The sequence below is a fragment of the Chlorocebus sabaeus genome, chromosome 20 (genome assembly GCF_047675955.1).
Source record: "Chlorocebus sabaeus isolate Y175 chromosome 20, mChlSab1.0.hap1, whole genome shotgun sequence".
Taxonomy (NCBI): domain Eukaryota; kingdom Metazoa; phylum Chordata; class Mammalia; order Primates; family Cercopithecidae; genus Chlorocebus; species Chlorocebus sabaeus.
In genome coordinates, this window is record NC_132923.1 from 83064469 (window position 1) to 83328486 (window position 264018).

The window sequence follows — 264018 nt, forward strand, 5'->3', positions numbered from 1 at the left end:
AATATATGTTCTGGATTCTAGGAGATGAAAACTATTCCAAGGTGCTTGGAACATAGGGTAGGGGTGGGAGCAAGGTAAGAAAATGGTTTGATTTTATTTAGCTGGCATTTGGGAGCTATGAGATTTAAACAGGGAAGTGCCATGGTCAGATCTACATTTTTATTTATTTACTTATTTATTTAGAGACAAGGTCTCTCTCTGTCACTTAGCCTGGAGTACAGTGGTATGATCATAGCTCACTGCAGTCTCAAACTCCTAGACTCAAGGGATCCTCCACCTCAGCTTCTTGATTAGCTGATATTACAGGTGCAGGCCACCATGCCTTACTATTTTTTAATTTTATTTTTTTATAGAAACAAGGTCTTGCTATGTTGCCCAGTCTGGTCTCCAACTCCTGGCCTCAAGTGATCCTCCTGTCTTGGCCTCCCAAAGTACTGTGATTACAAGTGTGAGCCACTGTGCCCAGCCAGATCTATACTTTAGAGACCGATAAGGAGACCAGTGTGGAAAATCACTAATTGGGAGGAGGATGAGAATGGAGGCAAGAAGAACTTGGAAGAAATGTAGTAGTGAGGATGGAGAGGAGGAGGAGTGTTAGTTGAATTTATGACAAGTCAGATATAGGAGTATGGGAGCGGAGGGGCTGAGGATGACTCAGTTTTCTGAATTGGGTGAGTTTGACCATGGGGCTCTTCACCCAGGTAGGGACACAGGAGTGAGGAGCAACGTCAGAGATGAAAAAATGATGTTCGGTTTTGCAGATGGATCCTGATAGAGATATCCGGTAGACAGACTGTCTGTGGGACTGGGAGGGCAGAAGAGAGTGTGAATTGTAACACGGGTTAGTGTAAAAAGTAGACATTACTGTCTAGCCTGCTAAAGTGAGAAGCAGTTTACTTTGCTTCACTTTATTTTGTTTTTGACAATTGAAATATTGAGTTTTATTTGAATACCAAAATTATAAAGGAAAAAAATGCAGCACATAATCCCACTGCTCAAATAACCCCTATTGAAAGAAAGGGAGGGGCCGGGCACGGTGGTTCACGCCTGTAATCCCAGCACTTTGGGACGCCAAGGTGGGTGGATCACAAGGTCAGGAGTTCGAGACCAGCCTTGCCAATATGGTGAAACCCTGTCTCTACTAAAAATACAAAAATTAGCTGGGCATGGTGGTGCGCGCCTGTAGTCCCAGCTGCTCCGGAGGCTGAGGCAGAAGAATCACTTGAATCCGGGAGGCAGAGTTTGCAGTGAGCTGAGATTGAGCCACTGCACTCTAGCCTGGGCAACAGAATGAGACTGTCTCAAAAAAGAAAAGAAAAAAAAAAAAGAGGGAGAATAATATATACTTAGAAAATACAAATCGGTTCAGACAAGTATAAAACTGAAAAGTGCAGGCCTTCCCTCAGTCCTCTATTTCCTTAACCACTGTTAACAGTTTCTTGTGTTTCCTTTGAGGAAAAATAAAAGCATATACCTACTAGATTCTGAATATCCCCAAAGGGGTCCTGCCATCTACAGTGTTGAAGAGGTCTGTTTTATTGAGTAGATTAAACTTCTCATCACTTTGCCAGCCTTCACAAACCCACCTATTTTGGTGAGGTGGACCTGTGAGCTCACTGAGGGAAAGGGGAGGGGGCGGGTTCTGTGTTTCTGTGTTGCTAGCTCAGGTATAGGGGCTGGCCCAGGGTGAGTGCTCAAAAGAATAATGGAAAGAGCTGTGTCTTCATTTGGAAATTTGGAGGGCCTTTGCTTTCAGGTCCAGTTGGTTAAGTGACTCATTCAGCAAATGTTTTCAGAGTCCCAACTAAATGTGCAGGGCAGTGCTTGTTGTGCGTGTGTGGCGGGGGTGGGGTGGAGGGAGGGCAGAGGACTTGGATCCTGGCCTTACTGAAGAGAAGAGCAGAACTAGAAAGGCCAGAGGTCTTCCAACTTCATGCCTTTGGAGGGGGAAGCTGAGGTCCCGAGTGAAGTTACCATTCGTCTAGAATGGCTTGTTGGCAGCAGAACTAGCTGGGACTCCACAAGAGTGTGTGGAGGTGGGGGGAGGGGTGCAGGCACTGAGTGAGGCACAACCCTTGGCCTGTATGTTATGGGCATGGTTGATTTACACCCTCTGCCTGTGAGCAGCAGAGTGGTTGGTACTGGAGGAAGAGCATCGCCTGGAGTCAGGAAGCCTGGATTCCCCGGCTCTGCCACCCCCCACCACATTGACACAGGCCAGTCACATCACTTCTCCTCTGAATGGAGGGTGGGTCTAACTAAAACCTCAAAGTCTTTCTTACTATTATTACTCTAATTGTTAGATACTATTTTAAACACATTATAAGAAATCCAATTTTATGATTTTGAAATTCTAAAATTCTGGTTTTCCAGGATTCTGAGGATGCTGCCTGGGGTCAGTTATTCTGTGCAGAGTCCTGTGCTATGAAGTTGACATGTTGTGTAGTCCAGAGGGGCTCCATATACATTTTTCAGTTTGAGACCAAGGCCAAAGGGACCAGACTTCAAAGGAGTTTGAAACCAGTCAGGACCCTTGGAGCCAGCCCAGACCACCAGCAAACAGTGCACAGGAGGCACCTAGGTGAAATGGAGAAACCATTTCAGGGCGTGGCTGGATCCTTCGGTAGCCATGGCAGGTAGACCAGGCCTAGGCGAACACTCCCATTTCACACGGGAGGACTCAGGCTTAGAGTGGGGAACTGAGCCATTGCTTCCAGGTGCTGTGAAGCCTTACTGTTCTTTGTCCCGTGCTCTTCCTACACGTTGGGCAGGGCCCCCTGAGACACTGCTTGCTGTCTGTGGGGGGATCCCAGAAGGCAGGGCAACAGGATGTACCCCTAGAGTGGGTCTCAATCCCCAGATCTGTAAGGATCTCCTGGGAGCTCGAAAGCCTAAGCGCTGGGGGCCTATTCCCCCAGACTCAATTGGAATATTTCCTAGTTGGGATCAGGCATCATTTTTTATCTTTAACTTCAGAGTCTGACACCTTTTACCCTGGACTCTTTCCAGCGGAAAAACACAAAAACAAACTTAAGAAAGTGGGCTGAGAGGCCTGGGTTTGGGTCCCAGATTTGCTGCCCACTCGCTGTGAAATCTCTGCAAATTCTCCAATGAGCGGGATGGATTCTGCAAGAAAACTTTTCAAGCACTTTCGCATCTGTGCGCTTCGCGTTAGCAGATAGTGCCATTCCCATCTGATGGAGGAGAAAACCGACTGGGAGAAGGGAGGATCCTGTCCGGGGCTAGTGGAGAGGCGGGCAGGGAGCCTGGTTGAGCCCGGCGCTCCTCACGCCCAGCGCACTCCGCCGACTCCCAGGCCCAGCCTCTTTCGTCGCGGCGCCGCCCCGCGGTCCTGCCCGGCTCGGCCGCCCGAGAGGCGCGGGCACCGCGGGGCTACAGCCGGCCGCAGCCTGTCAAACCCTCCGCTCAGCCCCGCGCCGGGCCCCGCCCAGACCCCCAGGGGGGATGCCCCGCCCTCGCGCCACGATTGGCCTGGGTGGCGCGGCCGCGGCCAGCCAGTGGCTGGAGCCGCTGTCGGGCAGACGCGGGCCCGCCCCCGTCCCCCGGGGAACCGCCCCGTAGGACGCGGCGGCAGCGGCGGCTGCGGGGGCTGCGGCGCCAGTGGAGGCGCGCCGAGCCGGGCGCCCAGCGATCTGCAGCTGCAGCTGCGAGGTGAGAGGGGGCGCGGCCCGCGGCCGAGGGAGGGGCGGGTGCGGGGCCCGAGATCCGAGGCTGGCGTCCCGGCGACGCTCGAACCCCGGCAGCTTGGGGATGGCGCTGGGAGTGCGGAGGGGAACGGAGAGTTTGGGGCCCCTGACTGAAGGGCCGAGGCTCCGGCGCGGCCCCCATCTCACGCGCGTGTGGCGAGAGCGTGGGACTGGGTAGTAGTGCGCTGCCGAGCGTCTGACCAGTGGTAGTGTGGGTGGCGTGTACGTCTCCGGGCGTGCCTCGACGGGTGTGCGGGTGTGTGGCGGCGACCGCGTGGGCATTGCCCACTGTGCTGGTTTGCGCGCGCGACGGGCTCGATTCCTCCGCTGCGCATGGGAATGTGGGTGTCCCGGCTGCGCGTGATGGGTTCGCGTCGCTGGATTCAGCGCCCATCCTGGGACTGGCGTTTTCCCGGTTCGGGTGGTCGCGGGTGAGTCTCTGGGGGTTTTCCCGGGGCCTTTGGGTTCGGGTCTGCAGCCTCCGCGCGCAGCTCGGCCCCGGAGCCTCGACGAAGCGCGCAGCCAGTGACCCAGCCGGAGCCGTCTCCGGGGCTTCGCTCGAGTTCTTCTCTGGGAATCCTCGTTGCCGCCGGCTCCCTGTTCCACTTGGGGACAGGGAAGAGGCGCGCTACCCACTCCAGGCCTCAGTTTCACCATTCGTGGAAAGGAGGCTGGTTTCGGTGGAGGCGGATTTGGGTGGGACTTCTCGGTAATGAGCCGCGGCGCGGGGGCCTGGGGTCTTCAGCACACCAGGGAAGGGCGAACCGTTCCTGAGTGAGGGGGCTTTTGCGTGGCATCAGGTGGGTTTGACCTCTGATTGGGCTAGGTGTGGTGGCACTAACCTATGTTAGAGACGCGGAATCCATGGAAGGGGCAGTGACCTGCTCAAACGCGGCCCCGGAACGAGACGGGGGCCGCTTTCCGCATTCTAACTTGCTGTGCTGTCTCCCCTCCCCAGGAGCCCGGCGCGACCCCCAGCCGTGCGCCCCGCCCCGGCGCCATGCATTGCGAGGTGGCTGAGGCACACTCGGACAAGAGGCCCAAGGAGGCCCCCGGTGCGCCTGGCCCCGGCCGCGGCCACGCCAGCCTCAGTGCGCACATGGCCTTCAGGGTCACCGTGAGTGGCGGCGGCTGCGCGGACAGGGGCCCGCGGGACCTGCTAGCCCGGCCTCCCGCGCCGCCACCGCGCGCCCACGACCTCCTCCGGCCCCGGAGCCCCCGAGACTACGGTCCATCCAAGGCCGCTGCCGCCGGGAAGGGTGAGTCCGGCCCTGACAACGTGCCTGGCGGCTCCTGTGGAGATTCTGGCTGCCCGGCGTCGCCACCGCGTGCTCGGGAGAACTTAGTGGAACTTTCTTCTGAGTTCCTCAGTTTCTCTCTTATTGTTTGGGACTAGCTTGTCAGTCTGAAAGTATGCCTGCTTTGCGAAGCATCTAATTTAAACTCAGCCCCGTTTGGGGAAATGTGTTTGTAGAACGCTCTCAGCTTACATAATTTTGCTTCTGTATGTTTCTGATAAAGCTTGCATAGAAACTTGTCAAAATTTTATTATATATGAGGGCGAATAGCAACGCATATATTGGTATCTGTTTCTGAGCAGCTCAAGGCATAGTTTGAAGTATTTCAATCTTCTTAACAAAACCCAGAGGCCTTTAGCAAGATCACTCTCCTTTTGGGACCTCAGTTTCCCCATCTGTCAAGTGAGGAATTAATTAAACCAGATGATTTCTGGATTCCTGAGGGAAAATTTTCTGCATCAGCAATCCAGCCTGGGTCACGTCCTAACTTAAACATGACTTTTCTGTACTTGGTGCTTCGGCAGCCTAGTCTTGGATCACAAGCTTCTTGGCAAGCCCCTTCGTCCCCCAGTGAAGCTGGCCACGCGAAGGTGGAGGTCCCAGCATGGCTTATGGGCTCAAAGTCAGAGATGGTGCTGGGATTCTCAGGAACATGCTCTTCTCATCACAGTTAATTATTATTGAGTCATTATTTATGAGTTTCGTGCTGACAGATAATTAACCAGGAATTGGAGAAATTGTTAAGATGCCGGGTCCTCGTCCTCCCCGTTTTTTTCCCTTAGGGAAAACCAAGGCTTTGGGGTTTGACTATCGGCATTTGGGACCTCTTGGTTCTCTTTCCAAATGATTTTCAAGGAAGACAAAAACAGTTTGGGTTTTATGGTTATAGGCATCACTTCCTAGCATCAGTCCCACAACTCAGAAGAGGTAGGCAGCCTGCTTTTAGAGTTGAGAGCTCCTCGTGGATCAAAAACAGCCAACTCCCTGGTTCAGGGATTAGTAAAATGGAATAAACATAAGCAGTTTTTTTCTTTTTTAAAGAAAACACTCGACTTTGTGTGAGAGAACTATTTCCCATCTCTTTGTTTTAGATGCCAGCCTCTTTTTCAAGGGATAGAGATAATATTTTAGAAGGACAGATACAGTGGGGAGGGGCGGGAAATGCCTGCAGAATGTTATTGCTGGAATACACACATATGAGGTCTCTTTTACCAGAGAGGAGCGCTGTGCAGCGAGACATGAGTAATGTTTGCTGCCGGGAGCTCCCTGGCTTGCCCGGCTCCATACACAATCCTCCCTTAAATAGATACCCTCCTGCAACGTTCTGTGTTTAAAAACATCATGGCTGTCATCTGAAGATCGAGTTCTCTGCAGACCTAGTGAACGACTCTCCTGAACATAACCTTTGTTCCACACTATGGTGAGACCTTTCGTCTGGGGGCTTTGTGTCCGATCTTCCTACTTCCATTCCCCCTAACCCCAATTATTTTTATGCACACCCCCAAACATGTCCAAAATAAAAGATCTTCAAGTCAGGATTACATTTGGAAAGGGCAGAGGAGAATAAAGGGATAGGAAGAAGAGCCTCTTTCTTTGTACCTTAAGCTGGTCTCTCTGGTGAAGCTTTTTTTCCAAGAGGTTTCACAACTTTTCTTCATAGCCTCCCAGTGAGGCTGGTGTGGTGGGATATAACCAACTCATTTGAAGGGTGAAGAAACTGAGGCCTGAAGGTGGGAAAGTGTTTGGTATGTGTAGGGCAGGGGTTAGGGAAGCCACAGCTCTATCCTAACCTGGCCTAGGGAGAAAGAGAAGGCTCGGTCCTCGGCTTGGAGAGTTTTCCCTGCTGGCCTCTGTGTCGCTGTAGGCAAGCTTTCCCTCAGAGTCCAGCCATCAAGTGGCCCGAGACAAAACCAGCTTCCCCCCAGTTCTTCAACGTCCTTAAAAATGCTGCAAGGAAACAGCACCTTCTTGCTGCCCCTACTCCTACCGAAATAGTCCCCAGACCATGTAACCCTTTGATTGTTTGGTGTCTAGCTCCAAGTTCTCAGGCTTATTGGAAACAGACAGAAATACCAATTGAAAAATACGTATTGACTGTGCTGGGAATTGTGAGACCCCACCATCTATGATCTGTGGGACTTGGGGGAAGCAATTTCACTCTTCTGAGCCTTTGGTTCCCTCATTTGTAAATTTACCCTGAGACTTAATTTGCAAGACTGATGAGATCATTAGTGATAAAGAGTGTGCAAGGGCCACCTCAGTGCCTGGTTATTTTTAGGATTACTACTGTAACGTGTTTCACATTCTCAACCTCTGGGTTTTCATTTGCACGAGAGGTAATGATGCCTACCTTGCAGGGTAAATAAAACAAGAGTCGTTTTATTAATTCGTGCAGGGCCCATGCTAGGGTCAGTGACACTTGAGATAAAGGGGACAGAGTGAGAAGGAAGAAAGGTTACATTTTTAAAATGCTGAATGTGGAGGGTGCTAACTGTGGTGTGCTAGCCAGGGGAGGCAGAGAGGTACCAAGCTTCGGGTCTTTTGTGACCACTGCTGCTCAGTGACCAGAGAGAAGACAGTATGGCTCAGCCTGGGGTCAGGTTTCAGATGCTCTGCCGCCTGCCTCAGATAGTCCCTACGCAGAGGAAGAGAGTGGGTTCTTGAATCTAGTAGTTTATCCATAAATGTTTGGGGCCTGTGTATTTGATCTGGAATCGGGAGGCACTGGGATGGTGTGACGTCATGGACTAACATTGTCATCATTTACAATAAGAATCATGATCTGTTTATGGCAGAGTCCCGTTTATCCAGATTCCAAACAGCTGGAAAAGCCAAATTGCCAGATGCTGCATTTTTCTTTCTTATTATTAAACACCCGACACTCTGCTTTTATAAGTCCTGACAAGGAAAGAAGGTAAACATCTGGGCTTTATGCAGGCGGACAGCTTTGTGGTGATGGCCTGATGACGCTTGTTCTCTGTGCACGGTGCTTTACAGTGTTCAGAGCGTGTTCCCACACATGCTCTTGTCTGCCCTCGCCAGCTGGGCTCTGCCTGCCTTGGGGGCACTTGTGAGGGAGCAGATGTAGAAGACTGTAAAGTGCTAGGCAGATACTAGCTGTTATTAATGTGATTCCCATTTTATAGACGCAGACATTAAGGTTCAGGGATTTGCTCAAAGCTGCAGACAGTAGGTGGCAGTTTCCAAGCTTCCAGCTGCATTTATTTGATTCTGGTTCCACAACTTGTACCTTCTACATGTGTGTGTTGGCGGCCGAGAGCTGGCATTCACACGAAGGCTTTCTGAACGTTCCTAGAGAATTAAAAAATGTCTTTTGCTTTTGGTATTTCTACTGTCTCACATCTTTGGGAATTGGTAACTAGTATCTATGCCATAGTTAGAAAATTTTGTAGTTTACCACATAATTCCGTTTGTCCAGAGTTGCTGTTCCCACACCAAACCAGATAATGAGGTCACTATTTAATTGACAGTGACTCACTGGGCCCTTTCACGGTGTGCTGAGACTGGATGCATCCTTGCAATAAAAAGGAGGTTGATCTCGACAAACGTGAACCCCGCCGTTATATAAACAGCCATCATGGCTGTCAATGCCAAAAAGCAGTCAGTCTTGTAACTTGGAAAAAAAAAAAAAAGGAATTGTAGATTGTGTGCATGGACTCAGGGGGTGGGGGTGGTGGACAGTAAGTCATGATGTTTTGGTGGTACCACCTGGTCGAATTTCTTCATCTGAATAAGAAGCTCCTGTGATGTTCTGGGGAGGCCTTGGAAAGGCTAGTGCATCCCTAATAGAAAGGTATGAGTTATTTTTAAAGCATTTCCCCCCTCCAGCTCCGGTGGGCAATTTGCTTGCATTTCATCCATTTTAAAGTGCTGGTCCTGCGATCCGGAAATAATCAGATCCAAATTTTTTCAGTGCTTGAAGTTTCAAATAAGGGAGAGAAAAACCTGCTGACCAAATGTCAGCCTCAGTGAGACAAAGAGAAACAAGTATGTGTGTGGGTAAAAAAATGAGATAGGAACATGTTGCGTCTACAGTCGTAAGAGTTATGTATCCGACAAATCTTTTGTAGACATGTAGTGGAAATACAATTCCCAAAGATTCCCTAAGAATCTCGGGCGGCTAGAATTCCTCTATCCTTCCTGCCTCTCAAGCTCTCTAGAAACTAGGACTTTGTGGGCAAAATGGCAAGGGGACCATCACATGAGATCGTAATTTAATTTAGGCTTAGTTGTTTCTCAGTAGTTTACCTGTAGCGTGCTTAGCTGGACTGAGGTCTATAGAGCTTCAGAGCTGTGGAATCACATCGATAGTCTATGCTGCTCCGTCTGTGATTTAAAAATGTCAGTTTCTTTATATGCTATGATTTTTCTTCATCCTTTTTCTGGAAAAAAAAAAAAAAACAAAACGAACCCCATCTCAGAGTTACTCATCTCCCTGCGTTTCATTTGCATGAGAAGCTTAGTGAGCCAGCACACTTATTTTTACAGTGCGTTAAAATCCCATTACAGGCATAAGTGCACAATGAATCACTTAAAAAAATATATTCTTATGTTCTTTGTTCTGAAAGTTGCATAATTATCATCATTTTGTTCGGTTTTATTTTGTGGAGTTTGGCCAGCATCCTGGAAGAGGGGAGAAACTAAAGTTTGGGACAGGGTTTTCAATCTGTTTTGGATAGGATTAGGGGAAAGAACAACAAACAAATAAACTTTATTGGGAAGCTGACCAGTGACTATCGCTGAGGATAATTTCCCTTGCTTCTCTCAATTGTCTTGGAAAATAATTCTCTGTTTTCAACACGATATGGTAGTATTTCAGCAACCTCACCTTACATATACGGTTACATTCAAAGTTAAATTGTAATGGGTGGTTTGTTAATTTTTTTTTCTAATATAGATTTCAGTTGCAATTACTTTGGACCTAGAGAATTGTGTGGTTTCCTTTCGTAGGGCGTAGTTTATTTTTGTATTTAAAGAAACAAAGACATTCAGTTCAAGGGGGAGAAGAAATGAAACAAAGTCTGCAGTGGGCTTTGAAAACTTGGACTGCATTATGCAAAAAGCACAGCTGTAATACCAGGGCCAGGAAAAAAGACCAAACTCCTGAAATATTTGTGCTGTTCGCCTTCACTGTGCTAATGATTCTAGCAGTTTAAAAATGGACTTCTTGTTTATCAAGAGCTGCTGCCCAAATTAATAGTTTACAATTAAAAAAAAAAAAAAAAAAAAGCAAAAGCTTTCAGCATTGGAAGCAAAGTCCAGGGACTGACAGCTGAGTTACTGAGTAAGGAAAGCAGAAAAGACAGGGGAAAAGTAGTTTTGTGGCTACTTTGTTGGTTTCCCTAAGCCATATTTATAAGAAACTGAAAGAAAGCAGAAGGTTGGGCTGGGAGGAGAGAATACAACCCTAACCCAGTGGTCTCAGAGTTGAAAGTCACTTAAAGCATCTGTTTTCTTCCCCTTAAACTCCAAAGGGTTATTCCTTCAGTAGGTTTCTGGTGGATCGAGGTGGATTGTGTTAGCATTACGAGCTGTGTTTTTAAAGTCAGCATTTGAGTCAGATGCGCTGAGATGAGACCTTCAGTCCGTGAACTGAATAATGCATTTCCTGGATGGCCTGAATTTATTTGGTGGTTATGGTTGGGCCTGCCTGGAGCTAACACATGAGCCATTGTGTAGCATCTTTGCTAGTGGGCCATGCCCTGTGCTTTGAGCCTTGGTTTTCCCGTCTGTAAAATGGGGAACAGTTCAGCTGGATGATCCATAGTCCCTGCCTGCTGATACTCGAGATTCCACACTAACTGGGCTGGGAAGGTTTGGAAGGATCTGGGGTGTAGGAAGAGGCCACTTTTGTCTCAGACCAGGTTACACACTTGAACTCTCAACGCTCAAGGTGAACACAGAAGGGATGGGGAAGAGGGAGGTCAACTAACCTTTAGTGAGCGGCTGCTCTGTGCCAGGTGAGATGCTTTAGAGACGTGATCACATTTAATTATGCCCAATAGCTCTAGGAGGAAAGGAGGCACTGTTCTAATTTTAAAGATGGGGGGACTGAGGCTTGGAAAGGCAAAGTGATTTGTCCAAGGTTGTGCATGTAGTAAGCAGTAGAGCCTGGAATTTGAACCCAGGTCTGTCTGACAGCAGAGCCAGTACTTGCCTCTGAGAATACACCACTCTCCAGGACCAGCTTCTTAAACCCAGGTGGTGGGAAGGAGAGGATGTGGCTCTAGAGAGCTGAGTGTCGCCCAAGCCTGGAGGAAGGCAGCAGGAGGCTGCAGGGGGCCCAGACAGCCACACCCCAGCGCAGCCCTTTCTCAGTCTCAGCCAACAGGCTGAGGTGTGACTTACAGGGGACACTCTGCCTCCGTAGGGCACTGCTCCTCTCCCACTTTGGCACTAGGGAAAGGAGAATGTTCCCAGTGACTCAGGATCCTCAGGAATCTGGGGTCTGGAAAAGGACTCTCTGAGGCCATGGAGGGGGCCCCTAGGAGGGACTGCTTCTCAGAAGCAGTGGCAACTCCCATCCTGACTGGTTATTGCAGGTAATAGTCCCTGTTTGAGTTTTTCTTGCCATTTGGGGAGATTCCTTGCCAAGGCCCCGGTCGTAGTCTCCCCTCTACGGCTTTCAAAGACATTTGTTGGATGAGAATTCCTCAAGATCCCCACCATGCCTGGTTGTAGAATACGTGCTTCCCTGAGCATGTTGGGTCAGGGATCTATTAAACAATTATTTCTTGTTAAACACTTGGTGGGATGAAGCAGGGCTTGGGAGGGAAAATAGGCTGGGGATCAGAGTGAACTTGAGAGTTTGCTTGTGAGAAATGGGTCTTTTGTGTCAAATGATGAATGAGCTAGATGAACCCCTATGGAAGGTAAAGATCCCACGGCTGATCGCATCTGTGGCCTTGCACGTGCGTTCATGAGAACGTGTACATTCGTACGTGCGTTCATGAGAATGTGTACATATCGCAGGGAGTCATACTGATTCTGAAGATGGACTGGCAGAAGCCGTTCTGGTCTGAGGAATTTTTGCCTTGCTTCGTGCCGCCGTGTCTGAAGGGGAGTGAATGAAGTACGAGGGATGGCCCTGCCTGCCATGCAGCCCAGCCTGTTCCTATTTGTGTCTTTTTAGCAACCAGCTTACTCTTTTAGATGTTACCTTTGTTTTTAAATAACAGGTTTGCTAGAAATCAGGCTTTAGCAAGAAACCAGGGAGTACTATAAACCTGACTTGAAAAATACAGAGCCCATTTGCTGTTTTAAGCTCTCCGGAGGGCTGGAGATTGGGTTTATTTTGGAACGCTGCTGGACTATATGAATTACTTCTCAGAGGGTTGGGTATTTAATACCTAGTAGAAGTTTGTGTAAGAGTTGATGATGTATTTTGCCGACTTTCCAACCCTGTAAATAAATTACACGTGCCGGCAGAGGCTGCCAGGATCCACTGTGTCAATTGAAGCTTAATTTTTATCCTAAACCACTGAATACTTTTGTCCTAGCGAGCAGAGAAAGTTACGGAGTTTTGCTCGTCAGTGAGCCCATTCCAAGACGACGGTTTAAAGAGCCTGAGAATAGGCCTCCGTGGAGTCACTGATTTTGACACCGTTTTCGGTGGTTAAGTAGCTTCAGCAGTCTCAAGTCCAACCCTCAAGGCAGAGAATGATAATATAATTTTAAGCGTATCGTAAAAATGAAACTCAATCACGTCCACTCCCCAAACCTGTCTCACTCCCCATCTCTCTGGAGAAAACGGCTGTAATTGTGTGTTTCATCTCAAGACTGCCTTTGCATTTTGTCTTATTTGAGTGCAATGCCCAGGTAATAACGTTGGCATTTCCAGCGTGAAACAAAATAGGGTTTCTAATTTGGAGACACTATTAAATATTTCATGCTTCAACCAAACGCAATTCTTTTTTCCTATAATAAGTTTAAATATTAATTCTCTGGAATGTCAGATGCCTAAAGCAAGGCATTTAGTGATCTGCAGTTTCAAGTATCTTGAAGAAGGTTTATGAAACAGGATATTTCACTGTGAGGGATGAGTAGTGTGCTTCAGAGATATCTGAATTCAAGGCATCGTCTTCTGATTTATTTTTTAAAGGGAAAAGGTCGTAAAATAAGTTGCTTTATGTGCTGATGGATTAAGTGGCTTAGGCTGAAATAACAGCAGGAACTTTACTGTTTTTCCCCGTTATATTTTAACAATGCTTTTTGGGGGAGGGGGGTGCGTCTTTTTCCCGCCTGCTTGTCTCCTCCCCCTGTTCCCCCCCCACACCAGCCAGATGGCTTTAATTCTAACCAAATCCCATGCTGAGGCCAAATGATTGATCAAACAGTCATTTGTTACTTACGTAGCGCTCTTTGTGAGAATATCTCCATGCTAGGGCTTCTCGCTGGGGCAGGCTCTTCTTTGGGCCTTCAAACAGATGATTTCAAACAGATCGGGCGGCTTGGTGAGGAGGGGTCCGTGGGTGGATGCGGAGCAAAAATCCCAGACCTCAAGTCCTTAGAACTTCTCGCTTAAAACCTTTGCGTTACTTCCCATCCCTGACAGCAGGGATATCCAAATGTTCTAAATATAAGGACAAAAATCTTTCCACTGTCCACGTGATAGCAGCTATACTTTTAGTATGTCTTGAAGCAGAATATACCTAATGAGATTTAGGTAACTGCTAATTTAAAGAACACTTTTAAGTAGATATGTACTCTACCACATCATCTACACATCTGTAGAGACATCAATTTGTCCTACAGATAGTTCTTGGTACATGCTTTAAAGATCTTCTGTGAAATTACACTTGGCATGTAGATTGACAGCCAGCTGGCCCATGGGAAAAATCTGAGCCCTTTGATCTGGCATTCAAGGCCTTCTTGCAGGGCCAGTTCCATCTCTTGCTGATGTCTGCTCGCGGCAGCAGACTTTTCCTTATGCAGCCTCAGACCTGGAATTTACTCTTTACCTGTCTTTCTTTCCTTATAATCTGTGGGCTTCTTTTTATTCGTCTTTGTGCCTCCTTAAATCATTTTTGGAACAAGTGGAAAAATAGATAATATTCAAAGATTCATCTTTGTATTCTTGTGTCCAGCACAAAGTCCGGCATGAAGTTTGTATCTAAGAAGTGTGTAGAGTGCTGATTGAGGGCATGGTTGTGGAACCAGTCCACTAGGTTTGAATCCTGGCTCTGTGTACTAACTTGGGGACCTTGGCAAGTTAGGGAGCTTCTTGGGTCTCAATTTTCTTATCTGTGACATGAGGATAATAATAGTAATGACCTCCAAAGGCTGTTGTGAAGGTGGAATGTGTTAACACATGTATATGTGCTTAAAAACAGACTGGCATATGGTAAATGTTCAATTAATCTTGGGATTATAATAATTATTATTGTTATGACTACCATGTAAATGGTAAACAGAACCTCTAGGGAGGGCTTTCCCTCCCTTCCATTCCACCAGATTGACCCTACTGATTCTTTAAGACCCAGCTGAAATGCCACCTCCTCTTCGAAGTCTTCCCTTTCCTTTGCCATAGCCCTGCTCATACTCTATGGCAATTTCCTATTTACTTATGTGCCCTTGAAGACAGGGGCAAAGTGTCATTATCCTTGACCCTGTATGGCCAGCACAGGGCTGGCTCCAAGTGAGTGTCCAGGAAGTTTGGGAATGAAGTACAGCCCAGTCTCTGCCCTCAAGGAGCCTGTAGCCTGTAAAGGAGGAGCTGTGTTTGATGTTCTCGTTTTCCTGCAAGGTTGAACATATGGTAAGCTCTCAACACATGTGAGATGCCAGTAAATTTCTTTTTTTTCCTTGCCCTGTCTTATGGTGCTGAGATGCCAGTAAATGCTACATGAGTTCTCACATGCAGATACCATCATGTTTCTTTCCAATACTGTCTTGAGGCTCTTCAAAATAAGGTCTGCCCCTTGATTGCTAGTGACCCTGGGAGAGTCTCCTTACCCAGCTGGGCCTCCCTCTCCCCCTCTCTGGGAAGGATTGACTTCAGGGCTTGCAGGCTCTTCGGTTGCAAGCCTTTGGAGCGGCTGGGTCAGGTGGAGGAGCTTGGGGCCTGATGACTGTCCTACAGTGACTGGCCATTGGCCTCTTGGCCAGGATTGGCACTTTCTGTCACATGCTCATCCTCCCTTTTAGACAAAGCCCCACGTACTGTGACATGCATCTCATCTTGTGGCTTAAAGAGCAGCTGTGAGTGGTTGCTACTCATCTCACCCAGATTTCTCTAAGATGAAGAGGAACCTTAGATCAAATGTTGGAATTGAGAGCTGGGAGCCAGAGGATGGTAGCTCTTGGTGACCCTGCTGGGGTGGTGATTGCTGTCTACACCCAAGATCTCCACTCCAGGACAGGCTTAGAGGCCCTGGGGGATGTATTGGTCTCATGGCCCTTCTCTGGGCACCGTTGTGGGCTTTGTAAACTGTAAAGCTTTCCAGAAATCATATTATTAATTCAAGCCCCTTTTGGGTAGATGGGAAGACTAAGGTTCAGAGAGGCCATGTTACTTATGCGAAGGTGGCCACATGGCTTTTAGAGTCAGAACTGAGTTTGGATCCTGATTACCTCACCTGCTAGGCCTTAGGCGAATTTGTAGAACTCTGAGCCTCAGTCTTCCTCATTTGAAAAGTGGAGATAGTTCCTGTCTCATGGGTTGCTAGGGGGATTAAGATGAGTGTCTGTAGAACACGTAGCTCAGGGGCTGGTGCACAGCAGGTGTGTCCCAGAGGTGAGCTGTGGTTGTTGGTCTTTGTGAGTAGAGAGCTGGGCTAGGTCCCAGGCCTGACTGTCTGATGTTGTTTCTCCTCTACACTGTAGTACTCTATTCCCAGACCCTGCTTTTTAATTATTTTTTGGTGTAATTCCAAGAATAAGGACTTTGGGGTCAAATTGAGGCTTGAGCTGCAGAGATGGAGGATGCAGGTCTGGCTGGTGGGCATGGTGGTTTCCCCTAGGGCTGGGGGAGGTTGGGGAAGGAGGAGGGTATGGGCTGCCTCAGTGCATCTCTCTGACAGGTCCTGGCCCTGGGTCAGTCTAAGACGCTTACTCAGCCTGTGGTGTCCAGTAGGATGGGGGTTGTCTGTGCGGTGGTTCTGGAGGCACACCCCCACCTCTTCCCTGGTTTATTGGGCTGGCAGTTGCTGTCAGACTCCAATATCCAGAGGAATTACCTTGATTCTTCCTCTTAAAACCTGTGATGCCAGGACTACCCTGTTCCGAACCCACGTCCCCATGCCTGCCTGGCCCTGCAGTAATGTAGCGGCTTCCATCTGTTTAGTCCTGCTGTGAGTAGATGTCCCACGAGGCCATTTAATTCCTTCTACATTCACTCTTTGCGCAGTGGATGTTAGCATCCTTATTTTACAGTTGAGAAAGCTGAGGCCCAGAGAGGCTAAATGATGTACCCGGAGTTCTAGAGCTGGTGGGTGTCAGCTGCCGGCCCACCTGCCCCTTCTCCACACCTTGCCACCTATTGGACCTTTCATTAAGGCCTCGGGTCCAATGTTACCCACTCAATTACCCACTCATCACAGTCAAAAAACTTCCTCCTCCAGCCAGAATTAACCTGTCCCTCCTTCATTATCTGACTGCCATTTGTCATTTTTCTCTCATGAAAGAGTCAGGCGTTCCAGATGCTTGCATTCATCTTTCCCTTCCCCGTGAATCTGTGGGCTTCTTGGAGGCAGGGTATGTCGTGAACTCATCTCTGACTTGCTGATAGAGGATAGAGCAAAGAATAGAAAGAACACAGGACCCTGGCAGAATGAATCTGCCTCTCTCCAGTCAAGGCGGGGCTTCTTGGGAAGTTCTCGAAGCAGATTTTCAGTACAGCAACCCAGAGTGACTCTCAATTTTTGAGCCTCAGTTCCCCATTTTAAAATGAGAGAATGATCCCTGTCTGGCCAATTGTTAGGGGCAGATGAGATGAAGTATGTAGAATTAGCCTGAAAACTGGAATGGCTGTACCTGTGTTTGGCTGGTGGTTGGTTGGTTCATCCATATTTATTGGATACCCGCTATGCTTCCAGTGTTGGGGTCTGCCCTAGGATACCATGGAGAACCAACAGATGGAGTCCTTGCCTCCTCGGAGCTGGCAGCCTGGAGGAGGGTGTTTGCAGGTTCCCCCTTCAGGCTGGCCGGGTCTCCAGGCCTCTGTGCGGCATTACCACCTTATCATTTGCTGTCTGTCCTAGGCAAACTCCAGTTCTCCAGCCAGTCTCAGCCTCATGACCTCAGACAATCTCACCGAGCCTTGGTCTGCTGAGTTATGGAATGGAAATAGGTGCTTGCTCCCCTCACCAGGCTAGCGTGAGAATCAGTGAGGTAGGGTGGGAAAGGGCTCTCTAGGTGGCTAATGGTTGGGGACTCTGAGGACAGGTTAGAACTTGAGTTTATAGACCAGCCCTCTAGAGGACAGTGGTGGACACAGAGTGTTAAATCCCGGGCATGAGGACTGCCTTGGGCATGAGGACTGCCTTGGGCAGCCCTTTTCTTGCACCTGTTGCTGATTCTGGTGGCTTAAGCTTTCTTCTTGGAGTGAATACCTACTCATTGTCTCAGGCAATACAGGCCAACAGCTTTCCTCTTTCAGAAAGTCTGCAGGGTCTCTCCTGTCCCAGCCTCATACCTCTCCCTCCCTACTCTTCCCATTCCCACTCTCCATGGCTCTGGCTGCTATGCACTCAAAATACGGAAGAGCTATTTGCTGGGGTGGGGTGGAGACAAGTAAATTCCCAGTGCTTGTGGCTGAGCAGGTGGGGCTGTTGGGGATCCTCCTCCTCCTATTCTTCTTTCTACTCCTCATTTTTTTTTTTTCATTATCCTACAGTGATCAATTGAGCGCTGTTAGGCACTGGACCAATCATCTTTTTAAAAATGAATCATCTTGACAGCCATGCACCTGTAGTCCCAGTTACTGGTGAGGCTGAGGCAGGAGGATTGCTTGAAGCCGGGAGTTCAAGACCAGCCTGGGTAACATAGTGATATTCTGTCTCTACTTTTAAAATTTAAAAATTAGCTGGGTTGATGGTGTGCACCTGTAGTCTCAGCTACTTGGGAGGCTGAGGGGGAGGATCACTTGAGCCCAGAGGTTCAAGGATGCAGCGAACTGTAATCAAGCCACTGTACTCCAGCCTGGGTGACAGAGTAAGACCTTATCTCTAAAAATAAAATAAAAGATCTTGTTTAATCTTAAAACTACCTTGTGATGTTTGCTTTTCCACAAGAACACTATGGTTATTTAGATGAATTACAATTAAATAAAATTAAAAATTTAGTTTCCCAGTCATACTAGCTACATTTCAAGTGCTCAGTAGACACATGGCTAGCTAGTAGCTACCACTTTGGAAAGTGCAAATATAGAGCATTTCTTCCATGACAGAAAGTTCTGTTGGACAGTGTTAGTCTAAAATATCATTCTTTAATGTATTCATTTGTTCCTCACCTGTTTCCTGATACTCTTATCACATGCTAGAGTCTCTAACATCCTTGGCCTCTACCTTGGGGAGCACCCACTTGAGAGGGTGGGCAGATGGCCATGGACGCATTGAGATGGGGCTGGCATGCCGGCTACCAGGCCTGCCTCCTGTTGGAGATACACATGTGAGTCCTAGGGTCTGTCCTATTCTCAGAGTGTTCATAAGACAGCACTGACAAGAGAGATCAGGGCAGTCTTCCATGAGAGGTGGCATTTGAGTGGCCGGACCAGGTTCCTTAGTGCTGGTTGCTTAGTGGGTAGCCCCGAGCCAGCTCATCCCTGGAACTGGAAACATGCTGACAGTGCCCTGAGCAGCAGCTTAAACGGGAATGGCAGAATATTGGTTTATTCCTGTAGGTTCCTGACTTTTAAGAAATTACTTAGTTTTCACTCCTAGTCCTTCTTTGGGAAGTGACTGACCATTTAAAGGTAATTTAATTTAATACTCTTCATTTGTTCCACTCATGTAAGTACTATATACCTACTGTAGAAGCTTTGGAAACTATAGAAACATGGAAAGATGGAAATAATACTTGCTCAGAATCTCAGCCCCAGTAATGACTACTGTTTACATTTTGATAGGTTTCTTTTCAGTCTTTTTTCTATGCTTGTCTGTGTATTAATATAGTTTTATATCATTGAGATGATTCTGAATATAGTCTTAATACTTACATTTAAATTTAAGGCCAGGAGCGGTGGCTCACCCCTGTAATCCTAGTACTTTGGGAGGCCAAGGCGGGTAGATCACCTGAGGTCAGGAGTTTGAGACCAGCCTGGCCAACACGGCGAACACTGTCTCTACCAAAAATACAAAAATTAGATGGGCATAGTGGCACGCACCTATAATCCCAGCTACTTGAGAGATTGAGGCAGGAGGATTGCTTGAAGAACATGGGAGGCGGAGGTTGTAGTGAGCTGAGATCAAGCCACTGCACTCCAGCCTAGGTGACAGAGTAAGACTCTGTCTCAAAAAAAAAAAAAAAAAAAAAAAAGGTAAATAAATAAATAATAAACTTAACATTGAACATAGTAAACCTTTTCTATGTCATTAACATTCTTTGTAAAGATTCAGAAACATATTCCTTTTTTTTTTTTTTTTTTTTTTTTGAGACAGACTCTCACTCTGTCGCCCAGGCTGGAGTGCAGTGTCACAATCTTGGTTCACTGTAGCCTCCACCTCCCAGGTTCAAGTGATTCTCCCGCCTCAGCCTCCCTAATAGTTGGGATTACAAGCATGTGCCACCATGCCCAGCTAATTTTTGTATTTTCAGTAGAGATAGGGTTTCACCATGTTGGCCAGGCTGGTCTCGAACTCCTGACCTCAGGTGATCCACCCGCCTCGGCCTCCCAAAGTGCTGAGATTACAGGCCTGAGCCACTGCGCCTGGCCTACAATTTTTTTTTTTTTTTTTTTTTTTTTTTTTGAGATGGGGTCTCACTGTCGCCCAGGGTGGAGTGCAGTGGCCCAATCACAGCTCACTGTAGCCTCCACTTCCTCCAGCTCAGGGGATTTCCCGCCTCAGCCTTCCAGTAGCTGGGACCGCAGGCACACACCACCACGCCTGGCTAAATTTTTTGATAGAGACAGGGTTTTACCATGTTGCCCAGGCTGGACTTGAATTCCTGGGTTCAAGCAATACTCCCACTTCGGCTTCCTAAAGTGTTGGGATTATAGGAGTGAGGCACCACACCTGGCCTGCATATTATGTTTTATTAAATTCATTGAAGTATTTTGAATAGATGATACATTAAAATGATCCAAAATTTGGAAGGCCCAAAAAGGGTTCTTAGGGAGAGCCTTCCTCTTCTGTCTTTTGTCTGGCCTCTCAGAGATAGTTTATGTGAATACAAACAAATATGTATATATTACTTGCATGTGCATAATAGTTCAGAATTTTCAGCTTTCCCCCAGTAAAGCTAATGCTGCAGTGAATATCTTTATGTAGTAATCTTCATTTGCGTTTCTGATTATTTTTGTAGGATAGATTCCTAGAAGTGGAAATTACTAGGCTACAGGGTAGTAACATTTAACACATATTACCACATAGTTCTTTGGGAAGGGTACACTGATTTTCACAACTGCAGGCACTGCTGTCTCAGAGAACTGTAACTTTACCAGTGTTTCAGCATTTTCCTAATTTGAAAATGGTATTGACGTCTGGTTTCATTATTATAAAGTTATTAGTATAGTCAAACAGATATTGTGTGTTGATTCAGAGTTCTTATCTCCTCTTTTGCAAATTGGTGTTTATGTTGGGCATCTGAATATTTTACTTATAAAATTTAAGAATTGGCATTTTTAAAGTGCTGTCTGTCATTAAGGATGTTAATACCTTTGTTCATCATATTTGCTACTAATATTTTTATGAGTCTGCTGTCTTAATAAGTTTTTTATGATGATTTTGAAATAAAAAGTTGAATTTTATGTCATATTTCCAAGATTTTATTTTGTCTTTTCCCTCATTGCTTTCTTTTTGTCGTTCACCACGTCCCATCGTTTGTTATTATTACTATTTGTGGGAGCTTGTTTTATTAACATTCTAAAAATAAACTTTTATTTTTAGCGAAATAATGCCAAACATGGTTTTTAAAATCACCTAATAAAATCAGGCTTTAGAGAGAGCCCCTCCTCCACCGTCGCACTCCAGAGAGGCAGCTGCCTTCGGCCAGGGCTGCTGTGGTGCGCACCTCCAAGGGGCACCAGGTGTGTGGACCTGGGTAGCACAACAGCCCTGCCTTCGACTCAGTCATTTTTTTTTGTGGCATTTTCTTCCATACATCTCATTTACAAAAATAAAAACAGTGGAAGCTAAACTTTATGTGGCATTTATGGTCCAGGCTTGCTTCAGTTGCCTTACAAATATAATTCCTTTCATTCTCCCAGCAGCCCTAGGAAGGGGTTACTGTTACTCTCCCCGATTTGCAGATGAAGAAATCAATGTGGAAGAGGAAAGGAATTAGTCCAGGGTTACGCAGCTGGTGAGTGGTGGAGCTGGGATTAGGCCACCCTAAATAAGATTTCTGCTCCTGTTCCTGGATCAAGTATACTTACTGTCTACTGGCTTCCTATTACGGTAGATGAGGATTTAGTTCTCTTGTTTTTTTTCTCCTTTCAGTCATTCAGTAAATGATTTTTATTTATTTTATAAAAAATTTATAAATAAAAATTTATTTTATAAAAAAGTGATTTTTGTTTTTTTCTTTTAGTCATTTAATATATTTTTACTGAGTACCTACTGTGTGCCAGAAACTTTTTCTTTTGAGATGAGGTCTTGTTTTGTCACCCAGGCTGTAGTGCGGTGGCATGATCTTGGCTCACTGCAGCCTGGACCTTCTGGGCTTAAGTGATCCTCCCACCTCAGCCTCTAGAGTAGCTGGGACTACAGACTCGCGCTACCATGCCCAGATGATGTTGTTTGTTTTGTAGTAGTGGAGTTTCACTGTGTTGCCCAGGCTCAGAAACTAGTTTATTTCTTTTTAAAAATTGATACATCATAGTTGTACATATTTTTGGCTCACATGTGGTATTTTGATACATGCATACAATGTGTAATGATTGAATTGGGGCAATTGGGACATCTATCACCCCAAACATTCACCCCCTTTTTATGTTGGGAACATTCCAGTTCCTCCCCTCCAGCTATTTTGAACTATTACTATTAACTATAGTCACCTTACTGTACTACCAAATGCTAGATCTTATTCTTCTGCCTAGTTTTGTACCCATTAACCAACTTCTCTTCTTTTTTTCCTCCCCTCACCCTTTCTAGCCTCTGGTAACCAACATTCTATCCTCTACCTCCATGAGAACAACCTTTTTAGCTCCCACGTATGCGTATGAGGAACATACGATATTTTTCTTTCTGTATCTGGCTTGTTTCACTTAACATAACGATCTCCAGTTCCGTCCATATTGATGCAGATGACAGGATTTCATTTCTTGTTGGCTATAGGCAATAGTGCTGTAATAAACGTGGTGATGGTATCCTTTTACTATTATTATTATTATTTTTTTTTATAAGAGTCTTGCTCTGTTGCCCAGGCTAGAGTGCAGTGGCATGATCTTGGCTCACTGCAGCCTCTGGCTTCTGGGTTCAAGCAATTCTCCTGCCTCAGACTCCTGAGTAGCTGGAATTACAGGCATGTGCCACCACCCCTGGCTAAGTTTTGTATTTTTAGTAGAGACAAGGTTTCACCATGTTGTCCAGGCTAGTCTCGAACTCCTGACCTCAGGTGATCCACCTGCCCCAGCCTCCCAAAGTGCTAGGATTACAGGCGTGAGCCACTGTGCCTGGCCTTAGATATCCCTTTGATAAACTGATTTCCTTTCTTTTGGATGTATGCACAGCAGTGGGATTGCTGGATCATAGGGTAGCTCTAATTTTAATTTTTTGAGGAATCGCTATACTGTTTTCCATAATGTCTGTCCTACATTCCCACCGTGTCTGAGCATCCCCCTTTCTCCACAGAGGATTTAGTTTTCTTTAACCTCCACTCCACCCCCATCTTACTCACTGGCACTACCCCTCCCTCCTTCCTCCTGCCCCAGTTGCATCACAATTCTTTGGGACTACTGGGACTATGTATAACGGGGTATTACTGTAGGTATTGTGGGTCTGGCTGAGTCCTAAGACAATAGATCTTAACAGTAGGTATTGGCCACTACATTCCAAAGTAGGACTTCAGGTGTGTAAACTCTGATTTTGAGATCCTTTCCTGGCTTATGCTTTGAGGACATGAAAGGGTTGAGGTGGAAGAGCCCACAGAGAGGATTTCTTCAGAGAGAATTGTTGAGACTCTGATGTTTTCTTCCCCCATGCCTGGTGGGCAGGGAGGGAACGCTTTTTCCTTATCTCAACTCAAGAGAGAAGGGCTTTAAGAGGATTTCTTAGAGAACTGGGCACAGCACTGGAAGCAGAGCAGTGACTGCATTTGATCCATGCCTGGAAATATGAAGCACAAAAGGCTGTGGTTGGAGCCCCTGCTTGGTGGCAGAATGAGGAGAGGTGGCTGCATTGTTTCTGCCAATGATGGGGCAGAGGCTGTGTTCAAGGGACCCGGGCAGTGGTCGTTTTCAAACTGATCCTGCCCAAGAGAGCTTCTTGCCAGGTAGAGGTGAGAGGTTGGAAGTGTCCCACGGGATGCATGAGGGTGCCTGCCAACCAGGGGAGCTCCCTGGGACCCCACAGAAGTGGCCCAGGGTAACACAGTGGGCACTAAGCATCCAGGTCCAAAAAGCTCCAGTGGACAGAGTCAGGGGTCTGAGACACTGACCCTGGCAGGCCCAAGGGGAGGGGAGAAGTCTGATCGTACATGAAAGTCAGACGAGATTATTAATCTGGACAGGACATCTTAATTACTGAGATGAGACTGTTCTTGGGACTAAAAAGAGTCTGGGCGATTGTTTATGGTCTAGGAACGATCCACAGAGTTAAGGGAACTTCCAGACTTCCACAGACTTTATAAGAGTAGGGGGTGGGGATGGGGAACAAGTCTGCAGATAGAGTTTTAGAAAGGACAGTGGCAGTGGCGTGGGCTGGGGATGGGAAAGCTGTTTCTGTAGCACCCTCTGGAGTCTACTTTTTCAGCATGGTGGTTATGTTTGGAACAGGATGTCAAATCAAGTCATGCACCATCAGAACTTTTCCTTTCTAGTACAATTTTTTGTTTTCCTGAGGTTACATATGATGTCTTTTTTCATTTGCTTAGTTTTATATTTTATATTTTATATGGGGCTGTTACCACTCCCCCACTCCCCCATCAGTCTGTCAAATTCCTGTGAATCATACTTTCCTGGATGTCCAAATGCATCAGGTTCCCTCAGTTCCATCTCTCCCGTACTGCAGACTGGTTTAGAGGTGTGCATCCACACCTTGCTGACCTTCCGAGGCTTCCCTTCAAGACTCTCCTGTGCCCCCTGGATTCTGGTTTACTATACATCACAAACTGACTGATTTAGGCAGAGAAGAGATTTTGTTAAAACGATGCTGAGTGACTCTCAGAATTTTCTATAAGACTAGAGAACCAGGCTTGGAAAACCTCGTAGCCAAGAATCTTATCCCAAATCCCACCACAGGGCTGTCCAGTGAAAATGCTGCTGGGCCCCGGTGCACAGCTTGCATTGCTGCTGTAGTAGGGGCTGTAGCTGACTTCTCTGTTGTCACCTGTTCCAGAGTGGACCTGAGCCATCTCTCTGGAATCATGGTTTGGGGTGGATGCTTCGCATTGGCAGAGCCTAGGTCATGTGCCTGTACCTTGGCTACATGGGAGGCTTGGAAAGCAAGTTTTTTTTTTTTAACTTAAATTTTTGTTGAGCACCTGCTCTGAGTTAGGCACTCTTCTAGATGCTGGGAAGATAAGCAAATAGGCAAACATGTCTGCACTCACAGAGCTTACATTCAAGACAGGGGAAGACACTGTAATCAAGTAAACAAGGTAAATATAAAGTTTACCAAATGATGGCACAGGCTATGCAGACTATGGAGAGAAAGCAGTGAAGGGAGATGGAGGCCTGCTGAGTTACAGTGCAGTCAGGATAGGGCGACATTTAAGCAGAGACAGAGGATCTTCAGGATCTGACATTTTCAGTGACTGTGTGTGTGTGTGTGTGTGTGTGTGTGTGTGTATTGGGTGAAGTGGGGGTTTTGCCTTATAAGGTGAATAATTTTCCCAGTAGAAGAAGTGTGTTCAGATGCTAGGCACCCCCCAAAAAGGCAAATGTGCTTTGCATTGTGTTTTCCTTCTTCTTGGTTTAGCCCCATAATTTGCTGGAGTGTATCCTGCAATGGCTTGGTGAGAAAGGTGAGTAGGTGTGTATGTCTGAAAGTGTTTCATTACTGATGGATAGTGTGGCTGGGTAATTTTAATAAGAGTGAATCTTTAAATGTTTACCATGTGCCAGGTACTGTCATCACTGCTTTATGTGGATTAATTCATCCTCACATCAAAGAGGTGATAGAGATTATTATTGTGCCCATTTTATTGATGAGGAAACTGAGACCCAGTGAGGTAAGTACCTTGGCCGTGATCACAGCTGGTAAGTAGCAGGTCTAGGATTTGAACTTGGGCCATCTGGCGTCAGGACAGATCCTGTCAAGAATTTTGAAGGAAAATCCCATTGTCTTCCAGCTTTCCACATTGCTGTTGAAAGTCCAATGCCATGATGATTTGTGATACTTGCTCTAGACTCTGCATTTCCTCCACTCTACCCCATCAGTTTTTCTAGATAGTTTATGAATTTTCTGTCTATCTCTGGTGTTCTGAAATTTTCTGTTGATGTGGGGTTTTTTCCATTCATTGGGCTGGATACTTGGCAGGCCCACTGTTTCTGGAGACTCATGACCTTCAGTTCTAGACAGAGTATTGGTTCTTTGACATTTTTTTCATATAATTTCTCTACTGCCGGTTTCTAGAAATCCCCCTAGTTGCCTGTTTGGCTTTCTGTATTGATCCTCTACATTTCTTAGGTTTTTATAATACCTAGCTCTTTGTCTTTTTGATCTGTCTTTGTCTTTTGATCTGATCTCTTTTTCCCATTTTCTTTTTTATTTTAGTTATTTTTAGGTTGCAAAAGCACTTTCATGCATTGTGCCTCCATTTATGGATGCAATATCTTATCATACCTCTCTGAGGAGATTTTTAGGATTTTAAACCATCTTTTTCCTTATTCCCTGTGTTCCTATTTTCCATTCATTTCATTTGAGTTCCACTTGTTGATTGTTGTTGTTACTTTCAGGTTGAGGGTTTTCCTCACATGCTGATGATGACTCTCTGACCATACGAGGATGTCAGATCTACTGACCCTCCCCTTTCCCCTAATGGTCACCCGCTTGTCCTCACTTCCTTCCTTGCCTAGCTTAGTGTTCATTATGATTACACCTCCCCAAGCACCTTCAACCCTCTGCCTCCCTCTCCCCCTGTTGTTCTCACTGTTGGGCCCCTACCCTAGTTAAGATCGAATTGCCTGTAGCTGTCTGTCAAATGGCGCTAGAGGAGACACACAGCACCCTAAAAGAGCCCAGTCTGTATCGGGGAGTTCAGAGCTCTGGCAAATACTCTCCAAGCCTTGCCTCCCGCTTCTCTGCGGGAGCTGGCAATGCCCCTCCTCTATCAACAGCCAAACCATCCCAGGGCTTTGCATCCACCCTCCCACTTCCTCGGAGACTGTGACTGCACGCTTCTGCTGTGACCTTACCTGCAGTGCGACTCTCGCCCTCTCCAGGGGTCACTCCTATGGGAAAAAAACTGTGCTTGCTGTACAGTGGGTCCTGACTCCAAGTGGGTGGCACATCCTTTGCTGCCCCTGTCCATCTCAGTGATGGTCACACTGGGTGTCCATCTCCCCAGGGAGCAGGGCCACACTTAATTCATCTCATCTCAGCACGGGGCCTGGCACAGCCTCTAAAAAGGCTTGGCCACTATTTGTAGGAAAAAATGCACTTCTTGTTAATCTCACGTGAGCCCTAGTTTTGATGCTACCAGCAGCTGGTACAGTGAAAAAGATGGGGCTGCCAGGAGTCAGATCATCGTGAACCGGAATTTTCACACTGTCTTGAGGACCAGGTGGGCTATTTTTGTAAGATCTCTCAGTTTTCTCTTCTATGGAATGGGGTTGATAATCCATGTCCCAGCTCCTGGTAAGGCTCAGGTGAGATACTGGGTAAAAAAGTACTTACATTTTTTAAATACAAAACTCCAATAAAAGGGTATTTGCATAACTCATTCTGCAGTTGAAATGCAGTTACCATTTATGGAGCACCCGTGTGCTATAATCAGGTGCTGTTCTCATGTTTATGTAGCTCATTTAATCTTTTCAACACTCTTGCGAGGCTTCTGGTAATTTTGCAGCTGAAGGAGCTGAGACTCAGAAGATGAATGACTTGCTGGTGATTCTTGGAGCTTGTGGGTGCCTCTGTTTTCTTAGGCTCAGCCCAGTCTCCTGCTGACTTTGGACTTTGTCTGTCTTTCTAACAACAAAACCCCAAATTGCTGTTTCCGGTTTCTTTCTTATCTTTCTTCACTTAGTAACTTTGTGGAGAAGGGGGAGGTTGGAGACAGTGGAGGGAAATGGGGAAAAGGTGTTAGAAATTGCCCTGTCCAGCCATACACCCCAAAGCTGGGGCACAGATGAGGCCCTCAGGGGGCTGGGGTGTCCTTCTGTGGGAGTCTGTCTACACCCTCTGGATTAGCTAATGGCTTTCAGGGCGAGTTAGCTACCATCTTAGGAGCTATCTCCACCCTGTTTTTAAAAGTCTTTTCTCCTTTATCTCTTTCCTTTACTTCTCTCTTGCTCTCTGGTGTGCCTCTCTCTCTCTCTCTCTCTTTTTGAGGTAGGGTCTTGCTCTATCACCCAGGCTGGAGTTGCAGTGGTGTAATCACAGCTCACTGCAGCCTCAACCTCCCGGGCTCAAGTGATTCTTCCACCTTAGCCTCCTGAGTAGCTGGGAGTATAGGTGTGCGCCAGTAAGTCCAGGTAGTTATTTTTTTAAAAAATTTTTGGCAGAGATGGGGTCTCACCATGTTGCCCAGGCTGGTCTTGAAGAGACGAGGTCTTACCGTGTTGCCCAGGCTAGTATTGAAGAGACGGGGTCTCACTGTGTTGCCCAGGGTGGTCTTGAAAAGATGGGGTCTCACAATGTTGCCCAGGCTGGTCTTGAAGAGATGAGGTCTCACCATGTTGCCCAGGCTGGTCTTGAAATCCTGGCATGTCTCTGTCTCTGTTTACATTTTGTCACTTCTTCTCTCTCTCTCTTTTTTTTTTTTTTTTTTTTTGAGACGGAGTCTCGCTCTGTCTCCCAGGCTGGAATGCAGGGGCCGGATCTCAGCTCACTGCAAGCTCCGCCTCCCGGGTTCACGCCATTCTCCGGCCTCAGCCTCCCGAGTAGCTGGGACTACAGGCGCCCGCCACCGCGCCCGGCTAATTTTTTGTATTTCTTAGTAGAGACGGGGTTTCACCATGTTAGCCAGGATGATCTCGATCTCCTGACCTCGTGATCCACCCGTCTCGGCCTCCCAAAGTGCTGGGATTACAGGCTTGAGCCACCGCGCCCGGCCCACTTCTTCTTTCTACAGCGTCTCTGTTTCCTTCCTTTTTAGTGTTTCTCTTGATACTGTCTCTATTTCTGACTTTCTCTTTTTTCCCTCTGCATCTTACCTTGGTTTCTTTTTTTTTTTTTTTTTTTGAGACGGAGTCTCGCTCTGTCGCCCAGGCTGGAGTGCAGTGGCCGGATCACAGCTCACTGCAAGCTCCGCCTCCCGGGTTCATGCCATTCTCCTGCCTCAGCCTCCCGAGTAGCTGGGACTACAGGCGCCCGCCACCTCGCCCGGCTAGTTTTTTTGTAGTTTTTTTTAGTAGAGACGGGGTTTCACCGTGTTAGCCAGGATGGTCTCGATCTTCTGACCTCGTGATCCGCCCATCTCGGCCTCCCAAAGTGCTGGGATTACAGGCTTGAGCCACCGCGCCCGGCCTTACCTTGGTTTCTGTCTGCCTCACTTTTTATCTGTGTTTTTTCTTCCTCTTGGTTTCTGGCTTCCTGGGTCCATATTCACATTTGGGCTCCTTTTACCTGCTATTTCTGGCAGTGCCACGTTTGCAGTTGTGTTAAAGGGGAGTCCATGTTGTAGCCCACCGCCAGTGATGGCTCTTACCTGCACCTGAACTGCCTAGAAATCAGAGCCTGGGTAGGACCAGACAAAGCCTCACATGATCAGGTCCTGGGGTACTCGGGAGAAGTGCAGGCTCTGCGAGCCACTTCTACCAGCCTTATGGGTGGGTCTGAGAACCACCCCACTGCCTGTGACCTTATTCAGTTAGGGGATGCTTGCTGACCTCTCCTCTGTGCCAAGTCCTGTGCTGGGCCCTGCCTTCAAAGGACTCTTGATAAGGATATGGAGTCAGAGCCTGCTTGTTGTGACCAGAGCTGCACAGGTATTACCAGTTGTACACACAGGAGACCTGCAGGGCCTTTATGAATCACCTGCAGATTCAGGCTTCTTGGCAGCAGGTTGCTGGAGCCCGGCTTTGAATGATGAGGAAGCCCTTTACTAGATGGTGGGCAGGGAGGAAGGCATTCCGGGCCCTTGCTATTTAGTGTGTGGTTTGCGGACCAGCAGCATTGGCATAGCCTGGGCGCTTCTTAGAAATGCAGAATCTCAGCCTCAGCCCAGACCTACTGCATCAGAATCTGATTTTCACAAGGTCTCTGGGTGATTCGTGTGCGTATTGAAGCCTGAGAAGCACTGCTTTAGGCAGACTATCTGTACAAAGTCCTGGTAGAAGGGAAAGAGCTGGTGTGTTGGGCAGTGGGGAGGAATTTGGTGTTGCCAGAGCAGAGAAGGGCCAGAATGAAAATTGGATTCAAACAGTGGCTGAAAGTGGCCAGAATGGGCCAGAAAACAAGATTGGACTCAAATTGTGCTGGGACTTCAATGACTCTCTAAGGATGAGAACAGAGCTGGGGCATTGCCTGCTCCTTCCCAGAACCCAGACTCACAGACCCACAGGCTGCCATGCTAGTGAAGGCCTGTAGCGATCATCAGGCCCTGCCTTCCCATTAGATGAATGGGGAAACTAAAGCCCAGAGATCCCAGGTGACTTGCTTAAGGCCACACAGCAAATCAGAGGAGGGACTGTACTCCAAACCCATGGCTCTGTGACACCACAGCTAGTGCTCTTTTGGGAAAGTGTTATGTGATAACAATGACTGCCACTTGTGAAGGTTATGCTGCATGCCACACACTGAACCAAGAGATTTCCATTGGGCTAATGAAACAGTTCATTTCCCTATTGTGATCTGCATTTAACTGACAGGAGACTAAGGCTCTGAGAGGTGAAGTCACTTGCTTAAGGACTAATAAAAGAAAGAGCTGTGCTCTGAACTTAGCTTGGCGGGCCCCGGGACCTGAGCTCCCTGCTGTGCTCTCCCCACCTGGAGGAGACGCAGACACAGGTCAGCTTGAACCTGGAGGCAGCAGGAAGGCGCAGAGGCTTTTATTTGTTTGTTTATTTATTTATTTACTTGCTTATTTATTTACCTTTTAAGTTTTACCTTCCTTTTTTCTTTTGTTTTTAATTGACACATAATGATTGTACATATTGATGGGGTCCACTGTGATGTTCTGATACATGTGTACACTGTGTAATGATAGAGGCTTCCACGCAGGGCAAGGACATGGTTAGGCCTGGGCTCCGGGAAGATCACAAAGGTGTGGTGGTCACCAAGCGCTTGGTGTGGCCTTGGATGAGCAGGTTCCTTCCTTAGTTTTCTCATCGGTGGGGTTTGTATGGCAGTTCCACTAGAGGGTCCAAAGGTCTGTTCTGTGTCTGACTTGGGGTGCACCATGCTGTGACTGTAGAGGTGCTGGTGGGTGGCTTGGCCTTGGACCCACCAGCGTTTTCCTTTTGACCTGTGATAGGGTGTGAGTGGTTTCAGTCTTGGGGTGTGGGGTACGGGTGTGTGTCGTCAGAGAAACTTAACTTTAGGAAGGCGGAGGGGTGGCCGTTCTGTTGGGGGAGGGGCTGGTCAGCCCTTCCAGCTTGGCCACCATCGCTGACTCCTTCCCACATGTGATTCTGATTAGGGGGCCTGTGTAAAAGTTACCTAAACACCACTCTAATTACTCTGTTTAGGAACATTCACATGCGTGGGAGGGTGCCTGGCACTGGCTTCCCACATGTGCTGGGGGTCTGCGGGAGGCACCACGTTTGCACGAGCGTGACAGGCCCTGTGTTGGAGCTTCACAGCCACCTGGGGCCAGGGAGCCTGCAGGAGGAGCTCGGAGAGCGCGTCCCCGGGGTTCTCCCGCCCTGGCAAGCAGAGGGGTAGGACTGACCATTCTAGGCCCTTCTTGTTGAAAATTTCTTGGCCGGGCGCGGTGGCTCAAGCCTGTAATCCCAGCACTTTGGGAGGCCGAGACGGGCGGATCACGAGGTCAGGAGATCGAGACCATCCTGGCTAACTCGGTGAAACCCCGCCTCTGCTAAAAAAAAAAAAAAAAACAAAAAAAAACTAGCCGGGTGAGGTGGCGGGTGCCTGTAGTCCCAGCTACTCGGGAGGCTGAGGCAGGAGAATGGCGTAAACCTGGGAGGCGGAGCTTGTAGTGAGCTGAGATCTGGCCACTGCACTCCAGCCTGGGCGACAGAGCAAGACTCCGTCTCAAAAAAAAAAAAAAAAAAAAAAAAAGAAAATTTCTCATCCTCCCTGTGAAGTAGGTGTTATTGTCCCCGTGAAGAATGATACAGAGCCTCGGAGGAATTTATGAGCAACAGGGTGTGTGATTTGGAGTCAGCAATACTGGTCCTCTCACTGCGTGACCTTGGGCAAGTCCCTTCACCTCTTTGAGCTGCAGTTGTTTATCTGTCTGAGACCACCTGCCTCGCAGGCTTGTTATGAAGACGGAATGAGATAGAGCATGCGAGAGGACGTGACACATCTGACCAGGGCCACCGTATCGCACAGCCCCCAGGGGCTCCACGCTATGGCCCTGCAGCCGTGTCCAACCCTTAGGTATGAAATGTGAAAGGCCGTGGGCTGCTTATTTCATTTACAGTCTAGAGGGGGATGCCTCCAGGTAGAGAATGATTCAGAAAGCCCCTCAGAGATGGAGACGGGTGGTATTTGGGGGACTTGGGAGAGCCTAGGGCAGCGCCCTGGATTCTTCGGGGGTTCAGAAAGAAGGAGCTCGTCTTCCAAGCTGAATGGGCAGTCCCAGCTGGGGTTTGTAGCTGGTGGACTGTCAGTGTGTGGGCAGCATGAATCCTCAGGGAAATTGCAATGTGGGCAAAGGTCTCTGGTGACTTGTACTTTACCCCACCTGTTCTGTACAAGTGCCCCCCTCCCGTCCTTCTGTACATCTGAGGGGACTCCCATGTCCCTTTATACCTGTCCCCTAACCAGTCTCCCAACAATAAGGCTTTCACATCCAGCTGTGTGAAAGTGGACATCCAGCTGTCCACTCCATCTTCATGCCTGTCTGTGTGAACATCCATATCTTCACCCACCTACCCAGTCACTGAGCAGCAGACTTTCACCATGCCTGTCACGTACTCTGCTCTAGCTCTGCACTACGCTCTGCAGAGATGAATGGGAACTGCCTCTGTGGGGTTCATGGAAGTGGGCTTGGCTTTCTGTCGCTGACATTAAGGAGGGCCCATCAACACCCTGACTTTCCTTTAAAAATGAATCAGATCGGAGAATAAATACGAATGAGTCTTTCCCTTCCATCTGTACGTCTCCTTGTCCATTTGCCCATTTACCCATTCATGAACCCAGCTGTCTAACCCACCCACCCATCTATGTAACCATCTATGTAACATATATATGTTACATATAACATATATATAACATATATATGTGCGCGCACACACACATATATATTTACATCATAGTATTTAAGTTAACAAGCATATTTTTAAGATCCCAATATGTGCGAGGCACTGTATCAGATTCTGGGGCAAGCAAGTGACTTGGACTTGATTTTAAAGTCCCTTCCATCTCTGACTTATGTAAATACAGAAGCATAGGAAGGAATCCTACTCTCATTTATTCAACAAATCCATATACTCAATAAATAATTGTTGAGCCCCACTCTGTACCCAAAGTCAAATACTGTGGTGAACAAGACAGATGATCTTTGACTTCATGGAGTTTACATTCTAGTGGAGGAGACAGTAAACAAGTAAATGGAGAAATCATGATTGTGGTAAGTGCCCCTGTGTGCTGGGTACGGGCAGGCTCCCCGAGGGAGCTTGCAGCCTTGTTGGTGGTGAGACAGGTATGCACAAAGATAACACTCCCCGGCTCTGCCAGTGTGTGCTATGTTCTGGATGGAGTGCACTTTAACCATAAGGACTGCAGGTGGTCAGAGGGGCAGCCAGGGAGAACTTCCTGGAGAGGAGAAGCCAGAGGTCAGCCTGGGGATGGGCCAGGAAGTAAGCTGGGTCACAGCACTGGGGGACCTGCCAAAACCTGTGCCAACATGCCTTTTGTTCCTGAGTTACCTTCTTGATGCCCAGGAAATGGGAAATGGCCTTGCCGCTGACTTGCTAGGTGACACCAGTCCCATGCACACTCAGCCCCAGTACCAGAACAACCAAATGAAGGGGTTGGAATAGATGAGATGCAAAATCTCCTGGACCATTATTCTGAGATCTATGAATTCAGTTAAAAGGGGAGACATATTAATATTATATTTTATGGTGGCATTCTTGAATATTAATACTAGTATATTAATACTATTTTGAGTAATAATCCTTGTGACAATCCTGTCAGGGAAGAAGTACTACCTCCACTTGGCTGATGAAAAAACTGAGTCCACTCTGTCAAGCTGTCTTTAGCTTTGCTTTCTTTCTTTCTTTTTTTTTTTTTTGAGACGAAGTCTTGCTCTGTTGCCGCCCAGGCTGGAGTGACACGATCTCGGCTCACTGCAAGCTCCGCCTCCTGGGTTCAAACGATTCTCCTGCCTCAGCCTCCTGAGTAGCTGGGACTACAGGCACCCACCACCACATCCAGTAAGTTTTTTGTATTTTTAGTAGAGACGGGGTTTCAACATGTTAACCAGTCTCGATCTCCTGACCTCGTGATCCACCCGCCTCAGCCTCCCAAAGTGCTGGGATTACAGGCATGAGCCACTGCGCCCGGCGCTTTGCTTTCCTTTCAAAGCTCTGGGGAGAGCTTCACTAGGTTGGATGGCTTTGCATGTCTGAAAGCACAAGCCTGGAGTGGGGCACACACTAGGGGTACATGAGCGCCTTCTTTGTCCAGTATCTCGTTTAAGATGATAAATGTTGGCCAGACATGGTGGCTCATGCCTTTAATCCCAGCACGTTGTGAGGCTGAGGCAGGAGGATCCCTTAAGCCCAAGAGTTTGAGACCAGCCTGGGCAGCATACTGAGACCCTATCTGTACAAAAGATAAGATGGTAAATGCTCACTTTCATTTCTTTTGGGGGAAAAAAATCAATAAATGGTTTTGATTTCTTTTTCTTTTATTTTTTTTTGAGATGGAGTCTTGCTTTGTCACCTAGGCTGCAGTGCAGTGGTGCAATGTCAGCTCACTGCAACCTCTGCCTCCCAGGTTCAAGTGATTCTCCTGCCTCAGCCTCCCGAGTAGCTGGGACTACAGGCGCTCACCACCATGCCTGGCTAATTTTTGTATTTTTAGTAGAGACAGAGTTTCAGCATATTGGGCTGGTCTTGAACTCCTGACCTCGTGATCCACCCGCCTTGGCCTCCCAAAGTGCTGGGATTACAGGTGTGAACCATCACACCCGGCAGGTTTTGATTTCTTTAATAGCAAGAATCTTGCAACAGAACATGTTGTTAACTGCTTTCCTATTAGACAAGGATCAGACAAGTTGCAGATAATAGCCTTATGGTCCTAAAAGGCAGCTGGGACTTGAACTCTAGGTTGTGTGACTCCCCATACCTCGTCCTCATCTTCTTTCTCCCTGCTTCCCCAGCCTCCATTTCAGGTCTTCAAAACAGCCTGGGAAGGTGCCAGGGAAGGAAGGGGACTGGAAGGGAGGAAGGAGGGCTTTTATCGTATTATCCTTTCCTGCATCCCCCATATGAGGAAAATAGGGGGTGGGGGGAATGTCCTTTCTTTTAAAAAAGAAGCTTGTGGGGCTCTAGGAGTCTTTCTGCAGAGGAGAAATCTAGGTTTTGGTCCAGCCAGGAGCACTTTGTGATTTGACAGGTGCTGGTGAGGCAGATTCTTTTGTTGAAGGGCTTTTCGTGCACTATGCTAACGGACCAGCCCCAGCTTCCCTATTAATTATGAACATTAAGAAATGTTTCTGAGTATACCCCGAGTTCCTGCTCATGAAACTCTGCAGGTCAGAGGCCACATGTGTTTTGATTTTCTTATTTGAGGTATTATGTGTTCAAGGTAGATTTATGCTACAACCTTTGTTTATTGACTTGTACTTTTGCCTGTGAACCTAATGGAACATGACAGACGATATTTACAAGGCACGTGTTTCCGATTAAATCATGTGAGACATTAAAGGCCGATAAATGAAAGCCCCTTTGAAAGGCCAGGTTCAGAGAGAAGGAAGCAGTCCCTGGTGGGGCCTTGAAGGTGGAGTCACCCCCTCAGCTGGTTGCAGAAAATGCTGAAGGTGGCAGGCGGTCCTTTTGCTGGGATAGGACTGTTTGTCACCACTTCCCATCTAGGGACCTAGGCTGCATAGAGGTCTGAAGGACAGAAAGAGTCCCTCTTCCTCTCAACCATCTAGGAAAGAGGGAAGGGAAAAGAACGTATGTTTTTTGAGCACCAACTGTGTGCCAGACTCTGTCCTGTAAGTGCTTTCCTACAGAGACCAGCCCGTCAGCCTAACAACTCTGAAGTTGTTACCATCTTGAAAGGGAATCAGAATGGCATGGGGCTAAGAATGTTGACTGCAGTTTGTAGGAAGCTTCCAGGTCCCCGCTGTGTCATTCACTGTCTTTGACACTGGGCAAGTTACTTAACCTAAGCCTTGGTTCCTTGGTCACCTGTAAAATGAGCATAATAATAATATCGATCCCTTAGGTGTGCCCCAGAGTACATTAGCCAATATTGTCATTATTAAAGATAAACTGAGGCACTTTTCAAGGTCACTGCACATAGGGGATGGCAGCAGAATCCAGTCCTTCTGATTCCAAAACCTTTCCCGAGGCTGCTCCGGTGGGAGGTGTGGGGACAGCAGATGGCCAGCAAGGGTTGGCCTGGCTGACTGCTGCACCAGTTCCTAGGGTATTCCCTTGGCCTTCCTCAGACTTCCCAGGAGCATTGATGGGAAAGCTCAGTGGCAGGATTAGCCTAATTGGGAGTCTTTCCGCGGAGGCTAATTAAAGGATTTGGGTAAATATAAAAAGTGGAAACAGCTTGGGATGGAAGGCTCCCCTCACCTCCTTTCTTCCCTTTCCTCCCTTCTTCTGCCTCTTGTTGTCTCAGAAGGAGTCTGGGGTTGGCAGCTGCTGTCTCAGGACTGTGCACAGCCAGAAAACTCACCTTTGTTTTCTTTTCTGCACACCTGGTGGCCGGTGACCTGAGAACTAATGAGAGCAAGATTGGATTTTCTTTTCATATTTAAATGTCTCAGTAGGACTTCTGACTCGCTTACCAGTTGTTTTATAGGAGCAGAAGCTGCAGAGAAGAGAGAAGGAAAGATTCCTCCCCACTCCAGCTCCCCAAGAGGAAAAGTTTGCTTTTGGCAACATTGACTTTCTCTAACATCGTGTATTGATCAGCACTTGCCATTTCCTTGGAGATTTGCTGCCTGATTTTTATTTAGATGCAGAGTGAGGGAGGAATCTGTGGGGATGGGGAAGCTGCCTTTGGAGTCAGCCAGCTTGGATTTACCCTCTGGCTGTATCACTGCCACTTGCCAGGAGGCACCTTGGGCAGGTGGCTCTCTCCTCCCAGGGCTTGGTGTCATTGTATGATACATAGTAGCTGTGGGAATCAAATGCGATAGTAGCTGTGGAAGTTCTGAACTGGGCCCCCACACTGAGTTAGAATCTGCCAGATCTTCCCAGGAAGCAGCATGAGGCCTTGGAAAAGCCCTGAGAAGCAAAATGCTTCCTTCACTCATTGGCGTAATGCTGTTGGGTGCGCGTTGGGGGCAGGTGTGAGTTCATGCGCTCCCTCTTCATTTCTCCTCCCCTGGCCTCACTTTACTCATCTGCAAAATGGGGAGAAGACTCTCTTTTCTGCCTCCCATGAGGTGGTGCCTGTGAAAGCAGCTGGCAAGCTGCAACCCCTGTAAATTCAGTAATGCTAACAACCGTCATGCCTCATGTGGAGGGCTACAGACAGCAGTGGCCTCCTTTAACTTCCGCTCTCGCTCACTACGAGCCAGTGCTTGGAGAGGAAGTGACTTGCTCCAGGTTTGGGGGCTGCTAGAGCCACAGAGCCAGGGGCTAAACTGAGGTCTGCCCCGCTAAAGGCCGGGCTGCCTTCCAGCTCCCCTTGGAGAGACCCTGGGCTCCCTGACATGGAAAGCAATGGGCTCACACACAGTACGCTCCTCAAGCTCCCTCTGCCCTAAATGAACTCCCCTCCCTGCCCCTTCTCTCCCTTCCTTTCCCCTCCCTCCCACTTCCTCACCACAGTTTATCTGCTCACCCAGGCCCAGGGCGGCAGGGCTGTGTGTGGTGCAAGGTGGGGAGTCCACTGAATTAAAAGACCCCCTGAGGGCAGGGACTGGCTCAACAAGCAAGCAAATGGCCCTGCCACTAATTCTGTGTGTCCTTGGGTAAGTTACTTCCCCTCTCTGTGCCCTGACTTCTTCATCTGTAAGACAGGATGGCTAATGCCTGACTTATTCCTGCCATAAATTTGGGTAAGGGGTGGAAAGTAGTGCTGACAGCGAGCAGGTGGGAACCGTTGGAAAGTGCCGTTCGGCAAGGGGCTGTTTCAGACGTGGTGGTCCTGGGAGAGCACCCCAATTTCTGCAGTGTTGGCTGTGGGCAAACATTTCTTCCAAGTGGAGAGAGAAGAATTTTGAAAGGCCACATATCATCTTAAATGCACAAGTGCCACTGAGGGAGAAGGGTTGTTTGTTTAGTAGGCAACACTGATTCTCAGAACAAGCTAAACAAATCCCCCTTATTGAAGAATGTCGCTCTGGGCTATGCTTGATTAAAATAGGAAAATCTAAGAGGCTTAAATGTGTGCGGTTTTGGTTGTGGAGGGATCAGGAGTGCTTCGCCCTGCCCTGCGTCTTGCTGGACGTGGTCATTGAGTTGTGAGGCTACCGAAGGTCTGTGTAGTGATGGGCCCATCCAGCACTGATTTTACCAATGAGGGGCTGGAAAGCCGTCCCGGCCCAGGCAGGCAGTATTCTGAGCGCCTCCCTCTGGGCTCTGAATGCCTTGGGTTAGGAGGTTTGTGTCCAGGGCTGTTTGGAGACTAATTTGCTCTGTGAACTCTTTGGGTCAAGGGCTGTCCTATTGCCTTGATCTATTTGGAAAAGTGAGGACTCATGCTTTTTTTTTTTTTTTTTTGTAGAGACAGAGTCTCACTCTGTCATCCAGGCTGGAGTGCAGTGGTGTGATCATAGCTCACTGTAACCTTGAAATCCTGGGTTCAAACAATTCTCCTGAGTAGCTAGGACTATAGTTGTACATCACCATGCCTGGTTAATTTTAAATTTTTTTTTTTAAGAGATGGGATCTTGCTATGTTGCCCAGGCTGGTTTCAAACTCCTGGCCTCAAACAATCGTCCTGCCTTGGCCTCTTAAAATGTTCAGATTACAGGCATGAGCCATTGCACCCGGCCTGACTCATGCTTTTGAGCAGCTCTGGGTGCCAGGGCCTGTACCAGGTGCCCCATGTATGAGTCTCTTTTACACCTCTCTGTCTCTGTTTCCTCATCTGTGAAATGGGGATAATAATAGTACCTACTTTGTAGAGTGGTGGTGAAAATACAGTGGGGTTAATACATAGAAAATGCATAGAACAGTGCCAAACACAGAGCAAATAGGCAGTAAACGTTGGCTTCCACCAGGGCCCTGCCAGGGAAGGATGAGGTAAGTCTTTACATCTAACATAGCAGAGGCTCAAAGAGCTGAAGCCACTTGCCCATGCTGGCGAGTGGCAGAGCAGAGGTCAGGGAGCCTAGGTCTGGCCGACTTTGAAGCCAGAGAAGATCTGTTGAGCAGATGAGAGCCTTGATGCCACAATGCTCAGCAGAGGCCTTTTGGGTGTCAGGAGAACCCCCTCAAGAGGACAGGCCGTGATGACCTTCAGTGCCGTGCTCCCACAGCCCTGTGGGCAGGCCACGTTTCTGCAGACAGGATCCTGAGGCCTGTGGGTGGATGTTAGCAGAGTGGTCAGGGTAGGCTCTTTGTTTTATGACCTTGCAGAGAATGTGACCAGAGTCTTCTGTGGCTGAGGTCCCAAGGCAGACCTTGCTGACAGGGTTCCTCATTAATTGGGCTGGGTTGAGTTTCAGGGCAAACTGTCAAGTGGCAGTAACCCCTGCCCTGGAGAGTAGCCCCCCCCCCCCCCACATCCTGCTATCTGAGGTCATTGCTGTGAATGTGACCCACAGCAGTGATAGGGAAACTCTGGCCTGTGGCCAGGTGGCTCTGGGTCAGCCGTCTCTCTCTCCTGTTCCTGCCCTGTCTAGAAACCCCTGCCACCCTCTCCCAGCAGGCCACAGCTCCCCTACCTGGAGCCCGGGGGCATGCTCATGTGTGCTAATGTGTACTGCATGCTTACCCTGTGCGTGGCACTGTTCTGAGCACTTTCTTTGTGCCAACTCACCACTGCCCTGTGAGTAGGTTCTATTCTTATCCCCATTTTACAGGTGAGGAGAAAGCCTTGGCATCCTCCTGGAGAGGCAGTCTGGTGAGGGGAGGAGCACTGACCTTGGAGTTCCAGCCATAGCCCCTTCTGAGCCCACAGCACCCTGCTGCTGTGATGGCAGGGAGTAGAAAGGGATCTGCCATAAAAGTCACCTACGTGGGCAAATACAGGAGCGGGGAAACGGGAAGCCTGCCTGCCTTCCATGAACATTTGTTAAATGCCAACTCTCTGCCTGGGCTGACTGTGGAGGAAGCTGGACCATTTTTTTTTTTTTTTTTTTTTTTTTTGAAATAGAGCCTTGCTCTGTCACCCAGGCTGGAATGCAGTGGTACAATCTCAGCTCAGTGCAACCTCTGCCTCCTGGGTTCAGGTGATTCTCATGCCTCAGCCTCCAGAGTAGCTGGGACCACAAGTGCCCACCACCATGCCTGGCTAATTTTTGTATATTTAGTAGAGATAGGGTTTCTCCATGCTGGGCAGGCTGGCCTCAAACTCCGGACCTCAAGTGTTCCACCAGTCTCAGCCTCCCGAAGTGCTGGGATTACAGGCATGAGCCACCACGCCCGGCCCAGTTCTCTCATTTTCAAACAAAGTATGTTTGCAGCAGTGTCTCTTTTCATGCAGGAGGCAGAGGGTCCTAGTGGTTAAGAGCCAGGGCCCTGGAGCCAGACTCTAGCTTAGATTTGAATCCTGATTCTACCACTTACCAACTTGGGCAGTCATTTCTTTCTATGCCTCAATTTCTGCATCTGTAAAATGGGGCCACAATAGGGCTTAGAACAGTACCTGGCATGCCGTGAGCACTCTCAGTAAGTGTTCCTTTTAACAGCGGAGGAGGGTGTTGGACAGCCGGGAGCTCTGGGAGGTTCTGAATCCCAAATTTCCTCTTCTTGGGGGAAGAAGACTCTTCCTGAGTCAGGAGTTCAGAACCCTGTCTAATCCACAATGAGATGGTACTTCACACCCACTAAAATGGCTGTCATCAAAAAGACAGTAACAAGAGTTGGCAAGAGTGTGGAACAGTTGGAATCCTTATACACTGCTGGTGGGACTGTAAATGGTGCTTTTGCTGCGGAAAATAGTCTGGTAGTTCCTCGAAAGGTTACCATTTGACATAGTTACCATTTGACCCCCCAGCTACACTCCTAGGTTTACACCTAAGAGAATTGAAAGCATGTGTCTCCCTGAAACTTGTACCAAAATGTTAATAGCAGTATTATTCATCATAGCCAAAAAGTGGAAACAACCCTAAATGTCTATCAGCTGACGAATGGATAAACAAAATGTGGTATATCTGTGAAATGGAATATTATTCAGCCATAAAAGTAATGAAATACTGACATCCTGCAACACGGATGAGCCTTGGAAACGTTATGCTGTATGGAAGAAGCCAGACACAAAAGGTCATATGTTATATGAATCCACTTACATGAGACATTCTGGACAGGCAAATCTATGGAGACAGAAAATAGATTAGTGTTGCCAGGGGCTGGGAGGAGGGGAAATAGGGAGTGAATGCTAATGGGTACGGGTTTCTTTTTGGGTGATGAAAATGTTGTGGAATTAGATAGTGGTGATAGTTGTAGAACACAGTAAGAACCACTAAATAGTGCACTTTAAAAGGGTGAATCTTGTGGTGCGTGAATTGTATCTCAAATTTAAAAAGAAGAGCAAAAACCAAACTCCTGCCGGATCTGACCCCTCCACGCTCTTTGGGACCCACCCTCATGCGTGCTTCATGCATTTACACGAGCAGAGGTCATGCGTTTGTTCACGTTACCCTCCATCCTTCCTTCCTGACAGCTGTCTTGGGCCGAGATGTATGCGCTTCACAGATGCTGTCACAGGAAGAAACCCAGAGCTTTGGAGCCACGGAGCTGCGTACCCTCCCATTCCTACCCCTTCCTCTAGGTCTCAGTTTCCTTACCTGAAAACAGGGAGGAAAGGAGGAGGAGGGACTCTATGGCACAGGGCTGTGATGAGGGGGAGGTGAGGGCTGGCAGTGGCCCGGGGGCGCATCTGGAACAGGAGTATCTGACTACTCCTTCGTCTGCTGGTTCCTCCAGGCCGAGGACCTTGCACACTGTAGATGTTCCCATTTGAGGTAGCGTGAGGCAGTTGGCTGAGACCCTGGCTGAGCATGTAGTGGCTCTGCCATCCCGTGATAGAGGCGTCCCAGCTCGGAGTCCTGGTTTTGGGTCAGGGAAGCCTGGATTTGAATCCCAGCCCTCCTTCTGGCTGTGTGACCTTTTGCTGATCACTCAACCTCTCTGTTTTAGGGTTGTATATCTCCCCCAATTCATATGTTGAAGCCCTAACCCCCCCAATATGATGGCGTTTGGAGATGGGGCCTTTGGGAAGTAATTAGGATTAGGTGAGGCCGTGAGGGTGGGGGCCTCAGCATGGGAGTAGTACCTTACAAGAAGAGACACCAGAGAGCTTACTTTCTCGTTCCCTACCATGTGAGGACACAGTGGGAAGATGGCTGTCCACAAGCTGGGAAGAGACACCTCACCAGAAACCTATCATGCTGGCATCTTGATCTCGGACTTGCAGCCTCCAGAACCAGGAGAAGTAAATTTCTGTTGTTTAGGTGCCCAGTCTGTGGTACAGGTTGAGTATCCCTAATCTGAAAACCTGGAATTTGAAATGCTCTAAAATTCGTAACTCTTTGAGTGCCAACATGATGTTCAGTTGGGGCATTTCAGACTTTGGATTTTGGATTCTCAGGCTAGGGATGCTCAGCTGGTCAGCATAATGCAAGTCTTCCAAAGTCCAAAGAAATCAAAAGCACTTCTGGTCCCAAGCGTTTTGGATAAGGGATATTGACCTTGTATCTTGTCATGGCAACTGAGCAGACTAAGACCAGGCATCAAGAACAATCGGCTGGGCATGGTGGCTCACGCCTGTAATCTCAGCACCTTGGGAGGCCAAGGTGCGTGGATCATCTGAGGTCAGGAGTTCAGTACCAGCCTGGCCAACATGGTGAAACCTATCCCTACTAAAAATATAAAAATTAGCCAGGTGTGTTAGTGTGCGCCTGTAGTCCCAGCTACTCGGGAGGCCGGGACAGGAGAATTGCTTGAATCTGGGAAGTGGAGGTTGCAGTGAGCTGAGATCACGCCACTGCACTCTAGCCTGGGTGGCAGAATGAGACTCTTTCTCAAAAAAAGAAGAAAAAAGAAAAAAAGAACAATCATGGCTGTAAAACTCATAGCACAGTTCAGTGTGTGGCAGACACACCCACTGTCACTCTTGGGTGGCTCCTTTTATGACTCTGATGGTCATTACTAGTTGTGGGACCTGGGGCAAGTCACTTCAGTCTCCAACCCCATTTCCTCAGTGGGGTTTGGTGCTGCCCGCACAGGTTTGTGGTGAGGGTCAAATGAGATAATCTGGGTCGAGGGGCTCGTAAACCATGAAATGGCATGCTTGTGGAAGGGGCTGGGTTTTTATGGCAGGGAAACGAGGGGAAAGCCTGGTGGACAGGTGGCAGCAAATCTGGAGGGCATCCCTGGCTGGAAGCTCTGCCTGTGGGCCTTTCAGGAACTGGCTCTGTTCTGGCAGCAGCCTCCATCTACCCAGACCCAAGTGGCAGGGCTGAACAGAGGTCCCTGGCTTGGCCAAAGTGTTCTGAGTTCACAAATGTCTCACCCCTGATGGGGAAGCAGGGCCAGTGCCCACAAGCAGTGGCACGCACTTGGGAGGCAGAGGAGGAGGATGACCTGCCACCTGGGAAGGGCAGCCAGTCTTTCTGTCAGCTTTTTGGACCCTAAGTGAGAGAGAACCTTGGGTTACAGGGAAGGCTGTGGGTCAAAAGCTGCCTTCTAGGGAGGGTGAGGGGATATAGATGCAGAGGCTCGAGTTGGCTCCTGTTCCCATTCCCTGACATCAGGGACTCGGAAGTCTTCCGGATGGAAAATCACTGCCTGGAACTCCTTCTGCGTCATCCTCTGGAGTGCATTCCGAGGGGATGTTGCCTGTTGCATCTGTCTTCAGAGCTGTGGCCTAAGGTCCTTCCCCAGCTCAGACATCTCGCACTGGAGCTGGGAGGGCGTGTTCCTGGGAGAGTTTATGAGATTTTCTGGTTGGTTCTTTAATCATTTCCTGTTTGTTTGCTGTCTGGTCTGGGGCAATGGGGTGGGTGGGGTGGGGAGTCCTCGGAATGTTGGCCTGGGCAGCACAGAAGAGGGCAGATGTCAGGAAACGGATGTGGAGACAGGGAGGTTTTCAAACGTGAGGGCTTTGGTCGCTAGAATATCTCTACTCTGTCCCCATCCCAATACACGCCCTTGTATTTTACGTAGAGTGTTCGTTGTAGCAGTTAGAACCACTGGCTCTGAGCCCAGTTCCACCTCCTATGGGCTCTGTGACTTTAGCAAGTTGCTTAGCCTCTCTGTGCCTCTGTTCCCTCATCTGTAAAATAATCATAGTAACACTTACCTCCTAGGTTGTTGCTAGAATGAAGTGAGGTGATATGTGCAAAAGTGTTTAGGACAGTGTCCGCACAGAATATGTGCTAAATAAGTGTTAGCTGGACTGTGGAAGGAGTGTGATGGATGGGTAGATCCTTCCAGAAGAGCTGTTTCTCCTTCCTCCTCTGCTCTGTAGTTTAGCTCCATGGATGCTTCCCAAGCCCCGAGCAGGGGGTTGGATCTCTGCTGGGGGTGGATCATATTCTGAACCTGTCACAGGACAGCCTGGGTAAGGGGAGGCCCCAGAGCAGACAGTGGTCCCCAGAGGAGGGTGGGATTGGGGGTGTGGCACTGAACCATGCTTTGAAGGATGAAGAGAGGTCCTTTAGGCAGAATGGTGGGGAGGAACTGCATGTGCAAAGCAACTGGAATAGGAAGTGAAAGTTGGCAGTAGAGTGAGAACCTCAGAGGGCCTTGAATGCAGAGCTAAGGAAGTCCCAACTCTGTCAGTCGGCAGGGGGATCCTCTGAAGGATTTTGGGCAGGGTGACCCCTCATGTTGGCATTACTGTCTTTCCTCCACTTTCCTTACAGAGCCTGCTATTGTGTCATTCTTGGGGTTTATTGCTGTGACTGTCTTCCCACTGTCCAGGCAATGTCCAAAAGTTCTTGTCCTGCCTCCTCCCAGCTCCCTCCCGTGGTCTTGAGAGTAGTCCTCAGCATCAGTTTACTATGATTAGCTCCTGCTAGTGTGTGTGCAGGACTGCATTGTGTGCCCTGCGTGACCCAGTCTATAATAACTCCTTCTACCCCAAGTCTCAGGTTATTGAATTCATTTATGAATCCACCCAGTGAATATGGACACACCTCCTGTGAAAATACTGGCCACCATGCTAAGCACAGTGAAGTGACATCTCGAGAGGGGCTGCATGGGGATGCCACATGGAAGGTGTTCTGTTCCCAGACTCGTGTGGCCATTTCGAGAGGCTGTCAGCCAGGGTTGAAAGGGGAAACTCTTTAAGGGACGGAGTTCTGTAGGAGTTCCAAGAGTGAATGATGGCCTGTTCCAGCTGAGGGAGGGAGGCAGGCAAGGCTCTGGGTAGGAGCTGCGCCCTTGAGCGCTGGCAGGAAGGGAGTTCCAGGAGGCATGGGCGAAGCATAACGGTGGGAAAGCAGACGGCACGTATGAGGACAGCAGTGAGCTCTGCTTGGCTGCACAGAAGGGCACGTGGAGGGAACGGAGAGAAATAAAGTTGGAAGGCCTCATGAGCATGGCTGGGTAGGGTGAGGGTGGGGGAGTTTGGTTTATTTTCCTGTAGATAGAGGGGGCCATGGAGAGTTTTTAGCCATGCTTTGGTAAGATTAATTTTCACACCCTGGGGTTCTTTGGAGAAAGGGCAAGTAGTGCATTTTCCGATCTTTCAGATGGGTCTGGGTCGTGGATCCCGTGCTTTGTAGAAAGGTAACTTGTTATGTGAAACCTCTGTAAAAATCCTCAGATTCTGCCTTAATGGAGGCAGTATTTCTCCCTTAGATTCCTTAAAACTTGAGTTTCAAGTGGGGAATAGTGATGCATAATTTATTTCTTCTGTTGCTTGATCTGAGATCTCAAGGGAAAGAACAGGAAGGAATTAGTGAGATCTATATTACAATTTAATTGCTTGAAGGAAAAATATTATTTTTTATTGTTAGCCATTAGCTGCTTCTAGTTTTATTAAACTCAGGCCTGTGCTGAGCAAAGCATTAACGGCTTGGAGCTCACCGGCTCCCTGAGGGGAGGGAAACCTTCAGAATTGTCCCATTTGTAAAGCAGGGGTGACTGCTGGAGTGCAGAAGCCCTGGGGATTTCATGCATTTGAGACATTTCTGGATTTGGAGTGCAGCCTCCTGACGGTGAGTCTGCCTGCATTCTCAAGAGATGCTCTGGCACCCACAGCTAGGGGCCAAAGAGGGCCAGGAAAGGCCCCTGGTGCCTGGGTCAGGCAGACCTGAGCCTCTCCTAAAATGAGTAATCTTGGCTGCATTGATTAATCCTTCTTAACAGGTGAAGAATTTTCCTTTCTAGCGGTAGTTGCCAGAGCTAAATGAAACACTGTATGTAAACCGAATATCTTTGTATTCAGTAGGTGCTCAGTAAAAGCCAGTTTTTGGGTCCCAGTGCAGCACACTTCTCCAGGTCATCTTCCCTCCTTTGTTCTGGCTCTGGTCTCCAAGCTCTTGTCTACTGTCCTGTGCCCCTCCTGCCTTCCTGAACTGGACCTGGGGCCTCCCAGGACACAGGGTGGAGGGAAGAGGCTCAGGGTCGGGCTGAGCCCTCTGCTGTGCTGGACATTCACTGCTCAGTGCCTGCTACTTACCTGGCAGTTGTGGCACCAGTGAGATGGGTCCCTGCCTTCAGGGAGCTCCCAGCTGGCTGGCTGAGGACAGACAAGTCACTGTCATAGTGCCCCATCCACCACCTTCTTCTGGTTAGGTCTTCGGCTCACCCAGCCTGGAGGTGACTCTCCTTGACCTCCCCTTCTCTCTCCTGCCACTCCTTCATGCTTCACTGCCAGTTAGTGTTTCATACACATCCTCCTCTTAGACTTACACCATGACCTTGGAGGCCTCTCACTCCCCTTTTACACATGGGAGCTGCAAGCTCTCGAGGTGAGATGATGACCCATGGTCACATAACTAGGGATTTGGGCCACACAGTCCAGACCAGCTGGGAGCAGCAGAGCCTGGGGCTTTCCTCTTCCTCAACCCATGCCTACCCCAGCTGCCTGTCGGCCTGCAGGGCTTCATTACACACAGGACTTTTGAAATGGATGTGGGCCTACTGTGGATTGTAATGTTTTCATTGACTTGCCTTCCCTGACTTATTAGGAACCATTTGCTGCCTGGCCCTGGTCCCTAGTGTCTGGGGAGGTAGTAACCCAGTATATATACTTATATATTTTTAGAGATGGGGGTCTTAGTGTGTTGCCCAGGCTGGAGTGCAGTGGCTATTCGCAGGCACGATTGGAGCTGCCCATGTTTTCAGCCACCCTTCCATACTAGTAACCATTGTCCTGCATGATATTTCATGCTTACCAAGTGACCCTACAGCCTGGATTTTTTGAGGCAGCATCAGTTTACTATGATAGTGAGAATTTAGCTCCTGCTAGTGTGTGTGCAGGACTGCACTGTGTGCCCCATGTAGCCCAGTCTATAGTAACTCCTTCTACCCCAAGTCTCAGGTCCGAGCCCTTGAGCAGCTTGCCCAAGGCCACACAGCCTGTAGGAGGTGGAGCTGGAATCCCAGCGGTGTCAGCCCAGCTTGGGCTTTCTTCCTGGGTGGTGCTGCCACCTCAGCAGGGCCCCCTCTGCATGAGCTTAATTCATGGGCTGGGCCCAGCTTGATGCCCAGGAGGTCAGGTCAGCAGGGCTTTCCTGGGCCAGCAGGGACACTGGGTACAGCCCACTGAGAAGAGAAGGCAGAAAGGGTTCCTGGCAGGGCCAGGTGACTCGCAGAAAGGGAGTGAGGAGGTATAAGCTTGGACTTGAGTCCACAGGGTGAGGTATGGGGAGGGGAAGAGAACAACCGCGTTCTGAGCACCTATGGTGTGCTGTGTGCTTTGCTAATGCCTTCTCTCCTTGTCACCCCTCCCCCAGCACCCCAAGTCTGAAGGGATAAATGCCTTTACCCCTGCCATTTCTCACCTACAGGGCCCACCCCCTCCATTTGGCCAACTCCCGCTGGTCTTTCAAACTCATTCAGGGGGCCATCCTAGACCTGCCCTGACCCCAGATTGGGTGAGAGCCCCTTCTTTGGGTCCCTGCAGTCCAGTCCCTAGAGTGTCCCTCCATGCAGCACCAGGCACCTGTGTGGTGGTCGCCTGCTGCCTGTCTCCCCTACCAGGCAGTAGACTGCAGGGGTCAGGACTGTTTCCTCCTCTCCATGAGCCCAGTGCCCACTGTCAGGCCTGGCCTGGGAAAGGCGCTCAGGGAGAGCTTGTTCAGAGGGACGGTGATGACACAGCCTCCTCGTGTCTGCGTCATTTTCCTATTTCCCAAAGCATCTTCTCATCAAGGTCACTTTGAGCGACACAGCCATCTGGAGGGTTAGGTAAGGCAGCGATCGATGAAAAGGCATGCTTTCCAGGTGGGGTCACTGAGGCTCAGGAGGCCACCCAGTGTGGTGGTAACAGAGCCCCGCCTCAACATCCCGGGCTTCCTGCAGCATCCCCTCCCCTCTCCAGTGCTGCCAGGGCGCCTGCTTTATGATGCCCACACCCTTGGCGACCCCAAGGCCAGGACTGCTTGTAATCAGATTGCCTTCCTCCCCACTGAGCTCATGCTGCTGAGGGAATGGAAATTTGGATCTGTGGGCGGGGGCGAGAGGCTGGGCTGTGGGGGCAGCTCTGGCTGGGGTGCTGTGGGACCAGGATGGGATGTAGTGGCTGGGGGAGCACGCCGGAGCCAGACTTAGCAGTTCTGACCTCTGGCCTCAGGGGCTGCTGAGAACCATCTCAAGTGGTTGGCCAGATGCCTGCCCCCGAGGTCTGGGTGTCCAGAAGGTTTGGGATGGTCAGCAGCAGGGAAGATGGATCTTCTGAGGTTAAGTTGGCCATGTTGGTGGCCTCCAGAGACTGACTACCCCCAGGGAGACGTGGGTTCAAGTCCTGCCACTGACTTGACATGGGGCCATGGCAAGTCACAGCTCTTCTCTGCTTCAGTTTCCTCATCTGTAAAGTGGGGATAATCATCTCAGAAGGGGCTGTAGGGAGGATTAAATTATGAAACAGTGCCTGGAACATATGGTGTCATGATGATTTCCTTGTCTGTAGAGTGGAATGTACTTTGCCCTGCTTCTCTCTCTGGGTTGATACGAGGTCTCGACGAAGCACCCTTATACTGTGAAGTGCTGTGCACCTGTGAGGGACATACATTCTCTCAGAAAGGATGGACATGGATGTAGAGGGATAGAGAAGGGCTCTAGAGGTGTTTCCTGGGATGAAGTGGGCCCCTGGGAGTTCACTGACAGACAGGCCAGTCCAGCCAGTGAAGATTGAGTGGGTTCCTGGAAGACTTTGGGATTTGCTTAGAGTGGTGGTGCCCCCCATCCAGAGAACTGGGCCTGCAGGGGCCTTGGGCAAGCGTGTAGTTCCAGCCCAGTGGGGAGAAAGCAGGCCTGAGCTGGGATGGCCTGGGTTTCCCCAACTTCCCTTCTTCACAGCCGGCTTCTAGCCAACCCCTCCAAAAACTCATCCCCACCTGAGTCAGGGTGCCCCACTTCCACTCAGGCTAGGGCCCATACCCTCCGTATCTCTCTCCCAGCTGCACCCATAGTGGCTGAGAAACAGAGCTGCTGGAAGCCCTGTTTCTCAGCACAACCCCAACTCTAAGTCAGAGACAATAGTAGCACCCACCTGGCAAGGCTGTCTTGAAGGTTACTATAACCCTGTAGGGTAATGTATTAATGTGTGTAAAGCACATAGTAAGTGCTCAATAATTGCTAGCTATGTTTATTGTTATTGTTACATCCTTCACAGGATGTAAGAATGTTATTGCTACATTCTTTCCATGCACATCTCAAGTACATTGAATACTAGTTGCTATTTTATGGTTGTGTTGAGTCCTTTTACTCTTCAGGCAGTGGGGAGCCATGGAGGGCTTTTGAGCAAGGATATGACATAGTGTTGAGCTCCAGGATACTGAATCTGGCAGTGAGTTTAAGCCTCCTTACATGGTGTGCTTATTCAAAAGGGGCTTTATTGTTCTATAGTAGTTTTAGAAATAGCTTTTCAAATCCTTCTCTCTTTAGTTGGGGTAAAAGAGAGGTTGGATGAGAAGGAAAAGAAAGCTTGGGTTAGGAAAAAGGGAGGCAGTTGGAGGGGTCAGGTGTTTAACAGGGATAGGGAGGACTGCAGAGTGGGCTGCAGGCTGGGCGTGAAATTGCCAGACACTGTCTCCAGGTCAGATGATAGGTGTGCAACTCCTCCGTCTTCCATGACCCCCATCCATATGGGCCTTGCTGCTGCCATGCTGGGACTAGAGTAATGATAATATACATCTCTCTATGCTTTCAGAAACACAGTCTCTGGGGCAGAGTTGGTTTAACTGTGGAACCTGGTAATGCTGGGTGGGTGTGACTCTGGGTTGGAGGTGGGGTAGGAGGGAGGTCGGGATTGGCCATGAAAGGAATATAAAGTCATTTAGAGAAACCAAATTCAGTAAGGTGGAGCTGTGCAGAAATGAAGGACCCTTTATTAGCAAATTCAAAGCTCGGCCAGTGTATGATTTGATGTTGGCTGAGTGGTTGCAGGGAGTGGCTGGTGGAAAAGGTGTGGAAGCTCCAGGCGAGGGGGTTGTTGGGAGAGGGAGAGGGGATGGAGGAGGAGCAGTGGTGGAGGAGTTCATGGACAGTGGAGAGCATGGAGCAGCAGGGGGCTCAGCTTCTCCCCATCTGTGTGGATCTGGGATCCTGGGCCCGGGGTCCTCCCAGGCCTCATCATCTCCAGTGATTCTGCTCACGGAGTCCAGGGTGGGCCCAAGATTCTGTGGGCAACAGGCAAAAGGTCAGACTTTGAAGAACTTGGATTTAGATTCGTGTGTATCTCCTGTGGTCGTGGGAGGGGCAATGATGAGATAGGCAGAGCTGGGTCAGACTGGGCTCTGTGGGCAGCAGGTGGTGAGAGAGGCTGGGCCTGGGCACTGAAGCCCCCACTGTGGGTACAGCTGGGGAGGGACACAGTGGGGGTGCGACCTAGCCTGAGTGGCGGTGGGTACCCTGGCCTAGGTGGGAATAAGTTTTTGGAGGGCTTTGACTAGAATCTGGCCATGAGTGATGGTAAAATTGAGGCGTGTGGGGACCCACCAGCTGGGAGGGGAATGGGGACGGGGTTAGTTCAGGAATCAGACTGAGCAATCAGAGGCAGGGGCCTGCAGCCAGGAAGACAAAGGCAGAGCCAGAGCAAGCCTGACCATGGTGTGGCAGCAAGGGCGTGGTGGGCCCTGCAGGGAAGGAGCTTGGAGGTGGGACTGAGGTCAGAGTCGGACTAGTAGCCGCCCTGCGTGCCTCACTTGGAGCTCCATAGGACCCTCTCAAATCTTCCTGCCGGAAACAGAGCTGGGGGGTGGGAAGAGAGAGCTGTGGGACTAAGTGGTCCCAGCCAATGGTATGAGGGCTGTCGACCAGGGAGCTAATATCATAGGTAGGGTGAGATGCTGAGACTCTCTGTTCACCCACCCACTTGTTTGCTCATCAGATATTAATTAAGGGCCAGGCACCACTGAATAGGAGGCTTTCATGGGCTCCCTTCGTTTAAGAGACAGGTCTCACTCTGTTGCCCAGGTTGGAGTGCAGTGGTGTGATCATAACCCACTATAGCCTCAAACTCCTGTCCTCAAGTGATCCTCCCACCTCAGCCTCCTGAGTATCTGGGACTACAGGTGTGTAACCACTATTCCTGGCTAGCTTTTAAAAATATTTTGTAGAGATGGAGGTCTTGCTGTGTTTCCCAGGCTGATCTTGAACTCCTGGCCTTGAGTGATCCTCCTGACAGCGTCCCGAAGTGTTGGGATCACAGGCATGTTACAGGCATGAGCCACAGCGCCTGGCCTCTCCTTCCTTTTTGAGAGGCAGTGCGGGCAAGTGCTTGAGGAGGAATGTGTACCCTGGAGCCTGGGTTTGCTTCGTCCCTGCTCCTTCACTGCTAGCTGGACAACCTCAGGAAGGTTACTTGTGCTTCAGTTGCCCCAGCTGTAAAAAGGGGGACATAATTGTATCCACCTCAAGGGGTTCTGAGGATTACATGTCTAGATTTATGCAAAGCAGTTGGAGTGGCACCTGGTTTTTATTATTCCTGCTTCAGCCACACCCTTGGACAGTTTTCGAATCGACATCATCGCCTGTTTCCGGTGATGCCCACCCCACTGCTGAAAAGCCCTTTCTTCCTTCTCTGTCTGTTAAGGCCAGTTCAAATGTCCTGCCTCCTGAGTCTCATTTTCTCAGCCGAAAACAGGGGTTAATCGTCGCTGCCCTGCCTGCCTCTCTGGACGACTGAGGGAAAGACAGATGGCCCTGGCACTCTGAACAGCACTGGACAGCGCAGGCTGCGCCACAGTGTCCTGCTTGTTCTGTCACGTCCATTGCCAGATGCAGACGTTGAGGCCAAGAGGCGCTGTAGTATTAAAGTGTCCTTTCTCCACCCTCCAAACTGACCATTTGGCAGCCAGTTCAGGCAGAGGCCATTTGAGATTTGGTTCCTGAAGGAGCCCCCTGCCGTGTCTCATATGAGACCAGTGGAAGCTGCCCCAGCTGTGTCCTGCAGCACAGGTCTTCACAGAGTGAGGGCCTTGGAGACCACCCTGTTCCCCGTCATGTGCTGATGGGGGCAGCGGAGCCTGGGGCAGTGAGCCATCCCTGCCTGTGGCCCTGAAGATGCGGTGCTGTGGTGCCGAGCGTTGCTGGGTGGTGAGGCTCCCTGGCCTGATGCCCTCACTGTGTATGTGTGGCTGATGTTTGATTCCTGTTCTTCACCTTTTCTAGCCTATGCTGGGGACCCAGAGATAAATCAGGCTTCAGGCCTGACTCAGGGAGCTCACAGCAGAGGGGGCAGGCCACTGTGTATCAGATAATGACCACATAGTATGACTCAGGGTTAGGGAGCACAGTGCAAAGTGTGAGAGAGCTTCATTTGGGAAGAGATAGGCTTGTGTTGGCCTGGCAGGAAGGGGAAAGGTATTCCACTTACTACATGTAGCCCAGAGGTGCAAAGTGGTGGGGATAAACCAGCTCTGAAGGGCACATATGGGCAAGTGAAGGCTGGCAAGGGCCAGGGGCCTGAGGGCCCGGCTGAGCTCCTGGGACCTCATCTGCAGGTGCCAGTAATAGGCGCTGAGATGCCTCTCAGAGGGGTCTGGTGGGAGGTAACACATCACAGATACCACACTCCTGGACAGGAGAGGTCTGGTCTCAGGCTATTATGGTGGGTCCAGAGAGGGTCAGAGTTGCCCAGTGTCACACAGAGCATTGGTATTGCCTGTGGCCAAATGGAGAAGTAAGTGTTTGTTTGGGCTAAGTGTTGAGAATGAAGACCTCTTGAGCGCTTGCCTTCTACTGTTCTCAGGCAGAAAGGTTACAGCACAGATCTTGCTGCAACTCCCCATCTCTGTGGTCACTTGCCCTGGTCTGGCTGACTCTCAGTTCAAGATGTTTCTGGATGGGAAGATACATGGGACTCAACAGGTGGATCAACTTGGTAGACAGTGGAGGGCTGCAGCCAGGAGGGAGGACTGGAACCAGAGGCCAGCCGGGGTAAATGCCTCTCGCCTAGGGAAGGAGGGCAGCTGCTGTGAGTTGGTGCCTCTGTGAAGCCTCTGAGGCCTCCTTCCCTCTGGCTGGGCTGTGGCTCCTCTGTATGCCCACTGCCCCCTGCTTTACTCCATCACAGCACTTACTGCTCTGAATTGAAACTCTCCACGTCTCTCTTTCTAATGTCTTTTGAATGAGTGTTGAGGTACATGGACCAACTGTACCTTTGGGCTGGTCTCTTAACCTGCCCCACGTGTAAGGAAACCATCAAACGACCTGAGAGAAAGTATTCAGCCATCCACAAAGTGCTACTGAAAGCAGGGGGCTTGAGGAAGAATGTGGACCCTGGAGTTCTAAGACTACCGTGACGGTTTTATTCCTCAGCCATGCCCGCCCCAGAGTCTGGCCTAGGGGTGTGACTGGTACCTCTACACTACTCTTGGGCCTTTATGGATTCTGCCAGCAGGTGTCCTCAAGGTGCCCCCAAATGAATTCGCTGCCGTTGGGCAAGATCAGGCACTCAGTAAAAATTTAAAAACAAGTGGTATGGCCCTTTTAGAATTTTTCTGGCAGGTTTTCTGGTTTTCACCAGAAAACATCCCACACACACACAGAAACCAATTTTAAAAATGTACCTATTTAGCAGATTTTTCCTTAGCATCTCTTCTTGTACATGACACCGTACAGGGCCTGTGGGCCTGCCCTGGAGGAGCTCTGGGTTTCCTGGGGAAAGCAAGGCAGTCAGTCGTCAGCATGAGACGAGGGAGGAGGAATGTGCTGTGGAGCTCGGGAAGGACATCCTAGTTCCCAGTCGGGAGACCAGGGAAGTCTTTGTGGAGGAGGGGGCATTTGGCCTGGGCACTAAGGAATGGGCAGGAGAGCAGAGAGGGTGGTGGGAAAGGCGGCACCAGAAAGACTGGGTCTAATCCCTAGTTCCTGGCTTGGCAAGACTGCACAGCTGCACGAGGGGTGAGCCCCCTTCTACCCGCCACCTCTTCCCCTTTCCCTACCTTTCCCCTGCAAAGTGCTCAGAGTACATTTTGTAGGGACTAGTCAAAATACAGACTCAGACAGATTTATCCCCCATGAGCCCATACTTGCATTCCTGGGCACAGGAGGGAGTGATGGGCCCGTGGGGATGTTTGCAGAGAAAATAGAACTGAATGAGAGTCTGGTGAGGTGCTCGCCCTGAATCAGGGACTGAGCGGGTGTCAGCACGCCACACACAGGGCCAGAGCCTGCTAAGCAGTAAATGCGCTGGGGCAGGGCCAGTGTGGCCTCCAGCGAGGCAGCCCCAGTTCCTCAGCCCAGCACAGTGCAGTGATCCTGATGGCTCCAGGGAGCGCCAGAGGCTGGGTCCTCTGGGCTTGAGGCAGGGCTAGGGGCACAGCCAGGCCTGCTTGCGTCTAGGACTCTTCCTCATCTATGATGTGGTGGGCACCACTGGCTCCCTGAGTTGGGGTGAGAGGTGTGGGGAGGTCAAGCCCCTGTGCCTGGGAGCCTGCGCAAGTGGGAGCAGTTGTCACTGTTCCCTGGTGACATGGGGGCCTGGGGCAGAGAACGCCCTGTGATACCTGGTTAACTGGAACCCCCATTAGCCAGAACTCCTGTGCACCATCTGTCCCTTTGTGAAGGAGGTGGCCAGATGCTATGGGAAGACCCTGGCTGGGTGGTGGGCGGCAGGGGCTTTGACCCAGTGCTGCCCCTTCCTAGCCGGGGGGACCCAGAGCATGTAAGCAGACCTTGTGACTTGAAGAAGAGAATGCACAGAACCACCTGACAGCAGGGGGCCCTTCAGGAAGCTCCTCGGCTCTCACAGGGTGAGGAGAGCGGGGATGTACTTTGTCTTTCCTGAGGAATTCTTGTAGGGGCTCAACTGTGCAAAGCCTGACACACAAGGGCTTGGTGAAGTGGGGCTAGCTGGTTGGACCAGGTGATAGATGTTGTCTCAGGGTCTCCTTGGAATGGCTGGGAATTAGTGAAAGAGCTCCATGGGAAGCCTTCAGGAGACTTTCTTTCCTTCCACTGCCCACCCCCCCAAAATGTCTGAGAGACCCAGGTGGACGGGTGGTGCCTTACAGGGTATGAAAGCCCTTGGGAGCTGGGACTACTCTCCTCCTCCTCTGCCCAAGAGGCGAGCGGCCCCTTCCAAGTCCAACTTTCCTGCTTAGCTCTAGTTCTGCTCCCACCGTGATTCTCTCGTTTGCTTCCATCCTGGGAAAACCTTTCCTTAACTTCAGGAGATTCTAGGTTCCAGTCCATGCTCTGCCCCTTGGAGGCTGTGTGACCTTGGCTACGTCGCTTGGCCTCTCTGAGCCTCAGTGGCCTCACTGGCAGTGGAGTAGCTCTTGGGAGCCTCCTATACACAGCTCTGGAATCCACCGTGTACCAGGGCAAAGAAAGGGCTGAACACCGTCAGGAAGTTCAATTATGTGATGGACACGGTGATCCTGCAGGGCACAGTCCCACCTCCCTAGCATGGTGGACAAGGCCCTTGGTGATCTGGCCACAGCAAACTTATTGCCCCACTCCCACCTCCATTCAAGCCACCCGGAACATTTCCCATCCTCTGAACCCGCCACACGTTCTCATGCTTCTGTGCCTTTGCATGGTCACTCTTTTCTTGGCTGGAGAGCTCCTATTTCTCTCTTAAACCCAGCTCAGATGCTCCTTCTTGGACTCCTTCCTGTCTTTTTCAAGCAGAGTCAGTTCCCTTGGCCAGAGATGAGCACTGTTTTCCCTGCGTTCCAGTTTATCTGCTCCCCTTGCTGCCTCCACAGTCTGTGAGCTTCCCGAGGAGAGGGAGAGGATCTGATTCATTTGTGCCTCCAGGGCCCAGCTCAGGGTCTGCCACCAGCCAAGCAACGACCATTTTCCTGTGCTCACAAGGAGCTCTGCTCTCTTTCTCACCCTTCTTTCCCACTTTGGAGGGAAAAAACACTGCGGATGAGAACAAAGCAATGTCCTCCATGAGAGAGGCCCGGGGGCTGGTAGAAAGTGGAGTAGGCTGAATTGGAGGGGAGAATTGTGCTGTTGTGGAGCTGAAAGATAAGAAGGGGCCATGGTCTGACTTGGCAGTGCGCTGCCTCCAGAATGGGCTGCAAGGGAACCTTCCTTCCTTCCTTCCTTCCTTCCTTCCTTCCTTCCTTCCTTCCTTCCTTCCTTCCTTCCTTCCTTCCTTCCTTCCTTCCTTCCTTCCTTCCTTCCTTCCTTCCTTCCTTCCTTCCTTCCTTCCTTCCTTCCTTCCTTCCTTCCTTCCTTCCTTCCTTCCTTCCTTCCTTCCTTCCTTCCTTCCTTCCTTCCTTCCTTCCTTCCTTCCTTCTTCACTTACTAAGTACCCAGCTTCAGGGCAGTCATTGCTCCGCTTCGTGGGGAAACAGTGGAGCATGAGAGAGAACCTCCTAAAGGGGCTTTGCAGTCTGGTGGGAGAGATGGAAGGAACAATGGCCATAGGTGGGCAGCTGAGATCATGGCTGTGGGAGTGGAGAGGGGCCAGCGAGCAGCCTGGTGGATGATGGGGAGAGGGAACTAGATGAAGGGCCGGGGCAGAGGGGGAGGGTGGGTTTCTGACGGAACCCATGCATGAGAGGGAATGGGGAGGATCTGAGGTGAGGCTGGCTGGAGGGCTCAGCAGGGAGCAGTTTCTGAGGCCAGATGGCTCGGCACAGTGCAGCAGCTCCCAGCAGATCTGGCTGCGGAGCGGAGGACAGATTGAAGGGCCAGTCAGGGGCAGAAGCCTCAGACCGTGGTAGTGGTGGCCAGCGCCGAAGCCGCTGGGGAGAGGTGGGGATGGGTTAGGACCCACTATTTGAGACCTGACAACTGACTGGATGTGAAAGCTGAGGGTGACGGAGACAGTCACAGGCAAGGAGGGAAGTGACAGTTGTCTCAGGAAATAACTTGTTGGAAGAGAGGGGAAAAAACACAAAGAACTCAGCAGGGATCTCTGCAACTCAGGGTAATTTTGGCTTCGGAGAGTCAGCCTGCTAATCAGATTGTAAAAATCAGGTACCAGGGTTTTTGCAGAAAATGCAGCAGATCAAAGCCAGGGTCGATTAGGCTCTGATTAAACATTGCCGAGGAGGTCAGACTCATTACGGAGGAATGTACACAGGCCGGCAGCGCTGACGGGGGATAATAACAGATCGCGCCCGGCAGCGCAGACACCACGGCGCTCTGGGGACGCGGTCCTCCGCGGCGGGGCGGCCACAAGGAATGGTATGTCCGCGGGCTCCAATGGGAGTGAAGGTGCAGGGGTGTGTGGCAGCATGTAGGGTCAGCTGCGTGCTGTCTAGTCTCCTTCTCTGTGGCTCCTGGATGGGGGGTGCTCCTGTGAGCTGGGCATTGGCAGAGGTCAGCCAGGACACCCGCCTTGCTGTCTTTCACCTTTACCTGCTGGCTTATGGCCTTTTTGCTGGAGGAAATGCCTCCTCACCCTCTTCTTTCTTCTGTTTCCCTCTCAGAACTCTGCCAGCATCTCCTCCAGGAAGCCTTCCCTGACTTCTAGCCCAGATCAGGTGTCTCCTCTGGGTCCCCACAGCCCCAGTGCTCTGGCTTGTCTCCCCTCCCGTGAGTCTCTTGATGGCAGCATGACTCTCTGTGTCCTCTGTTTCCAGCTCAGGGCTGGGCAGGGTGGATTCTCTGATCTGGGCAAAGCCAATTCCCTGAAGCCACACATCAAGCCAGGCTCCACTTGCCTGCCCTGAAGCAGGCCCAGGACTTCTGCTGAGAGGTGGTCATGGGGTAGGGGTGCTGGGAGCCTGCTGGCCAGGAGGACAGGAGAGGCAGGTGGCCCGCCAGGCTGGTGTGGGAGCTGTATGAAGGAAATTCATGGCGGGGAAGAAGGGAATGAGTGCCAGGCTGAAGAGGTTGGAGGTGACCCTGTGGGTACTAGTAAGCCACTGAAAGTTCTTGATTTGAGGTAGTGACAGAAACCAAACTGTGCTTCAGGAGGTACTGGAGGGCCCTCAATTTCTTTTGTGAGAGCAGAATTCTCTGAACAGCCAGCCACCCTGGTGGCTTTGACCTCTACTTGTTGCTTCACCTTGCAGTGTGAAGTGAGGCTCACCTGCAGTGGTCCCCATCCATGATCTTAAGGGGCCCAGGCTGGTCCTGACCACAGAGATCCCAGGAGTCAGAGGGAGCAGGGAGACCTCTAGAGGCTTCTAGGCTTTCCCACGCTTTCCCAGGGTTAGAAAAATCAGGCTGAGTTTGGTTCACACATTCCATAAATACACACACCTTCTGGGTGCCAGTCCTGTGTTGAGTTCTGGGGAGGCCCTGAGGTTCTAGCAGCCTGGCTCCCTCCGGAGAGGGCAGGAGGAGCTGGACTGCAGATATCTTGGGGGTGGGGAGGACATGGACCCAGGAATGCCCTGCCCATCTGAGGGAGACATGGACACCCCCAGGCCTGGCTGGGAACTTTGGAGTTTAGAAGGAAGGAACACAAAAGCCCTTAACCTCCCAGCTGGAATGTGGACACTTCATCCGTCCTGCTCTCCGTCTTTACTCCAGCCCCATAAATGTCCAATTTGGGGAAAAGATTCCACTGTAAGCCCCGGCAGAATAAGGTGATTAAGAAACTGAGCTCCGTAAAATTGTCCGTGTTCTGGCAGGCGGGGTGGGTCAGGAGAGTCCCCAAGTCTCAGGCCTGGCAAGGACTGTACAAAGCCCTCGTCCTTCTAATCTATGTCCTCCCAATGCACAGATCCCTTCGGCAGCATCCCCAGCAAGTGACCACCCACTGTGTTCTTGAGGGTCTCTCTTGATGGGTGCTCAGTACCTCCCCAGGGCACCCAATTCAGGGCTGTGACACTCCATTCCTGACAAGCATTTACCGGGCACCTCGGTCCTTCTTTCATTCCCCATGCCTGCCTGTGCCAGGGCTTCTGCTAGGGCTAGAAACAGAAGAGCTAAGGCTAGTACCTGCTAACATCCCTGATGCATGCTGTGTGCCAGACACCGTACTGACTGATTTATGTGAATGATCTCATGTGATCCATGTGAGGACTCTCTGAAGTAGGTGGTGCCATCATTCTCCCCATTTCACAGATGAGGCCCACAGAGATAGAGTAACTCACCCAGGGTCATGCAGATAATCAGAAGCAGGGCTGGGGCTTGGACCGAGGATTCTTTGACACCATAGTCTCTGCTCATGGTCATTGTGCTCCACAAGTTAGGAGGCCTTTGGTTGGGGGGCTCAGGCTTTGGGGACTGCCTGCCTCTGTGGTTAAAATCGCGTCCACCTGGTGTGAGGATGCCCATTAGGGAGTTACTGAGTGTGAGCGCTCGGATGAGCACCTGGCCATTGGTAGATGTTCAGGAGGTGTTCGCAGTGTGTATCCATGGTGCAGGTGGGGAGCCAGGAACGTGTCTGCCAGAAGTGGGACCTCAGACTCCGTATGCGAGGACTGAACTCACCTTCTTTCCTTTCCTTCTAAAGCACTGTGCCACCTTCTGCCTCAGTGTGCCTTTGCACAGACCATTCCCTTGACCTGGAATCCTCTCCCTTCCTTTGCTGCAGACTTTGCTCACTATTTCCTCATTCTTAATGTCTCAGTTTATGCTACTTCTACAGGGAAGCTTTCCTGATTCCTCTCCTATGTACACTCCTGTCATGCCTCTAACAGAGTTGATCGTGTATTATTTGTGTGGTTCCTTGATTGCTCTCTGACCACTCACTAGGTGCTGAGGTTAAGGCAGGGACATCTGTTTAGCTCATCATACAGTTAGGGGCCACAGTCCGTCTATCTGTAAAATGGCAGGGTTGTCTGAGATAATCTTTGAGTTTCCTTCCTACTCTGGTCTGATTGAATCAGCTTCTGCTGCATACTTGTTATGAAAGGCAACTCCTCCTAGATTAACCAATGGCGAAAGGGCCTCTCCTAAGCCTTTCTCTCCTTGCCTGCCCCCTGGCTCTGCAGTTTTTGGCCATGAAGTATCAGTTCAGACAGGAGCGTGGGTGTATTCTAATAAGCGAAGAGCTACCAACTTGCAATGCCAGCACTTAGGGTCTCTGCCAGGGCCCTTGCCATCTGCCTGTGCCTCGGCATCCCTTATGGGGACACATATTGAGAGGTAACCTGCAGAGGAAGGCCCTGTTCTGATTATGTTCAGCTTACTTCAGTCACATCTATAAGAGTGAGAAGGCCATTCCCCCACCAGAATGTGAGCTCCTCAAAGGGATGCAGAGACTGTGCCTGATGCACCTTTCATCCCCCAACTCCTTCATGCCTAGCACACAACCTGCCACCAGGTGTCAGCTGTGTCAGCGGCTGCTTGCTGGATGGCTGAAGGAGTGAAGAATGCATGGCTGCAAGTGGGTCCGAAGTTGGAGTGGGAGTCGGAGTCGGGTGGTGAGCGGGCTGTGTAGAGGCAGAGGGGCGCCTCACCTTTATAACAGGAAGCATCTGTGCAGGGCTAGTGTGGAATCTGCCTGAAACGGCCCCCACTGGCCAGATGCCAGTAGTTTATTGCATTCAGCACAGCAATTTCAAATTTCCTTTATTTTCTAAGAGCCGATGAATTAGTTGAAAGATTAAGAACACTTGCAAAGTAGCCTACAAAGTGGTTTAAGTTAGTGTAGTATAAACTCAACACAGAGTGTAGCAGGAGGGGAGGGGAAATGGTCAGAGAAGGCCCCTGAGAGCAGGAACTTATTGCCGGCTGGCTGCAGATGGCTCTACAGAAAAAGAGAATGGGGGAGGAGAACAGGGGGTTCAGTCCCAGTTGCTCTACCCACCCACAGTGACCTCGAGTGCATCTCTTAGCTCTGAGCCGTCTGTTCCCTAAGGGTAGGTCCTCCTATGTCCCACGCACCTAGAGCAAAGTGGGGGCTTCACAAGTCTTTGTGGGGTGGTTACCACTGGTGGGCTCAGGCCCTTTTCCTGCCTCTCCTTAGTAGTCCTTGAAGACAAATAGCCATCCTTGAGCTGTGGAAGGTGCAGGAAGTCCAGTCCCCTGCTTTGTCAGCAGAGAATATGAATGCTCTCTTTCTTGGCTTGTCCAGCCTGGTGGCATCCACTTCTCCCATTTTACTCACAGTTTTACAGGAATTCTCCCTTGTCTCTGACTTGGGTCCAGGGCCCTCTCTGGCTCCAGCCAGTATATTCCTCTCTACTTGGCATTGTCCCGGGAGCAGGGCGGCCAGTGAGGGGAGGTGGCAGTGATGCAGGCAGCAGACGATGAGGCCCCAAAACTCTGCCTTGTTGGACAACGGTGGCCGGCCCTGTCTCAGCCCACCTCAGACTGCAGCCCTGGTTCTGATGAGCAGCCCTGGGGAACAGCATGCCATCTACCCATAACCCAGCCCAGGTACTCACAGCTGGGCATGCATCTTCATGCAGCCACAAACTCAGAAAAGAAGGTGCCAGTGTGGATCGTGGAGCAGGAGGAGTTTTCCTCTTTAACTTAATTTCGGAGGCTTGCGTGGACCCAAGGCCAAGAAGAGGGACCTGCATCCTCTCTCTGACCCTGGCAGATAGCATCAGTGCAGTCAGCCTGAAGGCCCTGGAAACACTGACCCAGCTGTGTCCAGGGTTGAGATCATCTGGCCAGTGTCTGCACAGGGTAGATGTGTCGGGCAGTGGCCACGTGTGTGCCGTCTTGTGGAGAAGTACACCTTGGGCACAGTGAAGGGTAAAGTTCTTGTCCACAGTCAATTCTCTGCCTTCAAATACATCTCACCCTGCTCATTTAGACAGCTGTGGGATTAGATCTGATATTTTATTCCTGCTGTTTAGTTATTAGGGAGAATCAGTCTTAGAACAAACTCAGATGACCCGAATGGTTTTGGTTTTGGAGTGTCTTTCATTCATTCACTCATTCATTCAGCAGATAGTAAGAGCATCACACCTATTCCCCCAAATAGGATTTGTTTTCTGACTGTGTGAGTTTTAAAACCTTCTCTGATATTAACAGGATGATGATCACATCTTCTGATGATCACATTTCCATGTGGTCTACAGTTCACAGAACACTTTCCCTTCTGTTATTTAATGTTGTCAAGGTGAGGGACTTTATTATTCATCTTTCGCAAGAGGAGGAAGAGGCTCAGAGAGGTTAAGTATCTTGCCCATGGTGACACAGCTCTGTCAGGAGCAGAGGTCTGTGACTGTCCCCTTTCACCCTAGTACTGGTACTGGTGCCACTGAGTGGCGGGCCCCACACTCATGGTATAGATGATGGTCTCTACTTCCTGCCAAAAAGCAGGGGTTTGTGGACAGGGAAGTACATTTTCTTAATCGTTTTGGGCCTCCGTGTTCCTAACTATGAGACTGATGTGATGGAAGTCTCCCTCCTTGCCTTTCCTTATGAAGACATTAAGAACAAATGCCGTATTTGATCTGAATTTTTTTTTTTAAGCTGTTAGTGACTGAGACAATCTAGGTCCTTTAGAATCTCCCTGTGAGTGGAGACCTGCCTCCCTCCCTGCCTTCTCCCTCCTTCATTCAGCAGACATTTGGGCTGGGGATTGGGGATCTGGAGAATTCGACCTGGCACCTGACCTTGAGGATTTCAAAGACATGTGGCTTGGATGGGTTCGGTAAGGAAACAGGGGTCTCAATTACTGCTTCCATATTTGGGGGCACCCTGGGGCACCATTTCCCCAGGTCAGGCTGCCTCAGGTGTGGGTAGGAGCCGTTGGTTTTCAGCTGGAAGAATCCTCTTTACGAGAAAGGACCGACATGCTGGAGAGAGAAGTCAAAAAGTCAGGCCAGCATTGTCCGCCGTGTGTCAGCCTGCTACAGGGACTTTCCAGCCCTCCCCGGGCCCTCCTCGCAGCAGCACAGGAGGGCAGGAGTGATTGCTGTCCCAAGGAAGCGGCTCAGAGCAGCCAAGGGGCCCGTCCAGGAGGCACGGCTGACTTCGAGCTCTCATCTCTGTGGTTCTGCAGCTCAGACTTCTCTCTGGGACACTGTGCCTCTCAGTAGCCCTCCCTGGGCTCTGTGTAAATGGGGCAAGTGGCTTTCTGGGGCCCAAACAGGAGGGGCCAGGCAGCCTGTGGTTTGGGCAGGGGTCTGAGTCTCTGAGTCTTCATTGCCTCGCTCTGGGCTGCCCTTTTTCCTGGGCTCCTCCTGGAGCAGCAGATGCTTCAGGTCAGACGTTCAGCCTCACATCTGGTCTCCCTCCTACTTTCATCTGAAACCCAACTCGGATTGTCTCAGTAAACAAACAGTAAATTCAACAATACAATCTTCTTGAAATGCCTTGTAGTTATTTTAAGGCTGTTTTGGGGTTTATTTTAATTGCAGGCCCAGCTCCCACAGTCATGCAGCTGCTGCTGGGGGCATTTGTGGCTGCCACCTCCCTCTCTCCTGCCCGTTCCCCCTCATAGTGGGCCCCTTCCCCCTCCCATCAGAGGTCCAGGGTGGCCTGGAGGTAGTGGAGGGAGATAAAGTGGGATGTAAGGTTGCTCCCCCATGTTTCCCGCTTCATCTAAGAACGCCGGCAGCTGCAGTGGCCACGAGCCCAACTTCAGACCTGGGCCTGGTGGGAAGAAGACATGAGAGGTGGGGGGGTGACCTCCCAGACTGTGGAGGGGTCATAGGGAAGGAGCAGCCAGGGGCTGGTTTTAGGTTTGCTGCCTGGGAACCCAGACCACAGGCATACCACACTTGACAGCAGAAGTGGGCTGGAAAGTTGGGTCGCTAGAAGCCAGATTCTTGGGCTGGGAAGAGACCCTGGAGTTCGGCTTGTCCAGTGCTTTCCATTTCCAGTTAAGGAGACTGAGGTCAGAGACCTTCCCTGCTTCCTGAGGCTGAGGCCTCACTCTTGCTCTGCTCCCGGCTGTTCTTGTCTGTGTTCTGGCTGACAGTACCAGTTGGCAATGCCCCGGTGATGCATCCATTTAACTCAGGGCTCAAACTCAGCAGCCTTTTAGTTCCAAGAGAACTGGGCAGTCCTGGTGTCTGTTGGTACTTGGACAGGCTGTAGGTGATGTTTCTGTGCCCTTAGTACATCTCTGCCATCATCTCCCCATCCATGGCTCGGAGGGAGGGGCAGGTACCAGCTTTTTCTCATTAATATGAATTAGAAAATATTGTTGGTGCTAGGAGTCCAGAGACCTGGCTTTTTTTTTTTTTTAAATGATGCCAGGCAAGTGATCTAACCTCTCTGAGCCTCAGTTTCTTCATCTGTATGGAGGTTGAACAGCTGCAGCCCATTCTGAGGCAGCGACGCCGCTCCCCTCCTCCTCACCCTCCTGCACTCCCAGGCCATCTGAGAACTGATGGCTGAAATCCGCAGAGAGGTTCTTGGTGCAAGGGGGCCCTCTGGGCATCTGTGGCGAGCTGCAGCTGAGTGTGGCTCTACAGCAAGGGTGGCAGGCACCTCAGGGGACATCTGGTGGGGACATCGTCAGGTCTGATGGGGGTGCCCACTGCCTCAGGAGCATGGGGAAGAAAGACCAGGATCAGCAGACCTCGGGCCATCCACAGCCAGTATATTTCCCAAGGAGCTGGTAGTGCCAGGGAACTGTGGAGGAATCCCACGTTTGGGGGCTGTTTTCTAAGTGCCAGCCATGGGTGGTGGGGACCTCAGGTGTATCTTATTCTCATCATAGCTCTGGCAGGAGACATCAGTGTTTCCATTTGACACTTTGAGGAGTCAAAGTGTCTCCTCATTTGAGGAGACTGAGGCTCAGAGGGGAAAGTATGTTTTGGAGGCCTCGCAGCAGTGAGGTGGGAGGCAAACACCAGAGACTGTGCTCCTCCCTTAAGCTAGAAGAAGGCTTGGAGGAACGCCTACAGATGGGCAGTTCTTGAGGTGATGACAGAGAAGTAGGGAGAGGAGGTGAGGAGGTGCGGCAGATCCCAGAGATGGCGTGACAGCAAGCGCGAAGTGAGGGTGCTCCTCCCGGGTGCCCGGGGCTGGGTCCAATCGGACTGGGGCCCAGGCCCTGGGAGACGTCTGGTCTGGGCCTGCAGAGGCCCCTCTATTTATTTGTACATTGCCAGATGTAAACTAATTTGTTTAGCAAGAAAAAACACATTTTTATTGCCTTCCAAACTGGGTTGTTTTTCATCTGGCTGTCTGTCTGGCGTTCGATGGCCAGGCCATGGAGCAGAACTTTTGGGAACATGCTTAGGTGTTGGTGAGGCGAGGCTGTCATTTGCGGGGTGTTTCTCCCCACTGGGTCCCAGAACCTGGCAGACTTGAATTCCTGCCTCCGCGCCGTCCCCAATACATGTACCACCTTGGCCAGCCACTTGGCGGCTTTGTGCCTCTATCTTCTCACCTGGAAGGTGGGCATCACTGCTGGTCCTTCATGGAAGAGCCAATCTGGTTCCGCCAACTTTGTTTGTTGGTGAAAAGTCGATGTAGCAACTATAACTCCCATTATGACGAATCTACACACTGCACTCTGTTGATGGAAACACTAGCCCCTCAGGAAGCTCATTATACCCCTAATGTGTGTCTGTCATCAGAGCTGTAGGCTGGCGTCATCCTCAAGGGTAGTGTGGACAGGGGAAGGAGAGCTTGGGCTTCTGGCATACCCGCTGTTTGCATTGCTCAGCTAGGGGCTCCGTGTATGTCACATAACACAATCCCGGAGAACTGGCAAAACAAGTGTGACATTCTGGTTTTGTAGATCAGCCTTAGCAAGGCCAGAAGGCCCGCAGGACCGCTAAGTGGGATTTGAAGGCATGTGTGTCCAAAGCCTTCTCATTCTAGTATGAGGCAAGAATGAAAGAGAAATTGTAATAAATTCAAGGAGGTATTAGAGCTCCTAGCCCTGAAATGAGGCTGATGGGGAGGGATACAGCCTAGTTTAGCCCTGGAGAGCATGAGAGGGTACTCTTGGAGGTCAGGGTGGAGGGTGCTTCTGGCCCCAGGATGCACACGTGGAAAGCTGGAAGGCTCGGCCCAAGGGCTGGGGAAGGACCTGTGCCTTGCCTATTTCAGCCTGATTGCCCTTAAGGAACATGTCTGTGGCAGGGCTGGGGATGGGGGTGCGTGGGTGGTGCCGGTGATTTCTAAATATCTACATCGGCCATGCCTGTAGATGGTGCTGGGTTCTGAGGACTGGCCCTCAGGGAGTGTGCCATGCAGTGGGGAGGTGGAAGGATCCTTGGGAAGATCCGGGCAGGGCCCATGGGGATGTGTTGGATCTCTTAGGCTTGGAGGTTCCTCCCTGGGTTGCTGTGCCAGGGTGTGAGGGAGGCAGGCAGCCCAGTCCTTAGCCCAGACTGAGGAGAAGACTGAGCTGGGCAAGGATGGATGCTTCTCAGTCCAGGCCTGGGCCGATTGCGCTCAGAGCTTTGAGGGAACCACGATTCCTGCCTGGTCCTCCCTTATGAGTCTTTCCTTGTCCCCACCCCTTAAGTGGAGCCACTGAGGCTGATACCCTTGGGGCCTGTGGGGTGGGGTATCCCCAATTGTTACATCCCACAGATTTGACCAAAACCTCAAACCCCAAACCAGAGCAAACGGTGTTAATTTGCTGAATCCCAAAGTGAATCCAAGGATTAATTTTTTTCCCCGAACTGTGAACCAAGTCTACGATTTCTTCTTCAAAATAAAAGAGGGTTCTGTTCAAGAAATTTCAAATTTTAACTGTGCCTTTTTTTCCCCTCCTGCTTTTGTTTGGGGATTTTTGGACAAGGTCCTGGTGGCTGCTGGCTCCAGGCTTGTCTCTCTGGGCCAGGTAGGGAGAGGAGGTGGGATGGGGTGGGGTAGGAGCTGCTGTTCTGTGGGGTGGGAGTTGGGGGAGGTTTTGGTGAAGAAGTGGCAGGACAATGAGAACTCCAATTGGAAGGAACCCTGGGCCAGGAGCCCGAAGACCTGTGTTCAAGTCTGGACTTTGCAGCACTGTGCCTCTGTGTGAGAACTGCACCTCTGTAAGCCTCTGCCAAAATGAGGAAAACAGTCCTCTTGCCTGCAGAGCCATGAGGAGAAGTCCCCTGGCAGTGCCTGTCTGTGCTTGAGGCCAGCTGTGAGAGGTGGTCAGTGACACCTGCATGTTTGCACAGCTCCTTGTTTCATTTTCTTAGATTTCCCCAGACAGGTCTGGGGGAGAGATGATATTTTCCTTGTCTTGGGAGATCTGGGCTCACTCAGAGTGGGGCTATGACTTGCCCAAAGTTGGGCCCTAATTTGGGTCTGAGCCAGGCACTGACCCAAGCTTCTGATTCAGGGAAGCAGCAAGGGCATGAGTGGAGCACAGGCTTCACCATCAGACCCTGCTTGAGCTGTGTGACCTCAGGCCATATGCCCTCTCTGAGCCACATCTCTAAAGGTGGAATAATAATCCCAAGTTAATGATTTTCTTGTCATTGCTAGTATTAAAGCCACCCACTCAGAGCCTGCACAAAGGAGATGCTTGGAGAGTAAATGAATGAATATTAGTTTAACAAGGTTTGGGAAAGAGGCTATTTTGGGGAATTTCAGGATACTGGAGTTATCAGGACCCTCACCTGTAACCCCAGTCAAGCAAAGCTGGTGGCTGCAGAGAACCAGCTGTCTCCAGGTGAGATGCTGTGACTCCTTCAGCCCATGTGAGGCTCCTGGCCAGAAGTGAGGAGAGCTGAATTCACCGAGTGTGTGCAGGCAGCCTGTCCCTGCCGCTCCTGGGCCATGGCGAGTGACAGCTCCTGCAGGGCACTTCTGTTTGAAATCTGCTTGTAATCTCTTAGAAGCCTGCATGCCAGGCTTGGCTCAGCCCCCACTGCCTGGATGACCTCAGGCCAGTCTTGCCTCTCGGCCTCAGTTTCCTGTTCTATAAAAGAAGAGTTTCCTGCCAGCTTTGGTGGCGTGGTGAGCTTAGCATCCCTTATGTGGATGACTTCAGCTCAATCCCAGGGGCCTCTGGATCAGCCTTGAACCCCAGCCACATCATCAAGTACTTCATTACATGCTCCTTAGTTTAACATGTCTTTACCCGAAGCCTAAGCTCTGGACATCAGAACTGGGCGGTGTCTGCTGCTTCTCTGCCTCTCCTAGTGTCTCGCACAATGCAGGGGTGCAGGATTCCTGGCTAGGTGTTCAGCAACAACAGCAACAAGAGCTCACATGCCTGCAACTCCTTTGAGCACATTTACATGTGTTCCTATTCCCATTTTACAGATGTGGAAACTGGGGCACAGAGAACTTAAGTAATTTAGACCTGTGATTTAAAAAAACAGTGTTTCTTACACTTTCCTGTGCATAAAAATCACTTGACAGGCTTGTTAATATCCAGATTCCTGAGCCCTGTCCCCGGAGATTCTGTTTCAATAGGTTGGGGTGAGAATTTGGATTTCTAGCAGGTTTCTTGGCCATGCTGATGCCATTGGACTGTGGCCCACACATTGGGTAGCACTGATCAAAGTCACTCTCATACAGGTATTTGCAATGTTTTCACCCCCATCTCAGTGGATTCTTTTTTTTTTTTTTTTTTTTTTTTTGGAGACTGAGTCTCACTGTCACCCAGGCTGGAGTGCAGTGGCATGATCTTGGCTCACTGCAACGTCCGCCTCCCGGATTCAAGTGATTCTTCTGCCTCAGCCTCCCAAGTAGCTGGGATTACAGGGGTGCACCCCCATGCCCAGCTAATTTTTGTATTTTTCATAGAGACGGGGTTTTACCATGTTGGTCAGGCTGGTCTCGAACTCCTGACCTCAAGTCATCCACCCACCTCGGCCTCCCAAAGTGCTAGGATTACAGGCGTGAGCCACCGTGCCTGGCCTCAGTGGATTCTTAACTACAACCCTGATGAGGAGCCAGACCACACAGGTTTCCATGCATTCTTGCCTTCATGTGGACTTCACCGCCTACGATGTACCAGGCATTGTGCTTAGCATTAGGGAATGTACAATGGAGAGTGGCTTAATTCTTGTTCTAGAGAAAAATAGGCCCAGAGAATTGAACTTTGTTCTTTTGTTTTTCTATCCATCTGTTCATCCAACAAATGTTTACCAGTGCTGTTCTGTCTCAGGCCCTGAGCTGGGTGACTGAGAAGAACAGATGTAACCCTGGTTTGGAGGAAATCCAGTGTAGTGGGAGATGCATGAGAAGCTCGGGGAGTAGTCGGTGCCCATAGGTAGGGACGTAGGTGTCAAGGGACTCTTTCCAAAGGAGGTGACTTGCCCAGGACCTCACAGGTGCTAAGCGTAGCCAGGGGTTGAAGCCACGGCTCCCCTGCACTGTGCTGCCTTTCTGTAAAGCCCTTTTGGTTCATTCTCTCAGCACAGTGTAACTGAAGGCATGGGTTTATTTTGTTTTTCCTCTGTATCTGGGGATGAGTTTCCCTGGCCAAGTGGCCCCAGTGGTAATCCAGGCCCTTTCAGAGTCATTTTATCACTGCTATCTCTAAATCACTCCAGCGTTCCACTAGCAACAACAACAAAAATTCTGTGGACATGGTGTGGACAAGAGGTTAGTTAAAGGCATAACACTTATGAGCCTAAACTGAGTGTAGGCTTGGGAAATGAAGGGGGGCTTGTGGGGACCCAGACTGGAACAAGGCTTCCACCTCCACTGGCGCCATTTAGGCCTTTATAGGCATGAGATTGTGGGGAACACGGAGTGCTTGCCAGCTCAGGGAATAATGCACCCAACACTGGAGCGACCTGGCTGGGCAGAGACTTGGGGACAGTCTGGCCAGGCTGGGCCTGGGGAAGGGCCCACCCTGCCTGAGCCCCGCAGCCAGTCCCAGCAGAGAGTAGGGTAGGGCCACAGCAGCTCCAGGGCACTCTTGCTGCTGTGGGCAGCTAGATTTGGGAGATCACAGTCTGCTTTTATACCCAGCCCTGAGCAGGATACTGTGGGGTATAGAAAGAGAGAAAACTCGAGATTTGTGTAGGGAAGTGGGGAGACAGGAGCAGGTGGAAAGTCTTGCAGGGCACATTGTTAAACAAAGCGTCAGGGACTGCAGGCAGACTTCACAGAGACCTGCAAATGCAAGGCCTCAAAGGCCAGTTGGGTTTGGGTTGGCAGAGAGGCCTTGTTGTCAATCCAACTTGCTGCTCTGTGCAGTTGGAGACTGCTCCAAGATCCACAGCCAAATAAATAGTCCAATGATAGGGGATGTTCTGAGTACTAGAGAAGCACACAGTAAGTCACCGTAGGCCCAGGGGTAGGAGGTGATCAGGGATGGCTTCACAGAGTAGGTGATCTTGGGGCTGGGCCTTGAAGGATGTGTAGGAGTTAACAGATAGGAAGGTGAGAGAGTATTCCAGGAGGAACTCCATACAGCTCTGAGTTGGGTCAGGTGGGTGGAATGGTTCCATTTCGTACAAAGGAAGGCAGGGCTTGTGGAGGTGGACTGACTTGCCCAAGGTGATGGAGGCCAGACCTCTGGATTCCTCATCTAGTGTTCTGCCCATTGCCCTGCACTGCTTCCTAAGTCTACTCTCAGGCCCCAGCAGGAGCCCTGGAAGGCTTAGGATATACCCTGGGCTTCTGGTCCATTTTGGCACCTGGATTGGAAGAATGGCTGGGTGGGATGGGTTCAGGGCTGCCTGGAGGCAGGCCTTGACTCAGTTGGCCTTGGCCCTCCTACACGGCAGCTGGCCACCACCAGCTTGGCCAGAGCCTGCTGTCTCCCCCAGGCTATAACTCACAGAGGGAAAAACTGAGAATTTCCTCATCCTACAGTAGGAGGAAGTGGGAATAAGGATTCAAACTCAATTCTTGTTAATAAATATAATATTTTCAAAATTGAGAGGAGGGAAGGAGCTTTGGAGTTGGGCAGATCTGGGTTTGAATCCCTGTTTGGCCTTAACCAGCCTTGTGAACTTAAGCAAACCATTTCACCTTCCTAAGCCTTGATTTCCTCATCTGTAAAAATCTATGAAGATTTAATGAAATAACATATAAAGTGCGTTCTAATTTATATAGGTACTTAATAAATATATGTTCCATTTTCCATACCATACATGAAATTCATGTGCCTCTCCCTAAAATATTCCTAATGGAGGGCTTCCAGTCTGTCACTGAATACCTCTAATGATGGGAAGCTTACTACTTCCAAAGACAGTTCTTTTATTTAGTGAAATCTGTGCCCTTATAACTTCTCCCATCGATCCTGGTTCTACTCCGTGAGGCCTCAGGCACTGGGGGCCATGGACCTCTCGTTTCCAGGAGCCAACACCCCAGCCATCTGCCTTGGGCACTTTTCTCCAAATGCAGGTACCCAAGCTCCTTTTAGAATGTGGTGCCAGGAGCTGAGTCTGGTGGACATGGCCTTTCTGGGCCCAGGAGGAGAGTATTTTCACCTGAATGTTTTTCTTGTGGTAAATGGAGCTTAAGATCTCATCAGTTTGTTGACTCTGTATGTTAAACATCTCCATCCTTCAAATCCTCTATCCTTTAAAAATATCCCCTGCTACTAAGATAGGTTTTTCACTTTCGTGTTCTTCTGTAAATTATTTTAAAAAATTATTCACTGACAGCATTATAGCAATAACTGAAAATGAGTTGCATTGTTACACAAATTCACCCCCACAAAAACATCACCAGTTTCTTCTGCTCACTGCTCCTTTCTGACCTCTGTCCACGTGCATGGTTTAAAAATAGTTTGAATCATGGCATGGATGATACTTTCATATTCTGCTTTAAAATTTTTCTTCGTGAGCCACATTCTCTCAAAATAGTGGTCACACAGTATTTCTTTACCTGCACACACCCTGATATAATTACACAATCTTTCCTCTATTGCTGGACGTTTAGATTGTTGCCTGCTTTTCATTCGCTATGGTAAATAATAACGTGATAAACAGCTTCATTTAACAAAGAACCAGTAAGCTCCTCCCATGGGCCAGGTGAGGTGCTGGGTGCTGCAGAGCAAAGATCAACAAGGCACCTTAGGCAGGGCACAGTCAGGGAGGCTGACTTGGGAACAAATGTTAGACTAGAGTCTGGTTTGTTCTCCACTGGGAGTTTACATAGACTCTAGAGCTTTGCTGCGGGAACTCAGGGAGACCAGCGTGAAGCAATTTGAATCCCATCACAGGACTTGACATTTATCCCTTAGGAATTTCATGTGGTGGGTGTGTTAGGGGTTGAATGGAAGGTGTCTTCCTCTTAGAGAACTGCCAAGATGTGAAAACTATAAATTTGTATTAAGCACCTCCTGTGTACTGGGGTCTGGAGCAGGAAGCAATGAGTGAGACCCATCCTTGTCTTTGAATCAATAATAGTCTTCTTGGTAAGACAATGTAGACATCTAAGATGACATACTAAGAAGTTAGAGGACTTAGAAAAGCGGGGGTTCAGATTGGGGTCTGTGGGGAGGAGTTTCACTTTTTGGAGATTTATAGTCCAAAAGGTTTTAAAAATCTTACACAGCCAAAGTTGTTCTGTCTCTGTTTGGCCAGGTGCTTTGTGACTCTGAGACGCTGCTTCCTCTTGATGGAGATGTGGGTTCAGGCTGGGGGAGCATACAGATTCCTGTTGGCTGAGCCATTCTTGGCCAGAGCTGGTTTAATATTGAATCCAGAGAGTGGTCTAGTCCAGAAATAGGATCCTGGCCTGGGTTGTGGCTGCTGAGCCACTCTTGTTTTATGCTTTGGATCATTTAGATAAAAGCAGATAAAAAGCCAGACCAATAATCTCCATGTGTTGTCACGGAGTCTGTCCCACTTTAAGTATCTACTGCTTGTCTGACCAAACAAGCTGGCTGGGCCTTGGCTAGCCTGCAAGCCGCTGCCCTGGTCAGGAAGCCCTCTCTAAAGCAGTCCCCCAACCCCCTGCCGCCCGAATCCTTAGATGCATGATTTCTTCAGTTCAGCCAACAGATGGGCCATTCAGGGCCAGGCGTGTGCTGGGTGTCGGGGACGCAGCAAAGGGTTGGACCTGTCCTCTGCTTTCAGAGAGTCCCAGTCTATGTGGGACAGGCACATAGCAGGCAGTGAGCACATGGTGGGAGGGGCTGGGATTGAGGGCAGCACTGAGGCTATGGAGCCCAGAAGTCCTGCAGCCTATAAGGTCCACAGGGGCTGGGATGTGTCTGGCTTCTTCTCCAAAGGACCCCCAGCCCATAGCCTGGCACAGAGTGGATATTCGGTGGATGTTTGTGATGAATGACTAGGAAGTGCCTGACCCAGCTTTGGTACATGCCGGGGGATCCGGTCTTCACTAAACTTACCTGGTAGAACAAATATCCCCTTCTCTCTGCCCCCTCTTACCCCTCCCCTTCTCCCTTTCTTTCATTTCTCCCTCACTGACCGCCCGCTGGGATCTAGGCCCTGTGTTGGTGGCGATATACATAGGGGGCTCGTGGGCTCAAAGGGTGGGCAACATGGAGCTCTGCTCACACTCCACCCCCTTCCTGTGGGTGCCCCATTGTAGCCCCCATGACACTTAAGTGCATATCTCCATGTCCAGGCCTCTCGCCTGGGAGCTCCTCTAGGTGGGGGGAGGATGAGCCCAGGGCCAGGCACAGATGACATATTCAGGTGCTGTTGGGGACCACATGAGTGGAGGTCCAGACAGAGGTCTACAGGAGCACTGAGCTAGGAGGGCCCAGCTTAGCTGAAGATTGTCTGGGAGAATGCCCAGGCCTCATCTGTGCCTCAGTTTCCTCATCTATAATGTGTGGTGACTCATGGGGGGATTAGAAGGGCCAAAGGGGACAATGGGTATGAAAGCACCTTGTAAAATAAAATGTAGTGTTCCTCTTAAAAGTGAGGGGTACAGAAGGAACCCAGACCTGATCCTGTCTTTCAGCCTCCAACCCTCACCACACAGAGTCATGCATTGCCCAATGTTGTGGATACGTTCTGAGACATGTCGTAGGTGATTTTGTTGTCTGAACATCACAGAGTGTACTTACGCACGCCTAGATGGGATAGCCTGCTATACACCTAGGCTACAAGGGATAGCCTACTGCTCCTTGGCTATAAACCTGTACAGCATGGTACTGTACTCAATACTGTAGGCAGCTGTAACACAATGGTAAGTATTCGTGTATCTAAACATATCTAAACATAGGACTGGGCACAGTGGCTCACACCTGTAATCCCAGCACTTTGGGAGGCTGAGGCAGGCAGATTCTCTGAGGTCAGGAGTTTGAGACCAGCCTGACCAATATGGTGAAACCCTGTCTCTACTAAAAATACAAAAATTAGCTGGGCATGGTGGCGTGCACCTCTAGTCTCAGCTACATGGGAGGCTGAGACAGGAGAATTGCTTGAACCCAGGAGGCAGAGGTTGCAGTGAGCCGAGATCACGCCACTGCACTCCAGCCTGGGTGACAGAGTGAGACTCCATCTCAAAAAAAAAACAAAATTATCTAAACATAGGAAAGGTACAGTAAAAATACAGGATTGTAATCTCATGGGACCACTGATGTATATATGGTCTGTCATCAATTGAAATGTTATTACGTGGAGCATGAGTGTATGTGTATATGTGTATGTAGTGAGTTTTGATGCTGCTAAACATTGTATAATGCACAGGATGAATCCCACAACAAAGAAGTGTCTACTGCTGTTAAAATATCAGTAGTTCTGAGGTTGAGAAACCCAGGTGTAATTGAAAAGAGTTTAATTGGAGGAGGGGATTATTGTTACTCCGTGCAATACCATGGAGCAGACGGTGTGGTGGGCAGGCAGGTTTGTTGAGGGTAGAGAGCAGAATGGAACGAGATGAGGCCATAGAGCCCAGAGGGACCAAATAGGGTGGGGCTGTGAGGGCCATGGTGATGAATTGGATTGCTACCAAAGGGTGGTAGAGAACTACTGAAGGCATGTGAAATGGTTTGAATGGGGCCTCACCAAAATTCAGGTGTTGCCAATATAATAGTATTAAGAGGTGGGGCCTTTAAGAGGTGATTAGGTCATGAAGTCTGTGCCCTCATTCATGGGATTAAGGCCCTTTTAGAAGAGGCTTAATGCAGCTTTCAGCTAGCTTGCCCTTTCGCTTTTGCTGCAAGAAGGCCCTCACCAGATGCTGATGCTTTGGTCTTGGACTTCTCAGCCTTCAAAACGGTGTGAAAATAAATTCTGTTCCTTATAAATTACCCAGTATTAGGTGTTTTGCTGTAGCAGTACAAATGAACTGTGAGAGCCTGTGAGTCCGGAAGAGAGATGAGAAGGTGTTTTGAAGCTTGCTCAGTGTCAGGTGTTTTGAAGCTTGGGGCCAGACCAGGACCAAGGAAGGGCCAGGCCAGAGTTGATGGAACTTGAGCTATGGTGAAGCTCCACTCCTCCCTGGCTGAGTGACCCTGGGGATGTGCTGCCCTGGTCCGGGCCTCCGTTTCTTCATCCACAGCATGCGAATAATGAGGTCTCCCTCAAGAGCTATGAAAGCAGTGTGTGAACTGTAGTGTGCCACGCAAAAGTGAGGGGCAAGAGAAGTGGTTTGAGTGGGATGTGGGGCCCTCATGGAGTTCATATTGAGAGAGGGAGAGCTGTGGGTTGATACACCTGGAGTGGACTAAGTGCTGTTGTGGGTGCGCAGGTGCCACTGGCCTTGCAGGGGAAGCTCAGGGATAGCATACAAACGTGCACAGTGCTTTGCAGTTCCCAAAGTGCTTTTAGCCCTTCGAATCTCTTACTCTCATTACAGCCCTGGAAGTATATGTTATCAACATTTTCCCCAAGAAAAACTGAACCTCAAATTAAGACACTAGGAGAAGGAGGTTCCCTTGTAACGAATGAATGAAAGAAGTAATATAGGGATGAGCAGCACAGTGAATGGGCGTGTGAAAGGAGATGATGTTCTGAAGACAAAGATGAAACAGTTGTAGGGTCATCTTGGGAGAAGGCTGGTCCCTGATTCTAGGGCAGGTTGAACCTGCGAGGAGGGAGGGGTGAGATGGCTGAGAAAGGAGGCGTTGGGAGCATAGCAGAGTTTGACTTCATCACCCCTGCCCTGCTGGCTCCCCAGCCTGGCCCACAGACCTGCCGATGGGAAGGGCTTTGGTGAGTAGAGGGTGTGAGGTGCATGGGATTTTTTTCTACCATTCAGGGGCTTGCCTGGGCTCACTACCTCTCTCTGCTGTGTTTCTGGTGGTTTGGGGGAAAAGAGCTCAGGCTTCAAATTTGCCAGGCCTGGGTTTGGATCCTCAGGAGTGGGCAGAATGGGGGTGAGAGGTGGGGTTGAAGATGAGATTAGAGAGGAGGCAGGCCAGACCTTGGAGGGACCTGAGAGCTGCTTGTGGTACCTGGGTTCTTTGTCAGCCAGTGGGATTTGGGGACCCTAAATTAGGGTGATTGGTCTGGTCCCTGACTGAGCAAGTGTCTAATCTAGTGGGACCTGGGATTCCATCCTGAAATCTATCAATTACAGGCACAGGCATCAGAGTCAGCCAGACCTGGGTGCAAATGCTATCTGAGCCCAGTTTTCCTCATCTGCAGGTAAGGGAAGTAACAACCAACCTGCGGCTGGTTGAGAAAAGATAGCTGCTGTCCAGGTCGTGTTTGGGAAGCACTAGCCCTGGCACATAGTAGGTGTTCAGTAAACAGATGACTGTATGCTCAGCAGAGGGAGGGACAGCAGAGTATAGTGTTGAGACCAGAGGTCCTTGAGCCAGCTAGCCCAGGTTTAAAGCCTGGCTTCACCACTTCCTGGCTGTGTAACCTTGTGCATTCCGGTTAGCCCTCGGTGCTTCCCACCTCCCACTTTTTAAATTTGTGACTACGCGCAAAGAAGTACTGATCTCATAGGATTGTCATGAGGATTAAATGAGTTAATACCCATTTTCTCTTTTCCTGTTCTCCTTGAAATCTACTCCACTCGTGCTCTCATCCCCATCATGCCATCAAAATTAAGGACCCCAGGGCATTCGATGTTGCTGAATCCAAGGGTCAGTTTTTAGGCGTCATTGTATTTGACCTTTCAGCAGTAGCTGAGACAGACAGCCACTCCCTCCTTTAAATACTTCATTTGCTTGAAGGTCACCTCTTGGTTCTCCTGCCTCCTTGATAGCTGCTTCTCACCCACCTCTGCTGATTCCTCGTCTATAAGTGCCCATTCCCCAGGGTTTGCATCTGTCTATTCAAGCTCTTTATTTAAAGAGACAGGGTCTAGCTATGCTGCCCAGGCTGGAGTGCAGTGGCATGATCATAGCTCACTGCAACCTCAAACTCTGGGCTCAAGTGATCCACCTCCCTCAGCCTCCTGAGTAGCTGGGATTACAGGTGTGAGCCCCCACACCTAGCTGTTAGACTTCCTGTCTTGATCTCATCTATGCTGATGTCTTTGCATATCATCTGGTAGATCCAAAATTGATACTTCCAGTTTGGACCTCACCTCCATACTTTACACTGCCCCATTTTTCAGCTGGATGTCTAAAGGATCTCCAACTTAACACATCCAAAATGAACCCCTGGTACCCCCAACATACACCCCGCCCAGTCTTCCCCGTGTTCCTACTAGTTGCCCAGGCCAGAAGCTTTGGAGTCCCCTTGTCTCTTCTCTCCCCTACACATCTAAAACAGCCCCAAATATTGTTCTTTCCTGACAACACAGTCCGACTCTGACCCCTTTTTGTCATTTCCCTGCTATCATCCTGGCCCAAGCCAGCACCATTCTTGCTTGGATTATGGCAATGTTGCCTCCTGTCTGGCCTCCTTGCTACATAGGCTCTCTCAGAACCCTCCAGCGGCTGCCATCTCACAAAATTGAAAGCCACAGTCCTTACTTAAAATGGCAGCAGTGCTCCCCTTGCCCCATTGCTCACTCTGGCCTCAACTTGTACTGCCCTCCCTCTCCTCCTGCCACAGAGGCCTCCTTGCTCACCCTCACACACCACCTGTGCTCTTGCCCCAGGGCCTTTGCACTTGCTGGTCCCTTTGCCTGGAATACTCTCCCCTGAGAAAACCTCCTGGCATGCTCCCTCCCTCCTTCAGGTCTTTGCTCAACCATCAGCCACTTGAAGTCTTCCCTGACCAACTTGCTTTAAATTGCACTCCACCCCCTCCACGGCACATATCACCAACTGATGAGTGCAACTGTTTGTTAGTTTACTGTTTGTGTTACTAGTATGTCAGCTCTGTGAGGGCAGGGGTTTCTGTTTGCTCACTGCTGTCTATCCCCAGGGCCTAGAATGGTGCCTGGCACATAGTAGAAGCTCACTAATTGTGCTTTAAATGAAAACGAATAGGTGTAAACTACTTAGAACTTTGCCCATATTGAATGCTAAATACTTTCCATTGTTATGGTTGTCTGCGTGTGATGACATTGGAGGCAAGTGCTCTTTGCAAACTCTACAGATTGAGAGAATTCATATGTCCATTTGGTAAATATTTAATGGGCGTTGCCACGTGCCAGGTGCTGGACAATAATCAGCAGTACATCGTACTCTGACCCTGCCTCTGGTGTAGGAAGCTTTCAGGAGGGCTCCCTGGAGGGGTGTGTGGGAGGCAGGATGCTCTAGGCTAGGGGCCAGCAGGAGCAGTGTGGGATTAATACCATGATAGAGGGAGTGACTGGGTCTCTGCTGGTGTGGGGTTTGGGGTCGGGGTACACCAGAATCTCTGGTGGAGCTGGGCTCTCCCCTGAAAGTGGGTGCTGCATGGATCCTGTCAGAGCTATTTTAGATTCTGGCTGGCTAGGGCCAGACTCTGCAGAGTGGGTTCTGGGTTGCCCTCATTTTCTGAGTTGGATTCTCTGCCACCTTCCAGATCATTTGGACAAGAGCAGGCAGGAGGGGAGTCAGTGAGAAGGGAGGGGCGGCTTGGGATAGAGCCCCCCGGCTAGTCTTTCCCGGTTCCCTCTAGGCGTCTGGAGCCACATCAGAGGAGCCTTTTCTGAGGATGTGAGCCATAAATCCCATAAATCCCGGCTCCTTGTAAAGGCTATTGCCGGGGGCCGCCCCGCTGCTGGCCTGGAGGGAGCTGTGGCTCAGCCTAGGAACGTTTTGTCCTGACCTGGAGAGAGACCTCCATGGAGCTTAGGCAGCCAGCATTCCCCCGGCTCCAGTGATGTGCCAGAGTTGGCCAGCGACTCACCAGCGTTCGCTTCTCCAACTGCCCCAGCCACCCTTCCAGAAAGGGATGGCTCACTCCACAGGACAGGTGAGGGAGCTGTGGCACAGAGCCACGCAGGGCAACGAGGCAGGGTCACAGAGCCTAGGTTGGGGCTCTCCCCTCTGGAGTCTAGAGGAGGGCACCCCAGCTGGTGGCACAAAGGGGCCTCCATCTGTTCAGCAGCACAGTTGTCCCTGGAATGGTCTTTGGATGCAATGCTATTCACTTGCTGTCTGTGGCCCCCTCCTCAGCCTTGGCAGCCCCCCGGCCTCCGAAGTGGGTTTGCTTCGCCTCGGTATAATCAGAGCTCACTGACGCCCGCCTGCTGTGGGCCCAGCCCTGTACCAGAATTTAGAAACCTAGAAAAGAACAAGAAGGTCCAAGCCCTGAGTTACTCACCTGGCTGTGGAAGGCAGTCCAGGTGTGCAAATGGGGCTGGGGTCACACAGGCTGAGATGGGAGGTGCTGGGGGCCCGGACTGGGGTGGTGGCAGTGGTCACGGAGCTAGTGGGAAGAGAGCTCTGACAGACACTTGGGAGTGGTCTTGGAGCTCAGTGGGAGAACTGCAGCAGACACTTGGGAGATGGAAAAGGCCATTCATGGCTCTAGATTGCCAGTGAATCTACGAGTTCAGATCCTGGCTCCAGTGCTTATCGGCTGTGTGACCTTGGGCAGTTACCTCTTCTGTGCATCAGCTTCCCCATCTATAAAATGGGGGTGTTACAGTGTTTGCTTTATAGCACCAGCGGAGATGACCTCTGTAAAGGGCTTAAACAGTCTCAGTCCACATTGGTGCTCAGTAAGCATTAGCTGTCACTATTGTGGGTGACTGGTTGGGTGGGGCAGTAAGGCAGAGGACAAGGCTTTGACTAGAGGTGGGGAAAGAGGCATAGGCTTGGGGGTGAGGGTGGGAGGGATAATTAGCTCGGCCTGGCTGGATCTGGGGCACCTGATTACAATGGCAATGTGGCGGCCCTTCTGGAATTAGCCAGGCCTGTGAGAAACTGCCCCCTGTAGCTGTCTCCAAACCAGGAGGCTGACGACCCACAAGTGATGGGTTTGCCCTTAGGATCCACACTTGATTATTTTTGGCCACTTGGGGTCCCCACAGCAGGAGATGGGAGAACAGCCCTCATCATCATCATCCTTACCGCCATCATCATCACGATAATGGCAATGATAACAACTACCATTTGTGCTGGGATTTACATTTTACAAAGTGCGTTCCCATCCATTACCTCATTGGGAACACATGGTTCCAATAGAAGGCAAGGGATGCATTTCTCTTGGGTCCTGCGGGGGCCCACTCTTCGGAAAGCCTGTTTCGAATGATGATGATAACACTGCACGTTTTTATAGTGCTTTGCTGAGTGCCCTGGCTGTGGCTCCGTCACACGGCACATCAACCAGGAAAGAACATCCTCTGCGACAGATGAGCATCCGAGGCCCCAAGAATTCCACTAGCTTGCCTGGGGTCTTCCAGCTGGTGAGGCCTGGGCTTAAGAGGCCTTTGTTTTCAGTTAAACCTTTTCGCAGAGGGCAGGCTTCGCTTCTGTAGCAGCAGTTCAGCCCCTTGATTACATACTTCTGGGGACAGGAAGCTCACTCCCTCCCTGTGTGAGCAGAGGTCTGTCGCCCCAGCCCCAATCCATAGCCCTCCATCCCTCCCCGCACTGGTCTTAGCTCTTGTCTGGAGACACACAGCCCAGCAGAGGCCTTAGGACAGGAAGTTTGTCTCCCCTGTTGGCAGTCCTGGGCTGAATGACTCTTCACTGAGTTCTCAATCAGGTGGTAGCCAACCTCCATGTCCCCAGTCCTGATCTATAGTGTTGGGTCTGTCCCACCGTCCCTGCTACTTGTCCTGCGGTAGGCACATCCTGGGGCTGCCCCAGAGAGGGGCAGCATAGAGGTCCTACAGGGAGCCATGGGGAGGAGGAGTCTTGGGTGGCTGCTGGAGGCCTGGGGCCTGCTTGACCTTGAGGAGTCAGCGCCGTCCTAGGCCTCCTTGAATCAGGCCTTCAGGGTCCCTCAGGGTCCCTCTGCAGCCCAGAAACTCAATCACATCCTCCCCACGTCTCCCCTTTAATAGATTTCCAACTGTGTGGGCCTCTGGAGTGGTCTAGGGAAGTCTAGAAGACCAGGCATTTGGGGAGTTTTCGACATTTGGGGATTGTTTCTAATAAAAACCAGTTAGGCTCTTTTTGAAAATCTTGTTCCAAGACAAAGCCCAAATGCATCACTAGGCAAACAAGTCATCCGTGATGGGCCCAGCCTGCCTCTTAACTCCTCCTCTGCCTCCTATCCTGGATGTGCTATTTACCTTAGTCTCCCTGTACCTCATCCCCCTGCCCAGCTCAAGTGCCCCCTCCTCCAAGAAGCCTTCCCTGACTGTCTTGACTGGGTGGGGGCCTTTTCTGTCACTGTTTGCTTACCTGTCCGCCCAACAGGCAAGGCCTCCCACCTGTGTCCCTCATTCCCAAGAAGCATTAGCATTTCTCACTTTGCACCTTCTCCTGATTGTGTCCTATGAGCCAATCAGTGCTGAGACATACATACATGGATGTTCATATGTATCCATGTTGCTCAGTCCTCCAACCTTGTTGACACTGCCCAAGGTCACTCAGTGGACGGGTGGTGGATGATTCCAGCATGGGTCTGCCAGCACCCATCCTATCCTGCATGGCCACCTCCCCCTGCAGTGACACCTACCTTGGCTGCCGACTGTGGTCCACCCTACCCAACTGGGAGAGTCACCTCGGCTGGTGGGCTGCACTTGGATTTGCAGTGACTCCCTGCTCTCTTTGTAGTCTCTCCTCCCTGTTGAGCCCTGAGGGTACACACTCCCATAAACCTGAGCACCACGAGAGCCCCAACCCCACCGGACAGCAAGCTGAGAGGGAGAATGTCTAGGCTGAGCTGTGGCTCAAGGCTCCGTGTCTGTATGCTGCTCCAGGGGCTGGCCTTTTCCCTCCTCCCTATCCCAGTCAGGCTGTCCCTAACTCTCCCCTCTTCTCTACCCCAGGCCAGGGGTCTGGTTCAAGGGGACTGCAGTCCATGTCCTGTCCTCCTCTACCCCTCTTCAGCTTAGGGTCCCTACAAAGCTGTTCTAGGGTAGAGTGTAGAATTTGGGCTCAAGTCTCTCTCGTGCCACTTACTAGTGTGAGCCAGGACCTGTCTTGGAGCTAGCTTCCTTGGGGGCAAATGGGGCATGCTGTCCTCATCTCTGAGTTGCTCTGACATTCAGGGCCTGATGCCCTGCCTGGCACATAATACGTGCTGGATGAATAAATGCCCCTTACTCCACCCAGAAAGCAGCCCCTTCCTTGCGGCGGAGGGAGGATGGCTGGGGCAAGGGAGGCGTGGGTGGAGGTGAGGGTGAAATGAGCTCATTTTGCAGGGGTCTGCAAGATGGAAATGAGGCAGTGGATGCCTGGCCTCCCCTAAGCAAGGCCCTGATGCTTTTCGGATGTTCCCCCATTGATGTGTCTGAAAAGGGGTGCTAACAAGGTGGCTCCCCAACCTGGAGAATGTCTGGGAAAGCCCAGAGTAGACTCGAACTGTTGAGTTGGCCGAGACCTTTGTGACCACTGAGCCAAACCGCTCACTTTAGATGAAGCAGAGGGACTCAAGAGGGAAAGAGCCTTACCCAAGGCCACCCAGCCAGGAGGGAGCAGAGGGGGGCCCTTTTGTTCCAGTGCCTCAAACAGTTAAAAAGAAAAAGTCAACATCTACCTTGATGGAGCCCTTGAAGCATAATGGGATGTTCTAACTACTCTTATCTCTTTCATCTCATTAATCCTCACGTAGACCCACTGAGGTGGGATCTGTTACTCTTTCTGTTTTGCTGATGAGGAAACTGAGGTTCAAAGTAGATGAACAGCTTTCCCAGGGTGGCACCGCTGGTGGGTGTGGGTCCAGGTGCTCAGCCCCTTCTCAGTGCTGCAGAGCCTTGGGGATTAGGATTCAGCATCAGTGAGTGGTGGCCAGGTGTGGCCCCCTCACAAACATTATTGGCTCTGGGTCTGCTGAGGAGGGCCTATGTGGAGTGGTGTCCTAACTGGGAGCAGGGAGACCTGGGTGCCAGTCTTGCTCTGTCACCAACTCACCATGTAACCTTGAGGAAGTCCTTTGGCATCTCTGGGCCTCAGTTTCCCTGCGGATACAATGAAGAAGACTGAAAGACCCTCCAGCCTTGACATTCTCTAATCTAAGAGGTTACCCAGTTGCTGAATGGACAACTAGTGATGGGCATCTCACTACCTCTCCTGGTAGCTCACCCCAGTGCTGGAAAGCTCTCCTCCTGCAGAGCCGAGCCACTTGAGTGCCTGTGAGCTCCTCTGGCCCCTGTTCCCGATTGCCCTCCTCTCATGCTCCCTCCTGGAATGTGACAGCAAGTCCAGGCCTGCCCTTGACTGGAGCTTTGGAAATGTTTCCTTCCCTTCCTGGCTTCCTTGCTTGCAGAGGCGTTCTTCAGCTCAGAGCGCTCAGAGGGCTTCAGGGTCTGGGCTATTCCCCAGCACCCTGTGAGGCCCAGATCAGTGTACCTGGATATCAGTAAACACTGCTGTGCCAAGTACTTATGGCATTCCCCCTGCCACGATCCTCATTCATAGAAGAAGAGACTGTGGGGTCATGTGGCCAGGGTATCTCTACCCCCTTGGCCCCTTGGTGCATTCTTTGGGCCCCTCAGACCTTCCTCCTGCCTACTGTGCCCCCCACCTCCCCACTCATTCTTCCTGACAACCTGCCTCTTTGTGCCTACTCTGGGTGGGGCCCTGTCTTGTGGGGGAGACAGGTAGGCTAGTTATGATGCCACCATAGAGGTCAGCTTGTCCCTGACACTCCTGCCTCCTGCTGTGCACCACGGATGCAGCAGTGAGTGGCTGGCAGGGAGCCAGGCATGTGAGCAGCACCAGTGCAGTCAGGCTAGTGGGAGTGCAAGGGGCAGCCTTGGCCCAGAGGACCCACCTAGGGTGCTCCTGGAAGAGGAGACTCTGACACTAGCTGGCATGGGCTTCCTCCACCAGGAAGTCCTCCCTGACTTTCCAGGCCTCAGTAGCCTTTCTCTTCCCTGACCTCGAGCCCATAATGACTGCTGTGTTGCCTGACAAAATTCTTTGTTGGAATTCAACTTTTTATGTTTTCCTTTCCTGTAGACTACTTAGGGCCAGGATCTGCACTGAACTTCTGGTGTCATGCATTTGTTATTTCATTAACGTAGTCAATAAAATCCTGTTGAACTTTGTGCCAGGTACTGTGTTAGCACAGGGCAGACAAACCAGGAGCCTCTGTCCCCTTCTCAAGCTGCTTCCCAGACTAGTGTATAATAAAGATCAGGTGTATAGTAGCAATACAGGATGGTGAAGGCTAAAAGAATCCATAGGAGGGAGCCAATAAATGCCCTGGATTTTAGCTGGGCACTGAAGGATGCATAGGAGTTGGCTGAGCAGATGCCAGGGAGCAGTGAATTAGGCAGAGGGAACAGCATGTACGACAGCATGGGGGCCTTTGAAGAGTGTGCTCCATCTGGGGAATGGTGAGCATAGGGGTAGACAGGGGAGTGGTGGGTGCGGTGACTGGAGGGGTGGTCAAGATCCCACAGGGCTTTGAGCACCAGCAAGGTTGCTGGAGGCCAGGCGGAATGTGGCTAGTAGGGGATCAGACAGGAAGTTGAGAGCCCTGGCTGAGAAGTTGAGGCTGAAAGGGAGAGAACAGAGAGGGTGCAGAGAAGGGGCAAGGGTGGATGATCTGCTTAACAGGCTACCCAAAAACTGAGTGGCTTCAATCACCTGACATTTCACCAGATCTCACAATTTTTTGAGTCAAGAATTTGATGTTAGGCTCTTCCAGGTGTCCCTTGTGTTCCTCATGCCATCAACTGGGGTCCCTTTGGTGGCAGTCAGCTGATGGCTGTCTGGTTGGAGGGCCAGGACACACTGCTCTTAGAATGGTGCATGGGTGGGGGCAGCTGAAGGCTGAGCTGGACTCTATCCTCTCCCACTCCACGTAGCCTTGCAGATGCCTCCGGCAGGGGCGTCAGGCTTCTCACGTGGTAGCTCAGGGCTCCAGGAAACCAAGAGAGAAACTGCCAGTTATAAAGGCAGGCTTATAACAGGCACAGCACTGCTTCACATTCTGCTCCATCCGCCAAAGCAGTCACAGGCCACACCAGACCCAAGGGGCAGGTGACAGACCCACCTCTTAATGGGAAGAGTGTCAAATCTGTGGCCATCTTAATCCCTCTTACCCATCTCCCTTGGAGATCTGAGCCTTCTGAAGACTTGGGTGGTGGAATATACAGGTGCTGGGTGCCAGCCACTTGGTAAAGAAAGCTCTGTAGCATGGATTTGAGTCTCTCACCTATTAGCATACCCCTCAACCACTAACCCATTACATACACCTGAGCCTCTAGCTTATTAGCATATGTTGAGCTCATTAAGAGTTTAAGCACACCTGTTCAATGGCTGTGCCCAGCCACCAGCACACACCACGAGGCCCCCGGTGCATTAGCCCAGGGGTGGCAAACAGGGACCCAGCTTTGGCTACTTGCTGTCTATGAGTGATGTCTCCTTTGTCAGAGGTGTGGCGACTGGTGACATCACTGTCCCTCAGCTCGTTGATTGTGTTCCTCTCTCCGGTACCCTCTGGACCTCTGCAGTTATTAGGATCCAGCCACAGCTCTGGTCTAGCTTAGACCCAGAGGACTAGCAGATTTGCATGTACCTGTCTGCAGCAGCCTGGCGGCATGCCTCTGCCCCTGACTGCCTGCCACACAGTGGGGCCTGCAGCCCAGTGGCACCTTGGGCTTTGGCTGGACTGGCCTCCTGGCCCTCCAGTATTGCCAGTGCTAATGCCCGCCTTTATCAGCCTCACACCACATTCCTTAACTTCACCATCTCCCTCTGGCCCTCTCCGACCCCTTTCTCAACCACGAAAGGTTTAATTGTTGCAAATGGAATCCGTGTTCTACAGAAGTCCAATAAATCTGCAGTCTGTCTTCCTGGTAATCCATCACAGATTGCAAATCGCACGAGGAGAAGTCTATAAGATGTGTTCTTCATGTCTAGTATGTTGGGTTATTTTCATGTCTTGTGGTTTGAATTTGGCCACTGTCATTTTAGAGGAATTTCCTGCCATCTGTGTTCAATTGAATTTTCTCACAGATTTGTGCTTGCTTGTAAATACTAGAGGCTGGCAGAGAGGGGAGCTTTGTTCTTGGTGACATTTCAGAAAGCCGTTAATGCAGCCTCCCCAGCTGATCTGCAGCTTGGCCAGGAGGAGGTCTCAGGTGAGGAGAAGATGCAGACTCCTGATGCGATGTGAGGGTTTCACCTTAGCATGGGGCTCTCGCCTCTGGGGTGGAGTGGAATGGGGCGGTGTGCCCGTGAGCCGCAACTCCCCTTCTGCCTCCCTCCCTGTTGGGGCTCTGCTTCCCTAGGTGCATCTGCTGATTATGAGGTGTGTGAGCCTTTGCCCCGTGCTTCCTCTTTTCCTCTTCCACTGAGGGCAGGAGGATGATGAGGCTGAGAGCCAGCCCCTCTTCCCCAGTTGGCCAGATCCCAGCAGTATATACATTTCCCCTGGTGATGGGGAGAGGCCGCCGGCCATGGGACTAGGCATCTGGTGTTCTGGGTTTGGGCCCAAGCTCTAATTCTATTTGTGATCTTAGACAAATCACTTTACTCCCAGAGCCTCAGTGTCTCTTGCTGTAATATGGAATATCGATCCCTACCTTGGTGCTTGTTGCAAAGATTAAGTGATGATGTGCGGCTCATGGTGCCTCAACCTGAGGTTGGGCCCAAGCAGTATGGATAAACAAACACGTGTAACAAATAAGCCAGCACAAGGTTATTGCCTGCCTGCTGTGTGCCAGACCCCCATGTAGGCCAGGGAAATAAGATGAATAAGAAAGATGTGGTTCTTGTCCTTGAATTCACTGTGTGGAACAGTGATGGCTCAGCTGGGCGTGCCCAGAATGTCTGTGGGGTTGGGGAAGAAATATTAGAATGCGATTCTTATCTGGTGCATCTCACTCTTGGTATAATAATGGTGAGGAGCCTACATGTGAGGCACCGTTCTGAGCACTGCACATGTTTGTAACTCACTTGGTCTTCACAACGATTGTATGAGATACGTGGTTTTTATAAACGAGGAAACTGAGACACAGAGCACTTCCTTGCACCCCAAGGCCGTATAACTAGCATGTGGTAGAATGCATTTGGTTATATATATATATATATAGTTAAATTATCAATGAATACATTTTCTCCTGATGGGGATATGAGATCAAAAAAGTTGGAGACAACTGGTCTAGAGCAGTGATGATCAAACCTCAGTGTGCATAAGAAACATTTAGGGAAGGGGTTAAAATGCAGATTTCTCACCCTCTGAGGGGTTACAGGAGGTTTTTAAGTAAGGTGTCAGGTGAGAAAGGAACACCTGGGCATTTCTACATCTGGAGGTACAGGTTAGCCTCAGTGAGGACAGGTCCTCCTGCCTGGCCAGCCTCTGGGGTGTGTGAGCGTCACACTGGCCCCGTGCACTAGGCTCCATCACCTGCTCCAAGACATAGCTCCTCATCGTCATTTCCTTTCTGCTGAGTCATCCCAATCTCCTTGTAAGCAAGCTGATGTTTCTACCATTTTACAAACCAAAACAAACCTCTCGACCCACTTCCCTCTTCAGAGACTGCCTTCGTTCCTTTCCTTTCCTTTTGAGCAAAACTCTTGGAAAGAGTTAGCTGTACTTTTGGTCCCATTTCTCTCTCTCCGTTTCTCTCAGAGCCCAGGTTTGCTGGACGTTCACATCTGTAGCTGCACGACACTGCTCCTGGGAGGATCGCTGGAGGGCTGGCCGGGCCGCAGTCGCCTCAGTCCTGGGACCCTCAGTGCGTTTGCCAGGGCTCACTCCCTCCTCCCTGATGTGTCTCATCACTTTGTTCCCTGGATACTGCGCTCTCCGAGTTTCCCCCTCTGCTTCTTCCCAGTTCCCCTTCTCGTTCCCCACCATCTCACTGACCTTTCTTTCTCTCGATCTCATCCAGGCTGTGGCTTTGAAGAACGCCTATTTGTTGATGACTCCCAAATTTCTATGCCCATCTGGATCTTCCTCAGAGCTCAGACTTGCCTGTCTGCCTGCCATCCCTGTGTCTCCATGTGGGCACCCACGCAGCACCCCAGATTTAATGTGTTCGGAGCTGGGGCTGTTCCAGCCCCCCGACCTGCTCCTCTTGCCACCTATGGCTCCTCCATTCCCCCGGCCTCTGTGTTCTGACTTCGCAGGTTGCTTGCTCTCCACCACTCAAACAGTGGCTCCACACGGGCTTGTTCATCTTGTTTGCTGCTCTGTCCCAAGTACCTAGAACCATGCCTGGCACAGAGGGCTGCTCAATAAGTATTCGTTGAAGGGAAGGGTGGATGTGTCAGGATCTGGGAAACTGTGAAGTGCCAGGCTCACCTGTGCAGGTGATCAGCATGACTGGTGTGCTGAGGTCTTGTGTGTACTGGTCTCAGTCCCAAGCCAGGTGGAATTTGGCAATGTCCCTCTCAGAGCCTCCTGTATCTCCCCCATGGTGGGGGATGGCAGTGCTTTGGCTGGGAACCCTTTAGTGAAAACTAACCTGGCGGTCCTGTGGTACCCTGTTCCTTAGTGTCTGTTCCAGGTGGAGACTTCTCCCTTGGGAGCACTTCTTACTCCTTACCCACTGCTGGCAGCCTGTAGGGCAGGGGCCAGAGGAGGGCCAGAGATCAGGAGATGCACCGGGAGGGCGGGGCATGGCTGAGGGCCCGTGACAGGGGTCACAGCTGACCTCAGGCCACGCCCCCTTTCAGCAGGGATGTCTGTCTCACCCTGCTCCTCTCACTGCTTACCGGCAGTGTCTCCCTGGATAAAACAGCTGCAGGCACACCTGTGCCACAGGAAGCAAGGGATTCACATGGCAATTGGGAAGATAGGCAGTGGGGCGAGGAGGAGGAGGGAAAGAAAGAAAGAAGACGTAGAGGCCAAGAGGAGAGCTGGATAAAGATACCCACCTGCAGAGAAAAACAGAATGAGCTAGAGAAAGTTGGAGACTTACAGAAAGAAACCACAAGACAGAACAGAGGAACCCAGACAGAGAGGAATAGACAGTGAGTGGAGAGGATGGAGACTTGGGCACGGGTCCCCAGGCTGCAGTGCATGTTGTGGACAGGTACTTCCACTGGGGGCCCTGAGAGGACTGTGGGCCTGGGTCTCTTGGGGACAAGGCACACTAAACCATGGGAGGAGGAGGAACCAAAACCTCGAGATTTGTCTTCATTCATTCATTTGTCCCCATCTATATGTCCATCCACCTCCTTCTTTACCAGTCCAGCATTTGCCAAGCTCCCATCAGTGCCAAGCAATATCCCCAGCCACTTTTTCTTTCTCCTTTGCTTTGTTCAGGCTTGGTCGTGCTCAGGACCTCTGCACTTACCCAGTCCAACCTCCGGCCTGGGCTTGTCTCTTGGGGCCCACAGGGCCTGCCCACAGGAGATGCACCATCAGAATGTGTTGAGAGGGAGAAAGACGGACATCGGAAGGAAGCGCTGAGCCTCCTGTGTGTGCAGCAAGCCTCATTCTTCTCTGTTTTGTCAGCTGATCCTCCCGGCCGCCTTGGGCAGGAGTTGCTTTCTCGTCATCCCCACTTGCAGATGAGGAAATGGAAGCTCAGTGACATGTTCAGTGGCTTTCCCAGGACCACATGGCCAGGCTGAGGCTGAGGTTGTCACGCCCCCTGCCTCATTTTTAGGGGCCTTAGCTGGTCCTCGTGTCATCTTAGGACTGGCCCCTGGGTCCAGGTGCTCTATGTCACCATGGACCTTGGTTTTAGGAGGGTGACCAAGGAAGCTTGTGTTGCACAGGGACCGAGAAGCCTCAGGAAACACATGGAAGAGATCGTTGAGGACTCATTCGTTTATCAACTAACCTTCACTGAGTTGTGGCCTGCTCCCAGCCTGGCTGGGCACTGAGGACTCAGATGAGTCAGACACTGTCCCTGCCCTCCAGGGGCTCATGGTCATAAGGCCCAGGGACATGGACATATAAACCGTTCATCCCAGAATGGTTTGGGGTGTCCAGAGATCCCCTGGCCACCATGTCATCCCACCCGCTTTTCTGGTCAGCACTGCCTGGAGTGGCCAGCAGATGAGGGCATGCCTTCAGGAATGGCAGGTGGAGGACTCACCCCTGGGCCTGAGATCCAAGCCTCCTTCCCCCACTGAGCTCCCATAGAAGGCTGCACCTCCTGCTCTAGCAAGCTGGTTTTCCACTGAGAGCAGCGGGCAGCTCATCTCCACATCCTCAGCACAGAGCTGGCACAGAAGGGAAGAAAGGGGCCCAACCTTCAATGATCATCTGCTAGGAGCTAAATATGTGAGAGGCTCGTTACATACAGGAACACACAGAATTCACAGAACAGCCCATTTTACAGATGAAGACACTGAGCTAGGAAGTGGCATAGCTGAGATTTAAACCCTGATCTTTCAGACTCTGAAGCCTGTAGTCTTCCGCCTCTGCCAGCTGCCCCACAGTGGGTGTACTGTCAATACTTAGTACTTGCTGGCTGCATAACTCGGGAGAGGCCTTGAGGACATGCATTTGTCTCATTCACCCTGAGTGCCTTCTGCCCCTCAATACTCAGATAGAGCCCAGGGCCTGGGGTGCCCCACTTGTCAATTGCTTTTTTTTTTCTTTTTTCTGAGACAAGATCTTCGTCTGTTGCCCAGTCTGGAGTACAGTGGCATGAACATGGCTCACTGCAGCCTCAAGCTCCTGGGCTCGAGCGATCCTTCTACCTCAGCCCCCTGAGTAGCTAGGACTACAGGTGTGTGCCACCATGTCCAGCTAATTTTTATTTTTTGCAGAGACAGGGTGTCACTATGTTGCCCAGGCTGGTCTCAAACCCTTGGCCTCAAGTGATCTTCCCGCGTTCACCTCCCAGAGTGCTGGGATTATACACGTGAGGCCACTGTGCCTGGCCTTAGCTGATTATTGAACAAAAGGATGACAGTGGTCTACTCACCAGCCCCTTGGCACCCAAGAGCCAGCCGCCCCCCTCCCAGACCCACCTGAAGACACTGTCGTGGGGATTTGGGTCTCAAGTTTTGTGGGATCTGCACTGGTTTGTGTTTCAGAAGAACACTGGGAAATGTTCTTGGAAATTTTGTGGTTACTCTTGTGTTTTTGTTTAGGCAGGGCTGGCAGTAGGAGCCCTTGTTAGTATCAGTTTGGAAAAAATACTGAGGCATTCACGGCCAACTGCTTAATAGTTTTCATTGAATTAATTTTAAAATGAGAACCTTGTTTCCCTTACTTAATAGTAGAAAACGACTTCCACATTCTGCCCAGTAACAACTCCAGTTATGGGCTCTCCACAAACAATATGCACATGAAAGGCATCGCTCTGCCCATATGTGGAATGAATAATTTTGTGCAAACTATTTATTATAAGCATACGATGCACTTAAACTTTTTTTAATTTTTATTTTTTACTGTCGTGGTGACAGATCTAGGCCAGAACTGGACTGTTAAATGGCTCAGACTCTGGCCTCTGGGGCTGTGAAAAAAATGGACTAGCATTTTAGAAACGCCACAGGGCTGGAAGGAAATTGTTAACTCATTTGGCCCAACATCCAGGGCTCCCTGGGCCAGTGTTCGATGCCTGAGAGAGGGTGGTGAGGAGGTTTTATTAGAGGCTGCACTAATTAGGCCAGTGCCAGCTAAAACTAGGTGTAAGCCTGAGGAGAGAATGGCAGTGGATGGATGGGGTGAGACCCCAGCAGTGGAGGAGCATCCTGATTCACCTTTTTGGTCCTTCCCCCATCTCTTTAGTCTGTAATTACCAGAGACCTGCCATTGTTCTGGATGCTGAAATAAGAAAGGAATATCTATTTTATTCTAGTTTTGACAGAGCAGTGCGCACCACCTACTTACCTCATGACTCTACTGAGCTCTTCTTAAAGAAGTGTTAAAGTGCGGTCTTTTTTCTTTTTCTTTCTTTTTTTTTTTTTTTTTTTGAGATGGAGTCTCACTCTGTTGCCCAGGCTGTAGTGCAATGGTGTGATCTTGGCTCACTGTAATCTCCTCCTCCTGGGTTCAAGCAATTCTCCTGCCTTAGCTTCCCATGTAGCTGGGACTACAGGTGTGCGCCACCATGCCTGGCTAATTTTTGTGTTTTTAGTAGAGACGTGGTTTCGCCATGTTGGCCAGGCTGGTCTTGAACTCCTGACTTCAGGTGATCCACTTGCCTCAGCCTCCCAAAGTGCTGGGATTACAGGTGTGAGCCACCTCGCCCAGCCGAGTGTGGTCTTTTTTATGGATTTATGTTTTTAACCTTGAATGCATGGAATTGGATCAAATACAATTATTGATTTGTGTCACTGCCTTTGGTCCATAATGAGCCCACCTATCTATTTCTCTGTCTGGATTTATCACCCCCACCCCTGTTTCAATGTAATTAACCACCTAAACTGTGACTTGAACACTAACAAAATACATTTATGCATGTGCTGCCCCTATCTTGTCTCCCTGCTGCCCAAGTGGAGGTGATCACTTTACTCAGTTTTGTTTCTGTGATTCTATGTCGATTATACTTTTTGTTGAAGTAAATCTTACACAATTGACCCTTGAACAGCACAGGGGTTGGGGCAGTGAGAGCCCCCGTACAGTAAAAAATCTGCATATAACTTTTGACTCTTCAAAAACTTAACTAGTAATGACCTACTGTTGATCAGAAGCCTTATGGATAACATAAACAGTTGATTAACACATATTTTATATGTTACATGGATTACATCCTGTGTTCTTACGATAAAGTAAGCTTGAGAAAAGAAATTGTTATTAAGAAAGTCATAAGGAAGAGAAATATGTTTATGGAACTGTATTGTATTTATCAATACTGTAAGTTGACATCATCTGTTTGCAAGATGAACTGTCTGAAATGATAACCGTAGCCATAGACCTTAGTCTATGGTACATATCAAGCAATTCAGCTTTTTCTTGTCATGTCATGACTTCTCTGCTTCTTGGGAGCACTTCCAGCATCACTAGTAGCAGTTCATATGGGTTCCATGGTGTTATTCAAGGTTTACAGTATTGTACTAAACACTATAAAAAATATGTGAGAACCTTGAAAGATCACTTTTTACTATAGTACGCAATATACTGAAGAGGTGAACTGCTCACATGGAGATGATGATCACCTCACAGATACTCACAACACTTGAGCTCACCACAATAGCAACAGGAGGTGGCTATGAAATCACTGCAGTCGTACAGGATATATAGTTAATTTTGTGCAGTTACGATTTAATACTGCATCTTTTAAGTTTCTCTGAACTGCAAATGGTGCCATGTACAGTTTGTAACTGTGTGCACAGATTTGGATACATTAAACTTTTTATAATTTGTATGTATTTTATGGTAGTAAATGATAAAATAGGCTAGTATATACATACATTTTATGCACTTAAGACATGCCTTTTTCTTAATTTTGTGATATTTCTAGGCTATGCAGTTCATCTGTGAATTTTTTCAAATTGTTGCAAATCTCCAAAAATTTGTAATATATTTATTGAAAAAAAATCCATGAATAAGTAGATCCGTGTAGTTCAAAACCATCTTGTTTAAGAGTTAACTGTATATAGAAAAGTACACAAATCATAAGTATGTAATTTGACGAATATCACAAGGTGAATGTAACTGCGGACCCAGTATTTACGTAATTACTATTACCCAAAGAGCCCCACTCATGGCCTTCCCCCATCTCTCCTCTGCCTCCTTCTTCAAGGTGACCACAGGCCTGACTTCTAGTACCACAAATTTGTTTTGCTTGTTTTTGAACTCAATATGGCTGGGTCTTACAGTCCATTCTCTCTTGTGTCTGATTTTTTTCACTCAGCATTATGTTTCTGAAATCTGTTCATGCTGTGCAACTATGGCTTCTTCCTTTTCATTGATGTATGGTATTACAATTTACTCATCTTTTCCACTGCTATCGAGCATCTGTGGTGTTTCCAGTGTTTGACCATATTTACATTACGATGAATATATGTGTACATGTCTTATGATGTGCATATACTTGTACTTCTGTTGGGTATATATGTAGGAATGAAACTGCTGAGCTATGGGGTGTGACTATGTTCATTTTTAGTATATGATGCTAAACAGTTTTCCAAAGTGGTTGTACCATTTTAGCACTCCCGCCGGCAGAGTAGCAGAGTTCCCATTGCTCCCTATCTGTGCTAACATTCAATGTTGCTTGCCTTTTAAATTTTAGCCATTCTGGTGGGTGTGTGTGGGTGTCTCAGTGTGGTTTGAATTTACATTTTTCTGGTGATCAATGATGTTGAGCATCATTTCATTTATTTTTTGACGATTTCAATATTCTCTTTTGTAAAGTACCTATTCAAGTAGTTTTTTTTATTTTTATTTTTTTTTGAGGTGGGGTTTCACTTTGTTGCCCAGGCTGGAGTGCAGTGATGCAATCACAGCTCACTGCAGCCTCCACCTCCTAGGCTCAAGCGATCCTCCCATCTCAGCCTCTTGAGTAGCTAGGACCGCAGGTGCACATACCACCATGCCTGGTTAATTTTTCGTTTTTTGTAGCAATGGGGTTTCGTCATGTTGACCAGATTGGTCTTGAACTCCTGGGCTCAAGTGATCCTCCTGCCTCAGCCTCCCAGAATGCTGGGATTACAGGCATGTGCCACTGTGCCTGGGAAAGGTTTTTTTTTTTTTTCTTTTTAATTGAGTTGTTTGCCTTTTTATGTGTAGAAGATATTTATGTATTCTAGATCCAAGCCGTTTGTTAGTTAGATATGACTTGCCCTTTTTTCTCTCTTAATGATATCTTTTGATGAGTAGAAACTCTCCATTTCAAAATAGTCTAGTTTATTCATCTTTACTTTTATGGTTAGTGCTTCTGAGTCCTGTTTAAGAAATCTTTGTGAATTTGTCTCAAATTGTGAAAATAGTCTCCTATACTATTTTCTTTTACAAGCTTATTTTTGAAGCTTGGCTCTTTTACATTTTGTATTCAGACGTATAGTCCATCTAAATACGAGGAGGCTTTCTGGATTTGGTTTTTGTGTATGGTGTGCAGAAGGGGTCAAGTTTCTTTTTTTTCGATATTGTATAGAAACCTGATTGAGCCAGCAGCTTCTATTGACCACGTTGTCCTTCCCCCACTTTTCTGAAGGGCCACCTTTGCCATAAATCAATTAAATGAATGGCTCTATTTCTGGATTCTTTGTTCTGTTCCATTAGCCTATTTGTTTTTCTTTGTGCCAGTCTCACATTAATTCCTGTAGCTTTATAATAAGTCTTGATATCTACCTCATTCTTCTTCAGGATCACCCTGGCTATTCTTGGCTGTTTGAATTTTAATATAAATTTTAGAACCAGCTTGGTAATTTCCACGGACAAAAAGAACCTGCTGGAATTTTTATTTGGATTGCATTGACTCTCTAGATAAATTTGGGAAGAAAAATTTGCAACATCCAGATTCTAGATAAGTTTGGAATTTCTAAATTCACATTTGGAATCTTTTGACCCATGAATATGGCTTATCTCTCAATTCATTTAGGTCTTCCTTATTTTATCTCCATTTTTTTTCCCTCCCTCCCTCCCTCCCTCCTTTCTTTCCCTCCCTCCCTCCCTTCCTTCATTCCTTCCTTCCTCTCTCTTTCTCTCTCTCTCTCTCTCTTTGCTTTCTTCTTTCTTTGTTGAGACAGAGTCTTGCTCTGTTGCCCAGGCTGAATGCAGTGGTGTGATCTCTACTCACTGCAACCTCTGCCTACCAGGTTCAAATTGTCCTCGTCCCTTAGCCTCCCAAGTAGCTGGGACCACAGATGTGGGCCACCACGCCTGGCTAAATTTTGTATTTTTAGTCAAGATGGGGTTTTACCATGTTGGCCAGGCTGGTCTCAAACTCCTGACCTCAACCGATCCGCCCACCTCAGCCTCCCAAAGTGCTGGAATGACAGGTGTGAGCCAGCATACCCAGCCTGTCTAGCAGTTTTCTTTGTTGAGGTCTTGTATATCTTGTGTTAGATTTATCCCTATGTATTTGATGTTATTCTATGTTACCATAAATGATATCTAAAAAATTCCTTTTACTGTTTATTGTAGATAAGTATATAATTGAGTTTTGAGTGTTCATGTTGTATCTACTGGCCTTGTCAAATTAACTTTTTATGGTATCATTTGTTTTTAGATACTTTTTGATTTATGATTATCATTTGTGAATAAGTTCTATTTATTTCTTTCAATTCTTATATATTTTATTTCTTTCATCCCTGCTTACCCAGTAGAGATAATCTTATGTTTGACATTCTGTTGCTTTAAAATCGTTTTTAATCAAATAAATAGTTTTTATCACATGTCTATGTGTGCCTAAACAATATATTCCATTTTAGTGGATTTTGAACTTAATTCAGTATACTGAGGTTTGCTTTTTAAATTCAGCATTATGTTACTGGATGTTGCAGGGGTCTCTAGTTCACTTATTTTCACTTCTTTATAACATTCATCATATGAATGAATATGGCCCCTGCCCCCCTTGTTCACTGCTGCATTCCTCAGTACCTAGTACAGGGTCAGGCATGGCATGGCAGGTCACTAAAGCTTTGATTGAATAAGAACTGCAAGGAGTGAGGTAGACTCCATGAAAGCCCGGCTCTACTGCCTGCAAGCACACAGCCAGGTAGATTCTTGGAAACCCAGCTCTGCTGCCTCCTAAATTCTATGAACTTGGGAAAGTTACTTAGCTTCTCTGAGCACCAGTGTTTCCTCTTGAGTACAGTGGAGATGAAAACACTTATTTCTTGTGATTACCAGGAGATGGCTTACCATGAAACAACTTAGCACAGATGGCGTAGCCCTTCTTCCCATGTTGGCCTGTACCCCAAGGGTTGTGGTTCACAGGGGGTCTTGCTGTTGGGCAGGCCATCCCCTCGGCCATCCCCTGTCACCCTGGCTTGCCATCCTGTTTGCTGAGTTTGGATAAGAGAGTCATTCCCCAGTCAGTAAACATTTGCTAGGCCCCTGCTGTGTGTCACAACTGTTGTAGACTTCAGGGACTGATCAATGACTACAATAGACCAACATCTCCTTCTTCCAGAAGCCTGTTTTCTGGTGGGTAGAGACAGATAGAAACATAGGAAATATAGAGTGTGTCATTTGGTAACAAGTGAAACAGAAAAAAATGAGCAGGGAAGGGAGACAGGAAGTGTTGGAGAGGGCTATTTCGTGTTTGGAATAGCACGACCAGGAAAGGCCTCAATGTTCATGCGATGTGTGAATAAAGATCCAAAGTATGGAAGGACCCATGCAGATGTCGGAGGCGGGGGAGGAGCATTCTAGGCAGAGCGCACACAGCAAGTGCGAAGTCCCCAAGGCCAGATTGTGCTTGGCATGAGTGTGGAATAGCCAGGAGGCTGGTGTGGCTGGTGTGTGTTTGTTTAGTTATTTCACAGACATTTCCTATGCACATGCCAAGCCCTATTCTTAGGCACTGAGGAGATAATGGTGATCAATTCAGATTAAGTGCTGCCCTCATGGACCTTAGATTTTTGTGGAGGAGATAAACCGTAAACCAACAAATAAGCGAGACAGTCTGCTTTCAGCACAGCAGCCTGCGTGATCCTTTTATACCGCCAGTGGGATCTGTTGCTCCTCTGCCATTAATACTTGCTGTTGTGAAGTGAGCCCCTGTTGCACTCAGGATGTGATTCTGGATCCTCTCTGTGGCCTATGGGATGGTGCCGGGCCCTGGGGCCCCCCAACCGCACCGTTTACTTCTTTCCTTCTAATTTCCTCCTCTCCAGCCCAGCACACTGCCTCCTCCGGGCCCTGGTCCCATCTGTTCCCTTTGCTGGACATACCCTTCCCCACTCTATGGTGCCCACCTTCAGCACCCTGTCCCACCCCAGCACCCCCATCCCCTCACTCTGCTCAGTTGTTTGTTTTTAAAGAACTCTTCCCATTCTAATAGGCTGTATGTTTAACCTATTGATCATGTTTGTTATTTATGAGTCATGTCTTCTGTACGGAAGCTCTAGGAGGGCAGGGATTTTTGTCTGTTTTGTTCACTGTCTTCTCCTAAACATCTATAACAGTCAGGATTTAATAGGTTTAATGAATTTGTTTGTGAATAACAATAGTATTTGTTTAATGAAGAAAAAGCCATCAATATTGTATCAGGTGGTATGATAAATGGTGATTTATTATAGTGGGGTGAGAGGCTGGAGGTGGACAGGATGGGGTGCTGTTTTAGCTGGGCAGTCGGAGGCTTTCTGGGGCAGAGCCAAGTGGAGGGAGGGTGACCCGGCAGCCTAGCTGCAGTGGGAGCTGGTGATTGGGATGGCGGTGGGACAGAGAAACAGGCAAATTAGCTGACCCTAAATGGTGTCTTGTAGAGACTTCTTCCAGAATATGAGAGTTGACCCTAACATGGAGCTTTGCTCCCCTCCCCCGTTTGCCCCTTCCTTTCAAAACAACTTGGCCTGGAACATTCTCTATCAGGGAAAGAACTCCATGCTTGGCATTAGGAGGCCAGGGCTGGGCTCCCAGCTCACTGGATTACAGGCAGAGTAAGCTTCTGGCTCTGAGCCTCATCTTCCTGTTCTACAGTGTGGGGATTACACTCTGTACCCCCTAGCTTATTGGGGGACATTTGGACAACAATTTGGAAGGGGCTCGTTTCCTCCTGTCAGCACCCTATGGCTGAAGTGCTGGGAGACCCCAGGGGCGCTGCTCCACAGGCTTCTTAGTTAACCCCTGGTGCTCATCGTAACTCTGGGGTAGGAGGCCTCACCCTCCCGCCGTTCGCTCATGTTCATGGTGTGGAAAGTGAGGCAGAGAGAGCGTCCATAACTTGCCCACGTCACGTAGCTAGTAAGCCACAGCTTGAAGCTATAGTTGCCGTGTTATGCTGTGTCCTTGGTTACTAGCATTGAGTCTGCCTCCTTGCTTCCTCCCCATGGTCATCGTACAGGTGGGGAGACTGAGGCCCAGATGGGTACATAGCTTGTGAAGGCCACACTGTCTGTGCGTGATGGAGTCTGAACTAGAACCAGGTCTCTAGGCTCTCAGCCCATGGCCCACTCCAGGTCAAGTTCAGGTGACTCCACCCACAGGGTTACCTGGAGGACAAGAGCATCTGGGAACCCCTCTGTCCCCAGCCAAAGTCATAATGGGTCTCTTCCTGATGCTCTGAAGGTTTGTTCCCAGGGCTTGCTGGGGCAAAGTTAAAACTTCACAGAGCTGCTGGAGAGAAGCGGCCCGAGTGTAAATCAGGTTTATGGCCTGGATAATAAAGTGTCTGCTCCAATGGATACTTGATTCCTTGTGCCTCTTGATTCCTTCCATATGAAGCCCTCCACATTTGGGTCACAACAGACCTTGGTGGTTTCATTTGTTCAGGAACTAGGAGCTGGGTCTTATTAGTCTGAGAAGATGGGACTCAGAGGACTCGGACCACAGTCTGCAGGCCTCAGACTGTCCCAGCCCTGTGGTGGTTTGATAGTGATTGAACACATTTCCTCAGCTCACAATTCTTGAGTGCCTACTTGGTGCCAGGCCTGCACTGGGGACAGAGAGCTTCCAGATAAGGGTGGGACACAGACCTGTGAACTAAGTTACAGTGCAGGAAGCTGGGGAGGCCGGGCAGCCTGGTGGAGATCAGGGAGGCTTCCCGGAGGAGGTGACGTTGAATCTGATACAAGACGGGTAAGTGGAGTTAAAACTGCAGCGGAAAGTGTGTTTCAGGCAGAAGGAATGGCAGACACAAAGACACAAGAAAGGAGATAGCTTAACTCATGTGAGGCTGGAAGGCAAGTCCTACAGCACAGAGGAAGAAGTGCTTTACTGTAGGGGATATCCAGAAGGCTTCCTAGAGGAGGTAGCATTTAACTTGGGTGTTACAGGACAGATAGGAGTTCATTAGCACCAACAAAAGAACAAACCTTTTGTAAAGTCTTGAGAATACTGGCTGGCATGGCAGTGTGGATACTGTGAGCCATTCCAGCAGGGTATTATGGCAGGGCCCCGAGGTGGAAGGCCTTGCTGCTGTGTGGGAACCTGAAACTCTGACAGCCCTGCTGGTGAAGTAGGTGCAGGGAACCCAGCCTCTCCTGCCTGTAATGTCTGGAACAATCTCTCCAGTGCTCATCTTCCATCAAAGCAAGGCGGCTCCCCTGATCCCAGATTGCCAAGCTGCTGATGTTTATAATGACAGTGTCCCACCATCTGAATCTTTGTTCATCAGACTCCATTAGCCTGATTTATTTGGCAGGCACCGGTCCTCGTAATGGGGAACAGAAACAGGGCAGTGTGTTGCCTCGGGATTCATCAGGGTAGGTGTGGCCTGGCCCCAGAAGCTCTGGGCCGGCTGGGCCACTGAGGTGTCCTGGCCTGGCCAGCTGGCCCCAGGAGCAGCCTCCAGGCCCCACACTTGGCAGTGCCTGGGAGAGGAGTGGGGTCAGGGAGCAGACACTCTGTTACAGAGAGCTTTGGGGTCAGCCCAGGATGGGAGGCACAGAGCAACGGCCCTGGGATGGGACAACCCTCAGCTTGAGACCTGGGGCTGGAGATTAAATGATGTGCTAGCTGTGGAGGTTCCCAGCACAGAGCACCCAGTGATCTTGCACTCCCTTGCTTTTGCAGCACAGATGGACAGATGGACTGTTCCTTCCCAAGAAGCTTGAGGAGAGGTGTCGGGTGTCAGGAAGGCATGTTAAGAAACTACCCTCCACCACCAAGATGCCCCCTTTTTTGGTGCTCCATCGTCAGTACCACTCACTGTCCTTGTTTATTCAAGGCTCCATCATCTACAAAGTGCCCTTAGGCCCCCAATCTCTGTGTGACAACCCCACACCCATGGGCCAGAGTTTTTCACCCACATTTTTCAGGTGAAGAACCCAAGGGCCAGAGAGGGCAAGTGAGTTCTCCACGGTCACACAGTCGGCAAGTGATACAGCCAGAACTTGCACCCGAGGCTCTTCTCAGAGTGCTCAGGTTCCTCTGGCCCCAGCTGTTTTTCTCCTCCCTAAACTGCTGGAGCTCCTACGGCAGGCACTGGGATATCACTGTAGGAAAGCTGTTCCTTCCCAGGGGAGCTTGCTGTCTATCGGAGTCAATAGGAGTGCAGGGTTGTTCCTTCCTCTGCCAAGCAGGGTGAGACATGACGGCACAGGAGCGTGGAAGAGGGGCCAGGGAGGACATCCTGGAGGAGGTGAGCTTGGGAGTGAACCTCCTGTTGTGTGTTTTCCAAGGGGATAGGGTTTCCGGGCAGAGGGACCAGCATGTGAGGAGCTGGGAGGCCAGCTTTTGCTGAAGGCCAGCCGCACCTTTCAGCTGTGGGAAGACAATTGACATTTCCTAGGAAATTCTGGTTTTGCTGCTCGTAGATCCCTTTAGGGTAACAGCTCTGGGAAGGCAAATAATGTTCTTTGTCCAGACGGATGGGCTGGAGCAGGGAAAAGGGCACAGGGCTGACAGTCAGGTCTGTGTTGAGACCATTAACTCCAAGATAGATGGAGTGGCTTTGGGCAAGTCCTTCAGCCTCGCTGGGCCTCTCTGAGAAATGAAGTAGGAGGGCCTCAGAACAGGTGGGGCTGAACTATCTCAGCTGCTCTCAGGGGAGGTCCTGGGTTTTCCCAGGGCTGGGTTGCTGGGAGTCTTGGATCTTTGGGTTCAGATTTCTTCAAACACTAAGTGTACACGGGGATATTTGTGTCTGAACTGCTCCAAAGAGAAGCTGTTGACAAAATGCTCTGAGGCCCCGTGAGGTGGGAGGATTAACGAGGCTTGAGTCTGGAGCCATTTCTGACTTCCTCTGGAGAAGAGGAACAGAGGACTCAGGCAGTTTCGCCGGCAGAGGGAGAGGGGGCATTGCGCACCTGGCCACGGGACAATTTTCACTCTCAGAGCCCCACAGAGGTCAGTTTGGTCAGTTTGCTTCTCCTCTCAGAAAACCTCCCCAGGAGTTTTGCGCTCGAATCTGTTGTGGCTCCCTACTGCCTTGGACAAGCCACAGGCACCTGCAGAGGCAGGGAGCAAAAGGACAAAGCACAGGCACCAGGGTCAAACAGACCTGGGTTTGAATCCTGACATAGCTCCTTACCATGGAAAGCATTTAGCGCAGGCCCTGGCTCCAAAGGGACATGTTGAGGGTCCCAGTGCCCTGCCTGTCCATCCGTCTGACGGTTCGTCATCCAGTGCTCACCCAGCCAGGGTGACCCTCTGGGGCCGGGAGGCCTGGATGCTGCTGGTTGTCAAGTCCCAGCTGGGCCACTGATTGCTCAGAAGAGCTGAGAGCTCTTTCAAAGGGAACTGCAATCAATTAGTGGAGAGTGGAATCTGAAAGACCCAAATCCCTTTTTTCCCCCAAACTTCAAATCTGGTTTTTGTCAGTGGCTTTGAAAACAAATACCAAAAGGACCCTTTTTTTTTTTTTTAACATTATTATTTTCTTTCCTTCTCCCCTTTTCCCTTCCCTCTCTTGCTTGCTCTTGTTTCCTAGATTTTTATCTCTTTGTAGAGTCAGCTCTGGCTTCTTGGCCTGGCCACACTGAGGTAGCTGAGCAGGTGGCTGTCAGGATGACACAGGCCCTGCCCTTCCAGCATGTTCCTAAGCCTGGTGGTTGGTGGGGAACCCCACAAGACAGTTTTCCCAGAATTTACAGTGCATGCTGAGCCCCTCTGGATCATTTCCATGTTCTGTGGGTTCAGCCCAGAGAAGGTGTCAGTACAGGTGCCTGCAAGGAGAAGCGTAAGGGAGGCAGATGGGCAAAAATGTGTCAGGGTGCAGAGGGACACAGAGCTAGGTCTTCAAGGAGGTGTCTGGTCACTCATCCCTGCATCACCCATCTGTTGACTGACTCATTCATGCCACCAAAGTCAACTAAACATCTACTCTGGGCCAGACCCTATGCTGGAGGCCTCAGGGTGAACAGACAGTGTGAGTCCTGGAGGAGCCTGAAGTCTACTGGAAAGAGTGTATTAACAGCTGCATCAACCCAGGGAGAGCAGGGAGGAGGCACCAGCCTCTCCTGTAGTAGTCAGGAAAGGCTTTCTGGAGGCCATGGTTGTTGAATTGAGTCCTGATGGGTGAGTGGGAGTTTGCTAAGGAAAGCGGTGAGGAAGGACATTTTGGGCAGAGGGGAATGGGAGAGCACAGGCCCAAAGGCAACCAACAGCCAGATTGTTGTGTGGGAGGTTGGATGTGGCTGTACTGTGAGATAGGTCATGGCGAGAGCGGGGCAGAGGCCTGGCTATGGAGGGCCTCGGGGGCCAAGCAGAGACCTGTGCTGTTTGCATCTAGTAATTCATTGTGTCTTGGTTGTTCTGTTAACTCCTAAGGGCAGTGGGGCTGTGTCATCCACTGTCGTTCAATCTCTAGGACAACCTATGAGGCAGGTGTTATTATCCCTATTTTACAGATGAGGAAACAGCCTCAGAAAGAGTAAGGAGTTGCCCAAGGTCCAGCCCAGGTACTCAACTGGACGATGAGCACCTTTTGTGTACAGACTCCGGACGGGGCACTCGGATGGTTCCAAGAAGAGTCAACACTGCAGACCCTGCCCCATGGTCCCCCAAGATATTCAGGGACTCTCTCCAAGGAGGTGTTCATTGCTGCCAGGCGATAGCATGGGCCCTTTTCTACATTTCTGCCCCAGGGTCAGGTTTAAACTACCGGTCATCAGCCGGGCCTGTCTCCCTGTGCTTTTGAAGTCCCTGTTCTGTTCCCTCCAGAGGCCTGAGAGTGTGCCTTCAGCTCTTCCTTTCCCCCAGGTCGTCTTCATCTTGCAGGCCTGCTGTGCATCTCAGCCAAGCCCAGACTCCGGGAGCTGTCTCAGTACAAGCATGAGCGTGTGTGTGTGTGCCCACATGCGTGAAAGGGGCATGGGGTAGGGGTGGGAGTGGCAGAATGGCTTAATGTAGTATCCCAGACTACTGCCTGGGTTTTAAATCCTGGCTTTACCTCTTTGATGACTTTGGGCACGTTACCTACTTTCCCCTTCTGTATGATGGGCACAGCAATAGCACTTGTTGCAGGGCTCTGGGGAGGAGTGGAGGACAGTCCAAGTGAAGTGCTCAGAGAGGGGCCAGCACATAGCAGGTTCTCAGTGGATGGCTGCTGCTGTCAGACTCTAAACAGCCACCCTACAGGAAGGAGATCCAGGCTCCACAGGAGAGCGGGGTGCTGGGGGCCTGAGGATCCCTACTGTCCAGCCCCAAGCTTCCAGATAAAAACTGAGACCCAGGGAGGGACAGGCCAGGATTTTCACCAACAACAGTGTAGAGTCACTTGCCTGCTTTTAAACCTGGCTCCCAGCTTTTTTATATTCCTCCCATTTGTTTACAACCAAAAGGAGTCAAACCACTAATTTGCTGTGGATGCAGCTCTGGGTATTTTTCTTTCTTACTGGGCATTCTTCACAAAGGGGCTTTGTGGAGCCTCCAGAAGGCGAGGTAGTGTTTGCCCTGCCTGACCCTGGCTGCCTGGGGAGCTGGCTCAGTGATGCTGGGCACGGTACCCCACCTCTGACTTTGGGTTGTCCCATCCTGGAGGCACAGGGCACCTGCACTCCTCTGACTGCTTTGTGACCTTGGGCTAGTATGTCCCTTCTCTGAGCAATCATAACAGTCATAATAGTGACAACTTAATGAATAAAATGTGCTTGGCCCTATGGAAGCACCTCATATATATTTAAATCTCACCATGCTCATGTTTGTTAAGTGTAGTATCCCTGTTTTTGTGGAAGTATAAACTGAGGCTCAGTGACGTATCAGACTTAGGATTTGAACCCAGGACTATTAGCAGCAAAGCCACAGCTTTTAAACCACATCCACATTTGCCTACTTTCCTCAGTGGCGAAGCAGAGCCTCAGGGCAGCTGTGAGGAGTGTAGTCCTGGGGGAGAAGGATTTGCATACATTGAAGCCCACAGCAGTGCTCCTGGTCCTTATGACTGCCTTCCCAAGCCTGGAGGTTTATAAATATTCACTGAGTAAACCTGAGTATGCTGTCGGCCCAGGATAGCGGCTGGAAAAAAAAAAGCCCCACCCTGTCTCCGAGGTAAGACAGGAAAGAAAATATTATCGTCACCCTCTGGTGGATCCAGCTCTAGGCCTCTGTCAAATTGTGAATCACCTGAGAGTCTGGTTTCGCTGCAACCACAGAAAAGGGCCAGGGTTCCAACCAAAACAGCCTGTGCGCATCTGCTTGGAATTTACTGATTGATTTATAGGGTGCCTTCTGCCAGCCTTGAGATGGACAGGCATTCTCAGAGCAGCGGCTCGATCCAGCCTCCCAGACGGCTGCTGCCACCCTGCGGGCCAATGAGAGATGGGAAGGAGAGCAGCCTGCAGGGAGGGGACACCTCCCAACGAGGGTGGGAAGCCTGGTGGAGCCTGCTGGCACCTTCTGGACACACCATCCCCCTGCCAGCCCACAGCTCCCTTAGTGTAATGCTGGAGAGTGTGGCCAGTGTCACATGGGTACTCTGCATCGGCTGGTGTGGCTTCATCTCTAGAATAACTCTGTGGGTATAGGTATTCATTGGCTCATTTTACAGATGAGGAAACTGAGGCTCAGTCAGAGTAAGGACTGGCTCAAAGTCACGGTTAACCAGTGGCAGATCCTAGTTTCAATCCTTTGATTCAGGGGCTGGTGCTGTCAACCACTCTGAGAAACTGGAAGACCTTGGTATCGTCAGGTCCGAATTGCTCTTTCTGCCCTCCACTCCCTGTCCCAATTTCTGCATGAGGAAGTCCAGGTGACAAGAGGGGATGTGATTGTCTGAGACCTTCAGGTCACCCAGGGCCAACCCAGAGCCTGGCAGCCCCCCTTCCGCTGTGACTTGCCTCTTGGTCAGGGCCCACCTCGTCCTGTGCCCCCCGGCCACTCCCTCCAGGGTTCACCCTCTTTATCGTGTCCACTGGCTGCTCCTGCCCCACTCCTCCTCGTTCTCTGGGCGTGGGGGGGTTCTAGGGTTGGAAGGGACTTATTGACAGGGAGGTAGGGTGGTCAGGGCCTCACAGGGATGTGCAGTTGGGACATGGACACTGGACTCTCTGCCCCCGGATGCCAGAGTCCTTGTCATTGCTCCATGGGGCCTCAGAGGCCCTGCTGGGGTTGTGAGGCAGTGGGATTGGGGGGCAGTGGGGTTGGGGGGCAGTGGGGAACAAGGGAGGACAGACCGGGCTCAGGACTGGCTTGGTCACAGCTAGATTCTCACTCTGCAGTGGCCCCTTGTTAACCCTCTGTGGGTCTCCGCCTCGTCTTTCAGCTGGGGCCTGAGCTGGCCTGGAGGAGACCTGCCCCTTGGGGCCAGTGTCTGTTTTGCTCAACTTGCTTTCCTGCAGGCCACACCCAGTGTGGTTGCTGTGATGGGAACAGGCCACAGGCAGGCAAATGAGTCTTACGTGTACTTTTCTTCCCCTAAGTCCGCAACAGTTCGACTTTGCCATCCTCAGGATATAGTCCATATTCTTGAACCTCGGGTGTGGGAATGGGCTTTAAGGTATGTGCACCATCTTATCAGTGTATTCATGTGTTTTGGGGGAGCTGGGTCCACGGTTCTCACAGACAGAAGAGTGACCTCTCTGGTCTCACTGCTGCCTGCTGACTCACATCATGCCACCCTCAGGGACCCACTTGTAGCTCCCCATCTCTGGTATCCTCCCATCATCACCCTCCTTCAGATATGAACATCCACTTGTCATTTATCGCTCAGTTTAGAGGCTCCTTCCTCCTGGGAGCCTCTTCTGACCTTGTGGCTGGGTGAGGTACCTGCTTGCCCCGTAGACCCCTGTGGGGCTCTTGCTGTGTGGCCATTGCCAGCCCGCCGGGGGGAGCTAGATGTCAGTGCCCACCAGCCCGAGGCTGGCACAGAGGAGCTGCCCAGTGCACAGCAGTGGAAGTGGTCTCCTAGGGAAGAAGCCAGCACATGTTGGTGAGTGGGAAGGCCCCACTGAGGAGGCAGCATCGTGCTGTAGCTCCCATGTCCAGTCACCCTCATGTCCTGCAGCAAGTGCTCACTGCGACCTGCTGTACGTGAGGGGCTAGGGATCCGGAGGTGAGTCAGACCTCATCCTGCCCATGAACGGAAGGAGCTGAGGTAGCGACACTGTAGCTCACAGAATAATACAGGAGTGATCTCTGCACCGAGTGTGGCCCCTTAGGAAGCAAAGTCAGAAACAGCCCAGGTGGAGAGCTGCGTGAGGCAGAAAATGCAGGTGAGTGCATGGGCTCCCAGAAGGCCTAGTAGGCGTTGCCAAGTGACTGAGTGAGGGAGCAGGTGGACTGAGGACAGGTGATGCTCAGGGTGAGCTGAGAGGTGACAGTGATGAGTGGGCTGGGGTCAGAGAAGCCTGGGTGTGAGTGTCAACTCCTTCACAAGTCCTTCCTCTTCTGACTTCTCTTTCTTGCCTTTCCATGCTCCTAGAGCCTTCCATAGAATGTCCAATAGGAGCAGTGATGGCAGACGTCTTGTCTTGCTTCTAATACCTGTTCAGCATTTTACTATCAACTGTAATATTTGCTGTTGGCTTTTTGCAAATATTCTTTATCGCATTAAAGAAGTTTTTTTTTTTTTTCTTTTCCGGGTCGGTTAATGTTTTTATTTTAAAATCATGAGTGGATGTTGAATTTTTATCAAATGTTTTATCTGCAATTATTGAGATGATCATAGTATTTTCTTTTAAAATTTACCAACGTGGTGAGTAGCGTTAAGTGATTTCCTAATGTTAAATCAACTTTGAGTTCCTTGGATATACCTGACTTTGTCATGATGTATTTTTCCTGTTTATGTGCTATTGGGTTTCATTTGTTAATAGTGTATTTAGATTTTTGTATCTGTACTCATGAATGAAATTAACTTGTAATTTTCCTTTCTTATAGCTTCCTTTTTGAGGTTTAATGTCAAGGTTTTCCTAGCCTTGTACAGTGAACTGGGGAGTATTCCCCCTTTTTCTAGTCTCTAGAAGAATGAGTATAAGAGTAGAATTATTTCTTTCTCGAATGTTGGTTAGGAATTACTGGAAAAGCCAGTTGGGTCTGGAGTTTTCTTTATGGGAAGATTTAAAACCATTAATTCAATTATGTTAATATCTATTGGACTATTTAGTTTTTCTGTGTCTTTATCAGTTTTGATAAATTATATTTTCCTAGGAATTTGTCCATTTTGAGTATATTTCACAAATAATTTGCTTAGAATATTCTTGATATTCTGTAAACATCTTTGTATTGCCTGCAGCATAAAATGTTGTCTCTGTTTTATTCCTGACACTAGTTATTTGTGCCTCCTCCTTCTTTCTTGTGGTCTTTGTCAGTAGTTCAAGGGCTGATTTTATTCATCTTTTCAAAGAACCAACTTTAGACTTGTTTATGATCCTTTCTATTGTATTGTGTGCACATGTATATATATTTTCTATATTACTGACTTTTGCCTTTATAGTTTCTCTTGCTACTTCATTTTGGTCTCTTTTTTTTAACATCTTGTGGTGGATATTTAACTTAATAAGTTTCAAAACTTGTAACAAACACATTTAAGACATTAAAAATCATAAATTTTTTCTTAGGGAGTATGATAGCCGTATTGCAAAAGTGGTAATATGTAACATTTTCATTATCAATTGTTTCAAAATATTTTAAATTTCTATTATGTTTTTGATTCTGGTTGTAGGCCATGTTTCTTAATTTCCAAATATATGAGATTTCTGATTGTCTTTTTCACATGTGGCCAGAGAACATGTTTTGTTCATTTCAGTTCTTTGAACTATCGAGGCTTGCTCTATGGCCCAGTCCACGGTCAGTTTTTGTAAGTATTACTATGGACCCCCCTTTCACTTGCTCAAGACCACCACTGCTTCCGCTGTTCTCCCTTCTCTTTCCTGCATCGATTTTTTCCCCTCTCCTGGATCATCCCTATCAGCATACAAACCTGTTGTTATTTCTTGAGAAAAGAATTGAAAAAAAAAAAAAAAATACAGAGGCAACCTCTGTTGACTACATGCAACTATAGCCTCCTTCCCATTTGTCTAAGCCTGGACTCCCCTGAAAGCAGAGATTGTCCTGCTCTGGGCTAGGTAGTGTTCGGGGGAAGTGATCCCAGGGAGCAGGAATGAGATGGGGGATGGAAGGCAGTGGGGAGCCAATGCATTACTGAGCTGCAGGAATGCATCTCCGTGTTGTCAAGGGGAAGCATTTATTCGTGGGCTTCCATACCCATGGGTCAAGGTGGCTCCAGAGGCATTAACCCCCACCCACTCTGGGGTTGGGCATGTGAGGTGGCCTCGCAGGTGCTTGCTACTGTGGAAGCTGCCTTCAATTGGCCGTGGCTGCAGTGGCTGGAATAGAGGTGGGGCCGAGAGGATGTCACAGGTGCTAGAAGAGTCCAGAGCCCATTGTTGTCTATGCCCAATGTCTCGTTTCTCTCCCCGCATTCCCTCGCAAATGAACTCTAGTCAGACCCTCCTCGCTCCACCTTCACAGTGCGCAATTCTCAGACCTCATTTTGTCTGTCTTGTCAGCAGCCTTGGACACAGCTGAGGGTTTTCCACTCCTGGAAACGCTTCCTTCTCACAGCTTCAGGACGCCACTCTTGCCTGGTTTCCTTCCCCTCTGGCCACTCTTCCTCAACTCCCTGACTTCTAAACATTGGCGAGCTCAGGATTTAGCCCTTGGCCCCTTTCTTTTCTTTTTATATTCATTCCTTTGTGGTCTCATTTGTATTACCGCATTTCAAACACTGTACTTGCTACGGATCCAAAGTTATCTTAAGACCTGAGCTGACCCCTAAACTGCAGATCTGCAGGTAGATACTGTTCAGCATTTCCATTTGCGTGTCTAAACATGTCTAAAACTTCTGTGACCAGCATCTGGCTCCTGATGTCCTCCCCAAACCCGTTCCTTTTCCCGTCGTCTCCATCCCAGGAAATGGCAACTCCATCTTTATATTAATAAGACTTCAGGATGAAAACTTTAGCGCCATCCTTGGCCTTTCTCTTTTACTCCCTAATAACTGATTTGTTGGTAAATCCCGATGCCTCTGCACTCACAGTGGATCCGGAATCCAGCTACTTCACCCACTTTTGGCTGAAGCCGCCATGATTCTCTGTTCACTGGTGGATCTGTGATCTCTTAACTGGTCTCTCTGCCATTGCCCCCATTGGCACAGTGGCCAGAGTGATCCTGTTAAAGTGGTTCTCAGCTGGGGCCATTTCTCCCCCTACCACCACCCACCACCCCCCACCCCCCGCCCCGAGACAGTTTTGATTCTCACACCTGGGTGTGTGCATGCATGCATGTGGATGTTACTAACCATCCTGCAATGCATAAGACAGCCCCCAAGAACAAAGAATTATCCAGCCCCAAGTGTCAGTAGGGCTAGGATTGACAAACGCTGTATTGAGACACAAGAAATGCTGCTCTTCTGCCTAAAACTCACGAAGTGCTACTTTCTTCCAGACGTGGAGGTAAAGGAAGAGCCACACAAGGCCCGAGTCCCTCTGTGGTCACACTCATTCACATGCCCTTCAGTCACACACATTCACACGCCCTTCAGTCACACTCATTCACATGCCCTTCAGTCACACACATTCACACGCCCTTCAGTCACACTCATTCACATGCCCTTCAGTCACACACATTCACACGCCCTTCAGTCACACTCATTCACATGCCCTTCAGTCACACACATTCACACGCCCTTCAGTCACACTCATTCACACGCCCTTCAGTCACACACATTCACACGCCCTTCAGTCACACTCATTCACACACCCCTCAGCCACTCATTCACACCCCTCAGTCACACTCATTCACACGCCTCTCAGCCAGTCATTCACACCCCTCAGTCACACTCATTCACACGCCCGTCACAAACTCCCCTCAGCCGCTCATTCATACGCCCCTCAGTCACACTCATTCACACGCCCCAGTCACATTCACACGCCCCTCAGCCACACTCATTCACATGCCCCTCAGCCATTCACATGCCCTTCAGCCAGTCATTCACACGCCCCTCAATCATACTCATTCACACCCCTCAGCCTCTCATTCACAGGCCTCTCAGTCACATTCATTCACACGCCCCTCAGCTACTCATTCACACGCCCCTCAGCCACACACCTTCACACGCCCCTCAGTCACATTCACATGCCCCTCAGTCACTCATTCACACGCCCCTCATTCACATGCCCCTCAGTCACACATTCACACGCCCCTCAGTCACACTCATTCACATGCCCCTCAGCCACACTCATTCACACGCCCCTGAGTCACACTCATTCACATGCCCCTCAGCCACACTCATTCACACGCCCCTGAGTCACACTCATTCACATGCCCCTCAGCCACACTCATTCACACGCCCCTGAGTCACACTCATTCACATGCCCCTCAGCCACACATTCACACGCCCCTGAGTCACACTCATTCACATGCCCCTCAGCCACTCATTCACACTCCCCTCAGTCACACATTCACACAGCCCTCAGCCACGCTCATTCACACGCCCCTCAGTCACACATTCACACAGCCCTCAGCCACGCTCATTCACACGCCCCTCAGTCACACATTCACACAGCCCTCAGCCACGCTCATTCACACGCCCCTCAGTCACACATTCACACAGCCCTCAGTCACACTCATTCACACGCCCCTCAGTCACTCATTCACACACCCCTCAGCCACTCATTCACACGCCCCTCAGCCACACTCATTCATACACTCCTCAACCACTCATTCACACACCCCTCAGCCACTCATTCACACGCCCCTCAGCCACACATTCACACGCCCCTCAGTCACACTTATTCATACACTCCTCAGCCACTCATTCACACACCCCTCAGCCACATATTCACACGCCCCTCAGTCACACTCATTTACGCGTCCCTCATTCACATGCCCCTCAGCCACTCATTCACACGCCCCTCAGCCACTCATTCACACGCCCCTCAGCCGCACTCATTCACATGTCCCCTCAGTCACACTCATTCACACGCCCCTCAGTCACATTCACATGCCCCTCAGTCACATTCACATGTCCCTCAGTCACTCATTCACACGCCCCTTAGCCACACTCATTCACACGCCCCTCAGTCACACTCATTCACATGCCCCCTCAGTCACACTCATTCACACGCCCCTCAGTCACATTCACATGCCCCTCAGTCACTCATTCACACGCCCCTTAGCCACACTCATTCACACGCCCCTCAGTCACACTCATTCACATGCCCCTCAGTCACACTCATTCACACGCCCCTCACTCACACACATTCACATCCCCCTCATTCACATGTCCCTCAGTCACACTCATTCACACGCCCCTCAGTCACTCATTCACACGCCCCTCATTCACACGCCCCTCAGTCGCACTCATACACATGCCCCTCGGTCACACATATACACACCCCTCAGTCACTTATTCACACGCCCCTCAGCCACTCATTCACATGCCCCTCAGCCACATTCACGCCCCAGTCACATTCACACACCCCTCAGTCATTCACGTGCCCCTCAGTCACACTCATTCACATGCCCCTCATTCACATGCCCCTCAGTCACACTCATTCACACCCTCGTCAGTTACACTCACATGCCCCTATGTCACACTCATGTACACGCCCCTCGGTCACACATATACACATCCCTCAGTCACTCATTCACACACCCCTCACATTCATTCACACGCCTCTCAGCCACACTCATTCACACGTCCCTCAGTCACATTCAGATGCCCCTCAGCCACTCATTCACACACCCCTCAGTCACACTCTTTCACACCCATTGGTCCCACTCATTCACACGCCCCTCAGTCTCATTCACACCCCTCAGTCACACTCATATGCCCTTCACTCATTCAAACCCCTTGGTCACACTCATTCACACACCCGTCAGTCACACTCATAAACATGCCTCTTGGTCACACACATACTTGCTCCGCAGTCACACTCATTCACACATCCTCAGTCACATTCACATGCCCCTCAGCCACATTCACATGCCTCTCAGTCACACACACCCTTCAGTCACGTTCACACCCCTCAGTCACAGTCATATGCCCCTCAGTCACACTCATTCACACCCCTCAGTCACACTCATTCACATGCCTCAGTCACACTCATTCACACCCCTCGGTCACATTCACATGCTCCTCAGTCACACTTATTCACATGCCCCTCACATTCAGACCCCTCAGTCACACTTATTCACACGCCCCTCAGTCACACTCATTCGCACACCCCTCAGTCACACATGCCCCTCAGTGACACTCATTTACACCCCTCAGTCAGACTCATTCACATGCCCCTCAGTCTCATACACACCCCTCAGTCTCATTCATTACACCCCTCATATTCATTCATGCCCCTCATACTCATTCACATACCCCTCAGGCACACTCATTACACCCCTCAGTTACACTCATTCACACGCCTCTCAGTCACACTCATTCACACGCCCCTCAGTCACACTCACACACCCCTCAGTCACATTCATTGACACACCCGTTACACCCCTGGTATCCTCACACTCATTCACACACCTCTCCCTTACTCCCCTTCTCCTCAGTCACTCATTCACATGCCCCAGTCACACTCGTACACACCCCTCAGTCACAGTCACATGCCCCCTCAGTCACTCATTCACACGCCCTTCAGTCATATGCCCCTCACAGTCACACACCCCTCAGTCACACTTTCACACACCCCTCAGTCACATTCATTCACATGCCCCTAAGTCACACTCATTCACACACCTCTCTCACTCCAGTCTCCTCAGTCACACTCATTCATACATCCCTCACACTCATTCACACCTCTCTCTTACTCCCTCAGTCTCCTCAGTCACACTCATTCATACATCCCTCACACTCATTCACACCTCTCTCTTACTCCCCCAGTCTCCTCAGTCACACTCATTCACACATCCCTCACACTCATTCACACACCTCTCTCTTACTCCCCCAGTCTCATCAGTCACACTCAGTCACACACCTCTCTTTTATTCCCCTGGTCTCCTTTTCTTCGTGCTGTCACTCACACACACTTACTCCACACCAGCCCACTGGCTTCTTGCTGATCCTGGCCATTAGTAAGGTCTGCTGCTCCCTCAGGGCCTTGGCACTGACTGTTCCCTCTACCTGAAACGCCCTCCCCCAAGACCCAGACACTCATATGACTCAATCCCTCACCTGCTTCCGGTCATTACGCAGTTACATTACTCAGTGAGGCCTTCCGCGAACATCCCATATAAAAGTGCATCCTTCCTTCAGATATTTCCTATCTTCTTCCTGTTTTATTTTTCTCTTTACCACTAACATTCTGTATAATTTACTTATTTTTTTTATCTATGTCCCCTGTTAGAAGGTAAATGCCATGAAAGCAGGGATTTTTATCTGTTTTATTCACTGCTGTATCCCAGAACCTAGAATAGTCTCTTGGCACATAGCAGGTACACAACAAAAATGTGATGACTGAATAATGTTTTGTAGAGTGTAAGTACATACATGTGATATTTATGATTATTATAACTCTCTGGTGTTGCTCAGAGACGGTGGAAACCCTGCCATAGGGATCTTAAAATAACACAGATGGGGGCAATTGGTTAACTATTTGGGAGAAAATAAAGTTAAATCCTCACCTACATTATCTTGCAAAATATATTCCAGATGGATTCAGGAATTAAGTGTGAAAAATGAAACCACACACAAAAAATTAGAAGGTATTGTAGGGAAATGTTTATCTGTTGTCTGGTTGGAAAAGGACTAGCTTTTCATAAATCACAAAAGTGATTTAAACTAAAAAAAACTGTTAGATTACACTACTTGAAAAGTTAAAACATTTTTATGGGAAAAAAGTTATAAACAGCAATAAAAGGCAATAAAAAATTGGGAAGAGTATTTGCTACAAAGAGCAAACCTGATATCCTTACTACATTAAAAAGCTCTCACAAAATGATGAGAGAAAATGCATAAAGGACAGGAACAGACACTTGGCAGAGGAAGAAATACAGATAGCCAAAAAGTATTTTCAAATATTTGCCCCCACTAGCTATAAAGCTCAAATTTAAAAAATGAACTATCATTTCAGTCTTGCACATTAGCAAAGAGAAAGGAAATCCTATTGCTCTTTGTTGCTGTGTGCAATGAAATTGGCTCCCTCTGACTGGGCGCGGTGGCTCATGCCTGTAATCCCAGCACTTTGGGAGGCCAAGGCGGGTGGATTGCCTGAGGTCAGGAGTTCGAGACCAGGCTGGCCAACATGGTGAAACCCTGTCTCTACTAAGAATACAAAAAATTAGCCAGGCGTGGTGGCATATGCCTGTAATCCCAGCTACTTGGGAGGCTGAGGGAGGAGAATTGCTTGAACCCGGGAGGCAGAGGTTGCAGTGAGCCGAGATCGTGCCATTCCACTCCAGCCTGGGCAACAGAGCAAGACTCTGTCAAAGAAAAAAAGAAAGAAGGAAGGAAGAAAGGAAGGAAGGTAGGAAGGTAAGAAGGAGGGAAGGAAGGAAAGAGAGAGAGAGAAAGAGGTCTGCTCACAGTCACTGGTGGGAGTATAAATTGGGCTGATCTTTCTGGAGGGCAGTTTGACAGTGTGTTCCATGAGCCTGGAAAATATTCAGCCCTTTTGGCCCAGGAATTCCTCCACTTGGAGGAATTTTCTAAGGAAGCATTTGGAGAGGCAGACAGTGATTTATTTGCAAGAGCACCCATCACAGCATTATTTATAATGGCAAAAAAATTGGAAATAACCTAAATGTCTAACAACGGGGAACTGCTAAATAAATCATGGTGTGATATCATGATGGAATATTATGCAGCTGTTCTAAAGATGGCTTTTGAAGAACCCCTAGTGACAAAGGAAAACACTCATGATTTGATATTTGGTGTAACAAATAATAAATGTCAATGTAGTCAGATGCTAAATATCTGCATGTATGTGTATGCATACGCATACAATCACATAGGAAGTTGTAGTGAAAAAATGAGTATATGAAAATCTGAGCAGTCTGGGAGAAGCAATTATGGAATTCTTTTTTATTTTTTGAAGATTCACCCCCAATTCATGAATGAACGTGTACAGTCAATCATACATATCTCTCAGAAAGGAAAATCCAAGGCATTTTCGTATTGAATGGTCTAGGGTGGCCTTCTCAAGGCCTGCATGTGTGCAGGAATGATCGAGAAGACTCTCCGGGCTTGTGGAGCTTGTGTTCAAGTGGGACAGACAGATAATGAGCAAATATAATAATATGTAGTAGGCAGTGTGTGTGCTGAGAAGAAAAAGAGAATGACGGGGTCTGGGGAAGGTCAGGCCTCTTGCAGGAAGGTGATCCTGATGACAAGAAGCTGCCACCGCAACTGTCCAAGCCCATGGGCAGAGGGGACATCTGTGCAGAGGCCCAGAAGGAGGAGCAAGCTCACTGTGTCTAAGATGTGGGAAGAGGCTGATGTCGTGGTGGCATGCTGGGGAAGAGTGGAACAAGATGCTCAGCCATGCCCTTGGCCTTCCTTATCTTTGGATAAGTCCTGTTCTCTAAGCCCATCTCATGCTGTTCATTTCTAGGGCACCATTAGGAGCCAGGTGCTGCCAGGAAGTGAGGCTGGAAGAATTAACAGTCTAGGGTGAACAGCTGGGGCCATATGTGCCGCATGATGCTACAGAGTGATAGCAACTGCCATGTGGGCTTGCTCATGGGCTGTGAAGTGCAGAGGGGATTGGGGAGGGCTTCAGGGAGGAAGCATTTGAGCCGGGCCTTGAGGGATGGGTAGGAGTGAGTCCCCAGGTTAAAGTGGGTAGAAAGGCGTCTCAGGAAGGAGAACATCATAAAGCACAGAGTGAGGCCGGGGTTGCATCCTTGGCACATCAGGGTAAGGGTAGATAGCTGGAGAGCCTGGGCTGTATGACTGTGTGGTGTGTGCATGTCCCTGTGTGTGGATACATCCCATGTGTGTACATGTCTCCATGTGTGTACATGTGCGTGCAGTCTGGGAGATCAAAGAGGAGAGATTCTGATTTGATATACCTGGGCAGGGCCCAGATTTATTTTTCAGGTTCCCCAGGCCATTCTGATGTGCCAGATACTTTGGGACCCAGTGCTGTGGATAGAAGTCTTTGAGAATTGTAAACAGAGGAGCCAGAATTCTGCCCTGTCCCCAGGAGCCTTCCCCGATGGCCACCCCTTCTGACCTCTCAGGGTGCTGTTTCCCGTCCCTGTATTATAGCCTTTGGTTGTTAAATCCATCCCATCTCCACCCTGTGGCTTTGTATACATTTGAGTCTGATGATCAGCACCCAGGAGACTGAGCTTAGACCTGGTAGGTGGCGAGTGGGGTGGGCTTTGATGGTGGAGGGGATGCCTGTGGTGGGTGCACATCCCGCTTGCTTGACCAAGTGGCCCCGGCTTCTGAGAGTCAGGTTCCTTTCCCTTAGGGGGGAATAATTCTCTCTCCTGCCTAGGGCTGATGGTGTTAAATTCGTGGATAAAGTGACTGGTACTCAGGTGTAAGCCTGGCAAATGCGCTCTGGGGCACAGTTCTGTCCCCAGTGCTGTACAAGGTGGGCACTCAAAAGCATGTTGAGTGAGCCAGTACAGTCCCTCCCATGGCTCTCCTGCCCTTGGTAGATGTGATGCTGGTGTTCAGGGTGCTGGGACGTTGAGCATCTCCTGTGTGGCCATGGGAGAACACAGAGGTGAATAAGGCCAAATCTATTGAGGCCAGCTCTCTGGGAAGAAATAAGACAAACACAAAAATGCTGTCATCTGGGGCACACTGTTGAGATCAGAGACCCAGGCCAGGTCCTAGCATAGACATGAGCTCAGGAAATGACCATTAAAGGTACCCCAGGTAGAGGGCACAGCAAGGTTAAAGGCCCGGCTGTAGAGAAGTGCATGGTCACTTAGGGGACTGGCCCCTCGGGGCTGGAGAGCTCATACCCTTGCTGTCTCTCCCTCTCCTCCAGATTCACTGTGCTCTCAGACAGGGTCCTCTCTTTTTACCTATATTCTGTTCGGCAGAAAGAGCAAGGGCTTTAGAGTCAGGAGACACAGGCCACACAGCCTGGAAGAAGCTATCTTGGAGCATCTTGGGGTCCTCATCCATAAAATGGGGACAGTAGTGTCTTCTTCACATGGTTGGCATTTGTGGCTTAAAACAAGCCATGCCAAGCCCAGTGCTTGGCACACAGCAGGTACATAATGCTATTGCTTATGTCCCTCCTCCCCTCCACCTCCTGTCTGGTTGATACTCAGCTTTAGGAGGTCCCCAGTGGACTCCCCAGCCAGGCGCGCTGGCCCTGCATTCTGCTATCTCTTTAAGATAATAAATACGAACAAAACCGAAATCCATTATTAGCTTCTTCTAGACTGTCTGCATGATTTATGGCTTCAAAGTGTCTCTAGTTAATCTGTCGAAAGGGATTTTAAATTTCATCCGTCTTCCCTTCTGGCAGCCCCCTCTACCTTGAGTTCAGCTGTTTGACATGTCTAGTACTGGGGTCCCATTTAAAAAACATTTACAGTGGGCTGAGGGAAAAAAAAAATCGGAGCTGGAGCGGCAAGCGGGAGGCTCAATTTGGCACATCTGCTTTGAATTCCACGCATCTCCACAAGTGCAGATAACTTGAAAGTTCACTCAGGGAAGCAGTCCGGTGCTTACGAGGACTGCCTTAGGTGACTTTGAAGGAGAGGGGAATAATTACTGAAAATGAATTGTCACTGAAACAGAACCCTCCCGATCAGCCAGCTGACCATCTGTGGCTCACATGTGCAGACCGCCCACGCCTCCTCCTCCCAGGACTACCTAGTGTTCAACTCTTTGGTTTCGTAAACCTCTGCCTCCCGGGCCACTCAGGCAATGCCTTATTTGAGACTCATGCTAACTGGGGCTGTATAGTTCCCAGTATGGCTGTGGTTGTGGGATCTGGAATGAGGACCTAGGCAGAAACTGCCCAGGATTCAGTTCAGCAGACGTGTGGTAAGGGCCTTGGCACGTCAGGCCCTGGAGAATGTGTGTGTGCACAGTGCTCTACAGTTTACAAAGCCCTTCCACATTTATCACAGGTGGGGAAGCTGAATTGCATGCATTTATTTATTCAGTGAAAATGAATGAATCCCCTGTGGTGGGCTGGTTGTTGGTTGGAAGCAGGATGCAGGGGCATGTCAGCCACAGCTCTGCCTGCAGGCACGGGAGCCAGATGATGCGGGAGTGGACCCTGGGGTCTGCACCTCAGAGGAGCAGAGCAAGGATGTGTAGGAAAGTTGCACTGAGGGCATCACTGAAGCTGGGCCTCCCAGGATTCATGCATGTAGCAGATTCTTGGTGAATTCCTGTTCTGAGCCAGGCGGTGTTCTCAGATCTTGGTTGTCATCAGAATAGACCAAGCCCCTGCCCTCAGCGAGTGGAAAACAAAGATGTCAATAGATAAGCAAGACGCTTTTAAATAATGATGAGTGCTATAAAGATGGTAGAGCAGGATAGTGTGATTGTGAGACTTCCCAGGTCAGGGAGGGCCTCCATGGCCAGCTCAGGGTCCCCTGGATGCAGGCTGGGGAGTATCAGCCCTGGGAACAGGGGCCACAGAAGAGGATTTGGAGCAGAAGGGGGTTCCTGAGATGAGGTGGCAGTGTGCAAAGGCCGAGGCTGCTGGCTCTCGAGGACAGACTTGGTAAGAGCCAGAGGGAGGGGTGTGGTGGAGGGAGGCTGTCCCCTGGGGAAGTTATGGGTTGTGTCTGCTGTTTATTTATGTGACTCTAGCTGGATTAACAACCTCACTAGCTGCAGTAATGGGAACTTCGCTATTTGGCCAGGTTCTGGTCATGCCAAAGAGAGGTGCGGGCTTGCAGCAGAGGAAGCTAGAGCCTTGGAACCATGCCCTGTCCTCCTTTGCCATTCCTAAGAGTGGTCCCCACTCTGGGCCTGGTGGTTCTGCCAGGAAGCAAAGGGATAGTGTACCCATTGTCGTGAGCCCTACAGAGCAAGTGGGTGCCCTCCCAACAGCGTTGGCCCCAGATGTCACTCAGCCCTGGCATCTGGGGCCAACCCAGACCTCTGTGAGGAAGGCAGGTCACCTCTGATAGGAGAAGCAGCTACTGTCAGGTTGGTGTGAGCTTCTCTCTGCAGCATTGTGGCCACCTGTGCCCCTGTGCTGGCCACAGGGCCTGGTCCTCAGTCTACACTTGGGTACTGTTTCTGCACAGGTGGATGGATTGACCTGAAGGGGGGATTGGGAGTTAAGTCTGGGTTTGAAACAGTTTCTTCTCTGAGTCTCTCCTTTTCTCATCTGCACAATGGAGAAAATGTGAGGATTAAGATTTTCCTTACAAAACATCAGGCCCAGCTCCAGACACAATAGGAGCTCACTCCATGGTGGCTGTATATCCCAGAGAAAGAGAAGTCTGGGCCTGGGGGATGCCATCTAAGATGGGGAGACAAGAATGTCAACAGTAGATGTGCAATCAATGTTTGTTAAATGACTACTTGAATGAATTAATGAATGAAAATGGTTTGCTTATTGGGATTTAGTTGTGTCAAGGCCAAGCTATGGAATCTATGACTTCATCACAATAGAAGATGAAGTCCACGGTTACTGATGTGTCACTCAGGCTCCACCTGTGCCAGCCCCTGACTTCTTAACTTCCTGGGCCTCCTGGTCCCAGATCCGCAATACTTAAAGCCCCCAAATAGATCCAGCTGTTGCATGCCTCTGGCCAGATGCTGGCCTTGCACTTTTGATGTTCTTCTTGCCCCATCTTCCTGGCAAATACTCTTTCAGGGTTTAGCTCAAGAGTCATCTCCTCAGGGAATTTTTTCTGACTCCTTCCTGCTCAGAAGCAAGAAAAGGAGGTCAATACTAATGAAGCCAGGTTTGTCATCCAGGCCTGAAGTGGCCAGAAGCTGGACTTGTGTTTTGTTTTCTCTTTGGACTGGCTGTGAAGAATACAGTCCTTCATGATAGAGCAGTCATCAGCCCTTCAGTGAGTATCCAGTTATAAAAATTCAAACAGACTGGGGTTGCTATTGCCCCCTGGTTTTATTTTAATTTCTCTAGTGACTAAAGACACGGAGCATCTTTGCACCTTCTCATGTGTGTGTCTTCTGTTGAGAAGTGTCTGTTCAAGTCTTTTGTCCATTTTTAAATTGGGTTGTTTATCCTTTTTTTATTAAGTTATGAGTTATTTATATATTCTGGATACAAGCCTTGTTGGAGATACATATGTATATATATGGAATATTTTTCCCATTCTATGCCTTGCCTTTTCATTTTCTAAATGGTGCTTTTTAGAGAACAGAGATTTTAAATTTTAGTTGGGCATGGTGGTGTATGCCTGTAATTCTAGCTACTCAGGGGGCTGAGGCAGGAGGATCACTTGAGCCCAGGAGTTCAAGGCTGCAGTGAGCTAGGATTGCCCCACTGCACTCCAGCCTAGGCGATAGAGGGAGACTCCATCTCTTTAAAAAAAAAAAAAAAAAAAGATTTTTAAATTTAGTACAATTTATCAACTTTTAACATGTTTCCTGCTTTTTGTGTTCTAAGAAACCTTTGCCTGTCCCAAGGTGTGCTCTTTTCTAGAAGTTTTATGGTTTTAGTTCTAAGGTTAGGTTGATGATGCATTATGAATTAATTTTCATGTGTGGTGTGAGATAGGAGTCAAGGTCATCTTTTCCATACAGTTATCCAGTTTTTCTAGCATCATTTGTTGAAAAGATTTCTTTCTCTCATTGGTTTGCCTTGGCACCCTTGTGAAAAATCAAGTGACCATGTAAATGTGGATTTAATTGTAGACTTTCTGTTTGTTCTGTTGATCTATGTTTATTCTTATGCCAGTGCCACCCTGTCTTGATTACTTTAGCTTTGTAGAAAGTATTGAAATCAGATAGTGTAAGTTTTCCAACTTTGTTCTTAATTTTCAATATTGTTTTGGCTATTCTAGATCTCTAATTTTTCATATATATATTTTGGAATCAACTTGTCAAATTTTACCAAAAAGCCTACTGGAGTCTTAGTTGAGATGGCATTAAATTTATAGATCAAGCTGGATAGAATTGACATCTTAACAGTATTTAATCCTTCATCCATGAACATAGTATCTCTTCTCATTTATTAAGGTTTTCTTTGCTTTCTCTCAGTAGCAGTGAAAGGTCTATTTTTCAGTGAACGCTCTTATATATGAATAGCTTTTGTAACTTTATTTCTAAGCATTTTATGTTTTCTGATGCTATTATATGTGGTATTGCTTTCAAATCCCATCTTCTGGTTATTTCCTCTAGTATGGAGAATTAAAATTCATTTTTTTATGTTTGCAATGTTTATTATGTTTCATTGTATATCTTTCAACATGTCTAAATTTATTCTTTTTTATTTATAGGATTTTTTCCCCCATAGGACTTTTTATGTAAACAATCGTGTCATCTGAGGTTAAAGAGTTATGCTTCTTTTTCCATCTTCATGCTTTTTTCTTTTCTTACTGGACTGCACTAGCTAAGACATCTAATAATAATGTGAAATAGAAGTAGTGAATTCGGACATCCTTGCTTTGCTCCCAGTCTTGGGGGAAAATGTTCCATCTTTCACCATTAAGCATGATGTTAGCTGTAGTTTATCATTGATATACTTTATTATTTTGAGGAAATTCTTTTCTGTTTCTAGTATGCTGAGGATTTTAATCATCAGTGGGTACTACTTTTTCTGTGTCTGTGGAGCTGATCATATGGCTTTTCTTTATTCTTTTGATTAAGTGAATTACGTTTCTCGATTTAGAACCTTATACTCTCTACTCACTTGGACATGATGTATTTATCTTTTCTATTAATATATATTGCTGAATTTGATTTATTTTTAAAAAGCAGATATCAGACTTGATACACATTAACCATTAATATCAAATTGTAAAGAAGTAATTTTGAAAGTTGGTTGTAAATCATAAAAAGTCCTAAAAAATGGCTAAAGTAATAAATAAACTAAGAAGCAGTATAAGTAACCATATGACAGTCATGTGTTAATTACTAGAAACAAACTGAGGTTAATATGTTTCTTAAGAAATTAGCAAAAGAATGCTTTAAAAAAAGATAAGAATTGGTAAAACAGAAAATGGCAAAAAATAATGATTTTTAAAAATCGTGTATTTCCTGAGGCTACTGCGACAAATTACCCACAAGTTTTAAACAATAGAAAATTTAAAACAACAGATATTTGTCCTCTTACAGTTCTGAAGGCTGGAAGTCCAAAATCAAGGTGTCGGCAGGGCCTTGCTCCCTCTGGAGGCTCTGAGGGAGAATCTTTGCCTCTTCGGGCCTCTGGTGGCTGTTGGCATTTTCTGACTTGAGGCAGACCAGCATCTGTCTCCTGGCCACATCGCCTCTTCCCTGTCTGTCTGCCTGTCTCTCCTGTGCGTGTCTCTCATAAGGATGCTTCTCTTTGGATTTAGGGCCCACTGGGATAGTCCAGGGTGATCTCATCTTAAAATCCTTAACTTCATTGCATCTGCCAAGACCCTTTTTCCAAATAAGGTCACATTCACCAATTCTGGAGATTTGACATGGAATATCATCTTCCTTTTATTTATTTATTTATTTATTTATTTATTTATTTATTTAGCGAGCCCAGACTGGAGTTGCAGTGGTGCGATCTCGGCTCACTGCAACCTCCGCCTCCCAGGTTCAAGTGATTCTCCTGCCTCAGTCTCCTAAGTAGCTGGGATTACAGGCGCCCACCACCACACCCAGCTAGTATTTGTATTTTTAGTAGAGACATGGTTTCACCATGTTGACCAGGCTGATCTCAAACTTCTGACCTCTAGTGATCTGCCCACCTCGGCCTCCCAAAGTGCTGGGATTACAGGCGTGAGTCACTGTGCCCAGCCAACATGGAATATCTTTCAAGGGGCCACCATTCAACCTCCGATACAGTGTAACTTTAAGATTTCCTGTATGAGGCCAGGCACAGTGGCACATGCCTATAATCCCAGCACTTTGGGAAGCCGAGGTGGGCCAATCAAGAGGTTGAGACCATCCTGACCAATGTGGTGAAACCCCATCTCTACTAAAAAATACAAAAATTAGCTGGGTGTGGTGGTGTGTGCCTGTAGTCCCAGCTACTCGGGAAGCTGAGGCAGGAGAATTGCTTGAACCCGGGAGGCAGAGGTTGTAGTGAGCGGAGATCTCACCACTGCACTCCAACCTGGCGACAGAGTGAGACTCTGTCTCAAAAAAAAAAAGGGTTCCTGTATGAAACATTGATGTTTGATGACCGAATCAAATGAAATAAACTGAGCAGCAAATACGAAATAAGAAGAAACTCACCCATAATCCTTGATTTTGACCAACTTAATATATTTTTTTAAATGCTGCTATGAACACAAAATGAAAACGTATTACTAAAACTAAAACCATCTCTTCTAATATAAATTGTTGTCATCTTTATAAATGGTTAAAATAAACAAGTTTTGGGTAACTGTTTATTTGGAAATTTTGGGAATGTAGCCATTTGGCGAAGTAATTTGTGGCTAATTGGCTTTTGATGAATTGGTCATTTGACACATTGATTTTCGGCCAACTGGCACTTGGAGAATAGATGTTCATCAAGTTGGCCCACCTCCCACACGGGCCTGAGGCTTGGTGTCTGGGGCCGGGCTGTGAAGTCCACATGGGCGTCAGGCAGGCTGAGTAGTTGGTGTGGAATCCAAAGATCCTCTTAGACCAGGAGGGAGTGTCCCACAAGACCTGGCCATCCCTGGCCTTGGCTGGCCTGCTCCCAGCTGGGCTGGGGGAGACTTGGGGGGGATACAGAAATGAGAGTGATCCTTTATGGACTGTGTGCCAGACCCTGAGCTAAGTGTCCCATGGGCATTATCTCACTTGATCCTCACAATAAACCCCTGCAACTAGTATGATGATCTGCATTTTACAGATAAGGGAATGGAGGCGCAGAGAAGTTAGGTTACCTGGCCAAGACCACACTGGCAGGTGAGGGGCAAAGTTCAGATTCCAGACCAGGCTGGCTGTCTCTAAAGCCTATAATCCTATCCCCAGGGCTAAAATGGATCAGATGGAGTCCTTGTCCTCAAGCAGCTACTGGCCCAGTCAGCTTATTGACAAATCATTGCTATGGGCCTTATTGCAGCCTGACAGTAGAGCCCATTTCTCTTTCTCAGATGAGGAAACTGAGATCCGGATACGGTGTGAGGCTTGCTGAAGGTTGCACAGTAGATCAGCATTAGAGCTAGAACAGGGACCAGGCTGGGTCCCGTTGCTCCTCCATCGGCTGCCTCTACCTCTAGCCTGGCTCCAGGATTTCTGCTCCTTTGTGTTCTTCTCCCTGAAAGTGGGACAGGCCCTGCAGTCTCCCGCCTTCCACCCCCAGCCCTCCTTGTTTACGTCCACGTTAATGGGCCTTTGCAGGCCGGCCCAGCTGCCGATGAGAGCCAGCGAGCCACCTGGAGCTGCGTCTGCCACAGAATGTTTACGGTGCGCGGAGCCGAAATGAAACAACATCCATCTTGTTGACTAGTCCCAAACACTGTACTTATTCATGGCCAGGCCGCCGATGGGGTCCCTGCACTTGGCAGTGAGCTGCCCCAGCTCAGCTGGCATAAACTGGCAGTGAGAAGAGTGAGAAGAAAAGCAGGCAAGCTTTGGGGAAGTTGTACCCTGAGCCCAGGTGGACCCCCCACCCCCCACCCATTTTCTGTTCACCCTGTTCTCTGACCAGATGGAGTGTCAAGGTGGTACACTGCGATGTCAGCGCCGGTCTGAAGACAAGATGCTGGGGCACCGAGCTGGCATCAGAAGTACAGGTCAGCCCTAACCATGGGCCTTGGTGAGGACTAATAAGGTCATCTGTATAAACGTGAAGTGCTGGACAGCAGCACAGCAGCCTAGGAGAGCTTTGCCCCAGACAACTCTGCATCGAATCCTGGTATGGCCGTCATCACTGCCCAGACTCAGTGTCCTCATCTCTCCAGCAGGATTAATGCTGATCTCAGCCTTGCAGGATTAACCAGAGAAGCTTTGAGACACACTCTAAACCAAGTTATTCCTGTAAATGTCCCATCCCTCCCAGGATGCCAAGGAGAGAGCATCATTCTCTCTGGCCGCCTTTAGGAGGCAGCAGCGAGGCGCTCTGCAGTGAATGCCTGATGGGAACTCTGGAGGACTAAGCTCTGGTCCTGACTTGTCCACTGGCCCCAGTGTCACCTTGGACAGCCCTTCACGCTCCCTGGGCCTCAGCCTCTCTCTTATGTAAAACCAGATTATCTTTTAGATCCGTTTTAGTCCTGCCACCTTACAGTGGAATGGCTGAGGGATGCTGCTCAAGGTGCATGCAGTTCCCATAGAAATGACTTCTCCTGGCCTGTGGGCCACCTGGTGGGTTGAGCGTAGGGTGATCACTGATGCCCTGGGCCAAGGACTATAGTCTGGAATCACCAGCCCTGGGGGTGAATCCCAGGTCTCTCTCCTTCTAGATGTGTTATTCAGGAGAAGTCATTTCAACATCCTGGCCTTGGTTTCCTCATCTGTAAAATAGGCTGATTGATGCATCTAGCAAGACTGTTGAAAGGCTCAGATGAAATGTTTAGCTCTGTACTCTGGCCCCTTAGGTGCAGACACGACATTCACATCCTGTGGTAAGGGCTGTAGCGGGGAATGGCCAACCCTGTGGCAGGGTCAGGGAAGCCTTCCTAGAAGCAGTGGCCCCACTAAAGAAGGATAAGGGAAGGCAGGTGTGCACCCTCATCCTTAGGGCATTGCAGTTCTGTTAAAGGGTCCAGGTTGTCACCAGTCCAAGGGCTCCTGAGGGCGGCAGCAGTATCTGCCTCATCTCTGTGTCCCAGTGCCCAGCTCAGGGTGGGTGGATGGGTGTTCTCTTTGGCCCATGCCAGAAAGGGTCTTGGGAGGTGGCAACCACGCTAGACCAGGCAGGCCTGTCCGCCATGAAGAGTCCAAACGCCGGGGCCAGAGGAGGGAGAGGTAGAGGTCTGGTCCAAGACCAGCCCCACCTCTGGATCATGAAGCCTTTTGACAGGGGATCCACAGTGGCTCTCAGGGATTAGAAGAGGACAGAACATTTAGAGGCATCTCCAGTCTACTGTCTTTGTTTTACAGAAAAGGGAACTGAAAGCCTAGGGGCTAGCAGCTGCCTAAGACAGGAAGTGAGTTAACAGCCAGGGTAGGACTAGAACTCTGGGCTCTGCTTCCTGTCTGGGGGTCCTTTCCCTGGGTTCTTGACCTTAAGTGTGAAAAATAGGGTCAGGCCTGAACACGTGGTGCTACTTGCATGAGAACCTGCTGCTTCCCGATGGAGGTAAAGTATGGTCTCGAGGGCAGGCTTTCTCCTTGGCAATGTTGGCAGTCACAGCAGCAGTATCTTTGAGTGGGCTGCCTCTCATCGGCCCCTCGACTTTTCTAGAAACTCTCCTTTGCAGCCTTAGAAGTCAGGGCAGTGTGGTACTGCGTGGGCTGGTGCAGCCCTGTGCAGAGCTGCAGGCAGGGCCAGAGGCAAGTCTGCAGCCTCCCTTCCCCCTCACAGACGCCTGCTCCTAATTGGATGAAAACACCGCTAGGTGCTGCTTCATGGAAATGTTAATGAGTTTCCACCTCCTGTCTCTTGAGGGAAACCAGTGGGTTTCAACCAATAACGTTCTAAAAGCCAGAGCTGGGATTGTGGCCTAGTGACTCACCCCAGAGGCTTGCATCTTAGAGAAAGGGCTTCTTATCTCTCGTCTTTCTAGCAGTCTTTCCTGGCAGCAGAGGCTTGAGTGGCATCCGAGGCCTAGCCCAGTTCTCACCCAGTGTATTCATTTCTGCATTTGTTCTGCAAGCTGGCAGCTAATCACTTACAGCGGGAGAAGGGGAAGGTTTGGGATGGGCGAGGGTTGGGGAGGTGAGTTCCGTCTCAGGGTCTCAAACCCTCTCTACTGATCGGCCAGTGGGGAGACTGCCCCTGCTGAGGTCCCTTCTCCAGGCCTGCCCTTCCTGTGCTTTCTGGAGTCAGCCCTGCACTCTCCCACCTTGGACCCCAGCACAGCGCCTGGACTGCCTGCACACCTTCCCTGGGGAGCCTTCAAAAGAACCACGTGCTTGCCTTCTAGTGGATCCCCCTGGGCTCAGGACTCTGTCACTGGATCCAGAAATAGTCCCTGGGATGCAAGAGATCAAGACACAGTCCTGCTCACTGCCACTCACTCTGTGACCTTGGGGGAGACCTTGCTTTCTCCACCTGAGGAAGGAGCTGGCCGGGAGCTGAGGTTCTCAGCAGCGCTTCCTTTTCTTAACAGGGCCTTCTTTGAACTGCCTCATTTGCTCTCCTGAAATGAAATGCACCGGTAACGTAGCCAGCCTGCACCATCTTTTAAAAAATTTTCATATAAGGTTTTATATTGAAGAAGAACTAAAAGGGAAATAATTTGTAAACAATGTATTTCCACATGAACACACTCAGGCGTGACTGTGCTGAAAGATGGGATGAAGTCATCGGCCAATTGCCCCTGTGTGCGACATTGCTAAGCTTGATGGCTGCAAACACACAGATGTCACAAGTAGCATGGCCGAGGGTGATGTGATTTTCTGAGATGGTGAACAATCCCTGGTCAGCTCCCAAACAAAACACAGCATAGTATTTCCTCAATTTACATGGCAGCTCCATTCCTGGAAATTTAGTATATGTTAAAACCATGAAAAAGTACTTATATTTAAGTGTAAAATGGAGCTGTGTTCTAGGCTTAGATGATCAGGTTGCTTATTTACAGATAGTTGAATATCTGGCAAGATATTAGAAAGTTAGAGTGGGACTGACCCACCCTTGGTGGTGATTTGGCCATCCCTGGCTGCTCCCCACTAAGTGACAGGTGCTCCCAGTCATGGCAGCCACCAGAAATCCACCCCCATAATTTCCAGTGTGTCCCCTAGAGTGGAACCCCACCTTGGAACCTCGACCACAATGATGTCTGAGGGCCCCTCGTTCCTGGAGGGCTGAGGGTGCAGGCTGGAGTGTTGGCTCTAGGCCCTCTGGGGGAGGGCACAGAGGATTGCACAAAGCCCTGTGGGGGTGGGGCTGGTCAGGGAAAGCTTCCTGGAGGAGGGACCCTGGGATCTGGGTGGGTTCAGGTCTGGGGTGGAGGTGGGGCTTTTTTCAAAAGCCAAAGCTGTGACTTCCCCAGTAGTCCTTGTCCCCTTTCTGGCCACATGGTGGAACAAATCATCTTTTCCACAGAATCCGGAAATCCCGAGCCTTGGAGGGAATTGGAACGCTTGCTCCTGCCTGCCCCGGGCTGGATCTCTGGTTGGTGCCTGTTCCTGGAGAGCTGAGGTGTCCAGGTGTCTGCGTCATCCCCCAGGACAGTGGCGTTTTCTCAGTCAGAGCCACTGATCCTTCTCATGAGACCCAAGATGGAGGGAGGTAGAGGGAGGGGTTGTCAGGTGTTGGCATCCCTGCCTCCCACACACCCCCCTGCTGTCCAGAGCTGGGCATCCCCCACCCCACCCTGTTGCTGTCATGGAGTCCTTCTTGCACTTTATATATTTTTGAGCCATTTGAAGGCGTTTTATCAGTGACGGGGAGAAAAGCCAGTGTGGGCACAGGAGTTACCTAATTAGCTTGATTTAAAGGAGAAGGTTAAAAAATGCCAAGCATGAAGTGATAAATATATACTTGACATAAGCATCTATGGCCCTGTATGTACTGAAAATGCAGATGGAATATGTTTATCTTTGATACATTTTCTTAGTGATTTCAACAGCCATTTCCTCTGGATTTCTTGTCATCCCATTACTGTCCTGGCTGTTTTGAGCTTTGGTCACCATCGCTGTGGCTCCCTGAAAATTTAGGCCAGGCAGGGGCTCCTATGGGGCTCCAGGACATATCAGGAAATGGCAGGCCTTGGGATCAGAGAATCATGGAATTTTACAACTTCAGAATCTCCTCATGACAGATTCATGGAATCATGGAATCTTAGGAGCAGTCACTGAAATGCTTGGCTTTATAACATTGTATTATCTTAGGGCTGGGCGTGGTGGCTCATGCCTATAATCCCAACACTTTGGCAGGCCAAGGTGGGTGGATTGCCTGAGCTCAGGAATTTGAGACCAGCCTGGGCAACATGGTAAAACCCTGTCTCTACTAAAATACAAAAATTAGCCAGGCATGGTGGTGCATGCCTGTAATCCCAGCTACTCGGAAGGCTGAGGCACGAGTTACTGCTTGAATCCGGGAGGTGGAGGTTGGTTGCAGTGAGCTGAGATCGTGCCATCGCACTCCAGCCTGGGTAACAGAGCAAGACTCTGTCTCCAAAAAAATAAAAATAAAAAAATAAATAATAAAATCATATCATCTTAGAATGAGAGATTCATGGAATTATAGAATCCCTGTTGCATATAAATCCCAAATTTTGAATTTTGGAATCATACTAGCTCAGTATGATAAAAGGTAAAATCTGAGAAGTTTAAAGGATGTTGGGGTTTACTTACTAGGCCATCCCTCCCAACCCTTGGGAGATACATAAATATGTTAGATACTCTCAGTGCCTTCTTCTACCAGCTCCAGCTCCTTGGGACCTTGCTTTGCACCCCAGCCTAGAGTCTCCATTGGCCCCGGAGAGGCACTAGTGGTCATTCACACCTGGCAGTGGTGCAGCCTTTCACAGGGTAGGAGTTGGGAGACATGGGGAGCCCGTGAGATGGCACTAGGAGGGAAGAGAGGGCAGAGGCCCTCGCAGACCTGCCCTGAGGAGGGGGAAGCCCTGCACAGCCCTCCTGTCAACCACCCTATCTCATGTGGATGTGCCTGTCTCCATCCATCAGCCACCAGGGGGAAGGGTACCTAGCAGTTCCCTGAGCCAGCATCTGGGAGTGTCCTCCTGACCCCTGCCCTCAAATTGCTAGAAGTGGGCCAGGAGGGACAGGGACCTGTTCACAGACCCTGGGGGATGGTCTGTGCTGAGTTAGAGGACCACCGTCTAGTCCCATTCTGTCTTAGGTTTATTCTCAAGGATTTTGTTTGCAGTCTTTTTATTATTAAAACAATGTGAAATATTTCAAATATATAATATAGATATTTAAAAAAATTAGTTAAAATGTAAAATTATTTTAAAAAGTTGATAAATTAGGCAGAGCTTTCAACAGCTTTAAGTTCTAGGAAGACAAATATTGAAGTTCAGGATCAGCAAAGAAGAAGCTTGGCATCCCAAGCTTTCCACTGAGGCCCCTGACAGGCAGCATCTAGGAAGAAGGATGAACCAGAAACAGAGCAACTTGTACAAAGAGTGAAGCCCAGCTTTAAAACAGCCGAATCCCAGACTGAATTAAGATGATATTTTCCTCTTTTACCTGCCTTTAAGAAGCAAAATAAAATTTTCTCTGGAGGAAGATATCATCTGTCCAAATTTCATACACAATATTGAGTATTCTGTCAAAAATTACCAGAGATACCAGGAGACAGGACCAAGAGGGAGAAAAACACTATAAAAACACACAAGTAGTCCAGATGTTGGTGTTATCAGGCACAGGATTTAAAATAACTGTGATTGGCCAGGTGCAGTGGCTCATGCCTACAATCCCAGCACTTTGGGAGGCCAAGTCAGGAGGATCACTTGAGCCCAGAAGTTCAAGACCAGTCTGGGCAACGTGTGGAAACCCTGTCTCTACAAAAAGTACAAAAATTAGCTGAGCATGATGATGCATGCGTCGCCTATAATCTCAGCTATTTGGGAGGCTAAGGTGGCAGGATTGCTTGAGCCTGGAGGTTGAAGCTGCAGGGAGCCAAGGTCATGCCACAGTACTCCAGCCTGGGTGATAGGGCGGGACCCTGTCTCAAAAAATAAAATAAGTGTTCATAACATTAATAACATTAGTATGTTCAAGAAAATTGATCACCAAATAGAGAATTTAATAGAGATCTGAAAACCATAAAAATTAATGAAATGAAAAATTTGAAATTAAAAAATATAGTAACTGAATTTAAGAACGCAAAAGCTAGATTTAAAAGATGCTAGGTTTAAAAGAACACAAAAGCTAGATTTAAAAGAGAGGATCAGTGAACTGGAAAATAGGCCAGTAGACAAAATCCAGGCTGGTGCATGAAAGTTAAAAAAAGGATGGAAAATTCAAAAATAGCCTAAGAGATATACAGGACATGGTGAAAGGGCCTAACACACAGTGTTGCCCCAGAAAGACAGGGGTAAGATGATGAGCAAAGTAATGTTTGTAGTGATGATAGCCAGTAGTTATCCAAAACTGACAGAAGACATCGTGACACATATTTAAGAATTCCTATGAACCTCAAGCAGAATAAATACAAAGAGAAGCACACCTGGGCACGTCATAATTATGTCAAACTGCTGAAAACAAAATACGGAGAGAAAATCTGAAAAGTAGTCAGGGTTGAGGGGGAAGATGCAATAACTTCAAAAGACTTAGAGATGACTTTCCAATAGAAAGTATGAAATTCTTAACACAGTGGTATAAATCCATAATATATGGAAAGAAGATAAGATTCTACCAACCTAGAATTCTATACCCAGCAAAAATATCCTTCAGAAGTAATGAAATAATAACATTTTCAAACAAACAAAAGTTGAGATAATTCCTTGCCAGTAGGCTTACAATTTTAAAAAATGTTTAATGCAGAAGGAAAAAGACCTCATATGCAAACAGGATGAAGAGAAAGTATTTTTTTAAATATTAACTATTACTATGGCACTGGTTTTGAGAAATACATAAACAAACACTGTATTGACTACACAAAACAATAGTATCTGATAATGATTTAAAAATATATGTAAAATTGAAATAAACAAAAACAGTAACCCAAATAATGTGTGTGTGTAGGCGCATGAATGGAGTTAAAAGAGTCCTGAGTACTACTTTCTACACTTGCCTTGTGTAGAAAGTAGTAAAAGTACATTTATGCACTGCACAACGTTTCAATGACAGACTACATATACAATGGGGGTTCTATAAGATTATGATACTGTATTTTTACTGTACTTTCTCTGTGATTAGAGATACACAAATGCTAATCATTATGCTACAGTCGCCTACAGTATTCAGTACAATACCATGCTGTACAGGTTTGTAGCGCACGAGCAATAGGTTATACCGGATAGCCTAGGTGTGATCATGTATACCACATAGGTGGTAGGCTGTACCACCTAGGTTTGTGTAAGTACATTCTGTGACGTTCAGACAGCAATGAAATCACCTAATAACGCATTTCTCAGAACGTATCCCTGTTGTTGATGCGTGACTGTACTGATCTGTATTAGACTGCAGTAGAAGAAAGTATATCTAACAAACTAATAAAATGGAATAATAAAAAATACTTGATTAATTTGAAAGAAAGTAAGAAAAGAGAGAAAACCTAGAATAGGTTCAAATAAAAAAGGATTCAGGCCGGGTGAGGTGGGTCACGCCAGTAATCCCAATACTTTGGGAGGCCAAGGCAGGTGGATCATGAGGTCAGGAGTTCAAGGCCAGCCTGGCCAATATGGTGAAACCCTATCTCTACTAAAAATACAAAAATTAGCCAGGTGTCGTGGCACATGCCTGTAGTCCCAGCTACTCAGGAGGCTGAGGCAGAATTGCTTGAACCCAGGAGGTGGAGGTTGCAGTGAGCCAAGATTGTGCCACTGCACTTCAGCCTGAGTGACAGAGCAAGACTATGTCTCAAAAAAAAAAAAAAAAAATTAAACCAAAATATATGGTAATTACATTACATACATGTAAATGGTATAAATGGACTAAATATTCAAATTAAAAACAAAGATTTTCAAGTGGATAAAAATTATTTTGTAGAAGAATATTAATAAGGATGCTTTTGGTTTAAGTAATAAAAAACCCATCTGTGACAGACTTGAAACACTATAAGAGCTTTACTGTTCACTGGAGGTTCTTGGTGCCACCAGTGCTGTGACTTAGTTTCTCTGCTGTTCTTCTGGCTGAGAGGCCCCATTTTATTGACCTTGTCCTCTAGTCAACTTTTCTTAGGGCATCAGGATGGCTTCTACTAGCCCGGAGGGCTGCATGCATCCTCATTCACGTGCAGGGGGGCAGAGTCATCAAACACAACTGCCAGGAATCTGTCTAATTAAGCCAGCTTGCCTCACATGTCTGTCTCTGAGCCATTCACTGTGGCACTGTACCTGGAGAGATGAGATCATGCTGATTGGTTCAGGCCTTCCACAGCCCACCCTGGGGTGGGATTAATAAGAACAACAATGATAGGAAACTGTTACGTAGTGCCTGCTGTATGCCAGATTCTGTTCTAGGTACTTAATATATGGTACATTAACCCATTTTAACTTCATAAACTGTGGCACAAAGAAGCTAAGTCACTTGGCTTAGACAAGGTCACACAGCTAGTAAATGGCAAAATCAGGATTCAAACCTAGTCTTCTGGATCCAAAATCTATACTCTTGTCTGTGATGCTATACTCTCTCTCAAGCTCCATAGATAGATATAGGTAATATGGGACCCTACTAGGGACGGAAAAGGAGGATGTGAATCCTGGGTGTTACAGACTGGATATTACTGTCTCCCTCTCAGATTCATATGTTGAAACCCTAATGCCCAGTGTGGCTGTGTTTGGAGATGAGGCCTCTAAGGAAGTAATTAAAGTTAAATGAGGTCATAAGGGTGGAGCCCTGATTGGGTAGGACTAGTATGCTTATAAGAAGAGACACCAGGCCAGGCAGTGGCTCACGCCTATATTCCCAACAGTTTGGGAGGCCAAGGCAGGAGGATCGCTTGAGCCCAGGAGTTCAGAACCAGCCAGGGAAACATAGTGAGCCCTCATCTCTAAAAAATAAAAAAATTAGCCGAGTATGGTGGTACATACCTGTAGTCCTTCCTAGCTACTTGGGAGGCTGAGGCGGGAGGATTGTTTGAGACCATGAACTTGAGGCTGCAGTGTGCTATGATTGCACTCCAGCCAGGATGACAGCAGAGCAAGACCTTGTCTCAAAAAAAAAAAAAAAAAAAAAAAAAAAAAAAAAAAAAAAAAAATCAGAGAGCTCACTCTACTCTGCATGCCCACACTGAGGAAAGGCCATGTGAGGACATAGTGAGAAGGCTGCTGTCTGCAAGCCAGGCAGAGAGCCCTTACCAGAAACCAAAATGACTGGCACTTTGATCTTGGACTTCTTGCCTCTGGAATTGTGAGAAAATACATTTCAGTTGTTTAAGCCACCTAGTCTATGGTATTTAGTTATAGCAGCCGGAACTGAGTAGTACACTGGGGAAGCCATCAGCTGCAGCTGCTCTAATTTACTTAATGATGTGGAGCAGTGTCTGGGTCAGCAGTGCCTTCCAAGTGTAATAGAGCTCACCTTGCGTCCTGACTCTCCCATTTCACAGCTACATGACCTTGGGCACGTCCCTTACTCTTCATCTGGAAATGGGTTTAGCAATACTGGCATGGAAAGAGCCTAGCACTGTGTCTGGTACATAATGGGCACTCCATCAACTTTGGTATCATGGTATGTTACTAAATGAAGAAAGCAGGGTATCAGAAAGTATGAGCCAGGTGTGATGGCACGCACCTGTTGTCCTGGCTACTTAGGAAGCTGAGGTGGAGGATCCCATGAGGCCAGGAGGTCAAGACGGCAGTGAACTATGATCACGCCACGGTACCCTAGCCTGGGCAACAGAGTGAGGCCCTGTCTTTAAAAGAAAAACAAAGAAAAGAAAATACATGTATTACCCTGTTTTTTGTCAAGAATGTGTATAGATGCATAGAAAATACTGCAGAGGTTTATGTCCTCATGTCTGCGATGGCACTCTCTGGCTGGTGGCCTTATAGGTGATATCTATTTTCTAATTCTTGCCTAGGTACACCTTCTGATTTTTTTCTACAATAAATATGTGTGAGTTTGGTAGCAGTAAGAGAGTCTGAGGGAAAGCTGGTCCCTGGCTGTGTTTATTTACACACACCACACACCTGCCACCACATGTGTGACCCGCCCTGAGCTGCTCACTCTGGCCCTGGACCTGGCTGGACCTGTGGGCTGGCTCGGGTGTCTCCGTGGCGCCGTCCTGAGGTGAGCCTGCTCAGGTTTCACTGGCTCGAGTCCCCGTAAGTCTAGTGTAGCTTTAAAGGGGGAATTTATAGGATTCTTGCAGCCTGGGATAAGAGGTGGCGGGCGGCATAAGCCCGGTGTGAGGCCATGAGCATCAGGCCTGCCGTTCTGGAGGCCCCCCACTGAGGTTACGGCCCCCCTGATGGCCGTGAATGCCCCAAGGTGGCTCCGGGCAAGCAGCGGGTCTCAGCTAACCCGGCTCGCCGGGCCGTCCACCTTCCTGCTGCTCCTCTTTCAGAAGCCCCTCTCCCTGCTGGTCTCTGGGCTTCTGGGTTTTGTGAGGAGGGAAAAGAGAGAGTGACGAGGCAGCCCAGAGAGCAGAAAGGGTTAGGAGATGAACACGGCTCAGGCTCTGCCTCTGCTGCGTGTCCTGCGGTGAGTTGCTCACCCGCCCTGGACCTGGGAAGTGGGAAGCACCGTGTCTCCTGCCTGTGATTCCTGAGGTGCCCCTCCTGCCAGGGCCTGGCTCGTGGGAAGCCTGGTGGAGGACTCCTGGGGCACAGAGGGCAAAGCTAGGCTCAGAGAGGGGGCTGCTGCACCCATACTCAGCCTCCTGGGGAAGGGCTGCTGGCATGACTCCGTTGGCCTGGGGCTGCTCTTCCATGGTGGCTAATGCCCACTGCCCAGGAAAATAGATCTACCCCAGCGGCTGTTGACCTTGTCTCCCTGCCTGTCCGAGCAGCAGCAGAGGGCCTTTATCAAAGTGCTGCCTGTGCCAGGCACCATGCCAGAGACTCCATGTACATTACCTCACTTAATCCTAAGAGCCAACCATCCCCTGGAGCTGGGATTCTTTTTTTTTTTTTTTTTTTTTGAGGCGGAGTCTCGCTCTGTGGCCCAGGCTGGAGTGCAGTGGCCAGATCTCAGCTCACTGCAAGCTCCGCCTCCTGGATTTACGCCATTCTCTTGCCTCAGCCTCCCGAGTAGCTGGGACTACAGGCGCCAGCCACCTCGCCCGGCTAGTTTTTTGTATTTTTTAGTAGAGACGGGGTTTCACTGTGTTAGCCAGGATGGTCTCGATCTCCTGACCTCGTGATCCGCCCGTCTCGGCCTCCCAAAGTGCTGGGATTACAGGCTTGAGCCACCGCGCCCGGCCGGAGCTGGGATTCTTATCCCCATTTTATAGATGAAGAAACTGAGGCTCAGAAGGCTGAGGTGACTGTCTAGGGTCAAACAGCTAGAAAGTTAATGGTGGAGCAGGACTTCAACTTAGGTGTGTGTGTGACAAAGCTTCTTCCGCTCTCCTAAGTCACAGTGTCTGGCATATAGTAGGCACAAAAGTAAACTTGAGACAGGCCTCCCAGCCACCTACCCTCCCAGCATTTCTAAGCACCTACTGTGGGCCTTTGTGCTGGGAATGAGGGAATGAGGAGGCACATGCCTGGGGGGCCCAGGTGTCTAGAGAACACACTCACTGTGTGACTAGGACAAGTCCTTTCTTCAATCTGGGCCCCTGTTTTCCCTTCAATATGTGAAGCAAGTTGGACAAAATCATGCCGAGGGCCACACTGACATTCAGCAGCTCTGGGGCTCCGAGATCCTTGTCCTGAAGGATTTCTCAGGATTGTAGGGGAGGTAGGACTTTCATTGCACTGAAAGCATCTGTGTGGCAGTAGAGAGTACTGTAGTGATGTTGTGAAGATTTAGAGAAAAACCATGGGAAGGATTTGGCACGTGCTGGGTGTGCAGAAGATGCACCTAAGTGGCAGCTATTTGCAGGGACTGCCAAGGCCGGGGAGCTCAGGCAGTGGGGGAGACCAGGAGGGAAGGCAGGAGACCAAGGACTGTTCCAGGAAGAGGTGTACTTCTGCTGGGCTCTGAGGGCCCAGAGGGGTTTGGAAGGGTCAGGCCACCCTGACGGGATGCCGAGGATGTGTGCCTCTGAGCAGCGAAGCATCATGGATGTGTGAGGTCACACCAGGTGGACAGGGGAGCCTAGACTGTAGCGGCCCCAGAGCCAGGCTGAAGGCACTTCCATTCATTGAATGCCCACCAGGAGCCAGGCCTGCGTTCAGTATTTGACAGTGATTTCACACCCTCAATTCCACCCTGTAAAATCCTCCCCATTTTACAGATGCAGGAAAAAGTGTGCTCATTTCAGATGTTGAATCCTGTCTCTCCCACTGCTGCATGAGATCGGGGGTTGGCAGATTAACAGCCTAGGAGCCAGCAATCTGTTTTCTAAATAAAGTTTTATTGGAACACAGTCCCACTCATTTGTTTATACACATACACACACACACATATATACACACATACATATATACACACACACACACATATATATATATATTTTATGGTACAAGGGCAGAGTTTAGTTGTGGCAGGGACTATATACTCACAAAACCTAAATCATTTACTTTTTTACTCTTTACGGAAAAAGTTAGCTGACTAGATGGCTGAGTCAGGCAAGTCTAAGCCCTATACTTGCTGTGTGAGCTTGGGCAAATCACCTACCCTCTCTGAGCCTGCCCAGCCAACTCCTGAGGGTTGTAATGAAGCTCATAGGTGATGGCTGCAAAAATGTTTTGTAAACTATAAAGTGCAGTGCCCTATCACCTGCCCAGTGCCTGATAGGCACTAAAACTGCTTGTGGGTGAACAAGAAGGCAGTCATGATGTAGGCCTGCCTGGACCCAGCTGCTGGATGCTCCCGGGACTGCAAGGAGGCAGCCTCTGGGTCTTAGATGCTGAATGCATCATTGTCCATTCTCACGCAGACTTGGCAGGGTTCAGCATAAATTAAAATTCTTGTGGGGAGTCACCTTATATGTGGTGCCGCTTTATAGCCAAGTCATTATGGTAATTTGCAAAGCTCTCTGGTGTGTAACTAGAGCTGTTTGCTTCAGATTTGTTGGCTGTGACCTCGTTCAGGCTGCCCCATCCGGCATGTACTGAATCCCAAGTCTTGGGGGTTTGTCCTTCTGTGTCTGGCCTTAGAATCATCCAGCCCTGCCCTTTCTGGGGACAGCGTGTTTCCCTTACAGGTCCCCGTCTCCCTGCCCCAGGCTCAAGGAGAAATAAAAGAAATAATTATCATCACTTTACTTTTTAAGCACTAACTGTGAGCGAGACCTCATGCCAAATGCATCATGTTCATATTCTCATTTGTCACCTCAACCTTGTGAGTTAGGTGTTAGCACCATTTTACAGATAAGAAGATTGACACTTGATGAGAAAACCAAACCACATTCTTACCTAGCTTAAAAAGTGCCAATCCAGGCCCTGCTATGGATTTGCTGTGTGGCTGGGGCAGGCCCTTTCCTTCTCTGAGCCTTCGCTTCTTATCTATTAATGAAGTAGATGGTCAGCCAGTCCCAACTCTGACATTCTAGGATTTCTCACTAACTTGTAAAAGTAAATACAGGACTCCATCACCCTGTAAGTCTCCAAAGGAACTTTATTTGCATGGGGAAAGCCAGACCCAAGGTTGGCTCTTGGCCCCCTGTGGCACAGAGTGAGACATGGTTGCGGATGCCAACCCCGTTCTAGGGCACCCCTGCTCCCCCAGCTTTCCCAGGGAAGGATCCATCCATCAATGCTGTGGTGGAGATGGAGAGTGAACAGGAGTGGACCTCCTCCATCTGGGTCTTGTGAAGATATTGGGGACAGGGAGGCAAGACAACAGACAGGAGGCAGTGCCTACATCCTTCCTGGCAGATGTAGGCCCGTGATGGGTAGCGGTGAGAGTCCCTCCATCAGTGTGGTGAGAGTCCCAACAGCACTTCTGGGACACGTGTTGCAACGTTGGATTTAACTTCCAGTCTCTGAGACAGCAGGTATCCCGGGGCAGAGTCTAGGCTTTGAGAAACCAACTTTGGGCCCCGGCTATGCCAGCAATTACTATATGACCTTGAGTGGCTACTTGCTGGCTCTGGTGCTCTGTGTCCCTCTGCAAAGTTGGGAGGTTGATGTTTCTACCCAGAGCGCTGTGAGGGTCCCAGCAGACAAGGGCTTGAACGAGCCTAGAGGACTAAGTGGCACCATTCTATGACCTGAGTGGCGCCTTCCTCCCTCCTTCCCAAAGCTGGCTTGTTTATTTACTGCAGGAAAACTTTTTACTGTATCCAGAGGAAAAGAAGCTAACAGGCCTCAGTAGTTTGTTGGGTAAAGACTATTTCTTCCCTTAGAAGTGATGGGTTTGATCTCCACTCAGCCCTTTCTTCCCTGTGTGACCTTGGCAAACTGCTTTGACCCCTCTGAGCCTTTGTGTCCTCATCTGTCAGTGGAGTGGGCTTACCCTTCTGGCAGAATTATTGCAAAGATTAAAGCTTAGACATCATTATGATGGTTTTAATTTTTACTTTCCCAGAGGCTCTCCAACATGACCCTCATTGGAGTCAAAGGTGGGGACACTTATTTAGGGGTCTCTGGTTATTCAGCAGTTGGCCAAGAGGCAGCAGGATGTGGGCTTCGAGGTCTGGGAGATCCAGGTTTGAACTGTGGCCCTGCCTCTTACAGACCTCCAAGCCTGCTCAAAGGCACAGAATCTCTCTCCAAACCTTGCCTTTCTCATCTGGGAAATGGCTGTCCTGCCGCTGCCCCATAGGGATGGACCCTTGAAGGGCTTGATGGGTGAGGGCTTGGTAGGTGCTGCCTCTCCACCCTTTCTAGGGCCTGTCTTCCTTCACTGCACACAGCCTCCTAAGTGCAGGAGGGGAGGAGTAACCCAAGGCCCCAGAGGGGCCTGGTGAGTCCTGGAAGGAAGCTCTGAACGGTACCCCCCATTAGAGACTGTGGGAGAAAGACCCTGGTGAAACTGCCCCATGTGATGATTAAGCACTCTCTGCTCCAAATGCTATTAATGGTCATAAAATTATCCACAGTTTTCTGAGGCCCAGTCCCAGGGTTTGCCTCAATGGGACAATAAAATTGCATGCAGAAACCATTTGGAAAAAGCAAAGACGGCCAAGCAGAGACGGAGTTAAATGAGCGGCAGCCTGCTCTCATTAACTCAGGCCATTCACATTTGTTACCAGGGATTTCATTTTAATTAAAAACCCAGTGATTAAAACATAAGCTTGTGAGGGGCTGGCCAGGCAGCAGCCAGGGCCAGTGGGAACAAGCATTGCTTGCAGCAGGACGGGCCAGGACTGGGGCTGGGGCTGGGGCTGGGAAGGTGGCGTGGGAGCAGATGTTTGCCGAGTCCTCTCCACAGGCTCGTGTGTGACTGGGAACCTGGAGGCTCCTATATGAGCACCTCACCTGCCCTGGGACCTTGTGAGCATTGCATGCTCATCCACAGACTGGAACGTGCTCGGCAAGCACATGCCTGGTGCCTCTCCAGAGCTATGGCACGTGGCTAGTTAGCACTGAGTGCCCAGCCTCAGCACGGGGATAATTGTGTGCCGAAGGAACTGCCTTGTGGGCAGGCTAGAATTAGGGTTGAGGGACAGGGATCCTCAGGGGTGGACTCTCTAAAAGGCTTCTTCTTATTACATAGCGATTAAGATGTGGGGTTTGGGTCTGACAGATCTGATCCGGAAATCCAACTCAGAGGCTTCCTAGTTGTGTGTTCTTGGGTGAGTAATTGAACCTCCCCACGCCTCTATTTTGTCCTCTGTAAAATGGGGATAGTGAGACTCGGGCCTCCCTTGGAAAGCAGTGGGGATGCTCAAGTGAGACAGTGGTGTGCGTCCCCAGCCCTGGTTCTACACAGGCTGCTCGGCAGATGCTGCTCTTGCTAATGTCCTTTTCCTCGTGGTAAGGAGTCAATCATGTTCTGGGACCTGGTTTTTTCACATCTTAATGGTTTATCTTTCTCAGTGTTGGCCATACTTGGGCCTATCAATCATGTTTTATTATATCTGCAAGGCACTTTGTAATTGTTGAAGTGCTGTTTAACAATAAGAACAATTTTCCTTCTTGGCATATCTGCTAGGTTTCAGCACTGTGCCAGGGACTTTGTGCCTCTGTTCTCAGAGGCTCACAGCATCACTGGGGAACGGGTGAAACTGGCCCATTTTACACAGGGGGAACAGGGTCCACCCTGCGCAGGGATTTGTCCGAGTTATGGAATTGGTTTGGGGCAGAGTAGGGACTCACATCAAGGTCTGTCAGCCCCCAAAGTTCATGTCCTTTCCTCCCTAGCTTTGCTCTGTGAGTTACAGGACAGAAAGCGTAAGAAGATAGAGTTTGGAGGTGTGTTTCCCTCTTCTGTAGATGAGAAAACTGAGGCCCAGAGAGGGGAAGGAGCATCGAACAAGCACACCTGACTCTTTTGTTACACTTTATGTGGTTTTTCAGCACTTTCACATCAACTGCTTCAGTTAATCTTCCTAGAAACCCACTAGCAGGGCGAGGCAGGGCATGAAGCAGGCTGTGGAGGAATCAGGTGATAGCGAGGTATAACTGCACGCTGTGTTTCTATGGTGTAACACAATTTGGAAGGCAACGTAGACTGAGCTTTTGTGTTAACAGTACCAGATGCTGTTTAGTGAGCACCTACTCCTTGACATCCACATGTCAGCCCTGCTCCCTCTGGCCTGTGGGCAGCAGCGCAGCCGAGCAGCCACCCGCCCCAGCTGGTGTTCTCACACCTTGCCTCATGAGCACCATGTGGTTAACATGAGGATAATACACTGTACGCTCCAAGAGACTCGGAGTTTCTCTTGTTTACCAGTGTTTCCTGCACCTAGAACAGTGTCTGTACATAGGAGGTGTCCAGTGTTCATGTAACAGTCATTTAACCACCAGAGACCCAGCATCCCTACCTGAGAATGGAGGATTTTATTATCGATCCTGCTGGTGGTTGTGGGAATTAGATGAGGTATCCTGGAACCTTGCATGCAGCAGGGATGCAGTGAGTGTTGGCTCTGGGCGCCCTGTCCCTTGCTGTACCCCAGGGACTGCCCTCTCCCCACACCCCTCTGCAGGCTGTTCATATTCACTGTATCCCTCTCTCCCTGTCTTTCTCTGCCTAGTGAATGGAAGCTACGGCCACTGCACCCCGAGCTCAGAGAAGAGCCTGCTGGACCTGGACCTTGCTGAGGGCCCTGGCCCCACCTGCTGCCAGGGCCTGTTTCTCCCTGCAGGAAGCCCGCCACCTCGGGCTCACCCCCAAGCTTGTGAGAGGCTACTGCATTTTCCCCACCCTAACAGGTAGGTGTGGGCAGCTGCTTTCTGTGGACACTCCCAGGAGGCCGCAGGACCAAGGGCCTCAGGCCTCACCTCCTGTGTTTAGCTGGGGGGACACATGGGGAAATGGAGGCACGAGGGGCCCGTAGCTCAGAAGCGGCTGCCTGGCCTAGATCCTGCACCTCCTACTTTGCCTTCTGAGAGACACAAGGATGGTTCTGTTGAAGTGTTTCCCTGCCGAACAAGCAGACGGAGCTTTTCACAGAGAATCAATCATTTCAGAAGAGGAAGATTCATGGGTAGGTTGGGGAAGGAAAACCCAGCTCAGAGTTTATGGAGTGTCAAACCCTGAACTGCTGATAGGGCAGAGAGGGAGTCCTCCCACGAGCCATCTCTGCCCCAGGAGACCGTGGCCCACAAAGCCCTGCTGGGTAGCTGTCTGCTCAGTGCTTGCACACTTCCAGTGCCGGCCACCCTGTCTCATTAGGGTGTACATTAGGCTGACACCCGCCTCCTACATCTTCTCCTGGGGTCTCAGTTGTGTCTTTGTCTTAGTCTGTTTTCTGTTAGATATTGACAGAATACCTGGCACTGGGTAATTTATAAAGAAAAAGAATTTACTTCTTATAGTTTTGGAGGCTAAGTGCAAGATTGGGGGGCTGCATCTGGTGAGGCCCTTCTTGCTGGCTGGGCCTCTGCAGAGTCCTGAGGTGGCGCAGGGCATTACCTGTGAGGGGGCTGAGCACGCTAGCTTGGGTCCCTCTCGTTTTATAAAGCCACCAGTCCCACTCCCATGATCATCCTTTAACCCGTGAACGGATTCATCCATACATGAGGCAGAGCCTTCATGACCCAACCCAGTCACCTTTTAAAGGCCCCACCTCTCAACACTGCCACATTTGGGATTAAGTTTCAGCATGAGTTTGGGAGGGAACAGATATTCAAACCATAGCAGCCTTGGTGCCCTCTGGTTTGCTGACAGTCAGGTCAGTCACAGACAGGCCTCTATGCACATGAGTTCAGCCCCAGGCCTCTCACCCACTGCCTGGGGCTGCTGGCCTGAGGCCTGCTTCACAGACCAGAGATTCTAAACATTTGCCCAGTGGCTGGTTTGCAGTTTATTCCTTCACCAGCCATTTGTCAAGTGCCTGTCATGTGCCAGGCACTGTGGTCGGTGCTGGGAGCATCTTGGTGAAGGAAGCAAAGATCTCCCCCGATGGAGTTTACGTTCTTGTGGGAGCCCCACAGTGGAGAAATTCCTAAATAGAAGGATGCTGTTCTTCCCAAGTGCAACCATTTTCCTTTGAGAATTTAGATTCCTTCTGGCTTCCTTTGAAGGAAACTTCTGATTTTAGGCGTGTATTCATTTGTTTAGGCTGCCATAGCAAATGCCATGGACTAGGTGGTTTAAACAAGAGAATTGTGCTTTCTCACCATTCTGGAGGCTAGAGGTGCAGGACTGAGGTGCCAGCAGTCCTTCTGGTTTCTTCTGAGGCCTCTCTCCTTAGCTCACAGGTGGCCGCCTTGTCGCCGAGTCCTCATGTGGCCATCCCTCGGCCTGTGCCCTAATTCCTTTTTTTTTTCTTTTTTTTTTTTGAGACAGGGTCTTACTCGGTCACCCAGGCTGGGGTGCAGTGGCACGATCTCGGCTCACTGCAAGCTCCGCCTCCCGGGTTCACACCATTCTCCTGCCTCAGCCTCCCAAGGCTCCCAATCTCCCAGGCTCAAGTGATCCTGCCACCTCAACCACTCCAGCAGCTAGGACTACAGGCGTGTGCCACCACGCCTGGCTAATTTTTTTGTAGAGACAGGGTTTCACCATGTTGGCCAAGCTGGTCTCGAACTCCTGGGCTCAAGCGATTCACCTGCCTCAGCCTCCCAAAGTGCTGGGATTACAGGCATGAGCCACCGTGCCCGACCCTCATTTCTTATAAGAACACCTGTCTTATCAGAGTAAGATCTCACCCTTATGACCTCGTTTAGCCTTAATTATTTATTTAAAGGCTGTATCTCCAAACACAGTCACACTGGGTGTTAGGGCTTCAATGTATAAATTTTGGGGGCACACAAATCAGTCCATAGCAAGGATGAAGCGTCTTTTAGACTTTGAGCTGTGCATTGTTTGGTGACAGTCAAATGCATTTATCTACTGGATTCTTCTCTGGAGGCTCTCCAGTGGTATCCAATTTTCCTGGTGAAATTCATTCTATTATCTCTCAGGGTAGAAGCTGTGCTAATCTAGGAAAAGCTAAGGAAGAGGATTTTTTTTTTCTTTTGCTAGAGGCAGTCAGAAATATCATTTGTCATTTTGAATATCATTTTGACAATTTACGGCACAGGAGAGTCTGTATGTAGAATTCTACACCGGCATCAGTCTAAGTTGCTGTGCCCCCATACCCTCCCTATTAAAGTGGTTGAATTTGAGCTGACACTTTCAGACTCGCTCATTTTCCTAAAGGAAAACAGATCCCCACCCCTGTGCCACACCTGATCCGAATTCCGTGCCTTCCCCCAACCGCCCAATGGGCCTATGTTTGGGGCCCCTTCTCTCCACTCTTGGTGCCTGCCCCTCCCAATCTCAGGACCCTGCAGCTAGCGCCTGGGCTCCTGCGCCAGCCGTCTCCTTGCCTCCAGCCTAACTCTCTAATACTAATAAAAATAGCCCCAGTTTCCTGAGTGACTCCTTCGGGTGTACATTTTCTTATTCAGTCCTCATGGTTCCAGGAGGCCCAGATCCTATGGCTAATAAAAAATGATGGTAGTGTGCTTACTGTGCACTACACCCCAGGCCAAGCACTTTTTTTTTTTTTTTTTTTTTTTTTTGAGACGGAGTCTCATTGTGTCGCCCAGGCTGGAGTGCAGTGGCACGATCTCGGCTCACTGCAAGCTCCGCCTCCCGGGTTCACACCATTCTCCTGCCTCAGCCTCCCAAGTAGCTGGGACTACAGGCGTCCACCACCATGCCCAGCTAATTTTTTGTAGTTTTTTTCTTTTTTCTTTCTTTCTTTTTTTTTTTTTTTTTAGTAGAGATGGGGTTTCACCGGGCTGAGCACTTTTTATGCATTAATGCTCTCAACCCCCAACTGCCGTTGAGTGGGGAAACTGAGGCTAGAGAGGCTACATAACTAGTTCTGTTCACCAGAACTCTACCTACTCCTCAGCAGAATGTAAATGTTCTCTCAGGGGACTGGTCCACAGACTCCCCTATTGGAAGGGGAGCTGCCCAAGGTTGGGGACCTGGTCTTCCCCACTTCTTCAGCATCACCTAGCATGGAGTGAAAAGCCTGTTGAGTGAAATCACTGACCCTTCATTCAGACTACAGTTGCTGACCCCTCAGGGGCATGAAATCTGAGATCCCTGCCTCTCCCCTGAGTCTCTACCGGAGAAACACTGACTATCCCAATCTCAGCAGCTCCCTTCCAGGGTCCAGGATTATGGACAGAAGAACATGTGCATCTCTCAACATTGAAGCTGTAAGGAATGTAATAGTCATCAGACGAAATCATTCTATAGACAAAGCTGGAGCCCCGACCTTCTGATTCACACAGATCCAGATTCCAGTTCCTGCTCTATCACTGCCTTGCAGGCTCGGGCAGGTCGCTTCAGTTTTCCTAAGTGTAAAACAGATGGCGGAAGCTCCCGTGAAACGTGTAGTCATGTATTCAGCAGATACTACCACGTCTTCTGCTGTGCTAGGATTGCATTAGATGACCCTTGGGAAGGCACCCGGCACGTTCAGCTGCTCAGCAGTTGTTCACCCTGTCTAGAGACCCAGGCTTGCAGTTTCTAGAGATGTGATGGGAGTTGTCCTGGGGTGCACAGGGCTCAGCAGCAGAGCCAGGCCGGAACCACTTCCTGGGCCTCACAGTACAGTGGAGAAAGGGAGGCAGTACTTCCTCAGTGCATATGGGGAGCCACCAGACACCAAGGCCTGAGTCGCCCCCCCAACCTGATGCTGCGCAAGGTTTTGCTGTCAGTCTTAGTCACTTGGGTAACTCAGTCATGGAAGCTGTTCTCTTCTCTTGGTGTTGGTTGATTTACCTGAAGCCATTTCCAAGGGACTGCTCCAAACAGATGTTTTCCTGGCCGAACTCCTGCCCATGCCTGCCTCTGCCAGGCCCAGGATCACAGTCCCCTGAGGAGCAGCTCTGCTTTTATTTATTTATTTTTGAGATGGAGTCTCACTTTGTTGCCCAGGCTGGAGTGCAATGGCGCTATCTTGGCTCACTGCAACTTCTGCCTCCTGGGCAAGCAGTTCTCCTGCCTCAGCCTCCTGAGTAGCTGGAATTACAGGTGTGCATCACCATGCCTGAATAATTTTTGTATTTTTGTAGAGATGGGGTTTCTCCATGTTGGTCAGGCTGGTCTCAAACTCCTGACCTCAGGTGATCCGCCCACCTTGGCCTCCCAAAATCCTGGGATTACAGGTATGAGCCACTGCGCCTGACCTGCTTTTATTTTTTTTAAGCCCTATAAAGTTACCACTTTTCCATCAGATCTTTAAGATACTCGGAGCTTTCTGCTGGCAATGGTGGGGGCAGTGTGCCCAGCCCTGGGGAGAGGAGATGCGTGTTTGCTGTCTACCTTGGACTCAAACCTCCTTCTCACTCCCCCAGTGACCACTTAGATTATGGTTCTTGGGAGGGAAGAGGTCGCTAGGTGTAGTTGAGAAACAAACAGAAAAGCCCTTCCCCTTCCCCTTCATTCAGGGGGAGCTTCAGGTCAGTTCAACATAGGAAAAAACACCTGCACTCCAGAGAAGGGGAATGGGGGTTCTGGCCAGGCCTGGCCCCGGCTTGCTGCTGTACGCCTGCGTGCAGGCCTTGCGCCCTCTCAGCCCCTTTCCCACCTGTGTATGATGCGATTGGAGCCCATGCTCTCTGAGGGCCTCCAGACTCTGGCTTTCCCTCTTCCCTCTCCATTCCCCTCCCCTCTACCTCATGACTGGAGCTGGGGACGCTGCAGCTGCAGGGAGCCACAGATAGAGGGGCTGGAGCTGCAAGGCCATCTTGGGAAACCGAGGGACAGGTGATGACCCCACAGCTCTGGCTTCAGAGAGCCCCAAGACAGTAGCGGTAGAACAGCAGTGATAAGAGCTCCCTTTACCCTGCCATCCCCCTCACAGAGGGCTGTCACGGGGCCATCTTACTCGATCTGGCAGCCAGCCTCTAAGGTAGACTTAGCCCCCATTTTACGGGCAAGGAAACTGAGGTTCAGATGGGATGAAGTGGCGTGGGGTGTTCTAGCCAGACTTCAGGCATAGCATCAGGCTTCCTGTTCTGCCTAGCCAGCCAGGGGGGCTTCCTGACTCTCAGCCCCGCCTCACCTTCCTGACCTTTCCCCTTTTCAGAGTGCTCTGGTGACAGGCAGGCCCTGCCGTCCCTCTCTGCACCTTACCTGGTCCCGCCACTCAGAATGGTGGAAGCATCAGTGCAGGAATCCCCTTGCATCCTTTAAGCCTGGCCTCCTGCGCAGTGGCGGAGGGAATGCTCCACATCTGGGAGAGGCCCTCTGGACACCTGTATACCACCTGTGTGGTGAAGACAGTCACCTGGCAAACCGCAGCCATGCCCACATATCCACCCTTGCTCTCATGGGAAGGATCCACCTGATGTCCCAGAGGAGGAGAAAGGCCCAGGATGGCAAAGGACGTTGCCCAAGTTTGCATGGCTGAATGTGGCTGAGCCTGATCTCAAACCCACGTACTCCCATGGGCTGCCCTGCCTGGCCTGCGCCATGGCTTTTCCTCAAAATCGCAGTTTCATGCAGTCACATTGTGAGGTCCTGAATCCCTAGGACCCCTCAGAAGCTTTGCCTCAGTTCCTCTTGACACCCCCACCAGGACTGCACTTCACACTCCCCCATGCACTGACATTAACAGTGGCAAGGCCAGGCTGCTTGGGGCAAAGTGTCATACAATTAGCATTTGTAGAAGTTAAGCTAGATTACAAAAATTAAGAAAGACTTAAGGGACATGTAAGTGGAATTTAATATACCCTGGATCTGGGTGTTCCTCAAAATGCCAGCCTCAGCCTTCTTCCTGGAGAACTCACTAGAAGGCCACGGAGAGGGAGCAGGGAAGCCCCCTGGGAGGCAGGATGGCGTGGCATTCAGGGCGGGGTAGGGGTGCTGAGCTTTGGTAAAAGGATGCAAGGTCCTCCTTCCTGGTGGTCTCACCACATTCACCCTGGAGTGCCTGTTATGACCTTGGCTCCCTGCAGCCTCAACCTCCTGGGCTCAAGCAATCCTGCTACCTCAGCCTGCCAAGTAGCTGGGACTACAGGTGCACAACCCCACACCTGTCTAATTTGTAAATTTTTTTGTAGAGACAGAGTCTCACTATGTAGCCCAGGCTGGTCTTGAACACTCCTGGACTCAAGCAGTCTTCTTGCCTTGACTTCCCAAAGTGCTGGGATTATAGGCATGAGCCATTGTGCCTGGCCTCCTGCCTCTTCTTTGCTTTCCCAGCCCTCCTCTTCCTCTCTCTCTCTCCCCATTTTCCTTTACACTCTGCCTTGTTTTCCAGACAACCAATCTGTAGGGGCTGTTTCTCTGCCTTCAGCCTTCAGCCTCTGTCTCCTGCCCTGGGCTTGTCCATTCCTTGGTCCTCAGCTTCCCTGTCTGCCCCCGCCTGGGCCTTCCCTCTGTGGCATGCCCAGCCTCTCATGACCTCTCTGGCCACTGTCTTCCAGGTCGCCCAGACCCCAGGCCACCTATGTGAACGGCAGCCTCCCAACCACACAACACATCAAACAGGAGTCCCTGCCCAACTACCAAGCCATGGCAGAGGCCCGCACGTCCCTGGCTGCCCACTGTCGGGCCCCGCCGGCCACCTGCCTGCACCCAGACCTGGACCTCCCGGGCCGAAGCCTCACCACCCCTGCGCCTTCCTGCTACCTTCTGGGCAGCGAACCCAGCTCTGGCCCTGGCCCCCAGCCCGAGGCCCACCTCCCTGAGGGCAGCCTGAAGCGCTGCTGCCTCTTGGGCCTACCCCCCACCTCCCCAGCCTCCTCCTCACCCTGTGCCTCCTCCGACGTCACCTCCATCATCCGCTCCTCCCAGATGTCTCTGGTCACCTGTGTAAATGGACTCCGGAGCCCCCCTCTGGCAGGAGACCTGGGGGGCCCTTCCAAGCGGGCCCGGCCTGGCCCTGCATCGACGGACAGCCATGAGGGCAGCTTGCAACTTGAAGCCTGCCGGAAGGCGAGCTTCCTGAAGCAGGAACCCGTGGATGAGTTTTCAGAGCTCTTTGGGCCTCACCAGCAGGACCTGCCGCCCCCCTATCCCCTGTCTCAGTTGCTGCCTGGCCCGAGCCTTGGAGGCCTGGGGCTGGGCCTGGCGGGCAGGGTAGTGGCCGGGCAGCAGGCGTGCCGCTGGGTGGACTGCTGTGCAGCATATGAGCAGCAGGAGGAGCTGGTGCGGCACATCGAGAAGAGCCACATCGACCAGCGCAAGGGCGAGGACTTCACCTGCTTCTGGGCTGGCTGTGTGCGCCGCTACAAGCCCTTCAACGCCCGCTACAAGCTGCTCATCCACATGCGGGTGCACTCGGGCGAGAAGCCCAACAAATGCATGGTGAGTTGCCACTGGCCATCAGGCCTCACCCCAGCCCCTCTGGCACAGCAGCACCCACCCAGTGCCCCAGGAGAGGCCACCTGGGACTCCTTCCTCGGGGCTGACTGAGATCCCTGTGGTCGAGGAGGGAAGGACCCATGCTGTGGATGTAGCCACTGGTGAAGATGGTCACTGCCCCTGTCACTGGAAACTGTGGCAGAGGGGCCCTCATACTCATCAGGTGCCCAGTCCCCCACCCTGAGGCATTAGATATATCTTAGCACGCCACAGGGCCCGGGGCTGTGTGCACGTGCCATTGGAAAAACAGGTGTGGCCACCCTCTTCTTCCATGTGTTTGTGCTCCATGTCCCACCTACTGGTGGCCAGATGAGATGTGGAGAACATGCTCTCCTCCAGCACTGGGCCCTCACCGCCACCCATCCCAGTGAGATTCCCTGGGCCTTCTGGTGCTGCCTACAGCCTTGGCTTCCACCAAGGAACAGTGGGGCCTCACAGGCACCCGGCTGGAGAGCTGCGGGTCCCCAGGGCAGGCTTTGGGCTGGGGCCCAGGATTACTAGCTGAGGCCCTGGGTCGTACCAGCAGCGTTCTTCCTGGAGTTGAGACAGGTTTCTGGCACTAGCATTACGCGTGCATGTGCACGTGCACACACACATGCATGCACGCGCGCACACACACACAAGCGCACGCATATTAACTGTGGGTACCCAGGCCTCCGGCCCTTATGATGGGTCATTTCTGTGGCAGGTCATTTCTGTCCTGTCTGTAGGGGAATAGCTGTGGCAGAGGCTAGGAGCACTCCCTGATACACTCAGCCTAACTGCTGTGCTACCTCCGAGGCCCAGCCAGCCCACCAGAAGAGGCACCTGCCCAGAGCTGGACCTCAGGGTGTGCTTGGTGATGAGAAGCATGGGCCACCAGGGCCACTGCCCAGCCCACCCAGGCATCAGGGCAGCAGCATGGCTGGTGTGCTGGGGCTGGTGCCATAGCCAAAGTCAAGCTGTTTCACACTTGCACATTGACACTGTCATTGGACACCCACTCATGGAGCACTTGGTCTGGGAAGGGGCATAGTGTCCCCACTCAGAGCCCAGGGTGACATTGTAGGGGCCAGGAAGGAGGCAGGACACACTGGCAGTCAGCAGCATAAACTCTGTCCTCCTGTGGGCCCCACCCACCTGTGGAGCTGGGAGCAGGGCATCCGACAGGTTCTGTGTCTGCAGCTTCAGGAGGCTGGATCTTGAAGGAGGAGAAAGAGTTTGCTTTGTAAACAAGTGAGCAGCAGTGAATGGCCTGTGCCGAGGGGAGGCAGGAGGAGGGAGCTTGTGGTTAGCATTCTGGTGTGTGGAGCAGTGGTAGGGAGAGTGCATTGGATAGGCTGAGACTTTGACTTTATCTTGTGCCTTTGGGCTGACAGGATGCTGGAGGAGGCTTGGTGGCTGGGCCAGCCCCTAGCGATGCCCTGGCTTGTTTGGGGGTCCTGTGACACATGACCCTGCCTAGAAGGAGTTGACCAACAGACAGCACGCAGGCCAGGCTAGGGCTGCTGGGAACCAGCTGGGCCCCTATCTCTCCCCGAGACCCTGGAGCTGACAGCTGCTGAGCCACAGTTCTCCTTCACAGATTCTCTCTTATGGGTGAGCCCATGGGTGCCTGTGGGGGCCTAGGTGGAGGCTCTGTGATCCGAAGGAACCTTGACAAGACCCCATAGGACACTGGCTTACACCTGGATTCTGTCTGTGGTTAGTGGTCTTCTTACAGTGGGGCCTCTGTGTGGAATCACGGCATCCAGAAGAGTATCTGTGTTGGACATGCGGGAGCTTGGAGAGGATCTAGGCCTTCCCCGTCCACTTTCTAGCTTGGGAAGCAGGGCCCAGCGACGGGTCAGAGGGGCCCGGGTTACTCAGTGCAGACTCAGGGTCTTTCTCTCTGGGGCCAGGCTGCCAGGATCTCACTTGATTCCACAGACTTCACAGGACCCTGGCTTATACTGGCCGAGGCCTGACTCTGGGGACCCAGACTTGGACCTGCCATGGTCCTTGCCCTGGGGACATTCATGCTCAGAGATGGGTGGGAGATGAGTGGCAGGTCCTGGGATGGAGTTTGCATAGGCCCAGGGAAGGAAGGCCCAGAAGGACTTCATGGAGGAGGTGATATCAAGCTATGTCTACACTCATCTATCAGTATTAATCCTTACAAGTCCTGTAAAACCAAAGGTTTTTACAGATAAGAAACAAAGGTTGGGTGGGGTCTGGCTGGCCTTCCACTTGCTCCCATGAGAACACTTGGTCTTGCCTCTTCCAGGGTTTAGGATTGTGGTGATGATAATACCGGAAAGCAGCTTCCAAGTGCAGACTGTGAACTGGGGCTATTCTAAGTGACAACTCCACCTGGTCCTCAGCACAACGCTGTGGGGGTAGATGCTGTGAACCCCCGTTTTACAGATGAGGAAACTGAGGCTCAGGAAGATTACATAATTTGCCCCAGGTCACACAGCTAGTTGGAAACAATAACAGTTATAATAAGAATAGAGGCTAAGAATGATAATGGCAATAAAAATGACTTGCTCAGGGTTACACAGTTAGTAACCATTGGAATGGGACTCGAGCCTGCATCTTTCTAAACTGCAATGCTCTTGTTTGTGTAGATCTGCTAAACTGACTATTCTCTGGACTCTTATGGCCGGCCCCGCTAGGTGTCACCATCTGGAGACAGCAGCAGTGATCTGGGCTTCGGAGGCCTGTCAGAGCCTCCCCTGGATTCCTCTTGCCTGCGGTGGGGTGGGCGTGCTCCCCCTCCTCCATGATGCTAGTACAGTGGGTAACCCAGGGGAAGGGGTGGGCCTCAACCAGCACCCAGATAAGTAAAATCTCCCTTCCCTATAAAATTATTAATTTTTCATGACAGGCCTCTGCTACCATGCACTGTAATAGACAAAGGAATTTTGGACCCAGAGCCTCTGGAGAACAGGAAATAGATGAGACATTTTGATTGAAGAGTAAATGGCCCACTAAAATAGCAGTTAATCCTTTTATTATCTTTCCAGCAGCCGTTTCCACAGTTCTTTCATGAGGTAAGCCTCCCCCACCCCTTCTGACTGGAACACTCCCATTCTCGCAGCTGGCTTACATTTAGCCAACAGAGCCTCTGCCCCTGCACCAGGCAGGCCTCAATGTGCTGAGAGGAGCCCTGCTCCCCTCTGCCTGAGCATCTTAGTCCTTAGGCCAGGCCTGGGACTAGGGACTTGCTGGACCCCCAGGGTCAATGGCACCATCCATCCCCCAACCTGCCCTCTGCACGGCCCGTCCACACTGTCCAGAGGAAGCTCCCTAATCTTTTTGCAATATCCTGTTATGTTTCTTACATTGCCCGAGTTGTCTCAGCCTTATTAAATGTGAGGCTTCGTCTGTGTTATGATAACAAGGTTACGCGTCCAACCCAAATACTGACGCGACGCCTCCAAGACGTTAACTTTGAACAGATTAATTTCATGCTTTCTTAGGTTGGTTCTCCCAGACGGCCGGAATTCTGATTGTCTGCAACTGCAGAAATTAGCAGACTGTAGCTTGCCTTTCTCCACATCAAGGAGAGTGGCAGAGTGAAAAAGGAAGTCATGACAATGCCCTTCTCTACCTTGGGTTTTATAAAACAACATAGGCATGAGAAGAGTCCTTTACTTTAGTGAGGAGTTTTACCAAAGCTGTGAGCGCAGTCCGGAAGGCATGTGCAGAGGTGAAAAGCCCAGGTCTGGAGTCACACAGACCTGGGGCCCAGCCTGGTTTAGTCACTTGGCAGCTGTGTGGCCTCGTGCTGGTGACTTATCCTTTCTGAACTACAGCATATTTGATTGTAAAATGGAGCAATAATAGTACTTGCCTTTTAGGGTTGTTGTGATTAGGGATAAAAGAGATGATGTAAGGGAAGGTGCTTGCCATCACACTCCAGCATTGATCTCAGGTGATGTATACAGTCGCCCTGGGGCTCAGGGCAGGGTTATTTACAGCTGATTTATAGATGAAGAAACTGTGGCTCAAAAGAGCCAGTCAATGGATGGCAGAGCCTGGACTTGAGACTCTGTAGCAGTCTCTGCTGTCAGTAGGGTGGGCAGGGCAGTATGTGGGCCGTTGCTCCAGGCAGGGCAGGCACTCTGTGCTTGCCTTTTGATATCTGCCAGGGATCTCTGATTCTTTGCATCTTGTTCATTGGCAGTCGTTTGCAGATCACCTGCTCTGAGTCAGACAGTGTCTGCGCAGGGGGCCTGGAGCTAGGCTGAGGCAGCTGGACCTGTGGCCCAGGAGGCCCATGCGTGTCCTCCCAGTCCTCATGAGCTGCTGGAGTCTTGGGCTGGGTTTTCATCCTGCCCAGCTTCCTCTGGCCACTGCAGCTGCACTGGCCACTGGTCTCCACTCCTTACACCCCTCTCCACTGTTTGCCAGTCTGTCCCAGGTGCCTTTGAATCTAGGGCCAGAGAAATCGATCTGGTTGAAAGCTGAGTATTATGGATTGGCCTTAACTAGCCAGGGAACTGAGAACACAAGCCACCTGGTTGGATCTGCTGGGAGGGCCTTGCCCTCCTAGCCTGGGCCAAACTTGAGGTCATTCCCCAGAGTGCTGGGGCTTCTGGCTTTCCCTTTTGCCTTGCCCCAAACCTTTACCCCTCCTCCCCCAACCCCTGAGAAACAAAATCCTGGGTGCTGGGAGGGGCGAGGGAGCTAAAGGGAGTTGCTCCTTACTGAGATTCAGCGATTGTTTTATCCTGGCTCAATGCTAGCCGTTCCCTGTCTGTTGTTTTGACCACCTAGCTGGGCATGGTGGTACATGCCTGTTGTCCCAGCTATGTGGGAGGCTGAGGCAGGAGGATCACTTGGGCCAGGGAGTTTGAGGCTATACTGAGCTATGATCACACCACTGCGCTCCAGCCTGGGTGACAGAGTATGACCCTGTCTCAAAAACAAAAGCCTCTGAGGCCCAGAGAGGCCAAATCACTTTCCAAGATCACACAGTCTGCCACGTGGCAGGAGGTAGATACCAGCCATATCTGCTGACCTGCCCACCCAGTGTTAACTGGAGAGAGGTTTGACTGGGATTCTGGGCTCATATGCCATGGAATAGCCTGAGGGAAAAGAGAATTAATATATTCTGAGACATACCATGTCCAACCATGAATTACCATGCCCAGTTTACAGAAGAAGAAACTGTATATTTTTGAAGTTCGCAGGCAAAATGGCTTGCTCTGCATGACCTGCCTCAGATGTACGATCTGCCTCAGTTGTATGACCTCCCTGGCCCATTCTAATGGGTCACACTGCCTTCTACCCGTCCACCTTTGCCGAGCCTCTTCCTTCAGAAGAACAGAGCCACCTCTGTGCTTTTCAAATCACAGTGGGTGGAGTCCCTGTGCATCTGCTGCCCTCTGCCCCCTGCCCAACATCTTGAGACCAGCCCTATGGGCTTGAGCATTTTAAAGCCAGCAGACAGCCCTGACTCGTTGCAACATCTGAAGCTCATCCCAGGGATTACCCAGGACCCTGAAATGGATGAGTGGCAGGTCGACCAGTTCATCTCATCGCATATAGACAGAGAACAGGGAGGACAGACCCAGAGAGGCTGGTCAGGGGCCCAGGACTGCACAGCAAGTGTGCATCAGTGGGCAGGGAAGGTTCCCTGAATGGGCTGATAACCAAAAGTCGGAGAAGGTTTAGGCTGTGGGAAAGTGACCCTCCAATTAGGAAAGAATCATCCCGCGAAACACTTGCCTTGCTTTGGTGTGCCAGGCCTCGTGCTAGGAGCTGGGGGTGCGGAGATGAAGATGTTGTGATGTGAGACTTCTGGCATTGTGGGAAGAACACTGCTTTTGAGCCTTGTGGTATTATTGCTGGATGATGGAGGGAGGGAGGGGAGCCAGGAGCTGAGGTTTTGCAGCCTGGCTTTATAAGCTTGGCCAGGTTGATCAAGTGGGACGGGATCATTATTGAGACGCTTGTCGGGTGATTTTCAGTTTATGTAGTGCTTCCACATGCATGATCTCAGCCCTCAAAATATTCATGGAGACTGGAATTATGATCCCCATTTTACAGGTGGGGTAAGGACAGTCCACTTCTGGCCCCAGTTCAGGTCCAAATGCATGGTGGAGTCAGATTTAAACCCAGGTCTCAGTCTAACTCCAGAGACTGTGTGCTAGCCACGACCCCAGGCCACCTCCCAGGCATAGAATCATCAGTCTGTTTACAAATATTGAGAGAATATCCAGATCTGAAACTCATTCAGCAAGCTGTCACTGAGTACCTGCTGTGTGCCCCCTGGCTGGGCCCTGGGGGTCACAGAAAGGAATCAAATCCTGTCTGGTCTCAAGGATCCCTCAGCCAAGTGGGGAAGTTAATGGATATTGCATGTAACTATTTTTCTCAAAAAGCCAGCACCCCAGTCACCTTGAGAGCCTGTTGCCTGCTGACTTGATGGGTCCTTTGTTCTGTCTTGGAGTAGAGAACACCTCATGGGTTGAAAAGTAAAACATTTCACTCTCTTTAGAATAAATAAGTCACCTGGAAACAAGCTCCCTTCCTGGAGGCTGGGGTTTCTGGTCAAATCAAAAAGCTGCGAAATGGAACATGTTTTAAAATCCTTGCCCTGGAGAATCCTGCTGTAAATGAGCCCAAAGAGGCCAAGTGGTCCCACCCACTCAAGCCGCCAAGTCTATCCTCAACTCACCTCAACTCAATCCAGGACTGCATGGGTCTGGGAAGGAGAACTGTTTTGGGCAAAGACAGCTTGCAAGTTGGGATCCAGAAGTGTCCTCGTTAATGATCCTTCCTGGGATCATGTCACTTCTCATGTCTACACTCATTATTAAGTGGGGAAGCTGAAGCCCAGAGAGCAGCCACCATGGCCCTGTGTCATTCAGTACATTAACAGCAGCCCAGGGATGCCTGCTTTATTTCTTCCTGCCCTGAAGCTTCCTCTCCTCCTGAATTCCTAAAGCGTCTTTGCATTCTCCAGGTTCTGTAAATCCTTTGCGTCTTGGCTTTTGCTGATTCCTCTGTCTAGAATGCCTTTCCTAGCCTGGCAAACTCCTATACATCCTTGACAACCCAGTTCAGTGCTCCCTCCTTAGCTCGCCCTTTCTCTGTGCCTCCTGTTCTCCCAGCATGTGTTGCGCTGTGTGTAACACTGGATTCTAACATGGCCAAGTGTCTGGGGGGACCACATGCCCTTTAGTGCCTGGCCTGGCCTTTGTTGTAGAGGAGCTGAGTCCCCTACCTAGGACAGAGGCTCTGCCCTGTGATTATCTGTTCTCTCTGTTCCAAGGCTGTGTGAGATTGCCTGGACTCTGTCCTACTGAGTAGTTTCCTATGAAGTCACAACATTGGTGGAACCTTAAAGATTGTCATGTCTACCCCCTAATCTGGTGCTTGAAGTTTTTCTGCAAGAAAGCCTGAATTTGAAATCTAGCTTTGCCACCCCTCAGCCTGTGATTGTATAGAAGTATAACTTGACTTCTATAAGCCTCGGTTTTCTTACCTATGAAATTGGGGTAATAGGACTGTTGTGAGGCTTTGATGAGAAACTAGACAATGGCACACAGTAAGTATCAAAATGGTAATAGCTGTTCTAGACAATTTGCATTTGCAAAAGAGAAAAGGGAAAGTCTAAAATGGATAGTGGCTGTTCTGTCATGAATGTCCCCAAAGAAACAGAAAAGGCTGTTGGAAGTCCCACCTCTTCCATGGGCTGGCTCTGTGACCTTGGATGCGTCGCTTGGCTGTGCTGAGCCTCAGTTTCCTGTGCTGTGAAATGCGATAGTGCCTAGCAGTCAGAGGCTGCAGTAGACTGTGTTTAATAGGGGCCTAACAGATGCCAATGCCCTTTCTTCTATTGAGCCTAAGGTTTAGCTCCACAGATCTTGGCTTACATTGGGATGCTTTTCTTCCTCCCCTGTTTTGGAAAAGCAAACCCAGGGGGCTTGGGCTTAGCAAGGAGAGGCTTCCTGGAAGCCAGTGTCCTTCTAGTTCTCTGGTCTTGCAATTAGGTCAGAACCTTGTCCCCCACCAGCCACTGTGCAGAGGGGAGACTGAGTCCCCAGATGGAAATAATATGCCTGGGGAAGGACAAGAGGGACTGGAGATAGATGGAGTTGGAGACTCATCCCAGCTCTGCTGCTCACTAGCTGTGCAGCCTTGAACAAAACACTTCACTCCCAAGTCTGTTTTTGCATCTGTAAGATGGGAGCTGTGATGCTCACCCCCGAAGTGTCTGTAGGGTGGAGGGGCTGTGCTCTGCGACTGCAGAGTGCTCTGCAGACGGGCGTTGTTGCCCTGGTCAGGGCTGCTGGGCTCAAGCTGAGTCTCTGACTCCCAGTCCAGTACTCCTGCCTGTAGCCGGGCCTCTGAGTGCAGAGAGGTCACGTTCACCGGTGTGTTCCTCCTGGTTAGGTTCCCATCGGGAATGGAACTGGTTGGTTATGTGCTCCCCAAATGTAGTTCCTGGCCTTGAGGCCTCAGCCTGCAGCTTTGCTGGATGCCCTCCTTCCCTGCTCCACAGCCCACCCCTACCTCACTTCCACCTCTGTCCCCACCCTGCCCTGGTTCACCCCCATTCCCCATCCCCCATTTCTACTTATCTCCATCCCTGAGCCCCCACCCCTTTCCCTTCTTATGTAAATTCTGAGCCAGGGTGGACCAACGGCTAAACACACAGGACAAATCAAATCCTGCCTGGTCTCAAGGAGCCCTCAGCCAAGTGGGGAAGTTAATGGATATTGCATGTAATTATTTTTCTCAAAAAGCCAGCACCCCAGTCACCTTGAGAGCCTGTTGCCTGCTGACTTGATGGGAACTAAGGTTCAAATCCCTTACTCTGCCCTTAACCAGCTGTGAGACCTCAAAACAAGTCATGTGACTTCTCTGAGCCTTGGTTTCCTGTCTGCGTGGAGGGGAGAGTGTTGTGAGAACTAGATGAGATCATATATATGTAGCACTTACCTCGTGCCTGGCGCATATTCGATGCTTGAAAACAGGAGCCCTTGTTCCTTCCCGCGTCTCCCCATTTTTTGAAGTCATTAGTCCCAAGCTCTCACAGGGCAGAGAATTCCCAGGAGCACCAAACTTGAGGGAACAGGAGTGCTGGCCAAGTTTTATGAGCTCAACATTGCTTTATGGAATATGAAAAAAAAAAAATTAAGGATAAAAAAACACAACTATTTGAATTGAATTTAAACTACTAAAGAAAAAAACTTTTGAACTTAATGTAAATGGAATTGAAACGGTTGTCTTATTGGAGTGAAAACGTCAGATAAAATCAACAGTGACTCTAAGAAGGTGTCCAGACCATGTTTTCTGAAAGGGCCATCCTGGAAATGGCAAACTTCGTAATTGAGCGTTTCTAGGCTCTGTCTCTGCTGGACAACAGATGGGGTGACCAGAGCTGGCTTCGTGCGCTCACTTGGATGGCTGCAGCTGCAGACCTCAGCATCCTGTTCTCGTCTGTTAAATGGGTGATGGGCCAGGTAACCCCTAAGGTCTTGGTCACCCTGGACACACCAAGACCCAAATGCTCAGGAGAAGGGGCCCTTCTTTAGAGTCCTTCCTTAACTGTGCCCCTCCCTTGGGAGACAGCCTTGGGCTAATCTGTATTGTCCACCCTCACCTGGCCACCAACCTTTCAACACAGCTTAACGCCCCCCTGTGCCAAGTTCAGTGCTCGAAGCAAGGGGTACAGTGTCAAAGGAAGAATGGTCTGGTGGCAAAGGAATTAACCAAATGCCTTCGACACAGAGGAGGGAGAAGGCTTTCCCCAGGATGTCGCGAGAGCTGGGCTCTGACAGGTGAGTGGGCACTTTCCAGGTGTAGACCATGAGAAGACACATTGCAGGGAAAGGAAACAGCACATGTGAAGGTTTTGAGATGTGATAGTCTTGACCTTGTGGGGAGCACAGGTGTCCTTTTGGTCTTGAAGTAACTTACCTGCATGGGAGCTGAGGGCAGAAACATTGGAATTGGGTCTCAAAGGGCCTCAAGGTCTAGTGTAAGGAAATTGGACTGTACCCTGAGGGAGTGGAGAGAGTCTCAGAAGAGTTGTACATAGGACTGTGATATGGGCAGAGGTAACATTTAGTGTTGCTAGTCTGGTGGGCACATGGCCATTGGCAGATGAGGACATTGGGGCCTGGGAAAGGCAGTCCATACAAATCTGGAACCTTCTTCCACAGATCCACCAGCGTCGGACCGTGCACCCAGACTTGCCAACACCTGGGCACCCATGGGCCTGGCCAGGTCAGCCCAGTGTGTCGTGCTGGGGCACAGTGTCTGCACGTGGTTGGGTAATGGAGCTCGGTCCTCCTTTGGAAACTGCCTCCAGCACATTTGCCAGTGGGAAATGGGAAAGGCATATCCCATAATGTGGTTCCGTAAAGTTTGCACAACTGTTCTTTGTTTTCCACCCGTCCCCACAATAAATCTTCCTCCACTGCCAGGAGTGGGGCCTCTGTGGTCTGTAAGTGATTAAGGCACCGACTTTCCTGGCCCCTCCTCCTCGCAATACTTTCTTGTGACGTGGGTAATGATAAAATGAGAATCTGTCACCGAGATTCTGTTGCCTTGCAAGTAGCAATTTCCAAATGGCTGGGAGGTGGCCTCCTGTTAGAAGGCAGCCTGCTCTTGCCCCCTCTCTATAGCCACCTCCCCTTAATAGGTCCTGCCGTGTTGGGGCATAAGCTCAGACAGCAGACGGACAATGTGGTACTGGGCAGTACATTTCCTGGGGATGGGGCAATGGGACCGGAGGTCTCTGCAGGACTCTGCATTCTGGGGGGCAAGACTGGGAGATACGCTGGGCACAGAGCACCCAGTGAGTGTCTGTTCAACTGATGCACCATCTAGCAGCCCCTTTGTTTCATCAGATCCCCAAGCCATAGAGTTTTCAAGCCAAAAGTAACATTTATATCTTCCTGGGGAACAGTCAGGCCCTGGGCAGGGCCCTGGGCTGCAGAGTTTTGATGGATAGCTCCTGTGCTCAGGGAAGGCGGGGCAGTGGCTGGATTGCTCTTTCACAGTGGGGTCACTGAAATCCACAGAGTGGAAGCTACTTGGCCAGTGTTACATCTGCGCCTCCAGCTCAGGTCCTGGCTCTGCCCCATGATCTTCCCGCTGTCCCTAGTTGCCTTCCATATTTAAATATGAGTGTATGCTTCTCAGCATCTGAACCCCAAGTTTTAGGAGCCAGTTTCACTTACGGAGTCATTTCTGATCAGGCTGAGTTGCCAGTGAACATGACAGTGATTGGAGCTTAAGAGAGTTTGGCCACAGGCAGAAAAAATGAGTAAACAGTGCTTCAGATACTTCCTTACGATCCCCAGCACCCCCTCTACCTGCTCCCCTCCTTCCTTTCCACAGGAGTCCAGGACAACAGAAGGTACCTCAGCTAGGCCACACGGCCAACTGCCTGGATCTTCACATTTGCTGTTTGCAGATGTGGAAACTGAGGCCTGTAGAGAGGATGTGGCTCACTGGAAATTGCAGAGCAAAAGAGGCAAGCTCAGCATCCCCCCTCCCAGCCAGTGTCCTGCCCCCTAGACTCGACAGTCTGCTGAGTACGTCATGTGTGCTAGGTCCTGCGGTGAGCACTTGCATGTGTCGCCTCCCAGATTCTGAAGAACACTGGCTCTTGTCGTGTGCACTGGGGAGGAAATTTCCCAGGTTCAGCAGCTCCTCTGATGCCCCTCCCAACCCCTGTGACACCCTTTGACAGATGGGGCCTTGAGACCCAGGGCGGAAAGATGACCTGCTGGAGGTCACACAGCAGGAGATGGTTGGCGGTGTGTGTAGACCTCACGTGTCAAAATCACCTTCCCTCCTGGCAGGGTCTGATTCACAAAGAGCTGCTGGGCAGGCTCTAGGGAGACTTTAACCAGTGGTGGGTTTCAAACGTCACACCTTCTTAGTGCATTGGGAAGGTGTGATGACTGATTGCCGTGGGTGTTAGGGCCAGAGGAAGCCTGGCTTGTGCAAAGACCCACACAGGCATGCACCAGTGCCAGCTCTTTGCTTCTACTGCCTGGCTCTGCCAACCTCCTTTCTTCATTTGCATGGAGCCACCTGACCCTGGGGCCTTAGTTCCTCTGTGTGTGATTAGGACTTGGATTAGATGAAGTTGGAAGCCCTCCTAGGTCTCCTGACCCTGATAAGTAGAGACAGTCTAAGTAGAGACAGTGCAGGCCATTGTCTGTGGTTCTGGACAAGTCATCCCGCCCCTTTGAGGCCTCAGTTTTCTCATCTATAAAATGGAAGACCTGGACTCCATTGACCTCCATCCTTTGAGCTCAGACATTCAGATGTCCATAGTTACCTTCCTGCATTCCTGGCATACCCTAGGGGAGGAGGAAGGGGGTAGAGCACATCGAAAGGGCAGGTATGGGCCCCTGCTGAGCTCTGTGGCCCCAGTTCCTTCCACACTCCTCTCTCTTGCTCTGTTCCAGCTGTTCCTCAGACATGCTAAGTTCATTCCCACCTCTGGCTCTTTACGTGGCTGCTTCCTCTGCCTGGAATGCTCTTGCCTCAGCCTGACCTCTGCTGCCATGTCACCTCCTCCAGGAGGCCTTCCCTGACTGCCTATCTAAAGTAGCACTTTTGGCCACTGTCTGCCCCTATATTCCACCGGAAATCTTGTTATGTGTTTGTCTATGATCTGTCCTCCAGTCAAACTTGAGCTCCATAAAGTCTAGACGTTTTTGTTTTGTTCCCTCTGTATCTCCAATGCCTCAAACAGTTCCTGATACACAATATGTGATCAACAGATAAATGAATGTTAGTAATAGAAAGGGGGAGAGTGGTCCAGTGGGGCAGAAGGAATGGAACATGCTGGAAAGGACTCAGACAGAGAGTCAGGACTCTCGTCCTGTGAAGTGGGGGGTTTTGCCGCAGCTTGCTGGGTCGTGTTGAGGGCTACACAGTTGCTGTCCGAGAGGCATTTCTGGGTCAGCCTAGCTGGGGTTGTCCGCCCAGGGAGGCCAGCCCAGCACCCAGTACCAGTGGTGTTCAGCACCCACTTACCCCAACCCCTATTTCCCTCCCTTCTTCATCTGCATTATCAGAGTAAAGGAGAGGCTATGCCCTCAGTTCACAGCTCCTGGAATGTCAAATTCAGACAGAAACTTAGAAACCATCCACTGCGACTGGAAACACAAATTTGGAAACTGAGGCCTAGAGAGGAGTTCTTATCCAGGTTCTCACGCTGTTTCCCTCTTGGAAAGGAATTTACAATCAAGTCCTCCACATAGTAGATGCTCAGTAATTAGCTGCTGCAGCTGCAGCTGTTTATCATTAAGCCCATTCTGCAGATTCTGTTTTTATGACCGTGGGCACAGAGGTGGGGCAGGAGTACAATTTTGCATTAATTGATAACAGAAGGATGGAAACAGCCAAGAGTGCAGCAGGGGAAATGATTCCACCATCCAAAAGCAGCTATTTTAAAGTGTGAGGAAGGAAGGAAAGCAGCATTGGTTAGGCGCGTGTTCTTTTCCAGATGCCAGATGAAGTGTTTCGTCCATGTTTTCTCAGTGAATCTTGTGATGCGCTCATTTTATGGATGAGGAAACTGAGACCCAGGGAGATCAAGAGCTGGGATTCCAGCCCCTGGCCTCCCCCTGCTCTGGGGTACCCTCTGTGTCAGCATAAGCTGATGACTCCTCTTTTAAATTGAGCTCACTTTAGAGGACCCCTGACCAGGCTCTTAATTAAATTAGTTCCTGCAATTCCTCAAAAGCAATCACATGTAATTTGGGCTCTTCATGGATTTGGACCACGTCTCTCCACTTAACCTTCACAAAACCTCTGGGGAGATTTTGCTAAATCATGAATGAGCATTAGGAGCTCAAGGCATCCTCTTGCCCCACTCCCTGACCTTTGTGTACAGGAAGATACCAACTTCACAGGTAGGGAGGCCTGTAGGGCTTGGGGAAGGGAGGGCTTGGGGCAGCGGCCTGGGGCTCCAGCCCTGAAAGAGGGTGCGGGAACCAGCTCAGGATGGAGGGGCTCTGTGGCTCATGGCTGTACCCGTGGGAGCAGAAGACAGAATGTGGGGAGGTCCCATGGCCAGTGACAGGTGGTATGGGGTTCAGGTAAGCCTACAGGCATAGCCACTCCTCAAGAGGCCTAGACTCTGCCCCAGGGGCTCCTGGAATCCAGATTCTGATCCGAGGCCTCGCCTGATCCCTTATTCATTAGGACGGTGGCTGCACATGCATTTTCCTTGTTCTGGTCTCAGTTTACTTATCTGTTCAGTGGAAATGATAACTCTGTCCAATTGCTTATCTGCTCTCTACTCCATATAGTCCTACGACATCCTCATGTCATTGGGACCCTTGCCCTATCTTTCCAATGCAGACACTGGGACTGGAGAGGCAGGGAGCTGGCTGAGTGGCCGGGAGGTCTGTGACAAAGCCCAGGGCAGGCGATTGCCCTGTGCATCTCTCCTTCTGAGCCCGTTGCCACACCCTGGGGTGTGATGGTGTTTTCCTGGGCCAGCTCTGCCCCCACGGCTGCCCCCGCAGCAAGCCCAGTTTGTGTGCTGGGTGAAGACGAGGTGTGGTCCTGAGGAGCAAGGGCTGCTTCCAGCTGCAGCTGATAGGAACGGAGGGTCTGCCGCCTGCAGTCAGCACCTCTGTCGGGAGGTTGGCAGCTCATGGCTTCAAAGCACCAGCTCTTTAATTGTCTCCACGTTGTGAACCCAGTTGGGTCTGTCCTGACAACTGGTTGGTGAAATCAGCCAGGGGATCCCCCTCCCACAGCCTGAGCAGTGGTTTCAGCCTTTCAAGAGCTGTCTGAGGTGGTTACTTAGAGGGTAAATTAGATTCACCGGGCAAGGCCCCATGTCCTCTGGCACGGTCATGAGAATGCTGAATGTTGTTACCCTTGGATCTGTGTCAGAGAGAGAAGCATGGAGTAGGCCTGGGCCCCAGGAAGCTGGGCAGGGGACAGGGAGTGTCCAGTCCCCATTGGTGAGATGGTAAAGCCAGTGGGGCTTTCTCATTGACGTCCTCAAGTTCCAGCACCTGTGCCTTTGGGCCCTTTCCTCCATGAAAAACATTTAAAAGTATATTTTATGACAGCACTGGTATAAAGACAAACATGTATTAAAACATTTTCTTTGACCTAAAAGGTTTTTTTTTTTTTATTTTAAATTAAAACATTTTCATGAGTTCCTAGAAGTATTGTGGACTATAGGTTCTGTGCCTGCTGTGTCTCCTGGAAAATCAGCCCCAAGAGCAAGGCCTGCAGATCCTGGGGCTGCTTGCAGAATGGTACATGTTTTCTTCACCCCTTCCCTTCTCTGGGATTCAATTTCATCCTCTGTGAAAAGGAGTAGGTAGAGGAAAATCCTGTTGCAATGTTCTACTCTGCTCTCTTCTGTTACAGTTGATTTTGTTCCTTATCATTGAGTTATTGGTTTTCATTAAGAAATGATGGATGGTTACAATAAAAGATCTATGTGCAGTTAAATTGACATAGATTAGAGAAAAGGACATAAATACTTGGAAAACCTAAGCTCACTTAATTATTGTGATTGAAGCCTATATTTTCCTGGAGCTTCCTGGTAGCCAAAGCAAAGAGGGCAACTTGTTGAATTACAGAATTCTTTTTGAGTGGGAGAGGAAGCAGATCAGCCAGCTTGTGTGCTGGGGGCAGTTTTGTCTGGATACTTAATCCCTACGAGGTCTTATGTGTGAGTCATATGAACTGATGGCTGGAGGAAGACTGTAAAAATGAGAGTTCGTTAACAGATGATGATACAGAGACCCTGAATAAAACAATAGACCTTATTTTCACAAATAACTATGCTACTATTATTTGTGAAAAGCCAAGGGAAAGTAAATGCTAACAGTGAAGGACTTGGGTCCTAGTCTGTGTGGTGCTGTTAGCCTAGCCATACATCAACCCTCTGAGGTGGCTGTTATTATCCCTATTTTACAGTAGAGGACATTGAGATTCAGAGAAGTTACTTAACCCTGATCACCCAGTGGGATTCAGACTGCTATAGCAAGCAGCCTGTCTTTGCAGACTTCAAGTTTGAGTCTCTTACTTGGGACTGATTCAGTCCTTTTCTCAAGGAGTCTGTAGCCTAGTGGACTCCAAGGTCCCCAAGGGCGACACTGTTTGCCCTCTTCTTTTACCTGCTTTAAGGAGGTGCTCAGGGGATGGTGGGGCCTAGGAGAAGGAGCAACAATCAGCCTGGGCCTACGGTAGGGGGTCAGGATGGCATCGTGGAGGAGATAAAAGGGCTCCCAGGAGGAGGCACTGGCATGGGGAAAGGCCAGGGGGTGAGTTAATGAAGCCTTGCTTGCAGTGGTGGCAGAGGAGGAGAGAACCTCTACCTGCCAGGTTTCTTAGTTATAAGCAGCAGAAACCAATCCTGGCCATAGTGAGCCCTGCGTCCCCATTCAGAAATATATTGGCAGGCTCCAGGGACCACGGTCTATCTGTCCAAGGGAAGAGGATCAGACTCAAGACAGGCAGGATCCGAGGTCCTCCGGGGCCCACAAGCTTAGAGCCTACCCAGACAGCATGGTGGGATCCTCATTTCTGCACTCCAGGGCCACAGCTGTAGCAGGGCAGCCCACTGGCCAGGCCTGTCTGCCCTCAGGTGGATAGGGGCTGGCCCCTGCTTTGTTGGGGGCGTAGGTCTTCCCTATTTACACCTTCACTTCCCACACTCAAGGAGTAGTAGTTCTTACTATGGGGAAACTGGGCAGCCAGTAAGACTCATGTGTTTGTCAGCTCCAGAAATGGCTGGATCTGAGAGAGAATCAGGAGGGACAGGTTCCAGGAGGCAGTGCAGACCCTACTGGATGCAGGGGGTGGGGCGGGGAGCCCAGGTGAGGGCTCCAGTCTCTGGCCTGGGTTCATTGAGTGGGTGCAGGAGCAAGCCTGGCAGCTTGGGGAGGAAGCTGTGACTTGATCTGGGGCATGCTGAATAGGGAGATGTCAGCCAGAGGGCCCGAGGGGGACAGGGGATGTGAAGTCGAGCTCCTAAGGCAGGAGAGGGGTGTGGTCAGCCTCAAGGTAGGCTAAGCAGCACAGGGGACTGGAGGAGCTAGCCTGTGAGACGGGGGGCTAGAGAGCACTCACAGGGGACATCAGCATTTATTGGGGGAGGGAGGAAGAACAGGAAAAGTGAGGCACAGAGATTGGGTGTCCAAGGGGACAGTGTGGTGGGGTGAGCAGTGGAGCCACCGGGAAGAGCCCTGGGGTCAGGAGGGTTTTGGTGGAAGCAGAGGGAGCCTGAGCCTTGTTAGAATGTGAATGAAAAGGGCTGGGGGAGAGAAGGGCAGTTTGAAAGCAGCCAAGGGGAACATTTGAGGGAAAACTGACTGTACAGCAGACCAGGGTGGCCTAGGTTGAAGAGAGTGGGATACGGAGTTGAGCCCTTGAGCCTATGCTGGTGTGGACTGTATGCAGGCATGTGTGTCTGTGCGTGCATGCACGAGTATGCGTGCATATGTGTGTGCGCGTTGTGGTCATTGCCCTCTTAGCAGCTGGAATCCATGAAGGCGGAGCTGATCCATGCGTTTTGCTCAGGGCTTATACCAGCCTAGCAGCTGAGAAGGCCAGAAGGACAGGGAGGAGGTGGGGTCCAGAGAGGCCCAGTGGATGGGGAGGCGGGAGGTCAGGGGTGGACTGGCTAACTAGCTGGAAGGAGAGGCAGCTGTGCTCAGTGATCACCATGGCCATCTGCCAGGAATTGCTTGAGGGTTTTACACGGGTCATCTCACACTGGAAAATAGGTATTATTCTCTCTCTTTTATGGATGAGGAAATGGGACACAACAAAGTTAAGTCACTTATGCTTGGTCACACAGCTAGTGCTGGAGCTGAGATTGTCCCTGCATCTGATGCCCCAGTAGGATATGTGGATCTGGGAGGGGGCATTGAGGAGGATGGAGGAGAGAGGATTTGGGGAAGGAGACCAGGATAGGAAGTCACCCAATGAGGCTGGGCCTAGGTCAGGGAGGAAGCCTGGCCTCAGAAACAGGGCCTTTGCTGAGTGTAGAGTGTGAGGCACAGAGGGCACACGTCTCCAGGAGCTGGTGAGGGGGATGGGTAGGAAAGGGGCGGTGGGCACTGGGGTGAGGAGGCAGAGAAGGCAAGGCTCTCTCCCCTGAGGGTGCTTTGTGAAGCCCTGGGGTGCAGCAAGCACAGTGTGGAGTGATAACTTTGACTGTCCTTTCCCTGGGGACACACAAGAGCACAGTGGTTTTGGTTGTTTGTGCCCCCTGCACCCCCTCGGGGCCCTCTTTGATCTCCTCCTGATTGTGTATGTGCCCTGTGTCTTAGAGAGGGGACCCACAGGCCGGCGTGATCAGAGGGCATTACAGAATCCTCCTGTGTAGCCCCTCCCGCGCCCATCCCCAGCCCAGTGCTGCTCCTGCATGGGTGTGACTGTGTGTGTGTATGAGTTCATTCATTCACTCACTCCTGCATTCGTTCACCAAGCACTTGCTCCACGTCTTGCCTTGTGCTGAGTGTTGGCCACACAGCCAGGAATCTTGCCCTGGAAATGCTCATAGTCCATACAAGGAGAGCCACTTGTGACCCGAGTTACACAACCAACCACGGGATGGATATCCTGGGAGAAGACAAGTAGGAGCTCAGAGGAGGGGACTTGGACACTAGGGCCCGGTGTGGGGGGGGGGGGGGGAAGCTTGATAAGAACTACCGAGGTGCTAAAGGACAGGAAGGGTGTCCCAGGAGAGGGACCAGCATAGGCAAAGCCTTGGAGATGAGAGCTGTGAGTGGCCCAGAGCATGGAGTGATGAGGGGGCCAAAGAGGCAGGCAGGGGCCCGGTGACGGGGGACCATAGATGTCAGACTGAGGTGCTCGGGCTTTGTCCACAGGGCTGCGGACACCACAGGAGGGTTGAAGCAGGGGGATGTGAGGTATGTGTGAACAGAGGCCTGCGTGCGATTCCTGTTCCCTGTGAGGGCCAGCGCCCATAGGCAGCCGGGATGTTAACTGCAATCTGTGCTCCGTTCTTGATAACTCACAGATAATTTAATTCTAGAATTTTTTCCAGGAACATAGTATCTTTGGTTGCCATTTCCCAGGGTTTAATAACCCCTTTTCAGATTTATATAGGCTGCTGGAAAGTACTGTGCTTGCAAGCAGTTTTCCAACTTGGCCCAAGAATCTTCTGTGCTGGGCCAAAGTGTCCAGTGAGGGCCCAGATGAGATGTGTGGTTCAGACCGGGGCTGCCCGCCCTGCCCCTGAAGTGATTGCACCATTTGTTAAGAGAGTTGCTGTGAAGGAGCCTGACTGTGGGCGAGGGAAGACATCCTCCCTCCAGGGGTACTGTGGCCAAACCCTAGCTGAACTCAGCCCTCCTGTCCCAGTTTTTTACCACATTCACAGCTAGACCCCATGGCCCCGTGAGGATCGCAGTGCCCCTTGCTAATGGTACAGCTAGAATGACAAATGTGGCTTGGACACACGGCCCAAGTGGGGCTGCTTCCTTTGCTCATATCGGGGACCAGCAGACATCACAGCCCACCAGCCTCTCCAGGCAGAGAAAGGGTGAGAAACTTCTCCAAAACTAGTCCCCAGGGCTGGCTGTGCTGTGTGACCGTGGGAAAGTCACTTTACCTTTCTGAAGCCTCTGTTTCCTTACCTGTAGAATGGTGTGTAGCTGGGTGTCCCAGAGCAGAGCCTGAAAGGGGGATTAGTATACAGGTAATCTCCCAGGGGAGACTGCGTGGGAGGCCCTGCTACATGTGGCAGTAATGATGCCTGTGTTCCAAGGTGAGAAGTGTTCATTCATTCATTCAATAATCTTATTGAGTACCCAGAATACGCAAGGCAATGTGCATGTTCTGGGTACAGAGCAGTGCATATTCTGGGACAGAGCGGTGAATGGGACCTGAGGGGAAAGTGGGCTGGATGGGGCAGTGGCAGGGGAAGCTGACCAAAGGCCCAGTGGTATCTGTGGAAACTGAGGCTCAGAGTTGTGCTGGACCAGGGAGGGCCTCACGGACAGTGCCCTGGAAGGAACTCGGAACCAGGACCACAGAGATGTGGGTGGTCTCAGGGTGGTGAGGCCCCACCCAGGTCACGGAGTCCTGCCATCTGAGTGCCTGGAGCTGGCTGCAGGTCAGAGCAGCAGTTGGTCTGTCTTTGCATGAGCTGGCTGGCCTGCAGCAGCTGCTGCTCTGGTAGTCGTTGCCTTACCATTTGTAGTGCATGGAATGGGGCAGAAAGGATGCCCTGAATGTCTGTTTATGCTGTTTCTAAAAGAGCCCCTTAGATGCCAGGTTTGCTGAGCAACCAAGGAGAAACCTGTGGTCTCCAGCATTAGCCTGAGCCACTCCAAAGGGATGTGTTCGGGTATACCAAGTCCATTTCTAGGAAAGCACTGAGCCCGCCTCCCCCAAGAAGCTCCAACCCTGACACCTTGGCTTCTGACATTCCTGTGTCTGAGGGCCCATGTTCACGTGCATCTGCGCGCTCCTCACACCACGTCTCTAACTGCGTGTGTGTGTGTGCGTGTGCACGTATGTGTGCGTGTGCTTGTGTGTTAGTATCTGTGGGCACATTTGTACGGTTGAATGTGTCGCAGGGGTCAAGATGTCATGTGTCCTCTTGTGTGTTAGTTTTTGACCATGTAACTATGTGTATGTGTGACTGTGTGTGTCTGCACATCTCTATGTGTGTCCATACAACATAGGTCTGGGAATGTGGGCTCTATAAGCCTGAGGAGGGCACCATTCCTCCAGGCCAGGGTGGTCAGAGGAAGTACACCAAGAAGGGTGGGCTGGGCCCTGGAAAGTGGACATAAATGGGAGGGGGTGGAGGGGCTCCCCTCCCCACTGTCCTTTCCCCATTCTCAAAGCTCAGAGGGAGAAAGCCATTGAAATAGGTTTCAGCTCTATACCAGGATGGACTTTCGAACAGGCGGCACCTTCCGCAGCAGACAGAAGGGATGAGATTCCCATCCCCAAAGTGTGGGAGCAGAGGCTGGCCTGCCACTTTGTAATTGAGCCCAGTAAACATTCTCTGAAGCTCTTTATTCCATACCAGGGCTCGCTTTGGACCCTGGGACACAGACATAATTCAGCTTGAGTTCCAGCCCTCAAGAAGATGGACCCATAAACTGCTGGCAATAACCTGTAAGACTGGTTCTCCAAAGAAAAATATAAAACACAGTGATTGAGCCTTTGGTGTGCTAGGCTCTGTTCTGAGCACACTAACACGTTTGAGCTAGGTGCTGTTTTACAAATGACAGACTCAAGCCCAAGCAGTGAAGCAGCTTGCTTGACTGTGCCTGCAGCAAGTGGAGGCGCAGCTAGGATTGGAGCCTTCACCCCTGAGTCAGGAGGCCTTGGGGCCACTGATCCTCTTCCCTTGCCCCAGCTCTAGGCAATGGGGCCAGCCAGAGCCAAAAAGAGGCATGTTTCTGTCCCCAGAGCTCATGTGTGTCCAAGAGGTTCTCGTGCCATCCTGCCAGCTCCTTGCCAGCCATTCTCTGAGAGGTCTCAGCACTGGGCTGTGTTATTAATCACCAAGGCCTGGAGGCTGCTGCAGTGCCTGCTGAGAGTTTTAATCCACCAGGAATGTAAATGTCCCCTGACTGCATGGAGGCTATTGGCCATGGTGCCACCTGATGTAGTTGCCCCTATGACAGGGCTAGAAAGAGTCTCCCCACTACTGCCCAAAGGGAGGTGGGGAAACAGAGAGGACAGAGGACAACTGGTGTCGTGGAAGGAGCACTGGATCAGGTGGATGGGGTGTCTGAGTCCTTGCCCTGCCAGTGACTGAGCTGATGATCTTTATTAATAGTAATAATAAAAGTAGTAAATGCTTAGTGTTTCATACATGCCAGATACAGTGCTGTGTTAGGATGAGCTCCCAATGCCCACAAGGGAGGTGTCACCATTCTCATTTTACACATGGAGAAATAAATGGAAGCTTAGAGAAGGAAAGACACTTGTCAGGGCCATGCTCTGGGAAGTGGAGACACCAGGATTTGCATAAGTACTATTTGGCCCCAGAGCCCTGACTCATGTTTAATTTTTTAATTATATCATATTTGATATATTCAAGAGAATACATGCAAATATGTGTAAGCAATAAAGCATAACAAAATGAACATCTGTGAATTCCGGAACTACTGCCTATTTTCTGTTTAGTGTTTGCTGCTTTCTTTAACATGGTTTCATCACACATATGTATCCTTAAACAATATATTGTTTAGTTTTGCTTGGTTTAAAGCTTTATAAAAATAGTCTCATACTGTATGTGGTCTCTGCAATTTTTTCACTTAATATTATATTTTTAAGATTTTATCCATATTATTGTTTACAGCTATAATTCATTCATTTTCACTACTGTGTACTATTACGTTCTGTGAATAACTCGAACTTTAATCATTCACTTGTTGATGGACATTTGGGTTGTTTCAGTTTTCTGCTAGTACAAACAACGCTGCTGTGAATATTCTTGTTCCTGTCTCTTTTTGAACCCATGGAACAGTTTCACTAGAATGTGTGCCTAGAAATGAAATTGCTGGCTTAGGGAATGTATGAAAATGCCAGCTTGTTTCCAAAAGTGGTTGTTCTGCTTATACTCACACCTACAGCATATTGAAGGCCTGTGGTTCTACATCCTCAAAAATGTTGTTATGTAACTGTGCCAGTTTGGCAGGTGTGAAATGGCGTCTTGTGGTCTTAATTTTCATTTTTAGCTGATTACTAATGAGGTTGAGCACTTTTCATAGTTTATAGGCCGTTTGTGTTTCCTCTTCTGTAAAAGGCCTTTCACTTTCTCTGCCCATTTTTCTATTGGTTGTTTGTCTTTTTCTTATTGATTTATAGGAATTCTTAGTATTTTCTGTCAGTTTGTGACTTAGCTTCACTTTCCTGATGGTATTTTTTTAGTAGAAGCTTTTCATTGTAATGAGTTGAATTTATCAGTCTTTCCTTTTATTGTTTGTATTTTTGTGTCTGCAGTGAAATATCCTTCTGTACCTTGATGCTACAGAAAAATCGTCTGATAATGGGAGGGCTTATTTTAAAATTTTACTTTCACATTTATTTTTAATCCTTTGGAATTGGAGTATATGGTGTAAGGTAGGAATCCAGTTTGATTTGTTTCCAGCTGGATATCCAGCTATTCTGGGGACCGTTTGTTGGATTGCGTGTCTTTTTACTAGTGATCTGTAAATCCAGTGGCCTACAATGCCACTCTGTCATATATCAGAGACTCTATATCGGTATGAGTCTATTTCTGGGCACTTCTGTTCTATTACTGAATTTTTCTATCCCTGCACCAATACCACACCACATTAATTACCATAGTTTCATAAAAAGTTTTTGCTAGTATCTAGCAGAAAAGTCCATCCCCCCTATTTCCCACCCCAGTCTTGTTTTAGTGTTCCTTGGCTTTTCTTGGACTTTGCTCTTTCATATGTGTGTTTTGGAATCAACTTTAAAATTTCCATGAAGCCAGGTGCAGTGGCTTACACTAATAATACCAGCTGTTTGTGAGACTGGGGTGGGAGGATTGTTTAAGGCCAGGAGTTTGAGACCAGCCTGGGCAGCATAGTAAGACCCCCATCTCTAACCAATTTTTTTTTTTTTTAATTAGCCAGGCATGGTGCTTGCCTGTAGTCCCAGTGACTTGGGGGGCTGAGGTAGGAAGATTGCTTGAGCCCAGGAGTTCGAGTCTTCAGTAAGCTATCTATTATCAATACCACCACACTCCAGCCTGGGTGACAGAGTAAGATCTCAACTCAAATAATAAAAAAAGAAAGAGAGAAAGGAAAAACAGAGACGGCAGGGAGAGGGAGGGAAAGAAAGACATTTCTATGAAAAACCTTGATTAGATTTTGATTGGAATTCCATTTACTCTGTAGATCAATTTGGTTGGGAGGAATGGGAATAGGACCTCTTTATATGATTATTAATTCTTATTGTTCATAAACATGTTCTTTGTGACTTTCTACAGTGTTTTATATTTTTCTCTACATATGTATTATGTATCTTTCTTTTAAAGATGTATTCATAAGTCTTCTTATGGCTTTTGTTGTGATTGTGAATTTTATCTTTTTCAATTACTTTTTTTATTTGTTCCTGGTGAATAGAAATAAAATTGCTTTTTAAATATTTATATTATAGCCAGCCAACTTGCCAAATTCTCTTATTATTTCTATTCATTTTTTGTGTCGATTCTTTTGATATTTCTATATAGACTTTCATAGATGTGAATAATGAACATTTTATTCCTTTTCAATTTTTATGCTTTCTCTTTTATCTTTTTCAGAAATAATGATAGTAGACTTCCTTGTCTTGCTCCTGATTTTAAATGCTTCCAATATTTTACCATTAAGTGTAATACCTCCTATAGGATTTTTATGTACTCTTTCTCTCAGATTAAAGGCTTTTTTTTAAAAAAAAATAGACTTTCTTTTTTAGAGCAGTTTTAGGTTCACAGCAAAACTGAGTGGAAGGTATATGGACTTACCCTATAGGCCTGCCCTCACACTTGCAGCCTCCCCTGCTATCAACATCTCACACCAGAGTGATGCATTTGTTATAATCAACAAACCTACATATTGACACATCATTATCACCCAAAGTCCGTAGTTTACATTAAGGTTCATTCTTGGTATTGTACATTCTATGGATTAGACAAATGTATAATGACATATGTCTACCATTATAGGACCACACACAACAGTTTTTCTGCTCTAAAAGTCCTTTGTGTGCTGCCTGTTTATCCTTCCTTCCCTTGGCAACCACTGATGTTTTCACTGTCTCCTTAGTTTGTACTTTTTCAGAGTGTCATATGGTTGGAATCATACAATATATAACCTTCTTAGATTGGCGTGTTTCATTTAGTAATATGCATTTAAGTTTCTTCCAGGTCTTTTTATAGCTCAATAGCTCATTCCTTTTCACTACTGAATAATATTCCATTGTCTAGAAGCACCACAGTTTACTTACCCATTCACCTACTGTATTAGTCTGTTCCCACACTGCTGTAAAGAACTACCTGAGACTGGGTAATTCATGAAGAAAAGAGGTTTAATTGACTCACAGAGCCACAGGCTTAACAGGAAGCATGACTGGGAGATCTCAGGAAATTTATGGTTATGGTGGAAGGTGAAGGGGAAGCAAGCATGTCTTATCATGGTGGAGCAGGAGACCAAGAGAGAAGGGGGAGATGCCACACACTTTTAAATGATTAGATCTTGTGAGGACTCACTCACTATCCCAAGACTAGCACAGGGGAAATCTGCCCATGATCCAATCACCTCCTACCAGGCCCCTCCCCCAATACCTGGGGATTACAATTTGAGGTGAAATTTGGGTGGGGACACAGAACCAAACCATATTCCACCCTTGGCATCTCCCAGATGTCATGTCCTTCTCACATATAAAACCCAATCATGCCTTCCCAATAGTCCCCCAAAGTCTTAACTCAAAAGTCCGAGTCCAAAGTCTCATCTGAGACAAGGCAAGTCCCTTCCACCTACGAGCCTGTTAAATAAAAAACAAGTTAGTTACTTTCAATATACAATAGGGGCTACAGGCATTGGGTAAATTCTTCCATTGCAAAAGGGAGAAATTGGCCAAAACAAAGGGGTTACAGGCCCCAGGCAAGTCCGAAACCCAATAGGGTAGCCATTAAATCTTAAAGCTCTGAAATAACCTCCTTTGACTCCAGGTCTCACATCCAGGGCATGCTGATGCAAAGGGTGGGCTCCCAAGGCCTCAAGCAACTCCACCCCTGTGGCTCTGCAGGGTACAGCCCCCACGGCTGCTTTCATGAGCTGGTGTTGAGTGCCTGTGGCTTTCCCAGGCACATGGTGCAAGCTGTCATTGGATCTCCATTCTGGGGTCTCTGTTCTGTGGCCCTCTTCTCATAGCTCCACTAAGAAGTGCCCACAGGAGGACTCTGTGTGGGGGCTCTAACCCCACATTTCCCCTTTTCACTGCCTTAGTAGAGGTTCTCCATGAGGGTTCTGCCCCTGTAGCAGACTTCTGCCTGGACATCCAGGCATTTCCATACATCCTCTGAAATCTAGGAAGAGGTTTCCAAAGCTCGACTATTGTTTTCTTTGCACCTGCAGGCCCAACACCACATGGAAGACTCCAAGGCTTGGGGCTTGCATCCTCTGAAGCAATAACCCGAGTTGTACCTTCACCCCTTTTAGCCACACCTGGGGCTAGGGCAGCTGAGCTGCAGAACACCATGTCCTGAGGCTGTACAAAGCAGCAGGGCCCTGGGCCCAGCCCACAAAACCATTTTTTCCTCCTAGACTTCTGGGCCTATAATGGGAGGGGCTACTGTGAAGGTCTCTGATGTGCCCTGGATATATTTTCCACATTGTCTTGGCTATTAACATTCAGCTCTTCTTATGCAAATTTCTGCAGCTGACTTGAATTTCTCCCTAGAAATTGGGCTTTTCCTTTCTACCATATGGTCAGGCTGCAAATTTTCCAAACATTCTATGCTCTGCTTCACTTTTAAACATAAGTTCTAATTTTAGACCATCTCTTTGTAAATACATATGACTATATGCTGTTAGGAGTAGCCAGGCCACATCTTGAAAGCTTTGTTGCTTATAAATTTCTTTCACCAAATGCCCTAAATCATCTCTCTCAAGTTCAAAGTTCCACAGATCCCTAGAGAGGGGCACGATGCTGCCTGTCTCCTTGCTAAAGCATAACAAGAATGACTCCAGTTCCCAGAAATTTCCTTATCTCCATCTGAGACCATCTCAGCCTTGACTTCATTGTCCATATCACTGTCAGCATTTTGGTCACAACTATTCAACAAGTCTCTAGGAAGTTCCAAACTTTCCCATATCTTCCTGTCTTCTTCTGAGCCCTTCAAATTTTTCCAACTTCTGCCTGTTACCCAGTTCCAAAACTGCTTCCACATTTTCAGGTATCTTTATAGCAATGCCCCACTCCCAGTACCAATTTTCTGTATTAGTCTGTTTTCACACTGCTATAAAGAACTACCTGAGACTGGATCATTTATGAAGAAAAGAGGTCTAATTGACTTAGAGTTCTGCAGGCTTAACAGGAAGCATGATTGAAAGGCCTTAGGAAACTTGCAATCATGGCGGAAAGTGAAGGGGAAGCAAGCATGTCTTATCATGGTGGAGCAGGAAAAAGAGAGAGAAGGTGGAGGTGCCACACACTTTTAAACAATCAGATCTTGTGAGAACTCACTCATTATCATGAGAACAGCAAGGGGGAAATCTGCCCCGTGATCCAGTCACCTCCCACCAGGCCCTTCCCCCGAAATGTGGGGATTATTTACTTAGTTCTTTGATTTCTTTAATCAGAGGTTTGTCATTTTCCTCATATAGATCTGGTACATATTTTGTTAGATTTATACCTAAGTACATCATTTTTAGGAGTGCTAATGTAAATGATACTGTGTTTGTTTTAAATTTCAAATTCGACTTGTTCATTGCTGGTATATAGGAAAGTAATTGACTTTTATATACTAACCTTGTATCTTGCAACCTTGCTATAATTGCTTATTAGTTCCAATAGGGTTTTTTTTGGTCACTTCTTTTGGATTTTCTGCATATACTTTTATGTCATCTCTGAACAGTTTTATTTCTTCCTTCCTGATCTGTATATCTTTTGTTTCCTTTCCTTGACTTATTTCCTTAGCTAGGACTTCCAGTATGATATTGAAAAGGAATGGTAAGAGGGGACATCTTGCTTGCCTTGTTCAAAGCATTCCTTTTTATTCCTAACTTGCTAATAATTTTAGAATATATGTGCATTGAATTTTATCAAATGCTCTTTCTAAATCTATTGAGGTTATCATAATTAAGCTATATAGCTTTACTACTTCAATTTGTATATGTAGTAAGTCAAATTTACAGACTTTACTAATGTCAAATACTTTTTACATTCTTGAGATCCACCCAACTTGGATATAATTTGTTATCTTTTCTATACATCACTCAATTCAAAATTTTTGTGTCTGTATTTATGAGTCATATTTGCCTATGGTCTCATACTTTTCTTATCTGATTTTGATATTGGGGTTTTATTGGTCTTATGGAGTGAGTTTGGGAGTATTCCTTTTTTCTGTTCCTTAAAGAATTTGTATAAGATTAGAATGATACGTTATTTGAACATTTGGTAAACTTGCCTATAAAACTGACTATCTTTTTGGGAAGATTTTAAACTACTGATCCAATTACTTTAATTGCCTTCTCTTTAAAAAAAAATTATTTCATCAGAGGTTGGTCCGCTAGTCTTTTCAAGAACTAATTCCTGTCTTTTTGGTTCTATTTTATGTTTGTTTCTATGACATTAATTTCTGCTTTTATCTTTATTATCTCCTTCCTTTTACATTTTGTTTATTTTGCTGTCCCTTTTCTAATTTCTGAAATGGGTCTCCTAGCACATTAATTTCAGCCTCTTTTTCTAGCATAAACATTTGCAAAATAAATTTCCCTTTTAATGCCACTTTTACTGCATCTCAGAATTTTTGATTTGTAGTGCTGGCATTATTGTTCAGTTGCAATAAGTTGTAAATAAGTATTGTAAATACCCATTATTATGTTTTGATTGATGCAGTGAGCCTTTAATTTTCTAAACATAGGGACATTTTTTCCCTTTATGTGATTGACTTCTAATTTAATTTCACTGTGATTGGAGAACATTATTTATATGATATTGGTCTTGTATATGGCAGTTTTTTATAAATGTTACATATGTACTTGAGAAAAATATGTATACTCTGTTTTGTTCAGTAGATCAAAAATCTTATTGTGTTATTCAAATTTTCTGTAACTTTATTATTTTTTTCTTTAACATGTTAGTAATTGAAAGAAAGGTATTGAAATTTACCACCAAGGTAGCAGGCTTTACATTGCTAATATTATTATTAGGTTTCACTGCAACATCATTAGGTTTCTATAAAACGAAAACTTTTATTATTAGATAATCAGTCTATCCCTAATAATGTTTTTGGTTTAAATTCTACTTTATCTAATATTAATATGGCTATACCAGCCTTGTTTTGAATAATAATTGTATGGTATATCTTTTTCTATCCCTTAAACTTTTTCCTTATGTTTTAGGTGTGTTTTTCCTTATGTTTAGATGTGTTTATTGTAATTAGCAAAAGGGGGGTTAGTTTGTTTTATGTCTTTAGTTCATGCTGACATGTTCTGTTTTAATTAGAGTTTAGTCCATTTTCAATTATAGTGATTACTAATGCTTTTGGACATGTTTCTGATATCTTACATTTTGCTTTCTACTTTGCTTTTTCCTATACTTCCTTTTTTGCTTCCATGTTTTGGCTTAGTTTTGTTGTGGTTGCTGTTATTGTTTTTTATTTTGCTTTATAGATTGATTAAAAGGCAAAATAAAACTGATTAATTCCTTTCTCTTCATGATTGCCTACGAATTCTTAACCTAAAAGAGTCTAACGTTAATACCTTAACTCCCTCCCCAACAACACAAGAACCTTAGGGCACTGCTTCTTAATCATTTCATCCAAACCTACATGCTTTTGTTGTACAGTATTCTAGTTCTGGCCTTTCTTCAACTCCATGCATTAGAGGGCATTACCATTTTGTACAATGGTGTGTGTTTAGCTCTACCTACATGTTTATAAATTTATTTGCACATCATTAGTTTTTATACATTTTATACCTTTCTTCTGGGATCATCTTCCTTCTTCCTGAAGTTTATTCTTTATTCTTCTTTGAGTGAGGTGCTCTTTCTTTCGTCCTCATTTTGAAAGATAGATAGAAGATGCCCACTTCTAGGTTGACAGTTATTTTCTGTCAGTGCTTTGAAAGTATTATAATGTTGCCTCTGGCAATGGATTTTGTTTTGTTGTAGCAAAACCTGTCAGTCTCTGTCATTCTTTTGTGGGTGTCTGTGTTTCCTGTCTATTGCTTTTAAGTTCTTCTACTTCTTTGATAGTCTGAATTTTCACTATTCTGTGAGTAAATATGGATTTCTTTTACTTCTTTCCTCCTTGCATCTCTGGAAAACTCCAAGCCGTTATCTCTTCAGATACTGCTTCCTGTCTACACTGTCTTCCTTTTGAGGCTTTGATTAAAGGTAGATTAGCCTTCTTATTCTGGCTGCTATAGTTCTTATTTTCTAGCTGCTTGTCTTTTTTATCTGATTTCTGTGAAATTTCTTCAGTTCTTTCTTCTGGCTTACCTGTGTCTAATCTGCTGTTTGACTCATTTCAGGCAACATTTTTGAAAAATTAAAAATGTTTAAATTAAACAAAATTTTCAACAATTATATTTTTAATTTCCAGAAATTCTGTTGGTTCCTTTTCAAATCTGATTGGTGGTTTTGGACAGTCTCTTGTTACTTACTCATGTTTTGTGATTCTGCCCTTTTGCTCCTTACCCATTTCACCCATTAGTTTATATTCCAAGTCTGATAGTTTTAGCATTTGGAATCGTTGGAAGGTCCAGCGTTATGGTTCATTGCTTCTGCAGAGCCTCCCTCTTCTTGCCTCGTGTGTTTGATCACCTTTGAGCATGAGACCACATGGCCAGGGTTTGTCTCTGGACACACTGGAGGCTTGAGTTGAGCACCTGCCCTTGGGGGAACCCCACCTTTCAGTTCTGGCCTGGGATTTCTACTTCTGTTTCTCCCCTGTCCTCTGAGATTGTCCTTACCTCCTATAACCCAAGCAATGTGACAGAAGCTATATTTTATGCATAGTCTGGTTATTTTACAGCAGAATGACCCAGAAGCACCACCTCCGTTTCCTCATCTGTGAAATGGTCACCAGTGATAGCTACTCTACACGTCATTGTAAAGACCACAGGAAATAATGAATGGCAGAGCACTGTAAAGTGCTAATTTAAGAATAACTACTAGATGATGATCTTTCACGGTGCTGAGTACTTTGCATTCATCATTTCATTCATGCCTTCCACAGATCTGGCTCTGTCATCACCTCCATTTACAAATGAGGAAATTGAGGTTTCTAGTGGTTAAGATTCTTCTTTATCATCATTGTTCTAATTGTGTTTTTACTGTTGGAGGAGGAAGATGAAATGAGAATATCTGCAGGTGTACCAGCACCTAAGGGGATGGGATGCCTACCCCCGGGGCAGTGTGGTGTGATGTGGAGTATGGGCTGGGACTCAGCAGAGAGGGTGGGGTTGCAGCTCTGACAGGCTCTTGCTGGGTGATGTTGAGCCAGTTCAGCTGTGGTCTGAGGTGCTGGTCTCTTAGGAGCAGATGGGTGAGCTGTGAGTGTGGGAGTACATTTCCACACGTCATGAGTCACCATGGAGGTGACCCTCATTGTTTTCCCTGGAAAGGCTGCACTTCTCTGACATCTCAGGTTCATTCTGTGTCTCGTCTCTGCACGGTGAAAATCTTGGTGTCCTGTTTCCTGTTTGCCACTCAGCTCCTGGAAAGCAGGCACTGACTCTTACCTTTCTCCATGATCATGCAGGAACCTCATCTGTAGCATCTTCGTAAGAAGAGATGGTCTGGCCTCTGCTCATTCATCTCTGGGAAGCTCACCCCTTCCCTCACTGTGGTGTTCTGGCATCATCCCAAATTCAAACGCCCTGTTACATTGCCCTCTTAACGATGCATACACTTATTCCTGGCAGACAGATCACTGGTTTGGTGAAGATGGTCTCTGTAACCCCATCTGCCCCCAGGTCCTCTTTTCATGGCTAACATGGAAAGACTTTGAAACTGAGCTGCGCTAGGTTCACACTGTGGGTTCACCACTTGCTGGCTCTGTGGACAAATGAGCTTGTCTCACCACCTCTGAAATAGGGATAGTGAAGCCAGCCTCCCGAGGGTGTGGAGAGATTCATATGCTCTAGGTGTGTGGTGAGGGGGAATTCCTTGCAGTTTCTCTGCACGCCCTCTGGACCTGCCCTGTTTGCTGGCATGTTTTCCCCAACCGGAGCACCTTGGCTCCCGTGGGCCAAAGCTCCCTTGGCTTCACACCTAGGGATGACTCTCCATGAACTGCTGGGCCCACTGGCCCTTCGACCTCTGCCAAACCCAGCATGTTCTGAGCTTCCTGAGTGAGTACAGCCGGCCCCCACCCCAGGCCAGTGCTCTGGATTTTGCATGGCCAGGGAGCAGCTGCCAGTTGAGCTGTTTACCTTGGGAACCTGGTCTCTTCTCTGGCAGTGTTTGCCAGCCACAGAGCGAGGGCAGATTTATGAACTGAGTTACACAGAAATTATTTAAGGCCCTGGTCCGCCAACAATAACGTAAAGACATACAGTGCCTGTTTGAGAAAAGATTGCCCACACTTTGGTCTGATTTACAATGTAGGCTGAGGATCCAATTAGCAGTCACAGCAGTCTTTTAGCTGAAACCCAGTGCCTTCCAGGATTATGCAGACTTTCCAAGTCCTGGGCTATGATGAAATTATAGCTGGAGGCTTGTAAAGTCGTGCACCGTTTCTAAATGCAATATATTCTTAACTTTCCTGCTGCTCGGCTTCCCTGCATCCTGGTGCTCTCCCACTTCCCGTGTGACCTTACACAAGTGGTGTAGCCTCTCTGAGCCTCAATTCATCTCTGACTTGGCCAGTGGGATGGAATGGGACTAAGGAAGAGTAGTTGGGACACTGCCTGTGGGAATCAAACAGATGAGGCAATGTCTGTAGAGAAGCCATCCCAATGCCTGGCACACAGTAGGGGCTCGGTCCTGGGGCACACAGTAGGGGCTCAGTCCTGGGGCACACAGTAGGGGCTCGGTCCTGGGGCACACCGTAGGGGCTCGGTCCCGGAGTGCACATTGGAGATCCTGAAGGGGGCGGACATCTAGTGTGGGCCCGGTCTCCTCTCTGGAGCTCTGCCTGGCTGCCTGGCTGTGGGCAGGGCGGGGTGGGATACCAGTGGCAGGGCAGGATGGGGCAGGAAAAAGTGTGGTGTACTGCCCCTTCAGGTGGCAAGGCCTGGGGGACTGAGGTAGGGGCGGAGCCCAAGGACTCATTGCCACCGTCGTGGGCCACTTCTGAGGATCCACTGAGCAGGCCATGGCGGAGGCCTTCTTAAAGCAGCTACTGTGAGCACGGCTGCCCCAGTGCCTAGAACAGTGCTGGACACACCGCCCTCAACAAGTGTTTGCCAAAGGCAGTGTAAAGCCAGTGATGCCAGCAGGCCCTGGGGTCTACCAGCCAAACTGGGGCCTGTCTTCAGTCTCACCTGTAGCCCACTCAGCCCTCCCTATCGCAGCCTCCACTCTCCTTGGAAGGTAGGAAGGGTTAACTGGTGAGCACCATGGGGAAACAGCTATTTGCTCTGTGTGCGGACCAGGTATCTCCTGACCGGAACTGTCCGTCTGCCAGGGGAACCCCTACCCTTGCAAGCAGGGAGCGAGCTCCTGCCTGAGGCCCAGGTGGGTGTTACTGGGTTGGGCACTCAATCGCTGGGCAGAGGCGGGCCCAGCAACCCCTAGGGCTCCTTGTCTTCCCTCAGTCCTGGGACAGAGATGAGTCAACACAGCTCCTGCCCCCGGGTCTGGGTCGAGCTGGCTTTTCTTTGTCTGTCTTTGCTGATGAGCTATAGGCCTCTCCAGCTTCATATTAGATTCATTTCTGTATCTCCGTCAAGGAGGCGGTCCCGGCCCACAGCAGAGTAATGGTTAGAAATTCCTTATGTTTTGTGTGTGCTTCATCCTGCTGGGCATGCAGCTGCGGGAGTCCAGGGGCCTCTAATCCTGCCTGGGAAGTCAGGGAGCACTTCCCAGAGGAGGAAGCACTTGAGTTGGACCTTGAAAGATGAGTTAGCCAAGGTGGAGAAAGACCATCTAGGAGAGGGAACAATGTGGGCAGAGGTAGAGGGCCGTGTGTGTGAGAGCCTGTGTGTACGTGTGAGAGACTGGGTAGATGACTCTGTGTGTGTGTATATATGTGATAGGGTGTGTGTATATGACTGGGGGGGTGTAGATGAGTGTGTACTGACAGTGTGTGTGTGGATGAGTGTGATAGGGTGTGTGTATATGACTGGGGGGGTGTAGATGAGTGTGTACTGACAGTGTGTGTGTGGATGAGTGTGAGTGCCTGTGTGTGTCAGAGAGAAACAGAGCTCCCTCCTGTGTGTGGCGGGTGGCTGGCTGCAGGGCTGAGGCCAGCGGGTGTAGGGTGTGTGGGGGAGGATGAGCTGCAACAGAGGCTCTCAGGGGCTCAGGACCGGCCCTGTCCCGCATTGCAGCGGCTGGGCTTGACCCTGAGGAGGAGCAGAGCTGCGTGGTGAGTGAATAATGGGAGGGGCGAGCCAGTTCTGGACATCAGCAGGAGTTCACCAATCATCATCCCAGCCTGAGGTGGCCTGGCAGGATCAGGGCATAAGCAGGCTTAGAAGGATGGGCACGAGGGCCGAGGGACTGACCACAGTGGAGGGAGGAAGGGGAGGTGAAGGCTGGGACCCAGGACCCTTCCAACTCAGAGTCTAAAACCCTGTGACAGTGCTGGGATTGAACGAATGGCCCGGTGGGATTGTAGCCTGAGGTCCTCTCCGCAGTCCACCAAGCCAGGAGGCCCTGGTGCCTTCCACTCTGTGCCAGGTCAGGGTCTGAAGAAGGGTAAGTGCAGCCAAGAAACACTTGGTCCCTGTCACCAGAGAAGCCAAAGTCCCCAAAACAGAGTTTATACGAAATGATAGAGGCCACAAAGCCGCCTGCATTCTGAATTACTGTTTCTAAGAAGTCCCAGGGCTCCAGGGCCCACAAAGCGTCCCAGGCCCTTCTCACACTGGTTCTGAGTCTTACCTCTGATACCACAAACACTTGTCAATTTGAGATTTGTACCTTTCCTGGTTTTTGGTTCCTGGGACAGCACAGGCAAGTCTAGGACTACTGTCTACCTTCCAGATGTTTTAACCTTCAGCATCTAGAGCACCACGACCACAGGAGACAGGTGGCTGCTCGCTAAGCTCTGGTTTGTTTCTGGCCACATCTGAGCAGAGTCTACATGGCCCAGGATAGGTGAGCACAGATCAGGGTATTCAACACATGTGGGGCCTGAATAGAGCAGGGTGAATGGTGCGGGGTAAATGTCCCAGCCAGAGGGGAAGGTGGCATTCATTCATTCATTCATTCACTCACTCAGCCTTTACTGAAAGCTCCTCTGGGCCGGGCCCTGGGCAGGTGCTGGGCATCGTGGCATGAATGGGACACCCTGCTCAACCTTGCCCCAGTCTAGTGGAGAAGCCAGACACTGGAGAAGGGCAGTGGACACACGAGCTGGCCTGAGAGAATGAGTTCATTACGGGGAGGTGTGGGAAGTGTGAACAAAGGCGCATCATGTTCGAGAATGGCTGGAAGTCTCCTGCTGTGGAGTATAGGGCCTGGGGTGGAGAGCAGCAGAGCAGCAACTGGAAAGGTTGCCCAGGGCAGAGGTTTGAATGCACACAGAGGAACCGGGGCCTTATCTTAGAGATCCATGAAAAGTGCCAGTGGAGGCCTCCATAGGCCCTCATCAAAAGATCGCTTTGATAGTGACAGAGCAGGAGACTAAAGCCCTGAGGCTGACTCTCAGCATGACCCTTGGCCTGCCTGGAGGGATCCTTAAGTTGCTCTTCCTGCATCGGGCCCTTTGTGTCCCTCTGTGGCAGCCACTCCACCTGCGTGCTATTGCACCTCCGAGGGCAGGCTCTTGGTCACATCGTTTGCACGTTGTGTTTGACAGTGCACCCTTCCAGCCTGAGGAGCAGTACCCACTGCAGGGCTGGGCGCTGCCAGCCCCGCCAGACCTCATCTTTCATCATCCAGAGCCTGGTTCCCAATCTAATTAGCAACTCCACCATCCTGTTTTGATTTGGGGCTCCCCTAATGATGTTTGATTGGCAGCAACTGGAGTCAATCCTAAGCTCATGCAAAAGGGAAGATTATTTATGTGTTTTCTGCTTTTCTGTTAACAATGACTTCAGAGGGGCATATGGGATGGATAAGGGATTATTTAGAAATCAAAAATTTTCAACACACTGGAAACAACTTGATAAAAACCATTTAGGTACTATAACGTGCTTCATTTAAAAGAAGATATATATTTACCCAGTCTGTCTGATTTTACAGGAAGTGAATTAGGAGAGGTATTCAGAAATGTAATTGGAGTGACAAGATATTTCTTGGTAGCTGCTCAATGGCACCATGTGACCTGCCCTGTGCGTCTGTTTCAAGGCCCACCTGATGAGGTCAGGGGGCTGGGCTCTTCCCCCGCCAGCCTCAGCCACAGGGTATGCTGCTCTGCATCTGGGTATCTGCTGCTGCCCTTCTTGCCGTTCCTCCAGACCTCCAAGAGGCTTTCTGGACACTTCATCACCTCCTTAGATGCATCTAGCGGGTCACCAAGGGCTGATGACCCAGCCTCCTAAACCTCCCTCTAGAGCTGGACTGCTTAAGTCAAATCCCAATTGCTATGACTATCTGAGTGACCATGACCAAGTTGCACAATGCTCCATGCCTCAGTTTCTTTATCTGCAAAATAGGGATTATGATGATAATACCTACCACTGGAGCTGTCCTGGGGGACTTGATAATACTATGGACAAAGTCTCCAGGATATTCAGCAAATAAAGCCTGAGTGTGGGCGAATGGACACACTTCTTTCCAGTCCCAGCCATGGCTGTGGACTTACCCTGGTGTTTCGGAAGGTGAGAGGGTCTGTGGATGCTGGCCTGGTGCTGCTTATGTCCCATGCACACACCTTGAAGTATACCTGCACACACGTTTACTCACCTGCAGTGTACCTGAGCACACTCACACACATACCTGTAGTAAACCTGCACACACATACCTGTAGTACACATGAACACACACACATCTGCACACACACACCTGCAGTATACCTGCACACACACATCTGCATACACACATACTGTAGTACACCTGCACACACACACATCTGTGCACACACACCTGCAGTACACCTGCACTCTTACACATATCTGCACACACACACCTGCAGTACACCACACACGCACACTGCAGTACACACACAAAATTTTTATTTCTTAATTTTTAATTTTTGTACGTACATAGTAGGTGTATATATTTGTGGGTTACATAGGCATGTAATGTGTAGTAATCACATCAGGATAAATGGGGTGTCCATTACCTCAGGCATTTATCCTTTGTGTTACAAGCAATCCAAATACGCGTTTTGTTTTTGTTTTTCTTTTGTTTTTTTTTGAGACAGAGTCTCATTCTGTCACCCAGGCTGGAGTGCAGTGGCACGACCTTGGCTCACTGCAACCTTTGCCTCCCGGGTTCAAGTGATTCTCCTGCCTCAGCCTCCTGAGTAGCTGGGACTACAGGCACCTGCCACCACGCCCAGCTAATTTTTTGTATTTTTAGTAGAGACACGGTTTCACTGTGTTAGCCAGGATGGTCTCGATCTCCTGACCTTGTGATCTTCCCGCCTTGGCTTCCCAAAGTGCTGGGCAATTATGCTCTTATAGTGGTCTCTTAAAAGCACGAGCTGATGGTGGCATATCTCTCCCAGCAGCCTTCAGAGCCACAAACAAGATATAAGAGAATTTCCAGAACCAGAGTGGCCTGAGAGGTTGCTTTATAGGGAAGGGAGCGGTGCTGTCACCGGAGTAGGGAGATGGGTTGCCCGTCTTTAGATCTGAGAGTGCATGGGGTTCTTTCTGAAACATGCCAGCCCCGTGGGTCCCTGAGCCTAGGGAAGCCACCCAGTTCTGCCTAGGGAGACAGTTTTGGGGTTTCCAGGGAACTGCCAGTCCCCCTCAGATACCCAAGTGCCCTGTCCTACTTGTGAGGCCCTTTCCATATTGTGCCCCAGAGAATGGCTCCACACCTCACAGGCCCTGATGGAGCTTAGGAGGACAGAGTGTCCTTCAGAAGTGGCCTCAGAAGGGACAGGGGGCGTGTCGAGTGCAGGGCAGCTGTCCTGAGCCCCACAGTGGCTCTCAGGGGAATGAATAACCTCACAAACTTCTCCAGCCCTGAGGCTGCGCTTTCCAGGTTTATCCTGGAAAGGATAAACAAACACTGTGAAGCACAGTGTGTGCTCACCAAGGCTGACGGGGATGGGGTTGATCTACATTTTCCTGATGAGCCATTCTCAGCCAGCCAGGTGGGGCAGTGGTATCTTTAGAAAGGCAAGGAAGGCTGGTGACCCAGCCAGAGCTGAAACATCAGCTGTGCACCTGACACAGTGAGTCCTGCCACCAGCTGATTCCTGGAGCACATTAGTAGTTCCTGTGCCTCTAACTCTGTCTCCTCATCAGTCAGATGGAGATAGCTCCACTTGCTGCCTCCCAGGGTTGCTAAATGTTTAAATGAGCTGATTTCATGGAGTCTCCTTTTCTGTCACTGAGGTAGTTAGTCTCTGCCTGTCCAACTCCCTCTTCCAGGGCTGATGACAAAAATAAAAACAGAAGAGCTCTCAGAGAGATTGTCTCGTGTGGGGCTGCCAGCCCATGGTCCAGCTGGATCCTCCTCTGGCCCCTCGGCCTCTAAGTGGGATGGAGGGGCCCTGGGGAGCCATCTGTGGGCACGAGCCGATTCAGCTGGGAGGATGGATGGTGGAGGGCAAGTGTTTCTATTAGGCCATGGGAATGTTTGCTTTTCTTCTCCAAGAACTGGTTGTGGTCATGTAAATCACTCCAGAGGTAAACCAGAGGGTCCCCAAATGCATCTGTTGGTTTTTATTTTAAAAGACTAAGACAACAATCTTTGTGGTTGGCTGAAAGTATTTTCATCATCAATGAGCAGGGGAAGAATAAACCCCTGGGGCAGGCCGGAATGTGGGCAGGGGGACCTGAGAAGGAAGGCCTGGTGGGGGCTGGCTGGCTGCCTGCCACCTGGGTCATGCTGTGTAGAGCTGGCCCAGGCAAAGGAGTGGCGGGGGGCCTTGCGAGGGCTCTCAGCGACCTGCCTGGTCCCCCTCCTACCAGGACACACTTTCCACCTATAGCAGTTTAGGGTTGGGGTGTGTGCTGAGGCCTGGGAACTGGTAGGGGAGAGGCTAGGGGACTTGCATCTTTGGGCTTTAGCGGGGCTTCTGTGACAGTCAGTGTGTGTGTGTGGTTGAATGTATCTGGGCATGTGTTAAGCTTTGGGGGTGATTAAGAGGGAGCGGGTATGTGTGTTTATGTGACTGGATCGGGGGGTGCTGTTTGCAGCATGTTGGGATGTGTATGGTTACAGAGTTTGGGGGTGTGATTGGGGTGTGTTTGGTTGGGGAGTTTTCTGAGTGGGTGCAAGAATGTGGGTGGGTGAATATGGAGTGCTTCTGTAGTTAGGTACATGTATGTCAAAGTGTGGAGGGGGAGTATATGGCAGAGACAGACATGTACCCATGCACACCCATGCACACCTCCGTATCACCCAAAGCACAGCCAGACACCCCCAGCACCACACCCAGACACACACATCCAGCACCTGTATACACGGCCACACCCAGCACACGCTCCCATAGCACACCTTCAGACACACGCCAGCTTATGTGCATGCATGTGTGTGGTTGGGTCAGGTGAGTGGGCATGTGTGTGTGGGTGTACACATTTGAGCATGAATTTAGGGCTGTAGTGTGCTCACGGGGCACGTGCTTGTGTTGGAGAGGGCAGTTTTGAGAGTGTGGTTGGTGTTTGGGGTATGTCATATGTGCAGTGTGTCAGGTGTGCGGTGTGTCAGGTGTGTGTATGTGGTCATGGTGTGTGGTGTGTCAGGTGTGTGTATGTGGTCATGGTGTGTGGCGTGTCAGGTGTGTGTATGTGGTCATGGTGTGTGGTGTGTCAGGTGTGTGGTGTGTCAGGTGTGTGGTGTGTCAGGTGTGTGTATGTGGTCATGGTGTGTGGTGTGTCAGGTGTGTGTATATGGTCATGGTGTGTGGTGTGTCAGGTGTGTGTATGTGGTCATGGTGTGTGGTGTGTCAGGTGTGTGGTGTGTCAGGTGTGTGGTGTGTCAGGTGTGTGTATGTGGTTATGGTGTGTGGTGTGTCAGGCATGCGGTTTGTCATATGTGCAGTGTGTCAGGTGTGTGGTGTGTCAGGTGTGTGGTGTGTCAGGTGTGCGTATGTGGTCATGGTGTGTGGTGTGTCAAGTGTGCGGTGTGTCAGTTGTGCGTATGTGGTCATGATGTGCATGTGTTTGAAGGGCGTGTTTGAGAATCTATTTTGTGTATGCGCCTGTGTATTGGGTGTGGGAATGTGAGTTGGTGTTGGATGTGTGTGTGTGTGTTTAGGTGTGTGCTGGGATGTTTGGATGTGCGTTGAGGGGTGTGTGTTGTGTGTAGGGGTGTTGGTGTCAGGATCGCCCTGGCTGGGAGAGAGGAGCCTCTAGCTGGCCCAGGCTTTGATTTGAACCCAGCAGCCTGCAGTCCCACTCCCTCCACCTCAGTCAAGGACCACGCAGGTTGTTGCAGGGGGCATCTGGGAAGACCTCTGGGAGGAATGAGATTGAACAGGGCCTGGGGGTGAAGAGAGCACCGGTGTCAGAGGCCATCCCAGTAGGAGGGATGGGTTTGTGCAGAGGCCCAGAGGCAAGAACCACCAGGTACATCCAGGGAAGGCGGTGGGCACAGAGGGCAGAGGAGAGCAGGGTTTGTGCCCTGACACAGGGGACTTGAATGGCGGGCAGAGGGAGGGCAGAGGTGGGAGCAGGCTGGACTACAGAGCTCACAAACGGGAGTGCCCTCACAGGGAGGGACTACCAGCATGCTCTGCGGAGCACTCTGAGGACCTGAGAAAGGCAGCCCCTTCGCGGGGCTTCTTATTGGTTCCCCAGGGCTCTGAGCAACCGACCTGGTGTTTTCCCGGAAGCTCAGGGAGGCATCAGGGCAGAGGGGGTTACCCTGTTTGGTGAGAGGAAGGGAGTGGCCTAAGACCCACAGTTCTGCAGAGGCTGAGGGACCACCCTTGCCCTGCGATTCTCCCTCCTCTGCATAAGGCCTCCAACCCTGAGCATGGGCGCAGGGTGCAGATGGGCCACCACAGTTCTCAGGCCTCACAACAACCCTGAGAGGCAGGTGTTTTAAATTTCTTGGTATAAATGCAGCATAATCATATGTTAGAAATTTGGCCAACGAGAAAAAGGGAACAGAGGACTTCAAACCACCTTGGTAGAATGTTTTCCGTTGGCCCCTCTCTTAGCACAATGCCAGGCACATAGTGAGGGCTCAACACGGGGGATCTTTTAAAAAATCACTGGCCGGGCGCGGTGGCTGATGCCTGTAATCCCAGCACCTTGGGAGGCCGAGGTGGGCGGATCACCTGAGGTCAGGAGTTCAAGACCAGCCTGACTAACATGGTGAAACCCTGTCTCTACTAAAAATAGAAAAATTAGCCGGGCGTGGTGGTGAGCGCCTATAATCTCAGCTACTCGGGAGGCTGAGGCAGGAGAATGCTTGAACCCGGGAGGCAGAGGTTGCAGTGAGCCGAGATCGTGCCATTGCACTCCACCCTGGGCAACAGAGCAAGACTCTGTCTCAAAAAAAAAAAAAAAAAAAATGATGGCTGTGATTTTGGAGTGGGGAGCGTCTGAACCTGTCACCCCTCATCTTGGATGAAGCACTTCACCTCTCTGTGCCTCACGTTCCCTGTGGAGTTGTTGAGAGGATTATTAATAATTTGTGTTGGTGGCTTAGCATTATGACTAAGAAATCTGCCATTGTGCCATGGTACCTGATAGTCGTGATTTCACAGCAGGATGATCATCCAGCGTGTGGACTGTGGCACTGTTCACTCAGCTTTTCCCCGACTGTGGGACTCATCTTCCGCCACTCATAGTTCATAACGCCAATATTTTGTTTATCATCTTCTTGCATAAAACTAGCCTGACCTCCAGCCTCAGCCTTGGGTAGGAGCCCAAAACGGAGATGTCAAAGGGCAGTTTGAACCTAACTCAGTGTAAATGTGTGTTTCCTCTACGCACGGTCATATCTAACCCTTGCAACCCTGGGGCAAGCCTCCCCTCGAGGCCTCTGTTCCCAGCAGCCCTACCTTCTTCCAGCAGAGGCCTACTGCAGAGCAAGGCCAGGGATGCTCACTTGCTAATGTGTTAATGGGGGCTGAGCTTCCTCTAGTGCTGACATCATCATTCTGAAACATCATCAACTATGATTTGCAGTGGGTCGGTTCCTGAGCCAGTGTCTGGAATCCCTTGTGGAAGAAGATTCCTTTTCCACCCAATTTGAGCATGCATGCCTATAAGGAAACTGACTTCTTCGCGAATAAAATTGAATACAGGGCTGGCAAAGGAGAGAGAAAATATCACAAGCTGGGCAGAACCTGGTGGCTCTGATGCCCATCAGGGAGTCATGTCCCCATTAAGGGGCCTCTTGCTGCTGCCACAAGGGCACCACTTCCCAGTTGAAGCATTAGCTCAAGGGTGGGTATGACCCTCCCTAATGCCCCAGGCTTTCATTCTGTGGCCTCCTAGGTGGGTGACCTGAGCAGGGTGCTGCTCTGTGCCTCTGTTTGCCCATTTGTAATATGGGGATGATATTAATAACAACCATACTTACCCCATGGAGTTGTGGGAGTTAAAATACTTAATACACATACAAGCACTTGAAATAGGGCCTGGAACGTTGGAAGTACCCAAGAAATGTTAGCTTTTGTTGTTTCAGCTCAAAATTGACTTTGCTTTTGCAATTACATATCTAATAAGGGAGTTTTACCTAGAATATATTAAGAACTCTTTCAACTTAATAATGAAAAAGATAACATAACTTAAAAATAGGCAAGGAACTTGACCTGACATTTCTCCAAAGAAGAGATACAGATGGCCCAAAGCACATGAAAAGTTGCTCAGCATTAGCCAGCAGGAAAATGCAAATCAGAAACACAAGGAGCTACTACTTCACACCCACTAGGAGGGCTAGAATCAAAGAGATGCCAATAACGAGTGTTGGCAAGGAGGTGGAGAAAGTGGAACTCTTGTTGATAGGAATGTAAAATTGTGCAGTAGCTTTGGAAAGCAGTCTGGCAGTTCCTCAAATGATCAATGCTTAACATATGATCCATCAATGTCTCTCCTAGGTATAGAGCAAAGAGAAATAAGAACAAATGTCCACAGAAAAGCATGTACGTGAATGTTCACAACAGCATTCGTCATAATAGCCAAAGGTGGAAACAACCTAGATGTCCATCAGTGGAGGAATGGATAGATAAAATGTGGTATATCCATACAATGGAATATTATTTAGCCATCAAAAAGAGTGAAGTATCGACACATGTGACAACATGGATACGCCTTGAAAACATGATGCTAGTGAAAGAAACCAGTCACCAAAGACCGCATATTGCATGATTCAACTTATATGATGTGTCAAGAATAGACAAATCTATAGAAATAGAAAGTATATCAGTGGTTTCTAGGGATTTGGGAGGGAGAGGAATAGGGAGTGCTGTCTGCTAGTAGATGCAAGGTTTCTTTTGGGAGTGATGAAAATATTCTAAAATTGATTGTGGTAATGCTTGTACAATGCTGTGAATATACTCAAAATCACTGAATTGTACACTTTAAATGGGTGGATTTTATGATTATGTGAACTACCTCTCAACAGAGCTGTAAAAAACTAACTGACTTTGGCCGGGCACGGTGGCTCAAGCCTGTAATTCCAGCCCTTTGGGAGGCCGAGACGGGTGGATCACGAGGTCAGGAGATCGAGACCATCCTGGCTAACATGGTGAAACCCCGTCTCTACTAAAAAAAAATACAAAAAGCTAGCCGGGCGAGGTGGTGGGCACCTGTAGTCCTAGCTACTCGGGAGGCTGAGGCAGGAGAATGGCGTGAACCCGGGAGGCGGAGCTTGCAGTGAGCTGAGATCCGACCACTGCACTCCAGCCTGGGCGATAGAGCGAGACTTCGTCTCAAAAAAAAAAAACAAAACAAAAAAAAAACTAACTGACTTTATTGAAGGTTCATGGATGACCACAGGGAAACAGACACAAGCGTAACATCAGCCAGAAAATCTGGCCCACACTTGACCTTCCTCTGGGTTTGCCTTCCCAGAGCAGAGGCCATCTATAACCCTTACCTTGCCAGAGCACCTCAGCAACTTGTAAGCTCCTCTAAGACCTGTCCTCAATAGCCAGGCCCAGGGTTCTCATCACAGCAAAGGCAGCATGACAAAGTGGTAGAAATGTGAGCAGGGATAACCCTGGTGGCATGGCAGCATTGTCACAGGATGAGTCGAGGTTGTGGGTATTAGCATCCAGCTGGAGCAGGTGTCCACGCGTGATACGTGGCCCCTCTCTCAGTCCTGCCCTGAGAGCCCCCTGTCCATGGTGGACGTGGGAATACCAGCGGTAACATGCTAAAGCCTCACTCAGTGTTGCATGCAGACTGGGTCTCCCATTAGAGATGTGCATGACAAGGTCGAAGTCCTGTGTTGGTGCGAAGGGAGGCTCTCAGTACTCACCCACCTGAGCCCCACCTTCAGGTGCCCTGGGGCACACCCTGGGTGTGGAGTGCCAGAGCCAGAAGGGCCCTGTGAGATCATCTTTGGGCCCTGAGTCCCATGGAGTGTGGCAGCTGGAGGGGAGACATTCAGCCTGCACTCAGCAGAAATGCCCCCGTGCGAAAACAGCAAAGGAAGCGGCCAGCAGGGAGGTGGGAGGGAGAAGCAGGAGTCTGTCCTTGAGTTTTGAAAAATAAATATTTGTAAAAGTTTTATATGCTTATTTCAGAAAACATGGAAAACACAATAAAGCATAGATGAGAAAACGCAAGCGCTCCCTGCTGCCCCTTCACAGAGACAGCCTCCACTAGGCTGCGTTTGGCTGCTCCTGGCTACTACAGTAAAATAGAAATCGACTTTATGAACCATGTTTTTAATGAGAAATCACAGCCATTCTGTTCTGGTGATCTCTGACAGCCAGGCTTGGCTCAGCACAAAGGGAGAGGCAGGGAAATATAATTCGCTAAACCCAGTCTGAGCCTAATTCACCAAGTTTGTATTCCAGAATGTACGGCCATACCAAAGATGATGAAAACCCACTGCGCTGCCATTCGTGAATATATTCCCAGGCTTGAGTAGGCCTGTGGGGCCCACCAGAGGGCTTTGGCCATTGGTAACTTTCTGGAGGGATAGGAGTGCTAGGGGAGCCCTGCCTGGGTCAGGGCCTGGGAAGTGGGGCCTGATGGAGGTAAGTGACACCTTCCGTCCATCAAAGGCAGGAGCCAGCAGTGAGAAGTGCAGTAGAGCTCAGGCAGGTTCGGTGCTGACGAGGGGAGATGGGGGTGCCCAGACCAGGGTGCACTATTGGTCTTGCCACCTTCAACCCCATCGAGCCTGCAGCTCTTGGCTATTGCCCTTTCTGTGACTGTGAGAAGAGAGCCCTGAGGCCAAGGATCAGAGAGTCTGGAGCCCTGGCTCTCTGTCTCTGTGTCACCACTGACATACCGGACAGCCTTGAGCAGGTATCTTCTCCTTACCCAGCCCCAGTCTTCCCATCTGCAAAATGGGTAGACTTGCTTTAACATCCCTTTCAACTCAAACCTTCTGGGATTTTGAAAGAAAAGAGCCTCTCTCCTTCCCCAGTGGTGAGGTGAAACAAGGGTGGCTAACCCTGATGGAGCACACTGTTGCAGTCAGCAGGCATGCCCTGAGCACCTGCTGCATGTCTAGTCCCTTGATGGGCCCTGGAATGAGAGGCCAGTCAGGACCAGGTCCATCCTGTGTCTGCCTCCCACACCCAGTCAGGGGAAGAAAGAGGCGCAGAGCCTGGCAGTTACAATGCTGAGTCCAGGGGCTGTGATGGAAGGAAGGGTGTGGTGGGGGACCCCAGGGCAGCCTAGTCTTAACAACAGGGAATTCTGGGAAGGCTCCCTGGAAGAGGTGGCTTATGAGCTGAAGCTTGAAGGATGAGCAGGACTTGGCCAGGTGAAGTGACAGGAGAAGAACATTCTGGAAAGAGAATGATGGGAGCAGAAGAGAATGATGGGAGCAGAGGCACCTTGGTGTCGGTTGCATGGAGTGTGCCACCTGTCGCTGGTGTATTGGCACTGCTGGATGGACACTGTCCCAAGCCCAGATTGATGAGCCCTGCCATCTCACATCTCATGTAGTCGTTGCAATACACCTGCAAACAGGGAGTGTTAACCTCGTTTTCCAGAAGACACCTCCAGGACCAGAGGGGCTGAGTAATGTGCCTGAGGACACAGGCGAGTAAGCAGCAGGGCTGGGACTTGAACCTGGTCTTCCTGATGCAAAGCTGCACCCCATCCAGGTGGCTCAGGAATGTGTCCCCAGACATTTGGCTGAGGCTGCAGAGATGGTGTTGAGGGAGCACTCGCTCCTCCCCAGTGCCCCATGGCTCCTGGCTGCTGCTGCGGAGTGAAATGTCATCCTCACCCTCCCTGCCGAGGTTTGTGGCTTGGGCTTGCCTCTGGCTCCTCTGCTCTTAGGAGTGAGCCTGTCTGTCACCAATGTCTAATTACACCAGCCCCCTGCCTCCTCAGGTGTCCCTGGCCATCATGTGGGAAACAGGAGCTCAGTGAGGTCACCTTGCAAGGAGGCACCCACATCCTTCAGTGCATTGGCGAGTGGGTCTCACTTCCCTGATGCAGGCACCCCACTGTCACCATGAGCTGTATCCCCTGCCCTTCAGCGAGTTGGTCCCCATCCATGTCTTCCTTAATCCTCAGATCCCCTCTGGAAGCCATCATGTTGTCCCTGGATTTTTATGCGGAAAATGAGTTCAGGGGAAATCCCTTTGCCCATGTCACATAGGACAGGAGCCAGTGCATGGGCTGGATCTGGCTCCACATGCAGCAGGGGGTGTCCAGGGTCCCGCCCTCCGCAGCAACTCACTCAAGGGCACGTGTAGAACTAGGCAAGAAGTCTAGAATTGTGACTAAATCTGTCCGTGAAAGTATGACGCTGCCCACTGTAAATTTTTTAAATGTTTCCAAAACAACATAGTATAAAATATAAAGCAATAAGTATAGTATGTAAAGAAGTAGAAAGTAGAGAGTGGGCCGGGCGCGGTGGCTCAAGCCTGTAATCCCAGCACTTTGGGAGGCCGAGACGGGTGGATCACAAGGTCAGGAGATCGAGACCATCCTGGCTATCATGGTGAAACCCCGTCTCTACTAAAAAAATACAAAAAACTAGCCGGGCGCCGTGGCGGGCGCCTGTAGTCCCAGCTACTCGGGAGGCTGAGGCAGGAGAATGGCGTGAACCCGGGAGGCGGAGCTTGCAGTGAGCTGAGATCCGGCCACAGCACTCCAACCTGGGCGACAGAGCGAGACTCCGTCTCAAAAAAAAAAAAAAAAAAAAAAAAAAAAAAAAAAAAAAAAAAAGAAAGTAGAGAGTGAAATGTAAAGAAAAAAGGAAAAGTTATCCCTAACTACACCACTCAGAAATAACCACTGTTTAATATTTTGGAGTATTTTTCCAGGCTGCTCTCTGTGTATATAATTATACTCTTTACTAAAATGGAATCATACTATACTTACTGTTTGGGTACTTGATTTTTTCACTAACAGTGTATTTTGTGTGTCTGGCTATGAGCAGTTAGCTGAGTGAATGAGTGAGTGAGGAAATGAATGAATGACTGGTGAATGACTGAATGAAGGCATGACAGTCTGCCCCATGATGCCACTGGACAGGTCAGGCTTTAGGGACTCTGTCCAGACTGCCTTCCCGAGGAGCCAGGAGCCTGTGTCTACCCCATCGGGCCCCCTGTCCTTGGGGTCCATGGACTGCAGTGTCTCTGCATGGGGTTGCAGGTAGTGTAGACCGTGTTACAGCCGTCTTGATGCTGACTCCCCAGAGCCCTGGGAGGGTGATACTCTACTGTCATTACCTCCCTGGCAATGCCGACAAATTAGGGTATTAGGTGGTTTTCACAGAATTTGAGGGGAATCAGGATTTGAACACAGGTCTGGATGACTCTTGAGCACTCTGTTCCCCAAAATGAGCACACAGGAGCAGGAAGAACCTGCCCTAAGGATCCAGGGGCCTGCAAAACACTGGGGACAGGGGAAGCCTTGGGGAGCCTTGCCCTCTCTGAGCTGCCTTGGTGTCCCTACCCACAACATGAGGTCCTTGGAGGTTCGGCCAGTACTGACATTGTGTGGGGCTTGGGTTCCCACGCAGCCCAGCCCAGCCACTTGCATTTACCCCTGGGCTGAGGTGAACCCAGAGAGGCTTTGGGCCCAGGACCTGCCCCAGAGCCCAGAACCTCACAAAGAAGCCAGTGTTGGAACTGAGCCTGACTTGAGGGAATTCTAGACTGAGGGAACAGCATATATAAAAACACACAGATACGAAGTTCTGATGGCCCAAGTGGTCAGTGTAACAGGAGCCTGGAGAGGGACCAGGGAGCTCGGGGAGCCAGCTACAGCTGGAGGGTCCCCAGAGGTCAGTCGGCGAGATGCTGAAAGTGCTGGGCTGAGGATGGTATCCTGAAGGCAGTGGAGCCACCCATAGGGTTTGAGAGTGGCAAGGGGAGGCTTGCAATTTAGGGGTCTCCCTGCTGCAGGGGAGATGATGGATCTGGTAGCAACAGCCAGCGTAGAGGTTGGGGGCCAGGAAAGAGTGTCACGATGCACATGTACCTGGTGCTGCCCTGGCAAGTGAGCAGCCCAAAGGCCTCACTGTGTCCCGGGGGCCGGACCACACCCTGGCTCCCAACCTTCCCCTTCTCTGCAGCTGAGCTGCGGGCTCCTCTGTCAGTCCTCAGCCCTGTTGGCAACCCCGGGGTCCTGACTGGGCCCAAGTGCAATGCAGTGATTTATTTTCTGTAAATTATTGGTGCCCAAGTCATAGCTGAGCGGCTCAGCACAATGGCATCCTTTTCTTTTTGTCCTCCTTAATTTTAGAAGCCAAAGCTAAATGTTTTAATTTTATATTATTCCTGACATAATGCTAATGAGTTCCAGGCGTCCCTCTGAGTCGGGTGGCGCAGCTCTGCTGAGCCAAGCATCTGGGTTGGGCCGTGCGCCCCAGAATGGTTCCTCCCGCCACCCCTTGGTTCTCCATGGAGCGCCTCACAGCGCGCTTCTCCTCAGGGGCCCCTTCCTGCTCTCCCGTGTGGATGTAACTTTTTTCAGTTGGCACGGTCCTCTCTTGCAAGTGATGACCACGGGTTGTTTCTCCCGTGCCCCTTGCTCAGTAGAGGGAAGGCTCATGGGAGAGCCAGACGACCTGCCTGGCCAGCAGATAGCCACTTCCCTCTCAGACCCCTGGGGTGTCCCAGATGCAGGTGAGGGGTGGGTGACCTCCCCGACACCCTTCCAGAACTTGCCAACCTGTTTTGAGCCGAACAGCTAGTGATTTGGGGTGTTAAGAGAGACCAGCGCACTTATTGCAGTGGCTGTTGTTGCTAGCATTATTTTCTGGTGACATGGAAACATTTAGTCCTTTGTTTCTAGTCATTTCTTCCCCATGGGCCAGTGTTTCCTGAATCAACAGACCACTTTGCTTTCGACTTAATGCAGCATAAGCACAGGGGCTAGGGGTTTGGTATCAGACAGCCCTGGGCTCATTCCTCAGCCCTGGCTCCATTCCCACTGCTGCTCTCACTCCTCAGGGGCCCTGGGCTCAGGCCCTCTGGGAGCATCTGTCTCCTCATCTAGGAAAGGTAATTACAGTGGCACCTTCTGTCTAGAGCACTCCGGAGGTTAAACAAGGCAGTCCACCGAAAGGGCAGCATGGCCTGGCTTGAGGGCACCCATCAGTGGCAGTTTTCCTCCCTTTCCCCGTGTCCACCTCCCCATGAGGGAGGACCATGTCCCCATGAGGGAGGACCACGTCCCCGTAAGGGAGGACCGCTAGTGCTCTCTATTTTACTTATGTCACACCCAAACCTGAAGTCCACAAACTGGAGTGAGAAAGAGAAAAAAAAAAGTAACTTTAAACATTCCTTTCACTCCCTTCCTATCCTGAGCCCCCACATGCTGGGTAGCAAATCTCTGGCAGTTCACAGATCACTGCCCATCTTCTCTCATAGTTGCATGCAAATTCTGGGGTTTGGGGGCTTACAGTGAGCCAAGGGGCCCGTAGAGTCATTTATCACTTTGACACCTGCTGAACCATCCTGCCCTATCTTTGGCCAGAATCTACTTGTCCCTGTCCATCCCAGCCCAGACTCAATGTCTTCTCCATAGTGCTGGGACGGGACCTCCCTGAGACAGCCAGAGTCCTGCCTGGATGCCCCAGGTGGCCTGGGCCTTGCTGGGCACAGCCCTGCTTCAAGTCCCACAAACCTAGCTAGTGGTGCTGTCAGCACCCCCAGGGCATAGCCCCAGGGGTGAAGGGGCAGAGCTCAGGACCTCGCAGCTTTTAGGGATCCATGCCATGTACATGCGTCTGGCTTCCCTCCAATGTCCCCGTCCCAGCTGGAGCATCGTTTGGGGATGGAAGTACAGGAAGCTTTGCTCTTTCCTCATCACCAGGTCTCTCCCAGCCCCCACTAATTTGGAGGATGACTGCTGAGCAGCCAGTCACCTCCCCACACACCCGACACTTCCCTCAAGGTTCATTTGTTTGTTGCTTGGTTCTTTCATTCATTAACAGATATGTTCATGAACACCCACTCTGTACCAGCCCCTGCGCTGGGCACTCTGTGATGGGTTTATGGTGGAAACATCATTTGAAATATTAACTGCCTGTGACTCATCCATGTCCAGAGTTCTTTCCGTTTGGCCCTGCGGCCTGGGATTTGGAAACCCAAAAGCCAGGAATTTGCTCCTGTCTGCTCTGCTTTCTGCTAAGTCATCTCCTTCCCCCGGCGCTTGAGTAGAGGTGCAGTGCTATTCCACAGGGACCCGTTGGACACATGAAAGCTGAGGACCATCAGGGAAGGGGATATCCTCAGGGTTCGTGGCCCAGAGGGCTCCTCTGGCTGAGTCTGCTGGGCACCTGCTTATAACCAGATGTCACTGTGGACAGTGGGGCATTTGGGGAGGAGGCAGCAGCTTGCAACTGCTGAGAAGCCAAGTGAGCCCTTGAACAGAGGCCTCTGTGCCAAGGCTGTGGCCCTCCCACTTCCTCAGCTTTGGTGAGTGATCACCCAGGTGCCGTCATCACTGGCCGCAGGCGGAGCTGTGGATTACAGACCTGTGCACCAGGCACCTTCCTCACCAAACTCCCCCAGCTGCAGGATGAACAGACCAAGCCTCAGACCCCCAGAGAGTTTCCTTCACCACCTGGTGCCTCAGTTTACCCATCTCAAAAGCCGCAGCTCCATCCTGCCATGATGCTGGTGGGAACAGGGAAGTGAAGGGCTTTGCAGATGGAGGCACTTGGCCACCAGATGGGTTTGCCTCTGTTCCCAGCTTCTCCTTCCCTCCCTGGTTGGTTTCCTTTGGTTTGTGTGTATGTGACTGGTTTCCTGCTGTAATTCACCTCCCTTCCCTAACTTGAGTTGCGTGTGCAGGGCTGATGTCCTGGGTCTAGGCAATCACCATTGTTTTTCCATCTTTTACTAAGCGCCCACTGTGAGTCCAGGCACTGGGCTGGACCAGCGCAAGAGGGTATGATGTGAGCCACTAGGCCTCATGCACATATGGTCCTGAGACGCCAGCACAGGGCCAGCCCACCTTGGGGCCTCTTGGTCGATCACGTGGGTGGCTGGGTGGGTGTGGGAAGGACCAAGGCAGGTTAGCCTGGCCTGTTGATACCACTGGCCCCACGTGGCAGGCCCAGCCCAATTTAGAACCATGGGCTGTTCCCTGAAGATCTCCTGAAGGTAACCTTAGGAACCATGTTGCACCGTCCCAGCAGCCCTGATGAGTATACGTCATCCGGCTCTGTCCCTGAGCGTCTGGGACAGGAGGCTCACTGTCTCTCCTGATAGAGCTTATCCTGCTACTAAGCAGAGTCCTCTCGGTGGTCTCCCACCCCCAACTCTCTCAGGTCCCTGTGGCTCCAGGAGCTACACACCAGTGGATCTTCTCAGCCCAGCTCCCACCCCCACGCTCTTCACCAGCCTGGTGCTGAACACTGTCCCCTCACAAGGTGGGGGTCTGGGGCCTCATGGGACATTTCTGGTGGGGTCTGAGCCTCAGGTGCACACTGGCAGGTTCTTTCCACCCACTCAAGACGGGGAGCTTTGCCTGTGGCACATGTGTGACAATTCTGGATGACCTGACACTGGGTTTTCTTTCAGGCAGTGGGTGGAGAATCTCTGGCCTCCGCCCTCCCCAGGCAGCCCCAGGTGTATGTTGCGCAGTGCTGGGCATGGATGCGCCTGTCATCTGTACCATCGCCCCACTGCCCCATCCTGTGCAGGCGGTCCCTGGTAGGCAGGCAGCTCGGGGTGAAACTCAGGAAAGGGAGGTGGCTGGGCCGAGGTCACGCAGAGCCAGGGCTGGACTCAGGTCTCAGACCCAGGTGTTGCTCACCACCCCTCCCCTGCTGTTTCTTCTTGCACCTTGGGAGAGGATCCCAAAAGAGGACTAACGTTCCCGAGCACCTGTCCTGTGCCCAGTACCAAGGCCACACCCTGGTGTTCACCATAGGAGGACACCTCATTTGCAAGTAGAACACTGAGGCTCACAGGAAGAGGAGGAAGCACCTGAGCCCCAGGCCATCTCTGGGGGAGGGAGGCCCCTGCTGAGGCCATGGGGTGAGTTTGTCTGCAGGGAGGGTTGAGGCTGGAGGCCTGGAGAGACCCTTTTATTCACTGTGGCCTCTTCTCCCTCCTGAAGCCACACTCACAGCCTAACCCCCAGGGCTATGGTGAGACGCTGCACCCACCTAAAAAGAATCCCCCCAGCAAATGGGAACATGCTCCCCTCCACAGCTTGGCTGTGTGGGCGGGGTGGGCTGGGTGAGGCTCACTGCTGGGGCCTGGTGTCTGCCTCTCTCCCTCCCAGGGCCGAGCTCTGAGAGGAGTGCGCGATGCTTGAACGGTAGGAGAGTGGCGAGGGACCTACGGCAGTCCTGGCCGCAGCACCGGGATGACAGTGAGAGAATTGGGGAGGCCTCAGGCTTGAGTCAAGTCTAGAGCGACAGGGAGGACTGGCCAGTGAACAGGGGCACCTTGAGCAGAGGACGCAGCATGGGCAAAGGCCTGGAGGCTTGAAAGTGTGGCCTGTGGCTGCAGCGTGGGGAGGGGAAGGAGACATTGGGCTAGAGAGGCCAGCAGGAATCTCTCAGGCTATGCATGCTGTCCCCAAGGCCAGGCCAGGCCAGCCACCCTGCGGAGGTCAGGAGGCGCAGTGGACCCAGCCCCTCAGTGGACCCCGCACCCACATCCATATTCCAGGTGGCCAGTTTCTGCGTGTGCTGTGCTACGCGTGGGGCAGTGTGTCAGTGTGGTTGGTGTGTGGGGGTTAGTACGTTTGTGAATGTGGCAGGTCTGGGGCTTGGGTATATGTGTGAACGTGTGTGTCCTGGCCCGTGTGTTTTTGCCATGAGTCACGGGGTGTAAACATGGTTTATGTGTATGATGTGTAGTGTGTGTGGGGGTGGGGGGATGTATGCAGTGTGGTATGTGTGTTTGTGGTGTGGTGTATATTGGTGTGGTACGTGTGTGGGGGAGGTATGGTGTGTATGTGTGTTGGGGGTGTGCTGGGATGTGTGGTATTGTGTGTGTGGTGTGCATTCACGTGCCATGGAGTGTGTGTGTGGTGTGATATGTGTGGGTGTGTTATGTGGTATATATGTGGGAGTATGGTATGTGTGGGTGAATCGGGGTGTGTGTGTTTGGCTGTAGTATGTGTGTGAGGGAGTTTCTGGGTCTCGGTGTGTGTGTGTGTGTGTGTGTGAATCAGTGTGTGTGTGTTGGTGTCCTGGGGCTCTGTCTCTGACGTGTGGCTTGGTTGGAAGGAGAGGTGTTCACATCAGAGTGGGTGAGTATCGGCGTTTCTGGGCCTGTGGCTGGTGGCTTGGTGTATGTGTGTCAGTCATTCTATGCTGTGTGCTCTCTGCAGAGCCCTGGCCCCTGGCAGAGCCTCTTTCCTCATTCCAGACAATGTCTAACCACAGCTCAGCACTGGGAGAGCCCCTGGATCCCACCTGTCCGCTTGGGCCCCAAGAAAAGCTGACTCAGCTTCCCCTGCATCTCCTACTTTTGGGGATTCCACTTGCCCTGGAAGGGTGGCCCTCTTGATCCTCACTGGCTGGCCACGTTTCCAGGAGCCCCCTCAACTGCACTGCTGGGAACAGGAACCCGTTTCTTGCCCAGACAGGGTCTTTTGCTGGAGCAGAGCCCAGCCCAGAGCTGTCAGTGTGTTCCTGTGAGGAAGGGTCAGGGTGTCTGCAGCCCCCACCCCCTCAGCCTTGAGATCCTCCTCCCAAGGACAGGCCCACCCTGATGGGCTCCCAGAAGGAGGCGTATGGTCCATCTGTCCCATTCTCCTTTGCCTTACTGTGTGCCCCCAGCCCTCCCTGGCCTCCAGCTCCTCTAGGTGCTTATGAAGGCCCAGTGAGCAGATGGTCTTGCCTCTCATGGTAGTGCTTGGTCATGGCTACCTGCGACCAGAATGTGCCCAGGGCACAGACCTCGGCACTGGAGGCGAACCCAGGCTCCATCCCATGAGTGAGCACTGGGACTCTGGCACTTCACCTAAACTCAGTTTCTAGCTCTGTAACAATAGGGGTTGCAGGATTAGTGAGATGGTGTTTAGGGAGAGCTTGGCCCAGTCCTGGGCACGTGGTCAACGTGATAGCTGCTGTTCTGGTCAGTTTCCCACACATGCCCCCACTTTCCATTCATGTGTGTAGGTGGCACCGCATCCCCAAAGACCAGACCCTTGAGGGCCTCATGGTCCAGATCAAAGAGCCTGGGCCAGTGCTCTCCAGCCTCACCCCCAGGAACCTCCTCCCCTCTGTCCTTTCCCTTCTTGACTCAACCTCCCCCCAGAGGACTGGCGAAGCCCCAAACTCTGAGGAGACCCTGGGGGAGCCCCACAGGGGAGCACAGGACAGTAACCTCAGGCCAGCCAGTGGCCCCTCCCAGAGTGCGGGAGCGAGGAGTGGCCCTCAGTGCCCAGATCGCTGGCCTTTAGAGCTGGCCAAACACAGGATTAGTTGACATCTTGGAGAAGGAGCTGGCACCGCATTTCCCACATCCACATCATTGTTGTAAAGTAACTTAAAAGTTTGTACAAAAATGAGAAGTTGATCCCTGAATGGCCTGCCAGACTTTTGTAACCCAATATATTTTACCCTTAAACCAGAGATGTGTTTATTTAGAAGCAAGTCACTGGCAAATGCTAAAACTGAAGGCATTTCCTCCCCTGCCCCTGTGCCATGCCCTGTTCCCCCAAACCTCCTCTTCACTCTCTGTGTCCAGATTCTTGGTTAGAGCATGAGAAACTGAACCCTGCCTCCTTTTTGGGCCATGCCAGCCGCAGGCAGGAAACTTGACATTCATTAGACACCAGCTACGTGCCAGTTCCTACGCTGGGCGTATTCCTTCATTTACTTCTACCAGCCATTTGTGGTGGCCCCATTTTAGAGAAGAGAAAAATGAGGACAGAAATGAGATGTGACTAGCCCAGGTTCAGGCTCCCGGTGGTGGAGCCCAGCACAAACCTCTGTCTGTGTGACTTGGCTTGTGGCACTTTGGTTTGTGGCACGGTGTCACCAACTCACATGTGAAACAGGGCCCTTGGTTCTTCCCCAGGGCCAGAGGGAGAGAAGTGCCGTCACCCAGTGCCAGCGGCATGCCAGGCACTGTGCTGGGGCTCCCCTGCATGCTCTTAGCCCGTCCACAGATGCATAAAAGGCTCTGAGTGCGGCTTGCTGAGGAAGGTGGACCCACCCTGTGATTCGAACGTCTGAGCCAGTGCCCAGCAGATCCTGGGCTTCAGCCCTCCCCATCCCCCAGCCACAGCTTGAGGGGTCCGTGGGCTTGGCCCAGCGGCGAGGATGCCACCCCCTCCCTGGCTGCTGGGATGGCTCCCTTCTGTCTTTCATCTCCTGCCCTCTGCTCTGTGAGCTGCACGCAGCGGTAATGGATTGCAGTGGACATTTTTCAATTAGGTTCTGATTTTCCCCTGCCTGTCACTATAAAACTCCAGATGGTCTGGGGCTTCATGGTTCCCGGGGTATTTTCCCCGTTTTTTTAATCTTCTGTTGTAACACGCCCCACATGTGGGAATTGGGCCTTTCAAGGCTGTTCTGTGGATCAGCTGGTACTTTCTTCTCCACTGTGCCACCTGGTTTTCCTTTCTGCATGGAGGCATCCACTGTAGGCATCCTCTCTTCCCAGCATCAGCTCTGGGGCTGAGCCCGGGCCTGGCTTTGCCGCGGGAATGGAACCTGTGACGCCTGGTTTGAAATGGCAGTAACAGCTCCCGAGAGAGAGCTTGTGTTTTGGTGCTTTAGGTAGGAGTCCCTGAGGCAGTGGCCAGATGGTTAGGGACACATACAGACCCGTCAGCCAGACCCGAGGGCAGATTCCTGCTCTGTCACTGACTGGCTGTGTGACCTGGAGCCAGTGACATCCACCTTCTGAGCCTGAGTTTCTTCTTCTGCAGAGTGGGTTGGGAAGTAGCTTCCCCGGCAGGGCACGTTGTCTGCATTAACTGAAACACACACAGCACCTGGCCCACGGTAGGTGTCAGAGAGGGTGTTACCCAGTCACTTCTATCATTCTGAATTCACCCCAACTTCATCTTCAAATATATTTTACTGTTTGTATATTTTGGGGTAAATAAGAAAACCTAACCGCCTATCCTCACATTTTTCAAGATTGTTAGACATGCCTGCTTTTCCTTTTCCCCATCCTGAGTACCCCCTGCCCTCAGTATCACCTTCTCTGTTCCTATGGTGTGGGAGCCTTTCCTTCTGGCCGGATCAGTCTGTTGTGTATTTGGTTATTTGAGCCAGTATGTTTCAAATCTGCCCTCAACAAAAGGTGCACATAACATTCTCTGCGTGGACAGACGGTGTCAGAGCGCTGATGCCTCCTCTGCGCACAGTGGTTCACAGAGCCCCCACAGTGTGCCCCTTCTTATATCTGAGGTATCTGGTCTCTGATGTGAAATGAGCTCACCTTGATTCATTGGGTCGGGAAACGGGGAGGCCAGCTTTGCCCCCAGGCTGATCTGAAGCTGGAATGCAGTGGTGTGGGTATGGGGGTTGGAGGGTACAGATGCCACCAAGCCAGCACCAAGCCACCAGATCATGCTGGCCAGAATGCCAGGGTGAGGATCTGTACATGTCAAGGCACCGGGGAGCCATGCAGGGTTTGAGCAGGGAGGGACTCAGAGCTATGGGCTTCAGTCTTCTTTCCAGATAGCTCATGGAAATGGGTTGGGAGGGGAGGGAACATGTTCCTAGCTCAAGCATCCAGGTAGAAGGTGGGAGGTCAGGGGCCCCACACCCACCCAGCCACCCACCATGAGGGATGGAGAGGCCCCAAGGTGGGCTGGCCCTGTGCTGGCAACTCAGGGCCATATGTGCTTGAGGCCTAGGCGCCCATGTTGCACCCTCCAGCACTGGTCCAGCCCAGTTCCTGGACTCACGGTGGGTGCTTAGTAAAGGTAGATGGAAGAAACAGTGACAGCTCAGACCCAGGACATCAGTCCTGCATGACCTGGGGTGGTCCAGCCAGTAGAAGTCGCACCAGAGTCCCTCAAGTGAAGAGCCTGTGCTGCATCAGTCATTGCATGGGGTGGCTTCTGTGAAGTCTTTGGGATCAAAAATCCTCAAACTTGCCTGCTCCAGAAGGAACCACTACCCCATGTGTTTGAATGAAGGGAGCCCCCAGAACTCCCATTTCTTCTTTCACCTCTCCTCTCCCTGCTCCCCTTCCTTCTCTGCCCAACAGATTCTTAACTATTTCCAGAACATATCCCACCTCTTCCAGCCTCCCTGCTTTTGTTGTTCATGCTTTGCCCTCTCCCTGGAATGCTTTTCCTGGCTCTGTGTTTCTAGCCCCTGCCTGGGCGTCAGGGCTGAGCTCCTCTGTGAAGGCCTTTGTAGCTCCCCAGCCTCTGGCAGCCGGAAGCCCCCGGGTTAGCCCCTTCCTAGGGCTCTGAACACATTCCAGTGTGTTTGGAGCTGTGGGTCTTTGATGCCCTTGGGTCTCAGCTCCCAGCACACTGCCAGGCACACAGAGGGGCAGCTGAGTGAGGCAGGAGGATAAGAACCTGTGTGCTCAAAGAGGAGAGGATGAGTGAGTGACTCCCAGAAGTGCGCGAGTGGAAGGGTGGGGGGTGCACAGTAGCAGGGTTGGGGTGGGTGGGTGGTAAGGTGGGAGTGGAGGGATGGGGTGTGCAGGTGGCTTTCAGGGCTTACCTCGTGTTGCAGGCACTTTTTTTCTTAGGAGAGATGGCAGTTCTGCCTGTGGCATAGCTCAGGTTCAGTGCCCCTGGCACAGGGGGAACAATGCCCCTCCCTGACCCCACAAAGAGGCACTCAGCCCTTGCAATGGGGGTCCAGTGTACCCTTGGACACTGGCAGCAGGAAGCAGGTGTCTGTCCTGGACAAATGTACTGTAGAGACTGAGGCGACTGGGGTGTCAGGAAGGCCCTGCCCCAGTGGCACTCCCTGTGGTGCAGGCCCCATGGAATCATTACGATGCCCTCGGTCATGGTGCCATTACTTTAAGGTAAGTTCTCCCTCCCCCTGAGAAAGCAAGGTCCGAAGCCAGGGACGTGCTGGATGGCTGCATTTCTGCTCTAACAAGCCCCATGCATCCATTCTCCAGCATCTGTGCCCCCACAACCCAGTGGTGGGGGGTTCCCTCCCTGCAGTTCCCTCAGCCCTACACAGCCGGTGGATGGGGCCCCTTCAAGCCACGCCCACCCCAAAGGCTACCTTGCACTCATTGGAGGCTGCTCCTGGGACCCAAAGAGTGCCCCCTGGGCTGGGTCTACACCAGGGTCCGTGTGTGTAACCCCTATGCTGGCTGCACCCTGAGCGTCAGCTCCCCATCTGTCAGTGAGGATAGTAATATTTGCTTACTGGGTGGTGGAGAAGATAAGATGCCACATTTGTGACAGCACCAGGCCCAGCAGAACCAAGCACACAATAGGGACTGAACTGATGATCGCTCCCATCCCTCTCTCTGTGCCTGTGTTGTCCCCATCTGTGCAGTTGTTGACTAGGAAGGACCACAGGGACCTTGGCAGGCAGCTGCAGGCAGAGCCCATAGGCCCTCAAGGCCCCTGGCGTGTCTGGGATGCTGGTCCTCGTGGGGCATGACTCTGGCTCTGCCAGGGGTGCCTGCAGCATCCTCATCCCAGACCAGTCCTGACGGGGTAGTGCCCCTTCATCTGCTGCTATCTCTGTTTCCACCTGGAGGGACGGGCCACTCCCATCGGAGCATCCGGGGCAGCTGCTTATTATATACCCCAGCCTGCAGCTCAGCTCTGGAGAGTTCCAGGGGGCGGGAAGTAGGACAAGGCTGGGCCAACATACATGGGCACAGCAGGGGCATCAGTGCACATGCACATATCTAAGTACCTTCCTGCACACTGGGGTGAGAGGGTGTACTCAAAGGGGTGCGTGGACTGCATGCCCAGCAACCCCCATATCATGCTTCTATCCCACCCTTTGCCCCATGATTGAGATGCCAGCGCTGCCCTCAAGGAACTCTCAAACTCTCAGCCTGGGGGCATGGGGAGAAGGCCATGGCTGTGCAGGGAAAACCTACCCCACAAGCTCACGGGTGTCGCAGAGGAGGGAGTGGGGAAGATTGAGGAAGGCGTCTCAGAGGGAGTGCTTAAGCAACAGGAGTAGATGTTTGCTAAATGAGCAAATAAAGGAAAGACATTCCAGGCCTAGGGAATGGCTGAAGCAAAGGCCTGAGGGCGTGGAAATTCCTGACAGAATTCAGGACTCTTCAGACACAGTCTCACTCCTGGAGATCACGTGTGGAGCGTCTGCATGGGAGAGGCAGTTGGGTCCATGTTGGAAAACCATGAACACCAAGCGGCAGATCCTGTGTTTGAAAAACGTATGAATTAGATTGTCAGAGAGTTGGAAGGGAAGGAGTCCCAGGAGGGGGACAGTCCGAACAGAGGCTGGGGGTAGGAGCAACTGTGCTGAGTGGAGGGTTAGCCGAGGTAGGAATACACAGACCTTGGTGAGAAGATGATGTACTGATCCAGCACTCTCCCCCACCTTGGGGAGAAGATGATGTACTGATCCAGCACTCTCCCCCAGTCGGGAAAATGATGCAGCCCGGAGGGTTATTGCCCTCTGCTGCAGATACCTCCCCACCCTGTATGGGCCAGAGAGGAACAAAGGCACGAGCTGGATGCCGAGAGGAAGCCTGGTCTCTAGCCCGGGCTCCCCCATCTCACGTTGGGATGAGCTTGGCACAAGGCCATTGCAGGGGAGCAAGGGAGCTGGCTTGCGGCCTATTTACTGCCCAAACAGGATTCCCTTCTGGTTTGGATGCATGGAAAAGGCACAACATCTGGAAGTAGGAAGCAGAACAGCCTCTAAAACCCAACTGTGGACGGCTCGCCTTGGACTCACCCCAGCAGAGCATGGCCCTGAGTTGTGGCTGGGCTTCCAGGGGACAGGCGTGGAGGGAGCTGTCCCAGGACCATCATTGTCTCTTGTGTCTCTTGTGTCTTTCATGTCTGTCTGAGCAGCTGTCCCCTGGCCTGTGCTCCATCTGCCACCTCTGCCCTGGATGGGGCCTTGGTGACCCTCATCTAGAACTGCTACAATTGCCGTCTTCCTTTCTCCTTCCCCAGTCCCCACTTGTCACCAGCAGCCAGAGGGGTCTTCCTAGAGCACATATCTGACCTTGTCCTTTCCCTTCTTTAGGAGAAGGGTCTCCGCTGTCCCCAAGGTGGAGTCCAGGCTCATTGGCCTGGCATTTGAGTCCCCGCTATTTGGCCTCTGAGCTCCCTGCAGACTCTTTGCCAGTAGAGCCCAGCCCACCCGCAACATGATGAACCCCACATCAACCACTCAGGGGCCTTCACAGGGAATCTGTACCCTTTTCATGCTTTGGTGCCTCCCAGCCTGCCCTTCCTTTACCTTCAGTGTGAGTCACCCCACTGTCTTCTTTGGATCTGTTGGTCGCAGTTCAGGGCCCAGGCAGGGCCAGAGACTGAATGAGGCGAATGCATCAGTGTTGGGGTAACTGCCTGCCTGTGTCTCCACACTGCTGCATGTCTATCTAAGCTCGCTACAGTCATCAAGCCCGTGGAAGCATCTCGCAGACCCCTGGCTGGCTTAGGCATCTCCTCTGCGTGGCCACAGCCCCTGTGTTTCCCTCCGTGACAGCTCAACCGCGTCGCTTTATGATGGTGTGTATGTGTGCGTCTCCCGCATGGGCTCTATACACCCAGAGGGCAGGACCCGTGTCTGAGTTCTGTCTGCGTCTTGGTACTCACCACAGACTGGAGACAGTCTGTCCCAGTGAACAGCCTCGCACCAGAAATTACTCGATGTGCTGAACAGCCTTGAGCCAAGGCCATGAAAATCAGCCAGGTGGATCACAGGGTCTGAAATGAGCCCACACCCAGGCACCCAACCAGCTCCTCCCCTACTCCCCGCACATGAGCCCCAGAGAAAGGAGGCTTTGGGAGCAGGCTTTGGGAGTGCCAGTCCTCCGGTAACATGGCTGCTCCCAGCTCATCCTGGGCCACCTGCTGCTGGGAGCCCATGCTGGCCCCTGGTTCCGAGGGGCAGGCTCCCATGGGCCCTAATCTGGGTTAGGTGCTCATGGTTGGCTGTTCAGCCCTGGAGGAAATCCATGGCTCATGGGAGGGGCCAGCCTCCTCTGGTCCCTTCCTCCTCAAGGGTCACCTGCCCTAGGAAGGCAGCAGGCATAGCAGAGCCACCTGGCCTTTGGCATCAGACTTGGCCTGAGCCCTGTCATTGCCATGTCACAGCCCTATGACCTTGGGCAGGTCACTTGACCACATGAAGCCTCCATCTCTGAGATGGGGACATTAATGCCATATACTTCACAGCTGTTGTGTGTCCAACACCCAGCACCACACCTGGATGTAGCAGGCGCCCATCAGCGCTGGTCCCCTCTCCCACCCATGCAAGCACGTGGCCAGAACATCAGCCTGGCTGGGACAGGGACAGATGGGGAGAAGCCAGAAGGAGCAGCTCATCACACTGAAGGACCAGAGGCTGCTGCCTCCGCTGGGCGGCATTTGAGCTGACTTTGAAGGCTGAGGGAGGTTGGTGGGTGGCTGTGAGAGCTGAGGGAGGTTGGTGGGTGGCTGTGAGGGCCAAGGGAGGTTGGCAGGTGGCTGTGAAAGAGTGACTTGAACGAACAAACGCTGGAAATTGTCTGGCCAACTCCCCATGTTGATCTAAGGCATGGGGTGGGCCTAAAGAGAGGTGTGGAGGGCAGTATATGATCACAGAGCCACAGGATCTATGAGGGCCCTTCAGTTTACAAATGTGGCTCTTGTTCTGACAGCAGTTAGCATCGATTCTGTGGTCCAGATGGACAAACCCCGCCACATTCAGTGTCCTACCCCCTGGGGCCCTCATGTCAGCCTTGAGTGGTGGCCACATAGTCTCAAGCTTGAAAACAAGGAAACAAGGCACAGAGGGGTCCAGAGTACCGCCCAAAGCCTCTCTGGGACAGAGCCCGATTCAGATCCAGGCTGTGGGTCCGTCCATATTTCAGCTCTCTGTGCTGGGACACGTGCCTGCCCTCAGAGTCCTGATTCCACGCTGTGCTGTGGTCAGGGCAGTGCATCGTTTCCAGATGGCCCTGGAGAGGGGAGCCTTTCAGGTCCAGAACTGGAAAGGCCACTTTCTTCTCCAGCCCTCGTGCCCCATTTCTAAGTTGGGGTGCTGTTTTTCCGGACTCACCAGGCGTTTCCAGATAAGGCCTGGGTCCTGAGCACTTCACAGGAGGCTGATCCGGAGCTCCCAGAGGCTCAGGCAGGATGGGAGGGGCAGGGGTGCTAGGGCCCGGCAGACCTAGGGGGTTAGTTTCCATGCAGGGGTGGGGTGTCCAGCGGGCTGGGAGTTCCCCTCACCAGCCTCTCCTGCAGTTTGAAGGCTGCAGCAAGGCCTTCTCACGGCTGGAGAACCTCAAGATACACCTGAGGAGCCACACAGGCGAGAAGCCGTACCTGTGCCAGCACCCGGGCTGCCAGAAGGCCTTCAGCAACTCCAGCGACCGCGCCAAGCACCAGCGCACCCACCTAGACACGGTAGGCCCAGCAGGCAGAGGCCCAGGGCGGGGTGGAGGACGGCTGCGCACTTGCCACTCATTCAGTGCAGAGACCCTGCCTCCCTGCCTTACCCTTCAGTGCCGCTGATGTTTGGGGCAGGATGATGCTTGGCAGGGCAGTGGGTCGGATGGCGTCCTCTGCATTCTGGAATGTTTAGCAGTTATCCCTGGCCTCTCTTCACTAGAGAGGAGGCGATGTTCCCACTCCCAGCCGCAACAACCAAAACTCTCTGATGCCAAATGTCCCCGGGGTGAGGGGAGGCAAACCTGCCCCAGTTAAGAAGCACTGCTTTGGCCTATGGGTACCAGCCTTGGAACCAGAGCCGTGCACAGCCTCATGGAGGGAGCACACTCTCCTTCCTGTGTCCCCTCCCTGGAACCTGTCAGCCACGCCCAGAGCAGATTGCTCCCTGCTCTTACATCCCCTCCGTAGACATAGGTCAGAGACTCTCAGGGCAGTCCTTTGTCCCTTGAGCTCTGCAGGTGAGGAGCAGAAGTGGGCAGTGCCTAAGACTCCAGGCTCCTGCGGGTGACCCAGGCCTCCAGATACTGGCTCCCTTCCCACCTCCCTTCCCTTGTTTGCGCCAGGCGTAGATAACGGCAGCTTTATTCCAGTGTCTGCCCAGGCAGCCCTCCGTGTGTCGTTAATAGAGTGCTTCCTAAAACTTCACCCCCCAGGATCTCATACGGACCCCACGCTCTAGGCAGGGGCAGTCACTAAGCCATTTGACAGATTAGGGAAGCGGGACACCTGAGGCCAGTGCCTGCTCACCATCGCCCAGCTGGATGGTGGCAGAGCTGACTCAGACCAGGGCCTTACACTAGACCCTGGGTGAGGGGCACGTGCCCCAGGAGGATCCCAGCCCCCATGTGCCGCAGGAGACTGGGGTCTGCGGCAGAGCCACGTCCAGGCCCCAGGCTGGCTTCTCTATGCTTCCTGCAGGTGTTTGGGGAACTCTGTGGGTCAAGGGCTGGGGGATTTGGGTGGCTGCCCCTCAGCCCATCCAGTTCACAGATGAGGAGGAAACGGGCCCAGGAGGGCAGCTGACCCCTCCAGAGTAAGTTGGAGGCCATGAGACAGCAGAAGTCAGAGCTGAAAGGCACTTGCAGGCCTCTGATGCCATGTACCTTAGAGCCGGGAAAACCGAGACCCAGAAGATTCAGTGCAGAGAAAACAGCAGGGAAGCAATATTCCTGGGGGCAGGCCAGGCCCTGCAGGGGACACTCTGCACATCCAGCCCCACAGTCTCACACACCCTGCCCCCAGTTTCATCCTGGTGATCAGCCAAGATGGGGCCCATTATCCCCGTTTCATAAATTGAGACTCGGAGAGACTGAGCCCTCTGCCCTGTCCACAGCAAGTGTGTGGCAGAGCTGGGATGCAAACCCGGCTGTGCCACTCCGAGTCCAGTGCTCTCTGCTGGAAAAGCTGATGTGGAAGCCATCTTGGGGGATGCAGCAGAGCAGAGGGGTAAGGGTGGCAAGGAAGGGCCCCCTCCCCAACCTGAACCCAGCTCTCCTCCCCTTCTCAGCTTCATTGTCACAGGCTGTGCTGCGGACATGAAGTGAGGAGCGGCGCTAGCAAATCTCCCTGCCTTTGTCACCTTTTCAGCCCAAGGGGCCCATGGCACCCTGGCCCAGGCCCTAAGAGGCACACTCTGTACCGCAGCACCCCCAGTTATATCTCCCAGAGGCCACAAGCCAGCGCTGACAGTGCCAGGCCTCCCTGCACTGTTTCCCCACCCTCCCATGCCTCTCGGGCCACCTTCCCTGTCCCTCCTCCTTCCTCCCTCCCTCCTTACTGCATTTCCTGGACCCAGCCCCAAAGCAACAGGCCTCTGGCCCCCACTTGGTGTGTGAACAGAGCCCCAAGGCCTCGGTCAGGCCAGGCCCAGAGTGAGCCCGCAGGCTTATCTCAGGCCTTCGTCTCCCCAAGAGGTCCCAGGGAGGCCTGGGAAGTGCAGACGCCAAGCCCAGCACCCCACTTGGATCCAGCCCCCCACATAAACACCGCAGGCAGCTCTGTGTTGCTAGTTTGCTGTCCCAGCACCCGCCCCCAGAGGCCCCTTGGGTCAGGCCCCTTGCAGGGCAGGGCCTTGCTTTCCAGAGGGGACCAGCTATGTCCCCAGCTCCCCTCTGGCATTGTAGAATGTGGGATTCTCTCCATGGGCGGGAAAGTTTCTCAGAACAGACTGGAGAGGACCAGACCAGGGTTGTGATCGTGGCCCTGCCTCCGGGTCCTGGAGGTCTGAGGAAAGCCCCTGGCCTCCCTGGGCTTCCTGAGAGGTAAAATCCCTGCTTCAGAGAGAGAGGGAGGTCAGCTGAGGCAGCAGGTGTGAGGCCCCGCACATAGGCTGGGCAGCCTTCCCTTGTCTGTCCTCTTACTGACTGGGTGCTGACCACATCGTGCCGTGTCCCAGGCTCTTAGTATGGGGCTCGAGTCCTGACTGCACAGATCCCCTGAGCAGATTCAAATAAGCCGCTGTCCTGCACGGGGCCTCAGCTTCCCCACCGGGATGATTCTCTTTCCCCTGCCCATTTCACTGGACCATTCGAGGCCACCGAGCAGAGGAGGCATTCTAACAGAGGCCTGCACACGCTCCCTTCCTCTCCCAGCTGTGGGATCTTGGGCAAAATATAGGCCTCAGTTTCTTCTTCTGCAAAGCAGGATGAGTGTCTTGGGTGGGTGTGGGCTCAGGGAGATGGTGGATGGCGGGTGCTCAGCACCGGGCCTGCACAGGGGAGCGCTCCCAGCAGAGCTGGCCTTTAAGTGCAGACGGGCAGGGGCTCCGCATGGCAGACACGGAGCAGACACGGAGCGTCCTCATTACAGACAGAGGGAGGCCGCCCAGCGCTGCAGCCCACGTGGCGATTCCAGGCGGGGCTTGGATGCTGGCTGGGAACGGCCACAGGGTTTCCTGAGGGCTCGCGGGCCTGAGGAACGTTCTACACACGTCAGGCCCTGGAAAAACAAACATAGAGATGGGCCTTGCCGCCCGTTTCCAGGCGAATGCGCCTGCAGACACAGAGCTGGCTTGTTTGCTTTTAGACGAAAGCAAGTGGATTTGTATCAGCATCCCCAAGGGACAGTCCTGGGACCAGCTCAGGGACAGGGCAGGGCAGGGCCTTGTGTGTGCCCGGGCACGTGTGGACGCACGTGTGTGTGTGCATGCGTGTGTGTGGTGTGTGGGTGTGTATGGCATGGTGTGTATGTGGTGTGTGGTGGTGGTGGGGGGGTGTGTGTGTGTGTGTGTGTATGGTTTGTGAGAGAGGGAGCCTACCTCTGGGGTGGGGCAGGCTGGGGGCAGCAGGGGCTGTCCGCGGCAGGCCTCCGCTGTCCCTCCCAGGCCAACCCCAGCAAGCTTCTCACTGCTGTCTCTCTCTTTTTACTCTCCTCCGTTTCTTTAATCTGGCAACTCTCCGTGGCAGCACCAAGGTATGGTCATCTCTTTCTGCTTCCCTCCTTCATGAGGTCCCAGGGCCATGGGTACCTCTCCCTGGGTCCGAGGTTGGCCCAGCCTCTCCTCAGTCCAGCAGGGGCAAAGCTGCCTTGGGGTTCTGGGGGCAGTTCCACGTGGGTGTGTCTGGCAGGACATGGCAGTCCCTGGTACTCACTCTGAGAGGTGTCATTTTCTCCAATCCTTCTCCTGTCCCCTGCAGTACCAGCAGGGCAGAAGCTTCTGAGAGAACAGAAGCACTAGACATGTCCACAAAGGGAAGCCTTGTGAGCTTCAAGCCCCAGCAGCAGCCCGAATCCTCAAGCAGGGTCCTGTGGAAGCCTTGGGAGAGATCAGGATTCAATTAGAGCCACGCGTCCCCTGCCCCGGGTCACTCAGACCTGGGATGAGTCAGAGAGGTCCCTCCCTGGCTGAGAAGAGGGACCCTGAGCAAGCCCAGCACAGAGGTTGGACAGCGCTTAGGGGGACACTCTGGCCCGGGGAGGGGGTGGAGGATGTGAGGAGGGCTTGGAGAGGAGGTGATGTGGCTGTGGGAGAGCTGAGGAGGTGCCCACGGTGGGAGGTGTAGGGCCTATAGTGCCAGGAGATGGCCTGTAGAGCACCAGGGAGCCACCAAGGGGTTTCAAAGGCAAGAGCGGGTCTGTGAGAAAGACCTTCCCCTCTGGCTGTGAGTGTGTGGGGAGCCCGAGGCCTGGAGGGCAGGGTGGGGCCTGGGCAGGAATTCAGGAGGGGCAGTGGGGATGGATTTGGGGTCCACTTCTTGTATTCTGGGTGAGCCATGGGGGCCTGAGGGGAAGAGACTTGTCTACTCCCCATGCACAGGGCACAGCCCCCAGCCTGGCCAGCCCCCAGCCTTCCCAGACTCCCCAGCCTCCCCAGCCCCCCAGCCTCCCCACCTCCCCAGCCTCCCCACCTCCCCAGTGCCCCAGCCCCCCCAGCCCCCCACATGCCCAGTCTCACCAGACTCCCCAGCCCTATGGTCTCTGAGATCCAGCCGTTCTTCCAGCCTCTCACAGCTGTTGGCAGGAGGACCTGGGTTTCTTGTGGCCCCGAGAGCAGTCCGGTGCCTCTGCACCTCCTGCAAGGTGCGGCCAGTGCCCCCTAGCCTGGCCCTGTGTGGGTGCCCCCTTCCCTGCTCCTCCTCCCCATCTGCAGAGCAGCCATCCCACTGCACTCCCTGTCTGTTTGAAGCTTACTTGCAGCTGTGGGGGTCCAAAGGGTGGACTTGGCTCAGAGCCAGGGTCTGACCTGGAAGAACCCTTAGACCTCAGATGGCCCCATATTTCAGAGAAGATGTGTGGGACTCAGAGAGGAGAGGCAACTGACCTGAGGTCCCAGGATGGTGGTGCAATGAAGACACAAACCCCCTGCTCGGCTCCCAGGCCAGGCACCTTCCCCACAGCTGGGCTGGGCTGGCTGAGGCAGAGCACTCTTGGCCTGCAGCCAGCCCCTCGCCTGGTCACCTCCCCACAGCAGGTCACACAAAGGCCCGTGGCCTGTAGGGATGGGCCTCACTCACCCCACCCATGCCGCCCATGTTACAGAAGCCGTACGCCTGTCAGATCCCTGGCTGCTCCAAGCGCTACACAGACCCCAGCTCCCTCCGCAAGCATGTCAAGGCCCATTCCGCCAAAGAGCAGCAGGTGCGTAAGAAGGTAAGCCAGCCCTCCTCATCTGGCCCCTCCTGCCTCGCAGCTGCCTGCACCGCATCAGGCCAGGTGCCCACCCTGGACACGTGCATCTGCCCACCCATTCGCCCTGTATGCCACTGTTCGTCCATCCATTCGTCCGTCCGTCTGTCCGTCCACTTCCCACCTGCCCTGAGTGTCTCTGCTGACCCACAGCTGGCCCTTTACCACCCACAGACTGCCCACCAGCTCCTCGCCCCATGCGTCTGTGCACCCCCCACAGCTTGTGTGGTAAACACATGATGTCCTGCCTTGTGCTGGGCACAGAAGATGCAGAAATGTAAAAGCACAGCCCCACTTTCAGTGGCCTGGCAGGCGAGGGCAGACACAGATGATTCCACCTCATGTCATTAAGATGGCGAGAGAGTTGTGCAGAGAAAAGTCAGGGCACAGAAGAGGGGGCCTTAGCCCCTCTGGGTGGGAGCAGGAAGGTCCGTGGAGGAAGTGGCATCAGTCGTGGGTGCAGTGTTTAGGGGTGCGAGCGTGGAGTGGGCCCCCCGGGCTCGCCTCCGCTGGCTGTGTACCCAGGCACGTGCCTTTGGGCTTCAGGTTCCTCAGCCATCAGAGGGGACAGCAAAGGACTTGCTTTAGACAGCTGTGGTCAAGAGTAAATGATGGTTTATGCTGAGGGTTTAGAACTGTACCTGGCACAAATTTATAAGTTCACAACAGAAATTGGTATTATGTGTTCACTGGTCTTGAGGAAGGACTAAGTGTTTGGCTGTTGAATTCAGAAGAACGCTCCCCAGAGTGACTGGCACTGAGCAAGGGCTGAAGCCTGAAGCCTACTGTGTGCGGGACCAGTGGGCACTCCTCTCTTGGGGCCGAGCAGCACAGTGAGGAGAGGTGGTATGGGCTGGGCTATGTCCAGGGCACAGTGGGCACCATTGAGGGCTGTTAAGCAGAGCAGGGACATGGCATCTCAAGAGGTGACCCTGAGGGCCATGTAGAAAATGGGTTGGGGATGCTGTTTTGGACAAGCCGTGTGTGAGTTCCTGAGGGACTGGGCCATGGCAAGAGGGACAGGACTGCAGCTGGGGGCAGAGCCCACCTGGCGGGGTTAACTCACACCTGCACTCCTATGGAATTCTGGGGCCAGGGTGTGAAGGTCCTTAAGTGCCAGGGAGGGTGTGGGGGTGAAAGAAACACCAGGGGCCAACTTGGGGACACTAGCATGACAGAGGAGGACAGAGTGGGAAGATCACATTTATTGGTTCAACCAGATTTACAGAGCACCTACTGTGTTCCAAGCATTGTTCTGTGAACTGTGGACACGGCCGGGAATGAAACAGAACAGAGGCCTGCAGGCTGGAGGAAGCAGCTGCCTCAGGCCCTGGGATAGGGAGACAGCGATGGGGTGCTGGGAGCAAGCGGCCTCAGTGCGAAAGAGGGTGGGAGGGGACAGCCAGGCTTGGGAAGTTGGTCTCCAGCCTGCAGGCAGTGGGGAGCATTGGAAGCTGTGGAGCAGAGAGGGATGTGGTCAAAGCCTGCGCCATGAGCTTTCTGGTGAAACATCACCCCCAGGTTCCCTGAGGAAGGAGGAGATGTGCTTTAACCCAGGTGCCTCTGCAGCTCAGGCACTGTTCCTGGGGCTTCATATCCTGTATCTCATTTAGGCCTCACTATAACCCTAGCTCCCCAGCTACTCAGGAGGGTGAGGTGGGAGGATCACTTGAGCCCAGGAGCTGGACTGCACACCAGCCTGAGTGACAGAGCAAGACTGTCTCAAAAAAAAAGAAAAAAAAAGAAAGAAAGCACAACCGTAGGTGTGGGCACTGTTTTTAATTCTCATTTTATTTTATTTTTAGAAACAAAGTCTCACTCTGTCACCCAGGCTGGAGTACAGTGGCATGATCATGGCTCATGGCAGCCTCCAGTTCCTGGGCTCAAGTGATCCTCCTGCCTCAGCCTGCTGAGTAGCTGGGACTAGAGGCATGCTCCACTGCTCCTGGCTTTTTTTTTTTTTTTTTTTTTTTTTTTTTTTTTTTTTTTTTTTTTTTTAATATTTTTTTGTAGAGACAGAGGTTTCACTCTGTTGTCCAGACTGGTTTCAAACTCCTGACTTCAAGTAATCCTCCCACTTTGGCCTCCCAAAATGTAGGGACTAGAGTCATGAAACACTCATTTTAGAGATGGAGAAACTAAGGCTCAGAGAGTTAACAAACCAGCCCAGCATCATGCACCCCAGAAGTGCCAGAGCCAGGATCCATCCCAGACCTGTCTGCTTCCAGGGCCTGAGGTCCGTTCACTGCTCTCAGGTTGAGGGCCTGAGTGGGGACAGGGAATGGCCCAGGCTCCAGTAGACTGGAGCGCCACACCAGGGAGGCTTCTGTCCCAGGCAGACCAGTGCCCGAGGACCAGAATCCTGTCCTGGCTTTCCCAGGCCCCGTACTTGGCTCGCACTGAGCCCCTGGGGACTTGGGGCCACAGATCTGCAAACTTTCCAACAATAAGCATCCATTAAGAGCCATCAGGGATGATGTATCTTTCTGGGTAAAGCTACCCTTGTATTATGACAAGTCCTTGGCAGCCCTGCTGCGTTTCAGAGAGAATTAGAAATGCTTTTCTTCCTTAATTCTCCTCTCCTGCTGCTCCTAATCCAATCGACATTGCGGTCTACAAGAACATGCCTTGGCTCTCTTTTGCCAGAAACTTAATTTACATGGAAAACAGCTGCTGGGTCAGGAAGCCTAGAGCCCATCTCAAGGCTGGGCACGCCTTCTCCAAGCCTGGGCCTGGCCCTGCTGGCCTGGGAGGGCAGAAAAGCTCTCAGCTGCTGTGTGATGTGGGGCAGGGCTCTCACCTTCTCTGGGTCTGTTTTGTCCTGGAGAAGATGAGCATTTGGATGAGCCAAGCTTTCAGATTTCCCTGAGAGAAGCACCCTTCCCATCCAGGTGCCTGCCCCAGTCATCGCCCAGTGTCCTGAAGGCCTCACCCTGTTCCCATTCTGGCTCTGGAAGATGTTCTGAGGTGACTGTCTGGGAACAGCCAAGGGTTGTTGGCCAAAGATTTGCTTGGGTTACTGGATGCACCCCAGCCCAGGCTTGCCCTTAGCCAAGGGACCTCAAGTCCGTATACGGATCCATCGTGCCCATGACGGGGTGACCAGATGGGACTCGGCCAGCCCTCCCACAGCACTTCCAAAGCATGCCCCCAGCCATCACCTCATTACTGCTTATGGCCTGGGGTGAGGTGTGACTGTTGCTGCTTATTACAGGCTGGGTAGGCAAGACTCAAAGAGGTTGTGCTATTTGTCCCGCATTACACAGGGAGTAAGAAGAGGTGGGATGGGATCCGAGCCCAGCTCTTCATCCCTAGCCCTGAACTATTTCCACTGAACCTTGTACCAAGAAGGAAGGAAGGAAGAGCTGGGGCAGGGTTGGGGGAGGCTGACTGCACGTCTATTTCGCTTTACTCCTACCGTGTCCGTTCACCGGCGTGGCTGCACAGAATGCACCTGTAGACCTCAGCTACCCATGGGAGGCCCCACTGCTGCACTTTGCCACCATTCTGTGTATGTGTTGAGGCCCCACCTGCCACAGGCTGCTCCCAGCAATGACTGAGTGTGGCAGGCCTAGCAGGGACACTGAGGCAGAGCCTTCCTAAGAGGCGCTGGACTCCCTGACATCCAGCAGACCTTGACTGCTGAGGACTCCCTGAGTCCCTGTCCTGGAGGCTCCCACCTGACCGCTTCTCCCTGCCTCCCTCTCTCAGTCCCTGGGCTCTCCCAGCCCGTCCAGTTCACAGATGGCACATCTCCCATTTAAATCCTTGCATGTTGAATCCCATCGTGGCATCGGCTTCTCAAAGGACCTGGACTAACACCATCTTCACGATGTACACAGTCAGCCCATTTCACAGATGGAGAACTGAGGCACAGTGAAGGGAAGGGTCTTGCCCTGGGGCTGCAGTCCTTTCTGCCCTGTCCCCTAACGGGAGGGTTGCTGGTGGGCAGGGGTCTCACACTAACACCTCCTTTCCCTCTGCTTGCTCCCCAGCTGCACGCAGGCCCTGACGCGGAGGCCGACGTCCTGACCGAGTGTCTGGCCCTGCAGCAGCTCCACGCGTCCACACAGCTGGCTGCCAGCGACGGCAAGGGTGGCTGTGGCCTGGGCCAAGAGCTGCTCCCAGGTACGTGTGCGGGGAGGCGGGGCCAGGGCATAGCCCAGGAGGGGCCTTTCTCTGCCCACAGTCAAGGACAAGTGATGCTCAGTGGGCCGCCCACATGGGCTTGACTTGTTGTAGGCACTCACTCATCTGGACTCGGCTGCCTCTGCCTCTGGCTCCCCACTTCCAATCCATCTTCTCCCTGCGGCTCCTCTAACTAGGCGGACGTTCCTTCACATTCTTCTGTGGTTCCCCATTGCTCAGAGCATGAAGCCCTCACCCCTCTCGGCCTGGCCTTCAAGGGGTGTGGGACCTGGGTCCTCCTGGCAGCCCCTTGCCTCCTCCTTGGCGTGTTGGATGCAGTTCCCTGAACACTCTCTGCTCCTGCTCCCACCACCCCTGGGCACTGTCTACGCCCAGCCAGCCCTCTTCTCCCACCCTTCATGAAGGTAGCTCCTGCCCTTCCTTCAGGACCCACCTCCTTGCCCCCTCCTCCAGGAAGTCTTCCTGTGGGCTTCGCTCTGCCCCAGTGCTGAGCACTCTGAGCTGTCACTCTGCTTCCCATCTGCCCATCTGTCTCCCCAACCAGACTGTGAGTTCCTCAAGGGAGGCCCATGGTCTGCCTCACTCTGGGGTCACCAGCACCCGGGATGGGGACATGTGCAGAGCTGGGCTGGGGGAACCCACGGCGCTGCCCCGAGCATCCTCAAGAGAGGCTCTGGTGCCCTTGCTGATGGTCCACGCTGCCAGGATCATCTGCAGGGAGGAACCGTCTTCAAGAAGAGCCCATTCTGTCCCTGGCCTTGACTCCTGCTCCAGAGGAGAAAACTGAGGCTCTGAGAGGATTGGAACTTAGCCCAAATCACTTCCAGCTCATCGCTAAACTCTGTGGCCCAGAGATGGGGACCCCGGAGCCCCTGGGACTCTGCAGGCCCCTCCAACCAGACGCTAAGGGCCTTTGGTCCAGCTGAGGTGGCCTGTCTCTCCGTCCCAGCAGCTGTGGGCCATGGGGCAGGTCTCAGGCCACAGCAGGAATTCCTGGCTTTGAGGCTTGGGCATCCAGCCCAGATAAGGGCAGCATGGCCTTTGGATTCCATCTGACAGTACTTGTGCTCTACCCCCGACTCCCCTAAAGAAACCACAATATCAGAGCAGAAAGCTCTGCCTACCCGCTGGGATTTCTTGAATTACTCCAACCATTTTAAACATTTTTTATTTTCTAATTTTTTATTCTTTCCCCTCAATGTTGAAGTAGCAACAGATTTAAAAATATATCAAAGCACTTGCCAAACAGCCTCAGGAAGAAAAGCCTTTTAGCCTTTCTCATGGGTCCCCCTTTCCAGGGGTCTGTGCTCAGGCAGGTCCACGAGGGTGAGGACACAGGCGGATGGGTGCCTGGGGGAGGTACTCTAGCTAGAGGACCCCTCTGCGTGGCTGCTTCTCACAGGGTCAGAATTGCTAAAATGACGGCTGGAAGGGACCGGGGGGCTGATCCAACCCAGGGACGAAGGTATCTCAAGTGCCAGCTCCTAATAAACGGTCATGACAGTGACCACTTGGAGCTCTGTGTTGAGAAGGCCTCGGAAGCTGCTTCCTGATTCAGCCAGAAAGAAAGCTGCCGCAGAGAAGCAGTGCTGCCCCCAGTGCAAAGGTCTTGTGCCTACCCCATCAGTTTCACCTTGGGAAGACTCAGTCCTAGGCAGGAGAAGGAATCACCTGAAGTCATCCAGAGAAGTCAGAAGCCAGTTCAGGCTGCAAGCTTGTTCTCCCATATGCCAGCCTCAGGCTTGTCCCAGCGAGAAGGGACAGGGCCAGCAGTTGCCATCTCTCGAGCACCTGCTTGGGCCTCTGACTTCACAAATACCCTCTCATTCAATCCCCAACTACGCTGTGCAGTAGGATGTGAACCCACGCTACTGAGGAGAAACAGGGTCAACTGAGGCCCCATCATCACAGGTTGGAGGAGCCACTCCTGCTGAAGCTGCTGCCCTTGCTCTGTGACATTAAGTGGTGTCTTCCTGCTTTGAGCCTCAGTTTCGCTCCCAGGCACTGAGGGATCTCATTTGCTATGAGAACAAATGTGATCACGGATGCGGTCACTTATATAAACCCTATGTGACTGAGCGTCTTACTGTTATTGTAGTTCATGGTGAGCAAGAAGAATGACTATATACTCATCCACCTTAACAATCATGCACAGCCAGCACATATTGACTGTGCCAGGCGCTGCTCCAGGGACTGTGCGTGGACATCACTGCCATCGTCCTCACATCGGCCTCAGAAGGCACACGCAAGCCACAGCCAGCAGGGGCAGAGGCAGGATTGGAACCCAGACCATCTGTGCAGGCTGTCCTCTTAACCAGAGCCCGCACCTCCCTGCTGCTAGTGCTGCTCCTCTTCTGTACTGAGCACCCGTCCTCGAGCTGCTTCCAATGCAGCGGGGAGGGCAGGACCAGCCAGGTGAAGCCCAGGGTCCTGGATGCCCCAGGATCTGGCCTGCTGGGTTCTTCTGCAGGCCGCAGGGCAGATGGCTGAGAGGGGAACAGATGTTAGGGCCAGAGGTTACGCGCTCATGGCTGATGATTGATGACACAGCTTTACAGCCTGAAGTGGTGCGTTTTGGGGAGAGCCCATCAGGCCCCGTGGCGTCCCCACTTCCGCTGCCCCTCGCAATCCTGTGGTTCCTTCATTCCCATCTGCTGTTCACTGACATGGTCGGCATCTCTAGTTCACACACTCCGTCACCCACCCTGTGTCCGTTCTTGGTGTGGAGACTGGACAGGCAGGGACCTGGCCCCGGGGCAGGGGCAAGGGCAGGGGACTAAGGGAGGATTCGCAGAGTCCAGAACAGAGGGGAGAGGGTGAGGGATGGGCTGCAGAGGGAGACACCAAATTTCCATTGGCCAATTGCAGGACGCTCCCTCCAGTAGGGACCAGCTCTGTCCTGCACGGGAGACCCCCCGCCCAACCCCTGGGAGCTTATCTGCCAGGCCCATCCTGAGCAGATCCATGGTAATGTGATGGGCAGTGAGGACTTGAGAAGCACGAGGTCAGCATGGCTGAGGGAGAAGGTGCAGGATTGATCAGGATTCTAAGCCTTCCCAGCTGTCAGGCTCCCAAATTGGTTCAAGATGGCAGGCGAAGAGGTGCTGAGGAGAGTGGTGAGTGGCTCAAACCGTGGGCAGCTCCTCACCAGGCTCCCTCCACAGACACCGCTTGAGGCGCCTTCCCCCAGCTGGGGAGGGAGGCAGTGGCTGGACAGACAGGTGGTGCTATGCCTGGGAGCAGAGTCCCAGAGGCAGGGAGCGGTAAGGACGGCAGCCCAGAGCCCCCGGGTCTCACAGCAGCCAGCAGTGACGCCTGTCCCAGAGCCGAGGCCTCAATCCGGTATCCAGCCCATCACCTGAGCTGGAGCCACTCCTAGCCAGGGCCTCAAGTGGACTTTCTCTCCCCGCTGCTTGGAAGATGGGCCTGATGAGCCGCCTACTCTGTGACTTTGGACCAGTTGTTCAACTTGTTAATATTTAGTTTCCTCATCTTAAAATGGAATATATTATCTTCCCCACTGACATTTGTCAAGCTGGTTAAACTAGATAATGTGGACAGTTTGGCACATAGTATGTTTTTAATTAATGGTAATTATTTTGATAGTAGAATCTCACATGATGTAACGTTACGTAGGGTGCTTGCAGCTCTAACTCCAGGCCGGGAGTTGCAAACTGTTTGGCCTCATAGGCACAGGGGCACTTTTTGCTTGTTGTTGTTGTTTTGTTGTTTTGTTCTGAGACGGAGTTGCCCAGGCTGGAGTGCAGTGGCACCATCTTGGCTCACCGCAACCTCCGCCTTTCGGGTTTAAGCCATTCTTCTGCCTCAGCCTCCCAGGTAGCTGGGACTATAGGTGCACGACACCACGCCCGGCTATTTTTTGTATTTTTAGTAGAGACAGGGTTTCACCATGTTGGCCAGGCTGGTCTCGAATTCCCGGTCTTAAGTGATCCTCCCACCTCGGCCTCCCAAAGCGCTGGGATTACAGGCTTGTTTTGTTTGTTTGTTTTTAATGGTTTCCATGTGAAGGTCTTTCTGGGACGTGTGCTCTCCCCTTTGCCACAGGCCCCGCTGCTCCCCTCATTAATCTGTGCAGTTTCATTTATTTTGCTCCCTGCCATGCTGTCTGAGGCACTGAGCTTGCTGTCCCTGCCACAGCCCTGCTCCATTCCCTGCAGCAGCCTCCTGAATTGCAGGTCTGGGCCAAAGGGGTGAGCCTGGGATGAGCTAGCCTTGGAACCCCAACCAACTGAGAAGGTAAAAATTTCCCTTACCCCATCCATGAAAGGAGACTGGTGTATTCTCAGATTGGTCCTTATGGTGTAATAAGAGCACTGGTCTGGATCCATGGTAACCAGAGTGCTATTCAGCATGTTAACAGCTGCCCTGGTGCACACTGGCCAACACCACATCAGTGCAGCCCCGGGCTAGCCCCCAGGTCACACAGAGTCCATGAGTGCAGCCCTGGGCTAGCCCCCAGGTCACACAGAGTCCATGAGTGCAGCCCCGGGCTAGCCCCCAGGTCACACAGAGTCCATGAGTGCAGCCCCGGGCTAGCCCCCAGGTCACACAGAGTCCATGAGTGCAGCCCCGGGCTAGCCCCCAGGTCACACAGAGTCCATGAGTGCAGCCCTGGGCTAGCCCCCAGGTCACACAGAGTCCATGAGTGCAGCCCCGAGCCAGTCCCCAGGTCACACAGAGTCCATGAGTGCAGCCCTGGGCTAGCCCCCAGGTCACACAGAGTCCATGAGTGCAGCCCCGAGCCAGTCCCCAGGTCACACAGAGTCCTCCCAGGGCATCTACTGGATGCATGGACTGCAAAGAAAATGATGTCAATTGCTGTTAAAATAAACATGGCCAGATTGAAGATGGGATGCAAAACTGGCCACTCCCTAGAGAGACGAGCCCCGGAGAAGCCACAGCAAGGCTCAAGAAGGCCTGGGCTCCATTCTGGGTGTGGTGGCCTGGAATGCAGGCCTTTCATTCATCTTTTTTTTTTTTTTTTTTTAAGATAAAATAGGGAACATCAAAAACTTACAACTCTTGCTGTGTCTTTCCTAGGCTCCAGTCCCAGAGTAGGAGTTTATTTCCTACTCCGATTAGGGTTTCTTGGTGAAGGCATTTGGGGAGTGCTGGGTTCACCAACTCCAAACCCTCAGTTGGGCCCCTGGAGCAACATCTGACTGTGACCTAGTGTCCCCCATTGATTTATTAGCCTCCCTGTCTTAACAAGGGGAGGACTCTAGGGGGTAAAAGGTGATTAAAAAGTGGCATCACCCTGCAGGTGTCTTCTGAAGGTTTAGAATCTGAGACTAGAATGTGGCTGACTCCTCTCCTCAGTTGGGACCCTTGTTCAGTACACAGCCCATACAACCATCCATGGCAGCCCTTCTCAGAGGTCTCCCAAGCCAGGTGCCACCCAGCTAGTGCAGTCATCTCTCTTTGGAAGCCTTTACAGTGGATACCCCGGCTCTGCTTGCATATCTCTGGGGGAGGTAGTTATTCTGTGCAAGGGCAGCCCATTGCCCTGCAGCAGCACTGCCTGTTAGAAGGCACTGCGGTGCCCTGGGCTGCTGTCTGTTCTCAAGCTTCTCTCCATTCCTGGGTCTCTGCTTCCGGGACTACATGGAACAAGCCCCTTCTTTCCCAGAACAGCACCACAGAGATTTGAGGCAGCCTGCCCTATACATGCTCCCATCTCAAAACAGACACACACGCACGCACGCGCGCACACACACACACCCTGAGTACCCCATGCCTCTGACAGCCCCTTGCCAGTCCACCTCTGCTATCAGGATGAACCCCAGCCCTGGACACAGCCCTTTAGCCAGGGTCTGCAGGGCTGAACTGAGTGGAGTGGGGCCAGTACCTCCCTTACTGGGGCTCCTAAACTTCCAGTGATACAGCGTTGCTCATTTTCCCTCTTGTCTGTCTTTCTCTATCATCAGGCACACACAGCTCCTGGGCCATCACAGCCATCTCTGGGGAGTGGCCAGAGGCCAGTGAGCCTTGTTTTATTCCCTGCAGGTGTGTATCCTGGCTCCATCACCCCCCATAATGGACTTGCATCAGGCCTCCTGCCCCCAGCGCACGATGTACCTTCTAGGCACCACCCACTGGATGCCACCACCAGTTCCCACCACCATCTGTCCCCTCTGCCCATGGCTGAGGGCACCCGGGATGGGTATGTACACCAGGCCAGTCCTCTTGGGGCAGCAAGGGGGGCTCTGTGGGGGAGGCAGGGAGGGCAAGTGTCCCGCACTATCTATCTGCTTGTTACTGATAATGAAAATAGCCAACCTTCAGGGAACACTGACTGCGGACTGCATTCCACACACTTTCTGTGCATGATTCCATTGGTGCCTGCGGTAACCCTGAGTAGACAGTATTGGCTTCTGAATGCCTCATTCCATGCAGTCCCTCCCCACTGGAGGACCCTGGGAAAGTGCTGTGGCCCCTCCCCGCGACCCCTGCATTCTGGGCTGCCACACCCAGAATGGAACCCAGGCCTCCTCAGGGCCTCACTCTGGCGTCTCCTTGGCTCATCTGTGCATTTGGGAGCAGACTGCCCACAGCGTGCACTCCACAGATGCTGGTCTGGGCCCCACACCCATCTCCAGCCACTGCAGCTGTGACACTGCCCGGCCTGCGGGGGCTGTCTGAGAGCCTTTACTTCTGGATCACTGCGGAGAGAGGCAGCCTCTTCCTGCACCCAATGTGGTTCTCATTGTGGCCACCTAATTGGCTGGAAATGGTGAATGTGTTAATTGCTGGACCATAATCTGCCAAAATCTGTTTTTCTTGCAAATGAGCAGAGGGGACGCCTCACAGCCCTGTCCTCCTACCCTCCCTGCTGTTTTTTGCTGATCACCTTGTCCCGGCAGGCCTGGCCCCAGCACCTTCCTCCTTCCCTGCCCTTCCTCCTCCTGGCTGCAGCCTTGGCCTTGGCCTGCCTGCGCCTGGGGCCAGCCTGGCTTCATCGCCACATTTGTGGCCCACTGCTCCTATTATTACTGGGCTCCTTCTGCCATTCATTCACCCATTCATTCGGTGTTCAATTATGGAGCCCCTGTGGGCAGGCCCTGGGCCCAGTGCTGGGGCTGCGGATGACTCTGGCCCTGGAGATGCTTACTGTGAGAGGGAGACCGACCACACAGGGGGCCAGTGGTGTGCGGCAACGAAGCAGAAGGGCTGTGGAGCCCAGAGGAGAGCCCAGTGGGGTGTGGCTGCCGGGAGGATATTAGGGAAGGCTTCCTGGAGGAGGTGAGGCTAAGCCAGACCTCCAAGGTGAGGCTAGAGTTGGATGAGTGGAGAGGCTGGGAGGAAGGAGTAGCAAGAATGAAGGTAGGCATGGTGAGAACTTGGGGTGTTCTGGGAAACATGAATCATCATGTGGGGTGACGAACTTGGGAGAGATGTCACCAGGTCCAGATCCCAAGGCCTGAGATGAGACTCAACCTGAAGAGTGTTGAGTGGTGATGTGCTCAGGTTTGGGGATGAGGACGCAGGGCAGCATTGCAGGGGTGGGGTGGACTGTGGGGTGCTGGATGGATGGGATCCCCAGCCAGGGCCTGGTTCAGGCTGGAGAGGGGGAGGCCAGAAGGCAGTGGAAGGCAATGGTGGCACAGAGGCAGCGGGAGTGGGAAACCCGAGCTGGGAAGGGAGAGGAGGGGGCCTCAGGGATGAGCTGAGGGTACAGAGGGGCTGCTGACAGGCAGGGGAAGATTGTGGCTGTGAGTGTGAGCAGAGAGCCATGAAGAGGCAGTCTGAAGGGGCTGCACAGGGGGACCCAGAAAACCGGGCCCTCCTGGAGCCTCAGCTGCGGCTTCTGTGAAAGGCATTAGAAGGCACTCCCTGAGGAAGGTGGTGAGGGCCGAACACACGCCCGACACTGTGTACCTCACCTGGCACAGGCTCCGCTACGACGGTCCCCGCCCCCACCCATACTCGCTCAGGCCACCTGCTCACCCACCAACCAACTGAAAAACATCTTCAACCAAAGGAAAATAAACCACGAAGGCCGCTCGCTGCTCGGGCCCGTGCAGTCTGCTCCGCCTCATTCATCACCTGCCTGCCGCCTGTGTAAGTGCCCGTCAAGAATTCTGCAGCGAGAAGCAGAGTGATGACAAGACGGGACCCCCGCCTGCCCACCCCTGCCTGCGGGTAGGAGCCTCGGGTCCAGCTGCAGGAGAGAAGCATCCTCGTGCCTGACACCAGGCCCAGGCCCAGCGTGAATGGGTTTCTTTTTTCATCCCCTGAGAAGAGAGTGGGGAAAGGGCCTTCAGCCTCCACTTCCTGCCAAAGTCAACAAGGAACGGCCACTCGTGGCTCCCCAGTGGTTTGCTGGGACGTTTAAATAGCTTGACAGAATTATCTGATTCACTCGAAAATATGCTAAGAGGGCCTGACTTCATGACCAAATTTATTTACCCTGGCTCAGAGAAGACGCCGAATAGGGTATTTTTTTTCCCAGTCTTGTGCGAGTTATGAAGCCCTCGGTCTGCCAGGCCAGTGAGGTTTTATATTAATTTTTATAGGTTCCAGTTGAAGCAAAAATATTTGATTTAGGAATCATTTGCATGACTCAGAGGAGGAGCTCCAAAAGATCTTTTTTGCCTTTTAAAGAGTTCAGGTAGAGCAGCATAGCCTCAGGCGTCATGTCTGCTGTGGACAGAGTTGTGTTCTGTTTAATTTCACTGGCTGTGAAGGTGGCAAATGTGAATTTATGGTGGAGTGAGACAGGAAAAACAAACTTTTGAAAACGCATGTTTTTTCCCCTTCATATCTGGTTCATCTTAATCCTGCAATGCTGTTAATCTCTGGGGTTTGTAGCTGAGAGATTCAGAAACTCATTTACTAGTGTCATCGGTTGTTCGCTGTGTGCCAGGCCCAGCGCTGGGCACCGGGTGACCGAGAAGGACCAAGACCTGGCGCTCCCTACGGGGGCTCTAGGAAACCAGGGGAGGGCTGAGTTGTGGGTGCCCAGATGGGATGGGGATAAGGCAGCCACCACACAGCAAGCCTGCAGGAAGGAGGAACTACTCCCGGGCCAGGCCCTGGCCCAGCTTCAGCCAGGAGAACTGGTCATAAGAACACACAGCTTGTGCACAGCTGTCCACAGCTTCTAGTGCATAGAGGAGGACGCTGTCCCACTGGATCACCCCATAAGACAGGCCTAAAAATAATGACGATAATGATAATTTATTCCTGGAGGTGTGATGAGGATTTGGCTCATGAACTTAAAACAGTGACAGGGATCCAACAGTGTGTTAGTGGCTGGGCCAGGGACCCAGCACCAAGGCCTTGCTTCGCCTGTCCTCAGAGAGCTCACAGTCACGGGGGCCCCACACATGTGGATGATGACAGCAGACTGGAGGGGCAGTCGAGGGGCTGCCAATGTTGGAGGGGCAGAGAGGAACTTGGCATGGCACAGATGCGGAGACACCAGCCCCTCTCCAAATCCACTTTCCCCATTTCCAGATAGCCCTGCTTCCTTCAGAGAGGCACTGATCTGTTAACACTTGGTGTCTCAGAGGGTGGGCAAGGGTCACGAGGTCACCTGGAGCTGTGACATTGAATTCGCTGTGTATTTTTATGTGGATGGTCCAGCAAGCCACAAATCCAGACAAGAAAATGGGGACTCTGAGCTCTCACTGTCTCCCTCTTTCTGCCAGGCACATAAATGCTTTACAAGCTGTGAGCCTTCAACCTTGTCCCCAGAGCCCCCAAGCCGTTGATCCCAAAGTCATTTTAGCCCCTGTGAACAGGGCCCAGGGGCTTAGGAAGGTAGCGTGAGAAGGGAACCTGGCCTGCAGCATCCTGCAGTCCAGGTAGTGGGCCCCCGAGCAGGGCTAGGCTCAGGGCACCTGTGCCGCTGTCAGCCACTGCAGTCTTGTTTCAGAACATGAGCTTCCAGAGTGCACAGTCTAGAGCCTGCGTCCCTCAGGCCCTGTATGAAGGCAACTGGTGAGCCCCCCATCGCAGGAGGTGTGCAAGTGGAGGAGAGATGGCCAGGGATGGAAACAGGAGAAGGTTCCTTAGAGTACACCGTGCAGGAAAAAAAATGCCAACTTGGCCATGGGACCGACTTGCTAGTTTTTCTTTCCTTCCTCTTCATAATGATGATGATGATTGATGGAGTGGCTAAGAATGTATCGGACATCACACTTTGTCTACATTGCTTTAATGTCACCCTCACTGTAACCCCTGAGGTCAGTGCTGTGTGGCTGGGAGTAACTTGGGCAAACCTCTCTCAGCCTTGGTTTTCTGGTCTGCAAAAAGGACACAAGAACACCTGTCTCCCGGGGCCTGGAGCAAGTCAGGGGCTCAGTGGATGCTGACTGTGAGTGCCATGGGCTGCTCCAGGGCTCCTCGTCCAGGTGGCCAGAGTGGCGTGCACGAGGCAGAGAGCCGGGCACCCAGCAGGTAATGAACGCTACAGCGTGCCCGGTGATGAGCCAGCAGCCCTTCCAGGAAACCAAGGCTCAGAGATACTAAGCAACTTGCCCAAAATAGTTGGCCAATGAGAGCAATGAGGGGTTCGAACACAGTTCTCTAAGCTGGAAAGGTTGCGCCTCTTACCCAGATTCTTGCTGACTCTCCTAAATACCAGACTCCAAAGCTTACAGGATTGAAAAGTTTGGCTTGAACATGACCAAAAATAAAAGCTCCTCTTCTAACTATTGTAAGTCGGAGCAGGTCAGTGGTGAGTGGGCTCCCCGTTGCTGGAGGGGAGTAAGCCACAGCAGCCCTGCCTCTGGCCCCCACCCTCCACACCCCTGCCTGCTGACGGGCATCTCTGTTCTCTCCAGGTTGGGGCCCGGCCTCCTCTCACCCATAGTCAGCCCCCCGAAGGGGCTCGGGCCACCGCCGTTGCCTCCGTCCTCTCAGAGCCATTCTCCTGGGGGCCAGCCCTTCTCTACACTCCCCAGCAAGCCGTCCTACCCACCCTTCCAGAGCCCTCCGCCCCCGCCTCTGCCCAGCCCACAAGGTAAGCTCTGGCCAAGGGCCCGCTCCATATAACCCCTGATTCCCACTCAGAGACCCCAGAGCAACAAGGAGACAGCGACCTAGTGGGGGAGGCAGGTACTCGGAGAATGACCGACGGCACTGGGAGCTGAGAGAAGCTGGGAGACGGGACATAAGAGGCCCAGCTGGGGGCATGGCCTGGAGAAAACTGGTTCTGAGAGTGAGGAAGAGCGTGTTCCGGGCAAGGCGGCAAAGGCCCGCTGCCCCGAGGAGAGGCCAGTGAGCGGGAGTGAGCGCGAGAGTGGAGGGAGTAGGCATCAGCCATGGGTGACTCAAGAGCAGTCACGTGAGACCATCTCAGCCACCCCTCGCCTGCCCTCCCCTCCCTGCAGGGCAGAGCTGAGAATGGGGCCCCAGCCTCCTGCACCTTCTCTGCCCTGGGCCTCCTCTCTCTCTCTCACACCCACAATGCCTGGACAGGACAACATGGGAGGTGCAGCGTGCGGCAAGGATGTTCCCCTCCCTGCCCTGGGCACTTCTCCTTTGTGAACGCGGCCCCTGCCACCCCCATCTGCAGGTTACCAGGGCAGTTTCCACTCCATCCAGAGTTGCTTCCCCTATGGCGACTGCTACCGGATGGCCGAACCAGCAGCCAGCGGGGACGGACTGGTCGGGGAGACCCATGGTTTCAACCCCCTGCGGCCCAATGGCTACCACAGCCTTAGCACGCCCTTGCCTGCCACAGGTGAGCCCTGCCTGCGTGGCTCCTGGTCCTGGGCACCTGCCAAGGCTCAGCCCTGTGCTGGGTGCTGCATACACACTGTCCTGCAGTCTTTGGATGCTTCTGTGGTGGGGCCATCCTCACTTTACAGAGGTGGAAGTAGAGGCTCAGAGAGGTCCCAGGACCCTGCAGAACTGTCTGTACCTGCCTGACTGGAAAGTGCATGCTCCTTCCACAGTTTTGCGAGCCTTATGTGTGTCTAATGCTGACAGGTTTCTGAAGAATCGGACTGGGAGCTCATGGTTTAATTACTGCTTCTCTTTATTTACTGAGCACCTACTGTGTGCCAGGCATAGCTGCAGACCCTAGGGATGTAGCAGGGAATGAACAAATTCTGGTCTCCCTTTGGCAGCAGAGGAAACTAGGTGGGGACAGAGCCTAGAGGTTGTGCTGTTCCTTCCCTGCATTGGTACCTGGTGCTGCCCTGCAGGGCCCTGGGCCTCCCCAGCTCTGCCCCAGGCTTGGCTAGAGAAGCCCGGGGAGGGGGAGGGTGCCCACAGCCCAGGCGGAACCGGGCTCAGATCAGCGGGGCAGGCCTAGTCAGAGCAGGGGCATCAGAAGGGAGGGGCTAGACTCTCCCTGAATTCCTGGAGCTGAGACCCACCCTCAAAACAGCCTTGGGGCCCAGGTCTAACAGGTTTCCGGGGCTCCAACAAAGGGGAACCTGAGACCCCCCAAGAGGCGGGTCAGCTTTTGGGGCAGCTTTGATTGCGTGAGCGGGAGCGGGAGGGTGGAGGGACAGGCATATAGGGACAAGCGCTGAGGCCTCAGCTGGGTACATACCACCCTGTGGGTCCATGTCCACACACCTGCACCTGTGCCAGGTGTCTATGTGTGCCCGTGCTTGCAGGGCTGGCACAGGTGGCTCTGGGCAGCGTGCACTCCGTGAGTGTCAGGAGCTGGCAGGGCTGCACTCTTGTGTCCGCACACATGTGTTACCCCAGGTTTATGCAGATGTCCATGCACCCCGTCTGTGTGCACATCATGTCACCCACCCCATGACTCATGGCCGTTGCCACAGACGCGTGCTTGTGTGCACGTGTGCACCTGTGTTTGAGGACCGTGCCCACAGGCCTGTGGGTAAACATGTGCCGTGTCCATGCGAGATAGACGTATGTGCATGTCCCCCTTCATGACATGGGGCCCACATGGAAGATGGGTGCTCTGTGTCTGTGTATACCCGAATTGAGGTGCCCAGCACTGTGGGCTCTCCCCATCTTGTCCTCCCCACCCTGATCCAGCCCACATGGGATTTCTCAGCTGAGCAGCAAGGCTTAGACTGAATAGCTCTGAATGGAGCAGGAGGCAGCTTCCACGCCCCGCCCCTACACCGGCCAGGGGAGGTTCTTTCAGCCTCCCCTCTCCCCAGTGTCCACTGCAGGCCTGCTTAGCGGCCTTCTGCCCACACCTCCCTGGTCAAGCAAAAATCACACACAGAGCACAGAGCATTAAATTCAGACTGACAAGCTTCAGGGGCTGCAGGCCTCAGAACAGTTCAGCCCAACCCCACTGCATAGACTGAGGCTCACCTGTCTTAGGCCACACAAACTCGTGACAGCAGCTCATTGGCAGATCCTTTAGGGCAGGGGCTGGAGAAGATGACCCCTCCCGCCCCTCCCAAGTCAAGAGCCTCTGAGTGGTGGCCCCACCCTGGAGACAGCATGTCCAGTGGAAGAGCCAGGTATCTCTGGAGCCAGATGGACCTGGGTTCAATCCCAGCTCCCCTCCTTACTCACACTAACCTTAGGCAAGCATCCTGGCCTCTGTGCCTGCCTTCTCAGCTACAGAACAGGGAGGATAGTGCATCCACCGCATGGGAGCGTTGTAGAGCCGAAGAGAAGCAAGCTGAAATGAGCACTTCCTAAGTGCCCAGTAAATGCTGGTGCCCTTCTTTGGGTTTCTTGAGTCTGGTTCGGGGATGCAGCTGAAAGGATGGGGCTGAGCCGGTCCTTCTACCAGGAGGGGACCAGCCCCTGAGGGCAAGGGCTGAGCTGCTCCTACCCTACCCCTCTCCTTCCCCCACCTTCTGCCCCACAGCCCCAGCCCTGGTGATGGACCTGTGCCTGTCTCCTCAGCTGCCTGTCTCCCCAGGGTGTCAGCCCCGTGCCTGTCAGTCAGCCCCGTGCCTGTCTCCCCAGCTGCCCTGGGCCCCCTGGGTATGCCAGGCCCAGGGTGCCTCCCAAGCCCTCACCCCACTCCAGCCGCCAGCTCCCCCATTTGGAAAAGTTGGGGGCTCCAAGCAGTCCCCACTGACGGGACACTGTGAGCGGGGACCCTGGGCAGGCGGGGTGGGACCTGGGAACTGGGAAGCATGAGCAGGCACAGCCCCTGCTGCCTCCAGCGCTGACCCTTTCCTACCCACTCACAGGATATGAGGCCCTGGCTGAGGCCTCATGCCCCACAGCGCTGCCACAGCAGCCATCTGAACATGTGGTATCCAGCGGCCCCGAGGACTGTGGCTTCTTCCCCAATGGAGCCTTTGACCACTGCCTGGGCCACATCCCCTCCATCTACACAGACACCTGAAGGAGCCCCCACATGCGCCTGCCCGTCCAGCACTGCAGATGCCACCTTGCCACCTGCTGCCGCTCCCACCCTCCGTGCACCCAGCGGGAGTGCCAGGCCACAGCCAGAACAGCCAGGCCAAGACCCAGGGAAGCCAGTGCTGCCACACCACCCAGCGCTGCCAGGGAGCCACCATCCGAGCCCGCGCTGGGCACACAGAGGTGCCCGCCAGGATCCGTGGCCCTGTAACATTCCCTCAATTGTGTCTTCCCATTCCTCCCCACAGTGGTTTTGAAATCACAGACCTCGTGTACATAAAATATGCAGAACTTGTTTTCCATTCCCCTGCCAGTTTTATATTTTTGGTTTTACAAGAAAAACATTAAAAACTGGAAAGGAGATGTGAGGGCCTGATTCTGCGTTGTGATTCAGCCCAGAGGCTGGGACCAGGAGAGCCTTAGAGGAGGGTGACAGAGCCGGGTGTTCAGGGCTAGGGAGGCCACATGGAAACCAGCTCAGGCCCTGGGTTCTGACCACAGGGATGGGAACCAGTGGCACGTGGCCCCCCCACCATGTGCTATGGTCCTTACAGACACCAGCGTTAGTCCCAGGACTGTGCAGTGAGGTAGGCCTATCCCCATGGACAGGTGGGCAAACTGAGGCTGGGAGGGTGTGGCAACGGGCTTCAGATCCCGGGCCCCACAGTCAGACCACAGTTGGGACCCAGCTCCATCTGACCTGGGCCCCTGCCTGCTACAGCGACTCCTCTGCAGATGGGAGAACGAGCTTCAAATCTAGTGTCTGGGCTTCTGCAAACAGAGAAAACCCTGGGAGGGCAGGGCAAGCCTGCTGGGGGTAGAGCCCAGACAGCCTCAAAAAGCCAGAGGCAAAGGCCGGTCCCTGCAGATAGGCTGGTGCCAAGAGCAGCCTGTGTCTCAGGAGCCTTGTGCCCACCCTGGAGGACCGAGGCTCGAGTGGGTCTGTCCCCATCCCCCGTCTGTCTCCCTCCAGCATCCAGCATGAGGAACAGGCCCATGCTCCAGGCCTGGGCAGGTGACCTGGATGGTGGCCAGCATCTCACCAAGTCACACGGATCACCTGCTACAAAGATCCAGGGAAGTTCCTGCCTCATCCCCTCTGGAGTGGAACCATGCAAGGACGGTCACGTTTACCACCCTCCCTGTGCTCCCAGAAACAGCCTAGGGAGAGGTCTTCTTGTCCTCTCTGTAGGTGAGGAGGGGCAGCCAGCATTCACACCTCACCAAAGGGCCGCCTCTTTGTACCACACGCTGACTTAGGCAGGCAAAGCCAGATGAAAGGCCCAGTAACCCCCTTCTATAAAGAAGGGTCTCTTATAGAAGACCCTCGGTCTCCCCTTTATAGAGAGGGAGACCGAGGGTCAGAGTGAACACCTAGCCACGTGGCGACAGAGCCGTGATGCGTGCCTGGTCCTCCCCCTCATCCGCGATGCCACTGACGCAGTGGTGCCATGCTGGCCTGCGGGGCTTCCCGGGGATCTGCTCTCCACCTCCTCCCAGGAGCCTGCTGATGAGGTGCTTGTACCCATGTCCTACCTGCCCCTCCAGACATGCACTCTGCCTGCTCTGTGTCCAGGGCCAACCCACGGGGGCTGCATTTGGGGCTGCTCCCCTCTGGCTCTGGGCTGGCTCCAGCCAGTGAGGAGCCCAGCATGGGAGGGAGATGGGAGGGAGGGTCCCTGGGTGGTTGTGTCTTCCACTGAAGGTCTCGGTCCAGTCCAGTGGCCCTCTCCACACAGCCCACTCCAGGCTGGGAGCAGCTCCCCTCCTCCCTCGCTCAGGCGTGGAGGGAGTGGGGAATCACTCGAGACACCCTGGCCCACACCGCAGCATGGTCCCCTCAGGAAACTCCTGACGACCCTGAGCTGAAAAGGACCATCTTCCCTGCCAAACCCTGCTACTTACTCCCATCCTACAGGCACAGAAACTGAGGGACGGTGCACCCAGCGCAGTGACTCACGCCTGTAATCCCAGCATTTTGAGAGGCCAAGGCGGGTAGATCAGGTCAGGAGTTCAAGACCAGCCTGGCCAACATGGTGAAACCCTGTCTCTACTAGAAATACAAAAAAGTAGCCGGGCGTGGTATGGTGGCGGGCGCCTGTAATCCCAGCTACTTGGGAGAGTCACTTGAACTCAGGAGGTAGAGGCTGCAGTGAGCTGAGATCGCGCCACTGCACTCCAACCTGGGTGACAGAATGGGACTCTGTCTCAAAAAAAAAAAAAAAAAAGGAAAGAAGAAGGAAGGAAGGGAGGGAGGGAGGAAGGGAGGGAGGGAGGGAAAGAAACTGAAGGACAGTTTCTTTCTGTCCCTCATAGAAGAGGGAGGCTGTGACACAGCCTGTGAGTGGTAGAACTAGGTTCAAACCCAGGCATCGGGCTCCAGAGCCTCCAACTTCACCCTTCACACTGTCCTGCCCCTTGCAGAATCGGGCGACCTGCTCTCACCGCCTCTCAGCCTCTGCCTCCCAGAGTGGCCCAGTCCAAGCCCCCAGCAGGCAGGGACCCACCCACTGTCACACGGCACATCAGGCTGCTGCCTGCCACCCAGGGACCCCTCGCCCCCTCACCCCCTCCCCCACTGATTTTATGGAACTAATTAGGCCGAGGCAAAACCCCTTGAACAGGGATGCTGAGGAATCAATACTGCATGTCACTGTGAGCGCTTAATCCACTCCAGATAAGCAGCGTGAAGCTCCGCCATGAGGACATATTTCTATTAATAATGAAAGGGGCTGAGCCGCAAGCCGGGAACACACAGGGAGCTGGCAGTTGGATCCCATTTAATTTCAGAGAGCAGAGACAGGGAGAAAAGGAGACAAAGGCAGAGAAACAAAGAGGCCTAGACGGAGGAGAGACGAGTAGGCTGGAGGGGAAGGCAGCTGCGGTGATGGTGGTGACGGGGATCTGGAAATGCCATTCCTCACTCTTCTGCCTGGGGCTCCGCTGAGCCCCCACTCCTCCTGGCACACTCAGGACGCCCTGCCCCGATGCCCCGACGCCGGCAGGGTCTCCCTCCTAATCGAAAGCGAACGCTGCACCATGGTTCCCAGTCAGGACCCCCGGGGGCTGGACCTGAGCTCCCTCCCCAGTGCTGTCTTCAGCCCTTATTTTAAAAACACCCAGACCAAAGCCCCTCCCAAGCCCTGACCTGCAGCCTGAAGCGCATGGGAACCTGGCTACTGCCACTGCAGGGCACAGCGATTACCCCCAGACCTACCATTGGCAAGGAGGTATGACTGTCACTGTCACACTGGGAGGGCTAGTGGGGTTAGGTGGAGGGGCTGAGATTTCTCACAGGGCCTAGAGAGCCCCTAGGGGGCCACGAGCCCAGGACCCCCCAGGATCTATAGAGCCAAGGGGCTGAGTCTGCTGAGGGGCCCCGGGGTCCAACCCAGGGCCTAGGGGCAGGGCCCAGGACGGACAGGAGACCATGGCCTCCTTCCAGCCCTGCCACTCCAGGCCACGCCCGCAGTCCTGGCCTCTGTCAAGTTCAAGCTAGATTGGCTGAGCACCCCCACCCCGAAGCCTTCATCTCTCTGTCTCCATCAGGGATCAGGGCCCTCTCTCTCCCTCTCCCTCCCCTCCCTCTCTGTCCCTCCCCATTCCTCTCTCTCTCTCTGTCCCTCCTCCTCCTCTCTGTCCCTTCCCCCCTCCTCTCTCTTTGTCCCTTCCCCCTCTCCTCTCTTTCTGTCCCTTCCCACTCCTTTCTCCCTGTCGCTCCCCTTCTCCTCTCTATCTGCCCCCTCCCCTCTCCTCTCTCTCCCTGCCCCTCTCCCTTCTTTCTCCCTACCCATCCCCACTCTCCTCTCTCTGTCCCTCTCCTTCCTCTCTATCTGCCCCTCTCCCCTCTCCTATCTGCCCCTCCCCTCTCTTCTCTCCCTCCCTCCTTTCCTCTATCCCTGTCCCTCCCCCTTTTTCTCTCTCCCCGTCCCCCTCATCCCTCTCTTCCTGTCCCTCTCCCCCTCCTCTTTCCCTATCCCTCCCCTGCCTCCTTGTCCCTCCCTTCTCCTCTCTCCCCTGTCCTTCTCCCTGTCTCCACTGTCCCACTCTCCTCTGTCCCTCTCTGTCCTCTCTGTCTTCCTTCTCTGACCCCCAATCCCTACCCACTCCTCTCTGGCTCTTCACCTCCATCCCCCTCTAGGGTGGAGGAAGGCTCTGACCCTGCCGGGGTCTTGGATCATGGGCATTAGGTCCCCTTCTGCCCTGTGTGCCCAGGCCAGGTGCCCTCCATGCTGGGCACTGGGATTCACCATCTCTGGTCCTGTCCACTAGGGACTCCCCCTGCTTCTGCTGGCCCTTGGGGACCACATGAGCTATCAGGGGACCCAGTCCATAAGGGCTGAGAGGGCCCACTGAGACCACCAGCCCCACCCCACTCACTGCACAGAAAGAAAGCCCAGGCCCAAGAGACTGTTTCTGCCACCCCTCCAGCCTCTCTCCATGTCCCCTAATCCAGCCAACCGGGGGTGGTCAGGAGAGTGACACAGCAGCTTTGGGCCTCTGGAGGCCTCTCTGCTGGGAGGGTACTGCGCTGCTGAGGCCCCTGCTAGAACGTCCGTCCCAGGAGGGCAGGGTCTGAGCTGTCCTCTTCACTGCTGACTGCCCAGTGCCTGGAACAGCACCCGGCACACAGCCAGCACTCAGTACCCGTTTCTTAGTTTCTTATACCCATCAGTGGAGCTAGAGAGACAGCGAGGAAACAAGGACCCGGCCCCACAGCTCCTGGCCCGGAGCAGGGCCACAGCAAATACCCGTGAACGTGGTCGGAGGAGGACACGGGTGTGGAGGGGCATGTGACCTGTCTGAGTTTCAGAGTAGATGGCAGGCCAGCGGCAGGCAGCAGGGAGCCCTGGCCTCAGGGCCCCATTTGTGCTCTGTCCCCCATCCCTTCAGCCCACCTGAAAAGAATGCTGGGCTTCTAGCGGGCTTGTGCAGCCTGCTGATGACATTGTACTGAGGAGAGAACTGAGGCTCACAGCGGTGACTTGCCCCCGGCTGGAGAGGGGGCAGAGGGGGATTCCAGGCAGGTCTGTGGCACCCGCCTGCGTGCCCCCTGCCGGTCTGCAGCTCGAGACCAAGACTGGAGTCCTGGGGCGCCGCCCGAGGATTCTTGGCACACGGCTGTCTCACCCGCCCAGAGGGGGCCATTAGGCTTTTACAAGTCCTGATTTATATACTCGCTGAGGCCGGCGGCCCTGCCAGGGATTTATAGGTTTCTAAGTGGTCCTGTCTCTAGAGGAAATGCAAACCAATGTGAAGTGGGAAGGAGCTGCCAGCCCCTCCTGGGCCCGCGCTGCAGCGCCAACGCACGATTTAATCATGGGCCCCAGGCCTGGGTGCAACAGGATCCTGCAGAAGGGCCATGGGAGGCCAAGGAGGAGATAGACGCGCCTCCAGGCAGCCCCGTCCGGGCTGCGCCATCCACCAGGCGTGTCCGTGTCCTTTCCGCGCAGGAGGGCAGGGAGCCCAGCTCTGGGGTTGGACTTGGGTCTGGTTGCATTCGTTTTAGGGCAGAATAAAGAACCGGGCAGTCCCATGGTTTGGAGGGAGCCGAGGTGTGGAAACAGCAAGTAGAGATGCCGGCGCTGGAGGCTCGGCCACCAGGGTATTTTCTGAGAGAACAGCTCCGAGGCTGTTCTCTAAAGCACTTGTGTGGATGTTTGACATTTTCCAGAAATGAATTCAAGTAGTCCCGGTGCGGCCAGGCTGGGATTTCTCGCTTGCCTGGCAGCTGGGGCAGGCTCTGCTCCTCCAGGCTGGGGCCTCCTTGTGGGAGGGTCTGGGGCCTGAGTCCTTCTTTACTTCATGACTGTCTTGTCACAGCAGGGACCACATTGGTGCCCCTGTATCCCCAAAGCGCAGCAGAGGGTCTGGTGCACAGCTGGGATTTAACGGCTTCTCTGCATTAATTTACTGGTGACAAGAGTATGTGCAGAACAAGGGCCAGGACAGGGTGAGGCTGGTTAACCTCATACCCAACAGTGCAGGGGGCACAGGAGACTCAAGGACCCTGGCCCCAACCCCAGAGTGCGACCCTGGAGAGGAGGTGACTGTGCTCGGAGACCCTGGGATGACTTTGGTATGAAAAGGAGCCCCCCCATCCCTGGGGCGGTGCAAGCAAGGGTGGCCAAGAGACTGCAGCAGTCCTGTCACTGGGTCAAGGACCACACAACTACTCAGGGCCACCTTCTCTACCCCTGAGACAGGGAAGTGAGGGTTATTATCTGGGAAGTGGTTATTATCTACAGGAGGAGAAATCAAGTCCCCAAGGAGAGGCCCGGCCAGCCCCGCAGGGAGGCCTGAGCCCCCGCCTCGCCTGCCTGCTTAGCGGCACCCTCAGGAATCAGTCGTCTGAGGGCAGCCAAGTCATGGAAGAGGCAGGAACAGGAGCCCAGAGGACCTGTGGGTCCTTTGGAGTCACGTTGCCCTCAGAGACTGTTTACCCATCTGCACAATGGGCCCCGTAAAGCAGAGCCCCCCCCCCCCCCACCACTGCTACACATTAGAATCACCCGGAGTCCCCAAGCTGCACACATAGATCCCACCTCTGATCAACAGAGTCAGCCTCTCTGAGGACAGCCAGGCTGCTGCTTGTAGAGCTCCCCGGGGCTCCAGCACCCAGGAGGGGTGAGGATGCCACTCACCATGGCCAGCACCGCAGCGCTTCACGCACATTAACTGTTAAACCAGACAGCCCTGTGGGGTTGGTCCTGCTTTCACCCCCATTCTATAGGGAGGCAAAGTAAATTGCCCCAGATCACACTGAGCCAGGTTTTGAACTCATGTCCTCCCAACTGCAAAGCCCATGCCCTTGGCCACCCTCTGAGCCCCAGAACTTTGCTGTCCCCAAACTCCTGAGGTGAGGGGCACATGCCAAGTTGAGTTGAGACCCTGGGATTGGAAGTCAGCCTGTTTGCAACCTGCCTGTACCACTGACTGGGGGAAAGTCGCTTCACACTCTGGGCCTCATTTCTCTGTCTGTGGAGAGGAAGCCATCCTCTCAGCCCTCCTGGTTTCTGGGGAATGAAAAGCACTGATGGACAGGAGATGGGTTTTGCAAACCATGAAAGGCCGTGTGCAGCTGAGCTGGTATTCTCACTGGAGCCTGCCACTTCATCCTCATCTGCGGTTTCCTCTGTGTCTGTCACACCACAGCCACTAGACAGGGAGCAACTTAGGGTGGGGCCCAGGGTGAGGAGCTGGGGCCTGAGCCCCCAGTAAAGAAGTGGGTGGGGGTCTCCAGCTAGGAAGGAAAGGGTGGGAGGTGGAGAGCAGTCCCGGGGGGCAGTCACTAAGCCCCACGCAGGGCAGACTGCCAGGAGCACAGGTTCCATGGGGCCCAGACACCGTCCCTTGCCAAGCAGGACACAGGCTGTGCTGCAGCCATCTCCACAGGGCCTAGGGTTTCCACGGGGCTGTGTGCCCAGAGTGTCCAGAGTGCAGCCGGCACACACTGCTCTATTACTGATGGAGAAACTCAGGGTCAGGGAGCTGGTGGCTCTCAAAAGATGGCAAGGCCCAGGCTGGGCGAGGTGGCTCACACCTACAATCCTAGCACTTTGGGAGGCCGAGGCGGGTGGATTGCCTGAGCTCAGGAGTTCTAGACCAGCTTGGGCAACATCTCAAAACCCCATCTACTAAAAATACAAAAAACAATTAGCCGGGCATGGTGGCACACGCCTGTAGTCCCAGCTACTCAGAAGACTTAGGCATGAGAATTGCTTGAACCTGCGAGGTGGAGGTTGCAGTGAGTTGAGATAGAGCCACTGCACTCCAGCCTGGGCAACAGAACAAGACTCTGTCTTGGAAAAAAAAAAAAAAGGGATGGTGTGGCCGAGAGTGTTGACAGCAGGGATTCCGGAGTTCCCAGATCTGAGTTCCAAAACCCACGCAGCCACATGCTCCGCCTGGGCTCTTGGGCAGGTCACCTCACTGAGTCTGGGGTTCTACTCTGTATGATGAGATGATGCCTCCTCCACGGGTGGGTGGATCAAACGGGGCTCCAGAGTGAGGGCCTGGCACATAGTAGGTGCTCAGGTGTGAGTATTTTCATTCGAGGACTGTCCATTTAGACGAGTGTCCTGAGCATGCTCCTCATGATTTGAAATCAAGTTCCATGGTACAAATGGGGAAACAGTCCCAGGGAGATGGCCTGATTTGCTGGGAACACATGGCCATTTGGTGGTGGGTCTGGTCTCAGGACACCTAGGGCAGTGCTCAAACCACCCCATGCTGTCTTGGGCAGAGGCCTCACTAGTCAGCACATCCCAGCTTGTCTACCCAGGGCCTTGGACCTTGATTCAAATTCTGGCTCTGGAGGCAGGGCATGGTGGCTCATGCCTGTAATCCCAGCACTTTGGAAGGCCAAGGCAGGTGGATGGCTTGAAACCAGGAGTTTGAGATGAGCCTAGGCAACATGGTGAAACCCCATCTCTACCAAAAATCCAAAAATTAGCTGGATGTGGTGGCGCACGCCTATAGTCCCAGCTACTCGGGAGGCTGAGGTGGGAGGATCACATGAGCCGCAGTGAGTGAGCTGTGATTGCACCACTGCAATTCAGCCTGAGGGTGGAGACCCTGTCTTATCTATATATACATACATATACATATATATACACACACACACATATATACATATATACACACACATATATATACACACACACACATATACACACACGCATATACACACACACATACACACATATATATATTCTGGCTGTGCAGCCTTAGATAAGTCACCTGCCCTCTCTGGGCTTCAGTGTCTTCAACTGAAAAATGGAAAACCATGATCACACATAAGGTTGTATTGAAGAGGACAGGAGAAACCAGGAGTGGCAGCATTTGGTGACCTTGGAGAGCCACAGGCAGAGGGGAGAGGAGAAGTCTCCATCTGTCAGTTCAGCAGTTGAGCCATTCGTCATACTCCGCTGTATTTTAAAAAGGGTCTGAGGCTGTTCTGGGTCTTCTTAGACCCATTCAACAAGGTAGGCTCCTGCAAGTGTGTTTCAGGGCTCAGCACCCAGAAGTGCCACCAGCATGACCTCCCTTCCCATAGCCTGCAAATCTCTGTCTCTTTTCTTAATTTCTCTCTGTGCACTTAATGTGCTAATGAAATAGTTAATTCCACAGTGCCCTCTTGACAATTGGACATATGCCCAGCAATGGGCATTACTTTTAGCATCTCCCCGAGTAGGTTGATAATTAGGGAGGGAAAATCCTGCTGTTGCCAGAAACAGAGACAGAATGTGACCCTGCCAGCTGACGGGCCTAGGCTGCCTGAAGGCAAGGCCATCACTCCAAAGTCAAGAGTCCATGCTGCCTACCCTCATCCATTGGCCAAGAACCTCCTTTGGTCTCCCCAACTTCCAGGCCTTTTTCATGACAACAAGAATTGTTTTGAGCCCCTCTATGTGCCAACTACTTGACATACGTTAACTCATTCACTCTTTTTTTTTTTTTTTTGAGATGGATTTTTTTTTTTTTGAGATGGAGTCTCGCTCTGTCACCCAGGCTGGAGTGCAGTGGCCGGATCTCAGCTCACTGCAAGCTCCGCCTCCCGGGTTCACGCCATTCTCCTGCCTCAGCCTCCCGAGTAGCTGGGACTATAGGCGCCTGCCACCATGCCCGGCTAATTTTTTTGGATTTTTAGTAGAGACGGGATTTCACTCTGTTAACCAGGATGGTCTCGATCTCCCGACCTCGTGATCCGCCCGCCTCGGCCTCCCAAAGTGCTGGGATTACAGGCGTGAGCCACTGCGCCTGGCTCATTCACTCTTTAAACAAGTGAGAAAGTGAGGGAATGTAGGCTGAGTGCCAGGCCAGGTCTGTGGGGTCCGAAGATTGCTCCCCCTCCTCCTGGAACAAGCTGCCTCTTCGAGTCCTGCTTCCTCCACCTTGACCCTCATCCTTTGGTTCAGTTCTGCAGCTACCAGCACCAGAGCATAGTGACTGCTCAACAGTCAGTAAGAGCCTTGGATAAGCTCACGGGGTCACGGACTCAGAGCCAGTAGCGATAGAGAGGAGTGGGGCCTTCCCAGGTCACTCACCAAGCAGGAGAGTGGCAGAGACTAGACTCACAAGTCTCCAAACTCCCAGCCAGAGCTCCAGGATCTCTGCAGCCCTGCCAAGCTGGCCCATCTTTCCAGGACCTTTTCCTTAGGACGCCTCATCTTCCAGTGACAGGCAGTTCCTCAAGACCAGGTCACCAAGTCTTCCTTCCACGCAGGTGAACATGCAGTACGTTACACAGCATGGATGCTGACATGTTGGATGGGGATTCCCATATGGCTGCTGGGCCCCACCCTGGGAGAAGGCCCCAACTCCTGGGTCTCAAGACCCCAGGGTCTTTTAGGCATCAAGGCCCAGAGTTTCACCCAGTCCATCTCAGAAGGGCCTGTAGGGGAAATTGTTCAACCCCCATCTGACAGATAGGGAGATGGAGGCCTGGGGAAGGCCAGGGACTTGCCCACTGAGTGCAGAGCCCAGGCCAGGACACTTCTGTCATAATTCCTTTTCCTAAAGAGACCCAGCCCAGAGAAGCTGTCAACTCAGCTGGTTCTCATTTCCCTTTCAGGTCCCTCGGCTCCTGCTGATCAGTTAATCAAACTGACTCCAAGTCTCCTCTGAGCTGGGCACCAGAAAGTGAGATGACTCAGCCTGGCCCTAGCCCTGGATAGCCTCACAGCCAGGAGAGAAGACTGGCTCAAAAACATCCCCCAGGAGACGCCCTGTTACATTGTGTGGACAAGCTGCTGTGCTCACATGCTCCCACCGACGAGGAACTCACTACCACCAGGCAGACCCCTTCATCTCTGTTCAGCTCTGGCTGAGAAAATCCTTCCCTCAATGTTCTGGACACATCATGCAGTGAAATAAGGTAGTCTATGTGGTGTGCAATTTTCTAAAAATGCCTAGAAGAAAGTCTGGAAAGATGTTCTTCCAACAGTTAAGAGTGGTTTATCTTTGAGAGATGGGGTTGATAGTGATATTTATTCCTTCTTCATATTTATTCCTATTTTCTAAATTTGCTGTAGCATTTTTTTAGCCTTAGTTTTCTAAGGGACTAAAATCTCTACCTTATTGGTAGACACCAGCACCCTTTCATGATCAGAAAAACATTCAACAAACTAAAAATAAAAGAGAACTTCCTTAACTTGATAAAGGCCACCTATGAAAAAGCCATAGCTAACATCAGATTTAATGGTGAAAGACTGAATGCTTTCCCCCTAAGATCAGGAACAAGACAAGGACGCCCACTCTTGACCCTTCTATTCAACATTGTACTGGGGGTTCTAGCCAGGGCAATTAGGCAACGAAATTAAACAAAAGGTATCCAGATCAGAAAAGAAGTAGTAAAGCTATCTATTTGCAAATAACATGTTCTTATATATAGAAAATCCTAAGGAATACACACACACACACACACACACACAACCATTAGAGCTAACAAATGAGTTCAGCAAGGTTGTAGTATACAAGATCAATACACGAACAGTATACTTGTATACACGTGCAATGAGCATTGCAAAAATGAAATTAAGAAAACAACTCCACTTACAATAGCATTAAAAAGAATAAAATATTCAGTAACAAATTTAGTAAAAGTGCACAACTTATATTCTGAAAACTAAAAACATACATATTTTTTGAGACAGAGTCTCACTCCGTCACCCGGGCTAGAGTGCAGTGGTGCAATCTCAGCTCACTGCAACCTCTGCCTCCTGGGTTCAAACAATTCTCCGGCCTCAGCCTCCTGAGTAGCTAGGACTACAGGCACCTGCCACCACATCCGGCTAATTTTTATATTTTCAGTAGAGACAGGGTTTCGCCATGTTGTCCAGGCTGGTCTCGAACTCCTGACCTCGAATGATCCACCCACCTCAGCCTCCCAACGTGCTGGAATTACAGGCATGAACCACCAGGCACCTGGCCTTAAAACTACAGAATATTGTTGAAAGAAATGAAAGAAGACCTAAGTAAACAAAATGACAGCCCATGTTCATTGATTAGGAGACTTAGTATTATTAGGATAGCAATATTCCCCAGTTTGATCTACAGATTCAGCACAATCCGTCTCAAAATCCCAGATGGATTCTGTGCGGAAATTGACAATCTGATCATGACATTCATATGGAAATTCAAAGGACCCAGAATAGCCAAGACAGTCTTCAAAAAGATCAAAGTTGGAGAACTCACACTTCCCAATTTCAAAACTTACTTTAAAGCTTATAGGCATAAAGAAAGACCTGTAGGAATAGAACTGAGAGTTCAAAAACAAACCTTCACATTTATGGTCAATTGATTTTTAATGAGTGCCAAGATAATTAAACGGAGAAAGAATAGTCTTTTCAACATATGGGTACTAGGAAAACTGGATATCCTCATGCAAAAGAATGAAGTGAGATCCCTACCTCATTATATGTAAAAATTAGCTCAAAGTGGACCAAAGACCTAAATGAAAATTAAAACTATAAAACTAAGAAAAAAATAAGAGTGAATATTTGTGCCAGCCTGTGCAACATGGCAAAACCCCGTCTCTACAAAGAATACAAAAATTAGCCAGGCATGGTGGTGTGTGCCTATAGTCCCAGCTACTTGGGAGGCTGAGGTGGGAGGATTGCTTGAGCCCAGGAGGTCAAGGCTGCAGCGGGCCAAAATCGTGCCAGTGCACTCCAGCCTGGGTAACAGAGTGAGGCCCTGTCTCACAAAAAAAAAAAAAAAAAAAAAAAGAAAAGAAAAAAAGAAAAAGAAAAATATCTTTGTGCCCTTGGATTAGGCATTGGTTTCTTAAATATAACTCCAAAAGCACCACCACCACCACCAACAAAGATAAATTGAATTCCATTAAAATTAAGTTTTTTTGTACTAAAAGGACATCATCAAAAAAATGAAAATACAGTCCACAGAATGGGAGAAAATATGCATAAATCATATATCAGATAAGGGAATTGTAACCAGAATATATTAAGAACTTTTACATCTCAGTAACAAAAAGACAACCCAATGTTGAAAGAAGAAAGATGATTTACAAATGGCAAATAGCACTTGAAAAGATGCTCAACATCATGAACTATCGCGGAAATGCAAGTCAAAATTGCAGTGGGATACACTTCAGACCCGCTGGGATGGCCATCATCAAACGGTCAGATACTAAGGAATGTTGGTGAGAATGTGGAGAAATCAGAACCCTTATACGCTGCGGGGGAGAATGTAAGGGTGCCGCTGTGGTAGAAAATAACTTGGAAGCTCCTAAAAATGTTAAATACAGTTACCATAGGACCCAGCCATTCTATTCTTAGGTGGAATGAAAAACCCAAGAGGAATTAAAACATATATTCATACCAACTCTTGTATACAAATATTTAAAGTAGCATGATTCGTAATAGCCAAAAGGTGGAAACAATCCAAATGTTCATCAACAGATGAATAAACAAAATGTGGTCTATCCGCACGACGGAATATTACACAGTAATGAAAAGACATGAAGTACTGACACGTGCTACGACACGGAGGAGCCTGGGAAATGTTACGCTCACTGAAAAAAGCCAGTTGCAAAAGGCCACATACTGTACAATTCCTTCTATATGAAGAGTCTGAACAGGCAAATCTATAGCGACAGAAAGCAGATTCTTTGTGGCCCAGGAATGGTGGCTTGAGGGAAATGGGGAGTAACTGCTAATGGGTATGGGTTTTTTTGGGGGGATGATGAAAATGATCTAAAATTGGTTGTGATGAAGTTGCATAACTCTGTAAATATACCCAAAACCATCAAATTGTATATTTTAGATGGATAAATTTTATGGCATGCAAATTATATCTCAATAAAACCATTATTATTATCATTATTCTATTTTTTATTTTTTTGGAGACAAAGTCTCACTCTGTCACCCAGACTGGAGTGCAGTAGCATGATCTTGGCTCACTGCAACCTCCGCCTCCCAGGTTCACGCCATTCTCATGCCTCAGCCTCTGGAGTAGTTGTGATTACAGGCGTGCACCACCGCACCCAGCTAATTTTTTGTATTTTTAGTAGAGACCATGTTGGCCCAGGCTGGTCTTGAACTCCTGACCTCAAGTGATTCACCCACCTTGGCCTCCCAAAGTGCTAGGATTACAGGCATGAGCCACCGTGCCTGGCCAAAGCCATTATTATTATTTATTTTTATTTTTAGAGATGGAGTCTTGCTCTGTTGCCCACGCTGGAGTGCAGTGGCACAATCTCAGCTCACTGCAACCTCTGCCTCCTGAGTTCAAGCAATTCTCCTGCCTCAGCCTCCAGAGTAGCTGGGACTACAGGCACACACCATCACACCCAATTAATTTTTGTATTTTTAGTAGAAACAGAGTTTCACCATTTGGGTAGGCTGGTTTCAAACTCCTGACCTCAAGTAATCTGCCTGCCTCAGCCTCCCAAAGTGCTGGGATTACAGGCATGAGCCACAGCGCCCAGCCACATTAGTTTTTAAAAAGAGTCTGTATGCTGAATTGTTGCTTATAAACTTCTTCTTCTTCTTTTTTTTTTTTTTTTTTTTTTGAGATGGAGCTTCACTCTCATTGCCCCAGGCTGGAGTGCAATGGTGCGAACTTGGCTCACTGCAACCTTCACCTCCTGGGTTCAAGCAATTCTCCTGCCTCAGCCTCCCACATACCTGTGATTTCAAGCATGCTAATTTTGTATTTTTAGTAGAGATAGGGTTTTACCATGTTGGTCAGGCTGGTCTCAAACTCTTGACCTCAGGTGATCCACCTGCCTTGGCCTCCCAAAGTGCTGGGATTACAGGCGTGAGCCACCATGCCTGGTCCCAATTTTTTTTTTTTTTTTGAAACAGGGTCTCACTTTATCACCTGGGCTGGTGTGCAATGGCACAATCTTGGCTTGTTGCAACCTCCACTTCCTAGGCTCAAGTGATTCTCCAGTCTCAGCCTCCTGAGTAGCTGGGACTACAGGCGTGTGCCATCTGGCTAAATTTTGTATTTTTTGTAGAGACAGGGTTCCGCCATGTTGCCCAAGCTGGTCTTGAACTCCTGGGCTCAAAGCAATATGCCCACTTTGGCATCCTAGTGTGCTAGGATTATAGGCATGAGCCACCAGGCCTGGCTTTCTTAATGATGACAGCATCCAAGCAGTCTAATTAAGTGACTGTCTTGGTGGCGGCAGCAGACGACTAATCTATTATTTTCTCACTGGCACTGCAGTTCTCATCAGGATGCAACCCTGTCCCTTGCTTGGCCAGTTGTGTCACCTCAGAGATACAAAACGATGAACAGGTGAGGCACTAATGAGAGAAAAGCCACCCTTCTCAAGTGACACAGGAGTGGCCAGGAAGAGCGTGCATTCCAGGCACAGGCGGAAGCAAGCCTCTTCTCCAGACCAAAACCACTGAAAGAAGAGGCCGCTGTGGAAAGGGCTCCCACAGATGCCAAGGAGGATAGAAGGGGAGTGGGGGCTTCTGCCACAGCCCCGGGAGCCTGGCTCCTTTCTGTTTTAGAGGCAAGCTCTCTCCCAACATGTTTTGCTCCTTCTCCAGGGGAACACAGCCCGTGCAAAAGTGTGGAAATGAGAGGGTGAGCCCTGGTGAGCAGAACACAGGGTAGTTCGGGCCAGTGGAGCAGGGTTGGGGGAGGCCAAGAGGGAGGCTGGAGAGGTCAGTGTGCCACGACTGCCCAGAGGACTGACTCCTGGGGAAAGGTCTGGATGGGCTCGTAGGGTGCCCCTGGACAAGTCAGCCCCATCTCTGAGCCCATTCCACATCTGTAACTTTCTTCCTAGTGTGATGCTAAGAATCCCATGAGACAATACGTTGTAACATGCTTAACGAGGCTCTCAGAATAGAGAAGGTGCCGGATAAATATTAGCTGTTACAATAATGATGATGTTTCTTTGGCTTCTCCAGATTGCCTGATGTGAGCAAAGTGTAACTGAAATGGCAGAGAGAGACTGGACATAAGTGTTTATCTCATCTCCTTCTAAACCCCATTAAGGTGATAATAAAGAAATAAAAGGAGCTGTCAGACCAGGAGAGGCGTGGATGGGAGATGGGAGCCGGCGGGAAGTAGAGCCTGGGCTGGTGCCAAAAGGAGCTGGAGACTGCCGAGAGGCACTGCCAGACGTGGGCAGGGTCTCCCACAGAGCCCAGAAACACCCAGGACTCAGAGGCACCACGTCCTGAGGGAGGTGGGAGACAGGGTGGAGTAAAAAGAGGGGGCTAGGTTGGTTGACAGTCAGTGTAGGAGCTATTAGACTCCCTGGGGACCCCCGAAAACCAAGCAGCTAGTCCTCCCTCCACCACTCACATCCCACTCCCAGAAGACCAGCAGATAGATGATGGCTTATCCTTCACAGAAACTGGACCAGAGGGGATTCTGATGCAGAAACACCAAGTGGCTATTTGGACAGGAAGGTGGAGATGCTTCTCTGGAAAAAGTGGCCTCTAGAAATGGGCATTTTGAGCCCACCCCAAGAAGCTGACTTGCCACTGGGTCACCCCAGTGAAGCTCATCATCAACAAGCCTCACCACTCCAGTCAGGTGCACAGAGGTTTTTTAGTGTCTCACTCTTATACCAGTCATCTGCCAAGGATCACCAGGAACAAACAAACCAACCAACCCTGGGAGAAACAGATAATGCAGGCAGCAGAGAAAAACCAAAACCAACAAACAGAAAAGACAACCGCAATTATAGCTCAGATAAAAAGTTTGAAAGTAAGAGAGTAAGCACATAAAGGAAAAATAGGGAAAAATTAATGAGAAGGTTTGAATATCAATCCAGGAAGTCAGTATCTGATGAATAAAAGTTCCCAGCTGGGCACGGTGGCTCATGCCTGTAATCCCAGCACTTTGGGAGGCCGAGGCAGGTGGATCACCAGGTCAGGAGTTCAAGATCAGCCTTGCCAAGACGTTAAAACACCATCTCTACTAAAAATACAAAAATTAGCTGGGTGTGGTGGTGCGCACCTGTAATCTCAGCTACTTGGGAGGCTGAGGTAGGAGAACCTGGGAGGCGGAGCTTGCAGTGAGTTGAGATCATGCCACTGCACTCCAGCCTAGGCGACAGAGCAAGACTCCATTTCAAAAAAAAAAAAAAGTTCCGGAAAAGGGGAAAAGAGACAATGGAAGAAAGAATGTTATCAAAGAAGCAACAGACGAAAAATGTTGAAAACCAAGGGATGTAAGCCACCAGCTTGACAGGGCTCACTGAGTGCCCAGTGCCATGAATTAAAAGGGCCCGTGCCAAGACATGGCATTCGAAAAGTTCAGAAGTGCAGGGATGAAGAAGGGATCCTAAAAGGAGAAGGAAGAGGAGAAAAAGAGAGCCTCTTACAAAAATATGGAACAGTATCTCATCACATTTCTCAGAGCAACACTGGAAGATAGAAAACTGTAGAGCAAAAGACTTACAATTTCTCAGTGAAAGCAATTTTTAATCTAGGATTCTATGCCCCGCTGAATTATTAATCAAGGGTGAGCGTAGAACAAGGAATTTTCAGACATGCGAAAACAACAAAAAAAATAGTTTTCTTTTCTTTTCTTTTTTTTTTTTTTTTTTTGAGATAAGGTCTTACTCTGTCACCCAGACTGGAGTGCAGTGGCATGATCTCGGCCCACTGCAGCCTCCACCTACCAGGCTCATGAACCTCCCACCTTAGCCTCCCCAGCAGCTGGGATTACAGACGTGCACCACCATGCAATTTTTGTTTTGTTTTGTTTTGTTTTGTTTTTTTAGAGACAGGGTTTCACCATGCTGCCCAGTGGATTGATGCCTGGTGTCAAACTGCTGAGCTCAAGCGATCCACTCGCCTGGCCTCCCAAAGTACTGGGATTATGGCTATGAGCCACCGCATACCGCCAAAAAGAAGCATTTTCTAATTTTTTTCAAGAAGTTATCAGAGGAAAGCTCCTCTAAACTGAGGAAATAAGCCAAGAACTCTTGTAAACAAGGACCCCAGTGCAGGATAGTGGCAAAGAGAGTCCAGGTGGACAGCTGGGTTGCAGGGAGCGGAGGGCTGGTCCAGGGCTAGCAGAGCTGGACGCTTGGATGCATTGGCTGGTGTGAGAGTGATGTGAGAGGTGCTGGACATCGCTATTAGAAGGGCTGGGGAACAATTAGCAATAGAAACGTAGACAGCTAGGCCAGTGGGAAAACAGGCAATTATTAATTTCAGAAAACGGTAAAAGAATGAGGAAAAGAAACTAATCAGATTACAGTACTTGAATTAGTAAATATTTACATAGTCATGACAACATAAATCCAGAATATCGATTTAGTGTGAACGCATGTGCTCTGACTACCAGAAGCTGGGGAAGAGGAAGTGTGGGAGCGTTGGGAGAAAGGCAGGTTCCCCCTGCCCTGCCCGGGAAGCCCATGGAAACATCTCTTGGAGGAGCCGAGCGAGAAACAGCATTTTTAACATGCTGGACTGAGGTATGAAAGGGAAGACAGAAGCAGCTTGAGGACTTGAGCAGCTGCCTCTGGAAAGTGGAACTGGGTTGGAACTGGTTGAGATGGGGATAATTTGAGGACTGTTGGTTTTCTTTATTGGCCAATAGTTCCATTAGATTTTTTGAAACAATGTGTTTATATTACTTTAAGAAAAATAAACATGAATGATCAGTAGGTATAATTAATCCATCCTGGCAGAGAAGACACGGAGGCTCAACAAATCTAAGGGACTCACATGAGACCCTGGCATGGCCATGTCAGGATGGAGCCGGAGCCCTCCACACAGGCCACTCATGGTGCCAGTGACCAGAAGCATGATGGCCGGAAAGATGAACACTGGAACCTTCCCACACTGACTCTCAAGAGGCAAGTCCGCTTGACCCTCCAACCCTGGAAGAACAGCTTTTAAAAAGTTCCATCCAGGTACAGTATGGCTGATGAAGTCAGCTGAGTTCAGAAGAAACGTATGACCATAATTTGTATTTATTTGATTCGAAAGCTTTACTTTCAAAGATAGGGATGAATATGGGACCACGGGAAATTCTTCTCAATGATCGTGAATTCCCAGGCCACAAAGCAGGGAAGACGATTTCCATAATATTCCACCTTATTCTGTACGTGTTTCCAGGCAGCCTTTGGTGCTGCGGTTTAGAAAGCAGCCCAGAGCCTCCTGCTCTAAAACAAATCAGCTGCCCCCCCCGTCTCCCCTTCCCCCCCCGCCTCCCCTTCCCCCCCCCCCGCCTCCCCTTCCCCCCACCGCCTCCCCTTCCCCCCCACCGCCTCCCCTTCCCCCCACCGCCTCCCCTTCCCCCCCCACGCCTCCCCTTCCCCACTGCCTCCCTCCCCATTTCCACCGAATTTTGCAACCTCAGTTCCCACTCACCCTACTCCATTGCCTCCTTTCCAACCTGCATTCCAGTTGGACAGCTCGACACTAGAGTATGGTGTTTGGGGGGTGCCAGGGCTCCTGCCAGGAGTAGGTTCACAGAATTCACCAGCCATGGGAGTCCTCAGGATGGTGAGAGACTTTCAAGTAAAAGGACAGTTGCAGAGCTCTGTGAGACATGCCCAGGCTCTCCCAGCCCCAGTTTAAGTTCAAAGGCCTTGGTAAGGGCTCCGCCCCTCCGTACCTGAGCCCTGGCCCTCCTCCTGTCATGGTGCCTTCTCCCTGACTCTGCTCTTTTCAGCCTTGCCTCTTGCTTCCAGGCCTTTGTCCGTGCTGTTCCCTCTGTCTGGAGCACTCCTCATTGCTTGCTACAGGTGAGCGTCTCCCCTCTAGCCTGTGAGTCTCCTGCAGGCTGGACCGGTTGTAAATTCTCTCTGAGCGCCCTGGGCACAGCAAGGACCCCCATGTAGTGGGAGTGGATTGATGCCTGTTAAACAAAGGAAGAAAGGGATAAATGTGACTTTGGGGCTTGGCAGTAGCAGTCCAGCCTCGTGCCCTGGACAAGCTACCTTCATCTATAGAGTGACTTCTCACAGGGTTGTCTCACACCCCAACCCCACCTTCAGATGCACTTGGAGCAACTACTCCAAATGCAGATTCCTGGCCTCCCCTGAGAGCTTCTAACATTGGAAGCCCTGCACCAGGGCTGCATTTGGACTCAATGCTCTCCCTGTGAGGAGACTGCCTTCTACTGGGCTGGTTTGTGTATCTGCAGCTCCTAACCCTGGTCCCATGCGGTTTCTGCCTCGGCACTCACAGCAAATAGAGAAGAAACAGCCCACCCTAGGCCCAGAGCCCAGAGCGCAGCCTTCCCGGCAGCAGGGATTTTCAGGCAGGTGAGCGTGAAAGCATGCGGTGGCCTGTGCCTCAGTTTCCTCAGCAACACAGTCCTGGTGACTTCCCAGGTGCTCATGGAGGTCGGGCTGGTGAATAAACATCCTCGGAGCTGGGAGGCAGCCTTGCAGGCAAGCGCACTCACGGGGCCCCACGGGGCATGGGTGGGGCCGGCCGGGCAGGGAGGCACAGGCCCCGTGGGCCCTCTCTCAACCCGTGCCTCCCACCCACCCCTCCACTTCCACACCACCCGGCTGAGGAGGGCACCACCATGGACCAATGGAAATGGGGGCCTAGAGGGCACTGGCAGGACTCACCGCTAGTCTCTGGCAGAGGACAGGAGAGACCCTACTTCATGGAAACTCAAATTGTCATCACAGCTCACATCCCCTTGGAAACACATTGAGTTGAGACGAGTGTCCCAGTCTCTGCTCAGAGGAGGCCTTGGGCTGGGTCCTGGCTCCCCCTCGCGGCCGCTCCTTTGCCTTCCCCACAAACCCCTGGCCATAAATAAACCAAGTCGTCAGGGAAGATCAGAACCGAAGGAACCCTGGAGGCTGCTGATCCCCACTGGCCCCAACAGACCCCTTCCCTCACCCGCTCCTCCCTATTTCTGTCCTCCTAGTCATAGTCTAATTTGTAAAGGATGTGTTGACACTTACTTGTCTCTTCCCACCTCATGATCACTCCAACACCCTTCTTGTTCTCTTTAGTGCCACTCTCTCAGCCCACTACCCGGAACCCAGGCCCCTCCCGCCTGTCCTGGCTTTCTTTTCATCCCCTGGCTGCCTCCTTTTCAGGCTCCAGTCCCTGTCCGCAGGCACCCCGCCCCTTAGGACTGCACACCACATCCGCGCGGACAGCACCTCCTCTCCAACCCCAGGGCGGGTGCCTCCTGAACTCAGCCCCAGGAAGCTGCCCTCCACCCCTCCTGCAGCTTCTTATAGACATTCCTGTTCAGCACCCCCAAAGCCCTTCTCCTACTTTCCCATCTCAGCACCTCACCCACTTGGGCCGGAGATCCAGGCGTTGTCCTGATTCTTGGCTGAGACTTCCCGAAGAAGGGGTCTCACAGGCTCCAAATGGCACCTGGGTCTCCAGAGCCAGCTCAGCAGACAGCACATCTCATCCCTGTGAGCTGGCTGCATACGCTGGGTGTGCGGAGTCTCCCGGAGGCAGAGGCGAGTGGGACAAAGTGAAACTGTGTCCTCCTGACCAACAGAGAGGAATGGGATCTGGCCCTGCCCAGGCCTGGCGTGGCTTCACCATACACTGTGTCTGCGCTCCCTGGACTCCAGCTCCTTCTGCCTGGGACACCGTTCTGTACAACACTAACGCCATCTTGTTCCTTGAGGCCAAGCCCATGCGTTATTTTTTGGGACGCATTCACTGATGCTCAGGCTGGCAGCCTCTAAGGCAGCCCATTAGCCCATGTGACCTGGCCCCTGCCTCTCAGCCCTGGGGAGTTTCTATTAGCTCCTCAAATATGAAAACCTGGCTCCCACCTCAGAGCCCTTACACATGCCACTTTTTCTGCTGGGACCCACCTCTGTCTATCCTGTCCCTGGTTTCCACCCAGGAAAGCTTCTCCGCCTCTTCCAGCAGACCAGGGTCCTCCCATGTCCCCCAGTCCCAGTCTCCCTGAATCCCAGTGCTGCTCCTCAGGGCTCAGTCTGTACACATCTGTCTCCTACAGAAATAACGCTAACCCTTCCCAGCACCTGCTTTCCCAATGAGGCGTAAGCACTTTGCATACATTCATCCTTTATCACATGTCGTAACCCCATCGTTATCCTTGTTTACAGATGGGGAAGTGAGGTCCTGTGTCCTCCATCCAAGGCCTGAGTCGAGCACACAATCTGTGCCAGGGAGGGCTTCCCGACCCAGAGCTCTGACAGAACAGACGCCTCCAAATCTGGTTTAAATGGAAAGCAGCCTCAGGGCTGCTCCCACCCCTCCCAGCCTTGGATGAAGGCCGGGCAGCCCCTTTCATGCTGTTTATTCTTTTGAACAAATTGTGAGTTTTACAAGATATCCAAGGCCTGTGGTGGCAAACACATGTTCCCATGGTGAGAATCATTGGACCTGCTGGGCACAGGGCTGTGAGTGCAGCTGAATGGACACCCAGGCCCCTCCTGCCCCTGCTCTGCTGCACCTGGACCCCCTTGAGCAGGGTCACGTCCTAGCTGCCCCATGGACCACTTCAGAGAGAGGACACAGTTCCTCTACCCCACCCTGGTGTCCACTTCACACCCCTGGCTCTCACATTCACAGGCCTGACCCCCTCCCACGTCTGCAGAGGCCGCAGCCTCACAGCAGCCCAGGAAAGGGCACTGCTATCATTCCACTCGCAGAGAAGCTGGCTTATAGAGGGGAGGTAACTGGCCCAAGGTCACACAGCTGGGTGGGGGAGAAGCTGTGAATTAGAACTCAGGTCTCCTGGCTCCAAAGCTGGTGCACCCCATAACAACATCATCTACGCCATCAAAGTCAAGAAAGCAGAAAGATCTGTGTCCCTTGTGCCCGGCGTGTTGCCCTGCATTTACAGTGAAAAAGCCAGAAGCGCTTGGAAGCAGAAATGCTGCATTCCAGGCCTGGCTCTCCTCCTCGGGAAGTCACTCACCTCCCCAGGCCTTGGTTTCCCCTTCTGAAAACAAGGAGGATGAACCTGCACTCTGTAGCCCGCTGGCTGAGTGGCTTCAGGCACTCACCTTCCCCAGCTCACACCGCTCTGGATGGTGCTTGTCAGTAAGAAGGTTCTTCACATCTTCCTTCCACCACTTTTGCAGGTAGCCCTCAGAAGCCTCCATAACAGCTGAGGATGTTTTAATCCAACGTGCATTCTCCAGCCAGAACTTTGATTTTCAAAATAAAGTAACAAGTGCTCCCCAAAAACTGTGAAACTATATAAAGACTCAAAATGAGCAACCCCTTTTTTCCTGAGGGCCATATTTGGGGAGAACTGCTTGCTTCATATTGAAGCACATGCAGTAGCTGCCCTTCCTCAAGGGCCTGGGGGAGTGCTCTGGCTGCCAGAGGCCTCCTTTGGGGCTTGGATCCGAACACACTTTGAAGCCTGGGGCGTGTTCGGGCCTCCTTGGCATGACATTCAAGGCCTTCCTGCATCTGCTCTCCAACCATTTCCAACACATCTCTCGCCCCACCCTCTCACCCTGTGCTCCAGCCACAGCTGCTGGAGTCCCTCCCTGAGCCCCCCGGGAAGACTTTGCCCTAAAGGGGACAGATGCTTGGAGGGGAGGGCTACAGAGCCCAGTGGGTTGGGGCAGGCATCTGAGAAGACGCCATCAAGCTGAACCAGAATGAGGATGAGACAGGCAAGGAGAGCCTTCCTGGGAGAGGAAATGGCAGGAGCAAAGGCCTGAGGTGGGGACGAGCTCAAAGGAATGGAGAAAGGCCAGTGTGGCTGGCATGCGGCAGGGTGAGAGAGAGGAAGGGGAGTAGCAGGTGTGGGGAGAGGTGGACCAACAAGGACCTGGGCAGTGACGTCCACAGCAGCCCTGCTCCCCGCAGCATAACCTGCAGGCCCACATGCCAGAGGAAGAGCACGAGAACCCCGGGATGCCCCCGGAGTACCCTGCAGCAGAGAAGGCAGCAGCGTACAACACCACACTATAGGTGAATGTGAGCAACGTCATATTCAGTGAGGAAGTCTCGCACCAAAGACTACATTCTAAAACAGCTGTTCAAAAGACCGTCTAGGAATACACATGGATGCAATGAAATCCAACAAGCAAAGCAAGTGCAGGAGGCAAAGGGATTCCAGGTTCTAGATGCCGAGGCTGGGGAGGTGAGAGTCAATGGGGGCTCACTGGCTGGAGGTCTGATACTGTCTGGGCCTGGATTTTTGTCTGGAGCGATGGATTCATGGGTGCTTATCACATTATTAAAAACAAACAAACAAACAAACAAAGTGAAGGTGGGTCACACCTGGACCAACGATGAATGCGTCTCATGTACCAACCTGGTGGGGGCCAGATGGCCCCAAATCTCAAGGCCCAAGCCAAGGGTTAGGGGGTTATTTGAAGAGCAGTAGAGGCCATTGGTGGGTTGGGGGCAGGGGACTGACCTGATGCATGGTGTGTAGTGGTGGTTACTCTCCCTCTGCGGCTCACACACAGATGCAGCCTCCACCCTGCTCCGTGTTCAGCGGGTTGACCCCCACAGACAGCATCTCCTGGGCTCCTGCACTCTCTGGCTCCCAGTAGGAGACCAGCGGGCAGGAGGTGACAGAATTTGGAATTCTCCTCTGAAAGGTACATGGCTATACCTTGTACCATCTGCCAGTAGATAAGAGACATGGTGCCGGCAGGACCTCTGGATTTCGGAGGCTGCGTACACCACACCTGGGGGTGCAGCTCTGATCTACTTCCTGGGAAACTGGTGAGACTGCCAGTTTTGGAGGGGCTCCAAGTAAGAAAGGGTTCTGCATTAGGTCTGGCTACAGTGCAAGCTGCCCTGACACACGGGCCTTATGACCCAGCAGATCCAAGGGAGCGTGGAGTGTCTTAGGCAGGTTGGGTGACAGGTGGGCGTGGCATACCCCCAGTGTCACAGCACAGAGCCCTCCGGCTTGGAGCCCTGATGCTCTGCTCATCAGCTGCTCTTCTGCATTGGACAGGCAGCTGAGTCTGGCTACTGGCCCTGGTAGAGACTGACCCCCATGGCCATGGGACGCCAAACAGCTGTGTCCTGAGCTGCTGGCTAGATGTCTTCCGGTTGCATACCCACCCCTGCCCCCAACTTCTCTCCCTTCTCCTCCCCTGGTCTGTGCCCCAGGAGGCTGACCTGTGGGGAATGCATCAAGGGGCTTTGCGGCTCTCTGGCTTCTGGGTGGGCTCAGCATTGAGGAGCCACAGCAGGAGACTAGAGGGTGGGGGAGAGAGAGCCTTTCTGCTCCCAGCCTTTCTGCTCCTGTAGGCTGGCCCTTGATGGGAGTCACAGCTGACTTCTCCACAGGACTCTCTCTTCCCAGGTTCCACCAACTGTCCCATCCCCGCACCCCTCCAGGCTTAATGGTAAGAGCACTCTCTAGGTACTGCACTACCCCTTGTTTCCCATTTCCTGTCAAATCTTTTTATTAGTTCCTTTAAGTCCCCTTAAATTGTCTTAATTTGTATGTACTATCCATTTCCTGCTGTATGATGATACAAGGGCACGTCATAAACCAGGTGTGCAGGCAGAATTCTAACGTGATCCCAAGAGCCCGCCCCCTGGCGTACATGGCCATAGAATCCCTTCCCCTTGTGTCTAAGTATGATGGGACAATCAGTTCTACAATTACATTATATAAAACTATCATAGCAGACTGGAGATTGTCCTGGTTTTGAAGAAGAAGCTGCCTGTGCTGAGAAGGCCACGTGGCTAGGACAAGAGGGTGGCCTTTAGGAGTTAAGAGTGAGTTCCAACTGGCAGCCAGCAAGAAAACAGAACCTCACTCCTACAATTGTAAGGAACTGAATTCTGCCAACAAGCTGTATGAACCTGGAAGAGGACCTTGAGCCTCAGATGAGATTGCTGTTTTGGCTGACACATTGATTTCAGCCTGGTGAGACCCTGGGCAGAGGACTCAGTTATGCTGCTACCCAGTTTCTGACCGACAGAAACTGTGAGCTAGTAAATAGGTGTTTTAAGCCACTGCATTTGTACCAATTTGTGGCAATAGTAAATTGATACACTAGGTTTTATCTGATCCTCCAAATCACAGAGTTGGGCGTGAGCAGCCTTGGTGAAAGGAGATCCTCTATGAGCAGGAGCGCTCAGCATGCAGCATTCTTAGCATTTAATGGAAACACATGCACAAAATTGGGCCAGAACAGGTCCAGAAGTTACAAGTAAATTATATGAACACCTGGCCTAGGTTCCTTCAAAACCTGCTCCTGCTTCTTTGCCATGTCTTTTGTGAAATTCCCTTTGACCAGTTAACAGAAGAGAAAACTCTGGAAACCTGGCTTAGAAATGGGTGTGCATGGTATGCCAGCACTAGCCAGAAGC

The 264018-nt window shown here is 50.9% G+C and overlaps 1 protein-coding gene and 1 non-coding gene across 3 annotated transcripts; both read left to right on the forward strand.

Annotated features, from left to right (window-relative positions):
* The first annotated feature begins 3600 nt into the window (after window positions 1–3600).
* On the forward strand, window positions 3601–238147 carry GLIS1 (GLIS family zinc finger 1). Of its 2 annotated transcripts, XM_007978689.3 has the most exons (11): window positions 3601–3672; window positions 4666–4966; window positions 143425–143602; window positions 150272–151154; window positions 214013–214174; window positions 219197–219307; window positions 223339–223471; window positions 229520–229676; window positions 234304–234482; window positions 235038–235205; window positions 237610–238147. In XM_007978689.3, the coding sequence occupies exons 2-11, from the start codon at window positions 4708–4710 to the stop codon at window positions 237765–237767; spliced, it is 2388 nt and encodes a 795-aa protein (XP_007976880.2). In that variant the 5' UTR covers window positions 3601–3672; window positions 4666–4707; the 3' UTR covers window positions 237768–238147. The 2 variants fall into 2 exon arrangements, with proteins under 2 accessions (XP_007976880.2, XP_007976883.2); XM_007978692.3 differs by lacking the exon at window positions 235038–235205.
* On the forward strand, window positions 54038–54101 carry LOC119626410 (U7 small nuclear RNA). Its single transcript, XR_005242580.1, has one exon. It is a non-coding gene; the product is annotated as a U7 small nuclear RNA (small nuclear RNA).
* Window positions 238148–264018: the final 25871 nt, after the last annotated feature.

Excerpts from the sequence above, each read along its gene's own strand:
- GLIS1 (XM_007978689.3), top strand. The coding sequence starts at position 4,708 with ATGCATTGCGAGGTGGCTGAGGCACACTCGGACAAGAGGCCCAAGGAG. Across the intron at positions 4,967-143,424 it reads GGCCGCTGCCGCCGGGAAGG|TGAATGGAAGCTACGGCCAC; the intron begins GTGAGTCCGGCC and ends TTCTCTGCCTAG. Across the intron at positions 219,308-223,338 it reads AGCAGCAGGTGCGTAAGAAG|CTGCACGCAGGCCCTGACGC; the intron begins GTAAGCCAGCCC and ends CTTGCTCCCCAG.